The 226787-nt window shown below is 41.3% G+C and overlaps 7 protein-coding genes and 2 long non-coding RNA genes across 28 annotated transcripts; 3 read left to right on the top strand and 6 right to left on the bottom strand.

Annotated features, from left to right (window-relative positions):
- Positions 1–228: 228 nt before the first annotated feature.
- On the bottom strand, positions 229–12768 carry LOC100018956 (zinc transporter ZIP4-like). 5 transcript variants are annotated; one of them, XM_001371933.5, is made up of 12 exons: positions 12583–12768; positions 10533–10799; positions 9576–9777; positions 8936–9111; positions 8667–8835; positions 7325–7497; positions 6834–6977; positions 6563–6679; positions 5995–6049; positions 2419–2571; positions 2025–2212; positions 229–1923 (listed from the first exon to the last, which is right to left on the bottom strand). In XM_001371933.5, the coding sequence occupies exons 1-12, from the start codon at positions 12766–12768 to the stop codon at positions 1795–1797; spliced, it is 1959 nt and encodes a 652-aa protein (XP_001371970.3). In that variant the 3' UTR covers positions 229–1794. The 5 variants fall into 5 exon arrangements, with proteins under 5 accessions (XP_001371970.3, XP_007488853.1, XP_007488851.1 ...); XM_007488791.2 differs by lacking the exon at positions 12583–12768 and adding an exon at positions 12261–12464; XM_007488789.2 differs by lacking the exon at positions 12583–12768 and adding an exon at positions 11498–12254.
- LOC103106395 (uncharacterized) lies at positions 12665–21981 on the top strand. 3 transcript variants are annotated; one of them, XR_008917458.1, is made up of 6 exons: positions 12665–12801; positions 15590–15707; positions 16059–16168; positions 17340–17841; positions 17960–20639; positions 21501–21981. It is a non-coding gene; the product is annotated as an uncharacterized LOC103106395 (long non-coding RNA). The 3 variants fall into 3 exon arrangements; XR_008917457.1 differs by having other exon boundaries at positions 17960–21981; XR_001629260.2 differs by lacking the exon at positions 17340–17841 and having other exon boundaries at positions 17960–21981.
- On the bottom strand, positions 21933–32934 carry LOC100016012 (VPS28 subunit of ESCRT-I). Of its 3 annotated transcripts, XM_001364809.4 has the most exons (9): positions 32587–32934; positions 32262–32290; positions 31974–32011; positions 31429–31518; positions 29695–29800; positions 29440–29541; positions 24207–24260; positions 23918–24009; positions 21933–23681 (listed from the first exon to the last, which is right to left on the bottom strand). In XM_001364809.4, the coding sequence occupies exons 1-9, from the start codon at positions 32621–32623 to the stop codon at positions 23564–23566; spliced, it is 666 nt and encodes a 221-aa protein (XP_001364846.1). In that variant the 5' UTR covers positions 32624–32934; the 3' UTR covers positions 21933–23563. The 3 variants fall into 3 exon arrangements, with proteins under 3 accessions (XP_001364846.1, XP_056678867.1, XP_056678868.1); XM_056822889.1 differs by lacking the exon at positions 32262–32290 and having other exon boundaries at positions 31429–31532; positions 32587–32906; XM_056822890.1 differs by lacking the exon at positions 32262–32290 and having other exon boundaries at positions 32587–32902.
- A 1268-nt stretch (positions 32935–34202) lies between these two features.
- TONSL (tonsoku like, DNA repair protein) lies at positions 34203–69568 on the bottom strand. 4 transcript variants are annotated; one of them, XM_007488793.3, is made up of 27 exons: positions 69251–69568; positions 66585–66680; positions 64931–65073; positions 63994–64177; positions 63101–63230; positions 61834–62005; positions 61529–61643; positions 60975–61120; positions 60578–60730; positions 57234–57359; positions 56799–56997; positions 54899–54987; positions 54644–54733; positions 53349–53421; positions 52958–53121; positions 52569–52719; positions 51284–52056; positions 50805–50881; positions 49489–49645; positions 49300–49378; positions 46102–46403; positions 45158–45329; positions 43777–43952; positions 41491–41564; positions 40321–40454; positions 34901–34985; positions 34352–34489 (listed from the first exon to the last, which is right to left on the bottom strand). In XM_007488793.3, exons 1-26 carry the CDS (start codon positions 69273–69275, stop codon positions 34942–34944), a joined length of 4044 nt encoding a protein of 1347 aa, XP_007488855.1. In that variant the 5' UTR covers positions 69276–69568; the 3' UTR covers positions 34352–34489; positions 34901–34941. The 4 variants fall into 4 exon arrangements, with proteins under 4 accessions (XP_016287527.1, XP_007488854.1, XP_007488855.1 ...); XM_016432041.2 differs by lacking the exon at positions 34901–34985 and having other exon boundaries at positions 34203–34489; positions 46102–46319; XM_007488792.3 differs by lacking the exon at positions 34901–34985 and having other exon boundaries at positions 34203–34489.
- An 8336-nt stretch (positions 69569–77904) lies between these two features.
- ZFTRAF1 (zinc finger TRAF-type containing 1) lies at positions 77905–131659 on the bottom strand. 9 transcript variants are annotated; one of them, XM_007488797.3, is made up of 5 exons: positions 130114–130928; positions 91259–91497; positions 87603–87814; positions 86931–87048; positions 85278–86301 (listed from the first exon to the last, which is right to left on the bottom strand). In XM_007488797.3, exons 1-5 carry the CDS (start codon positions 130492–130494, stop codon positions 86292–86294), a joined length of 960 nt encoding a protein of 319 aa, XP_007488859.1. In that variant the 5' UTR covers positions 130495–130928; the 3' UTR covers positions 85278–86291. The 9 variants fall into 9 exon arrangements, with proteins under 9 accessions (XP_056678869.1, XP_016287532.1, XP_007488857.1 ...); XM_007488796.3 differs by having other exon boundaries at positions 85278–86500; XM_056822891.1 differs by lacking the exons at positions 85278–86301; positions 86931–87048; positions 130114–130928 and adding exons at positions 77905–84621; positions 131584–131659.
- LOC130458308 (uncharacterized) lies at positions 130934–133022 on the top strand. The gene is made up of 2 exons (XR_008917459.1): positions 130934–131261; positions 131489–133022. It is a non-coding gene; the product is annotated as an uncharacterized LOC130458308 (long non-coding RNA).
- TMEM276 (transmembrane protein 276) lies at positions 132389–137151 on the bottom strand. Its single transcript, XM_056822894.1, has 3 exons — positions 135919–137151; positions 135450–135583; positions 132389–135063 (listed from the first exon to the last, which is right to left on the bottom strand). The coding sequence occupies exons 2-3, from the start codon at positions 135537–135539 to the stop codon at positions 134578–134580; spliced, it is 576 nt and encodes a 191-aa protein (XP_056678872.1). The 5' UTR covers positions 135540–135583; positions 135919–137151; the 3' UTR covers positions 132389–134577.
- Positions 137152–164530: 27379 nt separating this feature from the next.
- KIFC2 (kinesin family member C2) lies at positions 164531–176179 on the top strand. The gene is made up of 18 exons (XM_001372120.4): positions 164531–165048; positions 165643–165745; positions 165923–166101; positions 166720–166912; positions 167184–167284; positions 167895–167960; positions 168189–168326; positions 169395–169472; positions 169853–169982; positions 170107–170216; positions 172040–172148; positions 172433–172590; positions 173316–173420; positions 173585–173715; positions 173879–174002; positions 174205–174334; positions 174470–174732; positions 174983–176179. Exons 1-18 carry the CDS (start codon positions 164944–164946, stop codon positions 175220–175222), a joined length of 2463 nt encoding a protein of 820 aa, XP_001372157.1. The 5' UTR covers positions 164531–164943; the 3' UTR covers positions 175223–176179.
- Positions 176180–176317: 138 nt separating this feature from the next.
- On the bottom strand, positions 176318–180334 carry FOXH1 (forkhead box H1). Its single transcript, XM_016432660.2, has 3 exons — positions 180060–180334; positions 177792–177896; positions 176318–177626 (listed from the first exon to the last, which is right to left on the bottom strand). Exons 1-3 carry the CDS (start codon positions 180273–180275, stop codon positions 176706–176708), a joined length of 1242 nt encoding a protein of 413 aa, XP_016288146.2. The 5' UTR covers positions 180276–180334; the 3' UTR covers positions 176318–176705.
- Between the last annotated feature and the right edge of the window lie 46453 nt (positions 180335–226787).

Raw genomic sequence — 226787 nt, forward strand, 5'->3', positions numbered from 1 at the left:
GGCGTGTTGGAGCACAAAAGAAAACACGGCCATCCAATGCAGCTGAGGAAGTCTCCAGGCATAACGACTTTTCGTGCCACTGGACCCAGGCTTCCAACGCCGAGAGAGTGGGACTGTCTCTGTGCATCGACTTTTCCATTTAAATCTCCTTCACGCACAAGTGTTTTTGTGAACACTTATCTATCCTAACCATAGATGAAAACGCACAAAGACAATCGTCATCCTCGGTTACGGAGAGACTACTACTACTAAATATATATTCATATATATGGATAAGCCTTCGGCTTTGTTCTTCAGTCAAAAGGTGGAGTTGTTTCAACCTCAAAAGAATAGGGGTTCAGACTAGTAAATGGTCACGCAGGGAAGGTAAATGACTTGTCCATGATCACAGACAATAAAGCACTAGCTATGAAGGAGAGTAGGCAAAGAGATGGACAATGGATTATAGAATTTGGTGAACACCTAGTGATTTAGTTGGGCAACAAAATAAAGGAAAATAAAGTGAATTGAAGCTGAAAAAACACATCAAAGACATCAAAGATCCTTGGATGCCCAGATAAGGACTAAATGTTAGAAGGGGCATTTTAACCCAACTGTCCTGAAATCTGAGACCAATGCATGACTATTCTTATACATATATATATATATATATACATGATATATATATTTTCATATATATAAACATATATATGTATGTATATAATTCTATTTCCATATAAATATTCACCTTTGTAATTCTATATGTTTTATTTTATGCATGTTAAAAAGCATTATTCTGAAAAAGGGTCCATAGGCATCACCAGACTATACACACACACACACAGAGTAGACCCAGGCCCTAGGAGATGTGGGTTCTAGCCCTCATACTACAGCGAACCTCATCTCAGCAAAATGAGAAAACATTCTCAGTTCTGCCTCCTGCCAAGAGCAACTGTAGAAATAGAACTGAAGGAGGAAGGTGAGACATGGACACTTCTACATGCCACCCCTGAGGCATGGCTGAGGCTACAACCAGGCTGGCTGACAGTCTGTGATCTAATCTGATGACATCTAAAGAATCAGTCTGTTGAAGTACGAGGGAACAGCCAGGCAGGCCATCTTGTCCTGAGCTGTTGGACCTGAGCAGAAACTACTCTACACCATGAAGGCATCCACAGCTGCCCACCATCCTTCCCACCCTGGGCTCTATCCTTTCATTGTCCCTCCCCCTGAAGGGCAGGGCAGACCAAAGCAGTCAAGAAAAAGGAAAATGTAGGTTTCTAAAGGTCACCTGAAATGGGGGTTGTGGGGGAGGGAAGGCCCTCTGGAACTCCCTCTGGGTCATTCTGCTCTCCTGTGTCCAGCACAAAGGTAGCATCAGGAACTCACAGAGGCTTGAGGGGCTGAAGACCAGGAGCATGGATGTCTAGGATCCTGTGTTCATTGGAGGCCAGAAGGCAGTAGGGGACAAGGACAGTGAGTGATGAGCTCCTCCTCACCCTTCTGGTGGAAGGTATATGCACATTCTATGATGTGTTGAAAGTCTTTTGTAGAAATTCTTTCTGAGACTAATGAAGGGATGTTGAAAGATTCTAGAGGGGGGAGGGGATGGGGACAACCTAGGGACACCTCAATTCAAGAATTAACAAAGAGCATCCTGGACAAGTGACTACGGCATTACAGAGGGTGACAAAAGAAGTGAGAGGACTAAGCTGAGTCCAATTCAGAGCTGGGGAGTCGATGGCAGACAGAGGGTACTGGGTGGGCAATGAAGCATCAGTTGTCATACACGGTGCCAACAAGGTGAGCAAAGGATCAGAAGGTGATGTTCTCTTCATATATGGATAGCACCAGCAGGATGGCCCAGCCACCTAGGAGCCCCAGATTGTGCAGGAAGAAGAGTAGCCAGGGTCTCTTGTCTCTCACATTCATCATTGATGGCAGCTAGCAGAGGGAAAGGAAGATGGTTCATTGTGTGGTATGCCTCCCCCTACTTCTCAGGCTCCCCAGCACCATCCACCCTACTTCCCTATCCCAGCACTGACCATATCACAGAGTGCCACATAGAAGAAGAGCCCAGTGGCAGCTGTGAGGATCCAGATTTCACTTTCCTCATTGGACCCAATGCCCAGAGCCACATAGAGCCCAGCAAAGGCTGTCAAGCCGGCAATCACGTTCAGCAGCAGGGCACGACGCACTGACAGCCCTGCATGAAGCAGGGCACCAAAGTCCCCTGAGGAGAGGAAGGAAATCAGTATGGGACATGGGATGCCCCCTCCCCCTGGGCACAGCCTCCCATGGGTCATAGGAACCTGCTGCTCATCCACCCTGCTTCTTCCTACCTCCCAGGGTCCTTGTCCTTGTCCAAATCTGGATCAGGGGGTCCCTGGGGGGTCTAGCTTATTCTCTAGGATCAGGAATTGGGGATAGGTGCCTCACCAAGTTCATGGGGCACCTCATGGCATAGAACAGCCATGGAGGTAGCCAGACCAGTCTTCCATGAAGCAGTAAAGGCAGCACCCACAGTCAACCCATCTGCAAAATTGTGAAGGGCATCTCCAATGGTGATCATGTAGGGGAGAAGCTGCAGTTCTGAAGGAGAAGGAAACAGAGGCCAGGAGTCACCAGGCAGTTGGAGGAGGAGAGTCTCTGGGAATCCCCAAAGGGTTCATGTAAAGGAGAAAGACAGCTCTTCCAAATACTTTCCAAATAATATTCTCTTTTGGAGAGACTTGTAAAACAAATTATGACCTAGGGCGTCCTTCTCCCACAGGAATGTCCCTTTAACCCTCTGTGTCTATTTTCTCTTCTGCAAAATGAGGCTCTTGGATTAAATGATATCTGAGGTCCATACCAGAGCAGGTAGGTCATTCAGTGGATAGATCACTGGACCTAGAGTCAGGAAGACTTGAGTTCAAATCCAAACTCAGACACTTAGTAGCTGTGTGAACCTGGGCAAGTCACTTTACCTCTGTTGGCCTCAATCCTCTGGAGAAGGAAATGGCAAACCAATCCAGTTTCTTTGCCAAGAAAACCCAACAGACATTATTAGTGCCATATGGTCTGTGAGGTTATGAAGAGTCAGACATAACTGAATGGCTGAACAAGGTCCCTATTGGCTCTAACCAACCATTAATCAATCTGCCTAGATGGCATCAAGTAGCAGAAAGAGGTCTAGATTTAGAGCCAAGACTTGGGTTCTAGTGTCAGCTGTGCTGCTTACTACCTGTGTCTTTGGGAAAGGTGCTCAACCTCTCTGGCTCTCAAGATTCCTCACCTGTAAAAGGAAGGGTTGAACTAGCTGATCTCAGAGGTTCCTTTCAGTTATTAACCTTTAAATCAGGTTGGGTGAATCCTAGAATTCCCAAAGATGAGGTTTTGCAATACTTGAAAATGGGTGAAACATTACAAATGTGTCAGATCATTAGAAAGCTCTGTGATTAGGGGTTGGCCATGTGTCTCAGGGGATTGAGAGCTAGGCCTAAAGAGGGGAGGTCCTGGGTTCAAATCTAGCCTCAGATACTTCCTGGCTGTGTGACCAAGGGCAAGTCATTTAATGCCAATCCCTACCCCTACTGCTCTTCTGCCTTGGAACCCATGCACAGTATTGATTCTAAAATAGAAGGTGAGGGTTTAAAAAACAAAAAAATGTAAAAGATGATCATGAAAAACTTTGTGATCCATTGCGGGGCAGTCTAGGGTAATGGATAAAAGCAATGAACTCCAGCTAAGAATACAAAGGTTGACCAATCCCAACTGGTGAAGGGGAAAATTAAAATGTATTTTCCAGCAGAGGCTTTGAAATAATGACATCAGGGTCAAGGTTAAAGGCAATGGGCCAAGAAGGGCTGGGAAGGTTTAAAGGCAGCTGGTGACAAAAAAAAAACCACCAAACAAAAACCCTTTCATCCATTGGTCTCAAGACTTTCCCCAGAGCAATTCTGAACCAGCCCCTTTCCCTTTGGAGACAGCTCAGTAATCCCTCCACAGTTTTTCCTTACACTGAACCAAATCTGCATCCTTGCAAATCCCACTCATTGCTCCTCCATTCTGGAGCCCAAGCAGACACAGCCAGCTCACAAATCAAGGCAGGCCAGGAGGCTTGGTGGCCTCTACATGGCCTTCTTTGGCTCCCCACACCTCCCCTCAGGCTTAGTTTGCCTTTCTGCCTAGTGTAGTTAATAATCTGTCTCTCAGGATTGCTATGAAGGTGAGCTCCTTATTACTTCTGGGCTGAAACACAGAATCCAAGATTCATAGCCTGAAGACTGAAAGACAGCTTTAAAGATGATCTAGAGGGCAGCTAGTGAGTAGTTGGCTCAGTGAATAGAACACAGAGTTCAAGTCTGGCCTCAGACAATTCTTAGCTCGGTGACTCTGGGCAAGTCATTAAGTCCTGTTGTCTAGGTCTTACCCTTCTGTTCTATCTCAGAGTTGTCACTCAGAAAGGTAAAGGTTAAAAAAAAAGACAAACTAGACCAACCCCCATCTTTTACAGGGAAAGAAACTGAGGCCCCAAGTGGGAAAGGGACAGAGCTGGGATTGGAACCCAAATCCTCTAATCCAGAGTCAGGTCTCTTTCCACTACACCAAGCCCTCCATGATATGACTCTCACCTGTCTATTATTATTTCACATTATTCCCTTACACTGATCCACCCTCTGTTCAGTCAAACTGGCCTAGTACAACTGTATGATATGCACAAGTAGTCTCTCCCATACCTGGAGGGCCTCTTAGAACTCCTAACTTCTAGAGCATATCTTGGGGTCCATCTCCATCTCCTTTCCTGATTCTGCCCTCCCCAGTCTCCTCCCTTTCAGTGCTAGCTTGCTCTCTCTCTCATCTCTATCCCTCCATTCTTCCCTCCTTCTCTCTCTCTGTCTTTCTCTCTTCCTCCATTCCCTTTCTCTCTCCCTCCTTCCCTCCCTCTCTCTCCCTCTCTCCTTTCTCTCTCCTTCATTCCCTCTCTTTCTCTCCCTCTTTCCCTCTTTCCTGCCCTCTCTCCCTCTTGGTCTGCTCTATCCCTTTGCCACTCCCTCTCCCTCTTCAAATGCCATCATATAGCTTTGTATCTACTTTTCAGTTTATATGTCTGTATCCTCCCCCAGAAGGTAAGCACAAGCTTTTGGAGGGTGGAAACAGTTTCCTTCATAAAATGGTTTTGTATCGCCACTGCCTGATACAGGGTAGGAGCTTAATACACGTTTATTAAATTGTATCAGGCTCATTTGCCATCTCCTGCATCGAGAGCTCCTGATTGTCCCCATAGGCTTGTTAGCAACCTTTCCCCAGACTTGGCAGAGCACCCTGCTTGTACCTCTCCAAAGCACGCAAGTAAAAAATAGGAGGGACTCTGTGTTTGTGTCTTACCCTGTACATTGCAAGAAGACAAGAGCTACATATTCCTTTCAGCCCATAGTAGGATCTACATGAAAAGATGGCACCATGGAAGAGCACTCAAAAAAGAGGAAGACCCTGTTTGCAAAGCCAGGGAAAGCTTTCAGTAAGAGTTGAGACTTGAAGCAGAGGAAGGATTTTGAAAGGTTCAAAAGATTCCTAGCTGTATGACCCTGGGTAAGTCACTTAAGCCCCATTGCCTAGGCCTTACCACTCTCCTGTACTACATGGTATTGATGGTAAGGGTTTGGGGGGGGGAAGGGACAGAGGAGGAACATGGGGAGGGGGTGTCCTGTACCCCAAATGACTAGGCCTTGCCACTCTTCTGCCTTAGTACTGATTCTCAGACATAAGGTAAAGGTTGGAGAGAATTTAAAAAAGAGTGCCCAGCTTTGGGATCAGATCGCTGGGGTGCAAACTGTGGTTCTGATCTTTAAAGTTCCCGCTCCTGCTAGGAATGGAGAATTGAGGGAGGGCCCCAGCTTTGGGATGCGTAGGAGGTAGCAGGGGTGGGAAGGAAGGGAGGCCAGTGCTTGGAAACAAAGAGGAAAAGATGGGCAAGGAAAGACAGAAGAAGGAAGAGCCCAGGCAGAAAGAACCGCTCAGTGCCTGGCTTACCTCGGCTCCGTTTTTGGTGATCCAGACCAGAAACCTGGGGGTTCTCATTCGATACCTGGGACAGAAGAGGGGAAGCAGGGCAGAGGCAGAGGCTCAGGGAGGTTGGCCACAAGTCAGGCCTCAGCAGGCTTCTGCCATTACCCAGCCACCTCAGGTTCCTGGTGGTGGTTTGGTAGAGCCTTGCTGGGGCTGTGGCCTGACCTCCTGGGAATCCACCTGACCCTTCTTTCTGGAGGGCCTCCTACCTGGGGCAGGGAAGCTCAGGCAACCTCTTTGGGCTCCCTGGAACCTAGGACATTCATTCGTATTGTCCCCTCCCCACTGTACTGGAAAGGGGCTCAGGAAGTGGGGGAAAAGGGAAGGAAGGGCAACCAGAATTTGTCCAGGAGAGAGCCTGGGTTGGGGCTGGGATTGGAGGCAGAGACAGAGACTCGGGCTGGGCTGGGGCTGGAGCTGCACACTGTATCATCCTCCAGGGATAGCTCCGTTATTCCCTGACCAGAACAGGCCCTTAAGAAATCATGTCGGTTCAGTGGTAAGGAGGCTGGGCGGTGGACATGGCCATTACCAGGTCTATCCTGGAGTCTGCCTGCTGCTGTTGCTGCTTCTGGTGTGACAGTTCTTCTGTCACCAGCTGCAGAGATATGCTGTGGCTGTGGTTGCAGGCATGACTTTCCTCTTTCTCCTGCAGAGACAATGGATGTCCATCTCCAAAGGCCAAAGGACACCCTCCTCTCCTCCTTCCCCCAGACACTAACCCTAACCCTCCCCATCTCCAGACCTAGACAGGCACATTCCCTTCCTCCCCATCATGCCATCCTCCTCTGGCATCCCCTCACCTCTGAATCCCGGGGCAGCAGAATGCTGAAGAGGTTCTCCAGGAGGAAGAAGGCATAGAGGCCACCCAATAGGCCCAAGAGCCGCCACACAAGTTCAGGACCCTGATGCTCGGTTGTCTCCCCATGGGAATGCTGGCCTACCACCTGGAGGGAAAGAGCCAGGAGAATCCATCCATCCTGCCTGTTCTCTGCCTTTCTTTGGATTGCTAGTGCTTAGCACAGTGCTTGGAATGCAGCAGGCACTTAATAAGGGCTAACTGATGCCCTGACTGATCATAGGGCAGAGCAGCTGGCACAGAAGACAGGCGTCACAGACTGGGGGCAGACCCTGACCAAGGGGAGCCCTGACAGGCAAGGGGGACCCCACCTGGGGCCCTACCATTGAACTGCCCTAGAGCTCAGGAAGGAGTTGGCGGAGGGGGGGTGGGGGTTTGGGGGGCCAGGTTGTTGGGGGGCGTGAGGGGGAGGGGACTTTGGGCAGTTGGTCCTACCTTAGGAATGAGATGGAGAACAGCATCCCCAGTAAGGGAGCCCACAGCCAGACCCAAGAAGGTTTGGATGACATAGTGGGAGACATTCTTGCAGGAGGCACAGAACACAACCACCAGGCCAAAGACAGAGGCGAGACAGATGATCAGTATGGCTAGGGAGCCATAGAGGTATCCTGGAGATGCAGGGACAAGAAGGAGGGATTGAGGACAGGTATCCTACGGGTCTAGATAAAGGAGAAGAAGGTGAGCCTGGGGACAGACAGGTCACCCACTGCCCCCTCTTCTCCTGGGGCTTCCATACACAGGAAACCTTGAGCCCTTTCCTTCCTAAGGTAGAAATCATGGAGAGGACAGAGAGAGAGAGAGAGAGAGAGAGAGAGAGAGAGAGAGAGAGAGAGAGAGAGAGAGAGAGAGAAGGCAAGGAAGGGATACTTGATTTGGGAATCTCTCACTGAAAGACCCAACTACCCAGGTCCCTCTCCCCAGGAATGATCTCTGTGAAGGAAGTGGGGAGTAGAGAAGGTGTTGAAAGAGCAGGGCCAGAAAGGAAGGGCAGGGAGGACAAGCAAGGAAGGGAGGGAAGGAATGATTCAGATTTGAAGGTGAAAATTCTTTTTTATAATTTATTTTTCTTTTCAGCTCCAAATTATCTCCCTCCCTGTGCTCCTCCCACAACCACTGAACACACAAGGAACCCAGTACCTATTATCTATATGAAGTCATACACAAAATATGTAACATGCAAAGAGATGGAGTATTTGTGGCTGGCATGACATTCCTTTCTAGCAAGTCATGAATTCTAGAACTGGAAGGACCCTCAGAAGATTGAACCTGAGGGGAAGTTGCTTCTGCAACATTCCAGACAAGTGGGCATCCTAGGCTTTCTCAGTGAAGACTTCCAGGAACAGGGAGCTCATGACCTTTCAAGGCAGCCTGTTCCATCTTGGGACAGCTTTCATCGATAGGAATGTTTTTCTTGGAGGACTGAGTCAATATAGCATTGTTTGCTCAACTGGGAGGTCAGGAAGACCAAGGATTGACTTCCTGATTCTTAAGCCTTGGGTTGCCCCTTGGATGCCCACTCAAGGGAGCCTTCCTCTCACAAAGGATTCTCTGTGGGTGCCTGTTCCCATAACCTTTTGCTGCTGTGACTAGGTGATATTCTGACTGTCCTGACCATTGATGCAGGCCAGGCCACATAGGGGCTGTCAGCCCACCCTCAGGTGTCAAGAGAAGGCCTGAGCACTAAAAAACAAAAGGAACCTGCCTCAAAGGCCAACCCAGGTGAATGTGGGCTGAAAGAGTGCCAGCACCAGCTGCCAACCTCTCGGGTGACACTCACTTGCAGACACACTGAGCTTGTCATGGGGGGTGATGTGAACGGATAAACAGGCCCCACTGAGCTGCTGCTGGAGTAGGGCTGGGCTGAGTTGGGCCCAGGTATCTGGGGACACCCCATCATCCTCTGACAGCCCGTACACTTCCAGGACATCAGAGCCACTCAGGCACAGCTAGGAGCAAAGATGGCAGGGGAATTAGGACATAGAGGGGGAAGTATTTTATCCCCCCTCCCCACTGCTTTCCTCCCTCCTCCTCCTCCTCCTAACTCACAGTGTCCCATACGCTGTCAGGGTGTCTTGCTTGGGCCCTTTGAGGGAGCCTCAGCTGATGTCTGGTCCTCCCCTCCAGGCTGTGCTCTCTGTGATGGTGGTGCTCTTCCTTGTTGTCATGGTGATGGATCTCAGCCTCCTTCCCTACTCTCAGCTGGCTCATCAGAGTCTGCAACTCTGGGTAGGCAAAGGAAGAGGATGCTCTTAGCCACAGCACCTGAGCTCCTTCTCTTCTCTACATCTCCCTCCTCCCCACTCATCTGCCTCTGCCTTCAGGAAGCCTTCCAGGACTGACCCACTCTTTTCACTTGGATGTTTTGCTAAATTGAATTGAGGAGGGCCAAGGATTGGGGGAGGGAGAGGGAGAGGGAGAGAGGTGGAGAGATGTGTGTGTATGACAGGGCCATCTTAGCTCCCCAGATCATCATCTTCATGGCCCATTGCTAAACCTGTTGGTTGAGTTCTTCCCCTTGGAGAACTGACTTTTTCCCTCCTGGAGCCTGAACCCTTCCACACCCACAGGTCAATCAAAGCATTCCTGGAAGAGATCCCACCTGAAGACCGCTCTACTACCCCAAGATCCATTTTTCTTTTCAATCTCACCCTCTTGTTTCTAGCCTGGATGACCCCCAACTCCTTACCAGACAGAGTGAGGTTTCGTGACTCATTGCCATGAAGTCTGAAGATGAAATCAATAAAGTACTGGGGACTGGGCAGGACATGGAAGCAGGACCCAGCTAGGATGTGGTCCAGGATGGCAGCCAGAGCCCGGCTTGGACCTTGGCCTTCAGGTCCTGGGGCCCCTGCTGCCTCCTCCAAAATCTGGTGAGTGTCCATACAACCCTGAGGAGCAGAGACTGGAACTCAGGTCCCTCCCTGCCCCATGGTTAGGAGTGGGAGGCTGGGGGACAGGATAAGGGAATGAAGATGGCTCCCAAATCTGCATTTCAAGCCCTGACCTCTCTCTGGAGCTCCAGGACGCTATGTCCAATGGTCTAGGGATACTCTCCACTAGGATGTCCAACTTCACATGTATATCCTTAACTCAACTTCTTCCTGAAACTGTTCCTCTGGCCCCACTTATCTAATCCCCAGGCTTGAAATCTCAGTCTTCTCTTTGATTCTCACATGCAATCAATCCTCAAGTTCTTTTGATGCAGTCTCCACACCTTTAGACTCCCATGCCTATACCCCACTTCAGGCCCTCATCACCTCTGGCCTAGACTATTCTTCTAGCCTCCCATCCAGCCTCCAGGCCCTCTCCTCTCCAAATCAGCCTTCATAGAGCTAACAGAATCATCTCCCCACTATACACAGCATTCTAGGATTTAGAGCTGCTAGCAACTTAGAGATCGTTTTATCCATGTCACTCCCTCCTCAAAAACTTCACTGACTCCTCACTGCCTACAGGATAGCCCAAGCACCTTAGCTCTGAGGTCACCGAGTGCAACCCCCTCATTTTAGAGACAATGGAAACAGAGAGAGGGAAAGAGTCATGGCCAATGGCCACACAGAACCCAGGGGAGGCAAAACTCAAGCCCGGATGTCTTCCCTTCCATGTGCCTTGGGCTCCTTCCCTGACCCAATGATGCCCTTACCTCACCATGGCCTGGCTCTTCTGGGTAATGCCCTTGGATGTGCTGAAGAAGGCGATTCAGGATGTCAACATGATGGGCCCCAGCAGAGACCAAGGACCTCAGGAGGCTATCTGCTTGGGACCCCCAGCTGCCTCCCTGGACAGCAGCACAAGTGCCCTCTGGATCACTGAGATAGAGAGCCATCCCAGCACACACTCGGGCCACATCCTGAGAATGCAGAACTGAACTCTGCCCCCCCAGGGCCAGGACATTCTCCACGGTTATGCACTGTGGGCACAAAGACAAATTCATAGGAGTCAGGGGAGCGATGGGGAGATGGGAATAAGCATTGGATAGCATACTTCTTACCCATATTATCTCATCTGATCCTCCTGATGGCCCTGTGAGATAGCTGCTTTTATTATTACTCTGATAGTTGAGGGAACTGAAGCAAATGAAGGTATAATGACTTGTCCAGGGTCTCACAGCTAGTGAGTGTCTGAGGCCAACTTTGAACCCATCTTCTTGATTTTGAGCCCAGCTCTTCCTCATAGGAAGAAGTCAGTATTCCTCATCTTCATCCTCCATCTGGCCTCCCAACTTTCCTCTGAATCTCTGGCCTGTCCCCAATCCCATATCTTGCCCCCACTGTTCCTGAATTCCAAGGGGCACACGCACACACACACACACACAGAGTCATTCCAGGCATCAGCACCATGCCTAGGTCTGAAGAGAGAGAAACCCCAGAATGAGGTCATGACATGAGACAAAAGCAGTCAGGAAATTGGGGAATGTGTGCTCCTGGGCTCACAGAGGAAGATCTACAGAAAGGAAGGACAGACGCCACAGCTGGGAAGTCCCATTACATCTAGAAATGCAACACTCTGCCTACACAGGCTGCCATCTTCTTTGCCTCCACCTTTCTCTTTTAGACAGTCAATGAAGCCCTCTCCCAGACAGACGTGGCTTAGAGCTCCCTCACTCACCCCTGGAGACAGAAATCCTGTCTTCCTCTTCCACACATAAAACTTGCAACACCAAGAGATGTAGGGGTGTCCTCCCCATCCCCATTCACACACTGACACAGAAGAGCCCTGTCTCATTCTCTAAACCGATGAAAATAACCCAAGGGAATGAATCTTCTCACAAACCATGGTCTTCTAACATACATACAAGACTTCTGCTTTCATATTTTTCCTCTCTACAGAGAAAATACAAGCTTTCTCACCCATGGAAGAACTTATCTCCCTTTCTCTCACAAATGACAGTTCCTTCTCTCTCTCTAACATACACCCAGGAGATTCCTTTCATTCATTCACACACACAGGCACACACTGACACTAGGCTGCTGGGCTGGTTGTCCCATTTCTCTGTGAATGCAGAAGGGAAGACCCATTGCAGCCTCTCACTCATACAGACAGGAGAGGAAGAGGGGAGACAATACAATCAATGGCTCCTAGGCACCATCTGCCCCTCTCACTCCAGGGTGACTTCCCATCTCTGGGCTGTGAACCTGAGGCAGAGTCTGGAGTTTCAAGGGAAAAAGGAGGAGGGGAAGAAAGGAAAAAGAAGTCACTCTGCCCCTGGGCTCCAGGCTTCCTTTCCTAGTGGGATATAAGCTCCTCTCTTTTTCTCATGGAAAATTTTCCTCCCATAAAAGTTAGCATAGGTCTGCTCAACCCACCCATGGAGAGACTACCAGTCTATCTCCCCACCCCAATTTCCCAAGGGAGCAAGGATGGCTGAGACCTGGTTCCTGCCTGTCTCCCCTTTTCTATTTCCTATCCCAGGCTAAGCTCCTTCTCAGTCTCCGGAGCACTGGTCAAAAGTAATGAGTTGAGGTGGTGGACCCTCTCACATCCCATTGCTTCCTTGGCTTTCCCTTGCCTGCTAAGACACCTAAGTCTTGTCCTATCTTATCTTCTCTCCTCCCTGCATCTCTGCCTCCCTTCCCCCCTTCTTGGAGTTTGTCCCCTTTGCTCCCGGCCCTGCTGGGGCAGGGCTTTTGGCTGATCAGATTAAGGATGGGGTAGGGCACAGGGGAGTTTAGGGATCCTTTGCTGTCTCTTACCTTTCCACACGGCTCATCGAGGCATTGCACACGGGCCACCAGTGTATTTAATAGGGAGCCCAGGGCTTCCCGGTCCAGAGAGCTTTGGTTTGAGGTGAGGAGCATCAGGAAGCTGGCAGGTCTTGGGGTTGTCCCCATGGCCATCCCCAGCCATGCCCCCAGCCAGAGCCAGACCACACCCTGCATAACTCAGGTTTCCAGGAGACCCTTGGAGCAGAGGTCAGGCAAGTTTCAGGGAAGGGGGTGCTACAGGATGTCTGGGGGTGGAGCTGGTGACTTGGGGGCCTGGGCTATGGAACTCTGGGGACCTTGTTGAAGGGGGCAGTGAGGGTCTTCCTGGTGCAGATCTTGGTCTGAGAAGAAGAGAAAGAAGAGGACCCAGATTGCAGCTGGCCACAAGTAGTCCTGGGCCAGAACCAGGCTGGGCTGTGAGACTCCCCCACTGGAGTATTTCCTGCCAGGCACTAGCAGGTATTTCCTGCCAGGGACAGTGATTGGCTGTTGCTCAGATTGCCCCAGGTTAACCATTCCAGCAGCTGATCCTCCCCAAATAGAGTAATTGGAATTGTTAAGCCTTATCCCCTCACTAGCACCCTTTCCTAGCACCCTGCTTTCACTCCCTAATTTTTGAGGGCCTTGAACTTTCCTATGCTTTCACTCTGTTTCATGGACCTACAGGATTATTTCCCAAGCCTGTAGTCTCTCTTCTTCCTTCCTTCACTTCTGGCTCCATATCTTCCTATCTGGCTCCTTGTCCTTTGAATCTCATACCTGTGTCTGCAGAGAATTATGAGAGCCTGAATTCTTACAGAAAGATTGGGATAGTTCAGGGGTTCCTCCCTGGATTAATTACCCAGGTGTTTATCCAACTCAGATCAGACCTTGGCACTGGTACAGGTAGGCAGAGAGAACCCATGGCATGCCAGCTCCAGTCCCACTGCAAGCTGGGCCTGGCAGACTCTATTAATTGGTGTCTGTGCCACCATAATACTTAGACAGACATTACACATGGATATGCACATATTTACATGAACACATTTGGAGAGTATCTTAATGCTTGAACAAAAATATTTATAGCCTCAGTCTTTGTACTGGCAAAAAATTGGAAAATGAGGGATTGTCTCTCAACTGGAGAATGGCTGAACAAATTGTGGTATATGAGGGCGAGGAGTACTATTGTGGTGTAAGGAATGAATGATGAACTGCTTGATTTCTATAAGAACTGGGAAGATATCCATAAACTGATGGGGAGTGAAATGAGCAGAAACAGGAGAACATTGTATACAGAAAGTGAAACATTGTGGAATGATCCAACAGAAGAACATTGCTACTAGCAATAATGCAATGATCCAGGACAATTCTGAGGGACTTATGAGAAAGAACACTATTCACATCCAGAGGAAGAACTGTGGGAGCAGAAACAGAGAAGAAAAACATGATTTATCACTTGCTTATATGGGTACATGATTTAGGGTTTTTGTTTTTTAAAGATTACTCTTAAAAGTTAATAATATAGAACTAGGTTTTGAATTATATACATATAAAAAATATATACACATATATATACATATATAAGTATATATACATTACCCAGTGGATTTGCTTGTCAGTTCCAAGAGGGGGTAGGGAAGAGGAGAGGGAGAGAATATGAATCATTTAACCATGGAAAAATTACTTAAAAATTAATTAATTTTTAAAAAAAACACTTATGTAGAGGCAGGCTCAAATTTATAAAAATACAAAGATAACCAGAAATGGGCTATTTTTATTCTTCCACATTTTACAAAAGAAGCATTTACATACATATTTACAAAGAAAAAGAAGATAGTACACAAGTGGAATCACAAAATTCCCCTTTATCTTCCTTCACAGCTATATAATAAACCCCTTAGCTGTGTATAATGTTCTGCTTCTACTCATTTCAACGTTCATTATTTCATATAGTTCTTTCCAAGTTTTAAAAGTCAAATCTTGGGGGCTAAGTGGATAGAGAGGCAGGCCAGGAGATGAGAGGTTCTGGGTTCAAATATGACCATAGATCTTTCCCAGCTGTGTAACCCTATAAACAATGATTATACTAACCATATATCTCTGCTGGAACTTGTATTCATTTGCCCAGACATTTCCCTTTAGAATAAAGAGTCTTAGAATAATAACTTGCCCTGGCTGTCTCTGGACCAGGACTGAGAACAATCCTAAGAATCTTTCCTTCATAAGATGATTGTTATTTCTCCAGGATTGATCTCTAGAGATTTCCAGATAATTGTTGTTAGCCAGTCTCAAAAAAGTCACTCCCAGTAATTATTCAAGAATTTGCTGGTCTTTCCCTCAAGCCACAATCTGTTGTTTTTTTCTTTTTGCTCTTCTTCATCTTTGAAACAAAAAAAGTTGGCCAGTTTGCAGACCTAAGGAACTCCTTTTCTCTGGGAGAGTTCTGCATGCATGCTCACTATGCTGAGAAGAACACATTAAAGTAACCATTTGCTTCTTCCACAATTTCTAGTGTCTTTCTCCCACTCAGTTCGACTCTAGTCCAGTAGAGTCCTAAGCTTGGGAAGACATCCCCCTTGCCTTGTCCTTACTGCCTTTCTGCCTTAGAATCAGTACATAAGATGGATTCTAAGATGGAAGGTGAGGGTTTTTAAAACAAAGTCAGGTAGGGGAAAAATAACAGAAATTCATCCTGTCTTCTGGGCCATGTGCTTTGGGGGGAGGCAGGGGAGAACAGAGCTCTGGGTCACAAGCTTCCCAGAGTTTATGTCATCCCTGTCCCTGTTCTGGACTCCTCCCTCCTTCCCTGAGTCATATCTGAGAAATTCTCTTGGCAGCAGATCTCAGTCTGGGGGGGAGAAACAGGAAGAGAAAGATCAGAGAGGAGAGAGGCTATAGGAGAGGAAGTTTTGCCATCCTGGAGCCAGAGCACCCAATTCCTAGGGATATCCCAGCACTGGGAAGGGAGCTGTGGACACTTCCACTCCATCCCTTCTCCCCACCTTTCTCTCCCCAGACCCTTTCCATGTCATGAACAGAAACAATCTGGGACCAGCAACAAAAATTCCCAGAATTATGCCGCTTTACCATCACTCTTTCACAATTCCAAATACCAGAGCTGGGAGTTTCACCAGGTTGGTAGGAACTGGTTGCAGTGGAGGGAGGGTCAGAAATGGGAGGAAAGGTGGGTGCAGAAATCATTAGTTTCACAATTGGAAGGGACCTCAGAAACCATATGGTTCAATGAATAACTGAAAGGAATCCCCTCTATCACCTACTCAAGCAGCTATTCTATCCTCTCTGGGAGCCCTGGTTAGAGGAAACTCAACTTAAGGAAGTTTATCCTGTCACCAACTCATGTGCCTCTTCTCATTATCCTAGTTCTGACTTCTGGGGTCAAACAGAACAAGCTTTATCTTTCTTCCAGGTCTTTAAAAATATCCATCATGCCTGCTTATATCTGTTCTTCTTTTTTACCTGGGCAGGGTTTTTCAGAGGACCTGTGAGGTTCAGCTGCTTCCAGAAGCGTGGGTCAAGGATCTTGAGCTAATCGATGGGGTTTGGGCAGCTCAGTGACATCGGTTGGGGTTTTGAGGTTGGTTCCAACTGTATTATGCTCTCCCCCTAGAAAAGGCAGAAAGTACTGCTCTTGCTGCTGCTATTCATAGAGCCAGAGGAAGGATCTCGCACATGATCAGAGAAGATTAGAAATTCATCATTGATAGTTCCTGTTCACATGCTCCAGTCCCCTGGTTGGGGGCCTGTGACCCCACATGGGGAAATCAAAGACAGGAGGGATAAGGTGTCCTGGGGGGATCCAGAACCACTGCTTCCAACTCTTGAAACTAACATACCTGGACATGAAGGTGATTGATGGTGGTTCTCAGGGGAGGGAAGAGCATGTCCCTAGGATATGAAGGAACTTCAGAAGACAATCCCCACTATACCAGAGTAATGGCAATGCCTTCCCTAAAGTGGCCAAGGCTACAGTGATCCAGGCCATGTGGCTGCCTTCAAGCTGGGTTCACTAAGGAAACCATGTCCAAAGGAGATGGAGGGCTGAGAAGCTGAGGGTCAACAACACCACGGTGTTTCTTGCCAAGTCCTTTCACCAGATTGGCCTCTCCCTGCCACGTGCCCTCTGTGGCCTTTGCCCACCTGGTTTTATCAGGTGCTATTAAGCCAGCTCAGCAGGTCTGGGGGAGGAAGGGGCAAGTCAACAGGTGGGGTCAGGGTCAGCTCATAACTGTCTGGCTCCAAGAATTCAGATAGGCCAGCCAACTAAAGACCTAAAGCTTCCAGGTGAAAGAGTGTGTCCTATTGCAACCATCAGCCACACTTGAGTCGCTCCATTCCCTCTCCAAGCACAGCCAAGAGAAGGGCCTGGGATACTGTCTCCTTCTAAGTCATGTGGAACAGCCTAAAAGGAGCTGCTCCTTGACAACCCGGAATAGCCTTCTTGCACTCCAGTTTAGTCACTGTTATGGTGCCATGGAGGAAAAATGACACTGAGGAGTTACAAATCCAGTCCCAAGGCTAGGAAGGTCAAGGCCCAATAGTTTCTATATTCATTACATCTGGCAGGGACAGGATAGATGTAGGTAAACTTCCTCTGACTCTTTGGCATTATGCCTTTATTCTTGAAGAGGATAAGGAGAGCGGCACACCCAAAGATCTGCCTAAAGAAATCCTCCCTCTAATAATCCAAGTTGTGGGGAATAAAGGAAACTTTCAGCTTATACCAGCTTCTTCTTCTTGTTTGGCAGAGAAGAAGCACATTTTTCTACCTCATAGCCAGAGGAATGCTAATTCTAGAAAGGGGGAATTCATCCCCTCCCTGTTCACTACTTCCTCAACTCTGGTTCCCAGAATCCTACTCATTAACAGTGAATACACAAAGAAGCCTGAGAAAGATAGAAGAGGCCCATAACAGCTGCCCTATATGGCAACTCCCAGCCTTTTCCTTTTACCATCTTTCTTTGGTGCCTAAAGATACAGAAAATTGCTGGGAGAAACTGCAAGTACTATTTCTAACCTAACCCCTATTTGGAAATATATGGGAGTAATAAATAACCTGCTCAAATGCCTTCACAATCCAAGAAGTGCCAACCAAGACAACCTTAACCCTACCTTTATTTGCACAAGAATGGTAACAAAAGCAAAGGCCAAGATGCAACTTCAGTGGGTGTGTGGAGAAAAAAATATGAGTTCTATTAGGCTGTCAGCAGATCCCACTCCAGAGAGGGCCAACAAGTGACAATGTCACATGTAAGTTACAAAATATTTACTCTTTCATTCAATTATTCCACGGCTAGGACTTTGTCCATAATGTATCGCAAAAAGGTATCCACAGAAAAATATTCACTGTTCTTTATTTGTAATACAGGGAAACAACTTCTGCATTATTCAATGGCTGATTGATGGTATGATGTGACATTATAAAAACATGGAAATATGAAAGCTAAAAGGAAACACGGAAAGGCATGAATGAAATTTTGCAAAGATGAACAGGAACAGAACAATACATACATAGTAACTACACAGCCAAGAATAATGAAAGAGTTAATATTTAAAATATTCAATATACTGTGTTAAGGATTTTATGTAAAATTCCACTTATTTTGCATGTTTTGTTAGCTCTACTGATGCTTGTGTATAACATTAAAAAAAAAAAAAACCCTTACCTGCCACCTGAGAATCAATACTGTGTATTGGTTCCAAGGCAGAAGAGTGGTAAGGGCTAGGCAATGGGAGTCAAGTGACTTGCCCAGGGTCACACAACTGGGATGTGTCTGAAGCCACACTTGAACCCAGAACCTCTAGTCTCTAGGCCTGGCTCTCAATCCACTGAGTCATCCAGCTGTCTTCACAACTTTGTAAAAAATATCATTGAATATCAGCTGAAGAGAGAAATAAGTAACTTATAAGCTATTAAGGATATCTTAGATCTTTACAAGTCTGATCAAATCATTTCCTTGCTCAAAAAAAAAAAAAGTCTAAGAGGCAGCTTCCTGTTGCCCTTGGGATAAAATACAAATCCCTCCTGTTGGCATTTGAAGCCTTTCACACACTGACTCTAGCCTCTTCAGAATGGGTCCATATAGCTTTCTCTCTTACTCTCAGAGGTGGCTCTTAAGTACCATTGCATCTCCTGCCTCCACCTAGCTATAAGGGCTATCCCCAAAGCTTGGAACTCTCTCCCTGACCCCAGCTCATGGAAATAGGTATCGTCTCCACTCCCAGAAAGGGGTGCTAGTTATGGACACAGCCAGGAGAGGAGGATAGGCCACATGTTGGGGATGGGGATAGGCAGGTGGTAGGCACTTCAGTGTGGATAGATGGAAGACAAACTGGTGGATAGAGCTGCTTCAAGTGCCTTGTTTTTCTGCTTCTACTTGGAGGGTGTTATTTTAGGATTTTTGTTTGGGCTCTGAGGGTGGGTAGCTGCAGAACACAGGTGGGGGAGGGCACAGTATTGTACAGTATAATTAAAACAGGGATCTTTTGGAATGCAGATTCCTTTCAGAATTCCTTACCTAAAGCTAAACTTGAGTAATTTGAATGGACAAAGTGGTAACTCTCTATTTTACATTCACTTATCTGTGTACTTTCTATTTTAATAGAATGCAAGCTTCTAAGTAGAAATCACTGTTTCTTGGTATTCCCTACACTTAGCTAAGTGTCTAGCACTTGTATAGGAACTTAATTAGTGCTTGTCAAACCAAATAAAAATTCATTAAAAAAAAAATCACACATCCATACCCACCTGTAAATCTGTTTCGGTAGCTTCCTTCTTAACCCAACATAATGTGCTATTACATTGGTGAGGCAGATTTGTAACCCAAAAGCAGAAAATGACTCCAAAATGTTAACAAGAAAGACCGCAGAGAAAAACACAGACTGAGCAGAAACCTAATTAGAATTCCTGGAAGAGATGAAGCAAGAAATTTAAAATGCTTTTACAAACGGAAGGAGATAATAATGGAAAACGTGGTCCAGTTTCCAGAGAGAAGAGAAAATATCCAAGGATTACTTTGTAGAGTTAGAAAACATAACAACAAAATCAAGAATGTCCTACACTACAAAGCAGTAATCATTCAAACAATTTGGTGTGCTGGGCAAAAAACAGAGGTTGAGTAGTGGAAAGGAGCAGGCATACAACACAGAGAAGCAAATGAGCACAGTAGCCTCATGTGGGATAAACCCACAAATCCCAGCTACTAGGGCAGGAACTCCCTGCATTAAAAACTGTGAAATTGTGAAAACCAGAAAGCAGCTGGGAGAAACTAGGTATAAACCAAGAGCTCACAGTCAGAACTGAAACCATCTAAAAAGGAACATGGCATAGACTCAAAGGATGGCACCTTAAGTAAATTAGAGACCAAGGAAGAAATGACTTCTCAGATCTATGGAGGAGAGAAGAGTTCATGACCAAACAAAAGAAACAAAGGGTCAAGTAAGGCAAAATGGACAATTTCCATTGCATAAAATTATAAAGTTTTTCAACAAACAAAACCAATGTGCTAAAATCAGAAAAACAGGTAAAGGGTGAAAATCCTCATAACAAGTCTCTTTGATCTTATTTAATAATATATAGCTTTGATATAGTGCTTTAAGGCTTGCAAAGCACTTTACAAATATTGTCTCATTTGATCCTCACAATGATCCTAGGAGGTAGATGCTATTATTATCCTCATTTTACAGAGGAGGGAATTGAGGCTCACAGAGGTAGAATGACTTGCCCAGGATCACACAGCTACTGCTTGAGAATGGATCTGAACTCAAACCAAACTGAGTTCTTGTCTCCAATCCCAACACTCTATCTACTACAGCACCCAAGGGAGATATCATAGGGCAGAGATAGCAAACTCAAGTTGTCCCCAAAATCGGGAAGTGTTTAACAAAATAAATCAAAATATAATAGAACACAGATAATAGATACTGTTAATTTGTTGTTTTCTAAATCAGTGTGTGGCTGCTGGTAAGAACCTGTTTCTACCTGAATTTGATACCACTGGATAAAAAAGAACTGATTCAAATTTTTAAGAAGACCCACTCCTGAATTGGTGAGTAGTCAAATATGACTACACCATCTATCTTCAGGGGAAGAAATTCAAACTATCATAATCCCATGAAAACATACTGTAGTTAGAGAAGAACAAATTTAAAAAACTGAATTTGTAAAGTTGACACAAATGGAAATTGACAAATGCTGGAGAGGCTTTGAGTTGGTACTCTGGCCATTCTGAAAAGTAATTTGCTATTCAATCATGTACATTCTTTGAGCCAGCTAAATCACTACCATGTCTACCTCTTCAGAAAGATCAAAGAGAGAGAGAACAGGGACAAAAACAACTATAGCTGGCTTTCTAGTATCAAAGAATTGGAAAGTGGAAGGGGTAACCCTCATCAACTGGGGAATGACTGATCAAGTTATGGTATAGGAAATGTGACATAATACTATTGTACTCCAAGAAATTATGCAGGGGACGGTTTCAGAGTTTCAGAGAAACTTGGGGAAAACGTGTATGACCTGATATGGAGCCAAGTGGGCAGAAGCAGGAGGACAATTTATACAGCAACAATAGTGTAAAGATAGTTTTGAAGTACTGGGGAACTCTGCTCAGTACAATGACCAACCACAATTCTATAGTATAGAAGAAACATGTTATCAGAGTCCTAACAGAGGGGTGATGGACTCGGAGAGGAAGAAAATGAGGCTTTAAAAAAGACCATAGCCAATGCAAGGATTTCTTTTGATTGACTATGTTTTTAACACGGATTTTGTTTTGATCGCTATTTCAATCAGGAAGTGAGGGGGAAGGCAATGTTCATCAGAAAATAATTAATTAAAATAATGAATGCACCTATAAACTCCTTGAGACTTGGACCTATGGAGTCATTTTTCTACTCTGTATTTCCCGTAGCACAAAGCCTGGAGTAAATGAATTCTTGTTGACTCTTGAGAAAGGTCGGAGAGAAGAGGAAAAACATAAGGAGTAAAGAAAAAGAGGAATCAAGACAAAGCTAGAAGGATTTTCTGAATTACATCTATTGGTGGCAGTGTAGTGAGGTGGAAACAAGGAAGGTGACATGGAGATCAGAGAAAGTTCAACCCACTTTTGCAGACATACAGTCCCTCATTTGCCCACAGAGAACTTGTCTCATAGTAAGGCTGGGCTGAACCACTCTGAAAACGTTCAACACTCAAAGATTAGTCCCATCTATGTCTCGGCATAGTTTTTCACCCCTTAGTACTAGAAGGAAAAGAATTTAGGAATATCTCAGAAGACCAAGCTGCACTGATTGACATTGTTTTGTTTTAATCCATAAATAAGGCCAAGAAAATCAGAATGAAATTTTACTTTCAAAATAAATTTTTAATAAAGAATTTTATGTCAACTAATATTCCTGGTCTTTCTAGTGTTAATACTTGGTGACCTCTTGCTCGATCCAACTGTTTGTCCATCTAATGGTGTCAGGATTTCTTGTGTCATTTCAAATTCAAAAATACAAGGATGGAAGGCCAAAGCCAAAGCCTAACATTCATGAATCTGAGCTGGAAAGAGACCATGGGGTCTCATGTGGCTTGATCATTCACCTCCTACAGAATTTCTTACTGAAGTGGTCTAAACAATCTACTCTCTGTGCCAGAGCAAATCCTTGCACCGAGAATAATCCTGTTTTCCTGCCTGGGAGTTGGGGTACATAGCTTTGGATTAAGGCCAATTACCTGTGAAGAATAAGTCTCAGAGAGCCTCACCATTGTGCTCCCAGAGTTGTTTCTTCTTACACAGGGAGGACTATAGCCTTATATACTGACAGAGGTGAGGAACATAGTTAGACAATAGAAATTTAGGTTGAATGGGGATTATAGACTGGACACAGGTTTCCCTGGGTATGGAAGATCTCTGGGATTATCTGGCTGGATAAAGTGATTTTAGACTCTTAATTCATATCAGTTCATATCATAATATGACCATTCTTGCAGAGGTTAGAGGCTGGGCAGGCTTGGGCTATCCTGTGACCTACCCTGTAGGCCCCAGACAGTGCTGGGTCCTTTGTACCCCACTGACCTGCCAGAGAAATATCCATGTCCAACCTGAGCAAGAGGCTCCTGATTAAAAGACAAGTACCTGACTTTGTAAACTGCTTTAGGGAAGTGGGGATGACTTGATTCAGAGCCTTACCTGGAAAAAGGCCCAAAATAAAAAAATCTCAAGGAGTCAGAGGGATATAAATTAAGTTCCAATTCTTAATTCCACTGCAAGGATTTAAGAGAAATTTAGGGGGGGGGGGGAGAATAAACATTCATAAAGTGCTTACTCTGCATCAGACACAATGCCAAGCTTTTTACAAATATCATCTCAGTTGATCTTAACACAACCCTTAGAGGTGAGCACTGATATTTATGCCATTTTACAGTTGAGGAAACTGAGACTGAAAGAGGTTAAGTGACTTGTCCAGGATCACATACTGCTACTAGGTGTGAACTCAGGTCATCTAGACTACTACCTCTGTAATCCCACACCCATTCCCCCTTCTTCCAACTTAGAGAGATTTAAATGGCCAGCAGTAGATGTGGGTTATATGGATTTGAAAAGAAGGAAGGAGTGGGGAAAAGCACTCTCCAAGGAACCCAAGAGTCCCTGATGCCTTGGCTCAGACACCATCTGTGAGCAGAAGTGATTGTGTTAATGCACCCTGGGTTATAAGGGCTGGGGCCAGCCCAAGCAGAATGCTCTGGTAGGAATGAATCCCAGGCCACCACTTCTCATCATCTCTTGGAGAAGTGGTCAAGGAAGAGCATTCTCATGCAACCCTGAGATAGGTGCCCTCCCAATCCCTATCACACCAAGCTGGAAGAAAGGGGGGGGAAGTAAGTAGTTTATTCTAGGCTCCTACCCACAAGTCAGGGATCCTAGCCCTGTAATTCATGCTCCTGGCTCTCAAACTGCAGCTGAGTAGGATGGACCAAGAGCCCTGGGGCTTAGGCATGCAGAAAGCGGTTGAAGGCATTGTAGGCAGACTCCAGATCAAACAGCATCTGTCGGACCTGAGAATCATCCAGCTCATCTGCAGCAGACATGCCACTCAGCGTCTGAAGCCTGTGGGAAAAGGAGAAGGGTCACTGGGAGTGGCTATTCCCACACAGGCTCTCAGAAACTGGACTTTCCCCCAGGACCTCCTAACACTATGGAGCTGTTAAAAATGGCCGTGCTTTTCTGGCTCTTCAGGATGCTCTTAATAACTTGGAGATTCTCAGATGACTCACAGACAGGCTTGTTTAGTCTCTCTTCCCAGGGACCAACCACTTTCAAGCCATCTCCCAGGGGACACTCACCACTGGCTGACTTTCTGTCGACCCTCAAAGTCAGGAGGCAAGTGGCTCATGCGGTTCATGGTCTCCATTAATTCACGAAGATCAGGCTGGATCTGAAGGTATTGCTCTCTCAGATTCCAGGAAGGATCACCCTCCCTTACTTCTCTACTCCCACCCAAACAGCCAAACTTTTACAAACATGTACAGCACTCTGCTCAAAGTCTGTCTTGCAGAAGTGCCCCCCACCCCTCCCCAAACAAGAGCATTTCCTTCTGTCACTTTCCCTCAGCCAGGGGGATAGACACCTCACCTCATCCATGGCACGGATTTCCAGACGGAGCTTATCCATTACAGTGATAAAGAGCTGAGGAGAGAATACAGACATTAGGTAAAGGCCTTCCAACCCTAACTGTCAGAGACTTGAAGGTACTTGAGGCAGAGCAGTTGTCTTCCCTTATATTAAAAACAAAGATTCTAGCTATGTGGCTCTGGGTAAGTCACTTAACCCCAATGGCCTAGCCCTTACTGCTCTTCTGCCTTATAGAATCAGTATCAATTCTAAGACAGAAGAGTTAAAAAACAAATCAAAACTAAAACTAAAACAAGAAAGGTCAGGGATGTTCCAAATATTTTATTTCCTTTGAAAGTACATTTGATTTTGCCATCTATTAACGTATGCCCCCCCCCATTTGCATTTGTAGTCAATGTTACTTTTTGGGTAGTATCTAAGCTTGTTTGTTCAAGCTTCAAGGATTCCCCTTTGTTAAGTTTTAATATGATTCCGCTCCATACTTTTCATAAGCAGAGGCCTGGCTTCATCATCATAACCACAATCAGCATTTTCCAGGGCAGTTTTGCCAGAAGAGACAACCTAGCTGTGTCCACCTATCAAAGATTTGGAAGTGAAGTGAAACTAATGGAATGCAATCAGTCTGCATTTCATGGAAAGCCAATATTTATAAGGTGATGGCCCTCTTTGGAAATAGACTGAATCATCAGTTATTTCAGTCTGAGATCAAGGATACCCGTTTGTAATGTATTTTTATATGGTTCCTCTCCACACTTTTCATAAGCAGAAGTCTGGCTTGATCTTCTGTCTTTCCAGAGCACAGCTTTTGTCTTTTTGGTCTGTCCTTCTGAGTCATCCTTCTCATGCCAGTCCCAAGTTCTGATACCAAGTCCTGTGATGTACAAGGACTTGGAAGAAACCTGAGAGATACTCTAGTTCCACCTCATTTATTTTAGACTATGGCTCAAAATGCTAAAATGATTGCCTAAGGCTATAGAGGGAGTTGAGTGGCAGAGCAAGGATTAGAACTCCCAGGCCTCAGATTCTCAATTCAGTGCTAATTGTGGTGAGCAGGGCACAAGTCAAGCTTCCTCATCTACCACTTTTTTGCTTAATGATTTCCATGTACCAACTGATGCTCAGTTCTCTGTAGGGCCATCTGGCCACAGCTATACATCTAGCTGTTATCACAGCATTTTCCAGTGATTTCTGGGACCTTCTGAAATTTGTAAATAATGGTGGAGGCCATCAATTTATAAATATTGGCTGTCCCTGAAATACAGCCTTGTTGCATTCCATTAGGTTCACTTCCCTTCCAAATGAGTTGTTTGGAAGTGAGGGAACATTTTCCTATAAAAGCAATGTCATGTACTACATAGTGGCTAAAACTTCCAGGGTGCCATTCATTTGTGTTTTAGTCATGTCTGACTCTTTAATTCCACTTGGGAGTTGTCTTGGTAAAGATACTGGAGTGGCTTGCCATTTCCTTCTCCAGCTTTTTTGAGAGATGTGGGAACTGAAGCAAACAGGGTAAAATGACTTGCTAAGTGTCTGAGGCCAGATTTGAACTCAGAAAGAAGAGTCTTCCTGACTCTATGTTCAGCACTCTACCTACTAAACCAACTAGCTTCCATGCATTTCTAGACTTGCCTACAAAAGCCTATCTATATATAAAAGGAAGCTGCTGCTCAAGTTCATGCACTTGGTTTCAGTCATATGGGACTGAGCTAATCTGAACGGTGACTAAGAGCTTGAAAACTCACCTTATATGTCAGACCATGCTTCTTCACGTGTCATCCAGCTGGGCTGGCTATCAGGACTTGCCTAGCTATGGCTTCTTCCTAACATATTGTATAGCAGACACACCTTCTACTTTCATAACTGCTTATGTGTTCCCTTTATTCCATGTACACCATGATATGTCTTTCTGCCTCTGCTTCTACCTGCCTTACATGTTTTGATAGGCTAATTATCTTTACAAGGAAATCTGGTCATGTCACTCTTTTGATCAAAAATCTCCAAAGCCTTCTGATAGTTACAAAGTACTATTCTAATTCTCTATCTCAATAATCTCTGGTCATCGAGATCAATCTCATTTTACAGATGATGAAATTGAGAACTGATAAGATTAAATAACCTGCCCAAGATCACTAAAGGAGTAAATGGCAGAGATGGAATTTGAACCCAAGTCCTCAGATTCCAAATACAGACCTCTTGTCATCGCCAGATATGACCTTAGAGGAGTCAACTATTTCATCCAAAAGGTACTTCAAAATTTAGTGCCATGAGTTTTTCTGCTCTGGGGTCAGGGGTATAAGCACTGTAAAACTTCTAGAATTACTGAATTGGAAGGATTCTCAGAAGCCATCTAGTACAGCATATATTGGTACAAAAATCCTTTTACACATTATCTGTGAAAAAAGACCCTCCACAACTTACAGTTCTTGAGTGAGGCAGGAATTATTCTCTTGTACATGTATAACCCTGTGGAACTGCTTGTCAATTCCAGGAAAGCAGAGGGAAGAGGGGAGGGAAAAAACCTGAATCTTGTAGCCATGGAAAAAAAATATTTTTTAAAAATTAAAATTTTAAATTAAAAAAAATTATTCTTTTCTGCAACAATCTGTTCTGATTTTGCAGAGGTCTAATTGATATGAAGTTTGTTCTACACCAAGCCTAACTTCTCTCCACTGTCCACAGTTATGCCTCTGAAACCAAGCAGTACAAGTCTAATCCTGCTTCCTTCAAGTGGATGAACACACCTCAATCTCAAGTCCTTACTAAGTCTCATTCTCTATAGGTCAAACATTCCCAGGTCTTTCAATGAATCCCCATATAAAAGAAAAATCTAAGCCCTTCCTTATCCTGGAGGCCCTCCTTTGGAAGACAGTTTATCAATGTCCCTTCTAAAATGGGGCATCTCAGGGGCAGCTGGATAGCTCAGTGGATTGAGAGTCAGGCCTAGAGACCAGAGGTCCTAGGTTCAAATCTGGCCTCACACTTCCCAGCTGTGTGACCCTGGGCAAATCACTTAATCCCCATTGCCCAGCCCTTACCACTCTTCTGCCTAGGAACCAATACACAGTATTGATTCCATGAAGGAAGATAAAGGCAATAAAAATAAAATTCCTCTGACTATGGAGTCAGGAAGATCTGAATTCAAAATTAGCTTCAGATACCAATTGGTTATATGACTTCACCAGCAGTGAATTAGTGTTCCAATTATTGTGGCCCTAGAAGATCTACCCCACTTTCCCCAAAGCATCAGGGGCTTTTCTGGCCCGGGGGTTTGAATTATAAAAGGAATGGCCTTTTGGATTATAAAGGCAGGAGGGGTAGGGGGATGAGATAGTTCTATACTGTTTTTAAACTTTAATGATTAAAGTAGTTTTAATAGGACCTTATGGTTAATTCTAGACTAATTTAAGTAGACTTTTCAGAAGGCCTCCCCCTCCTTTTGTGGGCCCTCACAACTTCTTCAGCCAGAGGAGTTTCATGTCAAGAGTCTAACTTAAAACTGCATCTATTAAAACAACAATCATCTGAACCTGCTGGACTAAGCCAAATTTGAACTTGGGTCACAATACAAGACATTAGACTCTTGCATCCTCCTTTTTACAAATGTCAATGCTAAGGGGAAGTAGCCATGTCTTCCCTGAGTAGTTTATCCACCTTTTGAAGGATGAAATAATCATGAAGGTAGATTGAGCAACCAACTGCTTAGCTATAGGAAGAAAGAATTCCCAAAGGCATGTAGATAACTAAAGAACTTCAACATGACTTCTAATCATGCCTTCATGTGTCATGTTCATAACGTTTCCTGAACTCATTATTTCCTCTTCCTGGTCCAGATTACCTTCTACTGACAGTACTGCTTCCAGTTTTACCTCCACTAAACTTCAGCAGATGCTCTACATGCTTCCTCCTCTGACTTCTAGATATCTTCGGAAACTTTACCTAATTTACAACAGTTTGGTAGAGTTGCACCTCTCTTTTACGCATACCATAGTTCTTTCTGAATAAAGGTTCTTCTTCTAGAACATTATCCTAGTCTGGGATCTCTATGTGGTCACATTTATTTTGCTCCATCTCTATCTCTAGGACTCCTTCCTTGTGAAGTAATGCTTTGTACCTTTGTAAACAGATATGAGGCCATGGGTTTTATTACTGGCTCCTTTTCTGGAATCTCCCTTGAATATGAAGTGATACTTCTTGTTAATTCTCTTGTAATCACTCTCTCTGGTCTCTAGTTTTTTTTCCCTCTACAAGATGCCAAGCAAGTATATATGTATCAGTCCTAGTTAGGTCTACTATATCTCTGCCACAAGTCTGATAGATCTATATTTGTCCAGAAATCCAAATCCCACTCTCAGACACTATCAGCTTAAACAAATGATTAATTCCTAAATCTGACTCTTTTCCTTTCCATTTATCCACAATTGGGATGCCAATCATTTTCTAGATTCTTTATGATAGTATCACTTGTACCCTGTGACTCACCAGAGGTGGATAGTAGTTATCCATTTTGATAGGTCTTCAAAAGTTCTCTCATGTTTTGGAAGTAGTGGATATCTGTGTTTTATTATCAAGTCAAAGATAGCCAAATTAATACCTCTCAGCTGGAAATCAGCAACTGCCACTATTTATCTTTTCTTTCTTGGTCCTTTTCTGGAATAGCTCTTATATGGCAACAAGCTTGGATCCAATCATCATTCCTTAAAGGACAAATGGCTGCTTCCTCCTTGGAGAATCAGTTTTCTCCTCTTCCAGAAAAACTTTCCATCTGTTACTTAGATGTAAATGATCACTGCTTCTTCTTCTGTATCCTGCTCTTCTACCTTTCAACCTTCCTCTTCAGATTCCCTTTAGTTTTCTTATTGAAATCCTTCCACTTTTAGAGAATACACTCTTCTCCAGAATGGCTTGGAGAATGAAGAAGGGGTTTTCCAGTTCCTTCATTTTCTCTTTTAGAACAAAGACCAACCTATACACAAGTCACTTGGCCAAGGCAGAAATACAGAAATTGCATACTTTATGCAGGGCATTGAAAAATTCTTCATGCTTTCTCAAATAACTGAAAGTTGGCACCTCAATCATTTTTTGTTCTTGCTAATGGATTCCCCATCAGTCCTCCAGTACAGTTCCTCTTGCCCACTCTAATGATAGCACATAAATGAGGCTGAGGAGATATGAGATTCCTGTCTCTTAAGAGACCTGAGGCCAAAGTGACCTGTCTTAAGGGTGTAGGACTTACCGAGACAATGTCAGCAATACATCGGTTGAGATTGCCCTTGTCATCCTTGATGGTGATTGGTCGGTCCTCCTTGATCCTCTCCATTGCTAGTGGGCAATCAAGCTGCCAGAGGAGTGAGGAGATGTGAAGTTATGTCATATACCTGAAAACAGCTCTAGAACCCAGGGGAAAAAGTCCATACACTTGGAAAGAAAGTTCAAGAGCAGGGGCAAGGGCCAAAGTACCCTGGGGCAGCCTCATCAGTGGGTGACTCACACGGAATTTTCGGCAGAATTCATCAATGGAACTGATTTCTGAGCCTTGCACCTGCTTGAAGGCAGCTTTGTACTGGACCAGGAGTCGGGAACAGGCTGCAGTATACCTGTGGAGAAGAAAGCCTCAGCATGGGCCATGTCCTAAACCTTTACCTAAGACAGAGGTACAGGAATTTCTGGTTCTCTAGATCAGAGTCCAGCCCAGAATAGAGATGGACTTAGGTCTTAAAAGACCAAGGTACAACTAAGAGATTAATTTAAGGAAAACAAACTTATGCTAAGGTAAAAGAAATGCAGGGTTCATAGCTGAAATAAGCCTTAGCAGTAGCTAGTCTAATCCTCTCATATCACAAAGGAAAAAGCAAAATTTCAAATAAATTATTTCCTCACAGGTACACAGCCAGTACCACTTAGTAGGTAGTAGAGATAGGATTCAAACCCAGATTTCAAACCTTTTAAGTCTCTAATGCCCTATACTCCCCTGCTAAACTTACAAGTACTTTCATATTTTGTATATCTTTTATCACATAGTGCTTTGTAATATCATAACTGAAATCATAGGAAGAACTTCAGATTTGAAGTCATAATATATGGTTCCAATTTTGACGTTGCTACTTGACTTTATGATCTGGACAAGTTTAATTTTGGGCCTCTGTTCCCCATCTATAAAATGGGGGAAAAAAGAACTGCCCTACTTCTTTCATACTATTGTTGTGAAGATCAAATGAAATAAAGGATGTAAAGTGCAAAACACACACACACACACACACACACACACACACACACACACACACACACAGAGCACTATTTAGAGATAGGCCAGGAATTAGGAGAGTCCAAATCTGGCTCAAGACTTACCTGTATGATCCTGGGCAAGTCACCTAACCCTATTTGCCTAGACCTTGCTCTGGAGTCTTAGACTTGTTACTAAGGCAGAAAAGTTGTTTTTTTTTTTAAACCCTTACCTTCCATCTTAGAGTCAATACTTTGTATTGGCTCCAAGGAAGAAGAGTAGTAAGGGCTAGGCAATGGGGGTTAAGTGACTTGCCCAGGGTCACACAGCTGGGAAGTGTCTGAGGTCAGATTTGAACCAAGGATCTCCCATCTCTAGGCCTGGCTCTCAATCCATTGAGCCACCAAGCTGTCCCGATTTTTTTTTTTAAATATAAAGAAGAAAAGAAACATTTTCATGAAAAACAACAACAAAAACAAAACCACCAAGTTGGAGTTAGGAAATCTGAGTTCTACTCCCAGTTCTGTCACTGACTTGGTGTCTGACTTTGGCTAGGCTCTAGCTGTGTCTGAGTTTCCCCTCATCTACAATAGTCATGAATACCGGACTAAGTAAGTGGCCAATAAGGTCCCTTCCAATCCTAAATGTTTTAGGATTCTGTGAATCTAATAGGAACAAAAGAATGAGAATAAAAAGTAGACAAGACTTTGAATTTGTTTGGAACATTAAAAACCTAGTCTAGTTTGACTCTAACCCAGGTATGGTTTGGAGTTAGCAATATTTCCACAGCTAGAGGATTCTTTCTAGTCACCATTTCCTAGATCTACCTCATGTCTTTATACACAGAAACAGGTGGTGATGGAGAGTAGAAGTCAGCTGTTCAATCACAGAATTTCAGAGTATCCAGAAAACCAGAAAGCATACCTAGAAACCAAGTCAAAGGTCAAAGATACCTTTCTTCTTTCCCTTCTTTTCTACCCCCCCTTCTGTAAAGACACTCACTCATTAGGGGTGACACAGTCCTTGATGTATGCCTTCTCCAGGGCTTGCATTGTCTTCACCACAGCAAATAACTCTGCCATGTTGTCATACCTAAAGGTATGGACCTGGTTAATCAAGGTGATAGTTCCCAGGGTTAAGAAGCATGTTACTTCACTCTCCTCCTATGAGCAGTCATGACTCCCTCTACAACCTATCCTAGACTGCAATGCTGAAGGCTCAGAAGAAAGAAATGTCCACAGAGAACCAAGGAGATAAGAGTAGGGTTAGGGGAAAAGTGATTCCTTGATGTTTCAATACTACCCAACAGAAGGAATAGAGAGCAGCAGTTATAGCCAAGCCCACTGAGATTCTCTCCAGGGTTCTCTAAGTACCCTTCTGTAACTGTAGCCTTCAATGGCCTCAAGGATGCAACAGAGCATGACCCCCAGTGATTGGTCTAGAGAGGACCAACAGAAGGGAAGGCTATAAGGTGGTGAGGACCCTCCCCTCCACCCTCCCCCTTCAATAAGGCCTTCTTCTTTCTCCATGTTTTCTGAGGGACTCACTTCTCTCTTTCCCGGGCATTCTTGTACAGCTTCACTTCCTGTAAGAGAGAAAAGAGAACCTTTCTAAGCTCAGACTTATTAAGCAAGAGACAAGCCCAGAACCCATTTTATTTAGGCCTACAGGAAATATGTAGATGGCAGGTGATAAGAGGAATCACTCTCAGACTCCCTCCCCTCTTCCTACCAACTAGGATGAGGGGGAGGGACCTGGGGAGGAGGGAAGAGGAGGCAGAGCCTCGGCTAATGGGGACATTTGAGGACTCCCCCCCAACAGAAGGTAGCACTCACCTCATACAGCTCGGGCTTATTCCCAGGGGCTGAAAACAAACAAAATAGTAGACCAAGTCTCCATACTTACCTACTACTTCCAGCCATCCCGACACCTATTCTCTGTAGGTGCTCCTTAAATAAACACGAAGCCTTCCCCAGTACTACTCCCAGAACTCAGCTCTCTACTTCCCGGGTCCAAGCCCGGGGGCAGCGCCCCGCCCCCTCCTTTAGGCCGGAGCTTCAGGCACCACCTGCAGGTGATGGCCCTGCTTCCTTCCCACACCCCCAGTCTCTCTCGGAGAGCCCTCCAGCCTGTCCCCCGCCTTAGGGATAGGTCACTCACCTCCCATCCCGGGAGTGGCAGGGATTCCGTGAAACATACTCGGTGGCTAGACCCGGGCCCTCCCCTGCGCTCACAATGCTGAAACCGAGACAGGGTCTGGGGAGAGCTGCCGCCAAGCCTTCTCTTCGAAGACAGGGCTCGGGGACGCTTGAGATCTTAGGCCCCGGGGCCCGCCTCGGAGCCGAACTGTCGGGACGCAACCTGGATCTGCTAAGCACCCAGTTCTTAGGGCTCGCTCTTCTCAGCGGCACTCGATCTTTTGAGCCAAGATGGCGCTGTATCGCATCTCTCGGACCAGCGATGTTTCGGCGCTCCTCTGGTATGCCGAAAGGATCACGCCTGCGCAGATCCTCAGTAGTGAGAGGCTGAAGGGGAGAAGAGCTTCGTAGGCTTCTCTCCGTAGACAGGCATAAGTTGTCCTATGCTTTAGCTCGTAGCTGCCTAAGTGGTGGTCTTGACTCCGGGAGAGACCTCTTATTATATTAAGGCCCTTCGGAGTACACTTTTTTCTATTGTTTCCATGCACAGAACTGAATCAGCGCGGGTCCTGTAGCTGACTCTCCCTTATCCCATTTAACTTTGGGCTGATTGGACTGTGTGGGGCATTAGTTTCCTCACAAATCCTCCATCCCTGGCCAGACCCGCAGACTCACAGCAAATGAAAAGGGTAATCGGGTCTTTTAATTCATTCTGTCTAAAATCGGACTAGAGGCAATTTCTTCCAGCACTGAATCTAGTCTAAAAAATTTCAAAAGCCTCTTCAGCGGTTTTTAGTTACTAAAGTACACATAAGGAGTGACACTTTTCTAGGATCTTGGGGAGTGTGTGAGCTTCACTTTGGGCTAGGAGACAAATTGTGGAGAAGCCAGGGAGAGGTCATGAAACCGTTTATTAAGTCTAAACGGTTATTTTTGGATGAAACAAGGGGAGTTATCCCTGAAGAGCTTGTTTCTGAGGACTGAGGATGGAAATATAATGAGGCTGAAGAGAATACCTTTCCTCAACTGTTGGAATTTTCCTGAGATCCTGAACAAACTAAAATAGTGGTGAGCTCTGTTTCCAGAAGGTGCCACACAGTCACAATGAGATCTGAGATGGCTATTTTTATAAATGCAACAGGTAAATAATATGCCTATTATTAATTTCAGTTAACAAATTATATATTTGGTAACTAATATTTATGAAGCCCTACATCAAGGAATTTCATATATAAAGGAATGAGTGCCTACCAGTGGGAAAAGTTTCTCATCCTATGAAATAATATTCAGTGAACTGAGGTAGGGTACTTTGGGCTTAAATGGACTTTGAGATTTTGACATTTCTTTAATGAGGAAATAAACAAACATACTCCTGAATTACCTTAGAGCCTAGAATAATTGTGGAAACAAGTAGCAGTCTTAAGGGTTGTTCTCCTAATTCTACACACTACTTGGGCAACTGAAACTTGCCTATTACTCACCTAGGTGACCAGAGGGATTTGGGTCCTAGAAACACCAGTTCCTTAAGAGGCCTTGTGGCTCCTTCAATTATGTCAATGAGTTGGGGAATGAGCAATGAACACTTAGGACAAGGATCAGCATTGGGGTGATGTAGATAAATAAAACAAGAAGCAGTGATTTATTGAGGATTTAAAAAGGCTAAGGCCATGGGTGGGTTTATTGGAGCTCTTCAGGTATATAAATAGCAGAAGGAGAAACAAGGGATGCTGCTCAATGGCCTTCAAAGAAAAGTTTATGATGGTGGGTCAGTATGAAGGAGGCAGGATCCTGTTTGTAGGCCAACTGCTGGCATAGGACTTGATGGTCAGTAAGTCTCAGTTTGCTACTGCACAACTGTAACTGTTGAAGCTGCGAAGTGATTTTATCCCATGTGCAGCTGCCCAAGGGCCCTTCAATGGAGCATCCTATAAAGGGAGAGACACAGGAAAAGCTTTATGTGGAATATATCAAACAGACACTAACATGTGTGAGTCTATGGAATAGGAAGCCCAGGTACCATATGATTAAATAAAAAGAGAAATTCATAATCTTGTTTCCCATGATCCCAGTGTTCCCTATTATCTATGCAATAAATGACAGTACAGCTGAAGAGCTAAAAGAACTTGGAAGTCATTTAGTCTAACCCTCTGATTTGATGGATGAACCAAAAAGTCTCTTCTAATTCTAAATCCTGTGACATCTTGGGTCCTATGGTATTTAAATTTGTTTCTTCAGCTGTGAAGTGAGGGTATCCTCCCCATCTGGCCTGTTCCCCAAAGGATGACTAGAAAGAAGAGGTGGATATAGACATCACCATAGAAATGTAAATGACTCACATTAGCTTTGGCAATGGACTCAGATGGTTAAATCCACAGTATTAATGAGGCCAATGAGGGGTTTCCTCAGAGAGCAATTCACTTTCTGGAAAAGCAGCATGGGATAGTGAAAAGAGAACTGGATTTGAATCAAGAGAATCTTGGGTTTGAGTTCCAAATCTAACATCATGTGACTGCCTTCCCTCCCCAAACCTGTTATCTCATCAGAAACTTAGGGATACCATCACTTGTATTTTCTACCTCAGAACCCTTTTAGGGTGGAGGTGGGGGTATCTTTATAACTTTAAATGTTTTAGTGAGTAGTAGAATACTCAGCTAATAATGCTTATGATCCAATTCCTAGGTTCTAAAACTTTGCCAGTGATCTCACAAACATGCTGTATGCATACCCTTTGATCCTGTAATATCACTACTGGGTCTGCATCCCAGAGATCATAAAAAAGGGGAAAAGCCCTACTTATACAAAAGTACTGTGTAGTGGCAAAGAATGAGGAAATTGAGGAGATGTCCATCACTTGGGGAATGACTGAAGAAACTGGTATATGTTGGTGATGGTATACTATTTGCTATAAGAAATAAGCAAAATGATTTCAGAAAAAGCTGGAAAGATTTGGTAACAGCAACCTTCTACTATAATCAACTAACTGGGAAAACTTAGCTACTCTCAGCAATACAATGACTTGGGACAATCCTAAAAGAATTATGATGGGGAATGCTATCCACCTCCAAAAAAAGAACTGTTGGAATGAGATGGGTGTGGGTCAAAGCATACTACCTTTCATATCAGTGTATTTAGGGTTTTCGTTTGGGGTTTTGGTTATGCATGAGTGTGCTTTTAAGACAATGACCAATATGGAAGTATGTTTTACATGATAAAAAAAAAGCCCAGATTAGAGAAGCTAGTAAATGTTAGTAATAAATATGTATGGCCATCATAGCACAGATTTCAGAGGAGCACAGGCTCATATTAGAGTTGGAAGGACCCTTAAAAATAGCTGAAAAGGGCTACCACAGGAAGGCAATAGGGAAACAAAGGAAACAAGGGCAAAACAGGAAAGTAAGATGAAAAAGCAAGCACAAGCCAACAAGTACTAATTCTAACAAAAAAACAACTACAACAACAAAAAAAACAAACCTTCATTGGACATAAATAGGCAGTTTTTAGATAAAGAAATCAAAACTATCAATAAACACATGAAAAAGTGCTCTAAATCTCTCATAATTAGAAAAATGAAAATTAAAATAACTCTGAATTACCACCTCACATCTAGCAGACCAGCCAATATGATAGCAAAGGAAAGTAATAAATGTTAGCGGGGGATGTGGCAAAATTGGGACATTAATGCATTGTTGGTGGAGTTATGAATTGATCCAACCATTCTGGAGGGCAATTTGGAACTATGCCCAAAGGGTGCTAAAAGACAGCCTGCCCTTTGACCTAGCCATGGCACTGCTGGGTTTGTACTTCAAAGAGATAATAAGGAAAAAAGACTTGTACAAGAATATTCATAGTCATGCTCTTTGTAGTGGCAAAAAATTGTATAATGAGGGGGGATCTCCCTTGATTGGGGAATAGCTGAACAAATTGTGGTATATGATGGAATATTTTTTTATATTTCTGAGCTTTATTTAATGATGAATTTCTATTGTCTCAGTAGCACAGCACTTTCCTTAAGATATTAATCTTTTCATTGAAAAACTTTAATTAATTAATTAAAATTATAATATATTTATATAGAATAATATATATATAATATATAAAGAACATATAATATAAAATAATGAGAATTTTTTTCCATGGTTACATGATTCATGTCTTTTACTTCCCCTGTTCCCTCATTGGCCAGCCAATGCGCAATTCCACTGGGTTTTACATGTATCATTGATCAAGACCTATTTCTCTATTATTGATAATTGCACCAGGGTGATCATTTAGAGTCTATATCCCCAGCCATATCTCTCTGATGGAATACTATTGTCCTGAAAGGAATAATGAACTAGAGGAATTCCTTGTGATCTGGAAAGACCTCCAGAAATTGATGCAGAGTGAAAGGAGCAGAACCAGGAGAACATTGCCCACAGACTGATACATTATGGCTCAATCAAACGTAATAGACTTTTCTACCAGTAGCAATGCAATGATCCAGGACATTTCTGAGGGTCTTATGAGAAAGAACTCGATCCACATCTAGAGAAAGAAGTGTGGGAGCAGAAACACAGAAGAAAAACAAGTGCTTAAACAAATAAAGTAATTAATTTAAAAAAAGAAAAAGAAAAACAACTGCTTGATCACTTGATTCCATGGGGATATGATTGGGAATGTTGACTTTAAATGATCAATCTATTGTAAATACTAATAATTTGGAAATAGGTTTTGAACAATGATACATGTAAACACACCCCTCAAATAGGTTATAATTATTATATTGCCAGAGCAGCAGTAGTTCTTCAGCCTCTTGACACAGATTAGTATCCCTTACCTCATCTGATTCTTTTTATTATATTTACCCCAAGACATTTCCCCCCATATTTCCCATTTATAATCAATTATAAATCATCAAAGTAAAAAATAAACTTTCATTGTTTTTCTGGAGGCTCAGATATTTCCATATACAAAGACTAAAAAGAAAGTATGGGACAATAGGATGGATTGTATAGAAATCAGCTAAGAAGGGGTGGAAAGAGTTACACTGGAAAATCAAAGGAAAATTAAACTTAACATTATTCAGCACCTACTATGTGTAAGGTCCAGCTTTTATCTCTATAAAGGCTGAAAGTCAAAGAACAGAAAACAAGAAAGGAGATAGAAGAATACTGATGGCAAATTGGTGTGCACTTATCACTCTTAGCTAGTATATCACTAAGCTCACCACCTGATCACACCAAGCTATGTAATATTAAGTTACTACATTAAGTAACTTAACTAGAAAACTAAGTAAATTAAGTCCAAATTCCCCTGCCTCACAAGATCCTAGAAAATTTGGTGCCCACCCAACCTTCCCAAACCCCAGCTGTTTCCTTTTCCTGGAATGTTTTCCTCCCATTACTTCATTTGTTTTTACTATTTCTATTTACAATTACTATTTCTCTCAAACTCCACTTGGTCACCATTAATAACAACTTTCCTTCAGGGTGGATCATACCACATTACGGGTGCCTTTCTAATGCTTCTGTCACAAAGTTTTCCATCATCTATGTTCTGGCCATTCCTCCACTAGAATACATTCTATATCTCCTCTCAGCATTAGCACAGTGCTTTGCAAGCACAAAAGAGGTGCTTAATACATATGTTCAGTCAGGGCTGAATAGAACCATTTAGAACACTACATAATAGATTCCCATGGTCTGCTGACTGACTTCCAAAGATCTTTCCTTGACTGCACTGACCCTAAAGCAATGAGGTGAGTCCTATTCTAGCCATGATCATGATGGGGATACTGAGGCCTATTCCCCCTCATATCATGTCAGAGTTGGAAATGTTTTTAGAGATGGTCTAACTCAATGAGTCCTAGAGCAGTAATCCTCTTCAATAGAACTGTACGTAGCCATCCAGTCTTTAGGAGATCTTGAGTGCTGAGGAGCCAACACTTCCATAAGTAGTCCACTGCATCCACGGAAAGGTCTAATTGCTAAGACATTTACCCAGAAACCAAGTTTTAATTTGTTGCAATGGACTCCTAAATTCTTTGATATAGTACACCTAGTTCTGTTGTCTTGCAACCAGGCATAAGAAGTCACTATTAATTGGCTTCAATGGAAAAGACCTCTATTACCTGAAGACAGATACAGTGTCCCCTCACTAAACCATCTTTGCTCCAAGCTAAAACCATTCCTACTTACTTTATTGATTTTTTGATAAAAACTCTTTCTTTCTTAGAATTGATATTGTATATAGATTCTAAAGAAGAGTGGCAAGAGGCAATAAGGCTTAAGAAAATTGCCCAGGGTCATACAGGTAGGAAGTATCTGAGGCCAAATTTGAACCCAGTACCACCCATTTCCAAGCCTTGCTTTCTATCCACTGAGCCACCAAACTTCTCTCCTACTTACTTTAATTAATTAATCTACAAAAGGATGCTGTTGAGGATCTCAACCTTCCTGGTTTTTCTACTTTCCAATTTGGTACCCAGAAATAACACCTTTCTTAATTTACTATGATTGTTATGATTGTCTTGTCTTACCTTTTCTGGTGGCCATAGCAGGCTGTTGACTGATTCATACTGGATTTGCAATGAGAACTTTTATTTCAAAACTTCTGTGTAGCCACATTCCCCACATTTTGTTTGTGAAGGTGATTTTTTTAACCCAAGTCCAAGACTTTACATTTGTCCCAATTAAATTCAATATTATTAGACTCAGCCCAATGTCCTGGCCTCTCAACATATTATTAGATCCTGATTCTGTGAACTATGCTAATTATTCCTCCCTGCTTTGAAAAGCAAACACTAAGTTGGATCTTAAACACAGATGTGCAGAATGCAGAGGCATAACAGTCCATTGGCTTACCTTCTTGATCACCTCATTCTTTTTTTTTTAAGTAAAGTCCTGTGGCTGGGATTAGATCAGAGATCTCCAGTTAGCCTCTGATAAATGCCTTGGCTTACATTTACTTTTAATATTTCTTACAACAAAAGCTGCTAATAAGTCAATTAGAAATATTACATGTGGCTAATGAATAGAAATTTGGTGAAACAATGATTACTAAGGTATCTCAAGAATTAATTTCAGTTTCTTAACTGGCAGCATTCCTTTCTCCCACCAGGCTTCAAGGAAGAGTATAATGCCAGGACTTTTTAATGCTATCTGTGGTTGATAAGATCATATCTAAAGACAAAGGAAAAGCTCAGTCAGGAGGCTTACTGATTAAAATAGGGCCTGGACAGCAAATAACTAGTTGAAAAATCCCAAGGAGACAATTTCCCAACATTTGGTTCCTCATCCTAAATCCCTTCTCCTAGGACAGGAAGGGGATGTGGAGGAATTTGTTAAAACAAGGAGCTTAGAAACTTTGATGACCAATTCTCTCAGAATCAAACTCTGGGTACAAATCATTCCCTTTGGGCCAGGCCAAGTGGAAATGCTACTTCCTCTCCACAAAGGTCATAAGAAGGGATGTTAACCCCTACCTTTCAAATTCAATAGAATACCAAGTTCAGAAGGTTATAGAATAAGGATTCAGGTTCCCCAACCTGCCCATGATACCATGTTTCCTTCCTTTGGGTCTTCCCACAGCTCCTAGAACAAGCTTTCTTTAACAGGTGGCATTTCTCTCACTTTTCTGATAGGCTGCATCATATTTCATTCATTCCAAGATGGCATTATATCCATGTTTGGATCCATATGAAAGTTGAGACGTAAATTATGCCAACTAAATTGACTTGGGTTTGGGGGTAAAAAGTCAGGGTGACCCAAATTCTCACCTGCAAGACCAAGGAAGTCAAGGCCAGAATTTCTTTCCTGAAGGGTTGACAGGATCTCTTCCAGGCTGACACGGCTAACTTTAGGATTGGCAGTCAAGTCCAGTGAGATTAATGAGGGGCAGATGGAAAGACATCTAGAAAGATGAGACAAAAGGAAGTGGGGAATAGATCCAGAAGGGAGAGAAGGAAGAAATTGATAGCCAACAACCACTGGCCCTTCATGGTCAACACACTGCTAGGGAATCTTTTTCCACTCAATTCAACAAACATTAAGTTCCTAGTGAGGAGCAACACCCATAAGATAAAAAGATTAAAATAATAGCAGGCAGAAAATACTAGTTTTAGATTAGTGCTTGGAATTCAGGTACAGACAAGGCAAGCTCCATCATACCAAATACATTTATATTTCAGGATTCTAAAGGAAGCTTTCCTTTGTCTCTTCAAGTAACCTCAAAGACAGGTCAGGTAGGAGCCTTCCTTAATACAGACTAGTTAAAGACAGAAGCTACTGGTTCCTAGGAGTAACTGTTGAGTTACAGTCCAAGGGACCAGAAAGAGGAAAGCTTGTCCTAGTCTTTGTCTATATAGCTCCTTGAATTGCCATGCTGTAACTGATGCATTCTGTCATGTGGTCTCAGTAAACAGAAGTGTGTTTATAGGTGTTAATGACTAACAGGACTGTAGACAAAAAACAGAAATGTAAGACTGAAGGGCACCAGGACTCAGGTGAACAGATAAAGGAAGAAGGGGCTTAGGAGCCTAAGCAAAGGGGAGAGAAAAGAAGGAAAACAGTGTTTGGGCTGAAGATGAAAGCAAGATAAATGAAGAAGAGAATTTGGGACAGTCAAGTAAAATAGAGGAGAGAGTGGGCTAGAAATAATTGGAATTACACTTGCGTGGTCAGACAGAAGCATCCAGAGCCATGAAATTCAGCAAGGCTTGACTGGCTCTATGTCTGCCACCCTGGATTAACTATCTTCATGTTTGTGGTCAAGGATTGTTTGTGTTTTCAAGATACCTGGTATGAGAAGTTGTTTGCCTGCTGAGAGGGACATTGTAGGAAGCAAGGGAGTTGGGCTGTATTTTCTGGACTATCCCCTCATCTTGGCTAGTGTAATACTAGCAGAATGTTTGTCCTCGGTATGGTAGAAGCCCTGGATCCCATGTTACCTGGTCAGACTTCTTATGGCTTCATCATTCAGGTAGTTGCCAGACAGGGTCAGATGTGTCAGAGCACAGCCATCCTAGACACAAATAGTAGGAACTCAAGAAGGCACAAATGAAAGGAGAGAAACATCAAAGAGTTTATGACACATGCCCAGAGTCAAAGTCAGATGAAGGCTCTGAGGAAATGAACATCCCTGGACAAAAGGAGTCCAGTCTGCGAGGTTGAAAAACTTGTGCCCCGCGTGTAGCTAGGTGGCTCAGAGGATAGAGAGCCAGATCTGAGATCTGGACAGGGGAGCTTCTGGGTTCAAATCTGGCCTCAGACACTTCCTACCTGTGTCACCCTGGGTAAGTCACTCACCCCCAATTGCCTAGCCCTTAATACATAATATTGACTCTAAGACAAAATGTGAGTAGTTAAAAAAACAACAGACTTATGCCCTATAGAGTCTGAGTGAGCCCATATTCCTGACCACTATCTACCACTGGACGAAGACCTCAGAAATGGACAGGATATGGAACTCCAGGCTCCTCAGGGAAATCCACCTCTGTGGGTAGAGCTGGCCTGTAGGATTCTGAAGGACAACATATCGCCAGGAGCACTTAGAAGTAATAAAACATTATGGAAAAGGAATCAGCACAGTCTGAAATAGCTGGTTTCTATGCCCAAAGGGTGATAAAAGACTGTCCGCCCTATGATCCAGCCATAGCACTGCTGGGCTTGTACCCCAAAGAGATAATAAGGAAAAAGACTTGTACAAGAATATTCATAGCTGCGCTCTTTGTGGTGGCCAAAAATTGGAAAATGAAAGGATGCCCTTCAATTGGGGAATGGCTGAACAAATTGTGGTATATGTTGGTGATGGAATTCTATTGTGCTAAAAGAAATAATAAAGTGGAGGAATTCCATGGAGACTGGAACAACCTCCAGGAAGTGATGCAGAGCGAAAGGAGCAGACCCAGGAGAATATTATACACAGAGACTGACACACTGTGGTACAATAGAATGTAATGGACTTCTCTATTAGTGTCAATGCAATGTCCCTGAACAATCTGCAGGGATCTAGGAGAAAAAACACTATCCACAAGCAGAGGACAAACTGTGGAAGTAAAAACACCAAGGAAAACCAACTGCTAGACTACAGGGGTTGAGGGGATTTGACTGAGGAGAGACTCTAAATGAACACTGGTGCAAACACCAACAACATCGAAATGGGTTCAAATCAAGAATACTTGTGATACCCAGTGGAATCGCACGTCAGCTATGGGATAGGTGGGGATGGGGGGAAGAAAATGATCTTTGTCTCCAATGAATAATGCTTGGAAATGACCAAATAAAATAATGTTTAAAAAATAAAATGAAATGAAATGAAATAACTGATTCAACAAGAATCTCAGCCTTGGAAATCTGGGGGAGCCTATAGAGCTGGAAAATAGAGAAGAGAAGAAAATCTAGGAGGGATTTTAGGTTGAGGGACATATGTATTGATCCCCTTTGAATTTAAGCCTTTCCTCATAGAATCAAATGTTTGTGCTTAGCATAGTGTCTGGCACATAGGAACTTCTTAATAAAATCTTGTTCTCTCCTACCTTTCCTTTGTTTCTAGTTACCCCTCCTCTCAGGAGTGCCAAGACCTCAAGACCTCTTGGGAGAACAGGGAAATCGTAACTGCCCATTTTTGTGTTGAGATCTGACAACATTTTAATATATACAATTCTCCTCAGTATTTTAATTTTCAAGTTGTAGCATCCCATCATTCACAGCCTACAAAAATATGACAGGGGGCAGCTGGGTGGCTCAGTGGATTGAGAGGCAGGCCTAGAGATGGGAGGAACTAGGTTCAAATCTGACTTCAGACGCTTCCCAGCTGTGTGACCCTGGGCAAGTCACTTGACCCCCATTGCCTAGCCCTTACTACTCTTCTTCCTTGGAGCCAATACACAGTATTGACTCCAAGATGGAAGGTAAGGGTTTAAAAAAAAAACAAAAAAAAGACAGACACAAAAAACACTGTCTTTGTTTTTCATAAGGTTTCCAATGCTCACTTTTCAAACTCAGACACAGGGAGTCTTTTTTCTGAATCCTTTTTTCTTTTCTGTCCTAATGACTCAACAAGTCAACAAGCCTTTATGGAGTGAGTACTATGTGACTGGCACTGTCCTAAGTGTTGGGGATACAAGGAAAGGCCTTCATCTCAGAAAAACAAAAGCAAAAGTATCATTATTACTTTGCTAGTTTCTGCCCTGCCTGCTTTCTCCTCCCCTATCCCAAAAGGCTCTACTGCATACCTGAGTCAGGTATCTGATCAGAGGCTCCATGAATCCCAAGCTGTTCTTGTTGACCATCACTGAGCCAAGCTCCAGCCGAGCTAAGACACTATGAGGTAGGATCTGAAGAACCCTAGTGAGGGCTGGGACTCCCATTGTGTTATAGGACAGAGACAATATCTTCAGGTGCTGGGCACCTACGCTTCAAGCAAGACACATTCCAAAAATGGTTAGAAACTACTCAAATCCAAGAAATTGCATTTTATACAAGATGAGGCTCAAAGTCAAGTAGGTAACTAAACTAAGCCTCTCTTCCCACTCCTAAAAGCCACAGTTATTCTTCAAATGGCTCCCCAACCTGTGTCTAACCCTATCCCTCCCTCCCCCTACCCCACCCCAAAATCCCATAGGGAATTCTCAAGGCTCAGAAGAGGTTCTTCCACTTCTAGGCTACCTCCTCTAGGAAGCTGTTCTTGGGAAATCATGTACCACATTCAAAGAACTGTTGATTCTCAAAATTCATCATCATATGCAGTTGTGCCCTGCTTTTAAGCAAACCTGAGCTAGGAAAATGTCATTTCATCCATCCTCACACACAGGGATCTCTTGATCTCCTCTGCAATATTCCTTATCTAAGTTATGTTATCTAGGGAGTGGGGGAAAACACATGGTACAGTCAGCTAAACCACAGGTGTCAATAAAACGTTAACACTATCTATGTCCTATTGAATTTTTATTTACTTTGTTAATTCTTTTCCAATTATACATTAATCTGGCCCAGACTACACTGGGGAGTGCTGCCTGCCATGTGTTTGACACCTCTGGGCTAAACAATGGATCTGTAATCAAAGGACTTAAGTCTGAGACCCAGTTTTGCTATTTGCTACCTGTGTGACCTTCAGCAGTTCACTTGATCCAAGATTGCTTCTTCCTCTGTCAAATGCTGGGTGTGGTCTAGATGATCACTAAAGGCCCTTACAGATCTATATCCAGTGATACTATGTGGTCATACACCCTCTGAGCAAACTGCTCTGGCGATACAGAAGCAACATTTCCTGTCCAAGTAGCCCTCTCTACTTTAGAAAAGCAATAATTACTTAAAAATGTAGCACACAGACTTTGCACTGGCTGCCTCCCTCAAGCCCCAACTTCTTCCATCTGAAGTCTTTCCTGATACTATGACTGCTCATGTCCTCCCTCCCCTCCCTTGTATTTATTCTGCACATACTTATATATGTATTTGTTCTCTTCCTGCTCAGATATAAGCTCCCAGAGTTGGGACTGTTCCTTTTTTGTATTTCTATCCCCAGTGCCACAGCACCTGATGCCTGGCACACAGTAGGAGCTTAGGAAATGCTTGCTGATAGAATGATTCATCTGAGTGTTGGAGCTGCCGGCTCACCCTGCAAGGCACTGTCCATGGTGTGCTGATGGCTCTGTAAGAAGTTGGAACTGAAGCCACATGCCTGCAAGTGCAGAGTGCTGAGAACAGGGCAGGCCTGCAGGAGGGAGGCCAGGGCCTGGGAGCAGCCATCTCCCAAAGGATTCATGCTTAAATTAAGTTCCTCTAGATTCTGCAAAACAAGTGGATAGGAGACAGGAGAGAGAGGAGGTAAGAGAACAACTTTCTTAGGGGGAGGTCCATTGTGAAACATGGGCTTTCCTTTTCTGGCCTAGTGTAGTGGCCAGGACAGTTGGGGTATGGGAGCCAAAAAAGCTTTTCCTGTGAGAACCAAGTCTTCTAAGAGTGGGGGTCATATTTATAGCATTAGACAAAGGTTCTCTTAGGAAGGAGGGCTACACTTCTCGTTTTAAATGAAACACTACATGAAAGCATGTAATGGGTCTTCTGCAGTGGGGCCTATATCTTTCCTAACAAAACTAAAGGGTTTCTAGGAACCGGGAATATGTGTTCCCTCCCTCTTGAGGGTCTTGCCCAGAAAAGGAACCCAAGGTGGTCTTTACTCCATTTTCCAGTAAGTGTTCAAAATGAGCCACTCTATTACAATGACTTCTATTGGTCAAAGAGGCAACATGGCATAGAAGCATGACTTCTGGGTTTGGAGTCAGAAGATCTGAGTTCCAATCTTAGCTTTAATTAACATTCGTTAGCTATGAGCAACACTGAGCATTTCATTTCCCTTCTCTATGCCTCCGTTTCCACATCCGTAATACAGGACAAAAAAATAGGTCCCACAGCTAGGTCACAGGGTTGTCATGCAGAATGTGTGGTTGATACCATAACTGCCTTTCAAAGGTTTTCATCCTAAGATGGAAACACTAACCAGGGCAGAGCAAGATCATAATTCCAACTTTAACTCCCTTCCTCAAATAGAGGAGCCTCACCTGGAAGGTGTTCTGATTTTGGAGGCTAGTAGCAAGTTGGTGTAGGCCATCAGGACCCAGGTGGTTAGATGAGAGATCAAGGAGGGTCAGGCCAGGCATTGTGCTAACAGTGGCCAACAGCTCCACAGCTGTATTGTCCCCAAGCCGATTCCCAACCAGGCGTAGCTCCCGCAGTGAAGTATGCAGCTTCAGGGCACGCAGCAGTGGGGTGAGTTGGGCTGGGTGCAAAGCAAGGGAGCAGACACTGAATGAAGGGCCTGAACCCTGCTGTTCCAGAGCCTGGAGGACAAGCTGGTGCTCAGCTAAGGGAGAAGAGGAAGAGGTTCACATCACCACATCAGGAGTTCACTGGTGAGGGGAAGACAACAAACTCATACTGCTCCTTGGCACTTTCCCTCTCAGCTTATAATAGTCAGTTTGTATTCATTTTTCATAAAATCCCAGGACTACTCTGTAGTTTTTAAGAAATAGATGAACCAGGGTAGGTTATATAAGGCCAAGTACAAGGGGAGTTGGATGCCTCCTATCTTTCTTTTTCCTAAGCACCAACTTTTTCTGCCAGGCCATTAGCATCAAGGTAGGAGTCACTATGGTGTAATGGAAAGAAACTTATAGATGTCATTTCATTTGTAAAATGAGATGGTTAGAATATGTGCCTTCTAAGAACCATCTAACTCTAAATCTGATTCTATAAATCCTTCCAGATATATTCCTCACCTCTAGCTAGGTTCATTTGTTCATAAACAATATCTTCCTTACCTCTCACAATCTGTGCCCCATCATGCAGTCTATCAAAGAATCAAAACTGCAAAATCTTGTAGTTTGAAATAATTTTGTAAGTCATCTAATCTAATCTAGCCCTTAATAGGAAACCCTTTTAAAACATGCCAAAAAAGCAAGAATCTAGCTAATACTCAAAGAATTATGGATATCAGAATTCAGACTTAAGAGGCCATTTAATCTACCCAACCTCTGAATGAGAAATTCCTCTACAATACTGTTTTTCTTCCTTCATTTTCAAAGTAGTTCAATGACACTATGGGATGATATCTTGATTTGCCAGTGAATTGAATTTAAGTGAGGCAGAGCTGTACAAAGTCTTCAGCCTCACTCTCTTCCAGTCACCTGAAGTCCTAAGTCATGTGAGACCTAAGAAAGGAGTCATGTTGGGAGCCCCCTTGAAAATAGGTCCCTTTTTGCTAGTATCAGGAAAGGGAGCTCAAACTAACACTCCAGGAATAACAGCCAACAGAGACCTGAATCTAGTCTAGGAAAATTATCCAAAGGGATTTGGATGACCTGGTAGTAACTGAAGTATATGGGGTGACCTCTGCCCATTTGGTTAAAGGGATATTTCATGTTTTCCTTTCACTCCTTTCCACAAGAAATCTCTCTCTGAAATAAACAGAATCAAGAGAACATTGTACACTGAAAGTGAAACATTGTGGAACTGTCTAATGTAATGGACTTTACTACTAGCAGCAATACAATAATCCGGGACATTCCTAAAGGACTTATGAGAAAGAATGCTATCCACATTAAAAGAACTATGGGAGTAGAAACACAAAAGAAAAACATTACTTATTTATTTATATGGATATATGATTTGGGGTTTCAGCGCTATGGTAAAAATGAATAACGTGGAAATGGGTATCAAGTGTTAGCATTTGTACAACCCAGTGGAATTGCTTATTGGCTGTGGGAGGGGGGATGGGAAGAGGAGAGGGAAAGAACTAGAATCATAGAAACATGGAAAAATCTTCTTCAAAAAAATTAAAAAGAAATAAAAAAAGCAATCTCTCTCATTTCCATGAGAAATGCCTTCTCTGCTCAAAACTACTCCTTCACTGCCTATTCTATGAATTGCTTGGCCTGGTATTTAAGATCTCCTATATTCTGGCCCTACCCTACCTTTCTAGCTTCATTCATTATTATTCTTCCCCATGCCTTCCTTGCCCCCATTCCAATCATGTTGGTTTCTAATATACAATAACCACTCTTCCAAGCCTACAGAAGCTTCACCTCCCTCACTTTTGCTTCTACACCCCTTTGTATGGGTTACCTTTTCTCATTAGAATGTAAACTGCTCAAGGGCAGATACTGTCATTTGGCCTATGTCTGTATTCTCAGGATTTAGCACAATGCTTAGTGACTTGATTTGTTGGTTTGCTGCTCACCACCTACCACCCTCTCATCTACACAAATTCCTACCAAGGTCCACCTCCTAAAGGAAGTCTTTGGTTCCTATGACTGTCCCCCCCTTCCCCACAGTGCACATATGCTTGCACACCCCTCTACACATGGACATGTACTTATATGCACACACATGTTCCTCTCTGAACATTTGCTACATTTAAGAGTTGGCACTGTACCACTGAGCCATTGGTTTTATCTTTTGCTGTTCTGACTCTGAAGAGTCTTCTCTTCCCAGCTAGACTGTGAGGTCCCTGAGAGGTTATGGCTTTCCCTTCTCTGTCCCCATCCCAGCCCTGACACAGAGTTTGCAACAAAATATACAACAGGTTCGGTAGAAGAGTGCTGGGCCTAGTGTTAGGACCCACATGAGGATCCCAGCTCCCACTCTACTACCTTGTGATATGGCAAACCATTTCTTTTCTCTGAGACTGTTTTCCTCAGTTCTATTAGGAGGGGGCTCAAATCATCTTTCAAATTCTTTCCAGTTCTAAATGGAAACTAATTTAATTTGTTGTCTGAGTGATCCCCATACCTCCTTTCCACACTCCCTTCTCCATCCCTCCCTCCTACTAAGGGACCTAGGGATTCTAGGGAGTAAATAGCCTAGGGCCTGAATCTTTGCCTCATCTCAGGAATCAGACAGAAGTGGTACCTCTTCACACCCTAGAGCTGACTTCCCTCCTCTGAACAGAAGCCAGGGATCTCCATGAAGGAGACAGGGGAAGAAGGGAAGTCTGCAAAATATCATTAAAGTGATAATAGATAACTAGAGCCCAAGCAATAGGCAACCCTTGAACCTCCATCCCAGGGACAAGAGCCTTTGCTCCTGCCCCATCTTCCATAGATTGGTGAGGCTCCCTACATAGCTCACATTGGCTAATTTTCTATCACCTTCCTCATTCCCACCCCCCAGTAGTGGAGGGAGCTGAAGGGACTCCATCATCTCTGCCATTAAACAAAAGTACCAGGTATCCCTGGCTTGGCTTCCTGCAGTCTCCTTACCTTCCCTCAGGCTTTGACAAGCCTTGCGGTATCGATCAGTCAAGGGTGGGAGGTCCCAGGAGACCACTTCAGCCAGTACCTGAAACAGAAGTCCGTGGTCAAGGAAAGCTTCTTCCAGGTCTATGTGTAAGATGAAAGGAATGTTCCAAGTTCTTTGAGTAGTAGGCAAGCTTTTCCAAGCTCTCTCACCTCCTCATTGCTCTGCAGCACATCAGTGATGAGATCCTCAGGAGCTAGCAGGGCTCCCTCCTTTTTCAAGGTGAGCCGAGGCAGCAGCCCACATGTCTGGTAATATCGCTGAGACGCCTGCTCTGCCAGCCATGACACAGGATGTCCTTTACTGCCACTGTGGAATAACAGATAAGCAATCTATGCACTCACTGACTCTTTTCTACCCAGGATCCACTCTCCCCTCTGAAGTGGGAAGAGTAGAAATCCTTTCCTAAGGGATCTTCAGAAACAAATCCACTGGGGGCAGCTGTATTGAGAACCAGGCCTAGAGATGGGAGGTCCTACATTCAAATCTCAGATACTTCCCAGTTGTGTAACCCTGAGCAAGTTACTTGACCCCCATTGCCTAGCCCTTACCACCCTTCTGCCTTGGAGCTAATACACAGTATTGACTCCAAGACGGAAGGAAAGGGTTTAAAAAAAAAAGAAAGAAACAAATCCATTGATGCATATATTCAAAACTCAAACTCAACTTGGATCACTCTTTATTCTATGATCCCTTGGCACTTAGCAGATCCTACACCTCAATATTATGCTAATATTCACATATAGGAACTAAAAGTGATCCCCTCATACTAGGCTGTTTCCCTCCCCCAAAACAAAAGGGCAATCCTGGCAGTTTATAGAATGAGGTTCAATTGGGAGTAAGATTTGGGTTTAGTCACACATAATGTTAGCCAAGTCACTTCATCTTTATCACCCTAGGCCTAAAAAGAGGGAATTGATCTTGCATTTAGCTCCAGGGGACACTTCCCTTCATGTTCTGTCTTCTGTTTTGGCTCCTTCCTTTTTTCAGTGATTCTCAACTGCCAAACTCCTCAGCCTGGCACTTGATCCCCTTTCATAATCTAGACCTACCCTACCCTAGTCAACCATAGTTCCGATATCTTAAGGAAAACCGATCTGCTGAAGCTGGGATGTCTTCTTCATATTGTCTCCACATCAGGTTCACTCCAGCTCAATCTCATTTACAGTTCTACCATTCTTTAATGCTATCTTGTATCCTGCCTCTTCCAAAACTACTCTCCCCTCAAACTCTCTTCCTTCTTTAAGCCTCTCAGCATTAGGTGCTCCCTTCATTTCTGTACTAGGTTTTAGTTACTGACACTATTCTCTCCTTCATACATATCTTCAAGGACCAATTCTGTAACTCCTTCTGGTTTCTCCAAATCCCTCGAATGACCTGAGCACAGAGTAGTTGCATAGCAAATATTTGAACTAAACAGTGAATGAAAATAATTTAAGGAAAGAAGGCAAGAGGGCTGGCTCCTTACCTGTGAGGAACTGGAATAAGGAAGATATTATCCTGTACTCGAACCCGGACTCGGATGGGTGGGGGTCCAGCTGAACACTGTAGGAATGAGGATAAGGAAAAAAAGGAGGAGAAATGAGGTTCCTAATTGTTTAACACCTCCCAAGTCTTCCCCGAGGAAAGGATCCTGGTATTCCCAAAGATAGAGCCTCAGAGCAAGCACATACCGTCAGGGCAGTACCTTATTTGGCCTTTACTAGAACAATATCCCTTTTATAATACTCCTAGGGAAAAGTCATCCAGCTTCTGCATGAAAACCACCAGTGATACAAAGCTAACTCCCAGGGTGACCCATTTTACTTTTGAATAGCTCTAATTCTTAGGGAGATTTTACTCAATATCTCCTGGTATAATGTTTGTACTGTCTACTCCTAAGGTCAGGAGCCACATGGTTAGGAACATATACCCCAATCTCTCCCCAAGAACTTCTGGCTTACTTACTGGCAGGTATCCTGGTGAGGGGCTTTCTCCACTGGCACCTGAAACCCTGGAGTTGGAGGTATTTTCTCCTGTCAAGTTACTGCTCCCACTGGTTCTGCCTAGCACTGTCCTATCCACAATATGAGTGAGTCGACTCTGTCTGGAACGGGACTTAGAACTTGTACAGGTTCCACTATTACTATCTGGCCCAGAAGTACAATCTGACCCACTGTCTGGGAAACAGTGGCTCCTCTTGCGACGGACACAGTGGGAATCCATATCCTCTTCCAGCCAGTCTCCATCCAGATACTCTTCCTCCGGAATGAGGGCTGCCTGGGCTATAGATGTCTCACTTGGCCCTTTTGTTATAGCCTTGAACAGGTGCTGGGCACTGCCCACGCCACGGATAGCTGCCTGGTACACGGCCCGGCTGGCAGATGCCACATCTGAGTCTATGTTCTCAGTGGGGTGCAATGTTGCTCCTTCTGCCCGCTGTTCCATGTTGAGAAGTCTTGGCCTCTTCTTAAATGGCTGGAATGGAACAGTATCAACGTCCTCTTCAGAGCTACTGGCCCCATCTCCAGCCTGATAACTTTGTGGCCTGCTGAAACCCAGTCCTCCCAGTTCTGGGGAAGTCAAGGGCTTGTTAAAGGACCTGTTCTGGGCAAAGGGATGCTGGGCTTTTGATGTGGCCAGGAAATGGGAAGACCGAATGGGGCTGGAAGTGGGGGAGGTCTCTGGGTCAAAGAGAGGATTGGTCTGGATGGTTTGTGGGGTATGAGAGCCTTGAGATGCTGGAGGAAGGAAGAAAAACAGTTGTCAGAAGTCAAAGCTGACCTCCCACATAACCTAGCCCACAGACCTACTAAAGGTATAGGAATAGAGAATGGATTTATGATCTCATTGCTAAAGGGAATTCTAAGATGAGGAAAATTTATCTGCAAATGTAGGTTGGCATCTTCTCAGTAATCCATAATCTTAAAGAACTGCTTAGAACACTGAGAGGCTAAGTGACTTGCCCAGGGATGCACAGATTGTAGGTGTCAGCTAGGGAAGTTAGGTCTTTATGGCCCTGAGGCCAGCTCTCTATCCATTACAATTCAAATATCAAGCATACCCTATTTAGGGACCCTGTTGTCTCTGGGTCTAGCTATGACCAAGGTGGTAAAGCTTCCCATTCCAGAGGACAGTCCTCACTCTTTCCAAAAAAAGCATCCCTAGCCCCCTGGACCTGAGTTGAGTGTGCTGAAATGAGAGGCAGAGAGAACCCCATGGAAATCTGTTAGAAAATGGCTGCCCTGCTCACCTGGGACCACTGATGTAGTTTGGTGCAGTTTTCTCACAGCTGTTTGCAGCAGCAATTTTTCCATGTCTTGAGCTTTCTGACGTGTTTCCTGATCCAGGTCCTTGCTATAGAGTTTCACCCACTGCCGAAGGGTCTCTCGGGGATTGTGACCCTATTGAGGTGATAAAAACCAACAGTTCTTTGCCTTGAAAATCATAGCTATTCTAACCCTGGGGTCCCAAAGAAGAGCTCTCAGTTCCTTCTCTTCAACTTTTTGCCACAGGTGCCCTGACCTCCAAATCCCAGGTGACCTTTCCATCTATACTCTAGATTCCTCTCTGAGGAACACTTCATTGCACAATAGAAACAAAGGAGCCCATCCTCCCCACCCCTAACCAGACTCCCCTCACCTTGCTGTTTTTTGCAGTAACTGATGCTCCCCTTTCTACTAGCAGCTCAGCCACCTCAAAATGGCCACAGTTGAGGGCGTCATGAAGAGGAGTAATACCCTCACAGCCCGGGCCTCCTGGATCATCCACTGCAGCACCATGGTCCAGCAAGAATCGGACAATCTCTAAGGACCCCAGAGCACCCAGTCAAGTATAGTCACTAGCTAATCAAAAATCTTGGTAAGACCCTAATTCAGATCCTCATTATGAGTTCCAGGTCCCCCTCCTTTCAATTCACTCCCTCCCATCCATCTTGCTCCTTTATTCACAATTTAAAAGTCCAGTCCTGTTTCTTCTCACCTCATCTTTCATAGGCCCCTATCTTTGGCTCACCCTATCCTTCCCCACTCACCCAAGTGCCCATGGTTGCAGGCTTCATGTAGTGGGGTCCAACCACAGTAGTCTCGGGGATTCAGAGGATGACCCTACAATGAAAGAAAGGAAAGATAAAGGTCCTGGGCTTGACTCTGCAATCAGGACCCATACCCCACTCCATAGACAAAAGCAAACAACCTGGCTCTTCAGCCCCTTTTAAATAGAATTTAACAAAATACCCATGTAACACACAAATGAGCTTCCTGATCCTTGAAGGTACTCTTACTTCTGGAATAATTTCAAGCTAGAGCATGAAATTTTAGCAATCAAGGGCCAGGGGCTTATTGTTAGTCACTTCAGTCTTGATGCCTAGGCCTCTGGACTCTGTCTGAAACAGTGAAAAATGCCATCAGAGGATAACTACTCCAGGCATGGGGGCCTCACCTCTCAGCAACATGTAACTCCTTCACTCCTGTCAGGACCTTGTCCACTTAACCACCCAGGCTCACATACCTGCCTAAAACAGAAAAACTACTTGGGTTTTTAATGTAGGAATTGGAATTCTCCTCAGTTTATTGGATTTAAATGTTAAGGAGGTACCCACATAATCCTATTAGCTTTAAGAGAAGAACTCTAACTCTCTTTATATAGTCCTGTTAATCTTACCCACATACAAAACCATAATTCCAGTCAAAACTCTTCCCTTTGTTTTACCCACACACTGATCTCTAACTGAGGCCCCAAGCCTATTCTAACCATTATACATACAGCGAGGTCAAAGGGGGAATAGGTGTATGTAGGCAAATGGCTTTATATAAACCACTCCACTCTCAGATCTCCTGTCTTACTAATAGGAGGTTGGTTTATAGCACAGCCTTAATAAACAAAAGAGCCAAAGCTCATACTAAATATTTCAAGTTTTATGTTACCTTGATTAGAGCCCTACACTCATGGGGACCCAAGAATGATAGTACAAACAAATTGGACCAAGTCTATGGCTTCTTCTTTTTTTTTTAAACCCTTACCTTCCATCTTGGAGTCAATACTGTGTATTGGCTCCAAGGCAGATGAGTGGTAAGGGCTAGGCAATGGGGGTCAAGGGACCTGCCCAGGGTCACACAGCTGGGAAGTGTCTGAGGCCAGATTTGAACCTAGGTCCTCCTGTCTCTAGGCCTGGCTCTCAATCCACTAAGCTACCCAGCTGCCCCTGTCTATGGCTTCTAAGGTGGATAAAAGGACAAGGATAGGGGAAGTTCTGTCCAAATCTCAGTAAGAAACCTCTGCAGGCTCTGATTCTACCTACATTCTTCCTTTAAAGGACCTGGGTCATACCTGTTCCACAAGGTCACGGACTCTGCGCTGCTGTCCATCAATACATGCTCGATGCAGCATTGTCTCTCCCATATCATTTCGTCGATTCCACTGTAAGAAATCCACCATATGGGCAAGAAATTGAAAGAGAATGTTCAAAAATCAGGGTGGCAATGGGGAGAAAAGGAAGGAAGCTCAGATGACAATATGATGAGGGCACAGGGAATGCAAAAATCTGAGAGTTGGCTGCTACCCATTTCCCTTCACCACACCTACCTTATTCACTTTTCGACGGCCAGGGCCAGTCTGCCCATAGCTCTCCATTTCCTCCTCTCCTGGCTGTAGACTGTCATTGTCTTCATTTTCTGGAACAATAATCAAGGGTAACTCATCCCAAGCCATATTGATATCACCACCTTGGGCTGGCAGATAACTGGGCACATGTTCTTAGATAAAAATGAGCCTAGAGAATGCCCAGTAGCCTCTTCCACAATCCCCAAATGCCTTCTCCATTAGTTTGACACTATGAGCAGATGTTAAGCTCTTCACTAGATAAATGACTTCTGAGATCTTTCCAGATCTGATTCTGTGATCCTATGATTAAACAAGTTTCTAATGTTTTCTCAGATCTAGTTACTGTGTTCTATCTTCATGTATCAAATCAAACATTTATTGAGCCTCTTCAATGGTCTTTGTAAGGTGCTAAGAGAAGTACAGAGAAGAAGTTAAGGATCTATCCTTATGTATATCAATCTAGTGAAGGAGATAGAAATGTACACAAAAAAAAGGGGGGGAAAAGAAATACATAAATCTAGAAATCTTGCTTTACTAGAAAACAAGATATACAAAAGCCCACAAGAGAGAAAAGACAAAAGTGTTATGGAAACAAGGAGAAGAAATTCGGTTTGGCTAGAGGATGAAAGAAAGCTTCATGAATAAAATTATACTGGCGCTAAGTCTTTAAGGATAGGGATGTGTTTTCCGACCAACAGAAATGAATGAAAGGGCAAGTTAGGGATAAGTATAGTATATAAGAGCAGATTCAGAAATCAGCATGCAGTTTTAATTTGGCAGAAGCACAGAGAATGAATATATAAAGGAGCAATGGAATCTAAGGCTGGAAAGACAAAATGGGACCAAATTTTGTAAAGAAAATGGGAAGGTTTATGAGAAAATGGGATGGTTACATTAGATGGCCTCTAAGGACTTTTCCAGATCTATGAGAGACAGAAGGGTAACATCAAGTTGTGCTTTAGGAAGATGAACCTGGCAGAGTGGAAGAATTGAAAAGGAAAATAATAGAGGCAAAGATACTTGTTAGGAGGGCTTAGCAATTTCTAGCAAGAGCGAAAGAGGATATAGACTTCTGACTTCTTTCCCCTTTAATGTAGTCCTTTTGAGATTAGCTCCAATTTATCCTGTATATAACCTGTTGGCATGTTTTCTCCCCCATTAGAATGTAAACTCCATAAGAACAGGGACTGTTTTTACCTTTCTTTGTATCTGCAGTTTTTAGCATAGTACCTAGCAAGAATAAGTGCTTCGTAAATGTGTGCATAACTGTAAAAAACTAGGTGAGAGAGGATGGGAATGAAAAGGAAGAGGGAAATCAAAGACATCTCAGAGGTAGAGATTTTGCAATTGAATGGAGGGGGCAAAAGAGATAAAGTCAGAGTTGACTGGAAGTCTGGAAAGACAGAAGATGCTAATATTCATCAAATGGAAGAGTCAAGCAAGGGAGCAAGTTTTGGATGAATAACTCCATTTTTTATATTTTAAAATTGAAATTCAGGTCTCCAGTTTGGGAAAGATCAAAGCTGGAGATAATTATCTTCTTAAGTATGGTTACTGTCAAATCTAGACAATGGAAAAGATCACCAAGGAAGAGCAGAGAGAAGAGAGACAAAGGCCAAGGATCTTAAAAGGAAATGAGCCAGTGACATCCCTACTTCCATAAAGTACCCAGAACAGAAAGTCTATATGAATGGGTGCTTCATTAAGAATGGGCCTGAGTACAAGGAGAGGCAACAGTCCCCAACATTAGAATTTTAGGCCAAATTGTGTTGATGATGAGAAGGCTGACTAGAGCAATAGAGCAGGATTTCAATGGTAGTTTGAGGCCCAGGTTTCCCAAGATTTCCCACTGGATTCCTTATAATCCTGGGCATTCACTCACCACTTTCTGAGAGTTCTACCTCACTATCTTCTAAGGCTTCACTGTTCTCCAGCTCTTCTTCCTCATCTTCCTCACTGATATCCTTAGATGGGCTCCCATCTTCTGTACTGCTCAACTCCTGAAGCTTAGAACTAGTGTTGGGGGCTTCGTGTGGCTGGTATTTCAGCTGGAGAGCATGGAGGTGCTGCAAGATCTGCCGCTGTGGAATGTAACAGAGATCAGAGATTATGACTCACAAACTCTGAGAGAGAAAAATCAATGAACATTAAAGAGGTGAGGACTAGAAGGGCAGGACTGCCTTAGAAACACGTTGTCTGGGAATGCATGATGGCTAAATCTTGACACAAGGCCCTAAAAGTAAAATTGGAAAGTGTTGTCAAAAGAAAAGGAGCTCTGGGGAGTACAGGGAAGTGGAACTATGTATATAGATCTCACCTGTAGCCACGGCTTCTTGGCCTCCTGTGAACAGTGGAGGGCACTCTGGAAACATGGTTCCAGCTCCTCATATGGCTTCCCACCCTCCTCCTTGGATAGGGCAATGTTCAACCAGGTCTTTGCTTCCTAGAAACATGGGAGAAAAAAAAAAGAGATAGATCCCCAGCAAACTCAATAACAGCTACATCCAATCCCAGGGGCAAGCACTGACTCATGACCTCCACCAACTTTTTATATTCCCCCTTTCAGTTCTTTATATTGAGGAAGAACTTCCCCAAGGTGGTCATCATTTATACCACTTGCTGTGTACAAAAGCCCTTCCTATGCTATAAGTTTCTCCATCCTTTATCCATCCAAGTGATAGTCTCAAAGCAGAGATCAAGTCACTCCCTTATAGCCTTTGGGATAATCAGTAAAAAAAAAAATATTAAACACTTACTCTGTGTCAAGCAATGTGTTAAGAGCAAAGGATATAATGAAAGACCAAAGACAATCCCTCAAAAATAATCGTACAAAAGTATTTATTGCCATGCTTTCTCTAGTGGCAAAATATTGGAAAATGAGGGGGTGTCTTTCGATTGAGGAATGGCTGAACAAATTGTAGTATATGGTTGTGATGGAATACTATTGTACTATAAGAAATGACAAGCAAGACGGTTTCAGAAAAAACTAGGAAGATTTATATGAAACAGAACAATATACATTATACAATGTTGTAAGGATGATCAAATGTGAAAGAGTTAGCAATTCTGATCAAGATAATGATCCAAGACAATTCCAAAGGGTCCATGCTTAAAAATTGCTGTCCACCTCCAGAGTACTGATGAATTCTGAATCCCAATTGAATCCTATTTTTTAACTTCATTTTTTCTTGTTTGTTTTCTTTTGCAACACACATATTATGGAAATATATTTTACATGACTTCACATGTATAATTGATATACTGCCTGCCTTCTCAATGAGTAGAAGGATGGGAAGAAGATCATTTGGAATTCAAAAATTTTAAAACTGAATGTTAGAAAATAATCAATATATAGATACCTAGGTAAAAGAATAGAGCACCAGGCCTAAATTGGAAAGACCTTTGTTCAAATATGGCCTTAGACACTTCCTAGCTGTGTGACCCTGCACAAGTTACTTAACCCCAATCCCCTAGCCCAGTGATGGCGAACCTATAGCACAGGTGCCAAAGATGGTACACAAAGCACTCTCTGTGGGCACACAGCAACCCCTCACATTTGTTATTAGAAAAGCAGAAGGACTTGGGCAGAGCTGTTCCCCATCCCCTCTCCATCAGGCCTGATGACATTTTTTCCATCTCCACCCTCTGCCCAGCAGCCCAATGGGTGCACTTTCTCCCATTTCACCCTTGTGTGAGATAAGGGTGTGGCATGGTATCCGCCCCCCCCCCAAGTTGGTGAGGGGAGGTACACAGCACTTGGTCTGGAGGTAGTTGGGGGTGGGGCCTGGCACCCCAGCTCTAAAAGGTTTGCCATTATTGGCCTAGCCCTTGTTGCTCTTTTGTCTTAGAGCTGATACTATGACAGAAGGTAAGGATTAAAAAAAAAAAGAAATTATTAGTATAGAAATAACTGAATCCAAGAGAGCTGATGAAATCATCAAATTAAATAAATTAGAGGGAGAAAGATCAAGGTAGAATCCCATTGGACAACCATTATTAATGGGCTTAACTTGCTTGAAGATCTAGAAAAGGAAACTGAGAAGGAGCTACAGAATAGGTAGGAGAGAGCAGTATCAGAAAAACCAGGAGAGAAGAAAGATATGAAGGAAAAGAGCTTGATCAACAGTGCCAAAGGCTGCAAAGAAGTCAAGAAGGAAGAGGTCCAAGCAAAGGTCATTTGAATTGGCAATTACAAGACTTTGGAGGGAATAGTTTTGCCTGAACAATAAAAGTTTGAAGCCAAACTATAGAGTTATGGAGAATGTTCTAGAAGCTAGGCAGTGGAGGCATCTATTTATTGTCTTTTCAAGGACTTGTCACAAAAGGGAGGAAAGATTTGGGAGGATAACTATCAGGAATAGATGGATAAAGTGAGTTTTGTTTTGAGGATGAAGAAGATGTGGGCATGTTTGTAGGCAATAGGAAGAGGCAGCTAATAGACAGGGAGAGATTGAAAGTAAGAGTAGGAATGATAGAGAAGGCAATCTGCTAGAGAAGATGAATGGAAAGGAACTGCTTATACATGTTAGAGGGTTTTTACTTTGGAGAAAAGAGCTACTTTATTGTGGAAGAAACAAATATAAATTTTTATTTGGAATTCAAAATCCTTTACCTATCTTTCCAGGCTTATATTATTTCACTTCTGTGTTCAAGACAAATTGAACTACTTGCTATTTCCCCTACTCAATATTCTATCTCCCATTTCAAAGTCTTTGGACAAACAAAGCTTGGAATGTACTACATTCACCTTCATCTCTTAGAATGCCTAGCTCCTTTCAAAGCTTTGCTCATTTCACTACCTACATGAAAAACTTTCTTGATGCTCACCTCCCCAACTGCTATTGCACCCCCCTATATGACTTCATATTTATTATGTTGTATATACATGGTTTTTTTATATGCACACATCATTCAGTTGTGTCCAATTCTATGTGAGTCTGTATGAGGTTTTCTTGGCAAAGATATTTAAGTGGTTTGTCATTTCTTTCTCCAATTTATTAGGCAAACAGAGATTAAGTGATTTGCCCAGAGTTTCACAGTCAGTGAGTGCCTAAGGCTAGATTTTACCTCATCTTCCTGACTTTAGGCCCAGTGCTCTATTTATTGAGCTATCTAGCTACTCCTCTCCATCGCCCCATGGCTTCACAAAGTCTTGGTACAGTTTTAAGTGGTAATAACTTACATATAAGCTGTTATATGCACCTATACTTTCTGTTTTTTATATGTATACATCTGTGTTCTCCCGCTAGAATGCAAATTCACTAAGGGCAAGGAAATGTTTGTTTTCCTCTTTATACCCCCAGAACCCAGTACAGAGGTTGCTGATAGATCCAAAAAAACAAGACTCTGCCCTTACCCTGAAAATATCTTCTGGTATAATGAGGGAGGTGAACTTATTGTAATATTAGGTATGCCATAAATATGAAGTATAATACTAATAAATATTTTTTGACTTGTCCTGTTTTTAAGGACTCGTTGGGGGTTATATGACTTTGTTTAAGAAAAAATATATAAAAGAACATGTAACCAAGTATAATACCAATTACATGTGGACCAAGTCTTGGAGAAATGGGGTTCAACAGAACTAGTCAGTCAGTAAAGGAAGGAGGTTCCTTGGAGAAGAGGGGAACAGAGATCCAAGTCTGGAGAGGGACATCTTACCTCTAAAGGATTGCCCCTCCGTAACCTCAGCTCTTCCTCATAGTGCTCCACAGCCTGACTGTAGTTCTTCAGATCCCCAAAGGTGGCAGCCAGTGAGACATGAATGACAGCCAACTCTTGATTTGGTATCTTCAGAGATTTGGCAAACTGCAACTGTGTGGGAATAGCCCCAGTAAGAAGAGGTCCTCTCTGATCCCTCATCCACAGCTGTCCAATTCCCTCTTGATTTTTCTTAGCCTTGGACTGTTCTTCGATTCAACTCCGTTTACCCTCCTTCTTAGTACATCCTGGAAACCTTTTTTGAAGAAAGCCCATCCCCAATAAGAAATGTGCCTTGACACAATGGAAGGGAGACTCCATCCCCGCAACTGCAGCTTGCAGGGAGGCACTCCCTTACCTGTTTCTGGTAAGCTTCAACTGCCTTGGGGAAGTCTCCAGACTTGGAGAACAGGTCCCCAAGCTGCTCACAAATACTCAGGGCTCCATGCAGGTCACTGCTCTCAGCCTCCTCCAGCCTTTGCTTCAGACTCATCACTTTTAGCACTGTTTGGTTATGTGTAAAGGAATATAGAAAATGAGATGTTATAATTATAATAAGGGCTCATAGTGTTCAAATTTTCCTCATGATATTTTGACAACCTTCAGAGGTTATTTGCAAAGGTATTATTGCTCCTATTTTGCAGATGAAAAAGAAGCTGACATTGACATAGTAGTTCTTTAAGCATTTTGGTAACAACAAACCTGGGAAGAAGGTAGTAGAGGTGTTATTATCCTCATTCTAGAAACAAGGAAACAGACTCGGAAAGAAAGTGACTTGGTCATATTTACAGAGCTAGTCAGTGGTAATCAAAGACAGATCTAATCATTAGGATTCTTAGGAAGGAAGAAATCTGAAGGGGAAGGAAAGGGCCCACACCAGTACCCATGGAAGGAATCCAAGTCAAGCCTTACCATACTTGAGGTTTCTGCAGATTGTATGCCGCTGCTTGGGTTGCTGAGAGCCTAGTCTATAGGCCTTCTTTAGGGCCCTCTTGGCTGCCACAAAATCCCCCAAGTCCTGGAGGATCTGAAAAACAAAGGAAGAAAATGATCAAATCCTTGACCTGGTACCTCACCCTTCCCAAATTCCTGAGGTATCCCTAAGATAGACCTTAGGGACAGTGATTCATCTGTCCTGTGGTCTCTAAAGAAGGTGATGCTTACAGACATAAGATCATGGATAGGGCAGAAATGGGAGCTAAAAAGCTACTAATTACCTGTGCAACAACAACACAACACTCGCTTTCCATGAACTTTCTCTTCATAATTCGGGCACATTCTCGTGCTCCCTCCAGGCAACGCATGGCCTTTGAGTGCTCCCCAGCCCGCCAGTGAATAGTGCCCAGATTGTAACGGGCACGATATAGGTCCTCATAGAGGTGATTTTGCCTGTAATCAGAAAGAAAGTAAACACTCATAGGCACTCAAAGATTTCTCTCTCTGCTTCCTGGCTCAAATCAAACAAGGCCCTGTAGCTGCTGTTTGGCCCCATTCTATACTGCAAACACTCTCTTTGCTCATGCTGTTTCCTTTTCTATAATAAAGATTTCCTTCCTAAATTATGAACCTATCAAACACTGAACACAAACCTCTCAAGAGATAAAGAATAGAAAATGAAGACTGTTTAGGAAATTATGAACTTCTATCATGTTCAGTTTTTGTAGATTATGAGCTCCTTACTTGCATTTCTTTGTATATATAACATGAAGGACAAGGCCAGGCACATAGTTGGCACTTAATAAATGCTTACCAGTGAATGTATATTAAATTTAACATGACAGTAACAAAATTGTTCAGTCTGCCCAGGTCCCATTCTGAATCTCTCTACTCTACTGTGTATTTTTTTTGTTTCACTGTTTTTTTCTATTTCTCTTTCCTTTTTTCATCACTATTACTATCCACCAACCCCTCACCTCCTTAAACAAAAACCATTACTCATAATAAATACACACAGTCAAGCAAAACTCATTAAAGTATTAGCCTAAAACACCAGAAAATTTAAACCTTGTTGGGCACCAACCTTTTCATTCACTACATTCCTCTTTCCTTTAAAGTCCAGGTCAAAATGCTACCTCTTCAAATATGCCGATATCCTGCCATTAGTAATGACTTTTTCAACTATACCTCACGTCATATTTTGTTCTACATCTAATATATTTATCATGTAACACAAATATATTAGAATTATCAGTGTTTGTATCTTAATCTCATAATTGAAAAATCTTAACTAAACCTGTTCTTCCCAGTGCCTATCACAGTGCTCTGAACCAAGTAATGCTTATTAAAATAAACTGCTTCCAAAGTTTTTTTTTTGTATGTATGCATATATCCTGTTTCTTTCTTGGGGGATAAACCAAGTCTATCTTCCTCAAACTAGGGGTTCCCTTAGGGCAAGGGCTATACCAAGGGAATATTCAGTCAGTTGTTTCATTAACCAATCTAAGATTAGGCTAGCAGAGGGGGTCCTAGGGGTAAGAGACTTACTCAGAAAGAAAGATGCTCTTCTTGATATAGTCACTACACAGGGCTGGCTGCTTCAGACTGTCAAAGGTCAGGCCCAAATTGAGGTAGAGACGGGTCCTCATCTCACTCAGTTCTTGCTGGGTTAGGACTCCTAAAAGAAATCCCCCAACCCAGGCCTTTAGTGGCTCTGTCCATTCTCCTCCCAATGCCTCCAATTAACCTTGCCCATTTTTCAAGCCTCTGATATGACCCTAACTTTCTTCCCTCAATATCCTTTCACCATTGATCTCTTTGGGATTATTCCTGTAAAAAAAAAAGATACTGGAAATTTTAATTTGCATTTGCATTTGGTGATAGAGAGTAGGACTAAGCTCCCTTTCTAGGAAGAGAAGCTACACAAGGGTAAATCCAAGTCTCCCACACGAGACTGGTATTCCTCAAAAGCTGAGGCTGTATCTTCCTTATAAGGACAGGATTTTTAACAAGGAAAGGGACTATTTCCCGACCTCACATGAGGGCAGAAGTCATACATATTCTTTATTATAACTTTCCACGGGCTTTGTACAAGGCCCTCATCTCCCAGTTGGTAAATAGAAATTCCTCTCTGCCTGACTCAAGGGACAAGGAAAAAGCAAACCAGTGGGTCTCTTCTCTGAATAGCTGGCTTTCCAAAGTCAAGTATCTAGAGGCGCAAAGATGTTCTGACAAGCCCAGGAAGCTGAGGGAAGTCACCAACTGTGGGAGACTGATGTTACCCCTGACTCATTGCTGGAGAACAGCTCAGGATCCTAGAGCCCTTCCTCTGCCTGTCAAAAAGCTGCTTGATGGATAAACAGGTCTTCTTGCCTTCCAGATCCCCAGCTTGGAGCATAAAATAGCCCTCCCATTCTCTTGCTATTATCAGAGGAACTCACTCTCTAACTTCTCATCCACTATTGCCAAGCTCTTTTCAAAAGCAGCCTGTGCCTGCAGAAGTGCATCAACTGATTGGCTGTGGTCGTAGCTGGCCAGATAGGTTCGGCCAATGGTTGCCCAGGCCCTCTGCTGCTCAATGTGGCTAGACAAGGACTGTGCCAGCTCTAGATGACGATGTTGGTGCTAGGGATAAAGTAAAACAATCAAAGGTGTCACACACATATGCACACATAGCTACCACTCAGATTTACACCTCCCCAAATAAAAAATTCATAACAATAAAAGGACACAGATTCCATTCCCACAACTTCCTCCTACCTCCTCCCTCCTGGAAACCTCATTCAAATCAACGTGTATTTATTTGAGCACCTGCCATGTTCAAGGACCTATGCTTAAATAAATCCAGCTTCTTTTGGTAGCCTCAATTACTCTAGCAACTGAATAAAGATGAAAAAAAGGGGCCTACATTAATCTCATCAACTAACATATGTGAGAAAAGCAAAAAATGAAGGCCAAGGTTATAAAGGTTTCTTTGTTGCCTAGTATAGGGAAGGTGTCTTAGAACAAGAAATCCCAATTCTGATAACTCTTTATGAGAACTGGAGAATTCTCTTCCTTTCTCTAGGTCTCAAAGTGGATTAAATGACTGAGATCCTTTCTAGTTTGGAATTTTTAACTTCAGTTATAACCAGTGCATGGTATATATTAGATGCTAATCAGAGACTGCTGATTAATAAGTCTGATGATTTTTTCATTGGTGGGGAAGGCATAGTCACTTCCCAAAGCAAAGGCACATAACTTTATCTCATCCCTAAAATTCCCCATGGGTGAGGAGTAGCTGCCTGTATGATACTTCAGTGCTTCTGGGGAGGAAGGAGGGGGGTGGCTTCCAACTTCCTACCAATCAGCCTCTCTCTGAGGGGGTCTCCACCATACCGTCAAGGCAGCTGTGTAATCCTCCAGTTCTGCCAGCCGCTCACCGATCTTTCGGTGGGCCACAGCACAGCCCAGAACATCTCCAGTACTTTCCAGAAGTTGAAGCTCTTGTCGGTGTTCAGCCAATGCCTCCCGGTAGCTGCCTGAATCACCCCAAGAAACAAGAGACACACTGTTAGGCTGGTGTGTGGGAAAGGAGGTAGGTTCCACACAAGGGCAGACATTACTTGTATTCAAGGGTGCTCTCTCACCCATCTAAACCCATAATGCTGAGGCAGCAGGTTTGGGCCTCACAAAGGGTTTACATCACCTTAGATCTGGCCAATCACTTTTTCTAGTTACTCCTAGCCTACAAAAGGTTCAGTAGAGAAAAGAGAGAATCATTGCCTACTTATAACACTCTTCATAGTCTTGATGCCTTTTCAGCCTATGAACCAAATACAAATTGATGAAGGTCTTAAAAAACCCATGACTAGTCTGGTTCTGCTGAGTTCCTCAAACTACCCTTTGTATAGTTAGAAATTCTTGAACCTCAAAACAAAACAAAACAAAACAAAACGACATTACCCAAAATTCTTTTCTGTATTATATAAAATCCTTTTCCCTTTTCCTGTGTCTATGTGCTTTTGCATGATTGTATTCAAGTGGCTGTAATTCCTTCCTCTCTCTCTCTTTGACCTCAGGCAGTTCTTTTGCTTTACTTATTATTAATAAAACTTTATAAAATATAATATTTAGTTATTGTATATTAATTTTAATCTTACACCTTGTTCTCTTGCCTCAAGTCTCTACTCACGGGCCAAGATATCCATAACCGCCCACTTCCTCTTATTTCATATTCCCAGCCCTTCCTTTCTTCTACACTATAGCTCATTATTTCACTGCTACCTCTTCTAGAAAGCACTCCCCAAACTACCAAGTCAGTGTCTGGCCTCTTTTTCTTTCAGTGCACCACTAAGATTACTGTTCTAAAATATTCATTCTGAAATAGCTACTCATAGCTACTCAGTTTGACCATTTGTATCGTCTGCTTCTCTCTAATTAGACCATAGAGTCTCATTTGTCTTCCCTCAAGGAATACCCAACTCTTCCATTAGACCCATAACTTCAAGAAGGTATGGCTATATCACTCTACCATTCATGGGATCCTTTCTTCTCTCCTTCCTTCCTAAGAATCCTAATGATTAGATCTGTCCAAAAGTGGCACATGCTGCTTCAGGAGGTGGCAGATTCCTCATCACTGGTATTCAGAGGCTGAATGACCATTTGTCTTGCCAGATAATGGTTGACCTAAATTACGTCCAAGACTCCTTTCAATGCTTTGACTCTATCATCATTATCTCCCAAGGCTATTATTCAAACATGGTTCTGAGGCCACTAAAAAAGTCATCACTGACTCCCTGACTCTTGACCTACTCTAAAACTACCAACCTGGAAACCCAAGGAACCTCAAGGATAGGCCAGGAAGAAAGATGTATTTATTTTCTGTCATATACCCAGGATGGTGTATAATAGGAACAGAGTTGTGCCACTGGTAAAGAGAGGTTCTCCAATTCTGCCTCTCCATTTGGCAGGAAAGCAAGAGTTTGAAAACCTAAACTATAATACTCTCCCTCCCTTTAGAAGTCTTGACTTGGCCAAAAGGAATACTTACCATGACTGGCCAAAATCTCACCCAGTTGATTGCAGAGCACAGCCTCTTCTTTCAGCTGTCCATTCTTCTGGGCCTTGGCCTTGGCTTTTTTTAACTCTGGGGGAGAAGATAGAAAGCCTCAAAGGATGCCTCTCTCCTACCCAGATCCCTAAGGAAGCTACATGGCTCACTGGATGGAATGCTGGACTGAGTGAGGAAGACTTGCATTAAAAATTCAATCTTAGACACCTGCTAGCTATGTGACTCTGGGCAAATCACTTGTTTGCCTCAGTTTGATCATTTGTAAAATGGAGATAATAACAGCATCTACTTCCCAGGTTTATTATGAAGATAAAATGAGATAATATTTGTAAAGCATTTTGTAAGCCTTAAAGCACTATATAAATGCTAACTGTTATTATTACTGAAGCATGTTGATGACATGAGAAGGAAAAAGAAGCCCTTAAACCCCTCTGCTCCAGTTCAAAGATAGATTAGATCTAGAAGTTAGGAGGTCTTGACTGATTATGAGTAGAATAGAAGAAAGGTAAAGAAGCTGAGCTTAGCATTGAGATGTCATATAGCATTCTGTACCTCAGTCTAATGTCCTCAAAACATATGCTTTATAATGACCTTTGTATGTTATCCCCCTAATACTCACGAGCTCTCTGAGGTCAAAGCTATATCTTATCTAAATTTTGATCTCTCAGACCTTAGCACAATGCTTTACACACAGTAGGCTCTTAATAAATATCCAAAGAGGGGGTAGCTGGGTGGCTCAGTGGATTGAAAGTCAAGCCCTGAGATAGGAGGTCCTTGGTTCAAATCTGCCCTCAGACACTTCCTAGCTGCAAGTCATTTAACCCCCATTGCCTAGCTCTTACCACTCTTCTGCCTTGGAACCAATACCCAGTATTGATTCTAAGACTGAAGATAAGGGCTTAAAAAAAAAATCTGAAGAACCAAGGTGTTATAATTTTCTCCTGCCTCCATAGTTTTGTTAACCCTTCTCTATTTTGTAATTCTGAACAATTCAACTGGCACCTCTTTCCAAATGCCTTTCTGAAGACACTTGGTCAATAATGAAATTCTCTTTTGGACCTCACCTAACAACAGCTGAATAAATGGAAAGAATAACAAAACAATTGAAACTGAAATTAAAACTGAAAAACAAAACTATGAAACAGAAATAACCAAGTTTGATACAAAGAAGATATGACAAAACATCACCTTCCCTCTTTCTTTCCTCAGTTGGGGGATTAAGAGTGAGAAAAATTACCTCTCAGACTATTTTGATGTGTGGTTAGTTTTGCTTAACTATTGTTTTTCTCTTTTTTATCCTTTGCTATATGAGATGCCTCCATGAAGAGGATGGGGAAGGGATATCTTGAGAATGTAGGGGGATATAAACAAGATATAATGAATATTACAAATAATAGTAATAACTAGCATTTATATGCTTTACGGTTCACAAACTATTGCATGTATATGTTCTCATTTTATATTCATAACAACCCTTTTAATTGGGTAAAAACAAGTATTATTATCTAACAGTAGTGTCTCACCAGTGTTACACAGCTATTAAATATCAGAGGAGGAATCTATCTCTGGAAGCACTATTTACATTACATATAACACTGACTTGAGTAAATGTTTTGTGTCTCCACTTCACTTTTCATGAAATGTCATGAAATGACCTGGGTTGATCTAATTCTCCTAGTAAATAGAGGGAGGAGTCAGTGACTGTATGCTGACACAGGGGATCTGTCCAATGGAAGGGTGGAAAAGAGATGGTCTAGAGAATCTCTAGCATGGTCAGAGAAGACTCAGGTGGGTAGAACGAGGTAGATGTAAGGATAACCTGAGGGGAGGGGGGCTAATTCAAGAAGACATAAGTAGGATGTTTGATATTCTGAAGGAATATGAGCGATGATGTTCCCCAAGAACATGGTGGAGGGGAGGTGGGCACCATGGCAAAGGGGAATGGCATGTCAGAAGGGACATGAGGGGAAAGATCAGAAGAAACAAGGGCAAAGGGAAGGGGAAAGGGAGGATACAGGGTTAAGGTTGGAGATGATTATAAAGGGTACCGGGTTAGAGCCATCATGGGGGAAAGTAACTGAGGGAATGGGGGAGTGATGAGGGAGGAAATGAGGGAACGTCTGGGAGTAAATGAAGGGGGAAGTACAAGATCAAAGGAAGCCCAGAAATGGGTGGTGGAGTTGAGGGGGTAGTAAGAGGGAGGAGATGGGGGGGGGCCTTAGGGGACACAAATAAAGTAGGACGGGTAAAGGAGGAAATGGGTGGACAAGAGAGTTGGGGGGACAAAGGAGGAAAGTGGAGAGCAATAGGAAAGAAGTGAATAGGGGGATTAGGAGAAGTGAGTAGGCGTGATAATGTGAGGTAGTGAGGGGGAGGACATAGGAGTTATGGGGAGCATTAAGAAGTAGTCGAGAGGACATAGGACAAATGAGTGGAGGGAGACGGGGAAAGTAAATGAGGAGTTACGGGGAAGGGTACCAGAAAGAGAGTGGTGGGACACGGGGAAGGGAGTGGGAGGGGGCTGGGGAAGGTTTGAGGTGGCACGGGTTGGGGGGGGGGGAGAAGAGGAGTGCCAAGAGGAGGGGGGGCAGGAGATAACCGAGAAAGGACCTACGCACCAGCCCTCGCCCGTTCCCTTTACTCACGGCGAATCTCCCGCTCCTCATTCATGTCCCGGCCTCCCCGTCACAGACCATTCAGGGAACTGTGCCGATGGCACGGGGACAACAGCAACACAGCTCCCCGGAAACTTGTGGCTTCCCGCGCTCCGGAGGCAGCCCCGCCCCCACGCGCGCGCGCAACTCATCCATTGGCTCCCAGTGTTGTTCCTCCACCACCACCAACCCCTCCCTCACCCGGGTAGCAGGCTCTGAGGAGCCTAGTGGACGCGTCGATTCCTAGCCAACTTTGAGCCTATCCACGCCGAGCTCCACCTCCGGGGAGCCTTAGCGGATGTAGACCCCGAGTCATTCTGGGAATGGCAATCAGCCCTGGGAGAATTGCATGGCATGCCGGGAATTGCCCGGAAACTAGCGTCAAGACACGATGTATTCTGGGGATTGTAGTCGGAACTTCGGGAGAGACGAAAGGCTGGGTGGAAATTATATTCTGAACAGAGCGATGAAGCAATCGTACTGGAAATTAAAAGGTGCTCTGGTTAAACACGAGGAAACCCAATTTATTTTCTCGGAAAAGAACTCTGAGCCCCAGCTCAAAAGTTTCCAGGGAAGGTCATGATGAAGAGGCATGATAGCCTAGAAAGGAAAACAGCTCAAACAGTAGTTAACCTCCTTAAGGTCGCTCAGCAAAACAAAAGGGCTCAGCTAGAAGGTGGTCCCCAAGCTTGTAACTCCAAGAGGAGTTAGGACAATGCAGCTCTCTTCCTTATTTGTAGAAGTGGGGGACTTCATATTATGTCAGACATGAAGTGTTTCATTATGTTACCCACCCACCCGCCCTGCCACACCTCCATTATATTCTTTGTTATAAATTACTCTCTGGTTGAGAGAAGGATATGCTGGGAAATAAAGGTTATATAAATAACGATTCAAATGAGAAGAACCCAAGTCTCCTGACCTCTAATGAAGTCAGGTGGCACTGCTAATAGAGGGAGCCTGGAGGTAGGAAGATCAGTTCAAATTCAATCTTAGACATGGCTGTGAGAGCCTGGGCAAGTTACTTAACTTGCTTGCCTCAGTTTCTTCACCTGTAGAATGAGGATAATATCCCCTACCTCTGAGCTGTTGTGAACTCAAATGAGATAAAGCACTTAGAGAAGTCCCTGGGTCAGTGTTGTTCACTCATGTCCAACTCTTTGTGATCCCATTTGGGGGTTTTCTTGTCAAAGATACTGGAATGGATGTCATTATTTCCTTCTCCAGTTCATTTGACAGATAAGGAAGCTAAGGCAGAATTAAATGACTCCTTTGGAGTCACACAAATTGGTGTCTGAGGCCAGATTTGAACTCAGAAAGATGAGTCTTCCTGGTGCCAGGCCTGGCAGTCTATCCACTTGCTATCTATCCACATAGCTATTCTCTGGCATATAGTAGTTGCATAATAAATGCGAGCTATTATTATTAAGGTGACACATATGGTCTAAGAGAATCATAGACTCGAAATCAGGAGGACCTAAGTTCAAATTGTATTTGAGTGACCCTGCATTACTGAACCTCTTTCAGCACCTGTAAAATGGGGATAATAACACATCTATCTTAAGGTGATAGTTGTGAGGATCAAGAGATAACAAATATAAGGAGCTTTGCAAGCATTAAATCTTTGCATCAAAGCTGGCTAGTTATTAAGGTCTTCCCACCACTACCACCAGCACTGAAAGAAGAGCTAAGCTCCCCATTCAGTTTTCTCCAGTTTTACAGTAAAGAAAAGATGAAGAGATGCTCTGTTTCCATTGGGAAAGAAGGGAATAAGCAGGAGCTAGAGGCAGCTCTTTGACATACTAAATGCACTTAAGTTCCTAAAGCTCTCTGCTCTAAAGAATCCTTTCCACAAGACTCAGAGCTTCCTTTAGGGTCCTGCATGGTAAGTTACTCAGGAAATATTCAGATTTCCCTTAGTTATTTTTTATGCAATGGCACTTCCTAAATGTAGAAACTAGCCACACATACACCCCCACTGAGAACTCCCTCTTTCGATGCTCTTACTAGTGGATATACTTGCTGGATTTCCCTGGGTAAGCCTTGGGCCTCCCTCAGCTATCTTGTAAAATGCAAATTAAAAAAAAAAACTTTTTTGACCGAAAGGTCAATAATGAGATTTTCTAGAGCAAGGCAACAGCTTGGAAGAGGTAAAGGATCCTGGGAATGTCCACTTTTAAAATCCTCTTCCACGGGAGGTCCTAGGTTCAAATCTGGCCTCAGACACTTCCCAGCTGTGTGACCCTGGGCAAGCCACTTGACCCCCATTGCCTAGCCCTTACCACTCTTCTGCCTTGGAGCCAATACACAGTATTGACTCCAAGACAGAAGGTAAGGGTTTAAAAAAAAATAAAATCCTCTTCCTCCTGCCTCCCTTTCCCTACTTTTACCAATTAGATATTGATCTGGGGGGCAACTAGGTGGCTCAGTAAATACAGAGCTAGGCCTGGAGTTGTGAGGTCTCGAATTAAAAACTGACCGTAGCTCTGTGTCCCTGAGCAAGTCACAACTCCAATTGCCTAGCCCTTACATCATTTCTGCCTTAAAACCAATACTATCAGTTCTATAACAGAAGGTATGGGCTTAAAAAACAAATTGAATTGGGTTAACTAGCTTTTCTTTCAAAATACAAATTGAAAAGTTGAGTCCATTAATCATTTCACTTTGCTGTCATTTAGACTCAGCTACAGCCAATAATGAGACTGTACAGTTTACAACGCAACTCATTAAAATTAAATCCCTTGGACAGACTGTGCTTATACCTTCTTTCTCATGCAACTATAACTGGTTTGGAATTTTAGGTGCAAAGTCACTGTTAAAGCCAAAATGTTATTCATAAATACCACATAGAAGAGCAGGCAGACAGCAGAGGGGTGAATAACACTAAATACACAAACCAAAAAACTCACAAAGCCCAGATTTCCAAGACTAATCTGTTACCCAGCACAGTAAAAAATAAATGCTCTCAATAGTAACCTTCAATCAAATAAGGGTTCAATTTACATTCTTTGTGTCCTGAGATAGGAAGGGGAGGAGCCTAGAAAGGGAAGTAAGAAGGGAAGAATAGTTTAAGTGGGGTGCTAAGAGTCTTGAGTTCAAATTCCACCATATACACTGTGAATACCAGCATAGTATAGTGAAGAGAATTTTAGGTTTGGAGTCAGAAGACTTGAGTTTAAATAACAACTCTCCTATATATTACCTATGTGACCTTGAGCAAGTCATTTTCTCTAAGCTGGAGGGGCCTCTGTTTTCTCATCTGCAAAATGGAGTTGGACTAGATAACTTGTTGTCCCTTCCAGCAGTAAATCTGTGATCATATGCAAAAATCATTTCATTCATTGGTGTTTAAGAGCCTACTATATATGCTAGGCTCTGTATATGCAAAGATGATATACTAAAGCAATATATATATATATATATATATATATATATATCAAGCTGCTTACATTCTATCAGTCAAACAACAAACATTACCAGGTTTCAAGTACTGTTTTAACTTCTGGAGATATAAGAAAAGGGAAAAAATGGGCCATGTCTTCAACAAGCATGCATTCTATTGGGAAGGTAACAATTTTTATTTATACATTTTCCAGACAGAAAACAAGCTCTTTGGGGGCCTGGGAGTATTTAATAAATGCTTTATTGTTTCACATATATTAGTGTATGTATAATATGTGTGTGTGTGTATGTGTGTGTGTACACACACAGGAAATAAAGATATGGGAATAAGCATTATTAGCAGCTGGGGGATTAGGAAAGATCTCATGCAAGAAGGGGCTTATTTTGGATTGATGAAAACTCATAGCCTTTTCTTCTGACCCAGTATATAATGAACCTAACCTTTTCTTTAATGACTATTTTAAAAAGTTGTACTATATATTAGTGATGTCATGTTTTCCTCAACACTAAATTGCCTTACATTCCCCAACTGAGAAATGGTCAAAGGACCTAAACGAGCAATTTTCAGATGAAGAAATCAAAGCTATCAATAATCATATGAAAAAAAATGTTCTAAATCCCTCTTGATCAGAAATCAGAAATGCTCTAAACCCCATTTTGATCCCTTAAGATAACACCTCACACCTATCAGATTGGTCAATATGACAATAAAGGAAAGTGATAAATGTTGGAGATGTGGCAAAATTCAGACACTACTACATTGTTGATGGAGCTATGGACTGATCCAACCATTCTGGAGGGCAATTTGGAAATACACTCTAAAATAGTGGATAGCCTTTGATCCTGTGATACCATTACTAGGTCTATATCTCAAAAAGATTAAAAAAGGGGGGAGGGGAAGGACTGACTTGTAAAAAAATATTTCTAGCAGCTTGTGGTGGCAAAGAATTGGAAATTGAGGGGATATTGAAAACATTTTATTTGATCAATTACATGTAATAACAAATTTTCTCATAAGTTTTTGTAAGTTATATGATCCAAATTGTCTTCCCCTCCCTCCTTTTATCTCTCCCCCCTCCCTGAGCTAGCAAGTCCTAGGGACTGATGACAAAGAATGCTATCTCCAAAGAAAGAACTGTTGGAGTAGGAATGCAAATTGAAGCATATGTTTCACTGTAGTTTATTTGGGCTTTTGGTTCTATATGAATATTCTTATAAAAATGAACAAAATGTAAATGTTTTGCATGACAATACATGTATAACTCAGATCAAATTGTTTACCATCTCTGGGATAGGAGAGAAAAGGAAAAAATTTGGATCACATAACTTCAGAAAATGTGGAAAATTATTACATGTAATTGGTAAAATAAATATCTTTATAATTTAAGAAAATCCACCAAATTGACTGGGCTTTATGAGTTTCTGGTCTGATTTGTAGGGATTTCCTAGCTTTTCCTACTACTGTTATGGTCCTTTAATCCTGGAGTTAGGAATTCAAGTCTATTAAAACAGGCTGAGAATGTTAAAATCCTAAAATGGATTCCTAAAGGGACAATATATGATCATTAAGAAAGAAAACATGATCACTAGGAATTAGCATAGGCTCGTCATAGACTTAGAATTGAAGTAGATCTTAGAGGCTAAGTCAACTCCCTGACTGTTCAAGCACAGTTAAGTACAGTTGAATAAATCACTGATCCTTGAGCCTCAGTTTCCTCATCTGTAAAACTAAGGGGTTGAACCTGTTTCTAGGATTTATGACCAAATCAGGTTAGAAAAACCTTATTTTTAAAAATGAGCTTACTATTAAATAAGAATGTTATAGATAATCCCAGTTGTTAGGGAGCTGTTTTACAAGGGCTCCCAAAAATATTTTGGGCAAGTTGAGAGAGGTGGGCTGGATAAAAGACAATAATTGCAGGTTGGCCACATTTAATTAGCACTCTAGCTTTTAATTATCATACTAAAGTTTTCCATACAACTAAACTATGAGGTAAGGAGTGATAAATATTACTTTAGAGTTAGGTAGGTACAGAACTGATTGGATGACAGAATCCAAAAAGACTTGTTGGTATGAATAAATAATAGGTTGCATTGATAGTGCTCTATGGTTAGCCAAATACCTTCCTTACATGTTATCTCATTTGATCCTTTCTCTACTAGAAAATTTCAGGATTCTATTGTTAGCTCTGTTCTATATAAAAATTTAAGACAGGCTCCATCTACATGTAAGAATATGCAACAGCTCCATTTCATAACAGCTACACCAAGTCAATGGCTCTTGGGTTCATGGTTTATAGATAATTCTTTGAGGGAATCTGAAATTGTCAGAAATCAAACATTTGTATAAGGAGGGCAACACTAAGTCCTAAGTATAAGGAGTTAGCACAGGAGTAAGTGCAGTCATTGAGACATTACACAAGTTCCTAGGGAGCAGTCTGATTTGGTCTCCAGTGCTTAGTATGAATTACTATCTCCTGTGGATGGAAGGTTGGTGGAGCAGGAAGATATCTCAGTACCCATTAACTTTCCATCTTTTTTGATTTCTCAGTCAGATGGTTAGGGACAGCTGTCTTCAATAATGAAATCCTACACTTCTTAGTTATGTCTCAACCATATTGAGGCCCAGTTGTTTATTGCTAGGCTATTTAGAATGAATGCCACTCTTTGCTTATATATACCTATAGTGCCACCCACTAACAGCAGGGGAGCCCCATGTCTACACTGTTTCCTAAGAGCTACAATATTTATCCCTTAGAAAAATCATAGGGGAGTGTGATGAGCCAAAGTGTGGAAGACTGGATGAAGCCTTTTATCTGAATTAGGTTTCTAAAGGAAGATCCTGGGCTCAGTTCTCATTTTTTCTCTTGTTCAATATTTTTCATCACTGACTTGGGTGAAATTGCTGAAAAGCTTTACTACAATTATGGATAATCTGAATTAAGCTAAGAAATGTAATGGTCTGAACCTGGCCTAGTTTTTCAGGCTTATTTTAAATTCATATACATTTCTAAATGGGCCTACATCCCTTAACCTCTGTTTCTCATCACCTGCCTGTACTTTTGCATACATAGGCTGTCCCACATCCTCAGAATATACTCTCAAAAAGATTTAGTTCAAGGACAACTGGGTAGCTCAGTAGATAAGGGGCCTACAAACAGGAGGTTCTAGGTTCAAATCTGACTTCAAGATACTTTTAGCAAGTGACCCTGGCTGAGAAAGCACCTTAATCCCCACTGCCTAGCCTTTTCTACTCTTCTGCCTTTGAACCAATTAATACACTATTGATCCCAAGATGGAAAGTAGGGGTAAAATAAAATTAATTTTGGTACCAATTTCTATAATCTTCCCTGATACCCCTACTTGGTAGTCTGCTCTTCCTCTTCAAATTGTATTTTATTTATCTGTCTGAAAAGTCAGTCTAGTAGTATGGATAAAGTGTCTCTGAGTCACACTGACCCTTAGTACAAAAGCCTAGGGTCACTAAACCTAGGTAAGTCACATACTTTTCCATGCCCCCAGCATCTCAAAGGCAAGTTACAGAAGAGATGTTTATCAGTATCAACAGGGACTTGCTCAGTGGGAGTTCCCCACGTTAATTTAAGTCCTATCTTTCCCCCCCAAAAAATCTCCAGCTCTTTACAATGTAAGTTGATGACAGACACTATTTGTATTTATATTCCCCCATCCCTAAGGTATAGTAAGTACATGTTATTGAATTCAATTGAATAGGATAATATATTGGACAACAAAGCTAGAATCTGAAAAAGGTCTAACTGGCTAGGACCAGAAGAAAGTTTGAGGATTTCACTTTAAGAAATAGAATGTTCAAATATAAGACTGGGGAGATTTTAATGATTCGGAAGTCCAACATGAATAAACCATGAAAAGTAACAGCTAACACTTTAAGCCCTTACTCTCAGGTAACGGGGATTAAATGATTTACTCAGGGTCACACAGCTAGGATATATCTGAGACCATATTTAAACCCAGGTCTTCCCAAATCCAGGCCTGCTTTATCCACTGTGCTTCCCTAGCTGGCACTGATATAAAATAAGCTGAATTGGCAGCAGCACAGTATTCAGAGGGGATGGAGAAAGGTGATATATTATACTCTGTTCTGTTCAGACCAACCATCTCTATGGATTTTAGTTTTTAAAATCTGGGATCTAGATTTTTAGGAAGATTATTGGTAAGGTGGAATGAGTATGCACACACACAAAGGCATCTACAATAGAGACTCATGTTTAAACAAATATTTAGGGAGTAGAGTTTTTAACAACAAAAAAAGGAAGGAAAAAAAAAGAAAAAAGAGGGAAGCAACCAATAGCTTTTTTCCACACTCAAAGGGAATCATCTGATCTAAGTAACTCCAGGAGACCAAATGATAGAAAAACCAAGAGGCAGAGCTCAGCTCAATGTAAGAACTTTCTAATGACTAGTGCTGTCCCCCCCAAAAATATTTTGAATAGGCTGGTTTGCAGTAAGATAAGATCCTATTAATGGAGGTATTCAAACAGCCTACCTGACTGTCATATTGTAGGTGGGATTCGTTTATGGGGCAGATTTTAAAAGACCCCAAAGGTTCTTTCCAACGGAGATTTTAGCATTTTAATTTGAGGTCCACTCCTAATTCCAGTAATCAACCATGTTTTTATGGTGGTCCTTTAGTTGTTTCAGTTGTGTCTGACTCTCCATGACCCCATTTAGAGGTTTTCTTAGTAAAGATTCCTTCTCCAGTTTATTTATAAATGAGGAACTGTGGCAAACAGGGTTAAGTAACTTGCCTAGGGACATATAGCTAGTAAGTGCCTGAGGTCAGATCTGATCAAGATGATGTCTCTTCTGATTCCAGGCTGCTGCTCTATCCATGATGCTACCTAGCTGCCCTGAACCAGCTATCAGACCCACAATCCAATTACTTAATTTTGGAAGGCTTGTTTTCCTATCTAAATAGATTTATCTGTCCTACCTATCTCAAAAAATTAAGATAAAGGCATTTTAATGTGAGAACAACTTGTGTTACTATGAAGATTAGGGGAAGCAAGGCTAAGATTAGTATAGCCTCAGCTTTTGTGGGTCCCAGACAAAATGAGGGATGAATACTCACCCAGGTAAAGCTGCACCATTTCCTGAGTGAAGCAAAGATCTTGGCAAGAACAGAGACCCAATCCCAAGTGGGTGATGCTCCCCCAACCCAACCCCCCCCCCATCCACCCCTTTAAGGAAACACAGACAAAGCATGGTTTGGCAAATTTTTTTTTAAACTACAGTTACATACAGAAAATATCCAAACAGAACGCAGACCACAAAAGTAACATAATGAATCATTCCCAACAGCGTTAAAAACACTTCTCTTGCTTTGTTTAAAAATTATTATTTTTGTAAATTTCTCATTTTGAGTGAATCAAAGGATGTAGTGCTTGTGGAAGGGGGGGAAGGGGAGAAGAAAGGAGGGAGAGGAGAGAAGGGAAGTGGGGAAGAGATGGATGGCTGAGTCCCTAATAAAATCCCAACGCAAAGCCTCCTCCCCTACCTCTGGAGTCACTGTATCCAGTACTTAGAAAATGTTTCCTAAAAATCTACTCTGCCCTTCCATCTGAACTTAAAAGCCTCCAGAGCTTCCTTGGCCAGTTCTTTCCCACCTGTATCCACTCTGCCAACACTGTCCCTCCTCCCCTCCCCCATACCAATGGCTCTCTACTAGGCTCTCAGAAGAGAGCCTCAAAAGAACAAGACAACAAATTAAAAATCAGGTTAGGATACAAGGAGGACACATGATCCTGCAGACAAAGCATTAATTTCTCTTCGTTTTAATTACTTTAATCTACATTCACTAGTTAAATAAATTACCCACAGTGAATACTGCAAGGAGGTTTGTGATCTGCCCGTCTCCCAGTGGGGCACGAGACACTTGCTACAATCTTTCAAGGCGCCCAGTTTACTACCAGGCAGTAAGGCTCAGCTGCTGTGTATGAACATTATAAGGGCCATGGGGGCCTAGGGAAACCCGAGGAGAATACTGGGGAGTGGAGGGCGCAGGAACTGTTTGGTGACTATGGGAGAAAGGCTATGTAAAAACATCATGATTTATTTACAATTCTCTTTTGGACCATCACCGACAGACAGGTGTGCACACACACTCACACACATACCTTCCAATAGAAGAGGCCTTAGCCATCTGGAGACCAGAAAAATGCTTCCTGTCACCAGTGCCAGTTTGGCAAAGCATTTAAAAAACAAAACAAAACCAGCCAGACAAGTCTCCTGGAAGTCAACGTCTTTCCTTTACTGAGGTGACCTGTTCCTAAGAATTCTCTCACCCTGAGCTTACTCCCAAAACTCAGGCCTCATCTCCCTCCCCTTCTCCAGCTCAATCAAATCTCAGATCTTGCCCTCACCCTCAACAGGAGATTCTAAGCAACTTACTCAGCATTCTTTGTGGGAAGGAAGGTTGTGATGCTCATGAGCTGGGGTGAGAATGGGAGGAGGGAGGAGCAAAGAACAGGGAACACTGATCCCCTCTTTAACACACACATACAGCAGGGCCTTCTAGAAGCTAAAATGCACATACACACACAGACACACACAAACACACATACAGACCTGTAACTGTTCCCATGACAGGAAATTATCAGACATCACAAATACAGCCCACTCTGTCAAGAGTGGGAGTAGATAGTGATGTCTTCATCATGCTATTGGGGATGCCACCCTGTCCAGTCTAACTGGCCATCTCCCTTGCCCACTTGCTAGAATTCCGGTGGACTGTCAAGGCACATAGTAAGAAATACCTACAATGTGGAAGGTCATGGATAGGGGCACCATATATCACCTAGGTTCATGTGGTAAGACTCAATGGAACAGGGTGCTAGTACAACATTCCTTGGTTCAATGAAAGGATCAGGTGAAGGGAACTAGCTAGCTCTTTCTGGATTATCAACTTCTCTACACAGGAGCCACACATTTGGCCAATCTGATCACTTTCCCTTGACCCATACTATATTTTATCAGCTCCTGGTGCTGACAGTGAAAATGCTTGGGTCACAGGTTGATTTCTCCCCCATTCTCCCACCTACTACTCCCATGCCCACATACATTAACAGTAATAACAATAGCATTGAAAACCTGTCTAGATTATGTCCCCATTTTTCCCTAGAAAGAGCTTCTCAATCCTCAAAAAACCAAGAACATAACAGTTCTCAAGAGAATCTGCCAAGCTTCCAAGAGGACAGATCTTTCTCCCACCAGGTGTTCTGAAATACATGTAACAGTCACTCTTTTAAGAAACGTAGAGAAACAGTGACATCATGAGAGGAGAGGCCAGTGCATCATTCCTAGATACTATACTGAGGCTATATACTGCCAATACTCCTCCTAATCCTACCGACTACCACTAGTAGTTCCCTACCCTCCAGTATTCCCTTTCTGATGCTCACATGATTTAGCCAAAGAAAGATGAGACCTGGTACAAAGTCTGACAAGAGTCTAACCTGAAAAGTCAACAAGAATTCACTAAATCACCCAGTGATGTCCACCTGTGCTACAAAGGAGCTGAGTCAGGCATACCTGAAAAGGTCAGGGTGGAGGGAAGGGTAGAGACAACAATGAAGAACAGTAAAAGGACTATATGGCTGCTCCCCATCTGGAAACCCAAACCAAGGACCCTGTCTCCCTCCCCCACCCCCTTTTACAGTAAAACAGGTGGCTAATAGTCAATAGATAGCATTTCTCAGGATTATCAACCTGTGAAGATGGCCTTCCCATCATTGGCAGCATACACACACCCTCATATATACAAACATGCCCACAAACCCACCTTTATACCACCTGAAATTAGCCCATTTGAATTAGCAGCTGGGTTAACACTGGATTTTACCTGAGTATCTGATGGTATAGGAGGACAATGCTGAAATGGGGAATTCCTTCTTTGTAGGAGGAAGGGAAGTGGGAGGGGTGGGGTGGAGTTTAAGGGGTGTTACTGGCAAAATAAAAATTTGCCTAAATAGAATTTTTACTTTAAAAGCTAAAAGCCTGGGTTTTCATGTGCCCAGTGTATGCACCCTGGCCTTCAAGATTGTTTTTGAAAATTCACCTGCAAATCTCTTCCCTGCAACATCTCAGACCTCATTCCCTTTGATATTTACTAAGGGTGAGAGATGGGTAGGGAACACAGCCCCAGAAAAACTGTCTCCTCTCAGCCCTTCCTCATCCCCTTAGGATAAGCTGTCTACTTGACCTCCTCTGAAGTTTGTCCTCTGTTTACACAGCAAAAAGCCTGTCACCTAGATATCAATCACATTCTAGCACTCAAGCTCCTTTCACCTTTCCTTCCTCCTGAAGATCCTTGGAACTCAATTCAATTTTATTATTCATTACTAGATGTCCCATAGGGGCTTGAGGATGCAGATACAAGAGATTATTATTTTGTTCCTAATAGCAAAGAGGGTGGGGTAAGAAAGCAGGGGGAAAGGGGGCAGCTCAGATGTCCTTGGGTGCTCAGGGTGGAGGATTTCCTTGATCCTACATGGAACTTTCCCAAATTAGGGCCCTAGAAAAGCTATGACCTAGTTGGCAGCAAATACTGATCAAATTTGTCGCAGATGACCCAGGCACATTGCAGGAATGAGGGAACAACCTTAGCTAAAAATTGAGCCCTACGGTATTTGGAATATTTCACACCAAAATTCCCTCACTGACAAGGAGACAGGAAATTTTACCAATGTTTGGAGGAGGTAGGGCAGGAACCTTGGGGTTTGATATAGCCTGACCGTCATTCTTTGAGGTCTGGACTTTTGTTGGGCAATGTCCTAACCCCAGCCTAAGAAGGACCTGCTGCTTTTTTTCCATAACCTCTAAACATAATGAACAATCCTCAAACTCAGCAATTCTCAAATTGCACCCCTAAAGCTAGCAAGGTCCTGAGAGGTCACACACATATTCCATGATTTGGTTAATCTGGTACCACCTTGGTCAATCAATCCTCCTTACCAATGTGTGTGGGGTGAAATCTGATTTAATTCTGCAAATAGGCCCACTGAAAGAGTGGGCCTATTATAAAGCAGGATTTGGGGAGAAGAGAGGAAAGACAGAGGACTGAAGGAAATGTGGTTCTTTGGTATTTGATTAACAAAAAAAGCTATGATGGGGAACATTCTTCTAGAGCAAGGACAGGGGAGGGTAACATAGTTGTTAGTATGTAGTCTCCAGGCAGTTTTCAGGGGCTTTGAGAGCAGGGATGGGATCAGGAGGGTAGAAAGCAAAAAGAGGCTGTCCCCATACTTGCCCTTTTAATCTTTGCCTCTTTACCACAGACCACAAAAAAAGTTTTGTCAGGAAAACACTGCACACCCCTCCTTGTACACTCTCACTCTCTCTCTCTCTCTCTCTCTCTCTCTCTCTCTCTCTCTCTCTCTCTCTCTCTCTCTCTCTCTCTCTCTCTCTCTCTCTGTTTCTCTCTCTGTCTCTCTCTCTCTCTCTCTCTCTCACCCACACACACCCACACACACCACACCCATCTCTAGCAAAAGCTAAAACCCATTCAGGGGTCAACAAGACAATTTTTGGAAATCATTTACAAATCACCCTAGGGCTCACTCTAAAATCAGACTACCTTGCCTTTACCTCCAGAGGGTCACTGAGTCACTGACACAAAAGCTTCACCAGTTTGCCACTAGTCACAACAGAAGTAAATGTAACCGTGCCAGACTGGGAAGAAATGACCTAAATCTGGGTAAAACCTGAAGCAGAGAGCGCTTTCCTTGGAGCTGACTAGAAGCAGCAAGTATCTCAGTCTCATGGTAGATTTCCATGATGTACAATTAGATTGATCCAGTTATTCCACAGAAGTAGTATAAAACTATGTCCCAATGTGGTCACTGTGATAGGAGTAAGCTGACCTTAGAGACCATCTACCAGCCACGATTCCATAGGACAGTTCCCTTCCACAACTAAGTCACATACTTCACTTTGCTGAACAGTGTTGAGCAAATATCCCTGTAGAACTCTTCACAGTTTGGTGGAAGGCTGTGCTGGGCCTGTCCACAAACATGTCAGAGACAATATATAAAATATATTCTTTCTCACACTGGAAAATTGCATAATTGCTAGGAGAGCCTGTAAAAAGGTTAATTTCTTTTTTTTTTTCTGGGAAGAGACAGAATTTCACCCTGCATTCCGAAAATGTCTGTTGAGCCCCAGAGGCATCATCCTGTCTAAGTGAGAATTGCAGCCTGGGCTATATTTGGCAAATGGGAAGGGACAGGAGTGGGAGGCAGGGTAAGGAACATGAAAATACGTTGTGGCCCATGGTATTCCTTTCATCATGATTGAACATAATACAAAAACAAATGACAACTCCGTTATTTTGAGTGCAGGTTTCTGGGGACCCTGAAGGAGTTGGAGCAGGGCTGGGATGGGAGAGAAAGAGAAGCAAACAGCTTATTCCCATGTGCCATAAATATTAACCTGAAGATAATGCCCTGGGAACCCAGTCAAAAGCATGAGGATTCTGTGCTAGGAATTAACAAGAATTCATCCCAGGGATCTAGAAATCACATCATAGTCTATTAATCCTCAATTTAAAGTTAGCTTCCTTGACCCATAAGATGGTCTCTCAAAGGCCTTAGGACAGTGGGGAGTGGAAGTGGGGAGAAGGAGAGAAGATGAGGAGGGCCCAGCTTCACACATCAGACAACTTAAAGCAGCCCTTCCATCTCTGGCTACTTCCCAGATACCTGAAATGTAGGTACCAAGGGATGGTTCATTCTTTACATGAGGATTTTCCTCATTCTCCATCATCCATCCAGCCCCTATCCCCCAAAACATGGGCTTCACACCTTGGAAAATTTCTCAAAGATACCATAACATTCCCCTTGGTCTTTCCTGTGGATAAGTAGATAAAAAAGGGAAAGGAAATTGGACAGCTTTCTTCCTTTTCCAGTTCCCCATCTGACTGCATAAAAATCAAAGAAAATAGTATTCTCAAATGTTAAACCAGAGCTAAACCTCTCCACCCAAACAAAAGAAAAAATTAGGAAACAATGTTGCCTTTTTAATTTCAATCAAATATGCTGTCTGAAGTCAGGCAGGATCCCCTGAGCCCCCATGCATCTGGAAATTGTGCACTTAACCATGAACAAGCCAACACTGCTCTGCCACAATGTAACAGAGTAACAGGGGACAACTCGATGTTTCCCATAAACTCCCCTGCAGATGATGGTGGCATTGCAGAGGTCTCCACTGCTGTCTAGTTCCCCACTGACCTGGCCTGCGGGGGCAGCCGGGCGGACTGTTGGTGGGGGAAGGCCCTGGCCCAGGGCATCTAGGAGAGGGGAAGAGAGAAGGCAGGCTGTGACTGCTTACACTGTTGCATACGCATGCAGACTTTGTTCCAATTGGTTTGGGTTGGTTTTTTTGTTGGTTTTAAATTTGTTTCCTCCCTCCTTTTTCTAAAATGATCGGATTATATTGTGAAATCACAACTGGTGCAGGCTGCCCAGACGAGGTAAGTACGGTTCAGTGGTGCTTTCTTTCTCTTTGAGCTTGCCAGCATGACCCCAGCCCTGCCTATTTCTGTATCTGGAATATAAAGAGCCGGAGGTTGATGTTCTTGGCGGCCAGCAGTTTGTTACACTCCACGGAGTCTATGATGGGGAGCGGCACATAGTCGGTCTCGTTGTTCTCATTGGTAAAGACAAAGTGATAGATCACAGGGTTGATTTTCACATCGTCATAGGGTCCCTTGAGCAGGAGGAAGGAGCACTCCATGGGGGAGTTGATCTTACTCTTCAGGATGAGCTGAAAGGAGAGGGTACGCTTACAGGACAGATTTGGGTTCCTCTCAGAGTCGTTCACCCTTGCCTTCAGGACCCACGTCTGGCTCAGCACGGTGAACCTTGGCGTCTCATAGTAGAGGCGTGTAATGAAGTCGTCGGTGCGGTATGGGCGGAACTGAACTTCTGCAACAGCACAGAGAGGGATGGGGAAGAGAAAACAGAAAGTTATTGAGAGCCATCAGTAGGGTGGACAACCAGCTCACATTACCTGTGGCTACAGTGTGGAGCCTTCCTCAGAACGGATGAAGACCGAAGGGGTCCAACCGCTCGAAGCTGGGTTAGTCTCAGGAAGAATGTGACTTACCGAGAAGAAACTCAATGCACTTTAATTTTTAAATGACAAGTTAACTACAGGAAGGATTTTCAGATGCATAAGCTTTGGGGGGGAAATAAGATAAAATACAAACATGGTTAATTAAAATCAGCTGAAGAGAGACAATAGTTTGCAAGAGGAAAACAACAAACTGCTCTGTGGTATATACCAGGAGTTAGATAATGACATCACATACCCCAAATAGTCATTTCTTAGCAGGTCCAACCTGTCCTAATATAATTCTTATACTTTAATTGGGTTGCCATCTAGAAGCATCCTGCAATTCTGAAGTTTTGAGCAAAAATTCTTCTGTCTACAGGTCCCTGCCAGGCACTGGGGGGGGAGGGAAGGGATGCTCCTAGAGTTGGCAACTGGTACCATTCATGGCTTTGGGAGACTAGCTCATTGGGTGTGCCCACACTGGAATAGGGGCGGAGAACAAGCAGAACACACAGACAGGATACGGTTCTGAGAACAATGTGCATTTTATTTGGATTTGGATACACAGCCGTCAACAAGGTAAGGCACAGACTTGGCATCGCCGCAGAGCAAACCAGAGGGCAGGGCAAGGGAAATACAGACTGTCCGTTTTCAGAAGGGTACAGAGAATGCCAGATGAGATACATGTATAGATTATGTATAAAGAAAACAATACATTGGGTTGAGCTGCTCTGGGCTCAGATTTGCAAAGAGGCTAGTAAATTAAATACAACTAACCAAACCTTTCCAGACACAGTCCTCTTGGCTCAGTCCAGGAAACCCTTAGCCAGCCAGGTCCACCAGAGGGCATAGCCAATGTTCTCAAGCTATCACTCTGGATCAAGCAGGTAGTTTCCATGTGTTAGGTCTTTACAAACCAAGAAATCTCAAAGCACAGCTACATATACAGCCTTATTGTGCAAATCATACAGAGGTACATATTTTCCAACATTTTCTATAAGAGAGAATTGAGCGAGCACAACATATCTGTTGACCAGTTATTTCAAGCTACACACAATTTATGGTATTAGTCTAGGACCAACATCATCATTTTCCTGAAATCAATCATAACCCAATTGCTTCTCTAGCATCTGTCTCCTCCAGAGGTCAGGAGAGGGGTCCTAATCTGGCCTCCAGCCCCACTGACTGCATAGGATGTAGTTACCAGCCCTATTCCCTCCCCATGGTTTCCCAAGGATGACTAAGTGATGGAGAACAAGGTCCTTAAACTCAGGATTCCACTACAGAGCACAGCCCCAGTCAGTCCCCAGCACCTTGGGAAACAAGTCTCTTCTCTCAAGTGCAGCCTTGCACTTTGGTGCCAAGACAGGGACTCTTGTGTGAGGCCAGGGCTTGGGCTTCCCACAATGGCACCAGCTGCCCCAGCATGTTGAGACCCCTTGTAGCATGGCATTGTTGCCTGTTAAAAGTCCCACTCCTAGGCCAAAGATCCAACGAGATCCAGCCAGCTAGGATTTAACAGCTCTGTTACCGTTCTGTCTCAGCAGCACCTAGGACAGATGAACTGGGTTTTCACAGCTAAGTCTGATGACTGAATCTTCTAAATGGGAGACATTCTTTGACAGCTTTTTACAATGTGTTGCTGATTAATTCCTCGAGAACAAGGATGCCCTGCTGTTCTTCTCCGGAGGGCAAGAGACTCCAGGGCCCCCAAGGAACTTCTCAGCTCAGCTCAAGGGTCAGTCATTTCTGGGTAACAGAAAATTAGGTACCCTATCCCATCTCAACTCAGACCCACACCCATATATTTTAGTTCATATCCATATTATCTAACCTATGATAACCACTGACCAGAGAGATCTACAAGAGTTGCAAGAGATTATCAATGAGATAAGCAACAGGCCAACTTACCTTCTCTGTCCAGGATAATGCATTATGGGGTAATGCTAGTTGTCAATTCCTCTTAATTGCTTTTCCCCGATCCTCCCATCACCCCACATCCCAAGACTTTTGCCCCTTAATTCCCCGATATTGGGGTTAATTAGCACCTAAGCCAGGGTTCCTAGGTACTTAAGAAAGCAGAGAATAGGCTCAAGGTTGGGCCATAGCACACAGCCAACCAAAGACAACCCTTGCTATGGTTCCTTCCTAAGTTCTGAACACTGGGGAAAAAACTCACATGAGATGAATTTGGAAGAGACCTATCACATACTTCCCCCTCCCAGGGCCAGGCCGCCAGCAAGGAGAGGACTTGTAACACCCACTTGGGTCAGGGGATTCTCTTGAAGCACAGGATCCTAGCCAAAAAGGCAGACAAGGAATGTCTGTCAGCAAGCACACTGTCAGATGTCACTTTGATTTTCAAGAAGACAAAAAGGGTCATAGCAACAGTTTCCTGGATTTCAGATTCTAAATTCTCACTGGTCTTTGACACTTTTGCAAGTGGTTGCATCTACTATCTTACCTCCAACAAGGGGATGACCACATCATATCACAGCTCAGCCCAGCACACATAAATCCTGTTCTCCAAGGAGTCTGAGCAGCTTCAGCATCCTCTGACACCCTGGACATATGTCTCTATTCTCCCCTCCTCCCCTAACATGCCATTCTAGTCAATACTTCTAGACCATCCCTCTACATTCACTGAGAAGAGAGGGAACACACAGATGAACTACATTTCCATGGCAGAATGGGTTACAAGTACACACTTAGTATAATGACTGAAGATAGTCACTGTTCAGCTTTTTAGGAAAAGAGGGGCCATGGGTGAGATACATGGCAAAATATACTTCAGGAAACTTTCAGAGGATGCAGAGTTCCCAGGGCCCCTCGCAGCCTCTCAGATGATTACCTGTGTAGCCGATCTTCTCAAAGCTGAGCAGGCTGAAGATGCTGTTATATAGCTGCATCTCCTTCTTGTGGGTTTGGTCCATCTCATCCAAAATCTCCATTAGCTCATTGCCAGTCTTGGTGGGATGTGTGCACTCTGCTTCATGCACAGTCAGCTCGTGGAAGGGGCCCTGCCATGGGCAACCGATGCGTTTGTATTTGCACTGCGTGACCCTGCCAGAAAGATGACACACATGCACATGTGCATCACTGGAGACTCTGGACATAAAGCATGCACATAGAAGGCATAGCCAAAGATCCTGCAGGCTTTAGGGCAGAGTGCAGGACCCTGCCTTATCCCAGCAGTGTCACCTGGGACAACCCAAGGGCATGTACAATGAAGAACCCTGAATTTGTTCTGCCCTAAATAATCAGCACCAGCCTCAAATCTTGGCACTACAGGTTAGTAAATGTGGAGCCCTAGATTCATAGTACACACAAATTATCCTGTTTTTGCTATATCCTTCATGTACTACTATAGCATCACATAGGCAAGGCATACTATGCTAGTACTACTTCACTTTTGCACTCCAAAATATAATGAAGACTTTTTTGATTAAGAAAAACTACCTGACCCTATTTGAAGTCTCACATTCAATTCAACAACTGGTTTAAAACCTGCTATGTGCATGCAATCCTATGCCTCCTATTCAGTGTTTTACAGTTTTTATAGTTTTATAGTTCTTGAAGGCAATGAAGTTTGAAGATAATAAACTAGGCAAAGAGGTCCCAGAAGCCTTGTAATCAGGCAGGCAGCCAATGTCCCATCTAGGAGACTCCTGGTGCTATACAAGCTCAAGCCCTAAATGACTTCTAACAATGGCTGGGGCTGGGGCTATGGTCTTATTTCTACAAGAAAATTTGATAGACCACCTCATACTTTAAACTGAAGTCTGTACCTCTTAAATTTAATCAGAGTAGAGAGGTGATTGGGAAGGGAGGAAGCATGGAGAAGAGCCAAATCAGACCACCAGGACCATGAGCCCTACACAATAAAACAGGATCTCTCTCTAAGGTGCTTCAGGCTGGGAAGAGCCCTAACCTCAGTCTACTGATCAGGATTGACTGACAATCACTAAGGCTAGACAAGAATCAAATGGTTTGGAAAAGGGGATAAGAATGGGAAGAGTAGCAAAAAAGAAGGATTTTCATTCAGCCAATAGGATACTCATGGTTTCCTAAATCCTATTTGTCAGCTCTACTATTAAAAAAGATCAAGAAAGGTCATTGAACAGGGCATATGGATTAGTGTTCTTGAAAATTGAACCCTTTTTTTATTTATAAGAAAATTTAAGCCAAAACTCAAAAAAGCATTTCCTTGACTTCGGATCTAGGAAAAGTAATAACAGAGTTTGTGACAAACTAAAGAACTGCCTTATCCCAGAACCAGTATATAGCGACTGGTCACTATTTGACTATAAGCCCATTGCTTTGCAGCAGGAGAATATCAAGAGTCACCTAGAATCACAATCCCAAATAGATTTTTTAAGATTTTATGACAACTCCAGGATCCCCTAGCTCTAATGAAAGGCCTATTTCCTAGCCTAAGGTTGGTTCATAAGTAGAGACTTTGGGCCATTTCCCTGATGGCAGTCTTCTTCCTCCATGGGAAGGACAAGACTAGAGAACCTGGCAGCATGTACCAAAAGTACAGAGGCACGCCCAGAGGATAATTCAATATCCAGAAACTAAATCTTAGTCTAATGATCAAGGGCTTATTTAGCAAATAAGCTCACACATAGTAAGATAAAAGAAATGGAAAGATGAATCAAAACCTGTTTTAGCTATAACATAAGAAAGAGCTGGCACAAGTATGAGGCTGTATCACCAATTCCGAATGGGGACACTTTCACAACTTCCACTCTGAAGGTAGGATTTAGAACTTCCTTCAAGAAACCCTCAGAAGGCTCACTGAGTCATCAAGCCTCTTCTTGAGTTTCTAAATTCCTCTGTGAGGCTGAAGCTGCAATAATTTCTGTTCTGCTTTTAGGGCCTTAAACTTGACTAAAGAATTGAAGGTATGGCTACAGGGCTGAGGTCTATCCCATCCCCAGTGCAAGATTTTGTTGTAATTCTGTGTGGTTCCTCAGAAATATCTCCTTGGTCATTTCAGAAATGTCATTCTGGAACTATTAAGTCAAAGGGAGATGGGAAGAGCAAGGAATTAGAATTATCCACATTTTTCATTAACTTGAGAATAATCAAGCTCTCCCTATCCTCCTCTTACTTAATGTTAACCATGGCACAATAGCTCCAAGGAAGCAAGGTTGATTTCCAGCAGAGTAGTCCTATATTGAGACTAAAACCTGAGAAGAAGATTGGCTCTGTTCATCCATGTAACCCTCTCAGGGGTTCTCAAACTCTACCCACCCCTAGAAAAAAACAAACCACAGTTCTCTAGTACCAGATGAGAACTGAGTGCCAAATATCTCAAAGCAGCCAGAACTCAAGCAAGATGAATGTCAGTGGGGATTAAGCAAGGTTTGTAATGCCACTGATTATAAAGTGCAGAAGCCTCTTCTTCTCCATCCACACTCTGAGACTGGTTTGGCTAATAATGGACGAGCGGCACATGATCTTCTTGAATCTATCTTCCTAACCCTTAGCATCACATCAGGAATTTAAGCCAACCTTCAGGCAGTAAGCCAATGGCTTTTATCCAGGATAAATGGATTCCATTTTTTTTCTGGACAAGACAGAATTTGGTGCTATTACACAGAGGTTTCCCAACAAGCACCCACTCAGAAAAAGTACCCTCACGAGTACAAGAATGAATATAAGAAGAAAGGATATAGGAAGGGCTCATGTTCTCCAAAGGACTACTTCAATCTTTAGGAAGAACTTTGAGCCAATCTGGGCCTTTGGGAAATACTATGAATAGTTAAATCAGGCCTGGCCTAGTACACCAGGAAAGACAATGGTAATGAGGGATTCTATGGAAAGGTGTCAGGTACAAAAGGCAATTCTTAATATCCCAAATTCAATGCCAAATCTCCCACCTTCAAAGGCAAACTGACCAATGGCAGAGTTCTAGAAGCAACTCAAGTTAATAGCCTCTTTACTACCAGGGTCCAGATCTAATTGCCTCACCACTGCTTTGAGGCCAACTACCAAACCTCAGAGCCATACCTGTCCAAACAGCATCACCTATCCTAGCTAAAAACCAAGAAAACCTAGCAACACTGAACAAAGATCAAGTTAGACTCCCATGGAAGGAAACAGGGCCTAACCTCAAAGGTAAGAAGTTTGCCTTAAGAGGCTCTTTCCTAGAAAGATGGGGGAAAAGAAAATAGCCTGTATCCTAGCTTTCATGACGTACCCAGTCCACAATGCCAGAGGTCACCACTGCAAAGGAATAACAAAAATATTTCTAACATGTTACGGTTACAAAGTCTGTCCTCACAACAGCCCTGGGAAGTAGAGTATGTAAGTTCAATTCCATTTTATAGGTGAAGAGACTGAGGATCAGAAGTAGAGTGACTGTCCCAAGGTCAGACAGCTAATAAGTGGCAAAGCCAGGGAACTGAGAAAGCCCACTCCAATAGGGCTGTGACTTACGGCAAGGGGGAAGGAAGGTAGGAAGGAAGGGGCAGAGAGCAGCCACTGGGGGCGCTTTACCTGTCCTGGCACTCCTCTTTCTGATGCCTCTCCAGGAGGGAGCGGGGGAACTGGCGCATGCAGAAGCCGCACTCTGACGGCAGCTCACTCACTGCTTTTTCCACAGCCAGGTTTCGGCAGCAGAGGCTCTTACTGATCTCACAACGACAATTGGGGCATGTGGCCTGTTCCTCCTTCAGCCGGGCATCTGCTAGTAGGTGGATAAAACAGCCAGCGCACATCAAGTGACCATTAGTACACTGTGAAGAAGGAAAGGGAAATGGAGCTTCATAGACCTGGTGGGTACCCACACAAATGCATGCGCGCAAGCGCTTCCTCCAACTCCTCCCACGAAGCCCCAGTGTGAGCACAGGAACCACACAACTGCACAAAACCAGCATCATGGCCTGATTCAGGCTGGTGGGGGCTCAGAGGGCAATGCTGTAGATAGGGCAGTCTCAAAAGACAAATGCAAAATAACTGTCTTCACTCAGTCAAGTGATTCCAAAGGATGTTTACTTCCTCTTAGGCTATGTGCCTGCAATTAAAGAAGCAGCCATCAGGGAAGAGACCATGGTCCCCAGGTATGAAAGGGCATGGTTTTTTTACTCATTAGGTTTTCTCCAAAACAAAAATAGTACCATTCTTTAGTAAAGTAAGCAAGGAGATTCCTTTAACCATTAAAAACTTCTAAACTTGATTTCCTTGTTAGAATGTAAGTTCCTTGAGACTAGGGATTGTTTCATTCTTTCTATTTGTATCTTTTTGTATTTTTCAGTTAACTGCTATATTTCAGGCACCTACCATAGTGCCTAATATATAGCAATTAATACTTGTTGATTCCTTATGAAGAGAAAATTTCCCACACAAAATAATGCTCTGCCTGCCTGGGAAATAGAACAGAGGTGGAAGTAAAAGTAAACTCTTCACCCAAACTCCTCTGGAATTCCAGTTCTTTCCAAAGCATATTGCACTTGCTCTAAAGCTTAACACAAAAGGGAGGTAGTCTCCCCACAAACCCACCCCCCCTCCTTTAGTCATTTGAACCCCACAAAACTAAGTTCTAACCATACAATTCTCAAGCAAGATTACCTCAACAAGGCTAACGATCTGCTGGGTCACCTTAGGCCAAATGACAGAATTTCAGAAGCAGAAGGTACATAGGAGACAAAGTAGTCTAACTAAAAAATGAAAAACGATCCCTTTTATTTACAATACAACTGAGTAGAAGTTATCTAGTTTTTGTTTTAAGGGCTTCAGGGTAAGGGGGGACCTACCACCTCCTGAAGCAGCTTCTTCCACATTGAGAAGAGTTCTAAAAGTTAGAAGTTTTTCCTTATGACAAAAACCAAAATCTACTTCTCTGAAACTTTTATCCATTGCTCCTTCTTGTCCCCTAGAGTCCAGTAACACAAATAGAACCATTTCCCCTCCCCCAAAAGAATCCTTTGAATTACCTAATGACAACTATCATGTCACCTGAGGCTATTCTCCAAATTAACCAACTCTGGTTCCTTCAACTGATCTTCATATAGTACTCATTAGCTGTTAAGACTATAGGCAAGTCACAGTTTCAGGGTGTTTCAATCTCCTTATCTATAGAATAGTGATAATAATGTCCACACCACCTATATCATAAAGTTGTGCTGAGGAAAACTCTTTGGAAACTTAAGAATAAATATGTGATACTATTATTAACCGAGAGTATAATGACTTTGAAGACAAAGGAAAGAAGAGGGCTTTCAGAAGGAAACAATGGTCAGCAGTGTCAAGTACTGGAGTAGTAAAGAATTAGAAAGAAAAGATCTTACATATCATTGGTGATTTCTAATAAAGCAATTTGAAAAGAGCAATTGGAACAGAAATATGTTGTCAAGATGTGGAGAATGTTATTTTATTCCTGAGCTAGATTTTTCTATATAGGTACTGTAAAGGATTTGAACTGGGCCTTTTATATCTGAAAAGTATATTATGTGAGTTTTATAAAAACCCATGAAAGGTATTTCATTAGACCTCAGTCTAATGTACATATCAGGTAAATAATAAAGACTAAAACAAAGACAACCCAAGTTGGCTATCAAGTCTGCCATCCTAGCTGCGACTCACGTGGAAGTTTTACTTTCTTTTCCCAACAATGTTTCCTACTTCCTCTCTTTTGTCTCCCCTCAATAACAAATGCAATATGGAAGGAAGGCTCTATAATATCCTTCTACTCAATAGGAATAGATGGGAATATAACCTGGTTCACTGAGATCCAGATAATCCAAAGACTTCAGTTTTCTCAGTAGGAAAAGCTGACTGACCTGTGTTAACTCTTCCTCTGAGCAACTTTCTACTGCCTTATCATCCAGAAAACTTGTTAAGCAGCTGAGGAAACCTAAAACGGTTCAGAGGCAGCCAACAGGTGGGAAACAGCAAAAGCCAGGTCTGGGGCAGCTATAGCTCAAATTAATCTGACTTTCGAAACCCAAATGACTCGACTACAAATTTTGTTTTGTTTTATTCCTTTTAAGTGTGGTAGGCTCATTCACATCAATGCAACCCCCTCCCCAATAAAAAACTCAGGAACAATCAAAAACAAATCTTAACAGTTGGTCCCTCCCACAATAGGCCGACACAGAGAAATAATTGGGGAGTCAGTAAAAGAACTTCCCATCAAGGGTTACACAAATAAAATAGAACTAAACACCTCTGAAAGTGAGAAGCGTCTGGCCAGGACAGAGAAAAGTACCTGAGATCTGGCTCAGGTACACCAGCCACTGGATATACTCACCTTTCCTTTTGTGCTTGGAACACTGACAGACTCACCTAACAAGGTGTGTTTCCACCTCTCTAGCAGAATACTAGAGGCTCTGGGGTATTCTCTTTGCTGCCATCTTGATTTATGTCTGCAACTGTATCCCCATCCCATTTCCTAAACGGGCCTTTTGATAGCTAACTATACTACACATGTGTCATTAAAAAAAAAAAGGCTTCAAAGTTACCTTATATTACTTATCTATGTAATAGATGGGTAATGTCAGTAGTGAATAAAAAAAGATGCAGTGGGGGGTGGGGGAGGGGCACCCTCATGCAAGGTTCACAGACCACTTAGTTGAAGTCAAAAAGGGCTGAGGGGCACTAAAAAGTTACCACAAGTCAAGGCAGATGGTATTGGAGTGTTGTCTGTTGTAAGTCTTAAATTAAAAAGGGCTTTATCCCCCTATATACTACTAGCTGTAAGAGTGTTAAAACAGGAAACCTATCATAGAGAGGGGTGTGGTAAGAACATTATTACACAGTTAAAGGACTACTATTCCCAGATTTTTGCTTGACTTGAAAATATTTCTTATCATCAATTTGAGCTGGTTTGAGAATACTATCACAAAATGCCTCCAAAGTGTTTTTGAATTCCAGGAAGAATCATCTTGGATCCTTCCAGTGGAATGGTGGATGTATTTTCTTTTCACTCAGATTTGTTTCTAATATTAAACATACAACAAAAATTACTGACTGCTAGTTTTTGTGTAAAAGGATATACAAGCAAATGAAATTACAGAGCACTTGGGGAGTGGTAAAATTTATACTTATGTGCAATCATTCTTCACATCTGTCAAACTAATATTCCTAAAGTATAGTATGGGTCCCATCACTCTTAGGCTCAAGAAGCAGAGATGGCTCCCACGTGCCTTTAGGATACAATACAAATTTCTGTTTGAAATTTAAAGTCCTTTCCCTGCCCCCCAAGCCCTTGCCCTTGCCTTCCATCATAGTCAATACTATATATTGGCTCCAAGGCAGAAGAGCTGAAAGGGCTGGGCAATAAGGGGTTAAATGATTTGCCCAGGGTCACACAGCTAGGAAGTCTCTAAGGCCCATATTTGAACCCAGGACCTTCCTGTCTCCAGGCCAGGATCTCAATCTACTGAGCCACACCCAGATGCCTCCTATCCTATCTTTCTTAACTGATTTTATGTTAATCATATCCACTCACATTAAGCTCCAGAGAAACTAGCCTACTTATTTCTCATATCCAATATGCCATTTCTTCCATGTGAGATGCTCTCCCTTTCTCACCTCTGCCTACTAGAATCCTAGAAGTGCCACTTCCTTCAAGAGATTTTTTCTGATTCCTCTATTTGTTAAGTTTCCCTCCCACCTGCACTCAGTCACAGTGTATCTGTCTTGTATGAAGCCAATATTAATTATATATGTTGCAGCAGCCAAGTAAGAAGTAAACTCCTTGATGGTAAGATACGTATTTGTAGCCATGGTGTCCACAACAGTGCTTTGCATATAGTAGAAAATGAATGCTTGTTCATTATAGACATCCTAAAATAATCTTGCTTTTCATGAAGGAAGGGTATTGAAGTATTAGAACTTTCCTTGAATGTTTGAGGTCCACATCCATAAAAGGATGGAACCTTTCAGGGATCTGAACAGCCTGTGCCTTCTGGTGTCTGAATTCTACTCCCAGCCTTGGTAATAGTACCTGCCTTTCCAAAGACTAGCTTATCTTTAAAATGTAAAGGAGTTTGGTGAAGAAGTAAATTCCTCTGGCCCTCTTGCTAACTCTTCTTACCTCCCAAATGTGTCCAAAGCTAGGCCATTCTTAGAACTGCTTATCTTTCAGGCTATGGCCATGGGCAGGGAAACTCCTGAATCTTAGCTGGAAGACAACTTACAGCTCATTTGGGTTCTCTTCTATACCTGGCAATCCCTACTTTTAATTCAGCTACTTTCATCAAGTACTGTCACTAGGCACTAGGGATACAAAACCAAAAACCAAGAAGGCCTTCAGTTCTTGCTTCAACTACATGACCTTGGGCTAGTCAGTCACAAACTTTCAGTGAGAGCTTAAGGCAACTACAGATCTCTTTTGGCAGAGAGAGCCCCTCATTAGTAACTCCCTACCAAGATTTACATCAAAGGTCAGTTTACCCAAGGTGAACAAACTGAACAGGCCAACTTTTTATTGAAGTGACTGAATGTAATGAGGAGGGATGGTGAAGAAGTGACGATGACTGCAAAGTTCTGAATCCAGGTGACCAGAAAAATGGCAGTGCCCTCAATAGAAAGGAGTTGTTTTGGATATTTGTTTTTGAAATAAAAACAACAACCAAAAAAACCCCACCCCTTTCCTTCTGTCTAAGAATCAATACTGTATCCTGATTCCAAAGCAGAAAAGCATAAGGGTTAGTGGAAAGGGTGGGGGTGGGGAGGGGAGGGTGTTAAGTGCCTTGCTCAAGGTCACACAGCTAAGAAGTGTCTAAGGTCAAATTTGAACCTAGGACCTCCCATCTCTGGGCCTGGATCTCAATCCACTGAGCCACACAGCTGTCCCAATTTTGGACATTTTGAATGACTGGCCTAAAGGACAATCCAAGTACTGATCAATCAATCAATAAACATTTATGAGGTGAGATAACTATTCAGCCATTGGAGATATGGTACTAGACCTCAGGAGAAAGTTAATATGTGAGTCATCTACATAGAGATGATAGCTGAATCCATAAGAGTTGATGAAATTAGCCATAAGGTTTCAAAGAGAGCCATGGAGTACACAACTGGGAACAGGACAAAGTTGAAGTGCCTGAAAAAGAGATCATGAAGAACTGGTCCTGACAAGTAAAAATAGAAAGAAGAAAACAAGCATTTATTAAGCACCCACTATGTGCCAGACACTGAGTTAAAGTTTTCCAGATATCTCATTTGATTCAACAATCCTGAGAGGCAGGTGCTTTTATATTATCTCCCATTTAAAGTTGAAAAAGGAAAGGTGGTGGGAGGGAAGGGAGGGAAAGAATATAATTCTTGTAACCAAGGAATAATGTTCTAAACTGACTAAATTAAATAATTAATTAATTTTTTGGGGAGAGGAAAAAAATAAATAAAGTTGACTTGCCCAGGGTCACATGGCTAGTGTCTATTGCCATATTTAAACTCAGGTCTTCCTGACTCTAGTCCCAGTTCTCTATATCCATGGTTCTCACCTTGATACCTAGGTGAGAAACACAATAGAGCACTGTCCCAAAATGGGGGGGGGGGGGGGGGGGGGAAGAAAAAAAACTCCAGAAAGAGGGTATAGTCAACAATGTCAAGAAGTCTAGATGTATGTTAGCTAGAGAAAGCAATGGATTTAGCATTAATAAAGAGCTTACTAGTAACCTTGGAGAGAAGGGTTCTGTGGATTTTAGTCAAATTACAAGAAGGCAACAAATTTGAGACAACTGAAAACTGACAGGTTTTTTTAGAAGCCTGGCTGTGAAAAGGAGGAGAGATACAGTGGGACAGCTTGAAGGATCAGTGAGGTCAAGTGAAGATTGTTTATTTTTTAGGATTCAGAAGATCTGAAAGAATTTCTAGATAGCAAGAAAGGCAGCGCAAAATTAGAGACTGAAAATTAGGGGAAAAGAAGGAAGCTCCTATAAGGGATAGTGTTAAAATAGCAAGTACATTGTCAGGGAGTTGGGACATCTTAACTACTGAGTTTGGAACAAAGGAAAATACAGAAGATGTTACTGAGATTATTTCAAGTATGGAATTGGGAAAGAAAGGAAGTCCTCTGCTTCAGGTGGAGGACAGGGAAAAAATGGTGACTTAAGAAAAGGGCATAGTCCAGAGAGGGATACAAGTCTATTAGGGTGTTAACTTTGCAGACACAGTTAAGACACAATAACAAATCTAGCAGATCTAGTCATATTTCTATGATTTCTCCTAGAAGTACATAAGTAGGAGTAAGCAGAAAAAGGAGAAAGCTGTGCTGGCCCTCAAGGGTGGCAGAGAAGTTTTCTCTACAAGGAGAGAGGTATGATGGACCTCAATCCAGATTTGGGGCACTCACAAGCCTCCTCCTTGTGTCTTTCTGAAAACTGGCAACAAGATGGAGTCTGCCAATGGGCTTACTCTCTAGATATAAATAAACAAGATTGAATTCGCTATCTGACTGCTTGTTAGATTTAATTGTTGATTGGGGCAAAGGGTTGAGGTTAGAGAGATTCAGGTTACCCTAAATCTCTTTCTAAATAAAACTCATTACAAAAATACAAGGTTTTCTCATACCCAGGGGAGAGGCAGAATAGGGGAGAGCACTGCTCACAGATTTGAGTCCAGTATTAATAGTTCATGGAATGCAATTCTTTGAAGAAAGTAGGTTACTTGACAGGAACCAGGGATGTCTAAACAGGAAACCACAATATTGGGATTTCTGTCTGACAGAAATCTCCATAGGTGTCTTGAATGGCCCCAAGAAATAGCTTCTCCTTCCCTCCATTCTGTGTCTTGGCCCTCAAGCCCCTGCTCCTCAGGAGGATTTTCCAGAAGTCTTTGTTCAGATCCCAATTGTCATTCTTGCCTCATGCAATTGTTGATCCTCAACATTCCATCCACTTCCCATCATATAATATTCTGGTTTTTATTTTCCTTAGTCTTTTGCTAAAAACACAGTCTTTTCCTATTCTTATTCTATGTTCTATTCCACCAAATTAATAAATTCTTATTTTACTCTATCTAGGATTCTATCTACCTATGCTAAGGAAGGTATATGGGAAAGTTTTGGGTAGGAAAGGATAATACAAATTGCATTGCAATGTTGCAATGGGTGAACAATTTTTGAAACAGCAAACCGGTTTTTCTCAAATCCAAAGAGTAAATTCAATGTAACAATACAACAGTTTTCCTTATTAATCACTTATTAACTTATGCTAAGCTATATACTTTTCTAGTTAAAATGTTAACCTACTTATGTTTACAAAATAATGTTAAGTTAACCTTATTCTATTTGATTATCTATCTTATTTTTTGTTAGTATCCCTATCCAAAATATAACAATATACTATACTCTTATCCTTATGCTGTCCCTAAGCTGTGTGTGTGTGTGTGTGTGTGTGTGTGTGTGTGTCTTTAAAGAAATTCTTGGTTGCATAAGAACAATGAGCAGCAAATCAATACAGTTTTTGTTTATTCAAGCAATGAATTTGCTTGAATTTTGCTTTTGCTTAAAATTTTCTTTCCCTAAGACGTACAATGGAGGCTAAAACACCGATTTCCCTGGCATAGGCAGGAAAGGTGCAAAGCTAAACTGGGTTTAGATGGCATTTTACTTACACACACACACACACACACACACACACACACACACACACACCCTCTCTCATATTCTAACAATACAGTAAAACAAACAAAGCTTCAGGTAAAGAAGAGAAATATCAACGACAAACTAATATATCAATATCTAACAATAGTTGATCAGCCTGTAAGTAATGCCAAAAGTAGTTTATAGAGAAAGACTTATCAGTTCAATGCTATTAGCTCCTCCCAAGATGCCAAATTACTAAACCCTTACACACAATTACACACCTGGAAACTAAACATCATATGTTTTTTTTTCCCCTTTCCTGACCTAGATTTTAAATTATCTTCCCTTGCTTAACTCAATTTCCTGGATGCACCTGCTCCACAGCAAAGAAATTAAGAACTAACATACATGCCCATTATACAAGATGAGCTCAGTGGAGTCTGACTGTCTCTTTGTTAATTCAAACACCATGCCCTAGATCTGGACATCCCAACCTATTCCTTTGGTGATTCTCATTATCCCCAAATAACTCCACATTTCATAATTCCTTCCTTTCCCAGTAAAAGAACAATTAAGCATTTTCCCTCTTCTTCAGACCTAACAAAATAGAGTCTGGTAGGGAATTGGGGAGAAAATATATGACAATGACTAGTTTCTCCCAATCCTATGCAGGCCAACACTCCCCATTATATAACAGACCTATTTGGAGATCTGATTTATAAGAACTCCAATAGGAGAGAAAATGCTCAAAACCAAAGGAAATACTGACTATTCCCAGATGTACAGGAATGAAAAACTCAAGGTCATAATTGGAAAAAATCCAAAAGAAGGACACATGCACTTATTCAGTCACATCATCCCAATATACACTTAATCCACTTAAATGTGAAGATGTTCCACCAAGGAGTTCTGTAGTTTGTAAAAGAAATAGAAATATATTAAACAGCTTGGTACCCCTTCTACCTCATGGTCAGTTTCCCTCCCAGAAAGTAGAAAAACAACAAGCTTTGTCAAAATTTTTGTTTTCCTTGTGTCTTAGTTCATAAGATGTATAGTGACAATGTCTTAAGACTAGACTCACAGAAGCTTCTCTCCAACTTATGGCCTTGGAGAATTGCCTAGACCATTGATAGTTTAAGTGACTTGACCAGGATCACATAGCTATTGTATGTCAGAGATGAGACAAACATGTCTTATTTGTCCCATGGTCATCTCTTCCTCCACAATATATTGTCTCCTGTATGAAGATTGAACAGTATATATTATACAAAATAAAATCACTACATAAGAACAAAAATAAAATAAAATAAAATAAAAAATAAAAGACTAGACTCACTGAGAGTTGAAAGACCCTTTCCATTATCAAGCATTTTAAAAGCATCTTCATCACTGAGCTTGCCACTGAGAAAGATATAACATTTAAATAAGCAATAAAGTTCCATTCTAGTTGGATAGAACTCCTACTCCATGTTCATGCAACCAATCTTAGATAGGGTGCCAACTAGGTACCTAAATTAGTATGCCAAAGGAAGCACGAAAGGTTTCCTGCCCTCAAGGACCTATGTGTTTATGAATAGTCCAGACAAACATACATTAATAATGCAGAACATAGTAGGTCCTGTAACAAACAAGTCTTTCCAAATTTCTCTAGTTCTTAATGCTGAAAACATTATTTGTTTTTATTTTGAGTTTTTTGAAGCACCTAATTTATGCACCTGTTATCATTTAATACAACCACCCTCCTACCTACCCTAAGCAAACTCCTGGAGAGTAGGAACTACTTTCATTTTTACCTTTAATATTCCCAGCATCTAGCAGTGGTGAGGATATGGCAGGCACTTAATGCTTGTTAAGTGGAATTTCTACCCTATTCAGAATAGCAGTCTCTTATAATAGAAAAATGGTAACCTGGCAGTCCCTTGTGATAGTCAGCATTTACTTAATGCTTATGGTTTGCAAACCAGATTTACAAATACTATCTCATGTTATCCCATTAACAACCCTGGGAGGTATTGTTACTATCTCCATATGAGGAAACTAAGACAGGTATTACTTGAATATGTCCCCTTTTTGTCTCTGACACTGCTACCATTCCGGTGCAAGCTCTCATCACCTCATGCCTAGACTACTATAATAGTTGCTGGTGGGTCTGCTTGTCTCAAGTCTCTTCCCCAATAAAATGCATCCTCCATTCGACCATCAAATGATTTTCCTAAAGAGTACATCCCACTATGTCTCTGCAATAAACCTCAGTGCCTCCCTATTACCTCGGGATCAAATGCAAAATCCTATTTGGTATTCAAACCTTCATAATCTAGCCTCTTCCTACCTTTCCCATCTTCTTATGCCTCACTCCTGAACAAGCTGCTTGTTTTGAAAAGGACCAATGACATTATGAAGGTGATGTTCTAACTGAAGAATAAGTTGTACTTAAGTAACACTTTCACAGGAGTTACTCTTGCTCTCTTGTCCAGAATCATTGAAGTCCAGTGGCAAGATAAAAGCCAGGATTGGCAATAGCCCAGGAAGCAGTGGATAATATTGGCATCTTCACTGTTTAAGCAAGTTCTAAGAGCTCCACAGAGCCTGCTTCAGTCACTTTCATGGTCACTGGAACAAACCGTTCTTATCTGCCCATTCCACAAGAGGAGGTCTTCATGTGCTTGGCAGGTAGATATCCCATTAATTTATTGAGGGGTTTGAGGTCCATAAGTTATTTCAACCTAGTATTAGTCCATCTGCTGAGACAGTTTTATTGGGGTATGGCCATTATACATTCTACAGATTTCTAGAGTCACAAGTGAGAGTTGGGTTTAAGGTAAACACCAAAGGTGGATGAGCAGTCTTGAAAGGGCTCATACCAAAGTTCTCTTACCAGAGATGCTAGTCCTCCCTGAAAACCCTATACACCTCACTACAATATATAGACTTTTTTTTTAAACCCTTACCTTCTGTCTTGGAATGAATATATAAACTTTGATCCTGTGACACTAGCCTCTGTGCTATTCCACAAACAAGATATTCCAAGTCTTGGTTCTGAGCATTTTCTCTGACTTTCCCTGTCACTCATGTTCTCCCTCCTCAATTTTACCTCCCCTGATTTCCTTTTAAGTCCCAACTAAAACCTCATCTTTTACAAGAAGCTTTTCTCAACTCCTCTTAATTATAGTACCTTCCCTGTTAATTATTCCCTATTTACATTGTATAGAGCTTGTTTATATTTGTTTGCACATTGTCTACTCCATTAGATTGTGGACCCACTGAGGGCAGGGGTTGTTTTGCCTCTTTTTATGTCCCTAACATTTAGTATAGTGCCTGACACATAGATTTTTTTCCTTAATGTTGACTGATTGAGGTGGAGGTTGACTGAGTTTTCCAAGATGACACTTTTTAATAGCATGGATTTCATCTGGATATGTGATATGCCAAATGCCACAATACATATTTGAACTCTCTAGGTCCAGGGCTCTATTCACTATGCTACCAATTCTAACTTCCCTTATCCAGGATGCAGTAGGACATAAAAAAGGAAAGAAAGGAAAAGAAACTCTAAATAGTACCCCCCAAATCCAAGCTCTTAAAAAAGTCCAGCTGGGAAATAGGTACTGTCCTAAAGTCAGCATCTAAATTCTACTATTTTTGGTTCTGGCACTATCAATATAACCTTAAGCAAATCACAAAAGTGGTCATAAGTGCAATTTGATGTCATCTAGTCTGACCCCCTCAGAAGAATTTCATATATGAATAGCCACCTAAACATCTACTTGGAGAAACTGAATGTGAGACCTCTAACCCCAGAGGCAGCTCTAATTCTTGGGAACTTTTCTTTATAAGAAGCTTGAAGTCTACTAATCTTTGGAACTTCTACCTTATGTCCCTAACCATGTCCTGTCTTGAGCCAAGGAGAATATAAAACAACTCTATAGGAAACACACAAGGTTAGCTGCAGAACAGGTGAGGCTAAATTCCAGATGTTCCCAAATGCTTAGTAAGTAGAGACCTTGGGAGTAGGTAGTAAAGTATTGAGGTCATTCCCAAAACACAGGCATTATTACAATTAGCTCATCTTTAAATACTTGAGAGACTTAAAGTCACTTTACTTATGAGCTTTAGTTTCCTCATATGTAAAATAATGAGGTTAAACTATTCAATCTCTTAACCAGTTCCCCAGGTCCTCATTCAAGGCACAGGGGTTTTACAAATAACCCTAACAATCTTGCTTAAGCTGATTAAAAGATGCTAATTAGGAAAGGGAAAAGGCAGGTTATAGTAGGAAAAAGGTAGAAGGCAGAAGAAGCTGGTGATTGAAAACAGAAAAAAAAGCTCAAAAGAGAACATAATCAGAAAACTCCAAAGCCTATACCTCTAGGTATAAGGGGGGCGGCGGCAGTAAATTTAAAAAAATGATGAAGATAAAATATATTCAGAACTCTAATTATTAATAAGATAGGGAATTATGTAATAATGGTTAAATAATGAAACTAAAAGGACTCATTGATGTCCAGAAAATTAAACCATAGGAGGAAATTATTTTCCCTAGATGCTAAGTGTATTCATGGTGCTCTTGAAAATAGAGATCAGACTGGCGTTCTATGGCTGACAAAAGCCTCATGAATTAGGCAGCATTCTGAAACACTCTATGTCACCTGACTACTTTTTTCCCCCTGTCACCTGACTTCTAAAGCTCACTGTAGCCAATCATGATAAAGCTAAAGGCTTATAGCTTACCCGCCCTGGAGGAGCTAAACCATTTCTAGTCAGTCCAATCTCCACCTCTGATTCAGGGAGCAATAATCAATTCTACCACTTCGGGAAAAGGCTTGTCAATAGCCCCAAGACTTCATACCCAACCCAGTGATTTCTGAGACCAAAACATCCTACCTGATTCACACTCACCAATATATAATAAACAAATCAAACTAATCTCTCAGAGGACAGGGATTATCTTCCTTTTGATTTGCATTTCCAGTACTTAGCAAAGTTCTTGGCACATGATAAGTATTTAAATGCTTTTTTTTTTAAACCTTTATTTCCTCTCTTAGAATCAATACTATGTATTGAGTTCCAACACAGAAGAGTGGGGGTAAGGGCTAGACAATAGGGGCTAAGTGACTTGCCCAGGGTCACACACTATCTGAGCCACATTTGAACCCAGGACCTCCTCTCTCTAGGCCTAGGTCTCAATCCACTGAGCCACCTAGCTGCCCCCAACAAATGCTTTTCATTCATCTTCCCAGGAAATGATATCTTTCTTATCCAAATCTGGATGCACCTTCCTCAGTTACTTCCATGGCATCTATATCTTCATCCCTTCTAGGGAACACAGACTCACTTTGCTACTTGTACCTAGGATCTAAAATTTTCTGGGAGGTTGAGGGCCAGGGAAAGTAAACTGCTTTATTTAACAATGAACTATGTGATATATACATTCTTCTTTCAACCTTTAACAAGTACTATGTACAAAATACAGGTTCATTATATATAGTTTTGTGTTGTGGGCATCTACTATACAGGAGGGAAAACCTGTTCTGGAAATTTCTCAGTTTAGGGTTCTGTGTTCAGAGTACTTATATGTAAGGAAGGCTTTGTTTGTTAAGACCCTATCACATGTGAGGAGACTATGTTCTGAGCATCCACCCTGTACAGCTAGCTCCTAGTATCCCCGATAGAACAATAAAAAGAACTCTGAAATTATTCCTGCTATTCCATTCACCCAGAAGATCCTATAGGACACTGATAATGCCTTTTCAAGAGAAATAAATCAAATTTAATAATAACCCATATTAAATAATAACAATCCATATTTCCATAATATTTTGCTTACATACTCACTTGAAATTCATAATCAACCTATGAAAAAAGTAGAATTATTACTTCCATTAGTCAGTAGGGGAGAGGAGAGGGGGAGAGAGAGAGAGCAAAAGAGGTAGATGAATTATCTTCATGCATCTGAAGGGCTATCTATTATGGGAAGATTGATCTGCTTAGCCCCAGAGTAAAGAACTTGGGAGTTCTGGATACAAGTTACAAGGAGGCAGATTTAGGCTTTTATTAGTATCATTATTAAGAGCCAGCCTCCAGCAGGAGAAGTGTTCAAGTCCCAGCTCCAAAATATACTGACAATATGATTCTGGGAATGTCATTTACATTCTCACTGTATAAGAACTCCCTTTAAAAAAAAATAAAATTTTATGGCCATCTTTTGTTTAAACATTACCTAAGGGGGCAACTGGTAGCTCAGTGGACTGAGAGCCAGGTCTAGAGATGGGAGGTCCTAGGTTCAAATCTGACCTCAGACACTTCCCAGCTGTGTGACCCTGGGCAAGTCACTTAACCCCCCCATTGCCTAGCCCTTACCACTCTTCTGCCTTGGAGCCAATACACAGTATTGACTCCAAGATGGAAGGTAAGGGTTTAAAAAACAACAACAAACAAACAAATAAATAAATAAAAATAAAATAAACATTACCTAAATTTGTCTCACACCTGACACAGAGCCATCCCATATAAAAAGGTTTTAAAAAGTCTTTTTAAACTCTTATCTTCCATCTTAGAATCAATAATGTTGTATTGGTTCCAAGGCAGAAGAGTGGTAAGGGCTAGGCAATGGGAGTTAAGTGACTTGCCCAGGATCTCACAGCTGGGAAGTGTCTGAGTCCAGATTTGAACCTAGAACCTCCCATCTCTAGGCCTGGCTCTCAATCCACTGAGCTACCCAGCTGTCCCCAAAAAGATTTTTTTTTTTTTTTTAAGAAAAAGGGGAGGAAAAAAACCCAGCAAAACCAATCAATACGTAGAAAAACATAGGTAATTGTCTAAGACTACTCTGCAGAACTACTGCTGATCTGCAAGGATAGTTTCCCTCCTGCAAAGTTCCTAACACACTATAACAATGATGACAAATACACACATGCACATTTATATAGGGTCATAAAGATTGCAAAGTGTTTCACAAGTAGCATTTTATCCTCAACAGTTTTTAAGGTCTCCCATTTTACAGGTGAAGAAACAGGTGTAACTTGCTCAGTGAAATCTTATTAACTGTAGAAAATGTTATTTTGATCCCAGGTCTCTCCTGACTCCAAATTCAGTGTTCCTTCCAAATCACCAGGTTCTATAAAGCCACCTTTACCTAACAATTAGGGTTGTCTATAAATTGCAAAGTCTGCTTCAAAAGATAATTTCTAGCTTGGACAGGGGGTTTCTGTTCAGTTATAGATTAGATAAATAAACCATTTCTAAGATTCCTTTTGACTATGAAATTCTGGAATTTTTACAGTTAATCCTGGTAACTTTAGGTTAGCTTTCTAGATAAATGAATCAAGACTATAAAATCTTAATGAGGAAATCTGCCTAACATAATCTGCAAGCTTCTAAATTTACTCATTCTTGATCATGAATAGCCACTGTGCTGATTGAGAGATGGAAGAAGGTTGAACACAGTTTTGCCTGGATACAGAATGGCTCTAGCTTGCTGATTTTTCAAAGTTCTTGTGTATTCCTTTTAGTATTTGTATCTCTTTCCTATCATGCTGTTCTTTTCCTGTTGTCAATGAACACAACAACCTCTACTTACTTTCTAAGTCATGGATTCTAACTTTTGGTGGCCAGAGAAACAAGATAGTCAAGTTGATTAGAATTCAATATAAAAGGGGCAGTTAGAAGTCTCAGTGGATTGAAAGCTGACCTCGCATACTTCCTAGCTCTGTGACCCCAGGCAAGTCATTTAACCCCAGCTGCCTAGCCCTTACCCTTTACCTTAGCCCTTTTGCAATAGTTTTGATTCTAAGAAGGTAAAAGTTTTAAAAATAATAATTCAATATATATGTACACCTTAAGTGTCTGAGGGGGGCTCTCTTTGAAATGAATACCTTGAACTTCCTGATTAAATTAAATTAAAAATTTTATATATGTTTAATTTGGGGCAGCTAAGAACCAGACTTAAAAGTCAGGAACTCATCTTCCTGGGTTCAAATCTGGCCTCTGACACCTACTAGCTGGCAAACCACTCCAGTATCTTTGTCAAGAAAACTCCAAATGGGGTACTGTCTGAGACCGAGAAATGATTATACAACAACCTGTTTTATTATACTTTCTTGGTAATACTTGCACATTCCTTACTTTGTTCTGTGTCCCATTATATATGCCCCTAGACCAGTGACAGTGAATCTTTTTAGAGACTGAATGCCATGCCTCACCCCCCCAGAAATCACCTGTTGTGTTCCCCCCCCACAAGCGCCAGATGATGTGAAAAAAATGTCATCAGTCACAGTGCAGAGGGGGATGGCAGTAGCTCCACCTGAGTCCCTCTGCCTTTCTATTAAAGACCTGGGGAGAGGGGGGTGTGTGCAACACTTGTGCCAACAGAGAACACTGCATGCCACAGGTTCTCCATCACTTCCCTAGACTATAAGTTCCTTATGGGCAGGAGTTGGATTTCATTCACTCTTGTTTTCCCTCGTATAGCTTAGCAAAGAGCCTAACCTAATATTTACTGGATGAATGCCATATAATCTGGCAGCTGAGGTCTTTAAAAACACCAAAAAACCTCATTTTCAAGATAATTAAGATGCCTCCAAAAATGTGAAGTATCACTGTTATCTTCTGTACAGCCTCTGAAGTGTGCTCTGTGTGTGGGAGTTGTCTTAAAAGGACACAATTTCTTTAACCTCTAGGTTCTCTAGAAAATCTTTGGAGGTATAATTATTCCCAGATCATTCATTTATTCATTTTCAGAGAAATGTTTCTTCCTTTGACAACATACATGGGGCTTACTCTTTCAAGAGCTAAACACAGGCAAATAAAATACTTGCTCAGTATTTTAGTGCAAGAAAAGAGAAGGCTTCCAAAGCAGCTGAATAGATTTCCCCCCCTTCCTGGGGAACCAAGAGTTCTTTGACTAGTAAGACTCATACTTATCTGAATCTGAAAGCCAAAGTTATAATCATCACTATTCTTTAGACTCCAAGATAGTTTATAAATACAGTAAAATGAAATTTTCTAATGGAGAAATTAGAGCTAAAATAAAGACAACCTTTAGTGGGGATGAAAAAAGAAAGATTCAGGACTCACCTTGATGTAAGATCACTGTGGCCTTCTAATTGACAGAATTTCAAGTCAGACAGGACTTCAAAGACCATATAGTTCAACTTGTACCTGAATAGGAATCCCTTCTCAGGAATCATAGACTACTGTATCATCTGTGACAAATGGTTTATCTAGTATTCAAGAGAAGCCTACTGTCAGAATTCACTATCTCCCCAGATTGCCCATTTCACTGTTGTACATGTAAGAAGATTTTTCCTCTTAAAGAGCTGAAATCGTCTAACTTCCATTCATTGCTCCTGATTTTGCTCTACCTGTTAGGTGCAATAAGGCAAGTCTAATCCCTATTCCTCCACAACCCTTCAAAGAGTTGAAGGGACTTTTAAGGAAACTATCATGCCCCCTCTCTAAGTCTTCTCTTTTTCCAGTTAATTATTTCCCAATTCTTTAAATTATTTTTATGTATGACTATCAGTTTTCTCATATATTAAGATTGGTTTAATAAAATGATGGGGAAATTCAGAAACCACTAAATGAAAAATGAAAACTCTCACAGAGTTTATAAACAAGATAGTCCACCCATCTCTAAGAAGGAACTCCATCAAAAGTAAAATGCAAGGGGGCAGTTAAATGGCTCAGTGGATTGAGAAGCAGACCTAGAGACAGGAGGTGCTGGGTTGAAATCTGGCTTCAGACACTTGCTAGCTATGTGTCCCTGGACAAGTCACTTAACATAAGCTGCCTAGCCCTCACTACTCTTCTACCTTGGAAGCAACACACAGTATTAATTCTAAGATGGAAGGTTAAAAAAAAATGCAAACAAAGCTCAGAGAGATTCTTGGATCAGTAAGAAGGTAGATGAAATCCAGTTTTACATTGGTTGTAACATCCCAAAGCATTTCTATGATTGAAGGCTATTTTGGGACCAAAAACCTATGGTGTATATCTCAATTCCTCAATGCTGAGGGAGTCACACTGATAAGGACATGATCCTGCAAGAGACTAGGTCAATCACTTCCATCGTATTCTCAACGAACTGTTACCAATCAATGCTGAGGCCATCAACTATATACCTCAGGTTGAAGTCAGTCCTTCTCTTCCAACTGAAGAAATGTTGAATGCCATTAGGTTGCTCTCACGTGACAAAGTACCTGGTGCTGATTCCACTCCAGCATATTTACAAGGGTGGGGGGTGGATTGTTGTCCAATGCTTACACAAAACCTGAATGAAATATTCCAGGTTATATGGCAAGAGGAGGTTATCCCCCAGACGATCAAGGATGCCTCCACTGTACCTCTATAAAGGAAAACAATGTCAAGACAGGCAAGATTCTTGCTAGAGTCCTTCTTGACAGGCTGATCCTTCACCTGAAAGATGGTCACCTACCCCAGAGCCAGTGTGACTTCAGAAAGGGCTGAGGGATGGTCAATATGGTGTTTATTGACCAACAAATCCAGAAAAAAGGTCAGGAGCAGAACAGAAGTCTATACATATTTATCAATCTGACCAAGGCTTCTGGTATTGTCCAAGGAATTGAAGAAGAAAGAACATGGCAAAATTTGGTTGCCAATATTGTACGACAGCTCCATGATGGCATACTTTCATGAACCTTAGATAATAGACAATGCTTTCATGCTATCATGGTGACCAAAAGTTGTAAATTATTTAACATGAAAAGACTAAAGAGGAGGGACCAGTGTACAACTTTTTGTTCAAAGATGATTGTTCACTCAATGTAGCCTTGAGACTGAGATGCAAAGAGTAGAACTGATTTTCTGCCACTTGTGCTAATTTTGGTCTGATAATTAACACCAAGAAAAACAGAAGTTTTCTACTAGTCAATACCACACCATCCATACTTGGAACCATCAGTTATAGCAAATAAAGAGATTCTGGATGCTGTGGATAAGTTTATTTTCCTTGGCAGTATACTTTCCAGGAATGTCCACAGAAATGACAAGATTGATGCATGCATTGCCAAAGCTAGCTCAGTGTTTGGGAGGCTCTGAAGAAATGTAGGAGAAAGAAGCATTAATACACCTACTAAACTGAAGGTCTAAAGAGTCACTGTGTTGACCTTACTGTTGTATACCTGTGAAACCTGGACAGTATGGTATACCAGTACCATGCCATAAAATTGAATCATTTCCATTTGAAATGTCTTGAGAAGAGTCTGACTATAATCTGGCAAGATGATACCAAGGTACCAGACACTGAGGTCCTTTCTCAAGCTAAAATGCTAAGCATTCACATTCGACTGCAGAGAGCACAATTCCAAAGGGCTGGATGCTGTTTGAATGATAAATGAACATTTGCCTAAACGACTAAAAGAACTCACACAAGGCAAGTGATCACACAGAGGTCAGAAGAAGCAATACAAGGATCCTCTCAAGGTCACTCTGAAGAACTCTGTTATCAGTTGTGAGCTTTAGGAGATGCTAACAAAGGCCTGTCCATCATATAGCATGCCTGCATCAAAGGTGCTGTACTCTAAAAGCAATGCAGAATTTCAGTAGCTCAAAAGAACAGTGAAATGCACAAAGTTAAAGACATCTCCAACTCAAATGTTTATAAGGGCTATTTGTACCTGCCATGTGGCAGAACCTTCCAATCTTATATTGATCTGATCAGCCACAGTCAGATACAATGTATACTGACCCCAATATAATAGTGTCATTTTGGTTCTCTTTGAGTACAAGGAACAGCAACCAGTTCTCTCACCACCTCAGTCTCTATCCTTTTGTTTCAGTTTATTATCCTTACTAAAATGAGGTGCCTAGAAATTCAAATAATATTCCAGCTGTGGATTTGATCAAGATAATAGAGCTATCTGCTTCCATGTTCTGAACCTAATGCTTTTTTAAAAAATACATTCTAATGTAAAGTTAGCTTGGAGGCAGTGAGGTGGCTCTGTCTCCATACCTGAAGACAGGAAGTCCTGGGTTCAAATAAAGCCTCAGAAACTTCCTAGCCGTGTGGCTCTAAGTAATTCATTTAACCTCCATTGCCTAGCCCTTACTGCTCTTTTCACCTTAGAACCAACATAAAGTATTAATTATAAGAAAAGAGTTTTAATTTAAAAAAATAAATAAATCATTTTTATGTACACAGTTAACAGCAAAATTTTATGATGATTAACTGTAAAAGACTTAGCTACTCTTAGTAATACAATGATCTAGGACAATTCTGAAGGACTTGTGACAAAGAATGCTATCCAACTACAAAGAAAGATCTGTGGAGTTGGAATGCAGATCAAAGTATTTTTCACTTTATTAGTGTTTTTATTTGGGGGTTGGGTTTTTCATGAGTATACTCTTACAACAATGAACAATAGATTAAAATACATATAATACCCGGATCAAATTAATTACTCATCTTTGGGAGGGAGAGGGAAGGAGACAATTTGGATCTTATAACTTCAGAAGACATATGTGGATAATTGTTATTACATGTAATTGGGAAAATAAAATATCTTTTAAAAAATTTTAGTGTTTAATTGGCTAGTATCCATATTATGTTGTTATATTATTATTATTATTGTTATATTATTATAAGCTCCTGGCAGAATTTAGGATTAAACCAACACCTCACTTTACACCCAGGTAAACTCCAAATAGATACATGAGGAAGATATAAAAGATCACATAATAAACAAATTAAAGATGCAAAGAAATTTTCTGTCAAATCTATAGATAGGAAAAGCATTCATGACTAAGAATCAGAGAAGATGAAAAATTCTAATTAAATTTCCTTCACTAGCATAATCAATGCTAAAATTAGAAGGGAAACCATTAATTTAGAAAAAATTTAATAGTTTTATCTGATAAACGCTTTACCATTGAAGGTATAAAAGGAAATTATTTAAATCTCTAAGAATAAAGAGCCATTCTTCAATTGACAAATGGTTGAGGAATATGAGTAGGCTCTTTCAGAGGTCGAAAATTTAAAGTAAAAATGTTCCAAATTACTAATGATTAAAGAAATACAAATGAAAGTAATTCTGAGATTCCACCTCCATCATAAGAATGGTCAAAAAAAAGAAATAAAGAAAATGAGATGCCAGAAGGACTGAAATAAAACAAGCACACATCAATGAACTATTAATGAAATTGTGAATTCACTGCGAAAATTTGTAATTATGTCCCCCAAATCACTAAACTGGTCATAATCTTTGCCAACTGATACCGCTTACTAGGCAGTATATCTCTAAGAGATCAAAGAAAGAGGAAAAAAACCTATATGCACAAAAAATATTCATGGCAGCTCTTTTTGTAGTAGCAAAAACCTAGAAATTAAGTTGGTGCTTATCAACTGAGGAATGATATTCCATGTATATAATAGAATACTATTGTGTAGTAAGAAGTGGTGAAAAGGACAGTTTCAGAGAAATTTAAGACTTGTAATGACCTGATGCAGAGGGAATTAAAGCAGAACCAAGAGCACAATTTATACAAGCACAGTATAAAAAATGACCAAAAAAAAGTGACTAAATTCTAATCAATACAATAATTAACCATGATTCTTGAGGATCAATGAAGAAGCATGGTACACATCTCCTAATAAGAGGTGATGGAAGCTACAGAATGAGATCATATTTTTCTGGATATGGCCAATACCAGGAATTTATTTTGTTTTACTAAGCATATTTGTTAAAAGAATTTTGTTATCCTCTCTCTTTTTTCAAGAGGGTAAAGGAAAGATGAGGAAAGAAAATTAGTGCTTGTTAATTTTGGATACGACAAAATAAAGTTAATTATTTTTAAAACATAAATGGGGCAGCTAGGTGGCTCAGTGAATAGAGAGCCAGGCCTGAAGAGGGTTTAAAACTGGCCTCAGACATTTCCTAAGCTGTGTGAAGTTGGGTACATCACTTAACCTCAATTGCCTAGACCTTAACATTCTTGGAATTGATACTTCATATTGATTCTAAGACAGATGTTAAGGATTTAAAAAACAAAAAAGGAATATTAAACTCCTTGAGGACAGGAATTCTCTTTGTTTTAGTACTTGTAAGCTTAGCACAGTAGCTGGCATATATTATTTAATAAACACTTTTTCATTCATCAATAAAATTCCCAGTCATTTTTTTTAATTAAGTAAAGAATGTTATATTTTTTCTTATTAAATTTAATACTACTGTAGGTTTTCCAGATTCCAAAATGCTTGTTTACTTGACATTTGGATTTTGAGTTTATACACATTCTAGTCAGTGCTGGCTATAGAGAAGACAGAGAAACACTTGAAGAGAATACTTTGTTTTTCAAATGGACTTTTGCAACAGTTAATGATGTACAACAATTCTGAAGTATTCACCCAGAGAACTCCATATTTAACAATGGGGAATCACAATATGCACTGCCTATTTGAGGTTGTACTACACCTTCTTGGAATTACATATGGTAAATTTAAAAAATATATTTATTGGATGAGTGAAGAAATGAATACTACCTTAAATTCATACAATGCTTCTTAATTTCAAAAGGTTTTTACATGTGTTCTCATATGATCCTTAAAATGACATGCATGATAGATTACCCTCCCCCCATGACCTTCATTTGGAGAAAGTAAGGCAGTCAGTCATGGAGCATTTATTAAATTAATCATCAATTTATTTATTAAAATATGCTGTGTACTATGCTCCAGGCACTGTATTGGAAAATACAAACCAATACTACAACCTCTATTCCCAAGGAGTTTACATTCTAAAGGAAGTTACCAAGTATACATACAAATCTAGATAGCATAAAACATAAAGAGAAAAAGTACAAATAGATACAAAGTAGTTGAATAAAAAGTAATTTAGGAAGAAGGGCACTAGCAGATGAAGGGGATCAGGAAAGGCTTCATGCATTGCATAAATTGAAGTTTGAGCTATAATCTTAAAAGAGAGGGATTCTGATGTAAAGGTATGAGGGACAGTAAGTCAGTGCAAAGACATAGAGATGGGTATGCCATGAATGAGGAATAGAGAGAAGGCAGATGGCTTGAGTCTGGAAAGATGGGCTGGACCTGGTTATAGAAAGCTTTTAAAGTTAAACAGAGGAGTTTGATTCTGGAAATAAGACAACATATGAGTTAACTGAGTAGGAGACTAATATGGTAGAATCTGCACTTAAGGAAAATATTTTTGGCAGATATATGTAGGACTGACTTTAAGGCAGGGAGACCAAAGGTGCTAACTATGTGAGTGAAGCCAAAGGGTTTGATACAAGAGATGTGGGGATAAATAGCAACATCTTATAACTGATCAGTTATGAAGAATAGTGAAAAGTTCAGTAGAATGCCCAGGTTTTGGTCCTGGGAGATTAACAAGGCAGTGATACTTTTGAAAGAAATAGGTAAGTCTAGAAGAGAGGAGGTTTGGGGAGACAGAAGATAATGAAGATAACAAGTTTTAGGGTATAAAATGTAACTGGTGATGAGAGAATGAAACTCAGAAAATAGATTGGGAGGGAGCCAGGCCTTAGATAGGAGGTCCTGGGTTCAAATTTGACCTCAGACACTTCCTAGCAATGTGACCCTGGGGAAGTCACTTAATTTAGCCCTTACCAACCTTCTGATTTGTAACCCATACTTAGTACTGATTCTAAAGCAGAAGATAAGCGTTTAAAAAAGAAAGAAAATAAATATATTGGGATTGCACATAAAGTCTGCTTCGGCCTGTTTTCATTTGCCAGGCACTATTCTAAACACTAGAGATATAAAGAAAAGAAAAAACTTTGGTCTTTGGGCAAACAGCTCACAACAGGGAAGACAACATGTAAATAACTATGTATATATACTAGATTGATCAATTAACCAATCAACATTTATTAAGTGCTTACTGTTTGCCAGGCATTAAGAGGAAAAAAACAGTCCCTGCCCTCAAGGAGCTCACAATCTAATGGGAGAGACAACAAGCAAACAAAAATACACACATACATTCACATAAAACAAGCTACATATAAAATAATAGGAAAAAATTAAGAGGGAAAGAGCTAGAAATAAAAAGGGTTCAGAAAGGTTTCTACTGGAAGATGGGATTTTAGATGGAACTTAAAGGAAGCCAGGGAGGCAAGTAGTTGAGTGGAGGAGGGAAAGTGTTTCAGACATGGGAGGACAGTAAGAGAAAATGTCCAGAGCCAAGAGATGGAGTTATCTTGTTAATAAACAAGCAAGAAGTGCAGTGTTACTGGACCAAAGAAGTACTTGGTAGGTGAGTACAGTATAAGGAGATTGAAAAAGTAGGAGGGGGTTAGATTAGATGAAGGGCTTTGAATGCCAGAGGATTTTTTTTTTTTTGATCCTGGAGGTGACAGGAAGCCACTATTATTTATTTGGGGGTGGGGAAAACACCTGATCTGACTTGCACTTTAGGAAAATCACTTTAACTGCTCAATAGAGGATAGATTAGAGTGGAGAGATTTGAGTTAGGCCAATCCAACAGGCTAATATAATCATCAAGATGAAAGGTGAAGGTGGTAGGGTCACAGCAGAGGAGACATATTTGAGAGATGTTGCAGAGGTGAAATTGAGGAATGAGAGATAATGAGGAATCTCATTTGACTTCTAGGTTCCTAGGTTGAGGAAATGGGAGGATGGTGTTGCCTTCTATAGTATAGGGAAGGCATGAAGTGGGAAGGATTTTAGAGGACAGGCAAGTACTTAAGATGTCAACTAGACATTCAGTTTGAGAAGTCTGCAGAGACTGTGGAAGAAAAGTAAGATTTGAGAATCATCAGCACAGATATAAATTAAGAAGGAAATTTCTCAGAAAGGAGAAAGGAAGAAAGAAGGGAAACAGAAGGAAACTTGGTAAGATTTGAGCTATCTTGAAAGAAGCCAGTGAAGTTAAGAGATAAAGATGAGAAGAAAGAAGTGCAGACACACAAAATTAGGAGATGGAATAGTAAATAAACCAGTACAGCTAGATAGTACAGTGTTAAGTGTAAAAGGACTGGAGAGGTAGGAAAGGGGGTAGTGTTGCCCAAGGTCATATGGTAGGAAAACTGATGGAACTCAGAACAGAATCCAGGTCTTTTTTACTGAATTTAATATTCTCTCCACTATACCACCTGCAATATTTTAAATTTTAATAATTTCATTAATATATGTTACAGATCCTAGTTCCTCAACAGATAGCCTAAGAGAAAGCTCCAATCCCCACACTCTCCCCAAAAGATCTGTATTAGCTTAAATTACAGGGGACAACAGCCAGCATATTTGTTTAGTCTAAGTCTCTCCTCTCCATGAAGGGAACCAACACAGAAGCTGCTTAGCATAAGGACTTCTGTATTCACTCACTTATGGTATATACACAAGGGTTTAGGTCAGTGATGGAGGATCTATGGTACAATGTCAAAGATGGCCTGAAGAGCATTCTCTGTTAGCACGGGTGATGCCCCCTCCGCCACTTCCAGGATCATTGCTTAGAAAAGCAGAGGGATTCAGGTGGAGCTGCTCCCCTTCCCCTCTCCACCATGGTTGATGACATTTTTTCACATGACCCACTCCTCTGCCCAGAAGCCCAATGGGGGCAGGTGGGCAGCTCACAGGCAGCAGAGCTGGAGGGGAGCTGAATACTTGGGCCACTCCCCTCCCCCTCTCTATACTCATTGAGGACATTCCTCACTTCACCCACTTCTCCACCTAGCAATTATATGGATTTTTTTTATTCTTATATTCTCAATAAATAAAATTTTCACTTATTATTTTTACACAGCCCAAAAGGAGTGCTTCCTCCTCCCCTGTGTAAGGCAAAGAGGGGTTGGGCACACCTGGCACTCAGTGGGGTTGAGGGGGCACAGCACTCAGTCTGAGGGTGGGGTGGGGGAGGGGTCTGGCATTCCAATTCTAAAAAGGCTAGCCATCATTAACTTAGGTGGTCCTATAAAGTCCCAAACATAGGGATTACTCTAGAAGAATCCAGCCTTACACTTACCTGGGCAGCACTTGGCTTTCCTATCCCTCCCTTAGGCAGAAATAAACCAAAGGACCTATAGAGAAGTCTTTGGAACAGAGAGATCTCTAAACTGCCCTTAAGGGCATAGGGACAACAAGAACACCTAGGAGAAAGAGTGCCACACCTACTTAAAGAATCTACTAAGGAGGTATAGCTAGGTGGCTCATTGGATAGTCAGCCCTGAAGACAGGAGGTCTTGAGTTCAAATTTGGCCTCAGACACTTCCTAGTTATGTGAACCTAGGCAAGTCACTTCATCTTAATTGCCTAGTCCTTACCACTCCTTCTGCCAAGAAACCTATTTTAGTATCAATCCTAAAGGTAAGTCTTTTAAAAAAACTCACTAAGGCAGCAGCCTACAAAAATGGTGAAGCCCAGACTATTGAAGCTAAAGATAACTAAGTAGGACTTAGGAGAATCCTCGATTGAGGCTAGGTTCATAGAGTTCCCACTCAGATTTGGAGGGAATACTGATGATTCAAAGGGAGTACTGATGAGAGTGGCATACTCCTATTTGTAGTCAAGACCTCAAAACACAAAAAGGGAACATCGTATCCCAGATAATAGGAAATAATTCAGGTATAAACTAGCCTGGTTCTTAGCTACACAAAGGCCATAGAAACCATTCAGTCAATTCAAGAAGAACTTGAGCATCAAGGCCAGTTGACTAACTAGACAGAGATAACAAGGATATCAGGCTTCTTCCCCACACTAAGAGTATCAGGCTGAATTGTTACCCAGAGAACTGAAATAAACATTCTCTCCTAAAAATAGTCCATTTCTTCTTGGCAATGAGCTGCCAAAGACAACAAATTTCTATAAAACAGAAAAAAGGTCCCTCTGTTCCTTGTTTGGCCTTCCTGGACTTGGGACCAAGATGGATGAAAGGTAGGAAGACAGATAGTTTAGAACATCAGCAGCAGATCATCAATTAGGAGTATACAACCCCAATATGAATACTGCTTTTCTCTTGTCACTCACTGACCAAAGGTAAACACCCTAAAGGCCCATGGCTTGCCCCATCAGAATTGTGGAAGGATACCCTCAAAATTGGTCCAGTACACAAACTTTCTGCATTTCTGCAAGGAAGAGTCCTCAATCTAACTCAGGGCACCCCAAACAGTTACCTGGTTTAATTCCAGGGCTTAGAGCTGAAAGGACATCTTGTTACAACCACTATGCCAATGCAACAATCCAACACCAGCAGAGCAACCTGTCAGGTCTAGATCATTGGCCATATGAAAAGCTTTGAAAGAAAAAGGAGCAGGTGGCTATGTAGGACAGATTGCAATGGGACTCCCTTACAACTTGATAGCTAACTTTTGCTTCTGTAAGGAGCTAGTTTCAATCTGCTATGTTCTGTCTTCTGTGCCAAGACACTGTGCATTGTGCTGGAACTAGTTGTACCCTAATGTGGATTCAGTTAAGTGGCATATGGGTCAAGCAAGGCCATATATGTCACAGCCCACTACTCCCCCAACACTACATTCTTTTCCCAAACTCCAAATAAAATGTTTATCTCAGTCCAATGTAACAGCTGCTGCCTTAAAACTCTTCCTGCCCAGTATTTTTTCAAATTCTGAGTTTAACACCAAACAAAATGAACATTTCCATTTATGTACAGTAGAACAGAAAGACAGGTTTGTACATGATACTGCAAGTATCTGTTAGAGTTTATTTTTCATTTTAAGTACATAATAAATTTAATATGTAACTTTCAAAGCTGTTTTGCTTGTCTGTGATTCCTTCTCTGCTAAAAATATTTCTCAGGAGATATATCACAGGACAGAGGAAGATCACTCATTGGCTTCAGGAATCAGAGGACCTGGGTGTAAATCTTCCGTCAGTTAATTTCTACCTGAGTAACCTTGAGCTTGGAGCAGCCAAGTGGTTCATTAGATAAGAGTGCCAGGCCTGAAGTCAGGAGTTCTTGAGTTCAAATCTGGTCTCAAATACTCACTAGCTGTGTAACCCCAGGCAAGACACTTAACCCTGTTTGGCTCAGTTTCCTCATCTGTAAAATGAGCTGAAGAAGAAAATGGCAAACCACTCTAGTATCTTTGCCAAGAAAACCCCAAATGGGGTCATGAAGAGCCGAACTCAAATGAAACCACTGAACAAACAGCCCATGAGCTAATCACTGACCCTCTTTGGACCATAGTTTCCTTATCTGTAATTAGGGAGGAGGGCTGGATGTTCTTTAATATCTCTTCCAGCTCTTAAAACCATCATCAAAAGCCAAAGTGTATGAGACTTCTGGAAAACAATTTGAACTGCCCTCCTCTCCCCCCAACCACTAAACCATATCTACTCTTTGATTCAGTGATACTACCTATAAGAGATCAAAATAAAATGAAATAGCTTTTTGTGGTGGCAAAGAACTAAAGAATCATAATTGGAGAAATGGCTGGAGAAATCATAGCATATTAATGTAATAAAATACTATTGGGCAGTAAGAAATTACAAATGGAACAGATCAGACAAACCTAGAAAGACATATAAACTGAAGCTGAATAAAGGAAGCAAAACCATAATTTTTTTAAAATATAAAACTGTGGTGTGGGGATCTTGAAGAATTGTTGAATTTGTAGTCTGAGGGGAAAAAAGTGGTGGAGAAAATCTACAGTTTCACTAAGTCAAAACCAACCCTGGAATCCACTTGTTTCTTTCAACAGAAGCATTGTATCATGTGTGTGTGATATATGGATATGTGCAAATACACACATGTGTTTATATACGTGTGTGTGTGTGTGTGTGTGTGTGTGTGTGTGTGTGTGTGTGTAGCCCAGCTCCACTGCCCAAGTTTGGCTGCTTGAATGCAAAGTGAAGGTTCTCAAAGGATCTTTAATATGCTATTTTGCACAAAGTTACATGCAGCAAAATTAAACCTATGCAAAGAAACAAGATGCAGTTGCCATAGGAACCAGAACTGAATTTCTTGAACATTATGATTAAAACTTTAAGCACAACATTAACAGGACAAAAACTAGCTGGCCAGCTGTGTGGTGCCCTTTTGCCCCCCACCCCCACCCCAAGGAGCTTTCCTACAAAGTTACAACAAAAGCTTAAGGAAGCCAAGTAGAGGCTTTGCTGAATATTAATACAAAGAAACTGGAGGCTCTTTTAAACATCTACTGCCAATTGGGGGGGGGGGGGGAGGAGAGGAAGAGCCAGAGTGAGAAATAAGGTATGACCCTTAATGTGAGCCTAGTCTTCTCCAGGTTAACTCCTCAGAAAGGCTTAATGGAAACTCCTATCATAGCACAGGTGATAGGGTCACTATGATTCTTGCAGTTAGCAGCAAATGATCAGGCCAACTGGACTAAAAGGGAATGAATGATCCAGCATAGTACTTCTAAACACTCTGCAGAAAATACCTCCTTGCCCAGCTGGAAAATTTGTGAAAATTCATAAACTTAAAATATTGGCCTACTTTGTGATTTTCCTTAAAAGTCATTTGTACACAGTAAAAAAGGACTAGAATGAGTACATTGAGTCAAAGAGCCTAAGTCCAAGCCACAGCTCTTTCCAAAGCACAAATTAAATTCTAAAGAGCAAATTTAACTTGCACAGGACAAACCTCTATACATACTGCTCACATTTTAAGTGCACTGATATTATGGTGAGAGTGCTAATAAGTACAAAGGGCTATCTTATTCCCCCCAATACACAGGTCCAGCCCATTTAGATTCCTGGAACAACCTGAAAGGGCATAGCCCAAGTATTTTATGCCCATTTCTGGCTAGTATGGAGTCCCTAGACAGAAGGAGAATTTTAATTTTAGGGACTGCATCTCATTGTGCATTCCAAACCAGCCAACATCTTCCATGTGATGAGTCCACAGTAAACAGGTGCTAAATGAAGTAGATTTAGCAAAGGTATTCAGAAAGAACACTGAGGGACAGCTACGAGGCTCAGTGGATAGAGAGCCAGGCTTGGAAATAAAATCTTGCATTCAAATCTAGCCTCAGACATTTTCTAGCTGTGTGACCCTGGACAAGTCACTTTAACCCCAAATATCAGTCTTTAACATTCTTCTGCCTTGGCGCAGTACTTAGTATCAATTCTAAAGAAGTCCTTAGTTCAAATCTAGCCTCATATGGACATATGCAATGGGGAAATGGACCAAATAGACAGAAGCAGGGAAGTTGGTAATTTCTCAAGGGCCAGTATGACACCTCTTTTTCCATGTGAAAATGGTATAACCCACCTCACAAAGTGGAATGTCAGCTTTATGCCTAAATTGTCATGTTATTTTAGCATTACCTTACCTTCCATCTTAGAATCAATACTGTGTTTTGGTTCCAAGGCTTAGAAAAGCAGTAAGGGCTAGACAATAGGGGTTAAGTGACATGCCCAGAGTCACATAGCTAGGAAGTGTCTGAGGCCACATTCAAACCTAGGATCTTCCATCTCTAGATCCACTGAGCCACCTAACACTGCCCCCCACCCTTATTTGCCTTTTTAAAAAAATGCATTTGCCAATAACTCAAACTCCATTTAAAGCTCCCCTTGGAAGAATGTGGAGGGGGATTCTAGATGACTAGAATTCCAGATTAATACCAGGAGGGTCTGAATGGTGAAAGAACGTATCCTAAACCATTCTAACCGGCTTATTCAGTTTATAATTGATCTAGTATAAGATGAAGTGTATGGCAGCAATGACTAAAGATTTGGGCACACTATGAAGATAGGATTAACTCTCCCCTTGCCTATTTTTAAATTAATCAACCAAAAACTTTAACACACCTACTTAACTCTAAGGAGGGGAGTTCCCAAGTCACTTACTAAGGTGAGTGACAACCCCAGAGGCTACTGACTGCCCCCTGGACAGCGCTAAGCAAATTGATAGACTGCAATTGGTAAGGTAGAGGAAGGGACAGGAAGCGACATGGAAAAAGGACTATAAAAAGGCCTGAACTTCCTGTCCAAGGGTCTTTGGCTTGAGTCTTTGCTTGAATCTTCAGCAGGGGATCTTCAGCTGACCCTCCTTTCCTGGTTTCTGGAGAGATTAGGTCCAGAGAGGCCTTACCCTCTTTGGAGGAGGCCGCATGGGTGGGATCCCGTTAATTTACCACTGGGTCCTCTGGCTGAGGGTTATCAAGCCCTGCCAGGGTTGCTCCTGAGACTGGAGCAACATTTAGTGTGATAGACTAGATATTTTCTCTACTCTCTATATTTCTCTACTTTCACTCTTTCCACCTCTTTGTAAATAAACTACTGAAGTCATTTTGACTTGAGCTATAATATTTTAAAATCAGTAACCACCATATTATTTTAGAAATCGGCAATTTTGCACTGCCAGGGATGGCACATCATCCCAAGTATGCTAGGACTGCCTTTTAGCGGAAAAGAAAAGTATGCTGGCCTCTAACTGTGAAGAAATTTTGCCTCTTCTCTCTTCTGATCTACCTTTCACATGCTGCCAAAATAATTTTCCTCATGCATATTTGTGCCAGGCCTCTGCTCAAAACCTTTAAATGGCTCTCTATTGCCTTCATAGTAAAGTTTTAAAAGCCCCAGTCTGGTATTCAAGATCCTCCATTATCTAGCAATACAATTTCTTTCTAGCCTGAAGTGATATTACTCTCCACTATGTACTCTGTGCTCTAGTCAAGTTGGACTACTTGCTGGTCTCTATTCATGGACTGTGCTCGAAGCCTTCATTCACACTCTTCCCTATACCTGAAATTTTATCTTTCCAACCTACTGAAATCTCACCTAACCATTTGAAGTCCAGGTCAAATGTTACCTACTCTTATGAAGTCTTCTTAGATCAATAATGATAATCCCACCTTCAAAGGGTATATTCACCTCTCTTACATTACTGGAGTTTATAGTTCTAGCTGTTATGTGTCATATACTAAATGACAAATTCCAAGAGATTAGGAACCAAGTTTAATCTAGTCTTTGTCATCTCTTCCAAAACCCAGCACCCTCTCTGTACAAAGAAGGTTCTTAATAAACAAACAAAAATGTTGAAAGAATTTTGTTTTTCTTTCCCCCCAATGGCATCTAGATGGTACAGTAGATAGAGCTCTGGATCTGCAGTCAGAAAGACCCAAGTTTAAATCCAGCTTCAGATACTAATTATGTGACCTTGGACAAACTTAACCTGTCTGCCTCAGTTTCCTCATCTGTAAAATAGAGTGGATAATAACACCTATTTGGTAGGACTTATGGGATAAAGAAATATTAGTAAAATGTTTTGCAAATTTTAAAGCATTATGTCTATTGTATTATTATTCTATACTACCTAATATTACTTTCCTCAAAGGATTATGGGAAGGCAGGAATAGATAGCAACAGGGTTGAAAAAAAAAACAACAGAAAAGAAGGTCATTGGAACACTTTTTTTTTAATCCTTACTTTCTGTCTTAATATCAATTCTAAGTCAAAAGAGCAACAAGGACTAAGCAATTGTCCATGGTCACACACAGTTAGAAAGTATCTGAGGCAACATTTGAATCCAGGTCCCTGCTAATTCTAGACCTGATGCTCTATCCACTGTTCTACATACCTGCCACTGAAGCACTTTTTAAGAATGCAAAGGGGGGGGGGGGAAGAAAGGCCAGAAGGAAACACAAATAGGATAGCTTTGAAAGTTCCATTTTGAATTTATCATATGATTTAAAGGAAAAGCAAATTGTATATAATATTCACAGTACCAAGATCAATCCTCTTTTCTACTTTGTATATGGAAATGTTCGTTTTATTAGATGTTTAAGTTCAGAAAAAGGCCCCTAGAAAAGCCTCTCAATCTAAGTAAATCACAGCCTCTTTCAGGACAAATGAATTAATTTTACCAAGCATCATGTAATTCTCATCCATAAAATATGGATGATGCCACCTGCCACAAACCACTTTAATAGGACACTTGTGAGAATGAGATGTGTAGGACATCACTTTGAAGAGTTAAAATAAAAACAGAAGCAATTATTTTAAATATGTAGGTGTCTCCTACCATAATGATAGGGTGTGACCAACCAGTTGCTAGAGCTCTATCAAGACACAGTCCTGTGGCCTAGCCTGGCCTTCCTGAAAAATTGCAGCACCTGACTACAAGTAAATATATATTTATTGTCTTCATAATGTAATCGACTTCCTGGGCAAATATTCGTGTTTGCTGGTCACATCCGTACCACCTATGCTATCTGAAAAGCTGAGATTATAATTTAGGATAGGAGCTGAGTTGAAGAGAGAAATTTTTATCATAAGATTTTTATGTTTTATAAGACTTGGAGATGGAAGGGACCTTGGAAGTCATTTAGTACAACTTCCCAACTTGAGGTTATATTATTTGCCAAAGGTCAAACAGGTAGGGAGAGAGGCAGGATTTGAATCTAGGTTCCTACTCCAAATCTATTGCTTTTTTTTCCCTATAGGGGAAACTTCCCATTTCCTTAGGAATAATAGTGTTACTGAGAACAAAATACAAATGGCCCCCAGAATCTCACTTAGCTTGCCACTCCAGCTAGTCAGAGTGGTCCTAATCAATCCATCACCAATCTTGTTTCACATTGTCCAAAACACAGGCCCAGAGCAATAGTTGTGTTGGTCTTTACATCTGACTCTAACCAATCCTCCTGATTCCCCTTGATAAGTAAAGATCTACCTCCTTCCACTTCTAACAGCCCATCTGAATTTGCCTCTTCTCTCCACTGAAAAGGGTCTGGCACTGGGGGTGTGTCCCTGATTAAGGTTGATTACTTCAGACCATAAGCAAGCTGAAGTCATGTCAATCTAATTTGGGATGGCTAATGCACAATGTTTTACCCTAAATCACTGGCTCTCCTGTCAGCTGAATATATGGATCTAGTTAACCCCCAAAACAAATTCTCCACATCAACTACCCAGAGGACACCCCAGCCAACCCAGTGCCATCCCACTTACAACTCATGCTTCTCACTATCCTAAGCTTTGGCAGGACTTGCCTCCTTCCAAGGGAGGCCCAATTCATGAGGCCCTGCTGTTTGCAGGCCTTATCAACTAATTTGGGATTATACAACATATCTGTATACAAATAGAATACATGCAGCCTGGAAGTGCACCACAATACAACCCCTTTATTTGTTTGTTAAACCCTTACATTCCGTCTTAGAATCAATATGTATTGTTTTTAAGGCAGAAGAGTAGTAAGGCTTAGGTAATGGGGATTAAGTGACATGCACAGGGTCATACAAGTAGGAAGTGTTTGAGGCCAGATTTGAATCCAAGATCTCCCATCTTTGGGCCTGGCTCTCTATCCACTAAACCACCTAGCTGCCCTACACTCTCTCTAAATTAAACAGAACTCACATTTCCAACTTATTCCCAAATCTTCTCCATTCCCCTCTGGGGGTGGCTTTTCTTATGAATAAATGAGATTTGCAAAATTTGGCACAATCAATAATGGGCTTCTAGTCATCCTAAACCTTTAAGTGGAGCAAATACAGAAAGGATAGCTTAAGAGCTCTCCTAAGGTCCTCACATGGTCAGTTTTCTATTTCACACTGTTGAAGTAAAAACAACATAAGGAGAGGTCAGGGCCATCTTCATGTCAAGTTTTATGGGTAAGGAACCTCAACAGTCAAAATTTAGCTTGCAGCAAGAATATGCACATACTTTTGGGAAGTTTGGATGGCAGGGGACCATCCAACACCAAATGACATTAATGTTCATGGAGGCACAAAAAAAGGCAAACAGTAATGCCCTAACTCTGCCATATGCTCTAGAGATTGGTTGGGTGATTGCTGTCCTTTGCATTCAAAGAGGACCAAAGTGACACCTCTAAATTGGAGTCAATATATATTGTGTCTGATTGTGGCCAATCAGACCAATGTGAGCTTGGAAAGCTTTACCACAGGTCAGGTACAAATAGACCATATGAACATTTGGGATGGAAATGTCTCTAATTTTGCATATTTCATATTTCTTTTAAGCTATTGAAATTCTCCTTTGCTCATAGAGCACAGTGCCTTCTTTGATGTGGCATTACCATTCTAGATAGTTCTGTACCTAGTATCTCCCATGTCTCACAAATTGATAGCAAAGTTCTTCAAAGAGACCTTTCTAAAGAATCTTACCAGCATTTAGGCTGGCATTATCTGGACATTTTAATTTTCCCAAATAGGCCTATCAGTTAATAAGTGTTTACTAGTAAGTGGGAATACCACAACTACATAAAACAAGCCAGACTGGTTTGAACCAGTCTGACCAAAATGGCCCAGTCACTAGGCTAGATCTCTCTACATGTCAAGGTCCCACCCAGAGGTCTATAAAGATCATTGCCCTAGAGCTTAAGGCTGCTTCCTCAGCCTTAAAAGCAACAGGCTAGACACATGACTGTTAACAGGACTCTTCCTTCTATTATTCCTCTTTAAGGCCAATGTTGTTAAATCTAAACTAGAGACTCAGTCTAGGAGTTTCAGAGTATCTTGTCAGTGAGCAGGCTTACAACCTGGTGAGTTTCTGCCCATGATTAGCTCTAATACAAACTTGACACAATATATTTTGCAGAAGAACTTTCCAGAACTACAGACACCTTATTGAGCTCCAGTCCCACTTTAAGGGGACTTTATTGAGAAGGAAGTATCACTAAACTAAAGCTGATAGGCCTGATTTTCAGAGTTAGTAGCCATTTTAAAAGCACTCCCAATTTGCCTATGTCTAGATAATTTGGCAACAACAAATTATGGTTTTCTCCTTGAAGACTACCGTGGGAAGTTAATATGGCCCTCTTTCCTGGGAAAGAGGAAGCTGCCCAGACTTGCTCTCACCCCAAACAGGACAATCACAGAAGTAGCCTCTTAAAACACTAGGTGGATATTTTTAGGGCCAGCTCAGCAAAGTGTAACGTCACTGCAGCAATGACCTTTGCATTGATGGTTGGCTCAGCCACACAAAGGTGATCCCCAAAGCCTTTCTCTGGAATTTTCCAACCTTTCCCCACTCTACAATCTCAAAATGACCCCCACAACTTGCATTACAATGGTTTTTTAAAACAAGGTTCTGCTTCAAAATCCAAGTCGACAATCCTATACCCCACCACACTGGAACACTGCTGGCTACAACAAAGGCCTGTAACATTTAGAAAGAATAATAACATGTAGGTTTGTTCATTCCAAAGCCTGGATGTGAGAAGTAATATGTTTATATTCACAGAAAGGCTCAAGTACTATATCGAATCCCAGAAACTTTCAGCATGATCCCAACACTAAGACTGGAGAAATGTTTGCTTTAGCCTCATGTCTCCTTGAAGATGAAGTCTCAACCTCTAAAAAAAATAGTCCTTCTACTCCACTGTTAGAAGGGAAAAACAGCAAGACTTGACTAAGTGTGTGATAACTCTGGGCAAGACCACACACTATTTACAGAATCTATCCACACCAAACTCTGGAGACCTGCCAGACATCCCCAACTGACTCAGCTACGTACAAGGTAGAAGGGCAAAGGAGAAAGGGAGAGAAGAGAAAAGGAGTATCTCTTTCCCCACTCCCTTCAACTGCCGCCAATCTTTACTTCCACCACATGCAAGCCAAATCAGACTCCAAAGTCAAAATACTGTTCAATTAAAAAAAAAAAAGTTCACTGCCCCAGGTTGTGATCCTGATTCCTACAGGTATTCCCAAAGTTTCTCAGATTGGGGGATAGGAGGGGATTTAGAAGAGGGAGATGAGTGGAGAACCAACAGCTGTATTCCCCCAAAAGGATCTGAGGAGCGCCAAATCAGTGATCTATTTCCTAAGGAGCCAAAGAATACACACAAACATATGAATATCTTTCCATTCAGAAAAGATATGTGTTCAGATTCCCATAACCCCCACCCAAAGTCCTTTTATCTAAATATGAGGTACAAGGCTTGATAACATCATCTTCCCAAATTGTGGTGGATAAAGGGGCCCTAATGGTGAGGAGGGCACTGATCTTTATCTACAAAAGGGAGAAGAGTAGGTATAGAGAAATGTATTTATCAGGACCATATTTAAATCTGGCTACTTTTCTATGAAAGGCAGGGAGATAAAATCAAATTAGAAGCTTGTATAAAGGAAGGAGGAGACTGAAGGAAAAAGTTATCTTGCAATACAGGGAAAAAAAAGCAGGAGTCTGGGAATATAGTTGGGAGTTAGAAAAGAAGAGAGGAGAAAAGAAGAAGAAAGGAAATTAGGGCACGGCTTTGGAGAAGATCCCTCAAATTATAGTAGAGTATCCTGGGTTTAACTAGAGGAGAAAAGGGATCTGTAAATCCAAGAATCAATTTTCTTTGGAGCCTTTGACTTTGTTACTTTTGTGAAAGGAGAGCGGGAAGGGGTCAAATCAAGCAGTACAAGTAATGCCTTGTCCCCAAGGATGGAAGTCAGGATGAATGAGAGGCATCAATTCTCACTTCAGAATCACATAAGGGACCAACCCTACAGAAGATACTAGAAGAGGAGAGGTATTGACTCATTGGATCTAATGATAAGAGGGACTCCTAATAGATGCTTTTTTGCTCTGTTCTCTGTCAAGTCTCCTCAATAATGAAACATCCATCCAGCCCCACCCCACCACTAAGACATTAATGTTGGGGAGGGATAGCTCTAAGGTGCGAAGGAAGGGGCATCTTCCCCATCTTGAAGAATATAGGGTGGTGGGTGATATTAAAAAACAAATAGGGTGAATTAAGGAAGGGAAAGGTGGGATAACATAATGGGTAGAACAAGAATAGAGAATCAAATGGGAGAATTAGGAATAAAAAGCCTTAATATGAGTAGGAGTCAGCAAGGATTGGAAAGGGAAGGAATGCTGCCTTCAAAAGGAAGTACAAAGCGAGAGTAAGCAATGGGGTAGTATTTGAAACTAGGGGAGGATGGGACAGGAATTAGAATGCCATGCTAGTCCCAAGGAACAAACTGATATTGGGGTGGCACAATGTGTCAAAGTCCAGGGGGGGTGCATTATTGAAATTATACTAATTTTACTTGCCCCTCACCCCATTTTTCTTTCTATCACCAGGACATTTTAATAGTTGGTGTTTTAACAAACGCTTGTTGGGGTGAATGAAAGGCATAATATAGGCAGATCAGGTATAAGAGGGTGCTGATAAGGGTCAGGGAAGGAAGGGGTAGCTGCTAGAAATCATATGGGGAAGAGAAGGGAATCAGGAGTCCCAAAGGGTGGAGGCAGGGCAGGCTATGGGAAAAAAAAAGATTATAATATTCCTAAAGATAATGGGAAAACATGAGTATGGTAGCCAAATATCCTAGATCAAGTGGTAGAAGCCTGTAAGGGGACAACAGAAGGAAGACCAAACTGTACTAAGGAGGGTATGAGGGAGAATGTAGAATAGAAGCATACTAAGGAGGAAGGAGGGACACAGTGATCCAGATTGAGGAAAGTCCCCTCAGGGTAAATGGGGGGCTAAGATGGAAGGGGAAAGATGGGAGTTGCCTAAGGTGGAATGGGGGGGGGGTGGAGTTGTGCTAAGAAAAGAGAATACGGGGATGATGGCATAGCCAGAGAGAAGGGGTAAGGCGGGGCTCAACCTGGGGTGCCTAAGGGAAAAGATAGAATGGGGATATAGGGAGCAGTGGGAAAAGGAAGGGGTTCCAAAAGACAAAGGCTGAAAGTGAGGTTGGCTAGTAGATGGGTGGTATTTTCAGTCAGGAAGGTGGGCATGGGGATCCCCGAAAGTAATGGAAACTGAAAGACAGACTAGGAGTTGGGCGAGAAAGCAATGGGGGTGGGGGGCAGGGGGACTGTCAGGGTTCTGGTATGTGAATGTGCCCGGATTTCCGAAGGAAGCAAGGAGGGCAGTCGACGGGGTGAGGGGCTGGGGTCCCGGAGAGGGCAGGCGTCGAGGGACCCCGGCCGTACCTGGTAGACTGAGGCCTTGGGCAGGTCCAGGCAGACGGTACAGCAGAGCACGGAGTAGAGGCGCTCCTCCAGCTTCCCGCTCCCCGCGGCCGCCGAACCCGAGGCCGTCGCTGCCGAGGCCGCTGCTGCCGCCGCTGCCTCCGCCTCGGCTGCCCGCAGCCGCTTCTTGGGCGGCGCATCTGGGTCACCACCGGCCTCGGGTAGGGGCAGCGGACGGCCCGCGGGCAGGCCAGCCTCGTCCGGGAGACCGGGTCCCGCCGCCTCCCCCAGCACGGACACGGAAACGGCCATGGCGGAGGCGCCCGGAGGCCCGGCACCGGAGCCCGCGGGTCCCCCCGCCGCTGCAGCCGCCGGACCCCCGGCCTCCTCAGCCCCGGACATCCCGCCGCGGCCGCCGGGCAGAGCCGGGCGCGCTCCCGCCGCTGCCGCCGCCGCCGCCGCCGCCCGAGGGGGAGGGGGTTGGGAGCACCGCGCGCTCCCGCTCCCGCCGCCGCTGCTCCGACGCTCCCGCCGCCGCCGCCGCTGCCGCCGCCGCCGCCGCCACCTCAGAGGGCCTGGCCGCCCGCGCGTCTCCACGAAGCCGCCGCCGCCGTCGCCGCCGCCTCAGTCGCCGCCTCAGACCCAGATGCGGACACCAAACCCGGCGCCGCCGCCATCTTTGTTTTCACTGCTAGCTCCCTCGCCCGCCCCCTCCCACCCCCCGCGGAGGCGGCGGTGGCGACGCCCGTCACGTGAGCCTGAAGCCTCAACCAATCAGGGCGCCGCTCAGGAGGGGGAGGGGAAAGAGTGGGGAGGGTTGAGGGGGGGAATCGAGGCCCGGCGCTGGAGTTCACGTAGTGGCCAATTGGCGTGAGGAGGAGGGCAGCCTCATAGGCCCCGCCCACTCCTCCCCTTTCTCCCGGCCCCTGCCCCGCCCTATCTCAGAGGAGAGGAAGAGGCAGGGCCAGAGGGGTGGGGCCAACGTAGTGCAAGTAGAGGGCGAGACTTGAAGAGAAAGGGCAAGTAGGCCGAGAACTGAAAAATCCATCCTTCCCTAGTCTGACTCCTCGGGGTAAGGAAGGAGTTGTTTGTTGGCTTCCCACAGTTCTCCAATCCCTGTCCCTCAGGTCGGTTTAAGAAGGGGATTGTGCCGACTTTTCCGATGCGAGGTGAGGCTCCCGACCAACCCGGGCCCTTTCCTCGGACAAATCCCAGGCCCATAGTGTAGCATGCTTTTCCCTCACACCAGGGAGGTCAGGGTCTTTGCACGTTTGGGTTTCCCCGAGCCTTTGGGGAGGTAGAGTGGCCCTCCTTTGACCTTACCGGAAAACGAGTGTTTGCTTCTTCCTCCCATCCTTTCTCCCCAAACTTATGGCCCCGGGGAAACCCTTCCCAGACCACCCAGAAAGAGAAAGCCACCCCAGGGGGACTGGACGCAGAGGGGAAGACGGTGCGAATTTGAACAGCTAAGCGATGTGGCCTGACTCACACCTTCTCCAGGACCCACGCCTCTCCCGCTGGTTCCCATTGGCGGATTGTTAACAGCTAGGGCGGGGGACGTCCTTCATCCACCCAATGAATGACTAGGGGCGTGGCCTAAGCGCTTTCCGCCGGAAACAATGTACCCGCAATTCAAATCTCCTTACCTTAAGGCTCTTGTGGGTATCTCATCTTATTCTGGAGCACATCTTTGTACCCTTGGGATGGTGAGGTGGGGTTGGGGGGTCTCCGGCGAGATACAGCTTCCTGACCCCCGGGGTGGCAGAGCTCCAGAATGAGGTTAACCGATGAGACTGAGAGTCTCTCTTCGTTAATTAAAGGCGCTCAAGAAAGAGCAGAGATAAATTAAATTCCCTTTAAAGTTTTAAAGTACATTGTTTAAACTCCCGTGACCGGAGTTGGGAATGAGCACGGTAACTTCAGAGGGGAGCGCCAATCCAGGAAGGAGTCATGTCTTTGACTATCTCTTAATGTGTCTTTCCCCCTCCCCCATCTTGCCACACCTATAAAGATATTCTGAATTGTGAGGGTCCCTGGGCATTAGGATCTGAGATATGAAAGGTGAGGATTTGGACAGGATAGCTTCTCTTCCAATTCAATAAGTGAAGTGGTGTCGGGGGTGGGATGGAGAATATGTAGCTTCCTCTCATATAGCTCAGTCTCATAAGAGGAAAAAACATCCAGGAATAAAGAACTTGTGATGTCATTATTTTTGAAATCTCCCACGCAACTCCCGACCTGTCAGCATCTGCTCTGCAATTTATAATCCTAGTGAGTTAGCTAGAGCACTGATAGGTTGAGTGATTAGGCCACCATTTATTAGAAGGATATTATCGAAAGCCTTCCTGGTCCCAAGGCTGGCTTTCTAACCACATCCACATATATACATACAACTAATATGCAGTATTACAGAAGTACACTATAGAGTGGCAGGATAATGTACAATGCAACCACTGATGAGAAAAGAAGGCTACTATAGGAAGTGGTGGGGGATGCTTTCAACTTAAGGTCTCCAGCTCCAGAATAAGACTTAAATCCTGTCTGAGTTTTTTCAAAGTCCTCCACAATCTCATCCCAATCACCAATCATCCCAATTTTATCTTCCAGTCAGACTGGAATAAGAAACCCTAACACCCCTATGACCCTTCTTTAGGCTTTCCTATTTCCTTGTCTTTACTCATTATCCTTTCTGATGTCTCTAGGACAATCTAGTGCAATGATAGTGAAATTTTTAGACAGTGCCCAAACTGCAAACTGTGTTGGAACAGCCATCTAGTAACAGCCTCTGGTAAATTCTGTGTGGTACAAAGATGAATGAGAAAGGAAGCTTACCCTCAAAAAACTTAAAATCTACTAGAAAGAATGTGGCATGCACACAAGTGTGATACCTGGTAGAATGTGTTAGAAGCAAAGGAGAAACCCAAACAAAACATCCAAGAAAATTTAAGGTTTGAGACTTCATATAAGCTGGGCTTCAACAAGGAGATATGAAGAGGATGTTTCTGGCATGAGAAGCACTTGATGGAAATACAATAAGAATGGGAATGAGGATCTAGTTTAACAGGGATGTTGAATCCATGAAGAGATGTAGTGTGAAAAAAAGCCAGAAATGTAGTTTGGAGGCAGACTGAGTTTATATTTTATCCTATTGACAATCTTTACCCACTATAGAGTCCCAAGCAGAGAACTGATGTAATTAGACTATAATCACAAGCTATATCAGTATATATTACATGTATCTATATCTTAGATCCACTTCTAGATGATAAGCTGGGGTGGAGAGGAGGTGTTACAAGAAGAATGGAAGAGAGAGGCAGAATCAACATCCTCTCTCTCTTTGATTTCCCTACTCCCCCACTAACAGAGGGCCCTTTCACAGAGTCAGTATTTAGTATGTATATTGAATAAATGAATATATGAATCCTGTCCCCTGGCTGGAGTGGAGAGAAGAGTAGTAAAACATAAATGATACCCAATACTGGAAATCAGAGTACTGTATTTGACTTCAAGTGGTTACACAGTGACTGCTGGGAAATGTGGAGAAGGGAAGATCTCTTCTGAAGAAGATTGAGCACCCTAAGGCCAATTTTATTCCTTTTTCTCCCAACCCAGGACCTCCTTGCTGAGCAGTTTCAGACCAGAAGCCTATTCAGCCTCTGATCTCAGGTTTGAAGTTAGCCTTGGCCATATAGGGATTGAGTGAATAGGACAAAAAGGGCCAGTTACAGGCAATTCACATTTCCCTAATAATCCTCAACATTTATTAAAATGTCTTTGAAAGGCAAAGGGCAGACTCCTGCCCCATAATACAAGTTCAGCTAAGAATAATCTCCTTTGGATAAAACTCATATGTCTTTGGTAAGAGGAAAATGATAAGTCGGATTCCAAGGATTATAAAATTCCCTCTCCAATCTGCTCCAAACCAAATGTAACACCAATTCCTGGGCATACGGAAATAACAATGTCTTGGGGCTTTGGGAAGGGGCTGTGGGGGTGATGGTTCTAGAAAACTTACTCTGGAAAGAGCCTCTCACTAGCAGGACATCTCCATCTTCACAGAGTATGCCAATCCCCTTGCTACATTCCAGCAATGACTGGGGTTATATTTCTTCAGAAGAAACCTAGGAAGCTAACCCCATACAGGAAAATATAGGAGAAAGAGAGGCAGCCAGAAGGTGATGACAGCATATAACAGGAGAAATTGTTCTCACTTCCTTGACTTAGCCAAGAGTTTCTGGTCCTACAAGCCCCAAGAGCTACAGATGAGAGCACAGTACAAGAAAGGGTTAAACATAACAAGTAGCTCCCACCACACTATATACTATACACACACATCCACAATGTGCTTTACCTCTTCCCCCAGCACAAATCCTATAGGATCTAGCATCTTCCCAAGTAGCCTCAGTCATCCTCAGAATCCAGGTGGTACCCATAGGAATCATCTGCTCTTAAAGGAGTCTGGCCTGCACCTGCCCCAGGCACTGGTCAGTCCAACTCCAAGTGTTGAGTGTGCAAAGCCCAACGATAGGCCCAACTTCCCAAAGCCAGAGCCCATCTGCATGCATCTTCCTTTTGGAAGAACAGTAGGGTCTCCTCCTCCAGCCTGCTCATGAGGCTGGCAGCACCTAGTGCCATACCACCACCTACTCCATAAGTATTGACAGTGAAAACAGATACAATGAGGATAGTTACTGCAGCCACTAAGGCCACAGCTTGACCAGCAACAGCTTGAGTCTCTGTGTCCAGAAAGTCCCCAGCAATTGCCAGGACCATCCCCGCCCCCAGAAGCAGATTGGCAGTAGAACAGTCTCCATTCACCCAATGGAAATCAAAGGCCAAGAGAGGAAGGCCGATGACTGTGGCCACCCATGTTGCCATCTGGTTATTGGTATCTGGTTGGGGACCTGAGACCAGTGCAGCAGCTGCAGCTAGAGCTTGAAGTAGGAAGCCTGCTGCAGCCCCTCGGTTCACCTGGCAACATGGGGAAAGGGAAAATTAGGTCACTAGGACAGGAAAGGACTGCATACAACCCTTGAAGCATCCCCGAGCCAAAAATTGGTCCTCTGATTTTATACCCAATTTTCTATACAATCCCATCCAACATTCAAACTTATGTCTTCCATTTGAATATTTTGCATCACACTCTTAAACTAATTGGCCAAACTAAAATGGACCTGATTAATATATATATATGGTCCAAAACAGTCTCTGGAGCTTGAAGGATCAAGAGAAAATGCTTGGCTGGCCTATCACCTGGCCTAAAGAATCCAGGACTTTCATTCAAGTATTCTATAACCTCTGATGATATAAAAGGATATAACCTCTCAAAACTCCACCCCCAAAACTGGGCCACTTACCCTGGTGGTGTGTACAGCAGAGTGTAGAGAAACTATTCCTAGAACAAGGTAGGAGAGCTGGGTGCTCCATTCCTCAGGTTTATCTGCCATGGAGCCAGAGAAAGGGAAAGGGAGGGAGGGCCCTTTTGCTCAACCTTCAAAGGAAAGGAAGGAAACAAGTTATAGCAGCTACACACAAGGCTGAAAACCTTTAGGATCTCTGAGAGGATCTAAGCTCTGAAGGAGTATAGTAGAAAAGAGGGAGTAGGAGCTAAGCTGGGGAAAGCCAAGGTCAGGTAAAAACTGGGATTTACACTAGTAAGGAATGAGTCAAAACTAGAAAGATGCAGAATATAGTTAAATGGAAAACACACTGTACAGGAGGCAGGGTGATGATGATGACTGCAAGCAAAAAATTGGGCCTTGTTATATGGGCAGCAGGTGGGTAGGATCAGGGTTTGGAAGAGATGGAGCCAAAACCCGGCATTACCTTTGGTGAAGCACGAGGGAGAAGAATGGATGAGCAGACAGTGGGGTTGGGAAGATACTGGATACGACGTCAGGTCGAGCCCTGGGGAGAGAGGATGGAAGGGAGCCGAGCCAAGCTGGCCAGAGGGGGCTCTCAGGAGGGCTACCTCCTAGGGTCGGTAGGATAGGTGTTGGGAAAAGCCAGGCCAGGGCTAAACACAGCCCAGCCTGCGAGGCATAGGTCGGTCGCTGTCCAGCTGCTGAGGGAGGCAGTCCAGGCGGGCAATAGGGGTGGCGTAGCTGCCCTTGGATGGATCCTGGAGGAGCGGGAAATGGGGCCTAAGCAAAGGTCAGATCTTGAACCGCCACCAGGAGCCAGAATGCAGCGCAGCGCGGGAATCCGACCGAGCTGGAAGCACCTGCAGGCCTAGGCCCAGGCCGAAGGACAGCGGGTGTTGAGGGCGGCGCAGCTCCGCCTCCTGACCTGGGCCCCGCCCCTTTGTTACCATAGCAGCGCCTGGAAGCCAGTGTCATGGACAAGAAAAAAAACGAAGGAAAAGACTCTAAAAGGAACCATAGACTACGCTCGGACTCATCAGCGCCCCCTGTGTCTGGAGGGGGAGGAGTCTTCATGAAGACTGTAGGACAATTTAGGACAATGAACCAAAGGCTATAAATCAATGCATCTTTTGATCCAGTAATACCACAACAAAATCTGTATCCCAAAGAAGTCCAAAAAAAGGGAGAAGAACCTACTTCTACAAAAATATTTATAGCACCCCTTTTTGTGCTGGTAAAGAATTAGAAATTGAAAGGATGGCTGTTAATTAGGGAATTGCTGAATAATCTGCGATATGTGATGGTAAAGGAATACTATTGTGCCATAAAATGATAAGCAGGATGATTTCAGAAAGCGCTGGAAAGACCTACATGAACTGATAGAGTGAAATAAACATAACTAGGATAACATTGTGTCTAGTAATAGAAATATTGTGGAATGACCTATGAAAGACTTACCTATTCTCTGCAATACAATAATCCAGGACAATTCTGAAGGATTTATGACAAAGAATGCTATCCACTTCCAGAGAAAGAACTGTTGGAGTCATAATACAGATCAAAGCATACAATTTTTTTTACTTTGGTTTATTTGTGGTTTGTATTTTGTGGTTTTTGTTTTATATGAATATTTTCTTACAAAAATGAACAATATGGAAATATGTTTTGCATTTTAATACATGAGTAAAATTGCTTACCAGGTCCAGGAAGTTAAAGGAGATAATTTGTATCATATAATTATAGAAAACTTACATAGAAAATGGTTATAACATGTAATTGGTAAAATAAAATATCTTTACAAAAAATAAAAATACCTAGGGACAATATAAAAAAAAATCTCCATGGTAAAACATTGAGAGGCAGAGCCAAAAGGTAGATTAGAGGCAGTACCCCAGCAAAATATTTCCAACATTGCCCTCCAAACAACATTAAAAAAACTCCTCAAATCAAATTTTGGAGCACTAAAGCCAACAAAAGGTCAGAGTGAGACATTCTTCCACCTGAATACAACATAGGAGGTTGGAAAGAGATCTGTGATGGGAGTGAAGGCTGACTTACAAACCACATGGATGAAACACTAGTGGTGGAAGTAGGGACAAAAGCAGCAGCAAGTACAGGAATTCTCAAGCCAGAAATAGTAAGGTAACCTGATAATTGTTTGGAAAGAGATTACTTGAGATCCTTGTGCTAGCATTGGATACAGGACCAGACACTGATGGGCAACTCCATACCTTATACTTATTTCTAGGTTAGTGATCAAGGACAGAAAAGAATAGTTTCAGTGAAAAGAGAGTGGAAGCACTGAGGGGCAGTGTTATCTCTGGCCCCAAGGGATCAGAGACTCTGAGGAATAGTATATTTTCTGGTCCTAAGAGAGGAGAGACCCTGAGGAGCAATATTAATTGGAATCCCAATGAATTAGAGGCTCATTCTGAATAAAGAACAAAGTGCAGACCATGAGAACAGTGACCACACCTCTTCCCAGATCAGACCAGGTAGGAAGCATTAATTTCCAAACACTCAGAACTAGTTCTGAAAACATCACTATGAAAAAGCCTGAAGCTTGAGACAGTGCACCTCCTCACCTTCACACTAAGAAACAGAATCCAAAATTAATATAGCGTTCCAAATCAAGAAGTAGGGTTGAAAATGAGCAAACAACAAAAAAGGACCCAACCATAAAAATCTGCTGTGACAGGGAAGTTCAAGACACAAACTCAGAAGAAAATGAATTCAAAACAGCTACAAACAAAGCTCTAAAGAGAAAATATGAATTGGACACAAGCCCAACAAGAATGGCTAGAAGTGGGACAGTGAAATGGCTCAGTAGACAAAGAACCCAACCTGGAGGTGGAAGGTCCTGGGTTCATATATGGTTTCAAATATTTTCTAGCTGTTTGACCCCTGAGCAAGTCATTTATTTAACTTCAATTATGTAGCCCTCAATGATCTTCTGCCTTGAACTAATACTTGGTATTGTTTCTAAGACAGAAAGTAAAGGTTAAACAGACAAAAAAAAATTCCTAGAAGTAAAAAATTATTTTCAAAAACAAATAAAAGTGATAGATAAAAAATTAGGAAAAAAGATGGGAGCAAAGGAAGAAAATAATGAAAAAAAATTAAATTTGATAAAAGAGGAATAAAATATTCAGTATAAAATAACATTTTCTATATAAATTTCTGCATAAAAAACAGAACTAGACAAATTTCAAATAAGGTAAAAAAATGCACTCATGAGAATAACTCCTTAAAAAATTGGTAAAATGAAAAAAAAGGCAAAAAATCTTTCTGAAGAAAATAATTCCTAATCATCAAAACAATCTGATACTGGCTAAAAAATAGAATGGAAGATCAATGGAATATATTAGATGTACAGTATATGTAATAATTGACTATAGCAATCTAGTATTTGATAAACCAAAGGATCTCAGCTTTTGGGATAAGAACTCACCATTTGACAAAAACTGCTAGGAAAACAAAAAAGATATGACAAAAACTAAGTGTAGACCAATATCTCATAACCTATAGCAAGATAAGATAAAAATGAATATATGATTTAGAAATAAAACTCAGTATAATCCTTCTGGGGAGAAATAGATATTTAATGAAATAGAGAACTTTCAAGCATTCCTGATAAAACGACCAGAGATAAACAGAAAATCTGATATGCAAACAAAAGACTCAAGAGAAACATAAATAGATAAACATGAAAGATAAATCATAAGGAATTTAATATGTCTAAACTGATTACATTCTTATCTGGGAAGATGATACATGCATTTAAGAAATTTGTCATAATTAGAGTAGTTGGAAAGATTCTACATAGAAAGAGGGTGTGGAGGAGAGTTGATTATATTGGGATGTTAAAAAATGGGTGAGAAAGAGAGATACACTGTGTAAATCTTGAAATTTCTCAGACTTGTGAATGTTAAAAATTTCCACATTGAGGAATCCTCCATTGGAACAAATTCCCTACTGGGAAACATTCCCCATTTTGATGTGAGAACTCGCCAGGATCAAAAATGGGAGGACCTCTACTCCACCCGTACTTAAGACTGCTTTAGGGGAGAAAACTCCTTGCTAAACAATGAAAGTACTTGGACCCATACTTATAATAAGGCAAGGAGTTCTTTGAGCCATGCCTGTTTTTTAGAATTGATACAATGGGATGCTAGGTACCTAAAAGGGTCAGGCAAGTTTTCTCTTAATGAGATTAGTTGACTCAGCTGTGTTTTCTCTGGTTCAGACTTACTGAGGGGGTTAGTCGACTTAGCAGGAATTCAGATGGGCTGTCTTTTAGAAAACATCTATGCTGATTGGTAGATGGAAGAACTTAGGGGAGGTGACATAGGAAAAAACCTCCTATATAAGAAAAGGAATCTCTTGAGCAAGGGATCCTTGGAGGCTTGGAGAGGCTTGGAGATCCTTGGATCCTTGGAGATAGATCCTTGGAAATAGATCCTTTTGGAGGAGGCCCTTTGAAGATCTCTTGAGAAGAAGTCCCTTGGGAGGCTGACTCTGGCTGGAACTCCCTCTGGGGAGATTCTGTTCCCCAGACATCCTTGCTTAAGACAAATCTTATGGTGAGTGATAACTGACTGGTTTCTCTCTTAAGGCTTAGGCCTCGGTTGGCCAGGCCTGCCCTGGCCAACCTATTTTTTCTCATTAATTCCCTTTCGCTCTCCTTCTCCTTTTCTTTAATTCCTCATTGTATTATTAATTAAATTCTCTAAAAAACCCAGTTGACTTGGGCATATTCATAATTTGGGAATATATTCCCTGGCAACCACCTTATATTTGATTTAAAAACCAAGATACTGTAGTGAAACATATTTTCTGCAGTCAAATTTACTCACCCTCTCTTATATCTACCACAATTTATATCTTCCACCATTTTAACTGCCACAGTTTAATGGCATCCACTCTTTTAACTGCTATAGTTTAAGACCCCAACTCTTTTAACTGCCACAATTTATGCCATACACTATTTTAATTACAACAGCTGGGAGAGGGAGAAAGGGAGAAAACAAATGGGGAAAGTTACCTCACCAAGAAAAAAATGCAAGGAGTTTTCACAGTGAAGGACAAAATGGTGAGGAAACTAGATTGCTTGAAATTCATTCATATCTAAACTGGTCCAAGAAGGGGGGAATTCTCTCTCTCTCTCTCTCTCTATCTCTCTCTCTCTCTCTCTCTCTCTCTCTCTCAAAATAAAGGGTTGGAGCAGAATCTATTATACTTCAGCTGAAGAAAAAGAGTCAAGGGGTAGCAATAATTATCTTAAACCAAAAATTGGCAAAATTAGACCTAAATAAAAGGGATAATAATCAGGAAGATTAAATATTTCTGAAAGGAAGCATAGACAATGAAGTAATAGCAATAATAAACATATGCTCCAAATAACATAACATCCAAATTATTAAAATAAAAGTTCAACGAATTACAGGAAAAAATACTAAAACTATAGTACAAGATGACCTCAATTTTCTCCTATCAGAGCTAGAGAAATCTAACCACAAAATAAATAAGAAAAAAAGTCAAAGAAATGAATGGAATCTTTTAAAAATTAGATATAATAGACCTCTGGAGTAAAGTAAGTGGGAATAAAAAAGAATATACCATTAATTGGGCTCTACATAGCTCTTTCACAAAAATGGACCATTTATTGGGGCATAAACACTTCAGACAAATGAAGAAAAGCAAAAATATTAAAAGCACCCCTTAAATTATAATTCAATAAAAATATTAAATATAGAGCCATGGAAGTATAAATTAAAAGTTAATTGGAAGGGGGCAACTAAGTGGCTCAGTGGATTGAGAGCCAGGCCTGGAGATAAGGATCCAAGCCCTGGGTTCAGATCTAGCCTCAGATACTTCCTAGCTATATGACTCTGAACAAGTTAATTTACTTGTATTGCCTAGCCCTTGCCACTCTTCAGTCTCAGAATTCACATTAAGACAGAAGGTAAGGTGTTCTTTTTTTTAACCCTTACCTTCCATCTTAGAATTAATAGTGTATATTGGTTCCAAGGCAGAGTGGTAAGGGCTAGGCAATGGGGATTAAGTGACTTGCTCAGGGTCTTACAGCTAGGAAGTGTCCGAGGTCAGATTTGAACATAGGACCTCTGATTTCTAGGCCCAGCTCTCAATCCACTGAATCATTCAGCTTGCCCCCAAGGTAAGGTTTTTAAAAAAAAAAATAACTGCAGAGGATATAAATTACTTGACAATAAATATACCTGCTAAAACAAGCCCAGGGATTACATGAACTCACTCAATTACAAAGCATTTTGCACACTTTAGAATAGATCTAAACAACTGGAGAAATATTAATTGCTCATGAGAAGACCAAGACCAAGATCATATAATAACAAAGCAATTCAAATTAAGTTAATTTATTTATTCAGTGTCATACAAAATCAGACTACCAAAGAACTATTTTATACATCTAGAAAAAAAATAACAAAATTGATCTGAGGTTACAAAACATCAAGACCATTTAACAAATCAATGGAAAAAATATAAATAAGAATGACATAGCAGTTCCAGATTGTAAACTATATTTCAAAATGGTTATCATCAAAACAATCTGATACTGGATAAGAAATAGTGATGAAACAGTGTAGTAGATTAAATACAAAATATACAGTAATAAATGATCATAGTAATCTAGTGTTTGACAAACCCAAAGATCCAAGTTTTGGGGGTAAGAACTTAGCATTTGACAAAAATTTGCCAGGAAAACTGAAAAGCCGTTTCATAGAATCTAGGCATAGACAAACATCTCACACAGTATATTAAGATAAGATCAAAATGAGTACAGGATTTAGACATAAACAATGATATTGGCATGGGCATTGTACCCCTAGGAACTCAGGCAAACTATTATCAGGGAAATTCCTCTTCTCCCATAGGTCCTTGTTACTCCCAACCCAAAACACCTGACCTTGGAGATTACCCTCCTTAGATGGCCCCATTGAATTGAGACAGACAAAGAGACACACCTCATTCATTCATTCATCCTCCAAACCATAAGAGCCACTCCCATACCCTCAAGCTAACTCCCCCACCCCCACCCCCTAGCTCCAGAGTCAGTCCCCACTGCAGTAGAAGAATATAAAAACCCCAGAATAGAGGCATTCTGGAAGCAACCTCCTAGGTTGTTCCACTCATGCTGTCTTGCTGGCCAAAAATTTAACCTTACTAATAAATCTCTCTCTTTACTTTAAAAAGCTAAGTTTTGGAGTCTTGCATTCTTGGGAAAGGTATCCTTCCTGAACCTCAGGAATACACTTCTATACCCCACAACAATATCATATAAATTAGGGGAGCAAGGAAAAATATAAACATCAGATTTATGTATAAAGGAAGAGTTTATGACTAAACATAAGATAGAGAGGATTACAGAAAGCAAAATAGATACTTTTTATTACAGTAAAAGGTTTGTACAAACAAACAAAATTAAAATTAGAAAGAAAACAGGAAACTGGGGGAAATTCCAGCAAGTTCTCTGATAATGACTTCATTTCTCAAATATATAGGGAACTGAGCCAAATTATGAAAATAATATCCATTCTCCAGTTGATAAATGGTCAACAGATATGAACAAACAGCTTTCCAGAGAAGCCAAAGCTATCATTTAAAAAAAATGCTCTAAATCACTGCTGAATAGAGAAATGAAAATTAAAACAATTCCAAGATACTATCTTACCATATCAGATTGGTTAACAAGAAAGAAAAGAAAAATGACAAATGCTTGTGAAAAGGGAATCCTTTATTCTCTTTGCCTAGTTGGAGTTGACACTTTGGTTAACATTAACTTAAGTACCCCTACTTAGTACCTCACTAGACTGAAGACAAGGTTGTCTCCTTTGTCTACCTTTTAAATTGAATCAACAAAAAAAAAAAACTGCTGTGAAAATTGGAAGACAGTATGGGAGAGATTGGGTTTGGATCAACATCTTACACCCTACACCAAGATAAACTCAGAATGGGTGAATGACTTGAATATAAACAAGGAAACTATAAGTAAATTAGGTGAACACAGAATAGTATACATGTCAGATCTTTGGGAAGGGAAAGATTTTAAAACCAAGCAAGACTTAAAAAGAGTCACAAAATGTAAAATAAATAATTCTGACTACATCAAATTAAAACGTTTTTGTACAAATAAAACCAATGTAACCAAAATCAGAAGGGAAATAAATTGGGAAAACAATCGTCATAACAAAAACCTCTGACAAAGGTCTAATTACTCAAATTTACAAAGAGCTAAATCAATTGTACAAAAAAAATCAAGCCATTCCCCAATTGATAAATAGGCAAAGGGACAGGAATAGGCAATTTTCAGATAAAGAAATCAAAACTATTAATAAGCACATGAAAAAGTGTTCTAAATCTCTTATAATCAGAGAGTTGGAAATCAAAACTCTGAGGTACCACCTCACACCTAGCAGATTGGCTAACATGACAGCAATGGAAAGTAAAGAATGTTAGAGGGGATGTGGCAAAATTGGAACATTAATGCATTGCTGGTGGAATTGTGAATTGATCCAACCATTCTAGAGGGCAATTTGGAACTATGGCCAAAGGGCTCTAAAAGACTGTCTGCCCTTTGATCCACCCATTGTACTGTATAAACTCCAAAGAGATAATGAGGGAAAAGACCTGTTCAAGAATATTCATAACTGTGCTCTTTGTGGTGGCAAAAAATTGGAAAATGAGGGGATGCCCTTCAATTGGGGAATGGCTGAACAAATTGTGGTATATGTTGGTGATGGAATACTATTGTGCTGAAAGGAATAATGAACTGGAGGAATTCCATGTGAACTGGAAGGACTTCCAGGAACTGATGCAGAGCGAAAGGAGCAGAACCAGGAGAATATTATACACAGAGACTGAAACACTATTGTACAATCGAATGTAATGGACTTCTCCATTAGTGGCAATGCAGTGATCCTGAACAACTCAGAGGGATTTACAAGAAAGAACACTAACCACATTTGGAGGAAAAACTGTGGGAGCAAAAACAGAAGAAAAACAACTGCTTGATTACATGTGTTGATGGGGATATGATTGGGGATGTAGACTCCAAATGATCATCCTAGTGTAAACATCAACAACATGAAAAAAGTTTTTGACCAAAGACACATGTAAAACCCAGTGGAATTGTGAGTCGGTTACAAGGAAAGGGTGAGGGGAGGAGAGGGAAAGAATATGATTCTTGTAACCAAGGAATAATGTTCTAAATTTACCAATTAAATAAAACTAAATAAATAAATTGAATCAATAAAAGATTGAACACTCTACTTAGTGCTAAAGGAGAAGCCAGCAAGATACCTGGAAAGCTCCAACTTTTAAAAAACTCAGTCAGAATCTTGTGAATTCTTTCAAGAGTTCACATAAGAATTCACATCCTTGGAAACTGTTCGTTCAGGAAACTGTGAACCCCTGGGCAGTGCTAGACAATTTGGAAACTGTGATTGGCCCCTGTGAAGAGGGGAGGAGACAAGAAGTCACCATAAAATCAAGCCTGAACTCCCTCAAAGCAGATGGACTTTGAGAAGATAGTCTGAAGAGATTGTCTTCTGGAGATAGTCTTCTAACTGGGGAGAGTCTTCGAGGGAGCTTTTCTGAAGACTGCAGCTTAGACTGACTCCTTGACTGTCAGGTAAGTGAAAAGCTGACTACTTTCTTAGTTTCCTAAGAGACTAGCTTCCATCATGGAGGAGGCCTCATGGTTACTCACCACAAATCTTCCTGGTTTGAGAGCTAATTAATTTCTGCATGGATTAAGCAGACCCAGGGCAAAATATTTAGGTTGATAAGATAGATAGCTTCTCTATCCTCCCTCACATTTCTCTTCTTTTTTTGTTTCCTCTCTATTTATAAATACTTGTAAATAAATTTATGACTTGAGATATAATAAATATTGGCAAACATAATTTCATAAAGTTATTGTCCAACCATTAATTTTCACCTTTACATGCTGGAGGGGATGTGAAAAATTGGCACACTAATGTACTCTTTGTAGAGTTGTGAACTAGTGTTAAATTTTATTTTGGCTTGACTTAATATTTAATTTGCGGTCTCCAGGGATTTAATTTCTAAATCCCAAAATTAATTACTAAAGTAAATGGAATTATGATAGTTTATTTTGACGAAAGAGGGAAGATATTAAGGAAGAGAGAAAAGGGGAGAGAGAGAGAGAGAGAGAGAATGCCCCATTTCCGTTTTCTCTGAGTTAGGTAGAAATTCTAAGCCCCAGTCAGGGCAAAGGAGTCTCAAGATGATGGGCCTTTCTCAGAGGTTAACACTTCCAGAAAGGCAAGGAAACTAAGTCAGCCTTTCACTCACCAAGGTGACCATCTAAAAGGAAAGTAGTCTGAGGTCTCCTGCACAAGCTCCTTCAGGGGTCCAGTTCCACAGCCAAGTGTCTTCACTCCAAGACTGAGTATCTGTCTTCTAGTCTCTCCTCCCAGTGACTCTTCTTCATTCTTGATTGATTCTTGTGTGCCTCTGTTTCCTCTATTTAAAGACCTTTCTCACTTGTGTCACCTCCCCTAAATTTTATGTCTACCAATCACAGCAAATGCTCCTCTCTAGGACTTCCCACTCAATGTATGAAATGGGTGTTCACACCTTTTTTAGCTAGTTATACCTTTTGTGGTTAGTTAACACCTTTGTAGTTAGTTAACCCCTTTCTTGGTTAGTTAACCCCTTTTTGTAGTTAAAATCGGTAGATCTCCTTTAAATACTGAGTTAACACTTTGGGGACTAAAATCTAAAAATAGACCAGGGATTAAAATTTAATCTTCACAATAAAGGAAAGAGCTAAGTACCTTCATTGTTACAATCAGGAGATAACTAAATCCAATCTTCACACTAATCTAACCATTAATCTAACCAGAAGAACATACATATACATATATATACATATACATATACATATACATATACATATACATATACATATACATATACATATGTATACATATACATATACATAGCAACAACAATATTATAAAGGTGAGCAACTATGAAAGATGTTGCTACTCTGATCAAGACAATGATTCAAGACAATTCCTAGGAGGACCAAAGATAAAAAAAAAGTAACCCACCTCCAGAGAGAGAACTGATGAACTCTGAGTGAAAATTAAAGAAAAGTTGTTTTTTTTTACTTTATGTGTGTGTGTGTTTTTTCCACAACATGACTTAAATGGAAATATGTTTTGTCTGATTTCACATGTACAATTTAAATCACATTGCTTGCCTTCTCAATGGGTGGGAGAAGGATGGAAGGGAGGGAGAAAATTTGGAAGTTAGAAATTTTTTAATGATTATTAGAAATTTATATATGTAATTGGGAGATAATGAAATTAATAAAAAATGTAAAAGAATATTGGACTAAAAAACCACAAAAAATGAAATGAGAGTGATATAATAAAATTATGAAAAGAAAATAACAACTTGGTAGAAGAGGCATAAAAAATACTGAAGACACTAACATCTAAAAAAATAATTGGGGGCAGGGAGCTGGGTGGCTCAGTGGATTGAGAACCAGGCCCAGAAACAGGAGGTCCTAGGTTCAAATCTGGCCTCAGACACTTCCTAATTGTGTGACCCTGGGCAAATTACTCAACCTCAATTGCTTAGTCTTTACTGTTCTTCTGCCTTAGAATTGATAGCTAGTATTGATTTTAAGGTGGAAGGTAAGTATTAAAAAAAAAATTGGTTAGGTGATAAATGTGACATTCTGCTTTCCTGTGACTTAAAGGTAGCATACAAATTGAATTGTCTGTACAGTTCCTGTGCTCTATAGGTTTCAATGGGCTATTTACCAAGTGTATACATAGCTTATATTAGTATCATATACAAAGTAACACAAACTAATTTTAAGAGGGAAAGTGTGATTGCAACTGTATAAACTAGGAAAGACTTTGTCTAAGAGTTATCATCTGAGCTATATTTTGAAGGAATCTGTAAGGAGATATTTAATTAATTAGGGCATAAGCATTTTGTCAATTATTATGTTAAGTTACAACTGTGTGACTTATAATAAGAGATATCCCCAGTTATTAGCAGATTGAATAACTGTATATGAGATAATAATCAATAAGAATAATCAAGAAATAATCATAGATAAATGTGTTGTATCAGTAATCAAAGTGAAAGATTAATTCTCTATGCACATTTGACCTTGAGCTGTGTATTCTCAGTTTGGGCCAAAGGGTAGAAGAGGCATTAGGAAATTAGACTGCTTAGCCTATAAATTTGAAACTCATTTGCTGGTCATCTGGTACCCAAAAGAGGAAACCCCCACAGTGATCCCCTTCATTGAGAAGGGTCAACTCAATTCAAGATATACTTAACTCACCACTGCCTATACTTATACTTACATTATAAATATCTGTAACCTCTAGTACTCAGGCTCTCAGACCATACTAGGTATCTATAGACCCAGGCTTTTGTGACCTTCAGCTCTCACAATTAAGTCATTGTTGCTCAGATCTTTTTCCAGTTCTTTTTATTTTTAACAAAGCTAGGGATCCTATAGAAGAGAAGGTGAGGAGGAAGTGTGTTGTAGACAAAGAGGACCACCAGTGCAAGTTCATGGGAAATGGAATATTAAATGTCATGAATGAGAAGTTAGCAGTCCAATTTGACAGTAATACAGTTCACAAAGTAGAACTAGATATGGAAAAGTGGGTTGGAGTAATATGAGGATTCTAAATGCAAGGTTGAGAATTTAACAGTTTATCCAGAGGCAATAGAAAGCCTCTTGAGATTTTTTCTTTCTTTAAAAAAATATCATTTTTAATATTATTTTCTTTTAAAATTTTGAGTCCCAAATTATCTCCATTCCTCCCACGTCTCTTCACCTCTTTCCCACCTTAGTGAGGCCAAGCAAAATATTATCATACAATATATTTTAATATTAGCCATATCACCAAAAAAATAAATAAAAAAAGAAACAACAAAGCTGTGCTTCAGTTTGTACTCAAAGTTCATCAATTCTCTCTCTGGAGGTAGATAGCATTTTTTCATCATGAGTCCCTTGGAATTACCTTGGATTATTGTATTGATCAGAGTAGCCAAATCTTTCACAGTTGATGATAATTATAGCATTGCTGTTACAATGATCTTCCAGTTCTTATCACTTCATATAGGTCTTCCCATGTTTTTTTTCTGAGACCACCCCCTCATCATCTCCTTTTTTTTTCCTTTTCTTTTTTCAAACCCCTACCTTCTCCTTTTGAATCAATATTATGTATTGGTTCCAAGGCAGAAATAGTGGTAAGGGCTAGGCAATGGGGGTTAAAGCCCAGAGATCACATAGCTAGGAAGTGTCTGAGGCCAGATTTGAACCTAGGGCCTCCTGTCTCCAGGCCTGGCTCTCAATCCATTGAGCTACCCAACTGCTCCCACCTCCCCTTATTATTTCTTAGAGTACAATAGTATTCCATCATAATTATATGCTACAATCTGTTCAGCCATTCTCCAATTGATAAGCATACTCTCAATTTCCAATCTTTACTATCACAGAGAGCTGATATAAACATTTTTAACATTAGGTCCATTTCTTTTTCTTTAATCTCTTTGGGGTACAGACCTAGAAGTGGTATTGCTTGGTCAAAGGGTATGCCTTATGGACCTTTGGACGTAATTCCATTTTGTTCTCCAGAATGGTTGGACTAATTTATAACTCAACCAACAATTTTTAGTATATCTATTTCCCTTAAGCTCCTCAAGCATTTGCCATTTCTTATAAGTATGAGGTGATATTCCAGAATTCTTTTAATTTGCATATCTCTAATCAATAATAATTTAGAGTACTTTAAAATATGACTACATATAGCTTTGATTTCTTCTGAAAACTTCCTGTTCATCATATCCTTTGACCATTTATCCATTGGGTAATGGCTTATTTTTTATAAAATTGACTCAGTTCTATATATTTAAGAAATGAGGCTTTTATTGGAGAAACTTGCTATTAAAAATTTGGACATTACTTCATTGTCAATGGAAGATTTTAGCAAAATGTAGTTTCCCTGATTATAATAGATTCTGCTCTATCCCTTTATTTGAATTCCATGGGTATTTTTTCAAGTATGTTTCCATTTAACAACATATTGTTGAATTCTGATTTTGTAATCCATTTTGTTATCAACTTCTATTTTATGGGTGAGCACATTCTATTTACATCACAGTTATGATTACTAACTGTGTATTTCCCTTCATCTTATTTTCTTCTGTTTCTCCTTCTCTTTTAATCTTATCCTTCTTCAAAAGTCTGTTTTGCATAATATTGTCTCCCTTAATCAGCCCTCTCTTTTATCCTTCTTTTTCTATATCTCTTACATTATTCCCCTCTATTTCCCTACTGAGTCAGAAAGATTTTTACTCTTGAATGTATATATATATATATATATATGTACGTATGTATATTCTCACCTCTTTAAACCAATTCTGATGAGAATGAGGTTCAAGCATTGTCCACTCTCTTATTTCCCCTCTATTTAAAAAGCTCTTCCTTGCATGTCTCTTTTATGTGAGAAAAAATTTCCTATTTTATCTCTCTTTTCTTTTGTCTTGCAGTGTATCCTTCTTTCTTACTTTCTTTTTATTGGAGGGGGATCATCATAATATAATCAACTTACATTCACACCTTCTATATAGATCCCTTATAATATACTGAAGTTCTTAGGACTTAAAAGTATCATCTTCCCTTATAGGAATAAGAGCAGTTGAAACATACTAAGTACCTTAAGATTTATCTTTCATGTTTACCTTTTTATGTTTCTCTTGAGTCTTTTGTTTCCATGTAAAATAGTTAAAATTGTTTTTTGGTGAAATTAAGAGGTATAAAAAGTTGTTGTGGTCGCCGTTTATAAAAATTAACTCACATCACAAGGCTGTGAGTAGCTTCAGTAGCTTTATTACAGCAAGGAAGAGATAGTAAAAGGGAGAAATGTAGAAAGGAGGTAGAAAAATATTACATAGTCTAAATAGCCTAAGTCCAGATCCATGTGCCTCACTGAAGAGAGAATCCCACTGAAAACAGAAGAGCTAAATGGGCAGTGTCTCTAGCCAGGGTCTCCTCAACCCAAGCGAGTCACTGAAGCCAAACTCCTCAAGCCACCAAGGCATAATTTCCAACACAGAATGATGCAGAGACACCAACACAGCAGAATCCCTCCAACACAGAAGTGGTGCCTGTTCAGCTCTCTGGTCTCACCTTTTATAGCCCTTTTCCCACATCACTTCCTGTCTCTCTGGTTTCTACTTCCTTTCACTGTGGGTTGCTCTATCACATCTCAGGAGCCAATCATAGCTTCTTAATTTGCCTGGCACTACCCAAGGGGTGCAGTGCTTGTGGGATCCACTTGCCTTCTTTGAGAGTGTGAACTTATTTTTCTAGTAAAAGGTTCTTCAAGTTTTTGACTAAGTGTGAAAGTAAGGGCATTCCAAGTTCTTAACTGATTAAGTTAAAAAAAATTTTTTAAGCAGGTAATCCCATTTACATGTCAGATTTTCTATTCATCTCTGGTCTTTTCATCAGGAATATTTGAAAGCCTTCTATTTCATTAAATTTATATTTCCTCCACTTCAAGGATTATATTTACTTTTGCTAGATAAATAAATGATTCTTCATTGTAATCTTAGCTTTTTTGCCTTCCAAACATCAAATTTCAAGCCCTCTTCTCCTTTCTTTTGAAAGTTTCTGAATCTTGTGTGATCTTGACTGTGGCTCCATAATATTTGAGTTGTTTCTTTCTGGATGCTTGCAATATTTGCTCCTTAACTTGGAAGCTCTGGAATATAATATTCCTGGGAGTTTTCATTTTGGGATCTCTTTCAGGAGATGATCAGTGGATTCTTTTTTTTTTTAAACCCTTACCTTCTGTCTTGGAATCAATACTGTGTATTGGCTCCTAGGCAGAAGAGTTGTAAGGGCTAGGCAATAGGGGTTAAGTGACTTGCCCAGGGTCACACAGCTAGGAAGTGTCTGAGGCCAGATTTGAACCCAGGACCTCCCATCTCTGGGCCTGAGTCTCAATCTACTGAGCTACTTAGCTGCCTCTGACCAGTGTATTCTTTCGATTTCTATTCTACCCTCTGGTTGTAGCATATTAGAGCAATTTCCTTTGATAATTTAAACATGATATGTAGGCTTTTTCTTTGATATGGTTTTTAAGTAGTCCAATAAAAATATCTCTCCTCTATCTATTTTCCAAGTCAATTATTTTTCCAATAAGACATGTTATATTTTATTCTATTTTTTTACTCATTGGATTTTGTTTTACTGGTTCTTGATGTTTCATGGAGCCACTGGTGTCTGCTGTCCCAATTATAATTTTTAAGGGGTCATTTTCTACAGTGAGATTTTTCTAAACCTCTTTTTTCCATTTGGCCAAGGAAAGAAGGAGGAAGAGAGGGAGGAAAGGAGGAAGAAGGAAAGGAAAGAAAGGAGGGGAGGATATTGGGAAAGGTTTCCTTTAGAATGGAATATGAGCTGAATTTTGAAGAAAGTTAGAGAAGCTAAAGGGCAGAATTAAGGAGAAATAACATTCCAGGCATGTAGGACAGCCATTATGAAGGGATGGAGACAAAAGATGACATGCAAGGAACAATAAATAGGCCAATGTAGTTGAATCATACCATGTATGTGGAAGAGTGAAAATTATGAGAAGAAAAAGAATAAGAATGGCCTGGTTTGCAAAGGCTTTGAATACCAAAAGACTTCTTTATATTTGATACTGAAGTAGAGAGCTGCTGGAGATTACTTAGTAGAAGATGTGACATTGTTAGAATTTAAGAAAATCACTTCGGTGATTAAGTGAGGACAAATTGGATTTAGAAAAGACTCAACACAGGGAGACCAATTAGATGACTATTCCAAGAAGTCCACTGCCATATAACGTGACTACCTCTCTTAGTATGTCACCTGAAAATCCGAACAGGCTCTCTTTTGGTGTTTCCAAATGTTTTTGTCCTTGGACTTCCAGTGACCTCAAGCTTCATGATATGATCTACCACTGAAAGACCTGTGTTCAGACTTCTGGCCAACACAGCTACCTAAATAGGAAGATGGCCCAACTCCTACATACTGAGCAAAGGAAATTTATCCTCTCCCCTTTCTGGAGTTGCTCCTGTTGACTACCTGCATACCTGGTGTGAGCCTGAACTTGACTCCGAAGAGAAAATTGTGTGAAAGAAATCATAGAGTGAATTGGGTCATTATAATACAATGGCAACTGGGAAAAAGGCAGCAATAGAGTCAAGAAATCACAAGACACGGAGCAGGGCAGATGTCCTGGGCAGCCCAGGCAAAATTGAAAGCCATTCTTGGCTCCAGAGATGTGATGGGTAAGAGTTAGTAGATGGAGAAAAAGTTTGATAAACTGAGGTACAAGTGGATTTTGCTCTCATCAATGTTTGTGGCTAGATGGACTTCTCTATGAGTGTGGCTAGGGGCACCTAATGGCCACAAAATAGCAAGTTAAATGGAATAGCAAGTAAAGTAGTAGTAGTCTCTCGGTAACCAAGGATGAGGATTGTCTTTGTGCGTTTTCATCTATGGTTAGGATAGATAAGTGTTCACAAAGACACTTGTGCGTGAAGGAGATTTAAGAGGAAAAGTCGATGCACAGAGACCGTCCCACTCTCTTGGCATTGGAAGCCTGAGTCCAGTGGCACGAAAAATTGTTACGTCTGGAGACTTCCTCAGCTGCATTGGATGGCCGTGTTGTCCTATGTGCTCCAACACACCCTGAGCACTCCACAGTGCTTTGCTGCATCGCCATCTCAGCCGTTGAACCTTCTTCTGGGTTTCTTCCGCCTGTTCTGCCGAAACAGTCTTCACATGCTGGGTGAGCAGAGACCTGGTTCACCAGGGGTCCACGATGACCCGATGGCTACCCTCACAAGGTTCAGCCAGCCTGCCAAAGCCGTTGCCTGGGGCGTGGCTGCTGCTGCATGCTAGCAGCTACTGGGAGCCACAAGTGAGAGCTGAGTGTCAGGTGAGGGTTGGAGGCTGGAGAGCTGCCCTAAGAGGGCATGACAAGCCCTCCATACCAGAGATGCTATCCCTCCCTGAGCACCCCATAAACCCCAGCAAGTAAAGTAACCCATATATATCTCTCCTATTTTTCCATCTTTTTCTCCTACTACTTTTGAATTAATAAAATTATTAATTTAAAGCCAGTCTAATAATTTTCCCTCTTATAATACTTACTCTAGCAAAAAACTGAAATTCATACCCAACTGAATAATGACCAAGAAATCCAATGAGAAACTACAGCAAATAACTTATTCCACTGTAGAATTGCACAAAAGATCATCCAGAAGCCCACAGGCAAAAGAAAGGGGGCTCCCAACAAAGTCAGTATCAGCATGGACCAACAAGCCTGGAGCCTCCCAACTTAATCACATACCTACCTAGGGAGGAAGATAGGGCACAAGCGTTTTTAAAACAGCTATCATTTTACCAAGCACTATGCCTTTAAGTACTTTAAAAATATCTCATTTGATACCACAACCCTGGGAAGTAGATGCTTTATGATTGCCATTTGAGGAAACTGAGGCAAATAGATTAAATGAAAGTCACAGAGGAAGTGTCAGAGGTCTTCTTGAGTGGAGAACACTCAGGATTGTATCCACTTCTCTACCTAGCTACCTAAGACACATATAGCCTTGTTTTGTGTCTGAAGCCAGCAAGAACAGAAGGCCTCCCAAAGAAGTCCTAGGGAATCAGAAAGTCACTAAGAAGGGAACTTGCTATTCCTCATAATTGGGGTATTTGAGAAGGGAGTGGAGGTACTAGAGTCAAACAAAACTAATCTTTATCTGAAACTGGGAAAAGAGGACTGAAGAAGCATACACATACACATAAAGTTTGGTGAAGAAATACACCAAACTTCACAGTGCTAGAAGTAGGGATGGGGGGTAGGTAGGGCAGATCAAGAGAGGATAATACAAAGGACAGAACAGTTACAAGAAAAACAAACCTCTTAATCCTTTTTTTTTTGTTAACCCTTATCTTTTATCTCAGAATCAATACTGTGTATTGGTTCCAAGGCAGAAGAGTGGTTAGGACTAGGCAATGGAGGTTAAGTTATCTGCCCAGGGTCACACACCTAGGAAGTGTCTGAGGTCAAATTTGAACCTAGGACTTTCCATCTCTAGGCCTGGCTCTCACTTCACTGAGCTACCCAACTTCCCCCTTCTTAATCCTTAAGGGGAGAATAAAAGAAAAGAAAAAAGAACTGGAATCTAAGAGAGTGTCCATCAATTGGAGCATGTCAGAACAAACTGTGGGATATGAATGCAACAAAAAACGATTATGCTGTAAGCAATGACAAAAAAGATTTTAGAGAATTCAAAAGTAGTATGAACGAATAAAGTGAAGTAAGCAGAAACATCCACTTATACAATGATAACAATACAACAAAAGGGGAAAAGCAAACTTTGAAATACTTAAGAACTATGATCAAAAGAAATGACCATATTTCCAGAGGGCCTATAATAAAGAATGTTATTCACCAACAGACAGAGAGGTGATAGACTACAAGTGCTAAGAAATACATTTTTGGGCATAGCCACTGTGTGGATTTGCTTTGCTTGATCAGGTGTATTTGTTAAAAGTATTTCTTTCTCTTTTACCTAGTTTTTAAAAATGTTTTTATTAATGGGAATGAAAAGTGAGCAATGAGGGTAGGAGAGAGGTGAGGTTAGCAATAATGATGCCCCCTCAAAAAAAGAGAGCAACTGAAACCTTTTTTAAAAAAATCCTTACCTTCTGTCTTCAAATCAATACTAGGTATTGGATCCAAGTTAAAAGAGTGTTAAGAGTTAGGCAATCAGGGTTTAAGTGACTTGCCAGGGTCCCACAGCTAGGAAGTATCCAAGGTAAAATTTTAACCCAGGACCTCCCATCTCTAGACCTGGCTCTCTATCCACAGGGCCACCTAGATGCTCTGAAACCTTTTTTTTTTTAATTAAATGCAAAGAGGACAAAAGAAAGCAAAAACAAGATAAAAGCAGGATAGTTTTGAAAGCAAAGAGTAGAATTTGTTATACACATTTTTTAAAAAAGCAAGTGTAATGAAATGGAAGCTTACTGTCATATAAAATCTACTTTGGGAGTTCTGCTATGCATAGGAAAATGTTTCCTTTTTGGTATACAAAATAGAAAGAATTAATTTTAAAAAATAAAGTTTCCTATTCTTCAGGATATTTTGTAAGCCCCTGCCATAGTTTTATTTCTGGGAACTTCTCAGCTCTCTCTTCCCCACTATGGAGTTTAAAGTCCTAGACAAAATCAAGGGGGAAAAGAAAAAGGAAAGTTCTACATATCTACTCAGTAGCTATTTATATGTCTATGTTCAGAGTATCTCCTCCTCCCCACCCCCAGAATGTAAACTCCTTGTAGGAAGGAAAAATTTCATTTTTTAAATACCTCTATCCCCAATACCTAACATATATTTAGTTGAATTTATTGTAATTATTTCTTCCTTCAATATCAAACTCAGATCTTTTATCTGATAACTTCCCTTCCTAGTGACCACTCTTTTCGATCTGGCTCCCACTCCCACCTTTATAATTGAAATCTACAAGAATTGCTTTCAATGGGTGACCTTTGGGTCATTAATAAACTCCTAATCACTATCTAATGTCTGTTTCCAGTTTTCATCTTTTTTGACTTCTCAATAGATTCCGGAATAGTTAATCAACCTCATTCTGAAAACCCTTTCCTCCCTGGGCTTTCAAATTACCATAATGTTATGGTTCTCCAGTATTTATAATTGTTTTTTTCCAGGACTCATTATACTGAGGGGTGGAGATAGCAGCTTAGAAGCAGCAGAAGCCTAAACCTCTCTGAATATTCTTCCATACCAATCTTTAAAAAGTGCTTCAATAAAGACAGAAATCCCAACTCAGCAATAAGACAGAGCTACGGTACTCTCCTGCTGAATACAACCTGGAAGGTAACAGAGAGAGTTGATTTCCATGGTATAAAGAAGAAAACCAACATCCCTCTCCCAAATACTGCACTGAGACCTGTGATAGGACTTGTGTTGACTATGGAATTCTAGGGTGAAGCCTGTAGCTGAGAAGGTGTACCTCAGTACCACCATGAGAAGCTCAGGGGTTCTGATGGTAGCTGGCAAGGAGGAATGGGGGAGGGCCAGCTGGTTAGGCACCCTTGACTCCTGCCAAAGGTGGTGAAGATTTAGTCTCAGAACAGATTAGCTCAGCAGGTCAGCTTGATCTGTCTAATTCAGTATACCAGCAGAGCAGAGAGAAAACCCTAAGATTCCCTTTGGGGCAGAACAGCTCAAACAAATAAACAGAGGAGTGAGTATAGAGTCCACAAGGAAGGGGTAGGGGGGGAATATGAGTAAACAACAGAAGAAAAAGAAGGAAATTACAATTGAAAGCTTCTATGGAAATAAATAACAAAACAACAGAGGAGAACAGGATCCAAGGAACATCAAGTAAAACCTCAAAAAATCCAGGGAATTGGACTCAGGCTCTGGAAAAGTTAAAAAAAAGGATTAAAAAAATCAAATAATACAGATTGAGGAAAATTAGGAAATGGAGAAAAACATCTTAAAAAACAAAATAGGTCATCAGGAAATGGAAGCACATGAAGTAAAACAAGAAAATAGTTCTTAAAAGCCAGAACTGACCAATTGGAAAATGAGATGAAAATGAGACAGGTTAAAAGATGAAAAGAATGACTTGAAAAGAAGATCATATCAAAAGGAAATGTAGGATCAAATGGTCATAGAAGAAATCCAAATTAAAAATTAGAATTGATCAATTAAAAACTAATCAAAAGAATGAAAAAAGAGAAGAAAATATGAACTATCTCATCATAAAAAACAACTGATCTGGAAAAATGGATCCAAGAGAAACAATTTAAGAATTATTGAACTACCCTAAAGTCATGACCAAAAAAAAAAAATCCTAGACATCATACTACAGTAAATTATCCAAGAAAACTGCCCTGATATCCTTGAACAAAAGGGTAAAATAGAGATTGAAAGAATCCACAGATCACCTCCTGCATTAAATCCTCAAATGACAACTCTCAGGAAAGTTATAGCCAAGTTTGAGAGTTCCCAGGCTAAGAAGAAACCACTACATGCAGCTAGAAAGAAGAAACTCAGATATCATGGAGCCCCAGTCAGAATCACACAGGACCTGGCAGCCTCCACATTGAAAGACCAGATGGCATGGAATATGATATTCTGGAAGGTAAAGGAACTGGGTCTACAACCAATAATCAACTACCCAGCAAAACTGACTATATTCTTTCAGGAGAAAGTATGGTTATTTAATAAAATAGAAGATTTGCAAACATTCCTGAAGAAAAGACTGACAAATAGAAAATATGAGGCCCAAATACAAAATCCAAGAGAAGCATAAGGTAAATAAGAAAGAGAAAAAATTTAGGGGCTTCAATAAGGTCAAATAGCTTATATTCTTATAAGGAAAGATGTTATCTAAAACTTTTAAAAATTATCATTATCATAGTAGTTAGAAGAAATACACATAAAGGGTGTGATAGTAAGCTGTTTAGGATGAATGTCAAATTTTTGACAAAAATGTAAAAAAAAAAAACTAGGGATAAAAAAGAGGATAACACTAAGAGAAATAGGAAAAGAGAAGTAAAATGGGAGAGAATATATCACATAAAGAAGTAGGGGGCAGGGGGGGAAGAAGACCAATATAATAGAAGGGAGGAGGAGGTAAGTGACAGGTAATAAACCAGACTCATTGGAGTAAAGAATTGTATCTTACCCCACAGAAAAGTAGAAGGGGAACAGGATTCATTATTCTCTTCCCAATCTCCATATTGTTGGTGTTCCCAAGGGTTTATCCTTGCTACTTTTCAATCTTCTCATAGCTTCAATGAGCTCCAAGCAGGACCTTTCACCTGGTTATATACCATTGGCATCTTAGTCTAAGATGAAATCACTTTTTACCTAAATCTATTCTTCCTTCTTCCTTCATTTTTGTATCCCATATTTAAAAACTTGGTGCTATTGTTGTCACCCTCGTCTCTCATATCCAATTAGTTAACAAGTCCAGTTGATTTCACCTCTACTCCAAATCTTGAATTCCCTTCTTTATTCTCACTATCACCACCTTTTGAGTGACAGGGATACTTCTTCCATTAGACATCTGAGGATACAGCTAACTACAAATCAGTTAAAATTCAATCAAGGACTATTTGACTCTGGAAAAGTCATTTAAACCCTACTGCCTAGCCCTTACTACTCTTATGCCTTGGAATTAATATACTGTATTGATTCTAAGAGAGAAGATAAGGGTTTCAAAAATAATGTAAAATAAATTTAATTAAGGGATTTGGAATAACTCAGCATGCAGTATCTGAGCCAGTCACCAGTTAAAGTTCTGTTCCAACTGTTCCTTCCATGTGGTCTGTTTATGTTACATGTGATATTACTGATGGTATCAATAGAGTAAACAGTATGAAAAAGCTTGAGGTTTTCCAGTAAAGGTGGCAACCACTTTTCACTTTCTTGTCCCATCTGAAGGCATGAAATACTATCCTTTTTTTTTTTAAACTCCTGGCTATATTTTTAGGAAGCATCTGGTGCCACAGTGGATGGAGCATTGGGCATAGAGATAAGGAGGATCTTAGTTCAAATCTAACCTCAGATACTAACTAGTTGTGTGACCCTGGAAAAGTCATTTAGCCGCTATTTGTCTCAGTTTCCTCAAGTATAAAATGGGGGGATTAGGAAAGTTCTTTTGAAGATGGCATGTGAGTCCTGAAGGAAGCCAAAGTAGAAGTGAAGAGGAAGTGTATTCAGCATAGAATCAGCCAGTGCAAAGCCACAGAGATTGGAGATGAAGTGTCACATTTGAGGAACAGCATGTAGGCCAGTATGACAGGATTGCTGATAGTATGGAAGGGAGTATTGTGTAAGAAGACTGGAAAGATAGAAAGAATCCAGGTTGTGAAGAAGGTGCTTTTATTTAATCCCACAGTCAATAGGAACCCATTAGAATTTATTGAAAAAGAAAGAAGTGACCTATGATTTAGGAAAATCACTTTGGCAGCTAAATGGAACATGGATTGGAGTGGGAAGCGATTTGAGACAAGAAGATCAATTTCAAGAGTTAAAGTCTTAGAAAGATGGCCTGAATAATAAAGATGGCTGTGCAAATGGAGAGAAGAGGATATATGTGAGAGATGTAGAGAAAGAAATTATAAGATTTGTCACTAATTGAATATGTGGAAGAAGCAAAAGCAGTGAAGACACTAAGGTATCAAGCATATGTGACCAATTGGACGGTAGAGCCTTTAACAGAAAAATAATATACTGTTATGAATGGACTAGAAAATTGATTAGGGAAAAATGAAAAGGTGGCTTTGCAGCTGTCAAGGCCCAGTTGGTATTATGTAACATAGATTTGTAATGAACCCAGAAAAATTTCATGACTCTCAGCCTCAGTCCAGAGGAAACACTTAATTTCAGTCATTTTTATCTTCTCGTCTGTCCTAAAAGAATTAGCATGACCCTGGAATAGTCCCATTTATGGGAGAATGATCCTAGAATTTCCCCATCCTTCTTGGGACTCAAAGGAGATTCAAAAGGCATCATGGGGGGGGGTTCCTCTCTCTTCCTCACCCCACCATTAATTACATCAGGCCTTTATTACAGTCTCTTTGAACTATTGCAACAGTAGTATTTTATCTATTATTCAAAATGCCCCATTACCTGGTACCCTGCTACCTCTCTAGCCTTATCTCATTATAATCTTTCCATCTACTTTAGACTCTAGCCAAACTGAACAATTCTTTGCCCTATTCCTTGGAGCACACCCTGAACTTTCTTGTCTTCATGCATTTTTATTCATGCAATACACTGTGTCTATAATGTTCTTCTCCATTTTTAAAAATTCAAGTCAAATACCACCTCCTCCAGGGAGCCTTCCAGGAGCCTTCTTGTTGATAATAGCCTTCTACTTCTTACCACACTAAAACTTGTAACTCTCTAATACAGTTAAATAATATTTTATATGGTTTTTTAAAAGTCTAGATCTGTCATTATATTTACAATGAGAAATCCCAGTGTGGAAACTCTTTCCCCCTAAGGCAGATCTGTAACTCTTAAAATTTATACTCTTAGTTATATGGGAGCATTGCTTAGCATAGTGCCTGACATACGGTAATCACTTAAGTTCTCTTTCACTCTATCTCTATGTCTCTGTTTCTGTCTGTCTCTCTATCCATCCATCAATCCATCTATCTATGATACTCAAAAGTTAAGCGATTTGCCCACAGTGATTTACCTTTCTGAAAATGTTGCCCTTCAGTATCATGTATTATGTGGCTCTTTTTTAAAAAAATCTTTACCTTCTCTATTAGGATTATTAGGATAAGATTTTGGATTTTGTCCCCAAAGTTAAGTTCTGGAAAGCTGCCTCTTGCCTTGGAACTTTCAGGCAGTGTGAATTGCAAGGCAGAGTTCTGTGGAATGCTGAAGTGTTTTTGTTTTTAGGTAACTGTCTTTGTTGAGGGCTCTGACCCACTGGAGCTTAGCGAAGGAGGAGGCTTTCCTCTGGAGCTCTTGGCATCCCTGTGCCAGTTCAGGAATACCAATATCAGTAATTAGTGACTGTGTGACTATAATCAGAGAGATATTACCAGCTGAGAAAGAAGCAAAGATCTTTCTTACCTGACCGTGTAGAGACAGACTCTTGGCCCAAGTTGGGCCAGAAGCCAATTTTGGCCCATCAAGGCCCACCCTAGAGGCAACATATAAATTAACTGATAAGGATATTTAGAAGTTGGCTAGATCAGATAGTTGGGAATTTAAGATAGTATAAGGAGGTTAGGAAGGTTTCAAGTTTACTTGAGGCAAGAAGAAAGGCCGTGAGGCCTAAAGGGAAGTGGGAAAAAGCTTAGTACCCCTGGTAGAATTTAGGGAACCCCTATTTTCGAAACCCTTATTACTATCCTTTCTTTCTTTTAAACCTTAACATAATCAATAAGGTGTTTTGGGGTTTTTTTTGTAATCTGCCTCCAAAGAGTTTTTTTTTTTTTGCCAGAGTTCAACTGTTGCACAACTCTCTTCAGTTCAAAAGCAGTCAGATTGCTTGAACAATAGTTACAAAGTAAGGGAATTTGGATACAGTCTGTCTATCCTCCTTTTCAGTTTCCCCTGCAGTTTATCCTTACAGGATCAATTCAAAGACAGAAGAGCAGTTGGAGCTAAGCAGCTGGGGTTAAATGACTTGCCCAAAGTTACACAGCTAGGAAGTGTCTGAAGCCATACTTGAACCCAGACCTCTGGTCTCTAGACCTGACTCTGCCCACTAAGTATGTATATGTATGCACGTATGTATAGACAAAAGAAATGTAAGGCAAGGTGTAACTAAGGAATCTAGGTTTTCCAGCTTTCATCCAATAACTAATTCTTTTCATAGTTTTGTCAGTTATAGTCATAAAGATCTCTTGCAGTCCTCTGCCTTCTCTCTATTCATACAATCATCTTAAAACATAGTTTTATCAGCTTTCACCCCCCAAATTACAATAGCTTCCTATGAACTAGTGAAAAATGGTTTGACTGATACAGACCTAGCCACCACCACCCTCTTCCCCAAAGAGTCATGTATGCTAAAGCTAATCAACCCAAAGAATGTGCATTACCACCATCACTACCCTCAAATCTCTTCCTGCATGGCACAGTTAAAAGTTATGTTCCTTGAACTCTTCCCAAAGGATGCTAAAAGACTGCCTGCCCTTTGATCCAGCCATAGCACTGCTGTGCTTGTACCCCAAAGAGATAATAAAAGAAAAATACTTGTACAAGAATATCCATAGCTGCGTTCTTTGTGGTGGCCAAAAATTGAAAAATGAGGGAATACCCATCAATTGGGGAATGGCTGAACAAATTGTTTGTATGTTGGTGATGGAATGCTATTGTGCTCAAAGGAACAATAAAGTGGAGGAATTCCATGGGGACTGGAACAACCACCAGGAATTGATGCAGAGTGAGAGGAGCAGAACCAGGAGAATATTGAACACAGAGACTGATATACTGATGCAATAGAATGTAATGGACTTTTCCATTAGTGGCAATCCAGTGATCCAGAACAACCTGGAGGATGTAGACTCTAAATGAACATCCCAGTACAAACATCAACAACATGGAAATGGGTTCTGATCAAGGACACATGTAATACCTAGAGGAATTGCATGTGGGCTACGGGAAGGGTTGAGGTAGGGGAGGGAGGGATAGAATATGATTCTTATAACCAAGGAATAATGTTCTAAATTGACTAAATAATTTTTTTAAAGTTATGTTCCTTGAATTCCTCTTCATTCCTCATGCTATATTAGGCAATTTAGAAAATACCATCATTTTACTGGTCCTGACTATATTGCTATCTTTCCCTATGGATGACAGGACAATCTTTTATTGGTGGCCACTGGCTCATTGTCTAAAATTCTTTAATTCTTTAAAAGGTAAGTCTGGGACAGTGGTTAAAGAGCCAATCCTGGTGTTGGGAAGAACTGAGTTCTAATCTAGCCCTAGACACTTACTAGTTGTGGGACCCTGGGCAAGTCACTTAACTTCTACTTGCAAATTTCCTTATCCATTAAATCTATAAGTACCAAATGAAATAATAATTGTAAAGCACTTAGCACAGTAAATTTTAGTCATTATTATTAATTATCCCTGATGGTCTCTGGTCCCTCAAACAGGTGTTTGTGTGGTTCTATATCCAGAGCCACCCTACTATATATCATCCTTGGAATAGTTTTGTTAAATGCTATCTCTTTATAGGGATGGTATTCTTTATTGGAAATCTAATTTGTCTCACTCAATTCATTCTCTCTTCTCTCCAAACCATGTTCCATATAGCAGCCAAATTGGTGATCCTAACATACAGGTCTAACTATGTCACTTATCTGTCTAAGAAGTTGCAGCAGCAAAATTTAGGTTAAAATAGTCAAACTCTCCATTCTGTTTTTCCAGACTTGATTGACTTTTATTCTTTCTTCATTCTCTGCTTCAGATGAACAGGACTATTTGATGTTCCCTGTACCTAACATTCCACCTCCATAACTTTAAAAATTTTTTTATTTTTAAAACGCTTATTTTCTGTCTTAGAATTAACACTAAACATCAGTTCTAAGGTAGAAGAGGGTTAAGGACTAGGCAATTGGGTTAAGTGACTTGCTCAGGGCCACACAGCTAGAAAAATGTCTTAAGCCAAATTTGAACCCAGGATCTCATCTCCAGGCCTCTAGGCACTTGGACCACCTAGTTGCTTCCATAACTTTTTATGGTACATTCTCATTGCTGGGATGTTCTCTCTCCTCTTGTCCATCTCTTTGAAACCTTGTTTAACCTTTAAAGTTCAGCTCAAGTGCTACCTTTTCCAAAAGACCTTTCCTAATTCCCTCAATTGTTAGGGTCCCCCATTCCTGATTACTGGGTGTGCAACTTTTGAATGTGTATCAGCTGTTCTATTGTTGTTCCGTTGTTTTGTCTGATTCTTTGTGATCCCATTTGTGGTTTTCTTGGTAGAAATACTGGAGTGGTTTGCTGTTTCCTTCTCCAATTCATATTATGGATGAACTGGGGCAAACAGGGTCAAGTGATTTGCCCAGAGTCATGATTAACAAATGTCTGAGGCCAGTTTTGAACTCACAAAGATGAGTCTTCCAGACTCATCCACTATGTGACTGAGCTGCCTTTATTTAGTTAGCATCCTTTATTTATTTATTTATTTATTACTATGTTTTATCCACCCCGGTAGAATGCAAGATCCCTGAGGGAAGGCACTAATTTTTGTAATGGCATTCCCAGAACTCAGCATATTTTCCGGTACATACATATTAGACGCTTAATAAATGTTATCGGGTGGGTGGGTGATTGATTGATTAATTGATTAAAGAAAGTTGGGGTGGGGGTTGGCATTGGGAGGCGGACTATTGAGAAGATGTCAACATGAGGGAGGAGTCAATGTAAGGAGGCGGAGTTTTACAAATGGCCGTGGAGGGGTCTGTGGGGGAAGGAGACAGAGGAGGGATAGTGTGGGTGGGAAGTTAGGGTGTGGTGTAGGGAGGGTATTCAGGGAAGGGGCCTCTGTTCAGTGAGGGACCAGGGTTTTCAAATACAGGGGCCGTACCTTATCTATTCTTTGCCCCGTCCCAGCCCAGCCCCAGGTCCTCTTTTCCTTAGCCCTTTCTCTCTGGCACCTCTTGTATCCCCATTCTCACCGTCGCCTATCCTAATTTTCCTTTGCCCAGAGATAGGGCCGAGGGAGCGCTCTCCTCCGCTGCAGCGAAGCTGGGGCGGTTGCAGCAGCAACAGCAGCAGCGGGGGTGGCCTGTCTTGGGCATGCGCACCAGCATTGCGGCTGCGGGGCCGGGAGGCGGCGGTGGGCCGGGGGCAGACCTCGGAAGACCCCCACCACCCCCTCCTCTATGTATGCCTTCTACTCGCTCCTGGTCTATATCTTTTACACCCTCTTTCGCAGGGATGGGGAGGGAGCGGCTGCAGCAGCAGCTCACACCCGGGACCCCTCGCAGGTGAGTGACAGGTCAGAATGGGAAAGAGAATGGTTGGGGTGGTGGGTGAGGGTTTGCCCGAGTCCCTCTGCCCTTGGGAGAAGTCCACTTGCCCTCATACCAGTCTATGCCCCCAAACCCATCTCCCCTAAATCTGAGCTCCCGTCTTTGGGGGAGATCTTTTTGCTTAAACCTATACCAACCTGTCCCCCTTCTCTCGAGCCCACCCTAACCTGAGCTTGCTTCCTGGTCCCACCCGAACCTGTGCTAGCAGACTGAATCTACTACTCGTGGTGAAAGCAGAGCAGTAAAGCCTCCCCCACGGTATTTGAGGAAACATACAACACTAGTGCCTGGCTCAGGCTTGCACTGCCGCTTTCCCCAGCACCAACCTGAGCAGTTGGCATGATTCACCCAGGTGACGGAGGGATGGTTCCTGAATCTCCCTTCCCTTCGCAGATCTGGGCCCCAGCCTGACTATGTAATAGCTTTTCCCCTTCCACTCCCCCTCCCCCCGAGAAGCTACTTAGGACAAGATGGGGACCTGATCTATCCATCATATCCACCCCACGAGGCGGGTGTTGAGGCTCTCTTTCCTTCTCTCCGATTTCTTAGGGTGCTGGCTCCCTCCCCAGAAATAGCCGCCCCCGCCCCCGCCGCAGCCGCAGCCGCCAAGGACCACAGCAAGATCTCTGGACTGAGCTGAATGGCTTAGACAGTATGTGATCTACTAAGTCAGGGCGGTGGGAAAATCGTGCAGGTTGGGGAAAGGAGGGCAACCGTCCCACTCTGCCAGCATTGATTCCTCTGTTATCTCAGCATGATTGTCTTGGCTTCCTGTGGGTTCCCGGCCTTACTCTTCTTTGCCTTCTCCCTTTTCTTCTAATATGTGAAGGCCCCTCAGACCCAGACTCTGAGGCTGACAGAGATGAGAAACAGGAGGCAACAGCTGAGGGAGCTGCAGGCAGCTCCCCAGAGGTCTCTCTGGAAGAAGCCATCACTCACCTGGCTGAATTCCTGTCTCTCCAGCTGGGGACAGGTGAAAGTTGGACAAGGTCCCTGGACCCAGACAAGGTAAAATTGGTTCTTCCCTTATCCCTCTTTCACTCTCTTCAAATTCATATAATGTTGAAGTTGGAAAAGCCTTTTTCAATCAAAGATCTAGTCCAACCATCTCCCTTTAAACAGAGAGAAACTGAGGACTTTACTAGGGTGAGTATCAGAACTGATATTAGAAACCAGGTCTCTTGATTCTTAACTTGGTGGGCTTTCTATGCAGTCCCTTCATTCTGACAGAGAAGAAGGTCTCCAGGGTACTTTATCCTTCCTTAGCTTTCTCCCCTTCAATCAGCATATCTCTGATGAACCTATGTATAGTACAGTAGAAAGAGCCAGAGAATCTAAGTTTGAATCTTGGGTTTTCTTATTAACTGTTACCTCAGGTCTCAGTTTCCTCATGTATAAAATGCTAGGTCAAAGGGGAACAACTTAGCTAACCCCCAAGATGGCTTACAATTCAAAATCCTCTTAGCCAGATCTAAATTTTGCCTGTATGGCTTTAGAACCTATGACCCTGTTTGTTGTGACTGCTATCCCTTCTCTCAGACTACCCTGTTCCCTCACAATCACCACATCCCCCTGCTCTAAACCTTCCCCATATTACTCACTGAGCCCTGACCCCTAAACCCCCAGGCTCCCCTACTGCTGACACTGACTGGGCAGCTCCTAGCAGTGGTAGCCTGGCTTCAAGGGCCAGGTGAGAAGCGACCTCCAAGGTTCCAGCATGGCTTGCAGCATCAACTTTGTGGATCCCAGCAGACTGAGGATCCAGCTCCTGCTACAACTCCAACTTTATCTTCAGGAGGGCAGCCCTTAGCCCCAGATGGTACATGGGGTATATAAGGGAGTGGGAGAGGCTGTTTGATTCTAGAGGGAGATGAAGGTCCTACTGGCTCAGGAACCCTGGGGAAATTGGGATTTGAAGAATGGGTACAGGGCTGGGGGTCAAGACTCCAGAATAACACTTTCTAGCTGTTTATTTGCCTGGTCCATGTTTGGTATAGAGTGCTCCTCATCCCTGACAAAACCCTGACCTCCTGTTCTAAGGTAATCATTCTCTATTCTCTTGCAACTCTCCACTCCATCTCCCCACACAGGCCTAAGGGGAGCCATGAGGGGTGAGCCTAAGGGGCAATCCCAACAGAGAGAGGAGGAACATAGGGACTGGCAGTGGCTGGAGGGAACAACCCTGGGGCAGGTAAGAGGACCTGGAAGCATCCAGAAGATATGCCCTGAAATTGAGGAAGAGGCTAGCTTAGAGCAGGAAAGGACTCTATGAGGATGGGTAGGGGAGAAAGGGAGCTAACCAAAGACATATGAGGGAGGCTTGCTTGAGAAGAAGAGGAGAGGGTCATAGGGATAAGCAGAAAGGGGAGATGCCCAGTCAAATAAAGAGTTTGGGGGCAATTCCCTGGAGCCAAGGAGCTGGCTGCCTCATGTCCAAGCAGGAAGTCAAGTTGGGACTTGGAAGCTGTGGGGAGGTAGAGGGAGGATAAAGAGCACTGTTGGTCCAAGAGCATGAGGATACTCTTAAGATAGATGAATAGAAATGTCTATGTGAGTATAGAGTAGAGGGATTGGGTCAAAAAGGAGATTACTGAAGGGACAGGGACAAGAGCACCATGATGGCAGGGAGTGGGAGAGAATTCAATATCCAATGAGTATCAACTGCATTCAGAACCCTAAGATTAGTGCCAAGGCCTGAGGGGAAACTGTCCTTTGGGACAGAACAGAGTTATCACACACACACACACACACACACACACACACACACAACTTCCTCCCCCCCCCCCAACTTTTTACTCCAGATTGAAGAACTGAAGCAACAGCTAGCACACCAGGAGGAGGAGTTGAGCCGACTTCGGCTTGGAGTGGTGAGGCCCATACTCCTGGGTCCTTGGACAGCAGAATCCCTGAGAAATGAGGGGAGGATGTAGGATCCTGGGTACCTTAATAAATCCCTTTTGGAGAAGGAAGGGAAACAATCCCACCTAACATATGATGAACATATATCATAATTCAGGGCTCCTATTAGGGGATGGAGTAGGAAAGAGGAAGGGATTAAGGATTCCTGAGTCCCAAGGGGATACATTCTCTCCCAGGGGGTAACAGACTCTGAAAAGCGGATTCAGCACCTGACAATGGAGAATGAAGCCCTCAAACAGAGCCTGAGCCTGACCAGGGATATACTGCTACAATGGGGGCCTGGGCCCCTTGTCCAGACTCCCTCTCCTGCCCAGGTAACACCCACCTCCAACCTGTCACTTCTTCAAGTTCCTCTCCTTCCAGTCAACTTCAGACTGCTCCCTTTCTTTCTCCAGTCTCCAGATGAGAGATATATGGCATAATAGAAAGACCACTGGAACTTTAAGGGACTCACCTAAGTTCAGATCCTTGTTCTGTAACTATGTGATGTTGCAGAAATTACTTCACTATGGCACCTAGTTGCCCCCTGACCAGGTGGTGTGAGGAAGAGTACAAGACCAGCTGGAAAGGTAGTTGGGAGAAGGACAGGACAAAAGTTCTCACTCCCCACAAAAGGCCTTAAAATGAAATACCCTTTATCACCTAAAATTCTTCCTAGCCTTAATGATGCACCTATGACCCCTGAGAACTCTTTCTACTCTGATAATTCAGGTGTACCACCCTGTCCCTTGAACCAGCCTTGTTGCTTGGATTTATGCATGAGGGTTTTGTTTTGGGTGTTTTTTGGTCAATCAGTTGTGTCCAATTCTTTGTGACCCTATTTAGGGTTTTCTTGAAAAATATACTGGAATGGTTTGCAATTTCCTTCTCCAACTCATTTTATAGATAAAGAAACTGAGGCAAATAGGGTTAAGTGTCTGAGTCTGGATTTGAATTCAGGTTCTCCTGATTTTAGCACTCTTCATTACCTACCTGCCCCTTCATGGAGTAGGAGATAGAGATAAGCCTCCACCCCAACTCTTCATTTGTGCTATTGCCAGAAAAGAAGGCTTATTTAAGTGTTCGAACCTTATTTACCTAAGACCTATTCCTTCTTGGGTTGTTGGGGTTTTTTTGGAGGTTGAGGCAGAGAGAGACAGCATTTAATGATCTTTAAGGTTTCTTCTAGTTCTCACATACTATGAATCTGTCTCCTCAAAGCTATCACAATCACTTTGCTCTCTGCCCTTTCTGAACCTGCACCCATACTTCTATACTATCCCCACCTCCCAACTGGAGGGAGCAAAGACTTCAGAACCTGGGCGTCCATCCATCAAATTTAGAATCCTCTCAACCTCCATCCTTATCAACTTCTGACTCCCAAATCTCCCTCCAAAAAACAGGAAGAGGCAGAAGTCCTCATGGAACTTAGGAGTCGGCTTAGAGAAACTGAGGAGACAACAGAGACCCTCAGGGCCCAGGTGAGGAGCTGACAAGACTGGAGAAGGAATAAGCATTTATATGGTGTCTATTATATGCCAGACACTTCATAAATATCTCATTTGATCCTTACAACTCTGGGAGGTAGGTGCTATTACTATCTCCATTTTACAGTTGAGGAAACTGAGGCAAACAGATGGGAAGCGACTTGCCCAGGGTCATATAAACTAGGAAGTGTCTGAGGCCAGGTTTGAACTCAAAATCTTTCCAACTCTAAGCCCAGAATTCTATCCATTGCAGCACTTAGTTGACCTCTTACAAAGGGATGTGGGGAAGAATACAGGAACAACTGGGAGGACAGTTGGGGGAGGATGGGACCCTGGTTTCCACTCCCCCATGACAGGCTGTCTTGGGGGGGCAGCTGGGGGTACAGGAGGGGCAGCTATGGGAACTTCAGGGGGCCCTTCAAGAACTGCAGCTTGAAGCAGCCACCCGGGAGTCTGAGCAAAGGAGCAAGAGGGAGCTGAGGCAGATCCTGAGACAACTGGCAGGTATGATGGAATGGGGGACTCAGACCAAGGGAATAAGATCTCCAGTGGGGGAGGACCCTGAGTTTGGGCAGTTGTAGCATTCCTTTTCACCATCCATCTTTCCTTCTACCTCCACCCCACCCAGGACTTCGAGGGCACATAGTTGCCTTGCGCCAGGGCTGTGGAGACCTTCGTGGGCTGGTCATTACCTTCATCCAGAATTACCAGGGGGCTCTGAAGGAGGCCCAAGGACAGGTCAGTAGCTGCTTTCTTTCCCCAAGATGCTACCTCCCTACTCTCACCCCAGGAAAGCTACTACTAAAGCATCTTCCAAATGCCTACTCTGGACAGGGCACTGTGCTGAATAAGGCAAAGTATACCATAGTAGGTATTGATATTGCCCAATATCACTTAGATATAAAACAGAGCCCTCTATGAGGTCAGAGGAAAAGGCTGCTTATTACCAAGAGAGGAAATTGGAGAAGGCCTCTTAGAGGTGTCATTTGAGATTGGCCTTGAAGGATAGATAGGAATTCAAATATAGATAAGGTGGACTTGCATCCCTGATACAGGGAAGCAAAAGGCACTGAGATGTGAGAATACAATATATCTTGTATGAGTATTTGGTGGGCAAATGGATAGAGCACTGGGCATAGGGTCAAGTCCATGTGAGTTCAAGTCCAACTCAGAGTTCCTTCCTCTTTTTTTCTGGTGCTTGATGAATGCCTAATTAATATTAAAAAATGCCACTAGAATTAAGCCTGAGAGATATAGTAGTTTTCTACCTAAAACCTAGCATAGTGCCTGGCACATAGTAAATATATAATAAATCCTCACTTGATTCTGTACTAATCCCAACTAATCTGTAGAGAGTGCTAGGTGGCACAGTAGAAAAGTGCTGAGATGTTTCCTGAGTTCAAATTTAGCCTCAGATGCTTATTACAATTGTTTGACCATGGACAAATTACTTAACCCTGTTTACTTCAGTTTCCCCATCTGTAAAATGAGCAGGAGAAGGAGATGGGAAATCATTCCAGTATCTTTGTCAAGAAAACTCCAAATAGGGTCATGAAGAGTTGGATGCAACTTTCAGTTTTTCAAATGGCTCAATAACAACCAATTTGTTGAGTTTCCATTATCAGACAGGGCAACCTGAATTTTTGTCTGAAGTCAATAGGAGCTACTGATGATTTTTGAGTCAGGGAGTGACATACATAGAACTACGTTTAAGAAAGATTATTCTTGGGGGCAGCTGGGTAGCTCAGTGGATTAAGAGCCAGTCCTAGAGACGGAAGGTCCTAGGTTCAAATCTGGCCTCAGCCACTTCCTAGCTGTGTGACCCTGGGCAAGTCACTTGACCCCCATTGCCTAGCCCTTACCACTCTTCTGCCTTGGAGCCAATACACAGTATTGACTCCAAGACGGAAGGTAAGGGTTTAAAAAAAAAAAAGAAAGAAAGATTATTCTTGCACCTAGAGAGGGAAGAGACTAGAGGCAGGAAGACCTTTTAGGTGGCTATTTTAATAATTAAAGATTAAAGGTGATGGCTGTGGGAACAGAGGGAGGGTAAATGCTAGAAAATATGTAGCAATTCAATCAACAAATAGTCCAGTAAGAAAGTGGAGCTGAGGTTTGGGTGGAAAAGCTATAAGCTTGGTTTTAGACTAGGTAAATTTCAGATTTTGGTTTAGCTGGAAATCCCTGTGGGTGTCTGCAGAGATAGGACAGTTTCAACACTTTTTTCTATTTCTAGCCTTTCACTAACTGTCCCTGAGATTGATCTAGTCCCAGCCCCAGCCTTTAAAACCTCATTTCCTACCCCAGTTGCCAATCTTGTCTCCCACAGAATCTTAGCCCAAAAAGACTTCAGATGGCACTGGAATATGAGATTCAAAGTCAGAGGACATGGGTTTGACTCCTAACTCTGCTATTTTCTACTTGTGTGGCCTTAGGAATGCAATTTTCTCTTGATTTCAGTTTCTTCATCTGTAAAATGAGGGATTAGATTAGATTACTCTAAGGTCCAATCCAAAGGACAATTGATCAAGAATTCCCATACCCTACTGTCTGTCTCCCAGGTGTGCTGGGCCTTGGGGGAGCTGTCAGCTAGTCAGTGGGCAAGGAGAGTCCCTGAAATTCGGAAGAAACCCAGAAGAGCCTATCAGGGACGACTGCTGGAGCTCAGAGGTAGAGATGGGTTGGGGAGTCATCCTCTCTCTTCAAGTGAAAATATATTAGACCTTCAACTTCTTTACCCATTTTTGTCTCTTTTGGCTGTATTGGTGGCAGGAAACAACAGATAGTTGTTACAGAGGTAATTATTGCTTAGAACAGGATAGAATGGATGACTTCCAAATTCTCTCCAAAGTCTGAGATTTCATGGAAGATGGGAATGTAAGGATTTTGAAATGAAGGGAAGTGGTTAAAGGGTGACCAGTGGCACTCCGTCCTATGATCCTGCCTTCCCACAGGGAATATCAGAGTCTTGTGCAGGCTAAAGCCAGGGAGTTCTGGGAACCTGCTGAATGTGGACCCAGGTCCTGGGGGCACAGTCACTGCTAACTATCGAGGACGCCAGCGCCAATTCCACCTTGATCGTGTATTCCCCCCTGATGCCACCCAAGAAGAGGTGATCACTTGATCTCTTTACATCATATTATTAAGTCCTAATTACATGGGGATGGGGCAACTAGGTGGCCAATTAGATAAGAGTACCAGGTCTGGAGTCAGGAAGACTCCTCTTTCTGAGTTCAGATCTGGCCTCGGATTAGCCATGACTCTGGGTAAGTCACTTAACCTTGCTTGCTTCAGTTTCTTCATATACAAAATAAATAAATAAATGCTTAAGAAGGAAATGGAAAATCACTTCACTACCTTTGCCAAGAAAAATTCCAAATGGGGTCATGAGGAATTGAACAGAACTGAAACAACTGAACAACAAAATCCATAAGAAGAAAGATTTCCAGAGAATAAAAAATAAAACACCTTAATTTAATTCAACATTGTCCTCCCTTCCTTCTCCTCTAAGACTTAAATGGAGAATATGAGGCCTAAAGAGGGAAGTGAGTTATTATTTAATTATCCCAGTTCTATCAGGAATCAAGTACTGATCTTATAAGGCCAAGGCCAGGAGTCTCTCTACTAAATCACAAACCCCTAAGCCCACTAGAGATGACCTGCCTACCCTGACCCCCAATTCCCATCTGCTCTTATCTTTCCCATTCCCATTTTTTCCTGCTGATATTTTCTTAGAATTCCCCCAGAGTTCCTACATTTAGATATGAGGAAGGTTGACATTCATACATAACACTCTCCCACCTTCCCTCACCCAGTGTCTTTGTATCATTCCCCCAGGTGTTTAGGGAGCTAGAACCTGCTGTGCTGTCCTGCCTTCAGGGTTATAGCGTCTGCATCTTCACCTATGGTCAAACTGGGACTGGCAAGACCTATAGCATGGAGGTGAGGACAGGAATCCCAGTTGAGGAATGAGGGGAAATGAACCTTCTCATTAGGATTGGGGCAGAATGCTTCACCCAGGGGGAAATAGAATGGGAAACCCCAGGAGCCAAGGGCTGAGATCTGAATCTGATGCTTTCCCATTCCCATCCCATGTCCCCACTCAGGGTCCCCCTGAGGACCCAGGCATTGCCCCAAGAGCCCTGCAGTCACTCTTCCGAGAGATGGGAGCACAAGGGGGACCAAGACAACACCGTGTGACAGTCAGCATGATAGAGATCTACAATGAGACTGTGAGGTCAGTGTCTCATCCCCATCCCCTTCCTTAGCCTCATGTTCCACACACTACCACCTCCTTTCTCCCTGCCCGGGAAATTATTTTGCCCCATCCTTCTGCAAGCATTCCTCACCCCCACCTAGGTGGGTCTCCTATCTTGAACTCCTATTTTGTCTTCCCTCAGGGATCTCCTGGCCCCAGGACCCCCTGAGCGCCTTACAGTTCGGCAGGGGCCAGAGGGCTGTGGAGGAATCCATGTGCCTGGACTTACCTGCTGGGATGTGTCTGATCTAAGGGCTCTGCACAAGGTAACCCCTAACCCTTGATGCTTAACATCAAATAGCTTTTTGACCTCACTGTCTTGATTGACTGTCTAATGCAAACTATGATACCCAGATCTAATAACTCCTCAACCTGGGGCAACTCAAGGTAACCCTCATTTCCCCACACAAAAGGCACCCTCTGCCCTTTGGTACTCTTGGCACCTAAAGGACAGATTTTGTCATGTAGATGCTGAACCTGGGGAGGAGAAACCGAGCCACAGCTGCCACACATATGAATGAGCACAGCTCTCGATCTCATGCCCTAGTCACCCTGACACTGACCACTGCTCCTCCACCTCACGGCCCAGGAACTGCAGGTACTTGCCCGAGGCAAGCCCAGGTCTGTAGCTGGAGCTCAAGACAACCCAATTGCACAATCACTGCTGATCCCTGCATCCCAGAGGATCCCTAAAGCCTTCTTCGATTTTACTAATCTCTTTGCCCACCTATAGGGACGCTACATCTAGTGGACTTGGCAGGCTCTGAGCGGGTGTGGAAGGCTGTAACAACGGAGTCCAGTGTCGGGGTTGGGGCTGGGGCCAGGGGCCGGAGGCTTCGGGAAGCACAGACCATCAACCGCTCGCTGCTGGCCCTAGGGGGCGTAATGGCAGCCCTCCGGGCACGCCAGCCCCACGTCCCCTTTCGGGACTCCCAGCTCACCCGGCTGCTGCAGCCCGCATTGGGACCTGGAGCCACCGCGGTAATGCTGGTGCAGGTGGGCCAAACGGGCCCGGGGGTCGCGGGGAGGGCCCATCGGAAGGTGGGAGGTAGGACCCGCCCCATTGGTATAATCAAGTCTCCCAGCCAGCTGATTGGCTCTAGTGACCTTAACCTTATATGGGCAACGGGAAAACATTTTTATGAAGTGTTTCACCTTGGTTAGAAACGAACCAATTAAAAGAAAAACCCATAATCGGATGAAGAGTTGCCACCCCCTCTCCCCAGCTCCTTTTCCCCTCTCCTAGATCTCGTCACGCCCAGAGGATGTAGGGGAGACTGTATGCTCCCTGAAGTTCGCCGAACGTGTGAGCCAAGTGGAGCTGGGACCGGCCAGGCGCCACAGGACCCCATCCTCGGGGACCCCCTCATCGCCCAGCACCGGGGGCACTCCTTCCTTGGGGACTCCTACCACACCGAGCTCTGAAGGAATCTCCCCACAAGCAGAACAGACATCTTCCTCCGGAGAACCCCACCAGGTGTCCTGATAGCCCAGGCTTAGGGCCAGGGGAGCCCCTAAGTGGGCTAGAGCAGAGGGTTATACATTCCCCCCAAATTAATTTTTTAAAAAGGGCTGCCCTAAAATGCAGAGGTAGACTTGGCTCCTTGCTGGAAGCTAGGGACGCCCCCACTCCAAGCACTTGTATTCTCTTTGGACTGGGACAAACCTCCCACAGATCCCAACCCAGTTTCTTGCTTCCCGGTCCACCAGACCCCTTCTCTCCAGCCCTTATCAAATCCTTTCTCTTATCGACCGCTCACAGCAGGGGGCCCAGACCCCACAGGAAGGGGGGAGGGGAGACCCCAGCTGTGACCACTCACCCCCCAATCAGACTTTGGGTTTAAAGTGTCTCAGTCCTTTATTGCCTCTATCCCTGTGTGCCCTGACCCCCGCCAAGCCCCAAAGCTCTGGAGCAACTAGCTCACCCCCCTTTTTTCCTTACCCCTGCCCCCCAACAACAAAGGTGCTAGTTCTTCCCCTCCCAAAGCCCAAGGGAGGGGCTTTAGGCAGTGTCCCAGCCTTTTCTTTCAGCCCAGAGATAGTATGGACTGGGGAATAGACAGGACCTGATGGATGGAGGGGGAAAACTGTGATAGGAAAGGACATAATGAAGATGTTTTGGGGGTGAGGAAAAGAGAAAGAATTCTAGGTTGTCAACAGAATTGGGTTGGGGTCTCAATTTTGGCACTAACTTACAGAATGACCTTGGGTAATTTCTTGCCCTCAAGGAACATGTTTACTTCTCACCAAAATTAGGGGGTTAAACTGTGATCTCAAAGGTTCTTCCCAATTCTAAGATTCTGTGACAAATGGACTGCCCCCAGGGCTCCAGCCAGGCTCCAACTACAAAGGAAGCCTCCTCCTCACTGTCTCTCTCCCTCTGGGAAGCCATGGCAGTATCACTCCACAAGGTCTAATAAATTCCACAAGGGTTCTAATAAAATTTTCAAGGCTCGTTTTGACCTTTTTGGGGGTGGGGAGGTTTAAATCCTGATTGATTGTAAAGGTGGTACATAGGGCAGCTAGTTGGCACAGTGGATAGAGCTCAGGGAGTCAGTTCCTAGATTTAGGAAGACCGGAGTTCAAATATAGCCTCAAAAACTTCCTAGTTGTGTGACCCTGAGCAAGTCACTTAACCCTGTTTGCCTCAGTTTCCTCATCTACAAAATGATCTGGAAAAGGATGACCACTCCTTTATCTTTGCCAAGAAAACTTCAAAAGGGATTATAAAGAATCAGACATGACTGGGGGGGATGGCTAAACAATAGGATGACAGGCCTTTTGGCAGTCCCCAAGGTAGAGAACAGCTAGTTTGTAATAATGGCTCTGGGACTTGGGTCTGAGAATACCTAGGAACCCCCACAGTGAAGGATTATCTATTTTTCTTTCCTTATGTGAACTCCATTTGGGGTGGAGTTTGGGGAAGAAGGTAATGAATGGATGGGGGAAGAGAACCCAATCCAACTTCTTCATACATTGTACCAGGTGAGTAGTGTCCCGGGAGTGGAACCCCTGGAGTTAGGAGATACCAGATCCAAGGGGTGAGTGACCCACACATCATAGATGCTCTTGTTAGGTGGCACTGCCTGGAAGAGAGCATCCAGGTCCCCTAAGGAACCAGTGGGACCAGTGGCCTTAGGTGTTAGCCCCCAGTAGGAAGGACCTGAAGAGGGCAGACATTGAGGGCAAGTTGGGGGTGGGATCTGTGCCAAGGGCATTACCACATTTGGGGTGTATATAGGAGAGTATGATGTGGGCAGCTGTCCCCAAAGGGGGACCCTGGTACCTCCTGATAGCTGTACCTGGCTTGAAGGACCCTGAATCATAGGAAGAGGAAGGAGAGGCCAGGAGCCCTGCTCAGATGAGAGGGGAGGAGGCCGCTGGGATCCCCCAGAGGTTCCCAATAGCCCTGCCTGGGTTGAAGTACCCTGCAGGAGAGGGATAGGCCAAAGGGGCCAGAGTCCCCCCTCTGAAGTAGCAGAAGAAGACAAAGGAGAGATTGGTGCCCCTTGGCTCCAACAAGACCCCTCTTTTGACTTGGAGAGGGTGCCCAGAGGCCAAGACACCAGCTCTGAAGTGGAAGAGGAAGAAGAGGAGGAGGAGGAAGAGGAGGAGGATGGTCGTGGAGGTTGGGGCCCTTCTGGAATATCCCCAAGCAAGGAATCAATACTGAAGGAGTCGATGGCTAGGTTGGGGCTTGGGGGCCGATAGGGCCAGCCATGGAGAACATAGGGGGTCAGGTCCTTGGCAAAGGCTTTGCCCTGACCACCCCTCTCCCCTCGACGGGCCACAGCTGTGTTTTGCAACCGAAGGGCCTCAGCAGGGATCTGGCTCACGTCCACTGCCCAAAAATTCCCTTTGGCCTGTGGCTTCTCTGGGTCCTTGGGCACCTGGAGAGAGAGAGCCAAGGGCATTAAGGGAACTCCTGGGGTGATCTGGCCCAGTCCTATTCAGAGGACTGATCTCTTCCCTCCTCCCCTCAAGTTCTCCAAATGGCAGACTTCCCCCCTTTAGCAATGCATCCCACCCCCAAGCTTCCCCACAGTTGTCCTGACCTTATGGAAGCATCGGTTGGAGGAGAGGTTGTGCCGGATGGAATCCTTCCACCCCTCATAGTCATCCTTGAAGAAGGGGAACAGGGCTTGAACCTGGTGAATGATCTGAAACCAGATCCAGAGGCATGGGGTGAGAGCTCTGGGACCCAATCTGGGTCTGAGAGGCAGACATGGCCCCTGACCTCAGAGGCTTCTAGTCTGAGGGAGAGAACTGAGAGTGAGATAGATTCAAAGAAACATTCCACTGGACACATTTGAATGAGCTGGATGTCATCCTTTGCAAAAAGTGGCAACCAGTGGGATGTGGTAGAAAAAGTACTGGATATGGATTCAGAGTGGACCAGTATGGAGGAGCCATTAACCCCTGGTTTTCTCATCTGGTAAATGAGTTTGGACATATATATTTCCTTCTAGGTCTAAATCTTATGGCTGATAATAACCCAGGATCTTCAGGATTGGGGGGAAATTGTATCACCCAATGCCTCTAGGGAGCTCCATTCTGTCCCCATGTGGGACAGGACCACTCAATTCTAACCTGGTCAGAATGTTCCTTTGTCCATCTCCCCTTTTCCCATTCCCTAGAATTCCTTTTATTTATCTATCTTGGGGATGATGATTGATGACCTTGGGGGATAGGGATTTATCTGTCTCCATCACAGGAGCTATGGACAAAATTCTGCTTTTTTGTGCCATCAGAAGTATACAGTTATCCAAAATGCACACACTTCACATTGAGTATGGAATAGCCAGTGGTAATCTTTCATCTAGCTGCTGAAGACACTAAGCATTAGAGCTGGTAAATACATGCTGGGGTCTGAGTTTGACACAACACTGGGGTAAAGGATAAGCCTGAGATTGAAAAGGGAGTAACAAAATCAGCAAGGAGTGAAAGATGAAGAGCTGTCTGTCAAGTTTGAGACTTGGTTGGCTCTGCTTGTTTCCAAAGGACAAAACCAGGACCCACAAGGATAAAGCTACAGAGATAGACTGAGAGTCAATGCAAAGAAAAACTTCCTGTTTAAAAGCTCTTTATAGGGGGAAAGCATCAGATGAAGGTTGTAAGATCACTTGATCTGGATATTGTAGAAAGGAATCCTGATAAAGTACATGTTGGACTGGACGTCCAGAGGCTTGTTCTAGCTCTTAGGATTTTGTGTTTTTGTGAGTAGTCTGTGGAATGAGCCCAAGAATGGAGGTGCTATTAAAGTGAGCCTGGGAATGGAATATATAGGGAAAGAATAAGGGGCTGGGGCTCAGAACAGAACAGCTAGAGATAGAAGTTAAGTCAAGCTTAGGGAATCAGTGTGTCAGGAACCATATTATTACTAGAAGAGACCTAAGAGGAGGGATGCTGACTCTCTCTGGGTGTCTGGGTAGATCTAAGGGCAAGGGCAGAGCCGAGAATAAAGTATCCAGGATAAGTAAGCATGGAGTGCAGAGAGGGAAGGCTTTGGGAATGTGTAGGGAGGGTGGGTCTGACAGACAGGATTAGGTATTGGTTTGGGGGAGGGGATTGTCTTAAAATTTTCTGAGTTTGGGGAAGGAGAGGGGTGTCAGGAGAGCTACATATGGAGTCCCAATGTTCTGAACAGATTCTGAAAGTCAAGGAAAGTTAAGGAATAGGGTGCCTAGAGATGACTGGGTCTAGGAATAAGAGAAGTAAGTGAGGCTAGTAGTTGGGAATCCCATGTTAGGGAATGATGGTGGGGGGTTGGAATTAAAGGCTCTGGGGAATGTGTCTCATGCTAGGAGATGGGGATTGGGCAAATCTGGGTGAGGGGCAGCAAAGTCGGGTGGTCTGGGAAACGGAGTTAGTCTCAAGGAATGGACCAAGAGTCAGAGAAAGGGAGGTAAGAAATAAGGGTCCGTACAAGGGAGTCTGGGAATAGGGGGTCAGGGGGATATTTGTGTTAAGGTTAAACTGAAGACTGGAAATAGAGCTAAATGGAGACTATCCAGGATAGGCAGGGATGAGGCTCTCAGAGAATGGGCCAGGGTTAATCAGGAGAGGGGGGGTGGTTATAAACTGGGCATAAAAGGCCTGGGTTTGGAGGGGCAGAAGATCGAGAGAGGAACTGGTAGATTAGAGGTTAAGGGAAGAGTGGGGAGCTGAGGCAGGGAACTATTCATAGAAGGAGAGATGTTAAATTAGGGAAGGGAGAAAAGGGTCTTGGAGTAGGCACAAATGATAAGAGGAAAGGAGTAAGGAGTGAAGAATGGGGGACAGGATGGGTTTATTTGGGGAAGGTCTTTACCTCTACCTCTCACCTGGGCCAGTTTGAGCCTCCGAGTTGGGGCAGCTTGGATCACCAGGGCTATCATGGCCAGGTAGGTGTAAGGAGGCTTGTCATGACGAAGGTATTTCTTCTTCCTCTTCTTCTTGGGGGGCTCTGGGTCCAGCTCTGGCTCTGGCCCTGGCTGGGGGGGGCCAGGGCTTGAGCCCCCTTGGAGCACCGAAGAAGGGAAGGACCCAGCACTGGGCATGGAGTTCCTTTGGTGCGGTTGATCAAGGAAATTGGGACCCAGGATCGGGGGTTGGGGCCTGGGTGTAGGGCAGCAGGCAGGCGGGGCCCTGGGCCCTTTATCATTCGGATGGAGGTGGGAGGGGGAGAGGGAAGGGAGGAGGGAGTCTAGGGTGGGGGAGGGGGCAGCCACAATTAGCAAGTTTCTGTTAATCTCAGAGAAAAAAGGATTGGAGGAGGGGATAGAACTGCTTCCCAGGGATTGGGGTTATCCAGGGCCTAAAGGTGGGGAGGGGGGGGCCAAGCCATGCCCCTTTGGACATTTAGACCATAGTAGTTCCCCCCCATTCCAAGTCACCCCCAAGATCCCTAGAAGGCTCCACCCAAGCCCTCCCAGACTTTGCCCTCCCCCCATCTGAGGTCCTTTGCCGTCCCCTTAGGGGCCTGGCTCCGGATTGATTAGTTGAATTTAATCACTCTTCTATCTAGAAGCTTCCAGTCTGTCAGTTCCCTGCCCCCAAACCTCCCTAGACTCCCCACTGCATGTAGGGCTGCTTTTTCTCATCCTGGAATTTGAGACTCTATCGCACCTTTCCCCTTCTCTCAGTAAATTTAAAGGACTCTTTTAGCTTTAAATCAACTAATAAGCATTCATGAAGTGCTAACTTTGTGGGCCCCCAGCTCCACTCCCAGATAGGCATGGAGAATATGAAGACAAAACCAAAGAAGTTCCTGCCCTCAGGGAGCTTACATTCTATCCAGGGGAAATAACCATATAAGGACTAAGTAAATTTAAAATATAAACAAAGTAAACCCTAGGTAATTGGAGCAATTGTTGGGCTATATAAAGGTTTCCAATGTGACTTGGCCCTAGAGCCCTGCTTTGTTGAAGATAGGTTTTCTTAGGGGCTAAGATGAAGAAAAACTCCATACCTCCTTGGTTGCTTGCACTACGGCAGTCAATCAATACATACTTCATTGAACTCCTATTATGTGCCTATTTAGTAAACTAGATACCTAACTCAGCAGATACAAAGAAAGACAAAAGAATGGGTATGTGCTAGGGTCTGGTTTGGCTGGCATGTTGAGCATATGCTTCGGATTCATTTTTAATAATTCCAGAAAGGTCAGCAGGAGTTGGTTTAGAAAAGGCTTTAAATGCTGGAGGACTCTCTAGTGTGGGGTGTTCAGGGAGGGCTAGCACTTCTGATGGCGGGTCTTGCCAAGCCCTTTTCAGGGCTGCTCATCCTCCTTGGATGTCTACCTTTCAACCCAAATCTCTCCCTTGGCTCCAGGAAGGTGTAGCACGTGCAATGACCATACACTGGTAAAGGGATCTCAGCAGACCAGCCAAATCAGGTTGAGGGTAACCAAAAGACCTCATGACTTAGAGGGATGTCTACTCTAAGCATGTGAGGGCTTCCTCCCACCGAAATGCTGGATGAGAATAGTTTTCTTTCAATGACCATGAAGGTAGTGGAAGAAAATGCTGTAGATTGCCTAAAGTTTGGTTAGACCAAGGTCATCTACTGCGTGCAGGACCATCACCAATTGTCCTGACCAAATTGTCTTGCTGCTGGCCTCTATTTCTTTTAAACCTTTACCTTCTGCCTTAGAATCAATACTAAGCAATGGTTCTAAAGCAGAAGAGTGATAATACATAGGCAATGGGGGTTAAGTGACTTGCCCAGGGTCACACAGCTAGGAAATGTCTAAGTTCAGATTTGAACCCAGGATCTCTGATCTCTACACTTGACTCTCTATCCACTGAGCCTCCTAGCTACAGTGGACTTGGATGACTCTGGAAAAGAGAGTGAGGTTCATAACTTTGAGCAATTGTATGTTACTTAAATCCATTTCATTCTGGAGTCAAGACATCATTCTCATGTCATTGTTCCTCTTCCAAAGGAAGGACAAGCAATGCAGCAGAAGTAATAGGGAGGGGGCAGCTGGGTAGCTCAGTGGATTGAGAGCCAGGCCCAGAGATGGGAGGTCCTAGGTTCAAATATGACCCTGGGCAAGTCACTTAACCCCCATTGCCTAGCCCTTACCACTCTTCTGCCTTAGAACCACACAGCATTGATTCCAAGATAGAAGGTAAGGGTTTAAAAAAAAAAAGAAGAAAAGAAGTAATAGGGAGCCATGGCACCTTCTTGAGTAGGGGAGTGGTATTATGAAACTTGTGCTTTAGCGATATCAGAGAATCATAGATTTAGAGCTAGAAGGGACCCTAGAAGCCAATTAATTTGACCCCCTCATTTTACTAATGAGGAACTAAGGCCCAGAGATATTAAGAAATCTGGGCAATGTCAATACAGATAATAAGAGAATTTATGTCAGGTCATCTAACTCTAAGTCCTCTATGCCACAGTATCTCATTTCTATATCACATTCCTATCCTTATGTTATAATATAAAATCTTAAGATTCCTATAAAGCCTCCATCCATATCCTCTTCCCCAATAAGATGCCTTCTTACTGGGTGTTCATAGAAGGGATTAGTATAGGTTGTTGGTAGTTGGTTGGTAAATGCTTCATGGAAATGGTATTAAAAGATGGGAAGGGGAGCAGCTGGGTGGCTCAGTTGATTGAGAGCCAGACCCAGAGATGGGAGGTCCTGGGTTCAAATCAGGCCTCAGACACTTCCTAGTTGTGTGACCATGGGCAAGTTACTTGACCCCCATTGCCTAGCTCTTACTGAGCTTCTGCCTTAGAACCAATACATAGTATTGATTCTAAAACAGAAGGTAAGGGTTTAAAAAAAAGAATGGGTAGAATTTAAGATGAGGGAAAAAGCCTAGGGGAAGAAGAAGGAGGGGAAGGGAACAAGCATTTTTGAAGTGCCTACTATGTGCCAATTACTATGTTAAGTAATTCATAAATATTCTCTCATTTAAACAGGAGGATATGGGTAGAGAGGCCTTCTAGGGATCATGGGAATGAGAGCCAGAAGAAGTCTTCAAGATCTAGGTCAATCCATTCATTTTACAGATGAGAAAACCAGGACCCAAAGAAGGAAAGAAACTTGTTTTAGGCCATAAGGGACTTCTCGAATTAAGTAGTATGGTTTTTTTTTCAAGTTCTGTGGCAGATGATCAACTAGTTTCTGCATGGATATGCAATGATAACAGAAATGGATAAATACTCATCATCTCTTTGTGGTGAAAAGGAAAAGATACAGGACCTTGGAGAGAAGAAAAATCAGAGAATGACTTCTGGTTCAGACACTTAACTAGCTGTATAAGGATGTGTAACCTCTCTGCCTCAGATTTCTCATCTGTAGAATAAGAATAAAAATATGTGTACTATTTACCTGCCAAAAAAGGGTTTTTTAAAATATCTTTAAGATTTATCCCTTTCTCCTTTTCCTTCCCCTTTTCAGAGAGCTATCTCATGTAATACTTTTTTTCCTAAAGACAAAAAAAGGGACAGCTGGGTGGTTCAGTGGATTGAGAGCCAGGCCCAGAGATGAGAGGTCCTGGCTTCAAATCATACCTCAAACAATTCCCAGCTGTGTGACCCTGGGCAAGTCACTTGACTCCTATTGCCTAGCCCTTATTGCTCTTCTGCCTTGGAACCAATATACAGTATTGATTCTGAGATAGAAGGTAAGGGTTTTTAAAAAAAGATAAAAAGAGAAGGAAACCAAAGCAGGAAAAAAATCAGTATAACTGATCAATATAGCAAAGAATATCTGAAAATATGTGCAATGTACAACACTTGTGAACCTCCCACTTCTGCAAAGGGGTGGGGGTAGGAGTATTTTCTCTCCCTTTTTGTTTGAAACTTGCTTGTTTTTTAAGATTTTGGCACATTCATTTTTTGATGATTCAATTTACATTGTTGTAATTATTGTATATAGTATTTTCTTGACTCCAGTTATTTAACTTCATATCAGTTCATGTAGATCTTTCCATGCTTCTCTATTTAACATATTCTATTCTGATGGCACAATAATATTCTATTGTGGTCTTAATTTGTTTAGGCATTCCCTTGGACTATGGACATCTACTTTCTTTTCAATTCCTTGCTCTCACAAATATTCTATAAATATTTTGGTGTATATGGAAATTTTTTTCTTACCAGCATTCTCCTTGGGATATAAGCTTTCTCTGGGTAAAAAAAATCATTCTATTTGCCTAGTTCCAAATTGCTTTCCAAATGTTTGTACTGATTGACAGCTCCATCAACAATGTACTAGTGTGCCTATCTTCCTACAACACCTTCAACATTGACTGTCTTTTGTCAATTTTGTCAATTTGCAGGACATGAGATAAAACTTCAGGTTTCTTTTAATGTGCATTTCTCTTAGTATTAGTGATTAGAGCATTCTTTCATATTATTATTGTTAGTATTTTGAAATTCAGCTTTTGGCATTTGTCTGTTTATACTTGACTACTTACCAATTGAGGAATTGCTTTTGTTCCTATATATTTCTATTGTTTATCTTGGACACCAAACCATTATCAGAGAAATTTGATAGAAATATTTTTTCCCCATTTGACTTATTCTAGGTATGTCTATTTTATTTGTACAGAAGCTTTTCAGTTCCATATAATCATTTCTCTATTTTATCTTCTGTAATTACCTCTATCCTTTGTTTGGTTAAGAATACATTTCCTGGGGCAGCTCTGTGGATTGAGATCCAGGTTGAGAAACTGGAGGTCTGGGTTCAAATCAGACCTTAGACACTTCCTAGTTGTGTGACTGTGGGCAAGTTACTTAACCCCACCACCACCACCATCCCTTTACCTAGCCCTTACTGCTCTTCTGCCTTGGGACTAACTGATTCTAAGACAGAAGTTAAGGATTAAAAAAAAAAAATCATCTCCTATCCCTAGGTGTGAAAGAGATATGATCTGGATCTTTTCTAATGTTTTTGTAGTAGTGTGATTTTTAATATCTATGTCATGTATCTACTTAGAATGTATTGTGGAGTATAATATAAGATGTTGATTTATATCTAATTTCTTCCAGATTGCTTTCCAGTTTTTTCAAAAGTTTTTTACCCCCCTTTATCAAGTAGGAAACTCTTTCCAAAGTAATTTACATTTTCTGGTTTACTTAATTCTATGGTATTTGGATTCTGTTGTTTCGGATTCCTCTTTGTCTTATCTGTTCCATTTATCTTTTTCTCTGTTGTTGTTTTTTAAACCCTCACCTTCCATCTTGGAATCAATACTGTGAAGAAGAGTGGTAAGGGCTAGGCAATGAGGGTTAAGTAACTTGCCCAGGTCACCCAGCTAGGAAGTATCTGAAGTCTGATTTGAACCCAGGACCTCCCCTCTCTAGGCCTGGCTCTCAATGCACTGAGCTACACAGCTGCCCCTAATTTTGTTCTTTTATTGAATTATGTAAAGTATCTCTAGTATTAAAAACTATAAATTAACTTTGATAATATTGTAATTTCTGTTATATTGTCAGTCATCAACACTGAATATTCCTCCAGCCATTTAAATGGTCTGTTGTTTCAGAGCAGAACCTGCCTGAATCACAATGTGGCTTCCGACCAGATTGCAGCACCATCATGATCTTCATGGTGAGGCAAATGCAGGAAAAATGCCTTGAGCAGAACCTAAGTCTCTACATTGTCTTCATAGACCTGACAAAGGAATTCGACACAGTGAACAGGGACGCATTGTGGGTGATCCTCAGCAAGCTCGGTTGCCCAGCAAAATTCGTCAAACTGATCCAGCTCTTTCATGTCGACATGACAAGGGAAGTCCTATCTGGTGGAGAGACTTCCAACTACTTCAACATCTCCAATGGCGTGAAACAAGGCTGTGTCCTCGCTCTGGTACTATTCAACCTATTTTTCATCCAAGTATTAAGACATGCTGTGATGGATCTAGACCTGGGCGTCTACATCAAACACCAACTGGATGGCTCACTATTCGACCTTCGCTGCCTGACTGCAAAAACAAAGACAACAGAGAGACTCATCCTGGAAGCTCTCTTTGCAGATGACTGTGCTCTCATGGCCCACTAAGAAAATCATCTCCAAACCATTGTGGACAGGTTCTCCACCGCAACAAAACTGTTTGGTCTGACTATCAGCCTCAGCAAAACAGAGGTGCTGTTCCAACCTGCACCAGGGAGGCCAAATAATCAGCTGTGCATTACAATCGATGGCACGCAGCTTTCTAACGTCAACACTTTCAAGTACCTGGGCAGCACCATCGCCAACAACGGGTCCCTAGACCACGAGATTAATGCCAGGATCCAAAAGGCCAGCCAGGCACTTGGGCGGCTGCACTCCAAAGTCCTCCAACACAGAGGTGTAAGCACTGTGACGAAGCTCAAAGTGTATAACGCAGTGGTCCTCAGCTCGCTCCTGTACGGTTGTGAGACATGGACACTGTACCGGAAGCACATGAAACAGCTGGAGCAATTCCACCAATCTCTCTCTGGTCAATCATGAGGATCCAATGGCAGGACCGAATCACCAATCAGGAAGTCCTCGACAGAGCCAACTCTACCAGCATCGAATTAATGGTCCTCAAAACCCAGCTACGATGGTCTGGACACGTCATCCGCATGGACCCACAGCGAATACCAAGACAGGTATTCTATGGTGAACTGTCAGCTGGACTCCGGAAACAAGGCTGACCAAAGGAAAGATTCAAGGATCAGCTAAAGTCAAACTTGAAGTGGGCTGGCATTATACCAAAGCAACTAGAACTCGCTGCCTCTGACAGAAGCAGCTGGTGAGCCCACATTAACCATGCCACCACCACCTTTGAAGATGAGCGACGTCGACGTCTTGCTGCTGCGCATGAACGCCAACACCAGGCCACAACCGCACCTCCAGTAACAACTGGCGTCCCATGCCCCATGTGCCACAAACTCTGCACTTCAGCCTTTGGACTCCAAAGCCACATGAGGGTACACCGTAGATGAAACTGCACAAAGACAATAGTCATTCTCGGTCACCGAGAGACTACCACTATAAATGATAATCATTACTCTCAAGGAAGTCATAGTTCAATGGGAAAGACAACAAATAATATGTATAAACAAGCACTATATTGGATAAGTAAAAAAAATAATCAACAGCAAATCTGACACTTCCTAGCTGTATGATCCTGGTCAAGGCACTTGATTCCAGTTGCCTAACCCTCAATATTTAGTATCAAGTTTAACACAAAAGGAAATTTCTTGTTTTTTTTTAAAAATAATTAACAGAAGGAAGACACTAGCATTGAAGGGGCCTGGAGGACACTCCTGAAGGACTTATATAAAAGAATGCTGTCCACATTGAAAGAAAAAACTATGGGAGTAGAAATGCAAAAGCAAAACATATGACATCACTTATCACATGTATGGATGGGTATGTGATTTGAGGTCTAGGCTTTTTAAAAATCACTTTATAGGGGGCAGCTGGGTAGCTCAGTGGATTGAGAGCCAGACCTAGAGACAGGAGTTCCTAGGTTCAAATCTGGCCTCAGACACTTCCCAGCTGTGTGACTCTGGGCAAGTCACTTAATTCCCATTCCCTAGCCCTTACCACTCTTCTGCCTTGGAACCAATACATAGTATTGATTCCAAAGATGGAAGGTAAGGATTTTTAAAAAATCACTCTATAGCAAAAATGGATAATATGGAAATAAGTATCAAGTAACAACATTTGTATAACCCAGTGGAATTGCTTTTCAGCTCTGGGAGGGGGGAAGGAAGAGGGGAGGGAAAGAAAATGAATCATGTAAACATATTCTAATAAATAAATAAACTAAAAAAAAAAAGAATTAAAGGGGACTGGGAAAGACTTCCCATAGAATGTGGGATTTTAACTGAAACTTGAAGGAAGCCAGGGAAGCCTAGAGGTGAAGATGAGGAAGAACATCCTAGGCAATGGGAACAGCAGAGAGATGGCGTGTCTTGTTGGAGAAGGAGGCCTGTGTCTCTGGCTTGCAGAGTACATGAAAGGATATAAGATATTGAAAAGATAGAGGGGGAAACATGTTATGAAGGACTGTTGGAGAAGACTGGGTGTAATGGGATCATTTGTGTAATATAAAAGAGTTTGCCTTGGCAAGGTAAAGGGCCACCTCTTCATCTGAGACTGTGGAGAAGGAAATTAGTGGCAGAAGGCATCAAGATGAGATGAGATGAGATGAAGAGGGGAGGAGAAGGAGCTCTCCTGGAGAGTCCCAGTTTTTTCAATATTTGCCAATGTTTTATCCTGATGATTAGAATTTGTTAAGAAGGGACTAAGGGTAAAATGGTCAGATCTGAGCTTTAGGAAGATCACTTTGGCATTAGAATGGAGGATGGATTGAAATGAGGAGAGAAACTTGAAAAAGGCAGATCCACCAGGTGAGGAAGTGAGGAGGACCTACACTATGTTAGTGGTAGGGTAAGAACCAAGAAAGCTTATATCCAAGAGATGCTGTAAAGGTAAAATTGACAGATTCTGACAACAGATTGAACATGGAGGTGTGAGAGAGATTCAAGGATCAAAGACGACACCTAGGATTGAACACAAGTAATTGGGAGAAAGAAAGGTGGTACCTTCAACAGTAATAGACAAATTAGGAAGGGGCAAGGTTTTAGAGGAAAAAAATAATAGTTCAGTTTGGGTCATGTTGAGATTTCTATAGGATATTCAGTTTGAGATGGAAAATGGAGAAAGGAATTCAACAGACAGGTTAAGGATGGATAAGTAAATTTCAAAACCATCAACATAGAGATGATAATTTAATCTATGGGAGCTAATAAAATCACCAAGATAGTATAGAGGGAGAAGAGAAGAGGACCCAGGACAGCCCCATGGGACTTCCACAATTAGCAGGTGTGACCAGGATGAAAATCCAGTAAAGGAGACTGAGGAGGAGCAGTTAGATAAATAAGAAGAGAATCAGGAGAACATCCCAAAAACTTAGAGAGGAGAGTACCAAGGAGAAGAAATCATTAGGTGGCAGCTAAGTGGCATAGCAAGGCCTAGCATTAAACCTGGCTTTAGAAAATTCTTAGTGTGTGGCATGGGGAAAGTCACTTAACCCCATTTGCTTACCTTTCTGTCTTTGAGTTGTTACTTACTAAGACAGAAAATAAGGGAAGAAAGAAAGAGAGAGACAGAGACAGAGACAGAGACAGAGAGAAAAATCATTAGTAACTTTGAAGACAGCAGTTGCTGTTCAATGTTTGGAAGCTAGACCATAAATAGTTAAGAGAGTAAAAGGAAATGCAAGCACCAAATGTAGATTACCTTCTCTAGGAGTTTACAATAAAATTAAGGCGAGATATGGAATGATAACTAGCAAGGACAAATGGATCAAGTTAGGGATTTTTTTGAGAATTGTGGAGACATGGGCATGTGTGTTGTCAATAGGTAACCCACCAACAGACAGGAAGAGATTGAAGATAAGTGAGTGGGAATGACAGAGAGGGGGCAATCTTCTGGTGAAGACTGGATGGAATGGAATCACTTGTGTATTATAGAAGAGTTTGCCTTGGCAAGGTAAAGGGCTACCTTTACCAGTGTGGAAGAAGGAAATTAGTGACAGAAGGCATCTGGGTGGGATGAGATGAGATGACAGGGGGAAAAGAAGGAACTCTTCTGGAACTAATGGCCCCAATTTTTTTTAGCAAAGTAGAAAGCAAGGTTCTCAGTTGAAGGGTTGAGGGAAGGAGGATGGGTAGGAAATAGAATTCTATTTCATTTTGTTTGTCTTTCTTTTAGACTTAATCCAAAATTGAAAGAGGGACATTGAAATCTCCTGCTGTTATTGTGATTCTATTTCTTCTTGTATATAATCCAGTCATTTTTTCCTTTATGAATTTAGAAGCTAATGCATTTGAAGCATATTTAGTTTAATATTGATATGGGTTTGTTGTTAATATAATGTAGTTTCTGGTTTATCTTTTTTTTTTAATGTTGTGTTTATTTTTGGTTCCTCAGATAGCATGATTACAACTTACAACTCCTCCTTTTTTGTAACTCTTTCATAGTACATTTTCCCCTCAGTGCCTCATTTTTATTCTTTCTTTGTCTTTGTTTTTCCAAGTGTGCTTTTTGTAAGCAACAGATTTTTTGGTTTTGTCTTTTTATCCAATCTGTCACTCATTTTCATTTTATTGGATTGTTTAATCCAGTCACATTTAAAGTTATGAGTTAGGTTTAAACTTTCCTCCATATGTTTCTAATATCTTTCTTATTTTTAAAATTAGGATCCCCAGGAAATACAGTACTTTGTCTCTTTAGTTATTTTAGCTTAATATACCTTAGGGCAATTCTATTCCCTCTGACTCTCTCCCCTTATCCTCAACCCTGCCCCACCTTCCACTTGTCACCCTTTTCCTTAGTTCTGAATTTTGATTAACAAGTAGTTTCTTTTTCTTTCTTAATGTTATCTAGTTATTTAATTCTTCCCCTCCCCCCAGTTAAGTAGTCAAATAAAATCTCCTTTCCTCACTTCCCCTTCAACTTATTTTGTTAGTTTTTTTATTTAATTTTTTGCATATTTTTCTGAAAAAGCACTTCTTTTCATCATTCCCTTTATTCTTCTCTTTCCTTTCCATTCTGGAATCTCAGTCTTTGATTTATAATGTGTATATTCATTTAGTTCTTCTTTAGTCCTTATATTTCATATGGAATTAAAGCATCTAATATAACTATTTAGGGCTCCCTCTTCTAAACATTTTATATGCATTGATTTTATTTTATTATTTTTTAAATTAATTAATTAATTAAGAATATTTTTCCATGGTTACATGATTCATGTTCTTTCCCTCCACCCCCCCCACCCCCCCATAGCAGACTCCCGGTTCCATTGGGTTTTACATGTATCATTGATCCAAGACCTATTTCCTATAATTATTGATAATTGCACCAGGGTGATCATTTAGAGTCTATATCCCCAATCATATCCCCATCGATCCATGTGATCAATCAGTTGTTTTTCTTTTGTGTTTCTACTCCCACAGTTCTTCCTCAAGATATGGAATTCTCAGGATTCTCATAAGTCCCTCAGAATTGTCCTGGATCATTGCATTGCTACTAGTAGAGAAGTCCATTACATTTGATTGTGCCACAGTTTATCAGTCTCTGTGTACAATGTTCTCCTGGTTCTGCTCCTTTCGCTCTGCATCAATTCCTAGAGGTCCTTCCAGTTCTATGCATTGATTTTAAATCTTATTCTCAACCCTAATACAAATTCCTAGAAGAGATAGAGATAATAATATTGCCTCAAGATAGTAATTTTGTGCAATTTATTAATTTTTGCCCTCCTTATGGTCATATTTCCCCCCATTTGTCATATATTTCCCTCTCTAGGTCCATACCCTCCCAATCTCCTGACTGCCAATTGCCTCCAGTAACTCTGATACTCTTCCTGAGAGAAGATAAATGATCTCTCTTAAATACTAAATCCCTGCAGATTATATTAACTGTAAGGTCCCCATCTCTTTTTAATAGAACATTTATTTTTCCTAAGGCCACATTCTTTAGTAGTACACTTCCCCCTCTCTCCTCCCCCCACTGAAACAAGATTTCTTCATATCTTTCTACCTATTTCACTCTCTTCCTCTGCATCTTCATCCATTCCCCTTTGGGTTTCTTCTACTAAGACACTACTAAAGATAATTTCCCTTTCCCTTCATTGTTAATATTTCACTTGATTAGGGTTCATCACATAATCCCTTCTATCTTCTTCCTCTCCTTTCTCCCTTTAAATGCTCTTCCCTTTTGTAATTTAGTCCCACAAAAAAACCAATTCATGATTCATCTGTGATTCCTTGATTCGTCCATGGGTAGACATTGTGAAATTTAGTCCATGATTTTTTAAGTTTGTTTCTTGTGTTTGACTTTTCTCTCACTTTTGACTCCTTGTGTACTTTTTGAAAAATATCTTTTAGTGGTCTCTCTATTGTTATTTTGATTTTGGTATTATCTTTCATCTGTATTTGTTTACTTTTGTTGTATTTCTGTTATCCATAGGGTTTGAGAGGTAAATAATCTGTTTAGGTTGGACTTTATTTCTAGGAATATTTAGAATATTTCTTTTTTATTTGATTGTTCATCTTTTTTTTTTAAACCCTTACCTTCTGTCTTAGAGTTGATACTGTATATTGGTTTTAAGGCAGAAGAATAGTAAGGGCTAAGCAATGGGGGTTAAGTGACTTGTCCAGGGTCACACAGCTAGGAAGTGTCTGAGGGTAGATTTGAAGCCAAGACTTCCTGTCTCTGGGCCTGCTTCTCAATACACTGAGCCACCTAGCTGCCCCCTGAATGTTCATCTTTTATACTGATGATTAGGCTTAGAATGACAGGGTATGTTACCTTGGATTGTATCTTGATCTCCTTTGCTCTTGGAACACATTACATTCATTCTTGAATTCATTTTTGCAAAATAGTCTTGCCTTATCAAGATTTCTTTTCCTTTATATTTGAAGGTCTTTTTCCTGGTCACCTACAAAATTTGTTATTCATCACTGGATTTGTTCAATTTAATCATTATGATTTTTTTTTTATGAAGGTGATCTATGGATTTTTTTCTCTTAGTTTTTTTTTTTTCAGTGTTCTGAAGTTCTAGGCATTTTTCATGAATTATTTCTTGCATTATGATGTTTAGGTTTTTTATTTGTCATGTCCTCTGTAATCCCTAAATTGTCTTTACCCATCCTGTCTTCAGTATCAATATATTTTGTTTGTAAGGAGATCTTGTTTTATTTTAACATTCTTGTTTTTTGCTTCTCTTTTTCACTTCAGAGTATCTACATTTCCAATCAGTTATTGTCTTTGGTTCCTTTAGTGAGACTTGCTCCTACAGATTCGAGTCTTTCTATCCTGTCAAATATTTCTGCTATGTGGGCAATATTTTCTGCTTTTGCAATTCTTATTTCTCTTTTAAACTATTCAGGAACATCTTGTGGTTTAGTACTTTGTTGGAATCCATAGAAGTTCTCTGTTTCATCAAGTTGATTTTCCTTTGTCCTGTAATATTTATTCATAAATATCTGGACTTATCTGATAGGGATGCATTATTTCCTTCTGTTATTAAAATGTTTCCTGTTGGCTTCTCTGCCTATAGTCAAGGAATATTGTTGATTTTTAGTAATTTCAGTCTTCCCCTCCACCCCCACTATAGTTCCCTGTTGCTCACTTTCTAACATTGCTCTCTTAGTGCTTTCCCAGGGGATTAGACCTTAAAGTTCTGTTTCCTTCCACACTGGATAATTCACTTTAATTCTCTCTATCGCTCATTTTTTGCCTAAATTCTGTTGAAGATTCTGCCTTTTGGTTTTCTGCAGTCCTGACTTGGGGAGAGTGGAAGAGTTGAGTTCTGTTGCAAGTCCATGGATCGGCCCTATCCCAGGCAGTGGTAGATAGAGAGGAGAGAGTGCTAAGTGAGCACCTTTGGGGTTAGAGATTAGCCTTCTCTGCTCTGCTTCTCAAAGAGATTTTACTTCATTAGGTTTCTTGGTGTTCTAGACAGTGGAAACAACTAAAGTTGTATTATCTTTTATGCATAATTCCTACTTTGGAGAGGTTTGAGAGGTTGTAAGGACCAAAAAAAAAAAGTCTAGTCCTTCATCTTGTTGGTCACCTCTCCCAAGATTGTTTGGAGAATCAGATGAGAAAACGTATGTAAAAGGTACTTCATCAATTTTAAAGCCTGATCAGTTATTATATCAGAAAGTCAGTTATTAGAATTATCTCACTGTATAAAATATATTAAAATGAGGTGTTCGTTTATGGAAGAATCAGTAAAGAGAATACTGGCTCTGGAGTCAGGACCAGGTTTCAAATCCTATGTTAGAAACTTACAAGCACCTTGTGTGACCCTGTGCAAGTTACTTCTTTCTAGGTCTGAGTTTCCTGATTTATAAAATGAAAGAGTTGGATTCAATGGCATGGAGGTCACTCTAGTTCTAGAACTATGATCCTATGATCACTTACGATTCTCTTTGCCTCAGTTTCTCTAGCTGTAAAATAAGGATGATATACTGTCAGGTACCCCCAACCAGGTGATTCTGAGGGGTAAGAATGTAGCTGGACTCAGGAGGGCTGATGATAATCAAATGGCAACTTTATTGAGTTAGGTGATGATATTTATAGGAAGCTGGATTGCTACCCAAACATCCATCCACATAGTTATAGGCAATATTTTCATAGTAACAGATAACCAATCACAGAGAGTTCTGAGGAGAACAATGTATTCTGTCAAGGTGTTGCTCTATTGGATACAATCTTGCATTGTGAATGGAGAATTCAGAGGTGTCCATAAGATACATGAAAACATTCATGAGATGATGTTTCTTCTACTAGAGTTTCCAGGGATATAGTACACAAATATGTCCTAGGTTCAGCCCTAGGTCATTCATTCCTAGTTCATTCAGGTATATTCAATGTATCATGGATTCTTTACTAGGGAGCCTTGTAACTTGGGGGCCCTATCAATAAACAAGTTTATCTCTCAGGATAATTGTGAGGAAAGTGCTTTGTAACCTTAAAGCACCACAGAAATTTGAGCTGTTATTATTATTAGGCAGAAGTTCTGCAGTAGGAGAGCCTGATCATATAGAGACCAGGATTTGAATCTTGTCCTTGTCCCTAACCTACTTGCTTTGTCTTCCCTGAACCCAAGATTCCTCTACAAAATAAGGATCATATCTTCTGCCTGACTCCCATCATTAGGCTGTGTGCCATAGAGACAAGTAATTATGCCCACACATTTCCCTCTTAGCTATGTAATGATGGATGCAAACTGAATATATCCTTGATGGGTTTTCCAGGAGTCATGTTGAGATTTTGTAGAAGAAGCATTCCCATCAGACTGTAAGCTCCTTGAGGACAAGGACTTTTTGTCTCTTTTTGTGTCACCAATGCTTAGAACAATGCCCAGCATATAGTACTTAATTAATGTTGATTGATTGATTAATCAAAACTGCAGAATCTTGTGCCCATGTTGTTGTCCTGTTTCCTTTAAGCCTACAGGAAACAGATTGTCACTTCACTTAACCAGAGAGAGTTCTTTATAACTATGCATTAGCCACTTCAAATCTGATGGAAAGGGGCTAGGCAGGATGGAAGCCTTCAATGGCCTGTGTTCTGAATTTTCCAGGCATGAAAATGAAATTCTGTTCCAAACTATTGTATAACTCTAAAACAATCTCTGTTGCTGCTATCTCTACTACTAGAATGTAGGTTTCACAGCTGCCAATCCCTTCCTGTTCTAGCTCCGTCCTCTACCATGCTGCTCCTGTCTCTGGCCTCAGTTTCCCATGTCACTTGGTCACAGTCTGCCAAAAATCATTTATGCAGTGTCTACTATGTGGTGGGCATTGTTCTAAGTGTTGTGAATTAAATGTCTATAAATATGTCAAGTATACTCAAAGGAATAATTACAATTTGGTTCAAAAGAAGTTGATATGAAGGAATACCAATGGAAAAATAAATTATATTATAAGGTTCATGTGTTTTCAAGATCTTAAACTAAAAACAAATTTTTGAGATAAAACATTGGGGTTCAGAGAATACTAATGAAATTTGACAAATGCCTCCAAATTAAGAGGAAATTACAGTGATTTGAATGAAAGTCTAATGTAGCCATCAATCTGCTTAGTACAGAATATACTGCTACCTTAAAGTAGTAATCCAAGAATGTTGAAACTCAATTTGTTTCCAAGTCAGCAAAGAGAATTACTTAAAAAAAAAAGATATTGCTTTGGGAAATGCAAAACCTGTGCTTGAAAACTAAGAAAGACTCCCATTTAGATGATGATAAAGCAATTGCATATTAGTAGCCCTAAAAGGCTGGAAAAGGAAATTGCAAATCACTCTAAGATGTCTGCCAAGAAAACCCCAAATAGAGTTATGAAAAGTAGGACACGACTGAAATTGAACAAAAACTCCTAGACAAGAACAGCTAAGTGGAACAGTAGAGAGTTGGAGTCAGGAAGACATGAATTAAGATCCAACCTTAGACACTAGCTATGTGACACTGGGCAGGACACAACCCTGTCTGACTCAGTTTCCTCATCTATAAAATAAGCTAGAAAAAAGAAATGTCAAACCACTCTGGGATCTTTGCAGAGAAAATACCAAATGGAGTCATGAAGAGTTGGCCATGAATAAAATGATTAAGCAACAGCCACCCCTAGAAGCTTACAGAACTCAAACAATTATATTGCAGTCATAAGGAATACCCATTCAGAGGATTAACCTAGAGGCAAACCTGTTTTATTCTAATACCTTGTTATAGGGGAGAGAGTGGAGTACATTCATGAAGGACTATGATGGCTTACCTGAGCTATCTATAAGCTCACAATTCCTATTATATGATAATAGTAATCAACCATCTAGGAATGTTTAAAAATCAGGATAATTGTTTGTCAGAGCTAATAAATCAGGATTAGATTTAACTAATAATGCGCCAAGAAAAACAGAAGCGAGGATTATTCATAAATCATACAATTCTTTCATGGCAAATACAGTAATGCTTTATATGATTTCATTTTGCTTCATATAGTGTTGCTCTGTGTTTGTTGTTCAGTCATTTCAGTTGTATTTATCTCTTCATAAACCCATTTGGGACTTTTCAAACTTGTGATTTGCCATTTCCTTCTCTAGCTAATTTTACAAATGAAGAAACTGAGGCAAACAGAGTTCAATGACTTGGCCAGGATTACACAGCTAGTAAGTCTCTGAGGCTGCATTTGATCTCAGGAATATTAGTCTTTGTGACTTCAGGTTCAGCACACGATTCACTGCACCACCTAACTGCTCTATTGCTCTGTATGTGTTGTTTATATATTTATTTATAATGTACATTATTATTGTCTTTGCATATGCATGGTGATTACATGTGTAAGGATGATATTAAAAAATAAGTATTGTTTTATAAATTAGTTTAGAGATAAGAAGTAGAGTGACAGGCTTGAGAAAAGAACTAAAGTTTGAAGCAGAGCTGAGAGAGCATGTTGATTTCAGATCTTGACAGTTATAACCATTTTTCTGTGTCAATTATTCTCTGGCAGTTGGGAGTTGGTCTCTGGCAGTTGGAAGAGACACATTCTCAGAGTCTCTCTCTCAGGGCTGGAGGAGGTAACATCTTTGCACCTCTCTCTCTGAGGGAAAGATCTGAAGGAGCTCAGTGTTTTCCTTTCCCAACTTGGGAAACACTAGTAACTATCTATTGAGGTTTTTATAGATTGGTTTATATCTGAGAAGACCAAAGAAAGATCTGGTCTTAGGTTGGGACTCTGAATCTGTTAAGGCTCAGAGTCCTAACTTGATTCTTGTTGAGACTCAACCAGCTAGCCTTTGCTATTTGATAATTTGAAGGTGAAGTTAAGATTCATAAGGATAATTGTGTTAGTTTTTATTTAGATAGTATAAATTTGGGTTAGTCAGATCAGGGAGGATTAGTGTAGCCTGTGAAACACAGTAGAAGTGGTTCCTTGCGGAAACAGGGAGTTTATTTGGGTGGATTTAGAATCCCTTAGAATTAGAAATCCTTCTTTATTCTTATATATTTCAATAAATATTTTATTTTTATAATAAGAGTTCCTTGTGTCTGGCCCTGAAGGGAAGTTCACATTTAAGCTTCACTTCATCACTGAGGATACTTTTGATTACATCTATCAGTTTTTGAACAATTTTGAATGGTTTTTCTATCTATATTTCTGTGGCTCATCATTATCATTTTTATTTTTATACATGTGAATTATTAATTTTTTGCCTCTTGCTACATAATCCATGTGTATATGTCTGAATATATATATGCCTAGACATATACATACACATACATATGATTATGTAGCAAAAAGCAAACAAATGCATAACTCAAATGATACAGTCTTGCATATATATACATATATATATATACATATACATGTATATATATATATATACACACACATACATACATATGTATATAGGGTTAGGTTAAAGCCTTTATTTCCTTCACCATTATTGTTTTACAACACAAATATCACCTAGTAAGCATACCAAAAAACCCTAAAGAAGATAATTCTACTGCATGCAAAAAAATGTATAAATATATGTCATCATATGCAAATATATAGATATAGATGGTCATAAATGAGGAAAATTTTAATTTATATTGAACCAGTATAACATGTGTTGATAATGTAAAACAATTATTGACAGCTCAGACAAGCTATCATAGTCCATTATGATTGTACTTTGCTCCCTCCTCTATATAAAAGATACATAAGTGTGCATTAGAGAATACCTAAAACATAAAAACAACAGCCTATTCCTACTATTATATGCTTTTTGAAAAGTAAAGACACTTTGTGGGATTGCTGAATAGACACAGTACATTCACCAATGTTTATAATCATGGTTCATAATTTTCTTGATTCCTTTTGCTTTTTGGCTTTTGACTCAAGTCAGAGAGCATGGGTTCCAATTCTTCTGCAGATGATAACTATTACCTTCTCTGAGGGTAATTTTGATTTCCTCATCTGTAAAATGAAGGCACTGGACTAAATAGTCTCTGGGTTTCCTTTTAGCTCTAAATCTATGATCCTATGAATGACAGAATTGAATTATTGGAGCAGTTCATCAGGTCTACATGTCCTGGTTAGCCAGCCAAGAGCCTTAGTGTTTTCAGATGTAGGATCATTCCCACAGTAGACACCTTCTCAGATAAGTAATATGGCTGCAGAAAGCACCTCCCAATGGGTAGCAAACACTAACTCAAGAACTCTTGAACTTATGAAGTTGTTTCCAAGGCTTGAAACATTTCTGGAAACCAAAATAATGGGTCTCCACTTATAGTCTTGTGTTCAGGTTAAAACAGCAACCACCTCAACAAAATACAGAGGAAAGAGCTCACATTTCATATTCACTAAGGCAAGAACACATTTCTACTGTGATGTGCTTGAGCTTTGGAACCCCAATTTGGGCAAATGCCCAAGCAAACCATATTTACTCCTTGCCGGGTTCCTTTCCTGATTCTCAGGACTTCACCTAGTACTCTCAAAGCTACTACTGTCTCTTCTTGCTTTAGTGTTCCACTTCTTCAAAGGTTCTGTGCCTTGGCTTTTCCTTCTGTTTCTGGTTATTTATTCTTGCCTCAGAGTGGGATCTCCCTGTGTGAAGAAATTCATCTCCACCTTAAAGTGAAAAACCAAAATTTGTAAATTTCCATCATATGTACCTCATTTGGCAATATACAATTATCCCATAGTTACCCAAAAGTTCTAGTTTGTCAGTTTCCCAGCTATCACCCTCAAAATCTGCACAAATAAATGAGCCAAGGCAATATATATATATGTATGTATGTATATATATATATATATATATATATATATATATATATATATAAATCATGTTTGGCTTCAGTAAATGTTTTATTTTTTTTCCTTGATGGGCTGCTTTTTCTTTGACCTTCACAGAATTATCCATTTCTGCCCAAGAATTGAGGAGCTATTTCTGCTTCTTTCAATTAATTTTTGTTGTTGTTCAATCCTGTCTGACTTTTTGTGACCCCTTGGGACATAGCTATCCATGGGATTTTCTTGGCAAGGATGCTAGAATATCTTTTATCAGGCAGCAGTTAAATGACTTGTCCAGGTTTACACATCTAGGAAGTATCTGAGGCCAAATTTGAATTCAGGTCTTCCTAACCCCAGGGCCAGCACTTTATCCACTGAGCCACCTGGTTCACTAAATAAATCAGGGTACCATATTACTTAAGCTGTACTACTTATAATTATTTTGATACTTATGATTATGATTTTGATACTTATTATGATTATTTTGATAATTATTTTGTACACTGAGTTCTTTTCTTAAAGGAACTCTGCTTATTCTTTTGGAGGAGAAGCTAGACATGAATCATACCTAAGCTTTGTTTAGAGATTTTCATAAGGGTTCATCTCCAGGGTTGGGGCATAATAATAGTTGGCATTTATATAGTCCTTTAAGGTTGGCAATGCACTTTAAATATATCATCTCTTTTGTTCTTAACAACAGCCCTGTGAAGTGAGTGCATAATCAGAGTAAGAAAAACCGGATTCCTTCTGTTTGAAGTTAGTCTGCTTTCAGGATGAATCCAGCTTCATGTGAGTTCAGAGCAGGAATTCCTCATGAGAAGGGCATCCCTGGCATGCAGGTCGTAGTTCTATAGCCATGTACTAGATTCTTTTTGTTTTACCTTCAGTCTTAGAATCCCACTCCCCTACTACCCTGAGGTGGATTCCCACATACACAAACCCTTCTGTTGATCTTTCCCATAGTCTATGGGGAACTTAGCTGGAGGCTCAAACCACTCTTTGCCAAGAAAATCCCAAAGAGGGTCACAAAGAGTTGGATGTGGCTCAAATCTAACCACAACAACAAAATGGGAGTGGAAGGCTTTACTATTATTCATTGGGCACTCCAAGAAAAAAACAACTGGGAAGACAATTTGGGGGAGGTTTCTGAAAGGCATTTGGATGGAGGCTTCTCAAATGGGGAATAGTAACCATTTTTCTTTTAACTCGATATGTCTGATTAATAATAATGATAAAATAACATTTATATATTGCTTACTGTCAGACACTGTGCTAAGCCCTTTACAAATATCTCCTTTGACTGATGGGGAGTGAAATGAGCAGAACCAGAAGAACATTGTACATAGAAAGTAAAACACTGTGGAATGATACAATGAAATGAGCTCTGCTACTAGAAGCAATGCAATGACCCAGGACCCTCCTGAAGGACTTAAGGGAAAGAATGCTATCCATATTGAGAAAGAACTATGAGAGTAGAAATGCAAAAGAAAAAAACATATGACCTCACTTATCACATGTATATATGGGGATGTGATTTGGGGTTTAGGCTTTAAAAGATCGCTCTATAGCAAAAATGAATAATATGGAAATAGGTATCAAGTGATAACATTTGCACACTTGACTGGTGACTTAGGTGTAGCACCACCTAGTGGACAAAATAAATATTATTAGACCTCAGACCCCTTGTGTAAAATAAATGACACTGCTTTCCCCACGGTTTATGGAAGACTGCATACTGGCTCTTACTGAAGTACTCAGAGCATCACATATGGTACCCATCCATCAAGCACAAATGGAACCTCTGCCTCTGAAATAGATGTGACTAGGAATTTTGGGGTCAGCATTAGAGGAGGGACAAAGTAGAAAACCTTAGGACAATTTGAGATTTCTACATTACTAAAAGATTGACCTCTTCTGGAAAGGAAGGGCAGGTTTGTGGCTTCCAGAAGAAGCAGAAGAAGGCTTCTATCACTTAGGGTGTGCCTGGAAGGTGGGGAGGCAGGGGGAGAGGAACTCATCTGGAGTCCAGACCAAGGTGAGAGGGGTCTTTGTACCTAGAGGTGGTTATATATGTCACCACCTTTTATAATTCAGCAAACTAGGGACCCAGTCACTCAGTTATACCATTGCTGTGAATGGGAGGGGGGGGGGTTGATGAGAAGTCAGGAGACAAAAACAACTCATAGAACTGTAAAATATCACTGGCAGGGACCTTATCTCCAATCCAAGAAGTGAACAATTTTGTAAAGAGTTCATCAAGTCATTCAACAAACATTTAAAGAGCAGCTACTATCTACCTCAAAGGTAACTCAAATGAGATCATGTATGTGTAAAAATGTGTCCATTCAGCCCACCTAACTCTCCTATAGGCAATGAGTGGTTTCTGTGAATTGTCCTTACCTGCATAGTCTCTGGGGCCATTCTGTGAATGGGTATGTTGCCCATGCTCTTTACAACTAGGTATGAGGTAACTTTTCATTGATTTGTTAATTTGCGGTACCAAAATGTCTTAGTAAAACTCAGTCTTGACAATAAATTCAAGTATTATGTTGTTTGTACCTGTCAGTGTGCCCTTTCTAAGCTGAAGGTTAGGAAAGAAGGTAAGCTTCCTCCAACTTCTCTCTCAGATTCTGGTTGTGATATCTGATGTTTCCTCATTCTCAGAGGTTCCAAAACATAAATCAATAGGTAGATTGGTTTTCACTCTAATAGGAACAGCTATGGTTAACAGACTTCTCCAGAGTTGCTTCTCATAATGGGTCTGGAGTAGTTTTGAAGGACTACAAGTGTATAATTAGAATTTTGAACCCCAGAACTCTCTTTCCCAGCTTCCCATGTTCCTTCTCATGCTACATACTGATGTAGGGAGGATATAAGTTTTGTGTAGCTCCACCCTTGCTCTCTTCCGCCTGGAAACACAGCTGTGTAGGTGGGGTGAGGTGAGAGGCAAGTGGGATAATTTTACTCAGTTTTTTACTTTTGCTCTTTTTATTTCTTCTACTTCAAATGATTATTAATAAACTTTATAAAATATACTTGGAGTTATTGGATATTAATTTAAATCTTTCATAAGTACAGGGATGGGGGAGCAGCAAAGATCCTGGAAGTCTTTTCCCCCACTTTGTGAAGCCCTCATGAAGTTTGTCTTGGAAATGGTATAACTTTCTTCTAAATTCTTTTTAAGTTCTAAAGCTATCTTTTCTTAGTTTGTCTTTATTATTCTTTGTTCCTGTTGTCGACAGTTACTAATCTCTGCTGTTCTGGGGGCATTGGTAGGATACTAATGGGAAGTCCCAATCTCAGACTTCTTGCAGTTCCTAAAGACTTCTAGTCAAGATGGGAGGAGGAGATATGGGTTCTTTTACCCTTCTTCCCACTCTAAGTAATTCCCTCTCAAGGGCCTGATTGGACTACTCTTTTCCCTAGGTTTCCAGGCCCTAAAAATCTCAGGTTCTACTCTCTCATTAATTCATATAAGAACCACAGGTTGTGAGGAAGTTTCTTCAGTGGATTATAATGATTGGTTAGTTGTTGTCCTTTGTATGCTAAGAAGACCAAAATGACAACACTTTATTCCAGTCAACCTGCTGCATGACTGATCAAACCGATTGAAGATTGAAAGGCTCTAACACAGATTGGGCACAATAGCCCTTATGAACACTTGGAAAGAGATAGCTCTAATTTTGCGCATCTTACATTTCTTTTGAGCTACTACAATTATATTTGTTCATAGGTCAGAGCACCTTCCTTGATGTGGCCATGCCATGCTGGATGATCCTCTGCCAGTGTCTCATCATCTATGTGAATATTCCTGGAAAGTATACATACTTAAGGTAAGTGAACTTATCCACACCATTTAAAATCTTTCCATTTGCTATGTACCTGATGGATGTTGAGGTGGTGGGTGGTAGAGAACCTGTTTTTTTTGGTGTTAATTATCAAGCCAAAATTAGCACAGATGGCAGAGAATTGATCCATGTTCTTTCAATCTCAGAGGCTGTATCATCTTTGAACAAAAAGTCATGTACCAACTCTCCTTTTATTTTGTAACGTTTTCAAGTTAAATAATTTGCCATCTATAGGGTAGTTACCATTTATATGATGCAGTTTTCTTTGAGGGTATCAGATATCACTGAAAAAATGCTAAAAGTCACAGGAGCAAGCATACCTTCTTCACTGCATTAGTGACTGGGAAAGGAAGAGAGCATCCTCAATTATCCAGAACCTTTGCAAGAATGCATTTTGGAGCTGGTATATAATACTGATAAACTTTTTCCAGGCACCCAGATTTTGCCATGACCTTCCACAAGACCTCATGACTTACAATATCAAAGACCTTGGTCAGATTGACTAAACGTTGTATACATTTTGGTCCTGGCATTTCTCTGGGAGTTGTCTAGCAACAAAAACCTTTTAGATTGTTCCTCAACCCTTTCTAAGCATTCATTTTTTACTGAATGATTCTGTAGAGGTGTTCTTGTAACAAAAATTATTCCCTCTGTACTTCCCAGTACTAGGAAGGGAAGTTTTCAGGTTTCCATGAGGGAGCCAAAAGAGAAAACAGAGATACCTTGTTGTTGACCAGAATCCTTGGGTTCAACAAAACAGTTTTTGTCCCAACACTTTGTGTTCAATTGTCCCAAATAACCTTACTCCTGGAGTGGCTCCCACTCCTTGTGGTAGCTGCTTCTGCCCACATTTCTGTTCTAGCACTATGTGGCTTTTTTACTTCAGCTGGTAGCTTTAGTTTCTCTTCTGGTTTAGGTGCAATCCTCAACAGGAGTATCACTATAATATTTTAGAAATAATAGGGATCCTTTCCTTAGAAGTAATGGAAGTCTAGGTAGGTGTGTTACCTTGGAATTTTGATTCAAAGGCTGGCAACCTCATAGATAAGAGGTAAACTTTGACCTTTTCATAAAACAATTCTTGGTACAAGGCTAGGTCCCCTGGAACTGAAAACTCACTTTAACTTAGGAGGATTATCCAGTCAATACACAGTCAAATCTTCCACTCAATAAGCAAAGCTATTTACCCAATAAATTATCCTAAAGCTCTGGAGTTCCAGATTCTCTGGTTGTTGTTTCGTTCCTGCAAGTGAATGGGTGGGGCAAAAGTTCCAAGGCAATCTATGCCCTGGGGTAAGTTCTTTGTTTCTCCTGAGAGATCAAGTACTTTCCTGCTCTTTTAATATGCAAATCAGTTACTTATATATCTATAAAAGGTGTAAATGAGCCTACTCAAAGTTCTATATTCTTTGCTGGGAGCAAAGTCATCCAGGCACATCTGGCTTGGGGCTCACCTTTACCTTTTATATCTTGCAAATACTTCTTGACTGACTAACTCATATCCTCTCCTTAGTTAAACATTTGCTGTTCCCTATAAATAATGAGGGCACTTTGAGGGCAGAGTGACTACTCAGATTATATGCAATATGTTTTACAAGTGAGCTCATATTTTCCAGATCTCATGGTCTTTTATCAGTCCTAATATTCATCCACTTTTTTGTTTCCTTTGACATTACTGACCACTCTCTCCTCTAGAATTCTCTCTCCCTCTCTCCCCTGCTACCTGCCTTACTGGTTTGTTTTTCTTTTCAGTTTCTTTTGTTGGTTCCTTAACCATATTACACCTTCTAACCCTGTAACTTTCTAGTAAGCTTTATTCTTTCTTTAACATTCTCCCATTTGGTAATCCCATTAATTTCCATGGGTTTAACAATCATTTCCATGCCAATGACTCTTAGATTTATTTATCCATTCCCAGATTGTCCCCTGACCCATACCATCTGGCTGGCAGACAATGATATGTGCCAGGCATTACACTAAACTGGATGGATACAAATACACTCAAAAGGAAAGATAATTAGGGCAGCTAGATAGCATAGTGGAGCCCCATTCCTGGAGTTGGAATGAATGATGTGGGTTCAAATGTGGTCTCAGACACTTTCTAACTGTGTGACCCTAGGCAAGTCACTTAACCCTATTTGTTTAGCCCTTGTTCTTCTGTCCAAAAGTTAATAGGACAAAGATTAAGGGTTTATAAAAAAAATTTTAAGAGGTAGTCCCTACCCCCACGGAATTTACATTCTGATGGGAAGACAATTCAAAAAAGGGAAGAGAAAGGGGTGTGCTTGTGTTGGGGAATGGCCTAAGTATTGGTTCCAAGGCAGAAAAGAAGTGAGATCTAGGCAACTGGAGTTGATCAACTTGTCCAGGGTTACATAGTTAGGAAGTGTTTGAGGTCAAATTTGAACCCAGTTCTTCCAGATTCCAGGCCTGGTACTCTATCCACAAGTGTTACCTAGCTGCCCCATGGGACTATTGTTATTATTTTTTAATTTTATTTAGTCAATTTATAACATTATTCCTTGGTTACAAGAATCATATTTTTTCCCTCCCTATTCTCCCTCCACCCCTTCCCATAGCCGACATGCAATTCCACTGGGTTTTACATGTGTGGGGCTGTTATTATTAACTAAATAGCATTAATGAAACAAAGAGAAACTGTTCTGACTTAGACAGGACTTGTTATAAGCAAGAACTCTAGACAACGACTAATATGGGAGCTAATATTTGATTTTTAAAAATAAGTTTAAATTTTTTTTTCAGATTACGTGTTGGTACAATTTTCAATAATAATTTTCTGACATTCTGCAATCCATTTTCTCTTCCTCCTCCCACCCTTCCCCAAGATGGCAGATGAGTTGTACATATGTTATTTTACAACATATATTTCCATATTCACCATGTTGTGAAAGAAGATACATATTGCTTTCACTGGAGAAAAATTCATGAAGGAAATAAAGTGAAGGATGGCCTATTTCATTTTTTTCATTGAAGCTTTGTCAGTTCCTTCTATGGCAATGGATAGCCTTTTTTTGTGGAGTCTCTCTTGGAGTTGTCCTGGATCCTGGCTTTGCTGATATTAGTTGCCATTCACACTTGATCATTTTATTTTATTGCTATTACTGTGTACAGCATTCTCTTGGTTCTGCTCTCTTCACTAGGCATCAATAAGTCATTCCAGGTTTTTTGTAATCATCGTGTTTGTCATTTCTTATGGTGCAATACTATTCTGTTACAATCATATACCACAACTTATTCTGCCATTCCCCAATTGATGAATATCCCCTCCCTTTCCAGTTCTTTCTTACTACAAAAAAGAGTTACTGTATATATTTTTGTGCAAATGGGTCCTTTCCCCCTATCTTTGATCTCTTTGAGATACAGATCTAGTAGTGGTATTTCTGGGTCAAAGGGCACATACAGTTTTATGGTCCTTTAGGCACTATTTCTGTGAGCTAACATTTGGTACAAAAAAGTATAATGGCTCACACTAACTTTTCTCAGATCAAGAATGGGTCCGATTGGGAGAATTGCTTCTAGACTTTGCTTGGGAAAATGTTGATGATTTAGTGTGGAATTAACATTTTTTTATTTTATTGCCCTTATTTTGTTTTTGATTGCCATATACCTGAATTTGTGTATGTTGATTTCAAGTAAAATGAGGTCTTAATATAAATCTTGGTCTCCTGTGATCTATTGAACTACTAAAATGTATTAGGTCAGTTGTTATTGTTTGTACCTATATATTAGGGCTATGAGCTGTTGCATCTTCTTTTTGCCTTTGCACAAGGTATTTTTTTAGTTGTGGTTGTCACTGTGATGATGACCTTCCATATACTTTAATCCATTCATCTTTTGACTAGAGACATATAATCTATCACCAACCATTCCAGTGAAGTACAATGGAAGGTGGATTGAATTTGAAATCAGAGGATTTAGATTTAAATTTCACCTCAATCTCTTATGATTTATATGACCTTTAGGCAAATCACTTGGGTGGGGTCCCTCACCTTTGGCTTCTTCATCTTTAAAATAGATGGATTGGGTTAGATTATTCTATGTCTCCCATCTTTGGGACATCAAAAGCTATCATGCTATAAAAGTTTGCTTTGGGGCCATAAATTATATAAGAGGATACCTGAATATGATGAGTTTCTCTTTCCAATTCCTGTCTTCTTCCCCCTGACTTTGAAATTTGGATTTCCAAGAGAGTGGTTTGTGAGTGGTAGTCAATGCAATCTTGAATCTTATGGCTATTGTGAATTCCACTGAATTAATGAGTTGAGGAGAAGCTGATTTCCTTAATATCTTCTCTATTTTATTCGTTTATAGTCATGTTCCTAAAATACTCCCTCAGTTTATTTTTCTTGTAAAAAATTCTTTATTCACTTACAAAAATGAATAATATAGAAATATGTTTTGTATAATAATACATATATAACCCAGATTGAATTGCTTGTCAGCTCCAGGAGGGAGGAAGAGGCGAGGGAGATAATATGGATTATCTGACTGAAAAACTTATGCGGAAATTTGTTATTAAAATTTTTTAAAATTATTAAGTAATTTAAAATTGTATTTTTATTCAACTTGTCAACACGGAATCTAGAAGCCCACAAGATTTGTAGCCTAGAAAGATTTAGTGATTCTCCAGTTTGATTTAGCTCGGAGGCGAAAGCCTCAGCTGTTCCTGTGAGAATCCACAATCCACTCCAGAAGGGGGCTAACCTCAAGCCAAAGTCGAGTGACTCTGGCGGAATAGGCAGCGCGTTAGTCTTGAAAGCTGAAGGTACTGAGTTGAAGCTCGAGTTCGATCCTCGGAAGGAGGGTGTGATATACTGGGAAAGGCTTCTAGAGACTACTTCTAGTCCCTCGATTTCAGCAGAAGGCTTTATTCCCCCCCCCTCCCCCCCATCTGAAGTGGATTGTGGATTCTCACAGGAACAGGCTCTAGCCTGAGGCTTTCACCTCTGAGGTAAGTCAAACTGGGGAATCCCTGAATCTTTCTAGGCTACAAGTTTTGGAGGCTTCTAGATTCCGTGTTGACAAACTTTACAATCAATCAACACAAATATTTCAATATACAAATCTAATAATTAAAAATTCCTTCTAGGTATAAGAAGTCTCTTTAGTTAGGAGCCCATTTTTTCCCCCTAGACTCAGACACAGGGTCCAGAATGGGTTCAGACACGGCAGATCCTGAGAATTTATAAGGGAATTGACTCCTTTCCTCATATTTGTTGATTCATTATACTTCCAAACCCTGGTACTCCGAGGGAAGATTTTTTAAAATCTCATTTCCAAGGCATCAGTGAAGTGTGGAATAGAAATGTACTCAGTATACAAAACAAATCAAATATGGGTCCAATATTTATTTCCAACATCTAAAAGAAATGCCTAACTTAAAAAGTACTCATATCCAACTGGGCAGTTCAACCTTTCTAAGCCTATTTTCTTATCTGTAAAATGGGGATAATAACTGTACCTACTTCCCACGGTTATTGTGAGGATCAAATGAGATCCTATTGTAAAACACTTTGTAAACCTGAAAGGGATGTATATATAGTAGGGCCCCCATATCTGCAAGACATGAATTCCAAGACTTATTGTGGATGGCTAAAATTACAGGTATAAGTGAATACCTGCTACTTGTTAACTGAAGGTAGCTCAGACAAGTAGATTCTAAATCCGTAGATATGGGGACACAACTATATAAGCTGGCTATTAAGATTAAAATTGTCTGGAGACTATCTTAATTTAATTATTTATTAAATAATAAAAAGCGGGTGGGAGAAAGAAAAGGCACCAGCCACAAGTGGCAGGCTATTTCCCTTTCCAAGCCTCCTTACCTAGTCAGCTCTTAACAGAAGTTAATTTCTTCTAGTTTTCTCATCTCTTCCTTTTGAACCCAAACATATATTCAGTGGCAGCTTCACTTTCCTGGGTCTCTCTGATTGGCTAGATTTGATCTCAGTCTGGTTCAGAAGCCAATCAGGAATCACATGGGACAAAAGACAAGTATTTTCCAGGTGCCAAGGAGCCATGAGGCTTCTGGCATCCTTCCAGAGTGCCTGTGTGTCTCCCTTATACAGATAAGCCTCAGGCTTTTTTAATTAAAATTTTTTACTTTATTTTTAAAAATATTTTTCCAGGGGGACTGCTGGGTGGTTCAGTGGATTGAGAGTCAAGCCTAGAGATAGGAGGTCCTAGGTTCAAATGTGGCCTCAGACACTTCCAGGGTGTGACCCTGGGCAAGTCACTTAAACCCCATTGCCTAGCTCTTACCACTCTTCTGCCTTGAAGCCAATACACAGTATTGACTCCAAGACAGAAGGTAAGGGCTTAAAAAAATTTTTTTTTTTCCATGTCTACATGATTCATTTTTTCCCCTTTCTCTCTTCCCTCCCCCCTCCCAGAGCCAAAAGAACAATTCCATTGGGTTATACAAATGTTATCATTTAATATTTAATTCCATATTATTAATTTTTGCCATAAAGCAATCTTTTAAAGTCAAAACCCCAAATCATATATGCATGTAAACAAGTGATAAGTGATGCCATAAGTTTTTCTTTGGCATTTCTACTCTGAGTTCTTTCTCTGAATGTGGTTAGCAGTCTTTCTCATAAATCCCTCAGGAATGTCCTGGATTATTGTATTACTATTAGTACTAAAGTTCAGGCCTTTTTCTTAACTCAATTAGAAGGTGGAATTGATTAGCAACCCAAAAAAATAAGGAATCACAATAGTAAATTCTCATTGTTATTAGATGGATTCCCTGATATTTTACATATTTGTACTTATAAATGGAATTTCTTTTTCTCCTCTCACATTGGTTTTTTTTAGTAACTTTCAGAAAAAATGATTTTGTGATTTCATTTTATAGTCTATTTTGCTGAAATTATCAGTTGATTCAATTAATTTTTTAGTTGAATCATTATATTTCTCTAAGTAAACTATCGTTTGACCCGCAAATAGTGACAAATTTCTTTCCTGTTTGTCTTTGGCCCTATTCTTCATCCTTGAATCCCCAAGATATAAAGTTGGGATTTAATCACTCTATGGCTAAAAAGATTTGAGAGGACAACCAGGAGGGAAAGCAAAGAGATGGTTTAAGGAATTAGTCTCCAAATAACAATGGTCTATTTTTCCTTTTCACTTTATTCTATTTTTTATAAACAGATGATGATGTTCTTTGATCTCTGAATATAGCTGAATTAGGCACAGACAGCACATTTTATATTTTAATTGAAGGGAAAGAGGATCCTATGCATAGCAAAGCTTACTTGTGGTGAAGGCTGTTGTGTGACTGAAAGGGAGGCAGAATAGATAACTCTAGTCCCCTTCTTCCTCCACCTTTCTCCAAGGGAAACTTTCATTTCCAAGAAGGGAAACAGGAAGTTGGCGACAGAGGCTGTCACTTTGATCTCTTTAGAGAGAAGTGATACTGGACTAGCATATATCTATTTGGCCCTTAAATATTGTTAGTCTGGGGGATGATCAGATTCAATTTAATTTTTACATTACTTTTTCATTTTTGGAGGGAAAGAGAGCCACAAGCTCTATAGTCAAGACTTGATTCTTTTCTCACTTGTGAATGTGAAATCCCCTGCCCTCCCCCACCCACCCCCAATTCTTTCTTTTATTATTAAGGATCAATACAGATTCAGTCATCTTGTTTTATGATTGTTCTGTCACATTGCTGTGCATTGAAATTATTAAATGTTCGTACATGTGTTCTACTGCATACACTCTGCTGACTTCTCCATCTTCTGAGTAAAACCCTTGTATACATATCTGCTAACTTCAGGCTTATGGCAAAATTGCCCTTATAAGGGTTCTGAGTCCAACTTTATTGTGAGATTGGCCCTCTCTCAACAAATCTATTTCTTTTTAGCTTGGAGAGCTGGTTTTTAAATTTTCACTGCATAGCTAATACCAATTCCACTGTGAATACACATATTGAATAGCAAAGAAATCCATTCCTCCAAATCATAATGAAACAGAAGTCAGAAAGTATATATAGAATATATACCTGACAAAAGAGAGTAAATTGGGAGAGAGTTAACTCACCTCTAGATCTCACCCAAGGGAAAATTCTCCAGTGTTTGGTGTAACAAACTGGAGATGTAGATATGATGGAGACTGTTAGCTCCTCTCATGCTTTCCCAAAGTCTTTAATGAAGTGGAATTGTTCTCATCCATCTTCTCTTTCCAAAGCTCTCCCAAAGCTAGAAATACCCCAAATAGCTTACCATCACAGTAGTTACATACACTAGTTAACAAATAAGACATTGCAATGGCATAAACATAACATAAAATAGAATAAAATGAAGGGAATAGCAAAAAAAAGCAAATATTCTCAAACATGCAGCAATTTACCTGTAGAGAAGTAAACATATGCATTTATATGTAAGGCACATTTCACCCAGGAAATCTCTAGTATTATTATCTAGAGACATGTGTAACTCTATCTTCAGTTTTACCTGTAACATCATAACTTAGTCTGGTGACTGGGCTAATAGGCCTAGTTCTCCTGGCACTGACTGATCTTTTGGTTGATATAAGTACATCATCAGGATCAGTATAGACTTAAATTATTATTACAGTCTACATCTGAGCAGGCAGCCATGCAAGGTCAGCTATCTGTGTGTTTTTTTTTTCAATAATTCATTTATTTAGAATATTTTCCCATGGTTACATGATTCATATTCTTTTCTTCCCCTCTTCTCCCTCCACTCCCATAAGCTATCAGTGTTTTTGAGCTCTGTAGTTGAACCAGTACCGATGAGTGTTCATAATGGTTTTGTGACAGAAAGAAGTTGCTTCTGGGTTCAGTTCTCCTGCCTTGTAATTATATACAGTTTTCTTCATTGGATTCATCACTTTCAGTGCCCATATGTAGGTCAGAAAGTCTTTGTACAGCTGGTTGGAGAGTTCCTTTTTCTTAGTTCTTTTCTAGGTAAGTGTCCATCAGTTTTCTCCTGTTACTCACTGGAAAATCCAACTAACTTTACTATAAGTAATAAGAGGTTGTACTTCCTAGATGTGTGATCCTGGACAAGTCACTTAACCCTGATTGCCTAGCCCCTGAAGTTCTTTTGTCCTAGAACTTATACAGACAGAACTTATAAAGACAGAAGAGAGGGCTTTAAAAAACAAAGGAAGTTACAGTTTTATCTTAGAATCATTACTAAGTACAGGTTCCAAGGCTGAAGAGCTGTAAGGGCTAGCCAATTAGGATTAAGTGACTTGCCCAGGGTCACACAGCTAAGCCATGTCTGATGCCCGATTTGAACCCAGGTTCTCTTGTCTCCAGATCTAGACGTCTATCCACTGAATCTCCCAGCTGCTCCAAATCTTTCCAATTTTTTTTTAGGCACTACAATTTTGGGGGATGCATAAGGGCTAATGGATGCTGTGATGACGTAATTAACCAACTTTTTTTTTTTCAGATGGTTTTTGAGGTCTTCCATTATAGACAGATACATTTTCCTAGATTTTTCCTTGAATGGTTAAGAATCAGTGAGCTAGATTCTGTGGGTTGCATCTTGGGCATATCCCATTTATGCAGTGAGAATACACTTGCTCTTTTGATGAATTCAAACCCCAGTCTTCTGCTCATGTGGTACATAGAAGTCCCCAAAGTCAAATACCTCAGAATCCAGTTCAGAAGGTAGAAAGTTGGGGCTCCTATGTGTGGTGTTCATTGGAACCTCTTGTTTCTATCCTCTGGTAAGCCCCTGCACAGTATGCATGGATAGTCCAAGTGTGGGTATTAGATTCCAGTTTGTTGCTTGAAGTATCCTAATAGTCTCAAATTATGTGACTGCAGCTCAGCACTGCTGTGCTCCTATGGTTCACACTTGAGAAGAGCCTGTCAAGACTGAGCTCTGTGGATTACATTGATTCTAGAGGAGTAGCTGTCTCAACTCAGACTTTGGGCACTCGTCTCCATCCAAAAGGAGAGAGTCTCATATCAATGGACTGTGGGACAAGGGTTATATACATTTAGCACAATATTCTATTTCCTAATCTAGATTAAATTTAGTCTCAGCCAGTGAGTAGTTAATCCAAGCTGTTTAGCATTGCAAAATTGTGGGTTTGGGGTTGTGTGGAATATGAGAAAGAGAAGCTCAGGCTAAAGCTTCATGCAGGCTGAGAACACTGTAGTGACTAAAGGTGACAGCCTCTTAGAAAAGGATCATCTTGGGCAGACCCAAGAGAAAGTACTTTTCAAGAGTGCCTCTTGGTGAGCCAATCAGATATGGAACATCCTTGATGGATAATACTCCCGCCTAGCATCTGCCTCTTGGAAACTCTGGTTTCCTTCAAGTCTTCAAGCTCTAGCTTCTGCAACAGACTTCCACCTCTTCCTGGCTCTCTCTGGATTAGCAATGCTTTTAAAATTCAAAAGAGGAAAAAAAAGAGGAAAATCTTGGCAATGTGAAGTAGTTATCACCACTGCATAAGCCTTCCAATTAAAAAAAAAATTACATGGTATTTATGTGCTCGGCAGGCACTGTGCTAACTACTTTACAAAATAATTTCATTTGATCTTCACAACAGATGCTGCTATTATCCCTATCTCATAGTTGAGGAAACCAAGGCAAATAGAGGTTAAGAGACTTGTCCAAGATCATGCAGCTAATAAGTGTCTGAGACTGAATTTGAACTCAGGAGTTCCTGACTCCAGGCACAGTGTATTCTTATATTCACCATGCCACCTAGCTAGTCACCTCCTATTATTAGGAGACAAGACTGAAAGAATATTCAGGTTTCCAAACAGCTCCAAAGTGTTAAGTACAGGGAGCTAGACAGCCTGAATTTCCAGTCAGAACACCAGTCTTCCTGGAAGAGTCCTGAATACATGCTCAGCTTTATCAAGGGACCTGAGCCTGGGTCCTTCCAGAAGTGGTTAGTGCCTATTCTCAGAACTATCTCCCTTATTACACTTATGCATTTAAAAAGTGATATTGAAAATAATAGTGTTCATAAGATTGGTGGGCTTGTCTCTTATTACAAAGATTCTCTCAGTTCTTTTTTTAGCCATCCATCAGGATGAATATTTCATTTTTATAACAGCTAAAACAGAATAACCCCACTTTACACAAATTGAAAATTTACAAATGGTAGCAAAACAAAATTGTCATTTTGCTTGATAAGCTAAAGAATTCTTTATTTACCTATAGCTAGAACATTTAGATTTTTAGATTCAAACACTTATAACGTATAATTTACTAGTCTACTAACTATTATTGTTCAGATGAAGCAAGGCCAAACTGCTCATATTTATACACAACAAAAGTGTTCCTTATCCATTTTTAACCATGAAGAAATCACCTCAGGGGTTGGAGGTATGATCTCTACTTCCTGTTCAAAATCCAGGCATGTGATCTAGACCGGGTTCAGACCTAGAGAGGTTGATTTTTAACAAGAAATTCCCTTTTCTCACACTCTTTGGTTCTTTAAGTCCCCAACTCAGTCATTTAAAGAACAATTTTACTTAGGGCTAATGTCTAGGGTCTTCCCTCAAAAAGGGGAAGTAAAAAAGGTACTCACTGTACAATATGAATTAGGGATGGGATGGGTAATCTATTTCTACACAGATCTCGAATATTCAATATGAGACACTTGATGAGCACACATTTGAAAAATCAAGCTTAAAACAGGACTCACTATTCCAATAACAACTATTCCAATCTGCTGGGAAAACTTTATCAGTACGCAATGTGTTTTATGAGATTCCTGATTAAACATTTTATATTTTACCTCAGCTCTGTAGCGTAACTCCATTCCAAACAAATTGCTTTTGAACTTTGTGCTCAGTTTTTTTCTGTCAACAGCTCCTGTGGCTGCAACCAATAGTTCTTCTCATGAGACCTATGATCTTTGAACCTTCTGAACTCATAAAATTACCTTTAAATATGAATTTGTCTGCTATTAGAACCATGTTGGGTGGCCTATTCAGGAAAGAAAACAGAAAGCAGAAGAGACTTACTAGTTATTGTAATTCATACCCCAAATATAACTAGAAGTTATATAGCATTATATAAGCTGAAGTTATATGCCAACTGGAGAATAATAGCAGGGTGTAAGAATGAGCACTGCTTCTTCCCTTCCCCCTTTGACAGGAATCCTGAGACAGAATGAGTTACTCATCACATGGAAGAATCAGAACCAAGGCAAAGATGAGGGGAAAAGTTTTACATCCAGAGTTCTCATCTCATCCTTCATTGCAGCTAATAAGGGGACTCATCTCACAGTAGAAGCTCCTAAACAATGACTCACATAGGGCCTGAAGCAGGCCCCTCAAAGCTTCCATGTATATACAGGAAAGGCAGCTCTGAGCCTGTCCCTCATTATGCAACCCTATTTAGAAACATCTAGGTTTTTAAAATGAGAATTGCTTTTGTAGTCAGGTTACATGATTAATACGTGTCTCTTACTTACATTTCATTTCCAGGGCAGATATTTTTAAAATGGAAAAATGTCAAAGTATAATTTAGTAAATTTATTATTCAATGCTCTAATTTTTTTCATAAACATAATCACTACATTTCTGAATCAGAATATGAATGTGAAGACTTTGAGTTAATTAAATTGAGAAGTTTTTAAAAAATCCACCAAATCATGTTTTAAGAGGAAAATTTTGTAACAAAATCAGTTTGCTTCATCTTTATTATTATCATTAAGGAAGATGGATGTCAATTTCTTCTTTTAGCACAAATTTCATGTTAAGAACTTTGGCATGAGGGAGCCAACATGCTTCACAATGGCATACACATACCCTGTCCTCAGATAATCTCTGGGAGAACAGAATTACAAACCTCTCAGTGATAATAGGGGAGAGTGGATCTGTATTGAAGTCATTCCCAGAAGATACCACCATAGAGGAAATGGTTTCTATGTCAACAGATTCACAAGAGGGAGTAGATAAACAAGAACCTGATCCAAAAGATATGGTAGAATCTATGCACTCCAGGACCGTGATAGCAGATCCAAAGGAAGCAGTAAACCCATAAGAATCAAATTTGTCACCACAGAACTCAGAATTAGAACATATTACTGGGCAGCAGCTAGAAAAAAAAATTGGGAAATAGAGAAATAACTGAAATAAGGTAAGACCAAAACACAAAACCTGGGTTAACAACACCTAACACAGAATTACAACAGGTCACTGAATGAAAACTAGTGAAAGACATGGCGAGTACAGAAATCAGTGGCCAAGAGTCAAACTCAGACCCAGATGATACAATACCAAATGGTACAATAATAGTTGACCAAAACAGTGATGAAGAACAGGAACCCTGTGAGCACATTAAGCTTTATGATAAAGTTCACAAAGATTTAGATGAATGGGACCCAAATTGGCATAGTGAACACCTGAATTCAGAACAATCTTTTCTGATTCTGATGAAGCAACTGAAAATGAAGAATTATGAAGAATTTTGTAAGAAATATGACTTAGGGGACAGTGACACTGAATTGGAAGCAATATGATAGAGAACTTGGTACCAGGACTGGTTTGAGTTCTATAGGGTAGCAAACAACACAAAACCTTATAAGAACCCTGACTGGTACTAGGCATAAGATCCGACACATGATCCATGAAGAAACTTTATTTTTTTTCCTTTTAAACATTATTTTATTTGGTCATTTTCAAACATTATTCATTGGAAACAAAGAAGATTTTCTTTTCCTCCCCCCTCCCACCACCCCTCTCATAGCCAATGCGTGATTCCACTGGATATCACATGTGTCCTTGATTCGAACCCATTTTCATGTTGTTGATATTTGCATTGGGGTATTCATTTAGAGTCTCTCCTCAATCATATCCCCTCAACCCCTGTAGTGAAGCAGTTGCTTTTCCTCGGTGTTTTTACTCCCACAGTTTATCCTCTGCTTGTGGATAGTGTTTTTTCTCCTAGATCCCTGCAGAATGTTCAGGGACATTGTATTGACACTAATGGAGAAGTCCATTATGTTTGATTGTACCACAGCGTATCAATCTCTGTGTACAATGTTTTCCTGGTTCTGCTCCTTCGCTCTGCATCACTTCCTGGAGGTTGTTCCAGTCTCCATGGAATTCCTCCACTTTATTATTCCTTTTAGCACAATAGTATTCCACCACCAACATATACCACAATTTGTTCAGCCATTCCCCAATTGAAGGGCATCCCCTCATTTTCCAATTTTTGGCCACCACAAAGAGCGCAGCTATGAATATTCTTGTACAAGTCTTTTTCCTTATTATCTCTTTGGGGTACAAACCCAGCAGTGCTATGGCTGGATCAAAGGGCAGACAGTCTTTTATCGCCTTTTGGGCATAGTTCCAAATTGCCCTCCAGAATGGTTGGATCAATTCACAACCCCACCAGCAATGAATTAATGTCCCTACTTTGCCACATCCCCTCCAGCATTCATTACTTTCCTTTGCTGTCATGTTAGCCATTCTGCTAGGTGTGAGATGATACCTCAGAGTTGTTTTGATTTGCATCTCTCTGATTATAAGAGATTTAGAACACTTTTTCATGTGCTTATTAATAGTTTTGATTTCTTTATCTGAAAACTGCCTATTCATATCTCTTGCCCATTTATCAATTGGAGAATGGTTTGATTTTTTGTACAATTGATTTAGCTCTTTGTAAATTTGAGTAATTAAACCTTTGTCAAAGGTTTTTATGAAGATTGTTTCCCAATTTGTTGCTTCCCTTCTGATTTTAGTTACATTGGCTTTGTTTGTACAAAACCTTTTTAATTTGATGTAGTCAAAATTATTTATTTTACATTTTGTAACTCTTTCTAAGTCTTGCTTGGTTTTAAAATCTTTCCCTTTCCAAAGGTCTGACATGTATACTATTCTGTTTACGCCTAATAGTTCGCCTTACTTATAGTTTCCTTCTTTATGTTCAAGACATTCACCCATTCTGAATTTATCTTGGTGTAGGGTGTGAGGTATTGATCCAAACCTAATCTCTCTCACACTGTCTTCCAGTTTTCCCAGCAATTTTTGTCAAATAGTAGATTTTTGTCCCAAAAGCTGGGGTCTTTGGGTTTGTCATAGACTGTCTTGATGAGGTCATTTACCCCAAGTCCATTAAGAAACTTTAATCAAATCAGGAAAACCCCAAAGCCCATAATGACAATCCCTGGCTGGAAAACAAAAACAAAAACAACTGAGACAAGTCCACAAACCCCAGTAAATGTAGATGAGAAACATCCAAGATGTATTGGAGCATCTTACCCAAAAAAAAATTATTGCATGAAACCGAAACAGAATAATGCCCAAGACAGATAGTATAAATTTGGATTAGTTAGGTCAGGGAGGATTAGTGTAGCCTGTGAAATACAGGAGAAACAGTTCCTTATGGAACCTGGGAGTTTATTTGGGTGGATTTAGAATCCCTTAGAATTATTAAACCTATATACAAATTTAAATCTCAAGCCTAGACTAAAATATCATTAACCTCTATAATCAACCACATAGGAATAGAATAATGGCCTTACAATCAGACATTAAGAAAGATACCTACATTACATTACAGTAATGTAGACCTAGAGTCAGGAAGATCTGATACTTTCTGACACTGGCTTAAACATGTAATAATTGTGTGATTCTGGACAAGTCATTTAATCTCTGGTTGTCTCATGTTCCTCAAATGTAAAAATGGGATAATAATAGCATCTTACAGGGGGTATTATGAAGATCAGATGTCATAATAATTATAAAAAGCACCTAGCACTGTGTCTGCCATAATATAGGTTCTATATAAATTCTTATTCCCTTCCCAATAGATTCTTTTGTATAAAATTGATTAGTTTTGAAACAACTTTTAAAATTGTATGTCATTCTTATCTCATATTTCTTAATTCAAGTCTGTGAAGCATTCTAATTTGCTCACATTCTTTAAGCTAGTGTTCACAAACCTGGATAACACTAGTGGATAATGGTGCTGTGAAAGGTGATCTTTTCTGCTCCTTCTTCCTTTTGGAGGTGGTAGAGTTGAATTCCACACAGGCCTTGCCTATTCCCACTTTGTCCTCCTTTCCTTTCTTTATAATGGAGGCTGCAGATTTATACAGCCCCAAACTGTTGTAACAGGTAAATCATGTTTAGAGGCAATATGATTGTCAGATCCAACATTTCTTTTTCTGCTATTTTATGTTAAACAAAAAGCTATTAAGATGATAACAATAGCTCAGAGCCCTTAGTTAGAAAAGTATCAGACAGAAGTTTCACTCTCTGCTTTCATTTTTATTTTTTATTTCCAGCAAACTCTGGCTTTAAAAAAATTTCAAGACAAAATCAGAATGTAGAAAACAAGTAAAAGAAGGAAGGAGAGTATATTACCTGTTACTGGATAAACACAGAGAGGGGAAAATGGGAAAGGGGTAGATTTTGGGTAACTTTTCCTTAGTTTTTGAATTACAATTATCATCAGTGGCTTCAGTCTGAATTCTTTGATTCAAGATGCCAACAGGGGTTCAAAGGCCCACCTTTCTTTCTCTCTTTTCTGCAGGAGTTTAGTTTTGCTTTCAATTTCTCTTTTTGCCTGTAGCTCCTGTACCACTGATTCTTTCCAGTATGGCTCAGTATATTCTGAATGGGTCTAGGGATGCCATCTCCCCCACTGCTCCTGTTGATGCTCAGCTGGTGTAGGCCAGGCTCCTTCTTGTCAGTCTGTTCTCTCTTTTTTTCTCTTTGGCTTTAAACTTTTTTTTATTTTAAAAATATTTTTCCATGTTTACATGATTTATTTTCTTTCCCTCCCCTCTTTCCTCCCCCCTGCCAGAGGGGACAAGCATTTCCACTGGGTTGTACAAATGTTATCACTTGATACCTATTTCCAGATTATTCATTTTTGCTCTAAAGGGATTTTTAAAGCCTAAACCCCAAATCACATGCCCATATATACATGTGATAAGTGATGTCATGTGCTTTTCTTTTGCATTTCTACTGCCATAGTTCTTTCTCTCAATATTGTTAGCATTTTTTTCCATAAGTCTTTCAGGAGTGTCATGGCTTATTGCATTGTTGCTAGTAGCAAAGTCCATTACAATGGATAGTTCCACAGTGTTTTACTTTTCTGTGTACAATGTTCTCTGGTTCTGCTCATTTCACTCTGCATTGGTTCATTGAGGTTCTCCCAGTTCATATAGAATTCCTCCAGATCATCATTCCTCACAGCACAATAGTATTCCATCACCATCATATATTATAATTTGTTCAGCCATTCCCCAATCAAGGGACAAGCCTTCATTTTCTCATTTGTTTTTTTTCCACCACAGTCTGTTCTCTTGAAAACTATATATGCTCCCTTAAAAGAGCAGTCTGGAGTCAGGAAGACCTGAGTTCAAATATGACCTTGGACACTTACTAGCTGTGTGTTCCTGGGAAAATAACAATCTCTCTTTCCTTTAATGTACTGAAGAAGTAAATGGCAAACTACTTGAATATCTTTGCCAAGAAAACCTCATGGATGCTATTGTGATATGGTCCATGAGGTCATGAAGAATTGGATATGATTAAAAAATAATTGAAAAACAATCCTCTCCAAGTCTCAACCTCTACCTTTTTTCCTTTTCACAGCTAAACCCTTAAAAAAACCAACAAACCAAAAAATGATCTATCTTCATTGCTCCTATTTTCTTACTTTTCATTCACTTCTTAACCCTTCTGATTTAACTGAAACTGCATAGTCCAAGGTTAATAGTCATCTATTATTTGCCAAATTTGATGAAATTTTCTCAGTTTTTATCTTCTTGAATTCTCTGGAATATTTGATACTGTTGACCAGCCCTTCCCTTTAAATACTCTCTCCACCCAGTTGGTTTCAAGACATTGTTATCACCTGGTTCTCTTCCTACATATCTAGTCATTCCCTTTCAGAGTCCTTTGCAGAATCCTCCTCCTCCTATGAGTATTACCCCCTCCCCCAGTCTATCCTAAGGCTACTTCTCTTTCTTCTACTCTCAGTGATCTCATTTGAACTCATTTATTCAACTGTCACCTATATATAGAGAGGAATCCCAGGTCTATGCAAACAACTTTAGCCTCTCTCCAGAATTCCAGTCTTACAACACTAATTGCTTATTTATTGTATATCCCTAAATTAATGTCCTGAAGCTATCTCAAATTCAATATATCCAAAATAGAACTCACTATTTCCCCTACACCCAAACTCTTACCGTTTCCTAATTCCCCTATTTCTGTTGAGGGTACCACTATACTCCTGGTCACTGAGATTCCCAATTCTGGAGTCATCCTAGAATTTTGCCTTTCTCTCACTCTTCAGATGCAGTTATTTTTCCAGCCTTGTCAGTTCTACCTCCAAAATATCTTAAATAGATATCCTCTCCACTACATTCACACAGCCACTACATTAGTTTACCTAATTTTCTTTGGAGAAATTATCTTCTTTCCCCAACTCATTTACTTAAAAAATATATTGTTATCTTTTGTTTTATAGCACTTTAATTTCCAAATATATCCCTTACTTCTTCTTTACCTAGAAAGTCACCACATCTCATAATAAAGAATTAAAAAGAAAAGTAAAAGTAATTTAGCAAAACTTACCATCAAATCAACTGTCTTAACAGCATATTTCATATATAATTTCAAGCCATCCTTTCAATTTATTGGGTTTCATAATTGGGAAAATAAAATATCTTTAAAATAAAAGAAAGAAAAACAATTTATTAAGTCTCATGTTATCTTCAGTTAAAGCATACAATGAATATCTAAGTCTTTTTATTAATAATCACATTGAGGAAGCACAGTGATAAATATAGTGGATTAAATTTGGGCTTTTTAGTTTATTTGTGTATTTCTACTCCTGAAACTCTCACTATTTTCTCATTCTAGTTTCAGCTGTTCTAGTGGATTTTCTCTTCAAACTCCTTATGCATTTATCCATTCAAAAAGCATATTTTAAAAATTAGACAATGATTTAAGACAAAATTAAATCTATTTATTGAAAATATCAAATATCTATTTAGAAGCATTCTTGAGTTACTCCAGCTTTCAAAAAACTTGTAGGCTTTTGGGAAACCAAATTATTATGTTATTCAGAAGAAAATGATGATGCTAAGAAATATAGCAGATAATATGATACTTTGAACATCCAAGATTAACTTTGAGTTTTCACATTTGATGTTCAAATGAAGGAAGTGGAACATCAATGTATTGCCTTTATGAGTCTGAGAGCCTACCCTGAATGATGTCACCTGATGATTACAGGGATAGATTATGCTTAAGATGTGGGCTGACTTGAATTTTTTTAAACCCTAACCTTCTGCCTTAGAATCAATTATTATTTTTTAAACTCTTAACTTCTGTCTTAGAAAAGGTACTGTGTATTGGTTCTAAAGCATAAGAGTGGTAAGGGCTAGGCAATGGGAGTTAAGTGACTTGCCCAGGGTCACACAGCTAGGAAGTGTCTGAGGTCAAATTTGAAGCTGGGAGTTCCCACCTCTGGGCCTGGCTCTCAATCCACTGAGTCACCTAGCTGCCCTATTGGTGTCAATTCTAAGAATAGCTCGAAGGCTGGGTAATTGAGATTAAGTGGCTTGCCTAGGTTCTCACAGCTAGGAAATATCTGAGGCCAAAGATTTGAACTCAGATCCTCCAGACCAGGGTTGGTGCTTTATCCTCTGTTACCTATCTGCTCTTGCTGACTTTGATTTTGTTTTGGCATGCAGTATTAAATAGTTGCTTGGTTCCTTTCACTGTCAGCTTGAATTTATCATGATAGATAGTCTTTGTTGACTCTGCCTAGGACTTTCCATTTAAAAAAGTGGATGTTATGTGGATGTTTTACTCAAAAATATCTAATCATTTTGGCCATTGCTTCATTCCTTCCCATGGGTTTTCTGCCTTTCTCCTCACCAGGCATCTTGCCTGATAAATTTTGGAAAACTCTGCACTACATCATACTTTTTTGCTAATTATACTTCTACTACCTACTGTTTCACAGGATGGCAAACCTTAAAGGGCTGCAGAGATGACAGCATGGGGTAGCTAGGTAGCATGGTGGATGCCTAGAAGACCTGGTTTCATATCTGGCTTCTGACACATCCTAGCAAGTCACTTAACCCTAACAGCCAAGCCCTTGCTGCTCTTCTGCCTTGAACTGATGCTAAGACAGAAGGTAAGGGTTTAAAAAATAAAAAGGAATTCCTGAAGAAACCATTTCATTGAAGCAGTAGACCAAGAATGCTAAAGATTAGATTATTTCCCTTTCAGCAAAAAGCTTCCTGAAACTGAAAAACACATTGGTAGGAGTAAAACAGACAGAGCCTTAAAAAATCCAAAACTTTATCTAGAATAAAGAAGAATCCCAATATAGATGCAGATATCCTGTCCTATAGGTTCTATGACATCACAACTATGCTGTTACCTACAGAAGAGAAATAACAACTGTGAGTCTCAGGGAATTAATTTGTAATCAAATGTTATTTATGACTGAGAGTTTGGAACTTCCCAATTGAATTCTCTGCCTTTGATATTGTTGACAAGTCCCTCCCACTTAAGACACTCTCTCCACCCAGTGATTTCAAGACATTGTTATCTTCTGATTCTCTTCCTACATATCTAGTCATTTCCTTTCTGTCTCCTTTGCAGAATCTTCCTCCTCCTGTGAGTATATCCCCCCAAGGTATGTCCTGAGCCTACTTCTCTTTCTTCTAGTCATTTACCCTTAGGGTATGTGCTCTGGGAGGGGTAGTATCTCTGGTATGGAGGGCTTGTTGTGCCCTCCTAGGGCAGCTCTCCAGCCTCTGACCCTCACCTGACACTCAGCTCTCACTTGTGGCTCCCAGTAGCTGCTAGCATGCAGCAGCAGCCACGCCCCAGGCAACGGCTTCCACAGGCGGGCTAAACCTTGTGAGGGTAGCCATTGGGTCATCGTGGACCCCTGGTGAACCAGGGCTTTGCTCACCCAGCATGTGAAGACTGCTTCAGCGGAACAGGCGGAAGAAACCCAGAAGAAGGTTCAACGGCTGAGATGGCGTTGCAGCAAAGCACTGTGGAGTGGTTAGGGCATGTTGGAGCACAAAAGACAACAGGGCCATCCAATGCAGCTGAGGAAGTCTCCAGATGTAATGACTTTTTGTGCCACTGGACCCAGGCTTCCAACGCCGAGAGAGTGGGACTGTCTCTGTGCACCGACTTTTCCACTTAAATCTTCATGCACAAGTATCTTTGTGCACACTCATCTATCCTAACCCTGTCCACCCTCTTTAAGACCTTGGCGATGGGGGAGTGGCAACGCAACAGGTGGAGGTGATCACTGGCAGTTGTAGTCAGGATCCTGCATGTAGGCGGCCCATGGACCAGTGGTCGCTTGGCCCTGTAGGGCAGCAGGGACGTTCGGCAGCATCCTGGTCGACTGAGCAGCCCTCTCTAGGACAGCACTGCTCACCCTAATCAAGGGAGGGGACTAGAAAAGGTGTCCCAAACATTGCCTGCCCTACAAACACCCGGTCAGCACACCACCTCTGGTGGGTCATCCCTTTAAGCAGTCGAAATACAAAGAAACTCCTACTAGGAGCATGAACCTCCCCCCATAACAACGGGCATCCCATGCCCCATGTGCCACAAACTCTGCGCCTCAGCCTTTGGACTTCAAAGCCACATGAGGGTACATCAATAGATGATAATGCACAAAGACAATTGTCATTCTCGGTCACTGAGAGACTACCACTATGTGAATTTTAATGTCCCTATATCAAATTCTCTTTATTTCCATTTAACTTGGATGATTGTACATGAGAATAAAAGCATGATGATGGAATATAAGAAATAATATGAGCCATAAAATGAGGTGTTCTTCCTTGCCACTATCCTCCCAACTAAAATTTTATAACCTGGAGGGTCCCTTACTGTTCAGACTCTAGAGGAAGTTGGAACTGTTCAATGGAATGTTATATTGGATTGTAATTGATATATGGTACTAAGAAACAATTGGTGCTGCTTCATAAATCTCCTGCTTATGGCCATGAAGACCTTGAATAATAACTTTGGATATATGGGTTAAGAGAGAACCCTTGAACAATTAAAAGATATGGTATTTTTTTAAATCCTTACCTTCTATCTTAGAATTAATACTATGTAATGATTCTAAGACAGAAGAGTGATAAGGGTTAGGCAGTGGGGGTTAAATGACTTGCCCAGCTAGGTAGGGTCTGAATCCACATTCGAACTTAGGACCTCAGGTCTCTGGGCCTGGCTTTCAATCCACTGAGCCACTAGCTGTACCCCACCAGTGCTTTAAGAGAGTGTCTGAATCCTTAGGATACTATTCCTCCTCTGTTATAAAAGGTTTAACTTTTCTCTTTCTGGTTCCTTTGCTGGCAGGTTCCTTTTATTTCTTCAAGCTATTTATATTTCCTGGTTTTCTTTCATATAAAAGTGATGTATCATAACTTATTTGTGACTCATATCTTTGTATTAATTGTATATAAGGAAGAGGATAATTGAAGATGCCAGTAGTTAGCTTGGTATATACAAAGAACAAAATTAGATCAGAGGAATAGAACTCTGTCCATAATGCTGATTTCCTGGCTTGGTGTGGAGTTGATTATAAAATAATTTTAGGGTGTTTGATGTTAATTAATAATTTTTAATAGAGATAGGGATCAGACCTATAATTTCACTGGTAGAGGGAACTCCCAGTTGAAGAAACTCCCACTACTGATGCAGGTCAATATCTTCTTGGCAACTTATTTTTAAAAAAATAATATAATATATTCCAAGTTATCTTCCTACTTCCCTCCCTAACCCGTGCTCTAAGACAGCAAGTAATTTCATATGGGTTATGTATGTACAATCATGTCAAATGTTTCTACAAAAAAAACTCACAAAAATACAGTGAATGTATAGTTAAAAATTCTTGAACCCCTAAAAAACTACCTTTCCCAAAATTTCCTTTAATCTCTCCAGAGTCTCCATGTTTTATGATTACATGATTGTATTTAAGTTTGCTGTAACTCCTCTCTCTTTCTCTTTTTTTTTTTACCTGACCTGGCTGAGTTCAGGTACTTCCTTTTACTTTAGTTATTATTAATAAAACTTTTAACATATAATACTTAGTTATTAATTATTAATTTTAATCTTTACATGAAAAATAGTATGCTTTGATTTGCATTCAGACTCTTATCAATTCTTTCTCTGGAGGTGGATAGCAATTTTCATCATGAGTCCTTTGGAATTGTTTTGGAGCATTATATGGCTGAGTAAAGTCATTCACAGTTGATCACCATAGAATATTGCTCTTAATGTGTATAGGATTCTCCTGATTCTTCTCAGTTCGATTTGTATCGTCATATAAGTCTTTCCAGGTTTTTCTAAAAGCATCCTGCTTGTCATTTCTTAAAGCACAATAATATTCCATCATAATCATATACCACAACTTAATCAAACTTATCCTTTTAGAGTTG

The sequence above is a fragment of the Monodelphis domestica genome, chromosome 3, assembly GCF_027887165.1.
Source record: "Monodelphis domestica isolate mMonDom1 chromosome 3, mMonDom1.pri, whole genome shotgun sequence".
Classification (NCBI taxonomy): domain Eukaryota; kingdom Metazoa; phylum Chordata; class Mammalia; order Didelphimorphia; family Didelphidae; genus Monodelphis; species Monodelphis domestica.

What these genes read in the sequence shown, in the direction of transcription:
- LOC100016012 (XM_001364809.4), bottom strand. Translation starts at nt 32,623, where the DNA reads ATGTTTCACGGAATCCCTGCCACTCCCGGGATGGGAG. An exon ending in AATGCCCGGGAAAGAGAGAA is followed by an intron (nt 31,519 to 31,973) that starts GTGAGTCCCTCA and finishes CCATACCTTTAG; the next exon opens with GTATGACAACATGGCAGAGT. An exon ending in GTATTGCTGACATTGTCTCG is followed by an intron (nt 24,261 to 29,439) that starts GTAAGTCCTACA and finishes TTCTCTCCTCAG; the next exon opens with CTCTTTATCACTGTAATGGA.
- ZFTRAF1 (XM_007488795.3), bottom strand. Translation starts at nt 130,494, where the DNA reads ATGTCCGGGGCTGAGGAGGCCGGGGGTCCGGCGGCTGCAGCGGCGGGG. An exon ending in AAAGAGGAGTGCCAGGACAG is followed by an intron (nt 87,815 to 91,258) that starts GTAAAGCGCCCC and finishes TCTTTCTGGCAG; the next exon opens with GGTCACGCAGTGCAAATACA. An exon ending in TGAGAAGATCGGCTACACAG is followed by an intron (nt 84,622 to 87,602) that starts GTAATCATCTGA and finishes GTGCTGTTGCAG; the next exon opens with AAGTTCAGTTCCGCCCATAC.
- TMEM276 (XM_056822894.1), bottom strand. Translation starts at nt 135,539, where the DNA reads ATGGCAGATAAACCTGAGGAATGGAGCACCCAGCTCTCCTACCTTGTT. An exon ending in CTGCTGTACACACCACCAGG is followed by an intron (nt 135,064 to 135,449) that starts GTAAGTGGCCCA and finishes CCATGTTGCCAG; the next exon opens with GTGAACCGAGGGGCTGCAGC.
- KIFC2 (XM_001372120.4), top strand. Translation starts at nt 164,944, where the DNA reads ATGTATGCCTTCTACTCGCTCCTGGTCTATATCTTTTACACCCTCTTT. An exon ending in CAGAGACCCTCAGGGCCCAG is followed by an intron (nt 169,473 to 169,852) that starts GTGAGGAGCTGA and finishes TTGGGGGGGCAG; the next exon opens with CTGGGGGTACAGGAGGGGCA. An exon ending in GATCCTGAGACAACTGGCAG is followed by an intron (nt 169,983 to 170,106) that starts GTATGATGGAAT and finishes CACCCCACCCAG; the next exon opens with GACTTCGAGGGCACATAGTT.
- FOXH1 (XM_016432660.2), bottom strand. Translation starts at nt 180,275, where the DNA reads ATGCCCAGTGCTGGGTCCTTCCCTTCTTCGGTGCTCCAAGGGGGCTCA. An exon ending in GGAGGCTCAAACTGGCCCAG is followed by an intron (nt 177,897 to 180,059) that starts GTGAGAGGTAGA and finishes ATCTGGTTTCAG; the next exon opens with ATCATTCACCAGGTTCAAGC. An exon ending in CCAACCGATGCTTCCATAAG is followed by an intron (nt 177,627 to 177,791) that starts GTCAGGACAACT and finishes CTCTCTCTCCAG; the next exon opens with GTGCCCAAGGACCCAGAGAA.
- TONSL (XM_007488792.3), bottom strand. Translation starts at nt 69,275, where the DNA reads ATGAATGAGGAGCGGGAGATTCGCC. An exon ending in CATGGACAGTGCCTTGCAGG is followed by an intron (nt 43,953 to 45,157) that starts GTGAGCCGGCAG and finishes CTTGAAGCGTAG; the next exon opens with GTGCCCAGCACCTGAAGATA. An exon ending in TGATCAGATACCTGACTCAG is followed by an intron (nt 41,565 to 43,776) that starts GTATGCAGTAGA and finishes ATTTGTGTCTAG; the next exon opens with GATGGCTGTGCTCTGACACA.
- LOC100018956 (XM_001371933.5), bottom strand. Translation starts at nt 12,768, where the DNA reads ATGCAGGGTGTGGTCTGGCTCTGGCTGGGGGCATGGCTGGGGATGGCC. An exon ending in TCACCAAAAACGGAGCCGAG is followed by an intron (nt 2,572 to 5,994) that starts GTAAGCCAGGCA and finishes CTTCTCCTTCAG; the next exon opens with AACTGCAGCTTCTCCCCTAC. An exon ending in TGAGGTGCCCCATGAACTTG is followed by an intron (nt 2,213 to 2,418) that starts GTGAGGCACCTA and finishes TCCTCTCCTCAG; the next exon opens with GGGACTTTGGTGCCCTGCTT.